General features: G+C 36.1%; 2 protein-coding genes across 7 annotated transcripts; both read right to left on the bottom strand.

Annotated features, from left to right (window-relative positions):
• Positions 1–3,560: 3,560 nt before the first annotated feature.
• CFHR2 (complement factor H related 2) lies at positions 3,561–19,393 on the bottom strand. Its single transcript, XM_033200647.1, has 5 exons — positions 19,194–19,393; positions 13,242–13,436; positions 11,889–12,065; positions 4,831–5,013; positions 3,561–4,041 (listed from the first exon to the last, which is right to left on the bottom strand). The coding sequence occupies exons 1-5, from the start codon at positions 19,249–19,251 to the stop codon at positions 3,842–3,844; spliced, it is 813 nt and encodes a 270-aa protein (XP_033056538.1). The 5' UTR covers positions 19,252–19,393; the 3' UTR covers positions 3,561–3,841.
• A 22,757-nt stretch (positions 19,394–42,150) lies between these two features.
• On the bottom strand, positions 42,151–217,202 carry CFH (complement factor H). 6 transcript variants are annotated; one of them, XM_033200639.1, is made up of 34 exons: positions 216,781–217,202; positions 194,623–194,808; positions 193,808–193,913; positions 191,757–191,833; positions 190,126–190,317; positions 188,018–188,188; positions 182,235–182,408; positions 178,238–178,432; positions 177,615–177,791; positions 150,628–150,810; positions 148,561–148,737; positions 134,458–134,634; positions 133,100–133,282; positions 132,812–132,991; positions 131,254–131,430; positions 116,972–117,154; positions 116,320–116,505; positions 113,158–113,331; positions 111,891–112,067; positions 110,310–110,486; positions 107,928–108,110; positions 65,298–65,492; positions 62,746–62,928; positions 60,992–61,168; positions 60,517–60,699; positions 57,613–57,810; positions 55,194–55,376; positions 53,429–53,605; positions 52,990–53,172; positions 50,457–50,654; positions 48,058–48,240; positions 46,032–46,208; positions 45,593–45,775; positions 42,151–42,579 (listed from the first exon to the last, which is right to left on the bottom strand). In XM_033200639.1, the coding sequence occupies exons 1-34, from the start codon at positions 216,836–216,838 to the stop codon at positions 42,383–42,385; spliced, it is 5,910 nt and encodes a 1,969-aa protein (XP_033056530.1). In that variant the 5' UTR covers positions 216,839–217,202; the 3' UTR covers positions 42,151–42,382. The 6 variants fall into 6 exon arrangements, with proteins under 6 accessions (XP_033056530.1, XP_033056531.1, XP_033056532.1 ...); XM_033200640.1 differs by lacking the exons at positions 50,457–50,654; positions 52,990–53,172; positions 53,429–53,605; ... (3 more) ...; positions 60,992–61,168; positions 62,746–62,928; XM_033200642.1 differs by lacking the exons at positions 42,151–42,579; positions 45,593–45,775; positions 46,032–46,208; ... (8 more) ...; positions 62,746–62,928; positions 65,298–65,492 and adding exons at positions 95,892–95,936; positions 96,623–96,626.
• Between the last annotated feature and the right edge of the window lie 401 nt (positions 217,203–217,603).

Raw genomic sequence — 217,603 nt, 5'->3', positions numbered from 1 at the left:
TGCAGTGAGTCCCAGAAGAAGACAAGCTATTTACTTACAAATGTGACCAGGGTTACTGTTGTACCCTCTTGTAGAATTTTCTTTCGTATACAATGCCCATGTAATGATGGAACTACTTTGTGTATTCTCTTCTCTTTTGGTATGTTTTTCAGATAAAACCATTAGGACATTTTAAAAATTAAAATACTTTTATACCCTTCAGTTGTTTGAGGAATTTTAATTAATGCCCTATACCATCTCAAATGGCAGGTAATTTGTGTGTTTTTTTTCCTTTGTTTTTCTTGCTAGAAATAAATTTATTATTCTTCTCAAAGAACTAGCATTGGTTCATTTCATTTGTTCTTTGAGAAGATTAATAAAATAGATTTTTTCTAAGTTGAATTTGCTTCATTGATTTCTGCACTAATATTCATTATTTCCTACTTTCTTATATTTTAAGCTTAGTTTAGTGTTTTGAGATGGTTCTTTTTTCTAATACACTATTTAATTACATCTTACAGTTCTATGGAACAGTAATTTTGATGGGATTCAGATGGATAATTCTTTCGTTTTTTGGAGGCATTAACAAAGATATTCAATGTTATTTATCTGGTACATATTCTGGGGTTGAGGGTTTAATATGTCTTCAGTCACATCGCTTTGCCAGCGATGGGTGAAATTTGGGGTCAAGGTGACTCCTGTCATTCTCAGGGCCTCTTTACAGGGTAGTCAGAATTCTCTCATGCTGGTTAGAAGCTACTGGAGACCAAGCTGCTTTTTTTTTTTAAGCTTTTATCCTTAATTGGCATAGAGATACTTACACTATATCCTATTGGTCAAAGCAGTCATGGGTTAGCACAAGTTCAAGGTGAGGGGAAACAGGTCACCTAATCAGAGGATTTTCAAATTATTTGTGGACATCTTTAATTTGCATAATGTAGTAACTTTGCTGCATTACAAGCTAATATTTTAATTTTCTCCACTCTGAGGTATATACGTGTCATAAAAATGATTGTAATTAAGAATGTACTCCATTATGATTACTTACCTAGTTCATCTTTGTTGATGACATTAAATATAACCAAGTCTTAACTATTTTAGAAATAATATTTAAGTTTTCAAAGTTAGATTGTATTTCTGATGAAATAGTAATGTTTTATTTCTTTACCTAGGTAGTGCTCTCCCATGTTTTTGGCAATTTTCTGCATGTTTCTTTTTAAGAAAATGTTTAAAAACAAGTCTGTGATGTTTTCTCTAATTTCATAGAAGACTGATAATGTGACCCTCGTTAAAATTCTTGCAAGAGAAACTTGTACATCAGATCCAAGAAAAATAAGAATCTGGGTTAAGGTGCCCAAATCACGCTTTTTAGGTTGTTCATCTAAAATAAGCATAACAAATAACTGGATTTCATAAGTTGCAGCTGAGGGAGTTCATCAGCTCATAAAGTACAAGAGATGGAGGAACTTAAGAGATGACAGACACTCATCAAAACTGTCTCTCTTAGCCACATGCATTCTGAAGACAGATTTGGACAGTCAGAAGCCACACATGGAAGTTATAATTCTCACTATGGTCTTGACATTATTGCTGTTTAAAATAATTTTTTATTTTTATTTTTATTATTTATTTATTTATTTATTTATCTATTTATTTATTTATTTTGAGACGGATTCTCCCTCTGTCGCTCAGGCTGGAGTGCAGTGGTGTGATCTCAGCTCACTGCAAGCTCCGCCTCTCGGGTTCACACCGTTCTCCTGCCTCAACCTCCCCAGTAGCTGGGACTACAGGCGCCCGCCAACAGGCCCGGTTAATTTTTTGTATTTTTAGTAGAGTGGGAGTCTCACCATGTTCGCCAGGATGGTCTTGATCTCCTGACCTCGTAATCCGCCCGCCTTGGCCTCCCAAGGTGCTAGGACTACAGGCGTGAGCTACCGTGACCCGCCTAAAATAATTTTTAAAAATTAACATAATGATAGATAAAAGTGTGAAATGTTAATTCTGAAAGCAAGATCACTGCTGTTAGTTGAGCAGTGTAGGAGTTGTAGAGTGGTATCAGAAATGGACACTCAGCTTCTCATCCTCTTCATGATATGGTAAAGGCACCATGAAATTAATAAAAGGGTAGGATGGAGGGTCTGACAAACTTCTATTGCCAGGGTGTTACCAATCCACTTTTTCTTTGAAGGGAAAATCCTCGAGGAAGATTATCTGGGATGAATTGTAAGAGTGGAGTCTGGATTATATGACTTTGACTCCAGAATTTGTGAAAAAAATATATTTAGAATAAGATACAATATGATGGAGAAGTTAGTAGAAATGCAATTTCTTGGTTGCTGCTAACAAGTTTGGTGAAATTAAAACATCTCATGGTGGAAAGTAAAGAAAATGAACAATTTAACCCAGCAATACTGAGAGAAATATTTGAACCAAAATATTTGGCTTCATGTGTGACAAAGGTTCTGATGGAGACTTGGGAAGATACAGGTTAAGTTATGGTGCTCCTTCACTCTGACCCTTCATGAACAGATCCTACCTTCCAAGCGCCAGGTTTGAGAGATCAGATGACCATGAATACTAGAGAAATAACATTAAATATGTGGTTCATTTTGCGAAACAGAAAAACATTGGTGCCTGCTAGGTTAATTTTAACCACAGATTCTTTAAAATAAATGGTTTGTAATTTGGTAGTAAATTCAATTACCAGCTTATAGTCAGACTTTGGAAAAGTTTTTTCTTCACTTGATCTTAGTTGTTCTTGTTAAATGAGAATTTTATAATTGGTCAAACTAGCCTCTCTAGTGAATATTAAGTGATACAAATCCTAGGAAGATAGTGAGAGATTTTAATTGGTTAAAAAAAATTAAGTGGTAAGATGATGTATTAGTGTTTCCCAGAGAAACAGAATGTATAGTGTGAGATGTATGTAGATAGATGAGATAGAGAGAGGTTTTTTTATGCAATTGGTTTACTTGACTTGTGGGCATAAGCAAGTCCAAAATTCATAGGTGAATAGAGTAGAAACTCAGACAAGGGTCAATGTTATAGTCTTGAGGTAGAATTTCTTCTTCTTTGGAAGCCTAAGTTCTGACTCTTACTGTTTCGATTGATTGAATGTGACCCACCCACATTATCAAGGGTAATCTTTATTTAAAGGCAACTTATTGTAGATGTTATTAACTCCATCTATAAAATACTTTCTTCACAGAAACACTTAGATTAACATTTGATTAAATAATTGGGCTTGATAACCTAGCCAAGTTGACACATAAAACTAACCATTGCAGATGCTAATTCTCACCAAAACATGTATTATTTTGATTAGTTATGTGGATATACATAGTTGCAAGCTCTGAAAGAAGGCTAACATGAACTCCCAGGCTGTGACTGTTAGGAACTGACATTTCAAGATATGTGGGGGTAACATTTAGATATAATTCCTTCAGTTACCAATAATATACTGTGGAGTACCAAATAGCTGGAAGGAGACTATTTAATGCTCCCAACCCAAAGAAATGATAAGTGTTTGAGATAATGGATATACTAATTATCCTAACCGACCATTATACATTATATATATGGAAACATTACTATGTACCCCATGAATATATACAGTTATTGTCAATTTTTTTAAAAAGGAGAAAAAAAAAAGACAATTCCTAGGTTGTTACTTAGATTTGGTGAAGATAGTACTCACCATTGTGACACATCTCAGATTGTAATTGCATTTTCACACATCAACACAAAATTTTATTTATGAATAAAAATGAGTAAAACAGTACTTGAAAAATGAAATTAAAAACAGATTTAATAATAAATTCAGAAAAATATGTGCATTTTACTAATAGTAATGCCATTTATTCTATTTTTCTTCACAACTGGGATATGTCAGTTTTCCATCCTGACACACTGCTCGAAATGAATGAGATTTTGTTGGATGATATCCATATTTACAATCAAATTCAACTATGTCACCTGTTTTTGAATAAAGCTTTTGTTGGTTTGTCCACTTTAATTTTATATTATATTTTTCCATAATTTCTTGTGATATTACACATGGATCTGAAAGTAGAAAAAAATGAACATAAAACATTAAGTAGTATGCAAATCTTCACAGACTCATAGACAGGTTTTCAAGTAGAATGTTATATGATGGTTGAGGAATTATTTCTCTAAATCCTTTCCAAACCATTGCTGTAAAAATATAATATAGATTTAAGTAAAGTTAAAATGGTAAACGATGTAAAAAATGAGGTACTGTGTTTAATGGATGATAATTTAATGTTATTACCAGATTCATAACATCAATTGTTATATGAAGATAGTTGTATTTTAAAACCTATCATTGCTGTTTCTGTTTGATTATGATTTTGGTGAAAGAATCCAAACTTTCAGTAATAAGATGAACAAGAACTGGGAATCAAATAAAGAAATGTAATGACATTAATAGCTAATAATATGGTATTATTCACTTGAAATTTGAAGAGAAAGCAGGTTTTAAGAGTCCTTATCTCACACACACACACACACATTTACACACAGTGGTAACCATAGGTGGTGATGAATGTGTTAATTAACTTGTAGTAATCATTGCTTCCTAAATTTATCAAACAATGTGTTGTAGAACATGAATATATATTCTTTTCATTTATCAATGAAATGTTTTAAAATAAAACATAAATATAAAGAGAAAAATTTCTAAACTTTACATTCCATTATATAAACGTTTGGTAGGCAAGCATTCAGCAGAATGGTTGTTTGTTAATCTGTGAAAATTCTATTACAAACAATGAAATATCAGACTCATCACATTGATTTTTCCAGAACCCATGAGAATACTAAAGTACTTACCTAAGCATTTTGGTGGTTCTGACCATTGTCCATTTCTACATGTTATATGATTATTACCTTCAAGTTTATACAAGCTCTGGCATTGATACTCAACTGACGAACCTGGAGCATATACTGACAATGGGAATGAAGTAATGTCTCCATTATCAATAGGTGGAGGGGGCCCACATTTTTCTGCAGAAACTAAAAAAACATCATTTGATTTACTGGGAGAGCAAATAAAAATGCAAGTTCAAATAAGGCAAATACAAACTAGGCACTTCATATTCTTTCAGGGCTTTTGTGATTTGTGCTGAATGAAATGATTCCTGGAGTAAAATGTATCCTACAAACTGAAAGTTATATTTTAAGTTCTTTTCTCCTCACTGAATGAACACATACAGCATTAACAAAGATGACACCTCGTAGTATTCCAGGATTAAGAAATGTTTTTCTAAATGAGTACATGCTAAACAGATAGAAAGCTATGACAAACACAAAGTTTCTTATTTTAAATTCAACATTCTTTGGAGTTTATTGGGTCCATAGTCATTTCATTCTTTATTTTCATTTGCCTTACAAGAGAAACATTAATTCCTTGAAAAATTTAAACAATACAAATTAATAGAAGGTAAAAGAAAATTGCTGGATTCTTGGTATCGGCAAAATGAGGAACGAACTTTTCTACCTTTTCCTTATGCTAAGTACAACTCGAATTTTGGACACAATGTAAAAAAAAAAAAAAAAAAAAAAAAAAACAGAAAAGAACATAAGAAGACTCTGAAAGATATAGAGACTTTGATCTAGCTAGAGACTTCAGGACTCAAGGAATGACACAGCAGGGTCATGTGGGTTTTCTTTTGGACTCCTGTGTATCCTGGTTAGGACACTGGAGAAGACTGCAACCCAGTATTAAAATGAGGTTCAGATAAAAAAAGAAAATCCCCAGAAGAGCCTACTTTCTATACCCAAAAGCCCAGGAAAAGAATTTTTACCAATAACTTACATACTGTAGGAAAGATCCTAAGAAGCCAATGACCACCCTCCACACTCCCAGATAAACAGAGGTCAACTGTGGAACCTAAACTTTCATCTACATGGTCAAGTAACAAGACACCTCTCCCTTTTCCCATGATGTCAGCAGAAGCCAAGTGGGAAACCTGGGCTTATACCCAGCATGGCAGCAATGGAAGCTGCCAAATAAGACTTTTTGCAATCCAGTACTCAAAATATAACACCTAAAATATCTAGAATAAATTTAAAAATTACTCATCATATTAAGGACCAGGAAACCCTCAATATAGAAAAGACAATTATTAATAACAGAAGACAACACTAAGAAGACACAGATGTTGAAATTGATGATGCTTTGAAAAGTCCAGTAGGAATTATAAACCCAAATAGTAAAACAAGAATTAAAAAACAACCACTTGATAGGCTTAATAATACATTGGGAGTTGACAGATGAATAAATTCGTGAACTTCAATACAGAGCAATATTAATTACCCAGTCTGAAAATAGACTAAAAACAGAAAGCTGAACTGAGCTTCAGAGACCTTTAGAATACAACAAACAACAACAAATAAGGAGAGGCAATCCAGAAAAAGAAGAGAAAAAGTACCGGACTGAAAACAATAAAAAAAAAAATGACTGAACACTTCCAAGATTGACCATAAGACATAAACTAATAGTGACATGTAGAACCAATCTATACTGTACAATATTTTTCTCATAACTTGAAAAAATATATCAGCTATTTTGACTTAATTACATTAAATTGTTCCAAATCTATTAAAAATATAAGAAGGGAATGATATTAGAAGCCTGAGGAGATACTGGTATCTGGAGCGCTTGAAATTACTCTTTTTTGCATTCACATCATTTATCGCACATACTTGCCACCTGATATAGTTAGGCTTTGTGTCCCCACTCACATCTTATCTTGAATTGTGATCCCCAGGTATTGAGGCAGAGACATGGTGGGGGGTGGTTGGATCATGGGGATGGCTTCCCCCATGCTGTTCTCACCATAGTGAGTGAGTTCTCAAAAGATCTGATGGTTTTATAAGTGTTTGGAAGTTCCTCCTTCGCTCACTTGTCTCTCTCCTGCTGCCTTGTGAAGAAGTGCCTGCCTCCCCTTCTGCCACGATTGTAAGTTTTCTGAAGCCACAGCCATGTGGAACTGTGAGTCAATTAAACCTATTTTATTTATTTATTATTATTCTTATTATTATTTTGAGACGGAGTCTCACTTTGTTGCCCAGACTGCAGTGCAGTGGCACTATCTCGGCTCACTGCAGCCTCTGCCTCTCCAGCTCAAGCGATTCTCCTCCCTCATCCTCCTGAGTAGCTGGGATTACAGGTGTGCACCACCATGCCCAGCTAATTTTTATATTTTAGTAAAGACAGAGTTTCACCATGTGGGCCAGGCTAGTCTCAAACTCCTGACCTCAAGTGATTCATCTGCCCTAGTCTCCCAAAGTGCTAGGATTACAGGTGTGAGCCACCGTGTCTGGCCAAACCTACTTTATTGATACATTACCCAGGTTGGAGAAGTTCTTTATAGCAGTGTGAGAATGGACTAATATAGTCAATTGGTACAGTGGGCACTGCTATGAAGATACCTGAAAATGTGTAAGTGACTTTGGAACTGGGTAATAGGCAGAGGTTGGAACAGCTTAGGGGGCTCAGAAGAAGACAGGAAGATGAGGGAAAGTTTGGAACCCCCTTGAGACTTGTTCAGCGGTTTTGACCAAAATGCTTATAGTGATATGGACAATGAAGTCCAGGCCGAGGTGGTCTGAGATGGAGATGAGAAACTCATTGGGAACTGGAGCAAAGGTCACTCTTGCTATGCTGTAACAAAGAGATTAGTGGCAATTTGCCCCTGCCTTAGACATCTGTGGAACTTTGAAGTTGAGAGAGATGATTTAGGGTAACTAGAGTAGGAAATTTCTAAGCAGCAAAATATTCAAGAGTGACAGAGTATAAAGGTTTGCAAAATTTGCAGCCTGACCATGTAGTAGAAGAGAAAAACTAATATTCTGGGGAGTAATTCAAGCCTGCTGCAGAAATTTGCATAAGTAACAAGGAGCCAAATGTTAATAGCCTAAGACAATGGCGAAAATGACTCTAGGGCATGTCAGAGATCTTTGAGGCTTTCCCATCATAGGCCTAGGAGGAAAAATAGTTTCATGGGCCTGGGCCCTGTGGCTGTGTGCAGCCTCAGGACCTGGTGCCCTGCTGAGTCCTAGCTGCTCCAGCTCCAGCCGTGGCTAAATGGGGCCAAGATACAGCTCATGTCATTTTTTCAGCAGATGCAAACCTTGAACCTCGGCAGCTTCCACATGGTGTTGTGCCTGTGGGTGCACAGAAGATAAGATTTTGAGCTTTTTTTTGGTTCCAAGTGGGAACCTCTGCCTGGATTTCTGAGGTTGTATGGAAATTCCTGCATGTCGAGGCAAAAGTCTGCAGGGGCGGAGTCCTCATGGAGAACCTCTGCTAGGGTAGTGTGGAAGGGAAATGTAGGGTTGGAACCCCCATACAAAGTCACCACTGAGGCACTGCCGAGTGGAGCTTTGCATAGGGGGCTATTCTCCTCCAGACCACAGAATGGTAGATAAGCCAACAGCTTGTACTATGCACCTGGAAAGGCCACAGGCACTCAATGCCAGCCCATGAGAGCAGCCCTGGGGGCTGAACCCTGCAAAGCCACAGAAGTGGAGCTACCCAAGGCCTTGGAAGTCTACCCCTTGCATTAGTGTGTCCTGGATGTGAGACAAGGAGTCAAAGGAGACCATTTTTGGAGATTTAAGATTTAATGAGTGCCCTGCTGGGTTTTGAACTTGCATGGGGACTGTAGCCCCTTTCTTTTGGCCAATTTCACTCCTATGGGGAGAAAGTTGGAGGGAAATTATAAAGCAAATTAATCCCAATTTTACAAATGGGTAACTAAATATCAAAGACTTTTTAAAAAACCCATCTTCTAGGTTTTTTGAACCTTTCCATTATTCTCAACTCTATCACTAGTATGTTTATAAAAACTCATTATGAATATCTTCTGATTCAATTAGAAATAATTATGTATATGAATATGTGTTTATTTTTCTTATTTAATCATCTCTCATTAATGGTTAGTTTATAAAAGCATATATTAATTCTTACATAAAATACATAATTGACATTAAAAACAGAGTAAATAATCTGAATAAATCAAGTATACACACAAAAAAATTGAAATATTTTCTAATTAATAATCTCATAAATATTATTTAAAATGACTAGCTTTATGTACTGTTATTGGCACTTTAATGGTTTGATTGCAGTTTACTCGAGCAAATCCCACTAGAATGTGACTCATTTCACTTACATAAAACTTGTATCCCTAAATCTCTGTATTTTATTCCAATATTTTGGATGGCAATTCTTTATTGATTGTCATCTTTTTAAAAATCTAATTGTAAAAACAAAATACCATTGAAAATAATTGATCTGGCTGGGTGCAGTGGCTCATGCCTGTAGTATCAGCACTTGGGAGGCTGAGGTTGGCAGATCACCTGAGGTTGGGAGTTCGAGACCAGCCTGGCCAACTTGGTGAAACCCTATCTCTACTAAGAATACAAAAATTAACTGGGTGTGGTGACACACATCTGTAATCCCAACTACTCAGGAGGCTGAGGCACAAGAATCGCTTGAACCTTGGAGGCAGAAATTGCAGGGAGCCAAGATCACACCATTGCACTCCAACCTGGGCAACATAGTGAGACTCTGTCTCCAAAAAAAAAAATAAATAAATAAAATAATAAGGAAATAAGTAAGTAATTAAGTAAATAAATAAATAAATATAATTGATCTTGGCTGATGTAGGGTTTCCCAGCTGCTTCATTCATATGTGGTTATTGCATGGTGTTGTAGAAGGAATAATGGCTCCCAAAGATGGCTCTGTAGTAATCCCTGGAACATAGATTACCATAACTTGCAAAATGTTACCTTAGATGAAAAAACAGACTCTGCACCTATCATTATGAGTCTAGTTGCCCTGAAACTTTATTAACTCTCCACGGTGTTCTTGAGCTACCATTCAACCTTGGACATAGACTGTTCTGCTGAATTCTTCCACTTTGGAGATTCTGACTTCCTCCATCTACTCTTATAACCTCAATATGTTGCCTTATGCTTTTGGAATAAGCAACAGGCAGAGAGGGAAAGGTAGCAATATTCTGAGAACTTGAACAAGAAGATGTGTTCTTTGTCAGACTAAATAAAATGGGCTAAGTTTTGAAGCAACTTTATTTTGGCAACTTAGTTTCAGAATGTCATTACTCACTGAATGGAACCAGAACTTATTGGAGGTATGGCTTATTCTAGTTCTTGGACGGGGAAAACATGAATTAAACCCAGGATATTTTTTGTGTCACAAAGCAACAGACTTAATCAAAGGCTAACAAAGTCTTACAGACTGTACACAAGAGAGAGCCAGCTTGTATGGGATACAGCTGGTCAAACTTAATTTGTCAAGCTTCTAAAATATAATTGTTGGGCTGACAATAGCCACCATCCCACAAATTGAAGAGAGCTTGTTCATGATATAGAGAGAGCATGGAAATATTTATGCCATCACTGAAGCCTATAAATCCTGAACCCTATTCAATCACTGGAATTTTCTGGTATTCATAACATTTGTTCTTTTTTTTTTTTTTTTGCAAGTGTTAATCATGTTTAATCCTGTAGTAATAGAAAGATACTATGATTTAACTGTTCACCAAAAAACTATCACAGTTTCAGCTGTTTTAAGAAGAGTCAATTTTCTAGAAGTTTAAATTTAGGGAAGACAGGGTCTCACTCTGTTGCCCAGGTTGGCGTGCACTGGTGCAGTCATAGCTCACTGCAGTCTTGAACACCTGGGCTCAAGTGATCCTCCTGCTTCAGCCTTCCCAGTGGCTGGGACTACAGGCACACACCACTGTGCCCTACTCTAGAGGTTTTAAATTAAGTATTGAAGATGTGGAATAATATTTGATAACATAACATCTTTTGAAAAGCATACCACGGATTCTATTTCTTGATAGGATGGAATAGCTGGTATCAACATAGCATCCCGCTGGAAAAAAATTAGAAAACTGTACAAAATATATATCAAGAACACTGGAAATCTCCCAGCACACAACCGTGATGACTAAGAAAATGAAAAAACCTCAACACCCCAAACTACCATAGCACACAGCCCCATCTGTTTGCTGGGAGGCCTTTTTTAGACTCTGTGCTGTGAGGGAGAACCCAGGAAGAACTCAGTGGTCTTCTTTAGTTGAGACTAATAAGGTCAGTCTTGGAGACTACAGTGGCCAGAAGTTACTGGACATAGTAGCAGAGAGAAAGTGGTATGAAGAGAAAGAGCTGTAGAAGTTTCCATGGGGCTCCTTGTGTTTTTAGTTGAATACTGAGCTGTGCAAGCATAGGACGGAATCGTATTGGGCTGGGCGAAGAACAACTACTGAGGCGCTATAAAGATGAAGAATTACAAGAGTTCACACAGGACTGGGAGGCGCCATCATTTATGCCACAGGTTTCCAAAAGAATCGTTTTCCAAATGCTAAGCCGCTCACAAATAAATATACGTCTCAGAAGTATGGACTTTCTAAAACTTAGGAATTGATGATTTATTCAATAAAGCATATGAATTTAAATAAAGATACATATTAAATGCTGTCTTACTTATAAGACATTTTAATTAGAATTTGATTTATTTTCACTTTAATACTTCAGTTTTGTAACCATTTCTTGTCAATTAACCTGACACTATAAACCACACACAGGCATTACTTAAACTTCAAGGGATTATATTCAAGGTGTATTCTTGTTTAATGTTTTTACTTATCACATACATTTGATTTATATAGTTAGGCAAACTATGTTATTGCACATCCACTTAGACATAATTGGAACTGAAAATCAAATGAATAATGATAGAAGTATGTGGTAAAACCTATATTTAACTTATATTTGATTTGTAAAAAAAAGATTTATTTCTTTTAAACTTTATAATATATAACAGCATCTGAGAGAACAGCGTTGTACTTACTAGTGGACCTGCATTTGGGAGGAATGGACCAGCCCCATTCCACACATGAAATGTTGTTCTCCTTGTTTTGAAGGCTGTATCCTGTGTTGCAAATAATTTGTACAGTATCTCCTTCCAGATGTGTTTGTCCTGAAGATTCAGAATGACCATTTTCCACAAAAGGAAAGAAACACAGTCCTAAGGACCCAAAAACGGATTAATATACAAGATGGAAGTAGCAAAGAAAAAGTACAACTGCATTTTATAATATTTTAATAAATCGGGTGAAGTGGCTCATGCTGGTAATCCCAGCACTTTGGGAGGCTGAGGCGAGTGGCTCACTTGAGGCCAGGAGTTTGAGAACAGCCTGGCCAACATGGTGAAGCCCTGTTTCTACTAAAAATACAAAAATTAGAGGGCATAGTGGTGCGCACTTGTAATTCCAGCTACTCTGGAGGCTGAGACAGGAGAATCACTTGAACCCAGAAAGCAGAGGTAGCAGTGAGTCAAGATGGCGCCACTGTACTCCAGCCTGGGTGACAGAGTCTTACTCTGTCTAAATAAAAAAAAAAAAAAAATTAAAGGAAAACTTTCAAAGCTGAAATCAAATATAAACGTTTTCAAAAGACTTTAAGTCATGCTACTATATATATATGCTGAAATATATTTTTTCTTTTATATGTATATATAGAAGAAAATATTTCATATTGTTGCTCTATGGTTTTTATAATAAAATATTTTATGTTTATAAACTATTTTAGGGACAAAGAACATCTTCATATATCTATTTCTCTCTTAACTCTCATAAATGTTTCTTAGGAGTAAGATCATTGCTATTTCCTTTGTTGCCTCATCTATCTGTCTCCCAATTGTTTTCTCTTTTAATACACCTGTTATCATTGGAGTCTGCGCTCTACATTTGTTGGAGTATTAATAGCTACACTTTGAACGACCAAATAAATGATTTATTGAAATATAAAAGTGAAAATGTGAAACCTTCTTACAATGTGCAGAAGAATGGTAAATTCAAAACAGAATATGTATAAAAATGGCATTTCAAAGGAAAACTACGATTAGGCTGCTGCCAAATGAATATTAGTAAAGAAATATTAGCAGTCAAATATATTAATCATCAGTCTAAAATAATGAATATATTTCAACATGTAGAGCATTTCCAGGTAACGCAAGACAGTTGACATATTTATTCTTCATTGATTCTAATAGGAGGCATCTCAAAATAGGAGGACTACATCTCCCATCTTTCAACTCCTCTGGTCACTGCCCCTGTGATTATCAAGACCTTATGATCTTGTCTGGCACATCCTTCTTTATTCACTGAATGACATCCATTTAATGAACAGGGCATTTACTCACTGAGACACTTTGGTGTTGGTGACCATCCTTCTTCCGTGCATGTTATGCGAGTCCAAAAAGATTTTGACAGAGACACAAAATTATATTCACAGGAGTAATAGAAAACTTCCCCTGTAGGAACTTGGGAGAATGGCTTATGTTTTTCTTCATCATATAGAATTCCATGTTTTATTTTTGGAAAATCACAAAATGTTGCTGGGAAAATAAAACAAAACTATAGAATTACATAATAAGCTACATAAATAAATCAGTAGATTATATTTTAATCATCTCATTTACAGTTTTTTTCTTTCATTTAGCTTAAATGCCTTTGGCTTAAATGCTTTCAAGTGTACAAATTAGGAATGAAAAAACATCACTAATTAAGAGTACAGTAGTATTTGAGGAGGTCATTGTTAATGCATATAAAATTTATATTTTGGAGTGATATGAAATATGAACTCTCCTGCAATGTCTTCAAGAAGAAAACCCTCACACCACAATTTAAGAATGAAGCAGAGTACAAGAGTAGCAAATCTTCCTTATCTGCATAGTATACAGTAGAGGAGTGATAAGGTTGCTTTTAGCTCTCAACTTACTTCTTTTCTCTATTCTCATCGACCGTCATAGATATCTCCACCAGAAACTCTGTCCTATTTTTTTTTCTGGTGCAGTAAAGATTTTGCGTAGGTAGTTTTGTTTTTTGTTTACTAATATCATTTTGAATATTTTCTGGTTACAAAGTTAATATAGTTTCAGTGGAAATAATTTAGAGATTATAAGAAAATTACTAAGAACAACTCAATCAAGATAAATTTAGAGCTAAACTCTGGTAAATGTTATATATACAAATATGTATTTGTATATTTGTATTTATATGTGTATACTTGTATTTTTGTTTTTATAATAAAATATTTTACGTTTGTAAACTATTTTAGGGAAAAAGAACATCTTCATATATCTATTTCTCTCTTAACTCTCATAAATGTTTCTCAGGAGAAAGATCATTGCTATTTCCTTTGTTGTATAGCATTTACATTGTATTAGGTATTTTAAATAATCAAGAGATTACTTAAATTACTTAAATTGTATGAGAGGGCTGGGTGCGGTAGCTCATGCCTGTAATCCCAGCACTTTGGGAGGCTGACGTGGAGGGATCACTTGAGGTCAGTGTTTGGATGAACGGAGGCAAGATGGTGCAGTTCCGGGTTCTTCATCCCCCCCCCAACTTTTCCCGTGCGGGGGAAAATGCAGCCGGCGACCCGGGAAAGTGCAGACCAACTAGGCATGCGCCAGGTGACGTCAATCCGAAGAGACCAAGATTTACCTGGTCGCACTTGCGGAACGCCCCCTGACACGCCCGTGCCCCGCCTATTGCCCTCCCACTCCTAGAAAAGCCGCTCTGGAGGGACGCCACGCGCGGCCTTCTCACAGCCCCACTCCTGTCAGGATGTCGGGACTGTGGGAACTCCGTCCGAGAGCCCCACCGGGGGACTCTGTCGGCCTTCTTTGCCGGAGGCGGACAGACCTCTTCCCCACACCTTAGGTGACCAAAATAAACTTGCAGTTTTGCTCCTACACTTGCCTAGTCGCTGGTTCTTTTGTGCCCGCTCTGGTGGTCTTAGAAAAACAAATCAGTCAGGAGTTTGAGACCAGCCTGACCAACATGACAAAACCCCATCTCTACTAAAAATACAAAATTTGGCCTGGTGTGGTGGTGTGCTCCTGTAATCCCAGCTACTCAGGAGGCTGAGGCAGAAGAATCACTTGAACCTGGGAGGAGGAGGTTGCAGTGAGCTGAGATCATGCCACTAAACTCCAGCCTGGAGGTGACAGAGCAAGACTCCACCTCAAAAAACAAACAAACAAACAAACAAACAAGCAAAAAAAAAAAACCCACGTAAAATAAAATAAATTGTACGGGAGGATATGCACCTGGTTATATACAAATACTACACCATTCTCTCTGAGAGACTTGAGTATCCATGGATTTTGGTATCTACTGGGAGTGAGTAGAGTCCTGGAACCAATTCCTTCAGGATACTAAAGGACTACTGTGTATATGTATATATGCATCCATACGCACTATGGTGCAAGATATATTAAAACAATGTAGAAAATGAGTGAAATCTTCATACTTTTTGACTTTTTTTGTACACATACATATATATATATACACACATATTTTTTAGTAGACTTTATTTTTTATTTACAGGTTTTTCACAGCAAAATTGAGTGGAAGGTACAGAGATTTCCTACATACCACTTCCTCTTCTTTGCCACATGGATAACCTCCCTCACCATCAATATAATTATCACCCAAAGTCCATAGTTTATGTTAGGGCTCACTCTTGATATTGTACATTTTATGGGTTTGATATACTTTATCTTTGAGTAAGTATATATATCTTTGAGTAAGTAAAGTATATACTTTACCTTTGAGTAAGTAAGTTCAAGATATTTCCTCAATATAATACTGCTGTTTGTTTTTATCTCAAGATATTTTTGCAATATAGTACTGCTGTATAAGGAATAATTTTATTTTTCACCTTATTTGGAAGATGTGTGCAGAAATTCAGCTGACAAATTAAGAGAAATTTCTCTTTCTCATCTATCTACAAGTAATGTTTAATGTTGCACAATATTTGAAATATTTTCACCTTGTGAAACCTGAAATTGATTATCTGTTTAAAATTTGACATTAGATAGTTTTGGTAAAGGTATTGAGGGAAAGACTCCTCTCTTGATAGTATTAACCTATCATAACTCTTTCGATTATCCTTCACTCCTCCAAAATTATAGTAGTTTATTTTCATACATTTGCACCTACATATTCTTTGTTATCCAGAATAGCTTGGTTTTCCAGAACTAACTCTATGACATTCATCAAATATTCATTGTGCATATCTACAATGGTGCTAGCTAGGAGTGTTAATGTCTTTTTGCAAGCCTCCTTTACACAACCACCCACTTCAAAAGTAGAAAATAATTTTTCTTGTCTCAACATTCTGGTAGAATATTATGAATATATTTCTTCTGGGATATATATACACACACACACATTATATATATATATACACACACACACACACACACACAGTCATACAGTTATTCAACACATAATGACATTTTGGTCAATGACTGATTGCTTATATGACAAGGGATCCATAAGATTATAGCTTAGCTGAAAAATTCCTATCACCTAATAGCCATCATAACATTGCAGTGCAATATATTACTCACATGTTTGTGGCACTGCTGGTGTAAACAAACCTACAGCATTGTCAGTCACATAAAAATATACCACACACAATTTTGTGCAGTACGTAATACCTGATGATGATAATATAGAAGTGTTACTGGTTAATGTATTTCATATATTATAATTGTTATCAGTATTTTATAATTCACTTCTATTCATTAAAAAATTAACTGTAAAACAGTTAATTTTTCCTCAGGTCCTTCAGGAACTATTCCAGAAGAAACCTTTGTTATCACAGGAGAGGACAGCTCCATGTGCGTTACTGCCCTGAAGACCTTCTAGTGGGACAAGAGTGGAGGAAGAAGACAGTGATACTGATGATCTTGATCCTTTGTAGGCCAAGGTTAATGTGTGTGTTTGTGTCTGTTTTTAACAAAAGGTTTTAAAAGTAAATAAATAAGTAAAATATTTAAAAGATAAAAGCTTATAGAACAATAGAAATAAAAAATCTTTTGTACATCTCTACAATGTTTTTTAAGCTAAATATTATCTCAAAAGACAAAAAAATTAAAGTTGATGAAGTAAAAAGGTTAATACAAACTAAGGTTAATTTATTATTGAAGAAAAGTTTTAAAATAAATTTAGTCTATCCTGGGTGTATCAAAAACTCAGTAATTAGCACTAAAGAACTTATCCATGTAACCAAAAACCACCTGCTCCCGCCAAAACTATTTAAATAAATTAATTAATTAATAAAATAAATTAGTCTTGCCTAAGTATACTGTGTTTATTCCACCTCCAGTAGTCTATGGTAATGTTCTAAGCTGTCATATTCACTCACCACTCATGTAATGCCTTACTGAGAGCAACTTTCAGTCCTGCACACCCTATTCATGATAAGAGCCATATACAAGTGTGCCATTTGTAATGTTTTATACTGTATTTTTATCGTATTTTTGCTATATTTAGATAAAAATATACTTACAATGGTGCTACAATTACCCACAGTATTCAGTACCATAACATGCTGTACAGGTTTGCAGCCTAGGAGCGACAGGCTATACCATATGACCTAGTTAGGTAGTAGGCTATACAACCTAGGTTTGTGTAAGTACACGCTATAATGTTTGAATAAGAAAGAAATCGCCTAAGGATGAACTTCTCAGAACGTGCCCCTATCATTAAGTAATGTATGACTGTTTATATACACACACACACACGCGTGCACACACTCACAGCCACCTATATATAGTCTTGCAATTTATTTGCCTGTTTACATTTTGCTTTTCTTTGGGACGCTATGGTAAGTTGCAGTGAGGTGTGGTTGGGGTTGTCATTTTCTTCCAGCTTCTTTGCTACATGAAGCACAACATATTGCTTGATAAATATTTTGCTACTGGAAGCATGTAGTTTTCTATGTATACAAATGTGTTGCTTCAGTGTGTTGTTTTTGCTGTTTGGCAGGGCTCTCAATAGACGTCTAAACGACAGTGTAACTAACACACACTTACAGATCATTTAACATCTAGGCAACCTTTAGATAGAATGTCACTGAAGGTTCTCCCAGAGACTGGATTGAAGCTTGAACATTTTTTTGGTGGGGGCAGGGTTAGGAATTGTCAAAATTCTGTATATTTCTCTCATATTTTTCACTCATCTTCCTCTGCTTTCCCCCTGTTTAGAAATCCCCTTGTAATGCCATTTGTAATAAGTGTATAAGCCACTTAATGAATACCATAAACACAGACTTAAGAAAAATCAAATACACTCATACAGTCGCACTCCTGTGATTACAACTCAGCACTAAAAGTGAAAACAAAATGAAATGAATTTCAAACCAATAGAAATAATGCTTTGCAACACTTCTAACGGCAAATATTTCAAGGAAAGAATTTTATTGTTCATATTGTTCTCTTATGTCAGGACAGACGAGAAACTGTTCAAATAAAACTTCAAAGGTCTGTAAACATTAGGAAACAGCAAAACAGTAAAGTAAAAGCCTTCTGGAAATCAAAGAGTAAAGCATAATGATCAAAACTCCATGTACACACATAGTTTAATTAGTATCCTAGACCTTGGTAGAGATTTTGTTTGCAATTCATGTGATATGGTGGTCTTAATTTCAACATGAAATAAAATGGGACTATTTATAAAATATCGTAAGAAGCAGTTTGTAATGTTACTAAAGAGGTGATACATTACTTCATTCTCGATATTTAAGAGCTCAGAAGGAGCAATTTCTTGACAGTTCACTGGTTTATATATAAGTGATATTTTCTATTGTTTCAGTGAAATATATTTCCCTCTGTTGAATGATAATTAGATTGAATGGGAATTCCTCCACTTTAAAGACCTTTACAATTTAAATGATCAAATTTAGGAAAATAAAATCCTAAAAGCACTTTGAAGGTGGCCAAATCTTTTTGAGAATGATTTTTCTAGTTAGTGACATTGCAGAGTTTATGCAGAATTACACTAATAGTTCACCTTGCCACTGTGATTATAGCAGATTTTCCCTCATTTAATTCCTCTTTACGTTCTCTATTTGGCGGCCATTTACCTTTGTAACTTAGAGGATGGAGAGAACTAATTTTATTCTATTTTCCTGCTAATTGCATGTTAGAAAGTATTTCCATAAAATAGATTAACATTATAAATAACTTAAAATATTTTCAGCTACTTATTCATTAAAAAATATGTAAGCATACACACAAAAACGGATAAATGTATCTGAAAAAGGAACTAAATATTCAGGTCTGTTTTCAACTTACCTTTTCCCCCAACAGAGGATATCTGTGAGATTAGAATTACACTGATCATGAGCCACATGCCTGGTAGTTCCAATTTTATATAACTAAAAATACTTCAGTGGTGGTGGTGTTGCTTTGAATCTCTTTCATTAACAGTTATGAGCATGACTTTGAATTTCAGTGTACTAACTGGAAGCTAGTTTAGTAACGTCCTTTGTGGTAAACATCAAAGTTCATGGAAGATTGTGCAAAATAAGCAAATAGTGTCTAATCAGTGTTTTCATAATAATACTCTGAATTTATTGTGTAATATTTACTTGAGTAAAATAAAAGCTGTTCAATATCCTTGCTGTGGTCCCTGAGTCTCTGAGTTTGGAATATTCAGAAATGGGCCATTGAAGAGGAAAGAGGAAGCCCCTTCTTTTTTCTAGCCAAGAGTTCAGCTACATCAATAGTCAAGCAACAACAGATGATCAGTCCAGCACCACTGTTCTAGTTGTAAATTCCTCTTAAAACTGGTATTAAGAATGAGGTAACTTCAGACCATCCTGGCTAACATGATAAAACCCCGTCTCTACTAGAAATACAAAAAAATGAGCCAGGCATGGTGGCTGGTGCCTGTAGTCCCAGCTGCTTGGGAGGCTGAGGCAGGAGAATGGCATGAACCTGGGAGGTGGAGTTTGCAGTGAACCGAGATCACGCCACTGCCCTCCAGCCTGGGGACACAGTGAGACTCTGTCAAAAAAAAAAAAGATAACTTCTTAATAATTTTCATATTTTGTAGACTATAAAAAGTCAAATCAAGAATAATTTTTGGTATGTAAAGGTTCCCGAAATTTTTGAACAAATAAATTTTACTTCAAAATCATTTTGTTCAGACGGTACTTTGAGAATGGGTATTTGTGGGTCTTGGTATAGTCAATCACCACCAAAAAGGCAGCGATAAAACTGGATACAATTATAAAAATAATCTCTAGAAATTGGCCAAAGAGCATACTGTTGGGAAATATTTATTCTAGAAAGTCTACATAAATCTCAGTAAGAAGAGTGACTGCTTTTATCCACCTTTGTCTTGCAGTCCAGTTCTGTGGCTCAGAAGTTGAACCCTGGATAGGCAAGCAGTCTATGTGGACTGGAAGCTCTGCTGCCCCACTGAAGGGGAATTACTTTACAGCATGGAAAAATCCCTGCCCAAGGATCCTATTGAATACAAAGAGGTTACAGTGGGAAGCAAGTACAGAAGACTGGTACATGTACAGGATATTAGCTGGAGCAAGCAACAAAGTGGCCAGTCAGCCAGAAATTTAATGGCAAAATTTGGAGAAAGGGACAGCCTAAGGACTCCCACTAAGATGAAACTTACTGATGGTGATTCAGAAGTCAACGGGAATGCACATAGCTATGTTCAATCAAGAAACCAGAGAAGTCCCTGTGAGCCACTAGTAGTCTCCACTATTGATTCTAGTCTATCTAAACCTTGTCATTTCCAATTAAACTACCTAAATTATCTAAATATTAAGTGTCACACTCTAGACTATTTCAACAATCTTTTTAGCTCACTTACTGTACTAAATTTGTTCTAACCATTCAATGACCCTGACACTTTTTCACTATTCTTTTCCCTTCACTTTCTCTCTTCCCACCATACCCAAATTAGATTCAATGGTTCATCAATGTAAGTCAATCCCTTGGACACATTCTCCTGCCCATTCCTTTCTTTCTATCAGTAATCTAAGTCTTAGAAAACCTCAATCATTTGCAAATAAATTATCTGCCATCACCATCCCTGAATTGGAGCAGCAGAGTGTTTCTACAAGAAAAACAAATGTGGTCACTGTTCCAAGATAGCTGAATAAGAACAGCTCTGGTCTGCAGCTCCCAGCGTGATCAGTGCAGAAGATGGGTGATTTCTGCATTTTCAACGTAGGTACCTGGTTCATCTCATTGGGACTGGTTGGACAGTGGGTGCAGCACACGGAGAGCAAACCGAAGCAGGGCAGGGCATTGCCTCATCCGGAAGCATGAGGGGTCAGGGGACTTCCCTTTCCTAGTGAAGGGAAGCCATGGAAGACTGGACCTGGGAAAAACGGGATGCTCCTCCCCAAATACTGTGCTTTTCCAATGGTCTTAGCAAACGGCAGACCAGGAGATACTCTCCTGCACCTGGCTGGGCGGGTGCCACGCCCACAGAGCCTTGCTCACTGTTAGTGCAGCAGTCTGAGATTGACCTGCAAGGCAACAGCCTGGTGGGGGGAGGGGCATCCACTATTGCTGAGGCTTGAGTAGGTAAACAAAGTGGCCTGGAAGCTTGAACTGGGCGGAGCCCACTGCAGCACAGCTAGGCCTGCTGCCTCTGTAGAATCCATCTCTGGGGGCAGAACATAGCTGAACAAAAGGCAGAAGAAACTTCTGCAGACTTTAACGTCCCTGTCTGACAGGTCTGAAGAGAGCAGTGGTTCTCCCAGCATGGCGTTTGAGGTCTGAGAGCAGACAGACTGCCTCCTCAAGTGGGTTCCTGACCCCCATGTAACCTAACTGGGAGACACCCTCCCAGTAGGGGAGACTTACACCTCATACAGATGAGTGTCCCTCTGGGACAAAGCTTCCAGAGGAAGGATCAGGCAGCAATATTTGCTGTTCTGCAATATTTGTTGTTCTGCAGCCTCTGCTGGTGATACCCAGGTAAACAGGGTCTGAAGTGGACCTCCAGCAAACTCCAACAGACCTGCAGCTGAGGGACCTGACTGTTAGAAGGAAAACTAACAAACAGAAATAAATAGCACCAACATCAACAAAAAGGACATCCATACCAGAACTCCATCTGTAGGTTACCAACATCAAAGACCAAAGGTAGATAAAACCACAGAGGTGGGGAGAAACCAGAGCAGAAAAGTTGAAAATTTGAAAAACCAGAGCACCTCTTCTCCTCCAAAGGATCGCAGCTGCTCACCAGCAGTGGGTCAAAGCTGGACAGAAAACGACTTTGACCAATTGACAGAAGTAGGCTTCAGAATGTCGATAATAAAAAAATTCTCCAAGCTAAAGGAGGATGTTCAAACCCATCCTCCTTTCAGCAAGGAAGCTAAAAATCTTGAAAAAAGATTAGATGAATGGCTAACTAGAATAAACAATATAGAGAAGACCTTAAGTGACCTGATGGAGATAAAAACCATGGCATGAGAAATTCATGATGCATGCACAAGCTTCAATAGCTGATGCAATCAAGTGGAAGAAACTACCATCCTCCACCCTCAAGTATCTGCTGTTCTCTTCTTTGTATCCACATGTACTCAGTGTTTAGCTTTCACTTATAAGTGAGAATGTATGATATTTGGTTTTCTGTTCCTGTGTTAGTTTGCTTAGATAATGGCCTCCAGCTCCATCTATGTTCCTGCAAAGGACATTATCTCACTACATTTTATGGCTGCACAGTATTCCATGGTAAATGTGTACCACATTTTAAAAATCCAATCTACCATTGATGGACATTTAGATTCAATCTCCAAGCCAAGCAAAAGTGAGTTCCAAAATTGAATCAGTAATTAAAAGCTTACCTACCAGCAAAAGCCCAGGACCAGACAGATTTACATCCAAATTATACCAGATATGAAAGGAAGAGCTGGTATCATTCTTACTGAAACTATTCCAAAAAATTGAGGAGGAGGGACTCCTTTCAAAATCATTCTATGAGGCCAGCATCATCCGAATGCCAAAACCTGGCAGAGACACAGATGAAAAAGAAAATTTCTGGTCAATATCCTTGATGAACATAGATGCAAAAATAGTCAACAAAATACTATTGGTGGGCGGAGCAAGATGGCCGAATAGGAACAGCTCCAGTCTCCAACTCCCAGTGCGAGCGACACAGAAGACCGGTGATTTCTGCATTTTCAAGTGAGGTACTGGGGTCATCTCACTAGGGAGTGCCGGACAATCGGTGCTGGTCAGTTGCTGCAGCCCGACCAGCGAAAGCGGAAGCAGGGCGAGGCATCGCCTCACCTGGGAAGTGCAAGGGGGAAGGGAATCCCTTTTCCTAGCCAGGGGAACTGAGACACACAACACCTGGAAAATGGGTAACTCCCACCCCAATACTGCACTTTAAGCAAACGGGCACACCAGGAGAATATATCCCACACCTGGCCGGGAGTGTCCCACGCCCATGGAGCCTCCCTCATTGCTAACACAGAAGTCTGCCATCTAACCGCAAGGCAGCAGCGAGGCTGGGGGAGGGGTGCCCACCATTGCTGAGGCTTAAGTAGGTAAACAAAGCCGCTGGGAAGCTCGAACTGGGTGGAGCTCACAGCAGCTCCAGGAAACCTGCCTGTCTCTGTAGACTCCACCTCTGGGGACAGGGCACAGTTAACAACAAAAACAACAAAAGCAGCAGAAACCTCTGCAGACACAAACGACTCTGTCTGACAGCTTTGAAGAGAGCAGTGGATCTCCCAACATGGAGGCTGAGATCTGAGAAGGGACAGACCGCCTGCTCAAGTGGGTCCCTGACCCCTGAGTAGCCTAACTGGGAGACATCCCCCACTAGGGGCAGTCTGACACCCCACAACTCACAGGGTGGAGTACACCCCTGAGAGGAAGCTTCCAAAGTAAGAATCAGACAGGTACACTTGCTGTTCAGCAATATTCTATCTTCTGCAACCTCTGCTGCTGATACCCAGGCAAACAGGGTCTGGAGTGGACCTCAAGCAATCTCCAACAGACCTACAGCTGAGGGTCCTGACTGTTAGAAGGAAAACTATCAAACAGGAAGGACACCTATACCAAAACCCCATCAGTATGTCACCATCATCAAAGACCAGAGACAGATAAAACCACAAAGATGGGGAAAAAGCAGGGCAGAAAAGCTGGAAATTCAAAAAATAAGAGCACATCTCCCCCTGCAAAGGAGCGCAGCCCATCGCCAGCAACGGATCAAAGCTGGTCAGAGAATGACTTTGACGAAATGAGAGAAGAAGGCTTCAGTCCATCAAACTTCTCAGAGCTAAAGGAGGAATTATGTACCCAGCACAAAGAAACTAAAAATCTTGAAAAAAGAGTGGAAGAATTGACAGCTAGACTAATTAATGCAGAGAAGGTCATAAACGAAATGACAGAGATGAAAACCATGACACGAGAAATATGTGACAAATGCACAAGCTTCAGTAACCGACTCGATCAACTGGAAGAAAGAGTATCAGCGATTGAGGATCAAATGAATGAAATGAAGCGAGAAGAGAAACCAAAAGAAAAAAGAAGAAAAAGAAATGACCAAAGCCTGCAAGAAGTATGGGATTTGTAAAAAGACCAAATCTACGTCTGATTGGGGTACCTGAAAGTGAGGGGGAAAATAGAACCAAGTTGGAAAACACTTTTCAGGATATCATCCAGGAGAACTTCCCCAACCTAGTAGGGCAGGCCAACATTCAAATTCAGGAAATACAGAGAATGCCACAAAGATACTCCTCGAGAAGAGCAACTCCAAGACACATAATTGCCAGATTCACCAAAGTTGAAATGAAGGAAAGAATCTTAAGGACAGCCAGAGAGAAAGGTCGGGTTACCCACAAAGGAAGCCCATCAGACTAACAGCAGATCTCTCAGCAGAAACTCTACAAGCCAGAAGAGAGTGGGGGCCAATATTCAACATTCTTAAAGAAAAGAATTTTAACCCAGAATTTCATATCCAGCCAAACTAAGTTTCATAAGTGAAGGAGAAATAAAATCCTTTACAGATAAGCAAATGCTTAGAGATTTTGTCACCACCAGGCCTGCCTTACAAGAGACCTGAAGGAAGCCCTAAACATGGAAAGGAACAACCGGTACCAGCCATTGCAAAAACATGTCAAAATGTAAAGACCATCGAGGCTAGGAAGAAACTGCATCAACTAACGAGCAAAATAACCAGTTAATATAATATTAACCTTAAATGTAAATGGACTAAATGCTCCAATTAAAAGACACAGACTGGCAAACTGGATAAAGAGTCAAGACCCATCAGTCTGCTGTATTCAGGAGACCCATCTCACATGCAGAGACATACATAGGCTCAAAATAAAGGGATGGAGGAAGATCTGCCAAGCAAATGGAGAACAGAAAAAAGCAGGGGTTGCAATCCTAGTCTCTGATAAAACAGAATTTAAGCCATCAAAGATCAAAAGAGACAAAGAAGGCCATTACATAATGGTAAAGGGATCAATTCAACAGGAAGAGCTAACTATCCTAAATATATATGCACCCAATACAGGAGCACCCAGATTCATAAAGCAAGGCCTTAGAGACTTACAAAGAGACTTAGACTCCCATACAATAATAATGGGAAACTTCAACACTCCACCGTCAACATTAGACAGATCAACGAGACAGAAAGTTAATAAGGATATCCAGGAATTGAACTCATCTCTGCACCAAGTGGACCTAATAGACATTTATAGAGCTCTCCACCCCAAATCAACAGAATATACATTCTTCTCAGCACCACATCACACTTATTCCAAAATTGACCACATAATTGGAAGTAAAGCACTCCTCAGCAAATGTCAAAGAACAGAAATTATAACAAACTGTCTCTCAGACCACAGTGCAATCAAACTAGAACTCAGGACTAAGAAACTCAATCAAAATCGCTCAACTGCATGGAAACTGAACAACCTGCTCCTGAATGACTACTGGGTACATAACGAAATGAAGGCAGAAATAAAGATGTTCTTTGAAACCAATGAGAACAAAGATACAACATACCAGAATCTCTGGGACACATTTAAAGCAGTGTGTAGAGGGAAATTTATAGCACTAAATGCCCACAAGAGAAAGCAGGAAAGATCTAAAATTGACACTCTAACATCACAATTAAAAGAACTAGAGAAGCAAGAGCAAACACATTCAAAAGCTAGCAGAAGGCAAGAATAACTAAGATCAGAGCAGAACTGAAGGAGATAGAGACGCAAAAAACCCTCCAAAAAATCAATGAATCCAGGAGTTGGTTTTTGGAAAAGATCAACAAAATTGACAGACCGTTAGCAAGACTAATAAAGAAGAGAAAATAATCAAATAGAGGCAATAAAAAATGATAAAGGGGATATCACCACCAACCCCACAGAAATACAAACTACCATCAGACAATACTATAGACACCTCTACTCAAATGAACTAGTAAACTTAGAAGAAATGGATAATTTCCTGGACACTTACACTCTCCCAAGGCTAAACCAGGAAGAAGTTGAATCCCTGAATAGACCAATAGCAGGCTCTGAAATTGAGGCAATAATTAATAGCCTACCAACCAAAAAAAGTCCAGAACCAGATGGATTCACACCTGAATTCTACCAGAGGTACAAGGAGGAGTTGATACCATTCATTCTGAAATTATTGCAATCAATAGAAAAAGAGGGAATCCTGCCTAACTCATTTTATGAGGACAACATCATCCTGACACCAAAGCCTGACAGAGATACCACAAAAAAAGAGAATTTTAGACCCATATCCCTGATGACTATCAATGCAAAAATCCTCAACAAAATACTGGCAAACCGGATTCAGCAGCACATCAAAAATCTTCTCCACCATGATCAAGTGGGCTTCATCCCTGGGATGCAAGGCTGGTTCAACATTCGCAAATCAGTAAATGTAAACAGAACCAAAGTAAACAGCATATAAACAGAACCAAAGTAAAGAACCACATGATCATCTCAATAGATGCAGAAAAGGCTTTTGACAAAATTCAACAGCCCTTCATGCTAAAAACGCTCAATAAATTCGGTATTGATGGAACGTACCTCAAAATAATAAGAGCTATTTATGACAAACCCACAGCTAATATCATACTGAAGGGGCAAAAACTGGAAAAATTCCCTTTGAAAACTGGCACAAGACAGGGATGCCCTCTCTCACCACTCCTATTCAACATAGTGTTGGAAGTTCTGGTTAGGGCAATCAGGCAAGAGAAAGAAATCAGGGTATTCAGTTAGGAAAAGAAGAATTCAAATTGTCCCTTTTTGCAGATGACATGATTGTATATTTAGAAAACCCCATTGTCTCAGCCCAAAATCTCCTTAAGCTGATAAGCAACTTCAGCAAAGTCTCAGGATACAAAATTAATGTGCAAAAATCACAAGCATTCTTATACACCAGTAACAGACAACAGAGAGCCAAATCATGAATGAACTTCCATTCACAATTGCTTCAAAGAGAATAAAATACCTAGGAATCCAACTTACAAGGGATGTCAAGGACCTCTTCAAGGAGAATTACAAACCACTGCTCAGTGAAATCAAAGAGGACACTAACAAATGGAAGAACATAGCATGCTTATGGATATGAAGAATCAATATCGTGAAAATGGCCACACTGCCCAAGGTTATTTATAGATTCAATGCCATCCCCATCAAGCTACCAATGACTTTCTTCACAGAATTGGAAAAAACTGCTTTAAAGTTCATATGGAACCAAAAAAGAGCCCGCATTGCCAAGACAATCCTAAGTCAAAAGGACAAAGCTGGAGGCATCACGCTACCTGACTTCAAACTATACTACAAGGCTACAGTAACCAAAACAGCATGGTATTGTTACCAAAACAGAGATATAGACCAATGGAACAGAACAGAGTCCTCAGAAATAATACCACACATCTACAGCCATCTGATCTTTGACAAATCTGAGAGAAACAAGAAATGGGGAAAGGATTCCCTATTTAATAAATGGTGCTGGGAAAATTGGCTAGCCATAAGTAGAAAGCTGAAACTGGATCCTTTCCTTACTCCTTATATGAAGATTAATTCAAGATGGATTAGAGACTTAAATGTTAGACCTAATACCATAAAAACCCTAGAAGAAAACCTAAGTAGTACCATTCAGGACATAGGCATGGGCAAGGACTTCATGTCTAAAACACCAAAAGCAACGACAGCAAAAGCCAAAATTGACAAATGGGATCTAATTAAACTAAAGAGCTTCTGCACAGCAAAAGAAACTACCATCAGAGTGAACAGGCAACCTACAGAATGGGAGAAAATTTTTGCAACCTACTCATCTGACAAAGGGCTAATATCCAGAATCTACAAAGAACTCAAACAAATATACAAGAAAAAAACAAACAACCCCATCAAAAAGTGGGCAAAGGATATGAACAGACATTTCTCAAAAGAAGACATTCATACAGCCAACAGACACATGAAAAAATGCTCATCATCACTGGCCATCAGAGAAATGCAAATCAAAACCACAGTGAGATACCATCTCACACCAGTTAGAATGGCAATCATTAAAAAGTCAGGAAACAACAGGTGTTGGAGAGGATGTGGAGAAATAGGAACACTTTCACACTGTTGGTGGGATTGTAAACTAGTTCAACCATTATGGAAAACAGTATGGCAATTCCTCAAGGATCTAGAACTAGATGTACCATATGACCCAACCATCCCACTACTGGGTATATACCCAAAGGATTATAAATCATGCTGCTCTAAAGACACATGCACACGTATGTTTATTGCGGCACTATTCACAATAGCAAAGACTTGGAATCAACCCAAATGTCCATCTGTGACAGACTGGATTAAGAAAACGTGACACATATACACCATGGAATACTATGCAGCCATAAAAAAGGATGAGTTCATGTCCTTTGTAGGGACATGGATGCAGCTGGAAACCATCATTCTTAGCAAACTATCACAAGAACAGAAAACCAAACACCACATGTTCTCACTCATAGGTGGGAACTGAACAATGAGATCACTTGGACTCAGGAAGGGGAACATCACACACTGGGGCCTATCATGGGGAGGAGGGAGGGGGGAGGGATTACATTGGGAGTTATACCTGATATAAATGATGAATTGATGGGTGCTGATGAGTTGATGGGTGCAGCACACCAACATGGCACAAGTATACATATGTAACAAACCTGCACGTTATTCACATGTACCCTAGAACTTAAAGTATAATAAAAAAAAATGCTATCAAACTGAATCCAGCAGCATATCAAAATGGTAATACACCACAATCAAGTAGACTTTATTCCTGTGGTGCAAGGTTGGCTCAACAAACATGAATCAATAATGTTATTCATCACTTAAACAGAACTAAAAACAAAAACCACCATTATCTCATGTTTAATTTTAATGCACAACTTGAAAGCAAGTAAACCAGTCTTTATTACTGACCTACCTGCCCCAGTTTTTTTTTTAGCAGGTATTTCAATTAATGATTTCAAATATTTCCACTACTCTGCAGAAGATAAAGGGTATGATATGTATATTCAATGTGGTGTTTATTTGCCCATTGTTGCATAACATTACTGTAAAATAGTTTCCTTGATCAGAAGAATGTAACTTGGTGGGCAAAAACAATTCAGATTATTTAATTTTCACACGTTAGATTTAACTTCCGTGAAAAAATTCAAGTCTCAAATACTTTTCAGTGGCCTTCAAAGCTTGCTTAAATCTTCCTGGTGTTAAGAACAAACATCAAATATGATCTATTTACTAGCTGTATGCTGGGCCATCACCCCAGTGGATATGTCCTAATGAATTTTTAAATCTTACCTATCTTGTTAAGAAACTGGACCTTTATGGTAAACAATTTGTACCTTTTCTGGTGCTTCTGTTGGTTTGGTTCCTTCTGTGACCATTCCTTTCATGTATATAAGTCGTTACTTCTAGGTATGAACCAAAATTCCTATTTGTTGACTCCAGTCACTTTCCAATCCTGGTAGAGTTTTTATTTTGGTGGGCATCAACTTGTCCCAGTTTGATCAGTCCTTTTAATTCCCATAAAGGTAGTATATCAGGCAAGAAGTACTTGAATCAACTATTTTCCCATTAACTAATCACTGACCATGAATTGGTATCAACCCTTGTGATCCGGCTTTTTAATGTCCTCAGTGTCTTCCATAATAGCTGAGAAAACACATTAAAGTTTACCCATTGAACTCCTTTAGTCTTGTATTTTCTCATGAGGATCTGCCACAACTTTCCAGGTAGAGTAGTAACCATTCATTTATGAACTGCCATCAGAAAGACAAGATGATCATCTAGCCTCTGGAAGCAGGTGTTCTAATGGAGAATCTTTAAACTCTTCCTTCAATAGTCTAAGACAGAGCCTCAGCAGTCTCTAGAGTGTCCCAGAAGAAGAGGAGGTATTTACTCATGGAATATGATCAAGGCCATTGCTGTACCTTCTTGTAGAATTTTCCTTCATATAAAATTTCCATTTAATAATGGAACTCTTGGGTATTCTCTTTTTTTTGGTGTGTTTTTCAGACAAAACCCTGACACTTTGGACATTTCAAAAATTAAAATACTTTTATACCCTTCAGTTATTGGAACCAATTTAATCAATGCCATATACCATGCCAAATGACAGGTAATTTGTTTCTTCTCTCTTTTTTCCTTCATCGTTCTTGCTAGAAATATATCATTTATTCTTCTCAAAGAACTAACATTGGTTTGTTTTATTAATTCTTTGAGAAGATTAAGGAAACAGTTTTTTTTCTATATTGCGCTTGCTTCATTGATTTCTGCATTAATATTCATGATTTCCTACCTTCTTAAGTTGGAACTTAGGTTAGTGTTTTGAGGTGTTTCTTCTTTTCTAATATGCCATTTAATGACTTGACACAATTCCATGGGGCATAGAATTTTGGTGGGGTTCACACGGATAATTCTTTTTTTTTCTGTTTATTAATGGGGACATTCATTGTTATTCATCTGGTTAATATTCTGGGGTGGAGGGTTCAATATGTCCTCAGTCACATGTTTGGTGCTTTGCCAGCAACAAGTGAGATTTGAGGTTCAGGTGACTCCTGTCACTCTTAGGGCCTCTCTACAGGGTAGCCAGAATTCTCTCATGCTGGTTAGAAGCTACAAGAGACCAAGGCAGAAGCTGCTATTTTTTTAAAGCTTATTTCCATAACTGGCATAGTGATACTTACACCATATCCTATTGGTCAAAAGAGTCATGGGCTAGCACAAGTTCAAGATGATGGGGAAATAGGTCACTTAATCAGAGGATTTTCAAATTATTTGTGGATATCTTTAATCTACAAAACATAGTAACTATGATACATTACATACTAATATTTTAATTTATCTCCACTCTGAGGTATGTATGTATCATAAAAATGATTGTATTTAAGAATGTACTTCACTATGATTACTACCTAGTTCATCTTTGTTGATGGCATCAAATGTAACCAAGTCTTAACTATTTTAGAAATCATATTTAAATTTGTTTTCAAAGTTAAATTGTATTTCTAATGAAATAGTAATGTTTTATTTCTCTACATAGGTAGCTCTCACCCATGTTTTTGACAGTTTTCTGCATGTTTCTATAAGAAAAGTTTTAAAAACAAGTCTGTGATGTTTTCTCTAATTTCACAGAAGACTGATGATTTGACCATTGTTAAAATTCTTGCAAGAGAATCTTTAGGTGTACACCAGACTGAAGGTAAATAAGAATCTGAGTTAAGGTGCTCAAATCACATTTTTTAGGTTGTTCATCTAAAATAAGTATAATAAATAACTGGATTTCATAAGATGCAGCTGGGGAAGCTCATCAACTAATAAAGGAGATGGAAGAACTTCAGAAATTGCAGACACTCATTGAGTCATCTCCCTTAAACACACGAATTTAAGGTGAAGATGAGGATAATCAGACACTACACATAAGAGTCACAATTCTCACTGTGCTGTTGACATTATTGTGTTAAATAATTTTCAACAGTTAACATAGTGATAGGTAAAAATGTGAATTGTTAGTTCTGAAAGCAAGATCACTGCTGTTAGCAGTGTAGGAGTGGCAGAGTAGTATCAGAAGTGGACGCTGAGCTTCTCTCCTTCTTCATGATATGGTGAAGGCACCATGAAATTTAAGGATAGGATGAAGGGTCTGACAAACTTTTATTGCCAGGGTGTTACTGATGCACTCTTTGTCTGAAGGGAAAATCCTCAGAAGAAGATTATCTGGAATGAATCATAGGAGTGTAGTTTGGATTATATGACTTTGACTCTAGAATTTGTAAAATACATATATATATATATATTTAGAATAAGATACAAAATAATGGAGAAATTAATAGAAATACATTTTCTTGGTTGCTGCTAACAAGTTTGGTGATATTAAAACATCTTATGGTGGAAAGTAATGCAAATGAACAATCAAACCCAGCAATATTGAGATAAATATCTGAACCAAACATAATTGGCTTCATGTGCGACAAAGGTTCTGATGGAGACTTAGGAAGATACAGGTTAAGTCATGGCACTCCTTCGCTCTGACCCTTCATCAACAGATCCTGCCTTCCAAGCACCAGGTTTTAAAGACCAGATGACCATGAATAGTAGAGAAATAACATTAAACATGTGGTCTGCTTTGCAAAACAGAAAAGTATTGGTGCCTACCAGGTTAATCTTTCCACAGATTCTTTGAAATAAATGGTTTGTAATTTGGTACTGAATTCAATTACCGGCTTATAGTCAGACTTTGGAAAAGGACTCTCTTCACCTGGTCTTAGGTGTTCTTGTTAAATGGGAATTTTATAATTGGTCAAACTAGCCTCTCTAGTGAATATTAAATAATACAAAATCTTGGGAAGATAGTGAGAGATTTTAATTGCTTAAAAATATTAAGTGGTAAGATGATGTATTAGTGTTTTCCAGAGAAACAGAATGTATAGTGTGAGGTGTGTATAGATAGATTAGATAGAGAGAGATTTGTTTTATGCAACTGGTTTACTTGATTTGTGGGTGTAAGCAAGTCCAAAATTCATAGGGCAGGCTAATAGAGTAGAAACTCAGACAAGCGTTGATGTTATAGTCTTGCGGTAGACTTTCTTCTTTGGGAAGCCTAAGTTTTGACTCTTACTGCTTCAATTGATTGAATGTGATCCACCCACATTATCAAGGGTAATCTTTACTTAAAGGCAACTTATTGTAGATGTTATTAACTCCATCTATAAAATACCTTCTTCACAGCAACACTTAGATTAGTATTTGATTAAATAACTTGGATTGATAGCCTAGCTAAGCTGACACACAAAACTCACCATTGCAGATGCTAATTCTCACCAAAACACAAATGATTTTGATTAATTATGTGGATATACATAGTTGCAAGAAGGCTAACATGAAGTTCCCGGCTATGACTGTTAGGAGTTGGCATTTCAAGATACCTGGGATTAACACTTAGGTGTAATTTTTTTTTCACTTGCCAAGAATATACTATTTACTACCAAATAGCTGGAAGGAGAATATTCAATGCTCCCAACAGAAAGAAATGATCAATGTTTGAGATAATGAAGATGCTAATTGCCCTAACTGACTACTATACATTATATATATATACACACACATTACTATGCACCCAATAAATATATATGGTTATTATTTGTGAATTTTTTAAAGGCGGATTAAAAGACAATTCCTTGTTTGTTACTGTGCTTTGATGAAGATAGCCCTCACCATTGTGGTTAAAAAATCTAAAACTCAAAATGCCTATTATTTCATAGGTAATATCAGACAAACATTCCAATTGGCATGGAACAGTTTAGAAAAACTAATAATATGGAAATGACACATGCAGCAGCCCTCCAGTGGTGGTTGCTCTTGGTGTACATTACATTCATAAGCTGTTTGCAGCCAGCATTTTTGACCAGTGATATAATCCACAAAAAAACTTCTAACTCCTTTTTTGAAATGGTCCAAACTCTGTGATTCTTTTTCTCCTTGTGCAAAGCAATCTGCCCATTTTTCTGACAACACGTCCTAATTTGAGTCAAACACTCACCTTGTAGATAATAAAGTCTAGATTACAAAGCAAGATTCGTGGTAAATAACATTGAAGGCAATATGTCTGGAAGTTCTGAAAGAATTGAATGTTTATCCCAAAGGCAATGCTTAGTACAGACTCATGGATTATGGCAAATGCTATGAATGGTCAGATCATACATCTTTCCAACCCAGTAACTGTTTCTGTTTTGCCAGATCCATTTTTACCAATTTAGAATTACAGCTGTAAATTTTACCACAAGAAGTCATTGCAGCTGAAAACATTACTTCAAGTCCTCTGAATTTAAGTGTACATTACTAAAGGAACAATGGGCTGAGGAATGATTATTTCTCTCACTAAACTAAGACTGCCTCGATGCTGCCCCTTGACTAGTGGTAAACATACTCCTGCCATATTTATATTTGTAACTATACTTTTTCTTATTGGGAATGTTCAGAGAGGGAAGTTCTGGAAAGAATATTGATGCAAGGGGCTATTGTTGCACTCTATGGGTGGGTACTATAGCTCACCTATGGACTTCCATCCAGAGATACTAAGCTTGGCGAAGATAGATAGTAAACAGAAAATGGCAAAAAGTGTGACCAACGATAGGGGAATGCATGTATGTGAGAGTACATCCCAGAGAAACAGAATAATACTCTAGGCTCCTTCTTTCTGATATGGTACTGAGGTATGGCAGATGCTGGGGGAATATAGGGGGCCAGTATTACCCTGATGCCAAAATCAGACAAAGAACATCCAGAAAAAAAGAGAAAGAAAATTACAGGTTAAAATCTCCAATAAATATAGATGAAAAAATCCTCAACAAAATACTAGCAAACTGAATTCAGCGATACATTGAAAGATCATTCATCATGACCAAGTGGCCTTTATCCCTGGGATGCAAGGATGGTGTAATATACATAAATCAATCAATGTGACACATCATGTTAACAGAATGAAGGATAAAAACCGTACAATCATTTCAACTGATGCTGAAAAAACATTTGATGAAATTCAATATCCTTCATGCTGAAAACCCTCAAATACTGGGGATAGAAGGAACACACCTCAAAGTAACAAAAGGTATATTCAACAGATACACAGTTAGTATCACACTGAATGGAGACAAACTGAAATCCTTTCCTCAAAGGACTGGAGCACAACAAGGATACCCACTGTTACCATAGTCATTCAATATAATAGAGGAAGTCTTAGCTACAGCAATCAGACAAGAGAAGGATACAAAGGGCATTCACAATGGGAAGGAAGAAACCAAGTTATCCTTGTTTGCAGACGATATGATCTTATATTTGGAAAAACCTAAAGACTCAACCAGAAAACTATTACAACTGATAAATTTGGTAAATTTGCTGGATATGAAACCAACATATAAAAATCAGTAGCATTTCTAAATGTCAGCAGTGAACAATGTGAAAAAGAAATCAAGAAAGTAGTTCCATTTACAGTAGCCACTCATAAAGTTAAATACCTAGGAATTAACTAAAGAAGTTAAAGAGCTCTATAATGAAAACTATAAAACACTGATGAAAGAAATTGAAAAGGATACCAAAAAATGGAAAGATATTTTATGTTTATGGATTGGAAGAGTCAACATTGTTAAAATCTCCATACTACCTAAAGCAATCTACAGATTCAATGCAATCACTGTCAAAATACCAACAACATTCTTCACAGACATAGGAAAAAACAATTCTAAAATTTATGCGGAATCACAAAAGACCCTGAATAGCCAAAGCCATCCTAAGCAATCAGAACAAAACTGGAGGAATAATATTACCTGACTTCAAATTATACTACACAACTATAGTAATCAAAACAGCATAGTAATGGCATAAAAACAGACACATAGACCAATGGAACAGAATAGAGAACACAGAAATAAATCTACACACCTACAGTGAACTCATTTCTGACAGAAGTATCAAGAACATACACTGGGGAAAAGACAGTCTTTCAATAAATGGTGCTGGGAAAACTGGATGAACATATGCAGAAGAATGTAACTAGATCCCTATGTCTCACCATATTAAAAAAAATCAAAATGGATTACAGACTTAAATCTAAGACCTCAAACTGTGAAACTACTACAAGAAAACATTACAGAGAATCTCCAGGACATAGGTTTGTTAAAAAAATTTGGGGGGCAATGTCCCATAAGCACAGGAAACCTAAACAAAAGTGAACAAATAGGATTACATAAAGTTAAAAATCTTCTTCTGCACAGTGAAAGAAACAATCAATGAAGAGAAGCGACAATCCACAGAATGGGAGAAAATATTTGTGAAGGACCCATCTGGCAGGGGATTAATAACTGCAATATGTAAGGGGCTCAAATAAAATAATCCAATTAAAAATGTACAAAAGATTTGAATAGACATTTCTCAAAGGAAGACATATAAGTGGCAAACACGCATATGAAAAGGTGCTCAACATCATTGATTATCAGAAAAATACAAATCAAAACTACAATGTGATATCATCTAACTCCAGTTAAAATGGCTTATATCTGAAAACCAGGTTTATATCCAAAAGCCGGTAATAAATGCTTGCGAGGATGTGGAGAAAAGGGGTCACTTGTACACTGTTGGTGGGAATGCAAGTTACTGTAACCACTGTGGAGAACAGTTTGGAGGTTCCTCAGAAAACTAAACATGAGCTACCATATGATTCAGCAATCCTACTGCAGGTCATACATTCCAAAGAAAGGAAATCAGTATATGGAAGAGATATCTGCACCCCTATGTTTGTTGCTGCACTGTTTACAGTAGCTAAGATCTGTAAGCAACCTAAGTGTCCATCAACAGATGAATGGATCGAGAAAATGTGGTGCATATGTACAATGGAATAGTATTCCACCAGAAAAAAGAACGAGATCCAGTTATTTATAACAACGTGGATGGAACTGGAGATCATTATGTTAAGTGACAGAAAGGCACAGAGAGACAGTCATCACATATTCTCACTTATGTGTGGGACCTAAAAATCAGAACAATTGAACCCATGGACATAGACAGTAGATGAATGGTTACCAGAGGCAGGGGGCTAGTGGTGGGAGGCAGTGGTTGGGGGTGTCAGGGAGGAGGTGGAGATTTTCAATAGGTGTAAATAAATAATTAGAAGAATGAATGAGACCTGCTAAATGATAGCACAATAATTTAATAGTATACTTTAAATATACCTTAAAGAGTGTAATTGGGTTGTTTGTAACCCAAAGGATAAATGCTTGAGGAGATAGATACCCTATTCTCCATGATGTGCTTATTTCACTTTGCATGCCTGTATCAAAATATCTCATATATCCCATAAATATATAAACCTACTGTGTACCCACAAAATTAAAAATAAATAAATAAATAAAATAATTGTAAAAATAGAAGAAACCTCAAAGTCAAAATGTCTTTTTTTCCTGCCAATCTTTCCCCTCTATTTTCTTCCCTTATTGTTAACAACATACTCTCTACATATTTTTGTATTCTGAATTTTGTGTTTGCATTATATCTTCAAAGAAGTTATAATTAACTTGATATTGAGCAGTAGTATTTTCAAATTCAAACTGTGCTTCCTATCTAGATAAAAGACTTGGCACATAATGATTCTTAATGGATGTGTTAAAACAATTGATTTCTAGGCACAAATCAATGAACTAATAAATGGTGGGGTGGGGGAGCTTTTGTTTTATTTTCTTTTTGAGACAAGGACTGGCTCTGTCGTTGGGTTGGAGTGCAGTGGCACAATTCTTGCACCTCAGCCTCTCCTGTAGCTGGGACTACAGGCATGCACCACCACGCCCAGTTAATTAGTTTTCTTTGTTTTTATAGACAGGATCTTGCTATGATTCCCAGGCTGATCACAAACTCCTGACCTCAAGAAACCCTTTCACCTCAGCCTCCCGAAGTGTTGGGATTACAGGATGAGCCACTATGTCTAGCCCATAAATAGTTATTTTGCTTGATAAATATCATGCCAAGTATATTATGTTTACATTTTAATATAACAACCATTCTATTTCCCTAAGATTTCCTTTTCTGTCTTTTTTATTTTCCTGCCTAAAGATTTGTAAGATTTGTTTATTAGTCTTACAATTAAAAAACAATTGGCTAGATTATGTTTCTATGAGATTTTCTCTCTCACTTTGCCTGGAGCCACATTAAGCTGTACACTAGGAATAAGTGTTTAGAAAGAAATGTGAGAACACTTTGATGATTGTACTTACTGCAATTGTTCTGGTTTCTTCCCTAGACTTAGATTTTTATGATTTATTCTCCAGATTGGTAATCTCTGTAATCATTCATTTCTCTATGTTTTCCCTTTGAAAACCCATCAGACCAAATTTCTTATCTATCACACCAATTCACTTTGCTAGGTGCATACTCTACTATTTGATAACCCCACTGATGCTTTTATATCACATTTTATTTTCATCTTCCTGATGATATTGTTTGTTGATCCTACAATAACCTGTATTTCAACATATTTCCTTGTGGTTTCCTGCCATTTATTTTTGTAACATTTTAGGAAACTGAGGCAATCGTATTAGTCTGTTTTCATGCTGCTAATAAAGACATAACCAAGACTGGATAATTTATTAAAACAAGAGGTTTAATTGACTCACAGTTCCATGTGACTGGGGAGGCCTCACAATCATGGTGGAAGGTAAATGAGGACCAAGTCACATCTTACATGGTGACAGGCAAGAGGGCTTGTGCAGGGGAACTCCCATTTATAAAACCATCAGATCTTGTGAGTCTTATTCTCTACCATGAGAACAGTATGAGGGAGACTGTCCTCATGATTCAATTATCTCCACATGGCCCTGCCCTTAACATGTGGTAAGATTTGAGCAGAGACACAGAGTCAAACTATATCATTCCACCCTGGCCCATCCCAAATATCATGTCCTCACATTTTAAAACCAATAATGCCTTCCCAACAGTCTCTCAAAGTATTAACTCATTTCAGCATTAACTCAAAAGTCCACAGTCCCAAGTCACATCTGAGACAAGGCAAGTCCCTTTGTAAAATCAAAAGCAAATTTGTTATTTCCAATGGGGATACAGGCAGTGGGTAAGTAAACCTATTCAAATGGGAGAAATTGGCCAAAACAAAGGGGTTACACGTTTCACACAAGTACAAAATCCAGCAGGGCAGTCAAATCTTAAAGCTCAAAAATGACCTCATTTGACTCCATGGTTCACATCGAGGTCATGCTGATGCAAGACGTAGATGGTCTTAGGCAACTCCACCCCTGTGGCTTTGCAGGGTACAGCTTCCCTCCTGGCTGCTTCCACGGGCTGGCATTGAGTGTCTGCATCTTCTCCAGGTGCACAATGCTAACTGTTGGAGGATCTACCATTCTGGAGTCTGGAGTACAGTAGGCCTCTTCTCAAAGCTCCACTAAGCAGTACCCCAGTGGGGACTCTGTGTGGGGATTCCCACCCCACATTTTCCTCCTGCACTGCCATAGCAGAAGTTCTCCATGAGGTCCCCACCCTTTCAGCAAACACTTGCTGGACACCCAGGCATTTCCATACATCCTCTGAAATCTAAGCAGAGGTTCCCAAACCTTAATTTTTGACTTCTGTGCACCCACAAGCTCAACATCACATGGAAGCTACCAAGGCTTGGGGCTTGCACCATCTGAAGCAATGGTCTGAGCTCTATGTTGGCCCCTTTTAGCCCCTGCTGGGATGCAAGGCACCAAATCCTGAAACTGCAAAAAGCAGCAAGGTCCTGGGCCCTGCTCACAAAACCATTTTTTTCTCCTAGGCCTCTGGGCCTGTGATGGGAGGGGTTGCCCTGAAGACCTCTGACATGCCCTGGAGACATTTTTCCCCATTGTCTTGTCGATTAACATTTGGCTTCTTATTACTTGTGCAAATTTCTGCAGCCAGCTTAAATTGCTCCCCAGAAAATGGGTTTTTCTTTTCTATCAAATCAGCAGGCTGCAAATTTTCTGAACTTTTATGCTCTGCTTCCCTTTTAACATAATTTTCAATTCCAAACCATATATTTGCAAATATATAAAACCATATATTGTGAATATATAAAATTGAATGCTTTTAACCGCACCCAAGTCATCCCTTGAATGCTTTGCTGCTTAGAAATTTCTTTCGCCGGGTGCTCTAAATCATCTCTCTCAAGTTGAAAGTTCCACAGATCTCTAGGGCAGTGGCAGTGGCAAAATGCCACCAGTCTCTGAGCTATAACATAGCGACAATCACCTTTGTTCCTGTTCCCAACAAGTTTCTCATCTCTATCTGAGACCACCTGAGCCTAGATTGTATTGTCCAAATCACTATCAGCATTTTAGTCAAAGTCATTCAACAAGTCTCTAAGAAGTTCCAAACTTCCCCACATCTTCCGGCTTTCTTCTGAGTCCTCCAAACTGTTTCAACCTCTGCCTGTTTCCTAGTTCCAAAGTCACTCTTACATTTTTTGTTATCTTTACAGCAGCACCCCACTCTACTGGTACCAATTTACTGTATTAGTTGATTCTCACACTGCTAATAAAAACATACTTGAGACTAGGCAATTTATAAAGGAAAGATGTTTAATGGACTCACAGTTCCACATTGCTGAGAAGGCCTCACAATCATGGCAGAAGGTGAAGGAGTAGCAAAGGTACATCTTACATGGTGGCAGGCAAGAGACTTTGTCCAGGGGAACTATCATTTATAAAACCATTAGATCTCATGAGACGTATTCACTACCATGAGTAGGGTATGAGGGAAACTGCCCCCATGATTCAATTATCTCCACTTGGCCCCACCTTGATGCATGGGGATTATATAATTCAAGGTGAGAATTGCGGGGGTTGGGGGGACACAGCCAAACCATATCAACAATTATTTTTGAAATTTTATTTATGATTTATGTTGATGAAGTAATGTTAGTCACTGGAATTAATAAAACAATTTTTTTTACTTTTTATTCACCAGTCTCTGCAAACCTGTTATGTGAAAACCCAGTTAGATTTGATAGCTTACCTCATTCTTCTGTCTTAAAAAGTTATTCCTAGCTTTAGTCACCAAAACCTCAGTCTAGCAATTAATATTTCTCATGCTGTACAGGACTAGATCGTTATACAAGTTCATGCTTTTTGCTCTATAACCAGGAAAAACGTTGGGGAAGGGAACTTGGTTTTCTTTTCTTCTTACCCTGCAACTTCTCACGAAGCATATACTAACTGGGGGTAAAAATCTATTAAAGTGAATACAGATTTCAATTTGTTAACAGGGATAAATAATCTTTTTTTAAAAAAAATCCTTATATACACAAAAAAATCAAGTACAGAACAGAATGAGAGTGAACACAATAACAGGAGAAAAGACAAAAAAAATCTGAAGCAAAACAATAAGAAATACAAAAACCACATATGAAGAAACTTTTAAAATATTTGTATTAAGAAAACACAAATGTAGCCTTAAATAAATCAGAAAAAGAATTATTTCCTTAAATAGGAATTTTCAGCATCCTATTTATTTATTTATTTTTAAGACAGAGTCTCACTCTATTGCCCAGGCTGGAGTGCAGTGGCACTATCTTGGCTCAGTTCAACCTTTGCCCCACTGGTTAAAGCGATTCTCCCACCTCAGCCTCCTGAGTAGCTGGGACTACAGGTGCACGCCATCACGCCCAGCTAGTTTTTCCTATTTTTAGTAGAGACAGAGTTTCACCATGTTGGCCAGACTGGTCTCGAACTTTTGACTTCAGATGATCTGCCCAGCTTGACCTCTCAAAATGCTAGGATTAGTGTACCTGGCTTCAGCATCCTAAAGTGTCAACATTGCCCAAGTTAATATATATATTTAACGCACTTCCGGTTGTATTCCCAATGCTCTGAAAGGGTTAGCAAAACCTCTTTTCTTTTTTCACAGGAAAATGATAATAATTCACATTCTTCAGTATATTTCCTTTAAATCATGATAATGATGTAATGTCAGTGTTTGATAGGAAACACTACTTTTAATAAAAATGGCCCTATTTGGTTAACGGCATCTAGAGGACCATGGCTGCAATAAGGGAATACTATAGCGTGTTTATTTTCACTTACAACTTTAATATCTAATTTTATGGTATTGTTACTTCCCCAAATAAAGTCTAAAGTCATTTTGTTTCTATGTCTAGGTATACTATACAATATGCAGAAAGCCATTCAGTTATCTGTTTCTATACTTACTAACTCAATGATAAGAAGTCCAATATAAGGCTAGTTTTTATTATTTTAGTACAAGCATAAGCAATAATTTAGTTTGTTTTAACATATTTTTGAGAACATATTAAGTTGCAAATTGAAACTATTATATTATTTTAATTTTCTTTGAAATAAAATAGAAATTACAACAATATCAGAAGCTATCTTTGCAAGCTTTGAGACTACAAGAGTGAGAAGTGGAAGCTGGACATACATTTAGGGTAACAATGCTGCCTTATTCGCATCTGGGATAGTCCAGTATCCCTTCCCAACACACTGCTTGAAATGATAGAATTGATGTATTTGCATTATATCCCAATTTGCACATAAATTCAATGATATCCCCTGTTTTTGCATAATAGTTTCTGTCACTTTTTCCTTTTAACTGTATGTTATTTTTATTCATGTTTTCTTCAGTTATTATACATGGATCTGAAAGCAGAAAAAAAACAATTAACAATCATAATCTTCCCTTTCATGAGCAAATAAAATGCATCCTAATGAACACTTTAGGATAAAATAAAATTATAAAATAATCCAAATAGTTAATAGTTATTAACTTGTGCTACATACTGACTTTAGCATTTTACAAATATAGTAAGTTCAGTTGCACTTCCCCAATGTCACAGCAGAGATCATCAGGTGAGGGTGATAAACGTGGACCCTGGCAGTCTTTCTCTGGAACTGTTCTGAACTCTTCTTCCCTAAAACATGTTATGTCCACCTTAGTGACTTCATATCAAAAAGGATTATGCTAACATGTTCTGTTGGATTCTTGGTTATTTATCCTCCTTTCCCCTCTATTCAACCAGCCATGACTACAAACACTCCAAATGTACTCACATTTTGCTAGTTTAATTCTATGTTTCTATTTTTCTCTTATGCCCACGATGTAGAAACAGAACTATAGAAAGCTATAATCTTTCTAACAGTCATCTATTAAAATGAAACTCTCTCTCTATATATACATACATAAGTATACCTCAAATATCTATCAATCATCTCTCTATATATCACCATCATCCATCCCTGTCATCTTCATTTTCTATTTTAAAGAGAGGCAAGGATAAGCACACAAGAGTTAATTTGAATCCCTACATGATTATGGACAAATTACTCTATCTCACTATGCCTTTATCTGTAAAATTGGTAAGATAATATTACTTCCACATATGGGTTTTCTTTTATAAAATTCTTTTTTAAAAACATTTATAATTTTTTTTTTTACGTTCCAGGGTACATGTGCAGGATGTGCAGGTTTGTTATATAGGTAAATGTGTGCCATGGTGGTTTGCTGCACCTGTCAACCCATACCCTAGGTATTAAACCTGATTCTTACCTGATAAAAATTTCAGTTCTTAAAGATATCATTCACTCATCTATCTCTTCTTTTGACTCAAGTATTCTGCATTCTAGTTTAGCCCTTATTAACATTAGTATTTCTTTAGAAATTTCCCCAAATCATATTTTAATACATCTTTCAAGCACTTACTTAAATAAATTTCTTAACATACTACATAGCACTTCTGAAATCCAAAAATTTTTAAGAGCTCTTCAATACATTCAGGGGCTGCTTACGATTCAAAAATAAATATTATTCAAACTCTAAATATTTCTCCAAACATATTTTCCAAAACTTTCTAAAGTTTCCTGCCTCCCAGGAAAGTTTTCCTCGTTGCTTTAATATGTCATATGTATATGTAATATTTTCCATAAGGTTGCCTTTTTCCCTAGAATTCTCTGCTTGAATGCTCTTTGCTTCTTTAGTTTTGAAGACAGAAAGTCTTGCTTGTATCATGGAACTGATCTTATGTCTTCAGATAATTATAATCCTTTCCTGTTCTTGACTGTGAGAAGAGGTAATCCTTTTGCTGTGAAACGCATCTTAGGAGTGTCCATATCCTCAATCAAATTTAAGACTCAGAATTTATCTCTGAAACCTAACACTTTTCTATGAAGTCAAGTTTGAAGATACTTGTAAACTATTTTGATTTGAGGATGCTAATTTTCCTCTGCAGTCTTGCCACTTGCACAGTTTGGAGCTCAAACTTGGACAAGATCATCTACAGAAGTGGATACATAAATAGCGGACAAAAATTAGGTTTAGCCCATTTTAGAATCAGCCAAAATATCAATGTCTTCAGTCAATATGAAAGGTAAAAGTAGCATAGCATCAAAATAAAGGAAATGAGTCACATCACATAAAATAATTGCTTGTATCATCCTGTACTTAGGAACTTGAGCACTTGAAAAACTCATGAACTTACAGTTTAAGAGCTGTCATAGGAATAAGTTATCAGATATGCAAGGCCTGATGGGTATCCCAGGGCTCTACCTCATAGGCTAGAGGAAACTTGTGGCAAACTTTTTTTAGGTTTTCTTGTTGTTGCCGTAATTATTGTGGCTCTTATTTTGAATTGTGTTGTTTTAAGTTCATAGGATTTGTGGGACAAAATTCTGAGAGTATACCTATATTACAGACTCAAGGGGTTTTTAGTGTATTCATTTTGATTCTAGTATAAGGGAAGAGGAGAATAAGGTAAAAATGGAAACGCATTGGGTTATAGAAATGGCTGAAGTGTCCATTAATTTCTTTCTTGCTTGCTAGGAATACTGATAAAATATAAGTAAGAATAATAATCAGAGAAAGAACTTCTCAGGTTAACCAGGTATGTGTTCTATCAGGAAGAATTTCACATTTTCAAGTAGGATTTAATAGTTCGTGGTTTTTTGAAACAGTGTTTTCAAAACTGTTTGAAAACTCTTCACCTAAGTGTTAATAATGTGAAAATGATCACTGGTGTTAAACTGAGATGCTGCATTTCATATGTGCGTAATAAACAGATGTTGTTCTTGAAGAATCATTGTATTCATTAGCAAATTGCAGACTCTGAACATTCTTGTTTTTTTTTTCTCTCTGTCTTTTGCTTTTCTTTACTTTTTCTTTTTTTGAGATGGAGTCTTGCTCTGTCGCCCAGGCTGGAGTGCAGTGATGTGATTTCAGCTCATTGCAAGCTCCGCTTGCCGGGTTCAAGTGATTCTCCTGCCTCACCCTCCTGAGTAGCTGGGATTACAGGCACGTGCCAGTATGCCTGGCAAATTTTTGTATTTTTTTGTAGAGACGAGTTCACTATGTTGGTCAGGCTGGTCTCAAACTCCTGACCTTGTGATCTGCCTGCCTCGGCCTCCCAAAGTGCTGGGACTACAGGCATAAGCCACCGTCCCAGGACAACATTCCTGTTTTAAAAAAGAAACCTGGTCATTGTTTATGTGGAATTTTCCAAGTTTATACACATATATTAAGATCTGAAAGGCAAACATTCAGCAGAATAGCTGTTTGTGAACACAGTTCTAGGGTAACAACCCATAAAAATTCTAGTATCAGTAAGCACATATCAAACTTATTACTCTGATTTTCTCAGAATCTAGAATATTAAGAACTTACTTATGCATCTTGGTGGCTCTGACCACTCTCCATTACTACAAGTTACATATTGAGAACCCTGAAGTTCATAGTAGGACTGGCATTGGTACTCGACTGTTGACTGTGGCAGATACACTTTTTGCGGGAAGGGCTTGGTATCTCCATTGCTAATAGGTGGAGGAGGCCCACACTTTTCTGAAGAATCTGAAAAAAAGAATATTTTATATGTAGGGGAAAATCAACAGTTTTATTGGAAACTTTCTGAATAAAGCTTTTCATATACTCTTAAGTGTATCTTATTTGATGTCTTAGGAAGACATTTGCATTTTCAACCTTAGTTTTTTTTAAGTTTCAAGGTAATTCACACTCAAATGAGGACTACATGTATATGTAGATATACATATGTATGTTTTTATTTGTTTAATTCCAGTAAAAAGAAATACTTGAATAAAATACTTACTATAGCATGTTGGCAAATACGACCAGCCATCTTCACCACACACTATGGAACCTGTGGTGTTTCCATATCTGTTTTCATATCCATCATAGCATTCATAGTCCAATGCGTCATGGAGCTTAAACCACATGCCATTACTCTTGGCTCTGGAATTCTCAAAAACAGGCATATCACAAAATTCTGAAACAAAATAAAATTGAGGATTGCTTTTCTATGCCATATGATGTACAGCTCAACTAAGACAGTTTCATTATAGGAATAAAATTTACCAATCAGTGTGTGCTAATAAATCGAGTAGTGGTAAAAAATAGTCTGATAATCAGTGCTTTTTGTGCTATAATAGTTAACTACAATAGTTAAATATATTTCTCTCTCTATATTCTTTCTTATTATTTAAATCTTGTGAAAATATATTAAGAACATTTAGTCAGTCCTATTTTTATTTGTGAAAATCTCATTGGCTGTTATTAAAGTCCACTATTACAATGCTACAATGTATTATTTTAAAGATGATAAAATTTTGTGAATTTAAAACATGGTTTACCCCGTCTCTACAAAAAATACAAAAATTAGCTGGGCATGCTGGCGTGTACCTGTAATCCCAGCTACTCAGAGGGGTGAGGCAGGAGAATGGCTTGAATCCAGCAGGCAGAGCTTGCAGAGAGCTGAAATCACATCACTGCACTCCAGCCTGGGAGACAGAGGGAGACTCCAATTCAAGAAAAAAAAAAGAAAGAAAAAAAAGAAAAGAAAGAGAAAAATAAAAAAATTTTGTGATTTTAAGATTTGTGAATTTTAAAGATGATAAAATTTTGTGAATTTAAATGTAACTATTTATGTATTTATGTAACTATTTCCTAACAGTAAGGGTGTATATGTTAGATAAAAATTATATTAATTGGATATAAGTTCTATACAAATTTATGAAGCAGTCTTTCTTTTATTTTACAAGTTTTAATGTAGATCATTTATCAAAGCTGAGTAAAATTGAAGTATACACTTTACACAGAGCCCATGATAAGCATAGAAATAGTAAACAGTATTCTAGAAATGTAGGAATTGATACAGTCTGGAAAACTCATGGTAACTTTGAGATAATCACTTTGTAAGTATATCTTTCTTTTTTCCCACTTAGCTTAATATTTTTGAGATTCATCCATGTTGTATTATGTATCAAGGTTCCATATTATCTCATGGCCAAAAATAGTTGAATTATACCCTTGAAAAGGAAGTGATTTTGGAGTATGTAAATTATATAACAGTCTCTGGGTTAAAAATACATTAAGCAATGTATCTTTAAAACTTTTTGTGAATATCTAAAAAGGAGAGAAAAAAATCAAATTTTGCCACTGACAGATTTCCTTTGTTCATTATGCAATCTCCTTATCATAATAGGTAAAGGTCGAGCATGTTCAGAGAACTTTATGTGTAAGGAATCCATTGGCAAGTATGAGGTTTGTAAACACTCAGTCCACCCCTCTACCCTTTTCCTTTACTTGTTTTCTCTGTAGTAAACAATAGGCTGGAGATAATTTTTTGATTGGATATCCTCAGTAGCATCATCGATACAAATTATTAAGGTCTGATTCTCCTGATGCTAGCAGAAATTTAGAATTAAGCATTCATTTCTCCCCCGACACGTACATCTTTTCTGAGTGTGAGCAAGGAATACATCACAAGCAGTTGAAAATTTTGAAATACAAATAGAGGGAAAAGAACAAAGTTTTTATTGGCAACTAATACATTTTGCTGATATTCCCATGCAGCTCCCTAACTAGTCTGTACATTATAAGATTGCTTTTATGTAAAGGCAGATTGAGTTGTAAGAGATGAAATGATCATCTTCCCAAGTAGCCATTACTCTAAAAATGCAGAAGACTTAGTTTGGCACAGAATGTTAAATGGTATTAGAAGTATTTGTATCTCTTTACTCCTAAAAGTGTTTTCTATATTTTTAAGTAAAATACTATCATCTCAAAGAGAGGAAAGAAGCTGACAGAAACTGAATGGAAATATGTAAATCACTTACTAAAGCAAATTGGTTGTGCTGACCATCCATTTTGCAAACACGTAATTGATCCTGAAGAATTTCCATCTGCTGTTGCATATCCTGGTTTACATTTATATTGCATTTCTTTATTTAAAACATAAATAGAGGAAGATTCAGAAATAAATCCATTTTCAATTTCTATATCTGATTTTGAGCATGTTCCTAAAATAGAAAAAGTAGAGAAAAAATACGTATTTGTAGAATACTTCTTTTATAGAAAGGAATAAGTAAAAACACGGCAATATGGCAAAACAATGAAACATTTGTTAATGAATCGAAAACAGCAAAACTGGAAGTTTCCTAAACATCAGTGTTCTTAAAAGGAAACCACGGATTTCTGAAGGAAATGTTGAAAACACAGGGAAAGGCAGAATAAAAGCAAAGAATCCTTGAGACTGTCAACAGAGCTCTGGCAGGCCTTGAAGAATGCAGATCTAGCAGACTCTCAAGTCCCTAATGATATTTTGGAAGACTTTCTGGCTACTTTGCAACAATCTAAGTATTTTTGGTACTATTAATGTGCCTTCCACCTTGTTAAGTCAAATGCCATTTCCCAGGCAAAGATAACGTACACACTACTACCACAGGCAAGAAAGTAATTTTGTAAATCCTTTGTCTCCAACAATTGAAAATGGTTGTCATCTTAAGTGGGTGCTTAAACCCATAGAGACGTGGTATTTGAGAGGAATGTGGAAATGTAAACAGAAAAAAGAAAGCAAACAAGATTGCAAAAGTAAGTTCTAATACATTCGTAATGTGTTTGTTCTTTATATATTGTAATGTATGTGTTCTATACTTTACTAGTGGGTATATGCATAAGATATTAACTATTTTAGTAATGTTATATTCTAAGATATTAGTAGTATACATGCTCTTTTCTAATTAGCAATTAGAAAACAAATGTAAATGGACCATTTTTACTATCTGAAAGAAAAAGAAATCATGTTATAGATGATACATATTTAATAATAAAGCATTTGTCATAATCATGAGTTTTCTGATCTATTCTTGCTGACTTTCCTATTAATCTCCAGTCTCTAAACTGCAGTGTTCAGTTTCTCTTGTAAACAATTTTATTTTCAATATCTATAAAGTTCTTGACACACAACAATATTTATTAGGTAGATTAATGATAGAGTTGGTGCCTATGGCTTAGGCTATTGTTGAGGACAGTTGCTCCTACAAGCTGTAAGGAGATTCCCATTGTCTTTTATCTCAATTATATAATAATTATCATGCGGTTTCTATAGTGGAATGTTTTGTAAATTGCAAGCAATACACGAAAACGACTTTCAGAGACTCCTTTGCCTAAAAAGTGAAAGTCAGCTATAACAGAAGATGAGTCTTAATTTAAAGCAACAGAGCACTAACTATAACAATAGATGTCATATAATTGTGAGAGATGTACAAGTGACCTTTGAGCAAGCATTATATTTATTGTTTAGTTAATGCTATATTTTTATAATCTACTTAAATCAATGCATTAACATGATTTCAATATAAATACTGAAGCAGTGTTACTTTAATCTGTATTTTATGTATTTTGTGCTATTCATGACTTATATTTCTATTGTTACTTGACTATTAAGTGACAGAATCCATTCATTATCCAGAAATTATAAATGCATTTATACACATTTGGAACTGAAAACTAGCTAGGCTTCTACTTAAAAATAAAAAAGATATATATTTAGCTTGAGAGTTGATATACAAAATTTTCCTGTTAAAGGTCTAGATCTCAGACAATTACAGACATACTGGGATCTCAAACGAGTGGACTAACTGCCACGAATGCATCTGGGAGGAGGAGACCAATCATCCTCTGTACATGAAACTGTGGTCTGCACATTTGGAAGACCGTAGTCAGGACAGACTTCAGCTTTTAGAGATTGACCCTGTCAATATGTTCCTTCACATTTTGTGTTATATCCATTCTCCAAATAACAGAGAATACATTGTCCTAAAGACCATAAAATGATTAAAAAGTAAATTAGAAACATGAATTTAATCAAAATAGTATATTAAAATAATTTTAGAATATTTAAATAAGACTGCATCAATACTCAAAAATAATGTGTAACTGAAAGAAAACTAAAGCTACTACTAAATGTACAAAAAAGTCAGTATTCAATGTTACTTATCTTTAATTTTTATAAAATATGTTTAGATTTTATATGTATTCTCATAAAGTTCCTATATTTATTTCTCACGTGATTTTCATGAACATAACAGAAAAGATCCATTTTGGTCTTTTTGCTTGAACAACTCTTCCCTTGGTACGATTTCTGTCATATAAGACAATGTAATCATTAATTTGATCTTCTCTCTCCATTCTTTGCAAGTTTTTTGCACATATTGTTGTAAAGAGGTTTACTTACTGAGGCATGGGACTGTTGGCAACCACCCATCTTGTGTGCAATGAATGTAATCCCAGTAACTTCCTGAAGGAGTCACAAAATTTCCATCACAGTAATAGGAGTAAGATTTTCCCGCAGCTACTGGAAAGTATGGTCTACGCATAGTCTTATAATAGAGACCTCCATATTGAATTTCTGGAAACTCACAAGGTTTCATTACTTGTAACAAAAAACAAAAATAGTATAAATAATATTTCACTGTAACAGACATTGGTATGAGATGACAGTTTTGATTATGTTACCTTCCACATAATGGTTTTGTTTTCTTTTTTCTTTTTTGATTTGAAATTTCACTCTTTTGCCCAGGCTGGAGTGCAATGGTACGATCTCGGCTTACTGTAACCTCCATCTCCTAGGTTCAAGCAATTCTCCTGCCTCAGCCTCCCGAGTAGCTGGCACTACGGGCACACACCACCATGCCCATCTAATTTTTGTAATTTTAGTAGACACAGGATTTTACCATATTGGTCAGGCTGGTTTTGAACTCCTCACCTCACGTGATCCACCCACTTCGGCCTCCCAAAGTGCTGGAAATACACGCGTGAGCTACCCCACCTGACTCGTTTTCTTTTAGAAATTTTTAAAAAATTTTTATAATAATTTTTTAAGTTCTGGGATACATGTATAGGATGTGATGGTTTGTTACATAGGCAAATGTGTGCCATGGTGATTTGCACCACCTATCAACCTATACCCTAGGTATTAAGCCCAATTCTTCCATGATAAGCTTTCCATTTTTGATGATATCATTCACTCCTCTTTCTCTCCTTTTGACGCAAGTATTCGGCACTCAAGTCTAGCCCTTATTAACACTGGTATTTCTTTAGAACCTTCCCCAAGTTATATTTTAATACATCTTTCATGAACTTACATAAATACATTTCTTCACATAGTACATATCACTTCTGAAATCCAAAAATGTTTAAGAGCTCTCAATACATTCAGGGGCTATTTACAATTCAAAAATAAATATTATTTGAGCACTAAATACTCCTCCAAATGTATTTTCTAACACTTTCTAAAGTAGATACAGAAGTGAATACATAAATAGGGGACAAAAATTAAGGTTTAGCTCATCGTAGGATCAGCCAAGATACCAGCATCATCAGTCAATATAAAAGGTAAAAGGCAGCATAGCATCATATTAAAGGAAATGAGTCACATCACAGAAAAGAGCTGCTAGTATCATCCTATACTTAGGAACCTGAGCACTTGAAAAACTAATGAGTTTACAGTTTAAGAGCTGTGATAGGAATAGGTTATCTGATATGCAAGGCCTGATGAGTATCCCAGGACTCTGCTAGTAGAAACTTGTGACAAACTTTCTTTTAGGGTTTCTTATTGTTGCCATAATTATTTTGGCTCATATGTTTTGAATTGTGTTGCTTCAAGTTCATAGGACTTGGAGAACAGATTCTGGAAGTATACCTATATTACTGACTTGAGGGATTTTTCGTGTATTCATTTTGATTCTGGATGAGGAGAGTACATAAAGGTAAAGACAGAAAACATGGGGTTTTGGAAATGGCTGACCTTTCCTTTAATTTCTGTCTTGTTTGCTAGAAATACTGGTAAAATATAAGAAAGAACAATAATCAGAGAAAGAACTTCTCAGTGTTAACTAGCTATGTGCTCTCTCAGGAAGCATTTCAGGTTTTCAAGAAGGATTTTAGTTAATCATTCATGGTTTTTATTATAATTTAAGTTCTGGGGTACATGTGCAGAACGTACAGTGTTTTTACATAGGTATACATGTGTCATGGTGGTGTGCTGCACCTATCAACCCATAACCTACATTAGATATTTCTCCTAGTGCTATCCCTCCCTTAGCTCCTCACTCTGTGACAGGCACTGGTGTGTGATGCTCCCCTCCTTAAGTCCACCTGTTCTCCTTGTTCAACTCCCACTTATGAGTGAGAACATGTAGTGCTTGATTTTCTGTTCTTGTGATAGTTTGCTGAGAAGGATGTTTTCCAGCTTTATCCTTGTCCCAGCAAAGGACATGAACTCATCCTTTTTTATGGCTGCATAGTATTCCATTGTGTATATGTGCCACATTTTCTTTACCTAGTCTATCATTGATGGACATTTGAGTTGGCTCCAAGTTCATGGTTTTTAAAACAGTGTTTTCAAAACTCTTTGAAAGCTATTTACCTAAGTGTTAATAATGTGAAAATGATTACTGGTCTTAAGTTGAGATGCCATATTTCATATGTGTGCAATAAATTGATGTCATTCTTGAAGACTCATTGTATCCTTTAACCAATTGATGTCTCTGAACATTACTGTTTTAAAAAAGAAACTCTGTCATCGTTTACATAAAATTTTCCAAGCTTATACACTTATATATTAAGATCTGAAAGGCAAACATTCAGCAGAATAGCTGTTTGTGAACACAGTTCTAGGGTAATAACCCATAAAAATTTTAGTATAAATAAGCAAAGATCAAACTTATTACTCGAATTTTCTCAGATCCAGAATATTAAGAACTTACTTATGCATCTTGGTGGTTCTGACCACTCTCCATTACTACAAGTTACATATTGAGAACCCTGAAGTTCATAGTAGGACTGGCATTGGTACTCGACTGTTGACTGTGGCAGATACACTTTTTGCGGGAAGGGCTTGGTATCTCCATTGCTAATAGGTGGAGGAGGCCCACACTTTTCTGAAGAATCTGAAAAAAAGAATATTTTATATGTAGGGGAAAATCAACAGTTTTTTTGGAAACTTTCTGAATAAAGCTTTTTATATACTCTTAACTGTATCTTATTTGATGTCTTAGGAAGACATTTGCATTTTCAATCTTGGTTTTTTTTAAGTTTCAAGGTAATTCACACTCAAATGAGGACTACATGTATATGTAGATATACATATGCATGTTTTTATTTGTTTAATTCTAGTAAAAAGAAATACTTGAATAAAATACTTACTATAGCATGTTGGCAAATGCGACCAGCCATCTTCACCACACACTATGGAACCTGTGGTGTTTCCATATCTGTTTTCATATCCATCATAGCATTCATAGTCCAATGCGTCATGGAGCTTAAACCACATGCCATTACTCTTGGCTCTGGAATTCTCAAAAACAGGCATATCACAAAGTTCTGAAACATAATAAAATTGAGGATTGCTTTTCTATGCCATATGATGTACAATTCAACTAAGACAGTTTCATTATAGGAATAAAATTTACCAATCAGTGTGTGCTAATAAATTGAGCACTATTAAAAAATAGCCTGACAATCAGTGCTTTCTTTGTGCCATAACAGTTAATTAGAAGAGAAAAATGTATTTCCCTATATATATCCTTCTCATCATTTAAATCCTATGAAAAACATATTAACAAGATTTAGTTAGACCTATTTTTATTTGAGAACATCTCATTGGCTGTTATTACAGTCTACCTTTATCACTATAATGTATTATTTTAAAGACAATAAAATTTTGTGAATTTAAAAGTTAATATATGTATGTATGTACTCAATTTACTGACAGTATTGGTGTATATGTTGGATTAAAATTATATTCATTGGATATTAGGTTCTACAAAAATATATAAAGCATCTTATCTTTTATTTTACAAGTCTTATAGTAGATCATTTATCAAAGCTGAGTCAAATTAGATTGAAGTGTACAGCTTTTCTTTACACAGAACCCATGATAAGCACCGAAATTGAAAACAGTATTCTAGAAATGTAGGAATTGATATTTTATAGCTCCCAAACCTCAGAGTAACTTTGAGATAATCACTTTCTAATTGTATCCTTTCTTTTTTTCACTTAGCTTAATACTTTTGAGATTCATCCATGCTCTATTATGTATCAGTAGTCCCTTCCAATTCATCTCATGGCTAAAAATAGTTGAATTGTACACTTGAAAATGAAGTGGATTTTGCACTATGTAAATTATATATCATTATGTGTGTTAAAAATAAATTAAATATTTTATCTTTAAAAATCTTTGTGAATGTCTACAGAGGAAAGACAAAAAAGATCAACTTTTGCCACTGCAAGATTTCCATTGTTCATTATGCAATCTCTTTAATAATAAGTAATTGCAAGTTGGAAATGTTTTAGAGAACTTTAGTTGTAAGGAATCCATTGCCAAATATGAGGTTTGTAAACATTCAGCCCACCCTCTTACCCTTTTCCTTTACTTGCTTTCTCTGTACTAGACTATAAGCTGGAAATAATTTTTTGAGTTGGTGCCCCTCAGTTGCATCATTGATACAAATTATTAAGGTCTCACTTTCCTGATGCTGGCAGAAACTCAGAATTAAGCACTCATCTCTTCCCCGACATGTCCATCTTTGCTGAGTGTGAGCAAGGAATACAATACAAGCAGCTGATAATTTTGAAATACGAAGAAAGGGGAAAGAACAAAGTTTTTACTGACAACTATTACATTTTGCTGAGAGTCTCATGCAGCTCCCTAACTAGTCTGTACCTGATGGGATTGCTTTTACGCAAAGGCAAGTTGAATTTAAAGAGATGGAAGGATCATGTTCCTAAGTAGCCATTACTCTAAAAAGGCAAAAAAGGCTTAGTTTGGCACAGAATGTTAAATGATATTAGAAGTATTTATATCTCTTTACTCCTAAAAGTGTTTTCTATATTTTTAAGTAAAACACTATCATCTCAAAGAGAGGAACAAAGTTGACAGAAACTGAATGGGAATATGTAAATCACTTACTAATGCAAATTGGTTGTGTTGACCATCCATTTTGCAAACATGTAATTGATCCTGAAGAATTTCCGTCTGCTGTTGCATATCCTGACTTACATTTATATTGCATTTCTTTATTTAAAATATAAATAGAAGAAGATTCAGAAATAAATCCATTTTCAACTTCTATATCTGATTTTGAGCATGTTCCTAATAGAAAAAGTAGAGAAAAAAAAATTTGTTGAATACTTCTTTTATAGAAGGGAACAAGTGAAAACATGGCAATGTGGTAAAACAATGAAACATTTGTTAACGAATTGAAAACAGCAAAACTGGAAGTTTCCTAGACATCCATGTTCCTAAAATAAACCATGAATTTTGAAAGAAAATAGTGAAAACACAGGGCAAGGCAGAATAAAAACAAAGAATCCTTGAGACTGTCAACAGAGCTCTGGCAGACCTTGAGGAGGAATGCAGATCTAGCAGACTCTCAATTCCCTGTGATTTTTTGGAAGAATTTCTGGCTACTTTGCAATAACCTGAAACTTTTTGGTGCTATTAAGAGATCTTAGACTTCATATAGTCATATGCCATTTCTCAGGCAAATATACAGTACACACTACTACCATAGACAAGGAAATAAATTTGCAAATCTTTAGTCTCCAGGAAATTAAAATGATTGTCATCTTAAGTGGGTCTTAAACCCATATAGACATGGTGTTTGAGAGAAATGTGGAAATGTAAGCAGGGAAAAAACAAACAAACAAGATAGCGAAAATAAGTTCTAATATATTAGTAATGTATATGTTCTTCATATATTATTGCATATGTTCTATATGTTACTAATGTGTTTATGCATAAGTAATTATTTTAGTAATGTATATGTCCTAAGATATGAGTAATGTGTATGTTTCTTTTTAGTTAGTAATAAAAAATGTAAATGGACTAATTTTACTATCTGAAAGAAAAAGAAATCATGTTAAAGATGACAAATATTTATAATACAGCATTTGTCATAATCACGAGTTTTCTGATCTATTCTTGCCTACTTTTCTATTAATCTCCTCTAATCTCTAAACTACAGTGTTCAGTTTCTCTTATAAATAATTTTATTTTCATATCTATAAAGCGCTTGACACACAACAATATTTATTAAGTGCATTAATGATAGAGTTGGTGCCTATGGTAGGAGAAAAAGGGACTTTTCTTTCAGAGACTTAGGCTATTGTTGAGTACAGTTGCTCCTACAAAGGTGTAAGATGATTTCCATTGTCTTCCATGTCAATTATATCATAATTATCATATGGTTTCTATAATGGAATGTTTTGTAAATTGCAAGCGATGCACACAAACAACTTTCAGAGACCCCTTTACCTAAAAAGTGAAAGTCAGCTATAACAGAAGATAAGTCTTAACTTAAAGCAACAGAGCACTAGCTATAACAATAGATGTCATATAATTGTGAGGGATGTACAAGTGACCTTTGGGCAAGCATTATATTTATTGTTTAATTAATGCTATAATTTCATAATCTACTTAAATAAATGCATTTAGCACAATTTCAATATAAATACTGAAGCAGTGTTACTTTCATCTGTATTGTATTTATTTTGTGCTTTTCATAATATATATTTCTATTACTTGACTATTAAGTGACAGAATCCATTCATTATCCAGAAATTATAAATGTATTCATACACATTTGGAACTGAAAACTAGCTAGGCTTCTACTTAAAAATAAAAAAGATATATATTTAGCTTGAGAATTGATACACAAAATTTTCCCGTTAAAGGTCTGGAATCTTAGACAGTTACAGACATACTGGGATCTCAAACGAGTGGACTAACTGCCACGAATGCATCTGGGAGGAGGAGACCAATCATCCTCTGTACATGAAACTGTGGTCTGCACATTTGGAAGACCGTAGTCAGGACAGACTTCAACTTCTACAGATTGACCCTGTCAATATGTTCCTTCACATTTCGTGTTATATCCATTCTCCAAATAACTGAGAATACATTGTCCTAAAGACCATAACATGATTAAAAAGTAAATTAGAAACATGAATTTGATCAAAGTAGTATATTAAGATAATTTTAGAATATTTAAATAAGACTGCATCAATACCCCAAAATAATGTATAACTGAAGGACAATTAAAGCTACTACTAAATGTTTGTACAAAAAAGTCAGTATTCAATGTTACTTACCTTTCGTTTTCATGATAAAATATGTATAAATTACATAGGTATTCTCATAAAATTCCTATATTTATTTCTCATGTGATTTTCATGAAGATCTCATAATAGAAAAGATCCATTTTGGTCTTTTTGCTTGGATAACTCTTCCCTTGGTACCATTTCTGTCATATAAGACATTTATTTGCTCTTCTGTCTGCATTATTTACAAGTTTTATGCACATATTGTTGTAAAGAGGTTTACTCACTGAGGCATGGGACTGTTGGCAACCACCCATCTTGTGTGCAATGAATGTAATCCCAGTAACTTCCTGAAGGAGTCACAAAATTTGCATCACAGTAATAGGAGTAAGATTTTCCCGCAGCTACTGGAAAGTAGGGTCTACGTATAGTCCTATAATACAGACCTCCATGTTGAATTTCTGGAAACTCACAAGGTTTCATTACTTGTAACAAAAAACAAAAATAGTATAAATAATGTTTCACTGTAACAGACAATGATATAAGAGATGACTGTTTTGATTATGTTACCTTCCACATAAAGGGTTTTTTCTTTTCTTTTCTTTTCTTTTTTTTTTTTTGAGACGAAATTTCGCTCTGTTGCCCAGGTTGCAGTGGTGTGATCTCGGCTCACTGCAACCTCCGTCTCCCAGGTTCAAGCAATTCTCCTGCCTCAGCCTCCCGAGTAGCTGGCACTATGGGCAAACACCACCATGCCCATCTAATTTTCGTAATTTTAGTAGACACAGGGTTTTACCATATTGGTCAGGCTGGTCTCGAACTCCTGACCTCAGGTGATCCACCAGCTTCGGCCTCCCAAAGTCCTGGGATTATAGGTGGGAGCAACCGTGCCTGGCTCGTTTTCTTTTAGATTTTGTAAAAAATTTTTATAATTATTTTTTAAGTTCCGGGATACTTGTGTAGGATGTGAAGGTTTGTTACATAGGTAAAAGTGTGCCATAGTGTTTTGCACCACCTATCAACCCATACCTTAGGTATTAAGCTCAGTTCTTCCATGGTAAGCTTTCCATTTTTGATGACGTCATTCACTTCTCTTCTCTTCTTTTGATGCAAGTATTCTGCACTCAAGTTTAGCCCTTATCAACATTAGTATTTCTTTAGAAATTTCCCCAAATCATATTTTAATACATCTTACAAGCACTTACTTAAATAAATTTCTTAACATACTACATAGCACTTCTGAAATCCAAAACTTTTTAAGAGCTCTTCAATACATTCAGGGGCTGTTTGTTTACAATTCACAAATAAGCATTTGAGCACTAAATACTTCTGCAAACATATTTTTCAAAACTTGCTAAAGTTTCCTGCTGCCTGTTTAAGTTTTCCTCATTGCTTTAATATGCCATATGTATATGTAATATTTTCCATAAGGTTGCCTTTTTCCCTAGAATTCTCTGCTTGAATGCTCTTTGCTTCTTTAGTTTTGAAGACAGAAAGTCTTGCTTGTATCATGGAACTGACCTTATGTCTTCAGATAATTATAATCCTTTCCTGTTCTTGATTGTGAGAAGAGTTAATGCTTTTGCTGTGAAACGCATCTTAGGAGTATCCATCTCCTCAGTCAATCAAATTTAAGACTCAGAATTTATCTCTGAAACCTAACACTTAATTTTTCCTATGAAATCAAGTTTGAAAATACTTGTAAACTATTTTGATTTGAGGATACTAATTTTCCTTTGCAGTCTTGCCACTTGTATGGTTTGGAGCCCAGACTTAGACATGATCATCTACAGAAATGGATATATAAATAGGGACAATAATTAAGGTTTAGCCCATCATATGATCAGCCAAAATATCAGCATCATCAGTCAATATAAAAGGTAAAAGGTAGCATAGCAGCAAAATAAAGGAAATGAGTTATATCACAGGAAAGAACTGTTTGTATCATCCTGTACTTAGGAACTTAAGCACTTGAAAAACTCATGAGTTTATAGTTTAAGAGCTGTGATAGGAATAGGTTATGTGATATGCAAGGCCTGATGGGTATCCCAGGGCTCTACCTCATAGGCTAGTAGAAATTGGTGGCAAACTTACTTTTAGGGGTTATTATTGTTGCCATAATTATTGTGGCTCATATTTTGAATTGTATTACCTCAAGTTCATAGGATTTGTGGTACAAAATTCTGAGATCATACCTATATTATAGACTTGAGGAGTTTTTAGTGTATTCATTTTCATTCTGGGACCAGGGTAGAGGAGATGAAGGTAAAAACAGAAACCATTGGGATTTGGAAATGGCTGAACTTTCTGTTAATTTCTTTCTTGCTTGCTAGAAATACTGGTAAAATGTAAGAAAGAACAATAATCAGAAAAAGAACTTCTCAGTGTTAACTAGCTCTATGCTCTCTCAGGAAACATTTCAGGTTTCAAGTAGGATTTTAGTTAATAGTATATTGTTTTGATTATACTTTAAGTTCAGGGTACATGTGCAGAACGTGCAGTTTCTTCACATAGGAATACATGTGCCACGGTGGTTTGCTGCACCCATCAACCCATCACCTACATTAGGTATTTCTCCTAATGTTATCTCTCCCCTAGCTCCCCAACCTAGGACAGACCCTGGTATGTGATGTTCCCCTCCCTGAGTCCACCTGTTCTCCTTGTTCAGCTCCCACATACAAGTGAGAACATGTGACATGAACTCATCCTTTTATATGGCTGCATAATATTCCATTGTGTATATGTGCCACATTTTCTTTACCTAGTATATCATTGAGGCCTGGACATTTGGGTTGGTTCCAAGTTCATGGTTTTAAAACAGTGTTTTCAAAACTCTTTGAAAACTGTTTACCTAAGTGTTAGCAATGTGAAAATGGTTATTGATGTCAAGGTGAGATGTTATATTTCAGATGTTTGCAATAAATCGATGTCATTCTTGAAGACTCATTGTGTCCATTAACAAATTGAGGTTTCTGAACATTCCTGTTTTAAAAAAGAAACTTTGTCATCGTTTACATGAAATTTTCCAAGCTTATACACTTATATATTAAGATCTGAAAGGCAAACATTCAGCAGAATAGCTGTTCGTGAACACAGTTCTAGGGTAACAACCCATAAAAATTCTAGTATAAATAAGCAAAGATCAAACTTATTACTCGAATTTTCTCAGATCCGGAATATTAAGAACTTACATATACATCTTGGTGGTTCTGACCACTCTCCATTACTACAAGTTACATATTGAGAACCCTGAAATTTATAGTAGGACTGGCATTGGTACTCGACTGTTGACTGTGGCAGATACACTTTTTGCGGGAAGGGCTTGGTATCTCCATTGCTAATAGGTGGAGGAGGCCCACACTTTTCTGAAGAATCTGAAAAAAAGAATATTTTATATGTAGGGAAAAATCAACAGTTTTATTGGAAACTTTCTGAATAAAGCTTTTTATATACTCTTAACTGTATCTTATTTGATGTCTTAGGAAGACATTTGCATTTTCAACCTCTTTTTTTTTTAAGGTTTAAGGTAATTCACACTCAAATGAGGACTACATGAATATGTACATATACGTATATGTACACATATATGCGTACATATACATATGTATGTGTTTTAAATTTATTTATTTAATTCTAGTAAAAAGAATACTTGAATAAAATACTTACTATAGCATGTTGGCAAATGCGACCAGCCATCTTCACCACACACTATGGAACCTGTGGTGTTTCCATATCTGTTTTCATATCCATCATAGCATTCATAGTCCAATGCGTCATGGAGCTTAAACCACATGCCATTACTCTTGGCTCTGGAATTCTCAAAAACTGGCATATCACAAAGTTCTGAAACAAAATAAAATTGAGGTTTGCTTTTTTATGCCATATGATATACAATTCAACTAAGAAAGTCCCATTGTAGTAATAAAATTTACCAATCAGTGTGTGCTAATAAATTGAGTACTATTAAAAATATTTTGATAATCAGTGTTTTCTTTGTGCTGTAATAGTTAATTAGAAGAGAAAAATATATTTTCCTATATATGATCCTTCTCATCATTCAAATTCTGTGAGAAACATATTAAGAATATTTAGTCAGATATATTTTTATTTGTGAACATCTCATTGGTTGTTATTACAGTTTACCTTTATCACTATAATGTATTATTTTAAATGATAAAATTTTGTGAATTTAAAAGTTAATGTACATATTTATGTACTCAATTTACTGACAGTAAGGGTGTATATGTTGGATTAAAATTATATTCATTGGATATAGGTTCTATAGAAGTTTTTAAAACATACTATCTTTTATTTTACAGGTCTTAAATCATTTATCAAAGCTGAGTCAAAATAGATTAAACTATGCAGCTTTGTCTTTTGCAGAACCCATGATAAGCATAGAAATTGAAAACAGTATTCTAGAAATGTAGGAATTGATATTTTATAGCTCCCAAACCTCAGAGTAACTTTGAGATAATTACTTTCTAATTGTATCCTTTCTTTTCTTCACTTAGCTTAATAGTTTTGAGATTCATTCATGCTCTATTATGTATCAGTAGTCCCTCCCATTTCATCTCATAGCTAAAAATAGTTGAATTGTACACTTGAAAATGAAGTGGATTTTGCACTATGTAAATTATATATCATTATGTGTATTAAAAATAAATTAAATAATTTATCTTTAAAAATCTTTGTGAATGTCTACAGAGGAAAGATAAAAAAGATCAACTTTTGCCACTGCAAGATTTCCATTGTTCATTATGCAATCTCTTTAATAATAAATAATTACAAGTTGGGAATGTTTTAGAGAACTTTAGTTGTAAGGAATCCATTGCCAAGTATGAGGTTTGTAAACATTCAGCCCACCCTCTTACCCTTTTCCTTTACTTGTTTTCTCTGTACTAGACTATAAGCTGGAAATAATTTTCTGAGTTGGTTCTCCTCAGTTGCATCATTGATACAAATTATTAAGGTCTCACTTTCCTGATGCTAGCAGAAACTCAGAATTAAGCACTCATCCCTTCCCCGACATGTCCATCTTTGCTGAGTGTGAGCAAGGAATACAATACAAGCAGCTGATAATTTTGAAATATGAAGAAAGGGAAAAGAACAAAAATTTTATTGACAACTATTACATTTTGCTGAGAGTCCCATGCAGCTCCCTAACTAGTCTGTACCTGATGGGATTGCTTTTACGCAAAGGCAAATTGAATTTAAAGAGATGGAAGGATCATCTTCCCAAGTAGCCATTACTTTAAAAAGACAAAAAGGCTTAGTTTGGCACAGAATGTTAAATGATATTAGAAGTATTTATATCTCTACTCCTAAAAGTGTTTTCTGTATTTTTAAGTAAAACACTATCATCTCAAAGAGAGGAACGAAGTTGACAGAAACTGAATGGGAATATGTAAATAACTTACTAATGCAAATTGGTTGTGTTGACCATCCATTTTGCAAACATGTAATTGATCCTGAAGAATTTCCATCTGCTGTTGCATATCCTGGCTTACATTTGTATTGTATTTCTTTATTTAAAATATAAGTAGACGAAGATTCAGAAATAAATCCATTTTCAACTTCTATATCTGATTTTGAGCATGTTCCTAAAATAGAAAAAGTAGAGAAAAAAGTAAGTGTTTGTTGAATATTTCTTTTATAGAAGGGAACAAGTAAAAACATGGCAATATGGTAAAACAATGAAACATTTGTTAACGAATTGAAAACAGGAAAACTGGAAGTTTCCTAGACACCCATGTTCCTAAAATAAACCATGAATTTTGAAAGAAAATAGTGAAAACACAGGGCAAGGCAGAATAAAAGCAAAGAATCCTTGAGACTGTCAACAGAGCTCTGGCAGACCTTGAGGAGGAATGCAGATCTAGCAGACTCTCAATTCCCTATAATTTTTGGAAGAATTTCTGGCTGCTTTGCAATAACCTGAATCTTTTTGATGCTATTAAGAGATCTTAGACCTCACATAGTCAAATGCCATTTCCCAGGCAAAGATACAGTGCACACTGCTACCATAGACAAAGAAATAAACTTGCAAATCTTTAGTCTCCAGGAATTTAAAATGGTTGTCATCTTAAGTGGGTCTTAAACCCTTATAGACATGGTGTTTGAGAGAAATGTGGAAATGTAAGCAGGAAAAAAACAAACAAGATAGCAAAAATAAGTTCTAGTATACTAGTAATGTATATGTTCTTTATATATTATCAATGTGAACCAATTTTACTATCTGAAAGGAAAAGAAATCGTGTTAAAGATGATACATATTTATAATACAGCATTTGTCATAATCATGAGTTTTCTGATCTATTCTTGCCTACTTTTCTATTAATCTCCTCCAGCCTCTAAACTACAGTGTTCAGTTTCTCTTATAAACAATTTTATTTTCAATACCTGTAAAGGTGCTTGACACACAACAATATTTGTTAAGTGCATTAATAACAGAGTTGGTGCCTATGGTAGGAGAAAAAGGGACTTTTCTTTCAGAGGTTAGGCTGTTGTTGAGGACAGTGCTCCTACGAATGTGCAAGAAGATTCCCATTCCCCTTCATTCTTATTATATCCTAATTATCATATAGTTTCTACAATGAATTGTTTTGTAAATTGCAAACAATACACACAAAGAACTTTCAGAGACCCCTTTACCTAAAAAGTGAAAGTCAGCTATAACTGATTATAAGTCTTAATTTAAAGCATGTGAGAGATGTACAAGTAACCTTTGGGCAAGCGTTGTATTTTTTAATTAATGCTATAATTTTATAATCTACTTAAATCAACGCATTCATTTTGATATAAATACTGAAGCAGTGTTACTTTAATGTGTATTTAATGTATTTTGTGATCTTCATAACATATATATGTTTGTGTGTGTGTGTGTGTGGTGTGTGTGTGTGTGTATATATATATATATATATTTTTTTTTTTTTTTTTTGAGATGGAGTCTTGCCCTCTCACCGAATCTGGAGTGCAGTGGTCCAGTCTAGGCTCACTGCAACCTACGCCTCTCTGGTTCAAGCCATTCTCCAGCCTCAACCTCCTGGATAGCTGGGATTACAGGCGTGTGCCACCGCATCTGGCTAATTTTTGTAGTTTTAGTGGAGACGGGGTTTCACTCTGTTGGCCAGGCTGGTCTTGAACTCCTTACCTAAAGTGATCTGCCCATCTCTGCCTCCCATAGTGCTGGGTTTACAGGAGTGAGCCACCGCACCTGGCCCCTGACTTATATTTCTATTGTTACTTGACCCTATTAAGTGACAGAATCCACTAATTATCCAGAACTTATAAATGTGTTCAGACACATTTGGAACTGGGAACTAGATAGGCTTCTGTTTTAAAATAAAAAGACATAAATTCAGCTTGAGAGTTGATATACAAAATTTTCCAGTTAAATGTCTAGATCTTAGACAGTTACGGACATACTGGGATCTCAAACAAGTGGACTAACTGACACCAATGCATCTGGGAGGAGACCAGCTGTAAATACGTTCTTCCATATTTTTTATTATATCCATTCTCCAAATAATTGAAAATACATTGTCCTAAGGACCATAAAAGGATTTAAAGGTAAATTAGAGACATGAATTTGATCAAAATACTATATTAAAATAATTTTTAGAATATTTAAATAACACTGCATCAATACCCAAAACTAATGTATAACTCAGGAAAAACTAAAGCTAGTACTAAGTGTTTGTACAAAAAAGTCAGTATTCAATGTTACTTAACCTTAGTTTTTATGATAAAATATATTTAAATTATATAGGTATTCTCCTAAAGTTCCTACATTTATTTCTCATGTAATTTTCATGAAGATCTCATAACAGAAAAGATCCATTTTGGTCTTTTTGCTTGAATAACTCTTCCTTTGGTCCTATTTCTGTTATATAAGACAATATAATCGTCTATTTGCTTTTCTCTCACTCTTTTCAAGTTTTATGCACTTATTGTAAAGAGGTTTACTTACTGAGGCATGGGACTGTTGGCGACCACCCATCTTGTGTGCAATGAATGTAATCCCAGTAACTTCCTGAAGGAGTCACAAAATTTCCATCACAGTAATAGGAATAAGATTTTCCCGCAGCTACTGGAAAGTATGGTCTATGCTTACTCTCATAATACAGACCTCCATGTTGAATTTCTGGAAAATCGCAAGGTTTTGCTTCTTGTAATAAAAAACAAAAAACAGTATAAATAATGTTTTACTACAACGGACAATCATACAACAGATGACATTTTTGATCAATGAATTATATTCTCTTCTTAGCGTAATTACACTCATTGAATTAGGGGTTTTAGAGAAAGAAAAGTTACAGAATTCCAATGACCTAGATATGTGAAGAGCTGTTTGCTAATGAAGATTGAAGAAAACTGCAGACCTATTTAATGTACTCTCTATGATTACAGATCTCCTAGCCCTGGTTGATTAGTGAACTTCCTGGTTGAGAGATGAAGACGCTTATTTTACCATTCAGCTCATGTCTTCTTTTCCTTTCTGTTCCATCCCATCAGAAATAAGAGCCCTGCCTTTTCTTCTCAGACCAACTCTATAGTGGGAGATAGTAGTTTTTTGGGGATTTTAAAACACCAACTGGAAGGAATGTAAAAACTATAGGGAAACATAGAAATTTCTCATGATCACATCACACAGCAAAATAATATTGCTAATTCGTGTCTCAAACCAGTTATTAAGACAAGATTTCTATTCTTTATTTAACCAGGAAAATGAACTAGGAATATTTCTTAATATCTAAATATCTAGGAGTATAATAAGCATTTTTATTTATTTTTAATTTCAAAAACCCTCCAAAAAATCAATGAATCCAGGAGTTGGTTTTTTGAAAAGATCAACAAAATTGACAGACCGTTAGCAAGACTAATAAAGAAGAAAAGAGAGAGGAATGAAATAGACGCAATAAAAAATGATAAAGGGGATATCACCACTGACCCCACAGAAATACAAACAACCATCAGACAATACTATAAACACCTCTAGGCAAATCAACTAGAAAATCTAGAAGAAATGAATAATTTCCTGGACACTTACACTCTTCCAAGACTAAACCAGGAAGAAGTTGAATCCCTGAATAGACCAATAGCAGGCTCTGAAATTGAGGCAACAATTAATAGCCTACCCACCAAAAAAAGTCCAGGACCAGATGGAATCACAGCTGAATTCTACCAGAGGTACAAGGAGGAGCTGCTACCATTCCTTCTGAAACTATTCCAATCAATAGAAAAAGAGGGAACCCTCCCTAACTCAATTTATGAGGCCAACATCATCCTGATACCAAAGCCTGGCAGAGACACAACAAAAAAAGAGAATTTTAGACCAATATCCCTGATGAACATCGATGCAAAAATCCTCAATAAAATACTGGCAAACCGGATTCAGCAGCACATCAAAAAGCTTATCCACCATGATCAAGTGGGCTTCATCCCTGGGATGCAAGGCTGGTTCAACATTCGCAAATCAATAAACGTAATCGAGCATATAAACAGAACCAAAGACAAGAACCACATGATTATCTCAACAGATGCAGAAAAGGCTTTTGACAAAATTCAACAGCCCTTCATGCTAAAAACGCTCAATAAATTCGGTATTGATGGAATGTACCTCAAAATAATAAGAGCTACTTTTGACAAACCCACAGCTAATATCATACTGAATGGGCAAAAACTGGAAAAATTCCCTTTGAAAACTGGCACAACACAGGGATGCCCTCTCTCACCACTCCTATTCAACATAGTGTTGGAAGTTCTGGCTAGGGCAATCAGGCAAGAGAAAGAAATCAAGGGCATCCAGTTAGGAAAAGAAGAAGTCAAATTGTCCCTGTTTGCAGATGACATGATTGTATATTTAGAAAACCCCATCGTCTCAGCCCAAAATCTCCTTAAGCTGATAAGCAACTTCAGCAAAGTCTCAGGATACAAAATTAATGTGCAAAAATCACAAGCATTCTTATACACCAGTAACAGACAAGCAGAGAGCCAAATCAGGAATGAACTTCCATTCACAATTGCTTCAAAGAGAATAAAATACCTAGGAATCCAACTTACAAGGGATGTCAAGGACCTCTTCAAGGAGAACTACAAACCACTGCTCAGTGAAATCAAAGAGGACACAAACAAATGGAAGAACATACCATGCTCATGGATAGGAAGAATCAATATCGTGAAAATGGCCATACTGCCCAAGGTTATTTATAGATTCAATGCCATCCCCATCAAGCTACCAATGAGTTTCATCACAGAATTGGAAAAAAACTGCTTTAAAGTTCATATGGAACCAAAAAAGAGCCCGCATTGCCAAGACAATCCTAAGTCAAAAGGACAAAGCTGGAGGCATCACGCTACCTGACTTCAAACTATACTACAAGGCTACAGTAACCAAAACAGCATGGTACTGGTACCAAAACAGAGATATAGACCAATGGAACAGAACAGAGTCCTCAGAAATAATACCACACATCTACAGCCATCTGATCTTTGACAAATCTGAGAGAAACAAGAAATGGGGAAAGGATTCCCTATTCAATAAATGGTGCTGGGAAAATTGGCTAGCCATAAGTAGAAAGCTGAAACTGGATCCTTTCCTTACCCCTTATACGAAGATTAATTCAAGATGGATTAGAGACTTAAATGTTAGACCTAATACCATAAAAACCCTAGAAGAAAATCTAGGTAGTACCATTCAGGACATAGGCATGGGCAAGGACTTCATGTCTAAAACACCAAAAGCAACGGCAGCAAAAGTAAAAAATTGACAAATGGGATCTAATTAAACTAAAGAGCTTCTGCACAGCAAAAGAAACTACCATCAGAGTGAACAGGCAACCTACAGAATGGGAGAAAATTTTTGCAATCTACTCATCAGACAAAGGGCTAATATCCAGAATCTACAAAGAACTCAAACAAATTTACAAGATAAAAACAAACAACCCCATCAAAAAGTGGGCAAAGGATATGAACAGACATTTCTCAAAAGAAGACATTCATACAGCCAACAGACACATGAAAAAATGCTCATCATCACTTGCCATCAGAGAGATGCAAATCAAAACCACAATGAGATACCATCTCACACCAGTTAGAATGGCAATCATTCAAAAGTCAGGAAACAACAGGTGTTGGAGAGGATGTGGAGAAATAGGAACACTTTTACACTGTTGGTGGGATTGTAAACTAGTTCAACCATTATGGAAAACAGTATGGCAATTCCTCAAGGATCTAGAGCTAGATGTACCATATGACCCAGCCATCCCACTACTGGGTATATACCCAAAGGATTATAAATTATTCTACTACAAAGACACATGCACATGTATGTTTATTGCGGCACTATTCACAATAGCAAAGACTTGGAATCAACCCAAATGTCCATCTGTGACAGACTGGATTAAGAAAATGTGGCACATATACACCATGGAATACTATGCAGCCATAAAAAAGGAGGAGTTTGCGTCCTTTGTAGGGACATGGATGCAGCTGGAAACCATCATTCTTAGCAAACTATCACAAGAAGAGAAAACCAAACACCGCATGTTCTCACTCATAGGTGGGAACTGAACAATGAGATCACTTGGACTCGGGAAGGGGAACATCACACACTGGGGCCTATCATGGGGAGGGGGGAGGCGGGAGGGACTGCATTGGGGAGTTACACATGATATAAATGATGAATTGATGGGTGCTGATGAGTTGATGGGTGCAGCACACCAACATGGCACAAATATACATATGTAACAAACCTGCACGTTATGCACATGTACCCTAGAACTTAAAGTATAATTAAAAAAAAAAAAAAGAAAATGTGGCACATATACACCATGGAATATTATGCAGCCATAATAATGGATGAGTTTGCATCCTTTGCAGGGACATGGATGCAGCTGGAAACCATCATTCTTAGCAAACTATCACAAGAAGAGAAAACCAAACACCGCATGTTCTCACTCATAGGTGGGAACTGAACAATGATATCACTTGGACTCGGGAAGGGGAACATCACACATCGGGGCCTATAATGGGGAGGGGGGAGAGGGGAGGGATTGCATTGGGAGTTATACCTGATATAAATGACGAATTGATGGGTGTTGACGAGTTGATGGGTGCAGCACACCAACATGGCACAAGTATACATATGTAACAAACCTGCACGTTATGCACATGTACCCTAGAACTTAAAGTATAATAAAAAAAATTAAAAAAAGAAAAAAAAATAAAATAAAATAAAGAACTTAAAAAAAAGAATATAACTAAAGAAAAATCTGTAAGTTTGAATCATCATAAATCAGAGAGAACTGGAAGGAGGCTAGTGGCACGATAGCTTTAGTGTGCAGATGAGAAGACTTAATTCAGAGAAGTGACATGTTTATTTTGTAGGAAGCATCTGCTAGTTATGGAACTGGCCCTAGAGGTTTGTTGGGTGACTCATGACAACTTCTGCGACCCAGCCCTTCAAGCATGGATGCACAGTTTTCTACTGAGTCTCCTCCGTATTGGAATATCTAACCTTCCCTGCTCTGTGTAACGTCCTGAGATACTCCTACATTTTCTTATGGTTGCAGGATATTTAGTCCGAGGAAGAAAGGGAAATAAACTAAATGAAATGATTTTATTTATTTATTTATTGAGACAGTCTTGCTCTGTCGCCAAGGCTGGAGTTCAGTAGTGCGATCTTGACTCACTGCAATCTCCACTTCCTGGGTTCAAGTGATTCTCCTGCCTCAGCCTCCTGAGTAGCTGAAATTACAGGTGTTTACCACCATACCTGGCTAATTTTTTGAATTTTTAGTGGAGACAGTGTTTCACCATGTTGGCCAGGCTCGTCTCGAACTCCTGGCCTCAAGAGATCGACCCACCTCGGCCTCCAAATTGCTGGGATTATAGGCATGAGCCACCATGCCACGATGCCCGACCAAAAATTCTTTTTCTTAATAAATGATGTTTTCGAACATGAAGTGAGGTTTTCATAGTTTAGATTGATTTCTAAAAATCGTTTCTCCCACTAGAAGTCACTGGAGTTTCATAGAGAAATTATTGGAACTGGATGTGTAGTAGGAAAAGTCAAGGAAAGCCTGGAACCTTTTGTTATGTCAAAGCTTAATGGGGGCACATGAAATACACACAGAAGCCAGATTCTTAGTGAGATTTCAAACAAATTTGAGCGTCCCAAAGAAGTACAATGGCAACTGATTGTAATGCATTGAGTATTGAAAATGATCTAGTTTGAAAGGGATTTAGAAGCAACCCTGCTCTACAATACTAATTGTCACCCTTGATACTTTGTTATGACAACTCTAATAGATGAATGTAATGTTTATACAATTTTAAAAGGATATTCATAATTAAAATAATTTTCCTGACAACCTATATCTAAATAAGTGTTAATAATTTATGAGTTGATGGAAGAAATAATGTTCAATACAAAGTCAATGAACATTATAATAGGTTATAATTACTAATTTTCTGTCAAGTTTATCTTTCAAATAGTGTGGCTTCCAAAATAATTATTATTCGGAACTGAAACATCAACTAGCATTATAAAAAAGTTTCCTAGCATAAGCAGCTCACAAAGTATGTCCTTCATTAATCATATTAAAAATATTTCTTAGATTTGCTTTACCAGATTCTAAATATGTATGAATACAGGTATATATAAACACAAAGTATTCAACAACACAAAACTCAGCAAGGACAATACAGCCAAGATATAATTACCAAATTCTGATAAATACCCTCTAAAATATATATGGTGGGTATATCCATATCCTTGAGTGAAAAGTAAAAATTAGTTTTAATTAATATTATTTTAATAAATTGTGTAAATATCATTGTATTTTTCTGCTAGCGTTACTATAACAAAGTACCACTTTTTCATAGAAATTTATTTCCTTACAGGTCTGGAGGCTAATAATTTGAGATATAGCTGTCAACAGAGTTGCATTCTTCTGAGGCCTCTTCCTTTGCCTTGTAAATGGTTGTATTCTGTCTATGCCTTTATGTGGTCTTCTCTCTATATGGTGTGTCCTTATTTTCTCTTCTTATTGACACCAGTTATACTGGAGTAGGGCCCACCTGAATCATTGACCTTTAACTTAATTACATCTTTAAGCACTCCTTCTTCAAATGCACTCACATTCTCAGGTATTGGGAATTTGGGCTTCAACAAATGAATTTTGGAGGAATGCAGTTGAGCCAATGCTACTGAATACACAAAGATGTTTCTCTCTACCAAGGTGTTATTCCGCTAAATGAGTTACTTTCTCCTTTGAGATATATAGGTACGACCCAAATATACTAGACATTTTGCTCAAGTTTACTCTTACAAAGAGTTCATTGGAGGAGACAAGTTTTCGACTGGAATATCAAATAAGAAAGAATTTGTCATGATTCTTATAGTGCTTTTGAGAAAGTAAGTAAGAAAGTATAGAGCTTATTCTAATCTAATTTCAGTCATTTCAAAATAGTACTGATTTTCTCTATTTTTCTGCATTGCATTCTACTTTAATCTATTTAATCCGTATTTTAAAAAATGTGCCTGTAGCAGTTTAGTTAACAAAGGAAATAACAGGAGAAATTGCTTTTTTTTTCGTATTGGCACAAATCAAGGTTGATTTTGCACAGCAATTAAAACTAGCAAATCATGTGATAGATAATACTGTAAAACCTAAAATTCTTAACCTAGAATCAAATAAGGTGGCACAGCTTTGAGAGGAGTGGCTGAGGGAAAAGATGCTCTCATAAATTGACAATGGGATTTCCAGTATTATCCTACACTACATTTGTTGGAACATTATAAAGTTTTGGATAATTACAGAATTTGTTTTCTTCATTAATGGCCACACACCCTTGATTCTCCATGATTTTTACCCCATGTGGTTCCACTGCTAATGTTATGATATAGTTCTTTAATATGCAAGGTCTGCATTCAAAGAAATAGTTAATATAGAAAATACATGACTACTAAAGAGAAAACATATCAGAGAACAATGACATAAAGCTATGAAAGGTATTTATTTCTGTATTTGTTTATTGCACATTTGCTAGAGAACTCAGAAATGCAAATTAAAATTTACTGTCATTCCAATGTAAGTTTATATTCTGCTTTTTGATTACATGTATGTTGTGATTTACATATTGCTAATCTTGTTGAAATATTAAATTCTTATGTTAATTAGTTTTAGCAGTTTTCTTAAGGTATAATGGAAATGTAAGAAATGGCATAATTTAAAATATTTTATTTTCTGTTTTGATATATGAATCTATAAAAAATCACTATATGTAAGATTATGAAAATGTCGATCACTCCCAAAGTTCCCCTTGTATTACGAATAAGAAACTTCTGAACATTTTAAGGTTAGAATCTATCTAATGACACGTTTCCTACTTAAAATTTTATGAGTATATTCACATATCTCCATAATGAACACTAAATGCCTTTAATGCTGCAGAACTTGTAAAGCAAAGAAAATATTATTCATTTTTTCTTTAAGTTGGAATGAGTTTTTTTCATAAAATTAATTTCTGTTATACTCTCACAAAATATGCTACTTCTGCTAGCATAGTGAATATATCCTGTTAGATTTATAAAAAAATTATAGACATAGAAGCCAGATATTACATGAAGTTACAATTAAGAGGGAAGCTGAGTGTTTAGATCTCTTTCAACTTACCTTGTCCATTAGCACAGGAAACCCACAAGGTGAGAATGACATTGATTAGTAACAGCATGTTAGATATTCTCAGCAATATATTAATACAAAAGTTTCAGTTGCACTGTTTGAAATCTTTCATTATGAGTTACCATATAATTCTGAATTTAAGTGCACTACCATGAAGCTAGGTCTTTAAGGTCACTTAGTAAATATCAAAGTTCAGAGAGTTTTGCAAAATGCTTCAATGATTCCTATTAGTGGTTTCACAATCATCTGTGGAATTGATTCCCTGATATGTACATATACAGTTTTATTTAGCGACAGTAATAGACCAACTCCAAAAGTAACATAAAACACTAATTCATTTTTATTTCTTAGTTTTTGAGCAAAGAGAGCTTTAATAAAGGGAACAAAAGGCTTCTGCAAGTATTGGAAGCACTGAGGGAACAAAGGTCGGAAATGCTATTTCCAGAAAATTCCAAAGTTCAGGAATCTTAGTGATGCCCTCACTAATTATCCATGGTGCTGCAGTGGATGTTTCTCAGGAAAACTTCCAGAAGCAAGGAAAGCTACTGTTGGTGATCTCAGCTGCTACCAGCAGCTGCTGCCAGAGAATGCCTTGTCTTTATCTTCTTCCAAATCTTCTTTAAGTACATCTTATAGAGGAATCTAAGGTAGAAGCCAGCTATGGAGAAAGGGACTTCAGAAACTGTAGTTTCAGACTTCTGTTCTGCACTGCAGAAGAAAATGAAGATAGGAGCTGGGTTGATGTTTCATTGAAAATAAACATCTGGCACACTATTCTATTTCTGAAAATCCTGCTGTTTGAGCATGGCAAGTTGTTTTTTTCCACAAATGGTCAGGATACTATCTCCTATCCCAGATACTCTTCTCACAATGAGAACACTAATTTTAAAATTAAACACTGGAAAATAGGTGAAGTTCTTCAACAAACAGATTAATCATAAACGAATAACACTCAGAGTCCATGTCACTAAAATTTTCTGTTGTCCTTTGCTTTCTAATACCCAACTTAATTATTTAAAAATACATGTATTGTTTTTTGTTTCACAAAAACAAAGCGGTGTGTCTGGACCCCATTCCACTGTCTGTATTTTCATGTGTTTAGAGAAGCATACTGAGTTTCAGAACTCACAATAGATCATACTGGGTACAAAAGTTTCAGCATATTCTTGACATTTAAATATTTTTAAATTTGTGTTTGAGGGTATCTTTTATTTTAAGGTACAATGCATTCCTGTGTGTGTGTGTGTGTGTATACATATACATATAAAAATTTATGTTTTGTTGGAAGAATATAACTCAAGTTCACACATGTTCTCTAATTGACTTCTTCTGTTCTTTCTTTACTTTATTTTTACATTATTATACTTGCCATGATTTAAGATTCCATTGATTAAAATAAGAGAATCGTGGAGAGAATAACATCAGCAAAATAGCAGTATAGGCGTTCTCCAGTTTCTCTCTCTCCTACAGAAATTCAAGTATCAACTACCCAGAGCGAAGTTTACCACTCTGAATATAATAGAATATAAGAGTGAAGCTATAATATAGGAAAAAATTTAAAATAATAGCTACAATAGTGGTTGAAAGATATGTGATTTAAAAAGTTGTAAGTTGTGACATCAAAAATTCAAAATGTGGACTGAAGTAGAGTAAAAATGTAGTGTTGATTTTTCTTGTAAAAAGTGAATCACAAGTTGTTGTCATGGTAAAATAAGCTGTTATAATTATAAGAATTTTGTGAGTCTCATAGTAACCACTGCACAAATCTATAGTAAGTACACTACAAATAAAAGGAGAAGAGACAAACAACACTAATAGAAAAAAAAACACAAAAGAAAGAAGAAGAGAGGAAGAAAAAAAATATCGGTCAAACGACTAGAAAGCAATTAAAAATGGCAGTAGTTAATCTTTGTCTATCAATAATTACTTTGAATAACAATGAATTGAATTATTCAATTAAAAGACATAGAGTGGGTTAGTGGATTAAAAAAAAAGAAACAATGCTCCACTATATGCTCCCTGCAAGAGACCCATATTACCTCTAAGGACTCATAGTCTGAAAGTGAAGTGATAGCAAGAGATACTCCACGCTATTGGAAACAATAAAAGACCAGGAGCACCTATATGTAAATCAGATAAAGCAGACTTTAAGTAAAAACAGAAAAAAGAAACAAAGAAAGTCGTCATATAATGATAAAGGCATCAATTCAGCATAAGCACATGAGAATTGTAAATATATATATATATATTTATATACACTCAACATTAGAGCAGCTCTATATATAAAGCAAATATTAATAGCTCTAAAGAGAGAGAGAAAGATTGCAATGCAATAATAGTAGGAGACTTCAACTCCCTACTTTCAGCAATGGAAAGATACCCCAGACAGAAAATCAACAAAAAGGCACTGAATTTAAAGTACATTGTAGACCAAATGGCTCTAACAGGCATTTTTGGAATATTTAATTCAACAGCTGTAGAACACATTCTCCTCAACTGCGCATAGAATATTCTCTAGAATAGCTCATAAGTTAGGCCGTAAAACAAGTTGTAACAAATTGAAAACAATTTAGAATTACATCAAGAATCTTTTCTGATCATAATGGTATAAAACTGGTAATTAATAGCAGAAGAAAACTTGGAAATTTTGCAAACATTTGGAAATTAAACAGCATGTTTATTTAAAACCAATGGGTCAATGAAATAACTAAAAGGGAAATTTGAAACGTTTTTAGACAAATGACCATGGAGACACAACATAGCGTAATAGATGAGATACAGCAAAACCAGTTCTAAGAGGAAAGCTTATAGCAATAAATGCCTTATCAAAAAGAGGAAAGCTCTCAAATAAACAACCAAACATTGCACCTTAAGGAGCTAGAAAAACAAGAACAACCTTACCAAAAACAAGTAGAAAAGGAAATAATGAATATCAGAGCAGAAATAAACAACATAGAGACTAAATGTAAATACAAAAAAAGTAAAGATTTGTTTTAAAAAAATAAAAACAAAACTGACAAACCTTTTATTAGACTAAGAAAAAAAAAGAGAAGATCCAAATAAATAAAATCAGAGGTGAAAAAGGAGACATTACCTCTAGTTCTACAAAAAACACAAAGTATCATAAAAGACTATAAGAAACAAATATTTGTAAAAAAAAAAAAAAATTGGTAAACCTGAGATAAACGGATACATTTTTGGACACATACAACGTATCAAGACTGAATTCGGAATATACAGAGAATCAAAACAGACAAGTAATGAGTAAGGAGATTAAACCAGTAATAAAATTCACCTATCAAAAAAGCCCAAAACCTGATGTCTTCACTGCTCAATTCTAGCAAACATGTTTTTAAAAAGAAAATTGATAGTACTTTTCTCAAATTATGCAAAAAAAAAAAAAAAAAAAGATAATGGAATTTTCTAACTCACTCTAGCATGCCAACATTACCCTGATACCAAAACCAAACAAGGAAATAACACAAAAAGAAAAGTACAGACTGATGTCCCTGTTGAACAGAGGTGCTAAAATTCTTAATAAATTATAAGAAAAGTGAATTTCTGTTTGTTTGTTTTTGAGAAGGGGTCGCTCTGTGTCAGCCCAGTTGGAATGCAGAGGCACAATCCTGGCTTGTTGTGTCCCTGACATCTTGGCCTCAAGCAATACTTTTACCTCAGCCTCCTGAGTAGCTGGAACTATAGGCCTGTGACAGCACACCTAGCTAATGTTTGTGTTTTTTGTAGAGATGGGGTTTTTCCATGTTACCTGGGCTGGTCTCAGACTCCTGGGTTCAAGCGATCGGCTCCTCGTAGCTTCCCAAAGTGCTGGGATTACAGGCATGAGACACTGTGCCTAGCCTGGAAACTGAACAGCACATTTAAAAGATCATTCAGCATAATCAAGTGGAACTCATTTCAAGGAAGCAAAGATGGGTCAACATATGCAACATATGCAAGGAAGCATATCACAATAACAGAATAAACAAAACTATACGATCATTTCAATAGAAGCAGAAAAAGCATTTGAGAATTGGACATTTCTTCATTATAAATACTCTCAACAAATTAGGCAGAGCAGAGCCAGCTGGAGGAAAGAAGGTGATACCAACTGTTCTCTTCCAAGATACAAATTTAACAACTATCTATACAGAAAAAAAAAAAACACCACCTTCATGAAATAAACAAACAAATAAACACAAAAACAGGTTAGTACTCATAGTACCTGGTTTTAACTTCATATCCGTGAAAGAGGCACAGAAGAGATAGATAAGACAGTCTTGAATCACTGGCACCACCAAAGCTTTCCCCTATCTCCACACTTGCAGCTGTGCCATGATATACAGAGCCTTTCTCTAGGCACTGAGGGAGGGATAACACAGCAACTGTGACTTATTGAAGAAAGTGCTGTGCTGTTAGAGCAGAAAGGAAAATCAGACCAAACTCACCTAATGCCTGCCCATGGAGGGAACATTTAAACCAATCCTAGCCATGATGGAATTGTTGATCACAGGGGTCTGAAGTCAAGTTCCTGCAAATCTTGCCATCTAAGGGTACCTACTATGCATTGTATCTCTAAATAAACTAGAGAGACAGTCTAGGACATAATGACTGCAACACTTAAAGTGAGTCCTAGTGCTGAACTAGGCCCAGAGACAGTGGATTGGGGGAAGACATGCGATATTCAGAGGCACCAGCTGCAACAGCTGGGGCAGCCAAGGGAGTGCTGGCATCACCCAACCCCTAATCCCAGTCTTCACAGTTCACAGCTCCAGAAGAAACCCCTTCCTTCTGCTTGAGGAGGGCAGAGGGAAGAGTGGGGAAGACTTTGTCTTACATCTTGGATATCAGCTTAGCCACAGCAGGACAGGACAGTAGTCAAAGTAATGAGGCCTGCTCTAAGCCAAAGCACCCAGATGACATTTCTTGACATACCTGAGCCAAAAGGGAACCCACTGCCCTGAAGGAAATGATGCAGTCATGGCAGCATTCATCCAGGCTAACTAAGAGCCCATGGGCCCTGAATAACCAGCAGTGATACCTAGGTACTACATTGAGGGCCTTAGGGGAGCCTCTGAGACTTGCTGACTTCAGGTACCAGCATGGGCACAGGGGGTAGAGAACCAGTTGGGCTCCTGGGGTCCCTAATTCCAGGAGTTGACTCCTGGATGCATTTCTGGACATGCCCTGGACCAGATGAGATCCCAGTGGCCAGAAGGGTGAATCCTAGGCCAGCCAGCACTCAGTACAAACTGACTTAGGAGCACCTAAACCTTAAGGGAACATTAGTAGTTGTCTGACAGTACTTGTCATGGCCTGGAGTCCTGGAGTGGTGTTAGACCATGAGGTGAGGCTCCTCTGCCTTTGGAAAGGGGAGGGAAGAGTGAGAAGGAGTTTAACTTGCCATATGACTGCCAGCCCAGTTGCAGTACTATAGAACATCAGGCAGACATCTAAGGTTTTTGACTCTGGTCCCTGACTCACAGATAAAACCTCTGAACCAACCTAGGCCGGGGCCTTTATCACCCTGAGGGGTAAAACACTGGCCTGGCTGTTTTGCCACCTGCTGATTTTAGAGGCCCAGGGCCTGCAGTGAACATAGCCAGTAACCAGGGAGTGGTGACCTTGGACAACCCAAGGCCCAGTTTTTGGCTGGCTTCAGCTCTGACTCAGTGCAGTCTGGTGTCAGTGGCCACAGGGGGCATTTTTTCACTCCATACTCATATTTAGGTGACTCAGAACAATGAGACAGACATTCTTTGTGAGAAAGCAAGAGAAGAGAACACGTTTCTCTGCCTGGTAACCCAGAGAATTCTCCCAGATCTTGTTTAAGACCATCAATACCATACTTCCAGGAGTCTGCAAGAACCACAGCATTACTGGGGTAGGGGTGCCCCCTAAAGCAGATACAGCTTAGGTCACAACACCCAAGTCCTTTCAAATATGTGGAAAGTCTTCCCAAGAAGGATGGTTACAAATAAGCCCAGATAGTGAAGAAAACAGTAAATACCTAACTCTTCAGTGCCCAGACACTGAAGAGTATCTGCTAGCATTAACACCATCCAAGAACACATGACCTCACCAAATGAACTAAATAAAGCAATAGGGAACAACCGTGGAGAAACTGAGATATGAGAACTTTCAGAAAAAGAATTCAAAATAGTCTTGTTGAGGAAAATGGAAGAAAATCAAGATAACACAGAGAAGGAGTTCTGCATTCTATCAGACCAATTGAACAAAGAGATTGAAATAATTTTTAAAAATCAAGCAGAGATTCTGGAGCTGAAACATGCAATTAACATATTGAAGGAGACATTAGACATGCGATTCTTTAATAGTAGAATAGATCAAGCAGAAGAAAGATTTGTTGAGCGTGAAGACAAGCTATGTGAAAATACTGAAGAAGACATTAAACATGCTATTCTTTAATAGCAGAATACATCAAGCGGAAGAAAGAATTGTTGAGCTGGAAGACAAGCAATGTGAAAATACACAGTCAGAGGAGACAAAAAAATAAAGAATTAAAAACAATGAAGTATACCTACAGGATGTAAAAAATAACCTGCAAAAGGTAAATCTAAGAGTATTGACCTTAAAAAAAGAAGTAGGGAACAAGACAGGAGTGGAAAGTTTATTCAAAAGGATAGTGACAAACAACTTCCCAAACCTAGAGAATGATATCCATATCAAGTACAAGAAGGTTACAGAAAACCAAGGAGATTTAACCCAAAGAAGACTACCTCAACACATTTAATAATCAAATTATCTAAGGTCAAGGATTAAGGGACTCTTCTATAACCAGTAAGAAAAAAGAAACAGATAACATACAATGGAGCACAAATACATCTGGCAGCAGGCTTTTTAGTGGAAACCTTACAGGTCAAGATGGAGTGACATGACATATTTAATGTGCTGACAGAAAAAAACTTTTTTCCTAGAATAGAATATCTGGTGAAAATATGCCTCAAACATAAAGAAGAAATAAAGACATTCTCTGATAATCAAAAGGTGATGGATTTTATTACACCAGAGCTGTCCTACAAGAAATGCTAAAGGGAATATTTCAACCAAAAAGAAAATGACATTCATGAACAATAAATAATCACCTGAAGACACAAAACTCACTGATAATAGTAAGTACATAGAAAAATACAGAATATTATAACACTGCAACTGGGTTGTATAAGCTGTTCTTAGTCTAAGTAGAAAGACTAAACAATGAACCAATGAAAAATAATACCTACAGCCTTTCAAGACATAGTCGGTACAATAAGATAAAAATAGAAACAACAAAAAGTTTGAGAGCAGAAGAAAAAATTAAGGTGGAGAGTTTTTATGAATTTTCTTTTTGCTTGTTTGTTTATGCAAACAGTGTTAAGTTGTTTTCTGGTAAAAAAAAATCAGGTTATAAGAAAGTATTTCCAATTCTTACAGTAAGTTGAAACCAAAAAACATATAATGGAGCCACAATAAGTAAAAAGCAAGAAACTAAACCGTATCACCATAAATAATCAACCTCACTAAAGGAAGACAAAAGGGAAAGAAAAAAGGAAGAGGAGGTCATGAAAAAAACAGAAAACAAATACCAATATTGCAATAATAACATTGAAGGTAAATGGACTAAACTTTCCAATCAAAGGACTGGCTGAAGAACGAAAAAACAAGACCCATTGATTTTGTTGCCTATAAGAAACACATTTCACCTATAAAGACACATATAGACTGAAAATAAAGGGATGGAAAAAGATATTCCATGTCAATGGAACCCCAAAAGAAGCAGGAATCACTGTGCTTCCATGAGACAAAATAGATTTCAACATCAAAACTATAAGAAGAGAAAAAGGATACTATATAAAGACAAAGAGATCAATTCAACGGTAGGATATGACAATTTTAAATATATATGCACCCAACACTAGTGCACCAAGATATATAAAACAAATATTATTAGAGCTAAAGGGAGAGATAGGCCCCAGTACAATAATAGATGGAGACCTCAATATTCCACATTTAGCATTGTCCAGATCTTCCAGACAGAAAATCAACAATCTTCATTATATACCAAATGGATCCAATGTACATTTTCAGAACATTTCATTCAGCGACTGTAGAATAAATATTCTCTTCAGCACATGGATCAGTCTCAGGGACAGATCATATATTCAGTCACAAAGTAAGTCTTCAAACATTTTTAAAAGTTGAAATAATGACAAGAATCTTCTCTGACTACAATGGAATAAAACTAGAAATCAATAATGAAGGAGAATTTTTGAAACTATGCAAATGAATGCAAATTAAAGAATATGCTCATGAATGCCCAGTGGATCATTGAAGAAATTAAGAAGGAAATTAAAATATTTTGTGAAAAAAAAAGATGATGGAAACACAAAACCTATGGGATATAGCAAAATTCATACCAAGAGAAAAGTTTATAGCTATAAGTGACTACATCAAAAACAAAAAAAAGGAAAAACTTCAAATAAACAATTTGGTGATTCATGTTAAATAACTAGAAAAAGAAGGGCAATCCAAACCCAAAATTCATGGATGAAAATAAATAATAAAAGTCAGAGAAGATAAACTTGAAATTGAAATGGAAAAAAACGAAGATCAATGAAACAAAAGTTGGTTTTTTGAAATATTAAACAAACTGATAAACTTTTATCTAGACTAAGAGAAAAAGAGAGATTCAAATAAATTAAATCAGAAATGAAAAAGGAGACATTATATCTGATACTGCAGAAATTTATCATTATTGGACACTGAGTGTAAATACATGCCAAAAAAATTGGAAAATCTAGAAGAAATGGACAAATTCCTAGACACATAAGACCTACTAAAATTAAATCAGAAAGAAATCCAAAACCTGAGCGGATCAATTATTAATACAATTAATAAAGTGGTCATATTAATTAATATCTTTATTAATCAATTAATAAAGGTCTTTATTATCAATTAATAAAGGATCATAAAAATTATAAGGAAAAATTGTTTGCCAATAAATTGGTATACCTGGAAGAAATGGATAAATTTTTGGACAAGGTGTTTTCGAAGTTTTTTGCATAAAATATAATCAGAAATTACTGACCAAGGACCTTAGTGAAGAACACAAAGAATCCACTAATATTGTTGAGTGTGGTATTAGGAAAAAAGAGTAAGTCCCTTCATTAATTACTTTTTAAAGTATAACATAGCAGAAAACCTTGACTATTGAAAATGACACAGAGAAGTAAGTAGGTTCCTCAGTGTATTTGTAGGAGGTTATATGACTGTATGTATTATTTGATACTATTTTAATTTTTTCAATATTCAGTGAATACAAAGTGAAATACCCAAACTAAAACATTCTTCAGACTTTTATCTTTTTTGTACATAAATATTTTTATGGAACAATTTTAGATTTACATAAAATTTGTAAAGAGTGTTTAGATAAGGTCTTTGTTAATCTTAAAATCAATAAAACAAAGATTAGATTTGTTACATGAATGTGAAGTGAACTTAGTTTTGGAAGATAAGCATATTTACAACAATTGTTTAGCTCCTCTTTCTGTAGTAGTCAGAAAGGCTAGGCTTAAATATATTAAATAAAATATATCTACTCACAGCAATATTGAAATATAGAATATTATCGCTGTTATTATTATTAAGTGTGACCACCATGCTGTGCAATAGATAATACAATGTATTCCTCCAGTCTAACTGAAACTTTACACCCTTTGAACCAACACCTCCCTAGAACCACCCCCATCCCTTCAGCCTCTGGTAACCACCACTCCACTCTCATCTTCTATAAATTTGAATTTTTTAGATTCCACATATCAGTAAGATCATGCAGGATTTGTCTTTCTGTTGAGTTTATTTTAGTTAGCATAATATCTTCTAGATTCATCCACATTTTTTGGATGAATTGTCACTATTGACAGAATTGTCTTCTTTTTGGTTTGTATATTATTCTACCGTGTATATGTACCTCATTTTCTATTTTTGTAAACATTTCCATTTATTTTTTATTGGTGAATAAAATCGCATATATTTATTATGTAAAACATATTGTGTTGAAATATGTATACATTATATAATGGCTAAATCAAGCTAATAAATACATGTTTTACTTCACATACTTCTCTTTTTTTGTGTGGTGAGACTGCTAAAAATCTACACTCAGTAGTTTTCAAGAATACAGCATATTATTAACTATAGTCACCATATTTTACAACAAATATTTTTATTTATTTCTCCTATCTAACTGAAATTTTTTACCTTTTGACCAACATCTCTCCACCCTCATTCCCACCCCAGTCCTGGTAATCACCATTCTACTATTTCTATGAGTCCAGCTTTTTTGGATTCCACGAATCAGCGCGATCATGTGGTTTTTTCTGTCCTATTTCACTAAAATTAGTGTCCTCCATGTTTATTCTGTGTTCTTGAAAATACAGGATTTCCTTTTGTCAAGGCTGAATAGTATTACATTGTGTATATAGACTACATTTTCTTTATCTATTCATCCGTAATGGATACTTAAGTTGATTCCACATTTTGGCTATTATAAATAATGCTGTAATGAACATGGGAATGCAGATAACCGTTTGACATACTGATTCCATTTTCTTTGTACATATATTCAATAGTGGGATTATTGGATTGATCATATGTTGTGTTTTTCATTTTTTGACCAGCTGTAAGCTACTTTCCATAATGGCTGTACTAATTTGCATGTCCACCAACAATTTGCAAGTGTGCCTGTTTTTTCCATGTTTGATAACACTTGGTTTTTTTTTTTTTTTTGTATTGTTGATAATACTTGTTGGCCATTTGTACATCTTCTTTGGAGAAATATCTATTCAGGTACATTGCCTATTTTTATTTTTATTTATTTATTTATTTATTTTTAAAATATAATTTCAACTTTTATTTCAGATTCAGGGGGTGCATACACAGGTTTGTTTCATGGGCATATTGTATGAAGCTGAGGTTTGGGTACTATTGATTCCATCACCCAGGTAGTGTGCATAGTACCTGATAGTTAATTTTTCAAATTTGTTTCCGTAATTATATCCATGAGTACCCAATGTTTGGCTCCCACTTATAAGTGAGAGTATGTGGTATTTAGTTTAATATTCCTGTGTTAATATGCTTAGGACAATGGTCTCCAGCTGCATCCTTGTTGCTGCAAAGGACATGAATTCATTCTTTTTTATGGCTTCACAGTATTCCATTGTGTATGTGTACCACATTTTAAATAATCTAATTCACTGTTAATGATGGGTAGTTAGGTTGATTCAATATCTTTGCTATTATGAGTATTGCTGCAATGAACATATGAGCATGTGTGTCTTTTGGTATAATAATTTATTTTCTTTTTGACATATACCGAGTAATGAGATTGCTGGATCAAATGGTAGTCCTAATTTCTTCTTTTTTATTATTATTATACTTTAAGTTCTAGGGTACATGTGCACAACATGCAGGTTTGTTACATATGTATACATGTGCCATATTGGTGTGCTGCACCCATTAACTCGTCACTTACATTAGGTAGAGCTCCTAATGCTATCCCTCCCTCCTACACCCTCTCCACAATAGGACCCGGTGTGACGATCCCTTTCTTGTGTCCAAGTGATCTCATTCTTCAATTGCCACCTATGAGTGAGAACATGCGATATTTGGTTTTCTGTTCTTGTGATAGTTTGCTGAGAATGATGGTTTCCAGCTACATCCATGTCCCTGCAAAGGACATGAACTCATCCTTTTTTATGGCTGCGTAGTATTCCATGGTGTATATGTGCCACATTTTCTTAATCCAGTCTGTCACTGATGGACATTCAGGTTGATACCAAGTCTTTGCTATTGTGAATAGTGCTGCAATAAACATAAGTGGGCATGTGTCTTAGTAGCAGCATGATTTGTAATCATTTGGGTATATCCCCAGTAATGGAATGTCTGGATCAAATGGTATTTCTAATTCTAGATCCTTGAGGAATCGCCATACAGTTTTCCATAATGGTTGAACTAGTTTACAGTCCCACCAACAGTGTAAAAGTGTTCCTATTTCTCCACATCCTCTCCAGCACCTGTTGTTTCCTGACTTTTTAATGATTGCCATTCTAACTGGTGTGAGATGGTATCTCAATGTGGTTTTGATTTGCATTTCTCTGATGACGAGTGATGATGAGCATTTTTTCATGTGTCTGTTGGCAGTATGAATGTCTTCTATTGAGAAGTGTCTGTTCATATCCTTTGCCCACTTTTTGATGTTTTTTTTTTTTTTTTCTTGTAAATTTGTTTGAGTTCTTTATAGGTTCTGGATATTAGCCCTTTGTCAGATGAGTAGATTGCAAAAATTTTCTCCCATTCTGTAGGCTGCCTGTTCACTCTGATGGTAGTTTCCTTTGCTGTGCAGAAGCTCTTTAGTTTTATTAGATCCCATTTGTCAGTTTTGGCTTTTGTTGCCATTGTTTTTGGTGTTTTAGACATGAAGTCCTTGCCCATGCCTATGTCCTGAATGGTATTCCCTAGGTTTTCTTCTAGGGTTTTTATGGTTTTAGGTCTAACATTTAAGTCTCTAATCCATTTTGAATTAATTTTCATTTAAGAAGTAAGGAAAGGATCCAGTTTCAGCTTTCTACTTATGGCTAGCCAATTTTCCCAGTACCATTTATTAAATAGGGAATCCTTTCCCCATTTCTTGTTTTTGTCAGGTTTGTCAAAGATCAGATGGCTGTAGATGTGTGGTATTATTTCTGAGGACTCTGTTCTGTTCCATTGGTCTATATCTCTGTTTTGGTACCAGTAAAATGCTGTTTTGGTTACTGTAGCCTTGTAGTATAGTTTGAAGTCAGGTAGAGTGATGCCTCCAGCTTTGTTCTTTTGGCTTAGGATTGTCTTGGCAATGCGGGCTCTTTTTTGGTTCCATAAGAACTTTAAAGCAGTTTTTTCCAATTCTGTGAAGAAAGTCATTGGCAGCTTAATGGGGATGGCATTGAATCTATAAATAACCTTGGGCAGTATGGCCATTTTCACAACATTGATTCTTCCTATCCATTAGCATGGTATGTTCTTGTGTGTTTATTTGTGTCCTCTTTATTTCACTGAGCCGTGGTTTGTAATTCTCCTTGAAGAGGTCCTTTACATCCCTTGTAAGTTGGATTCCTAGGTATTTTATTCTCTTTGAAACTATTGTGAATGGGATTTCATTCATGATTTGTTTCTCTGTTTGTCTGTTACTGGTGTATAAGAATGCATGTGATATTTGCACATTGATTTTGTATCCTGAGACTTTGCTGAAGTTGCTTATCAGCTTAAGGAGATTTTGGGCTGAGACAATGGGGTTTTCTAAATATACAATCATGTCATTTGCAAACAGGGACAATTTGACTTCTTCTTTTACTAACTGAATACCCTTTATTTCTTTCTCTTGCCTGATTGCCCTAGCCAGAACTTCCAATACTATATTGAATAGGAGTGGTGGGAGAAGGCATCCCTGTCTTGTGTCAGTTTTCAAAGGGAATGCTTCCAGTGTTTGCCCATTCAGTATAATATTGGCTGTGGGTATGTCATAAATGCCTCTTATTATTTTGAGATACGTTCCATCAATATCGAATTTATTGAGAGTTTTTAGCATGAAGGGCTGTTGAATTTTGTCAAAGGCCCTTTCTGCATCTATTGAGATAATCATGTGATTTTTGTCCTTGGTTCTGTTTATATGCTGGATTATGTTTATTGATTTGCATATGTTGAACCAGCCTCACATCCCAGGGATGAAGCCCACTTGATCATGGTGGAGAAGATTTTTGATGTGCTGCTGGAATTGGTTTGCCAGTACTTTATTGAGGATTTTTGCATTGATATTCATCAGGGATATGGGTCTAAAATTCTCTTTTTTTGTGGTATCTCTGTCAGGCTTTGGTGTCAGGATGATGTTGTCCTCATAAAATGAGTTAGGCAGGATTCCCTCTTTTTCTATTGATTGCAATAATTTCAGAATGAATGGTATCAACTCCTCCTTGTACCTCTGGTAGAATTCAGGTGTGAATCCATCTGGTTCTGGACTTTTTTTGGTTGGTAGGCTATTAATTATTGCCTCAATTTCAGAGCCTGCTATTGGTCTATTCAGGGATTCAACTTCTTCCTGGTTTAGTCTTGGGAGAGTGTAAGTGTCCAGGAAATTATCCATTTCTTCTAAGTTTACTAGTTCATTTGAGTAGAAGTGTTTATAGTATTGTCTGATGGTAGTTTGTATTTCTGTGGGGTTGGTGGTGATATCCCCTTTATCATTTTTTATTGCCTCTATTTGATTATTTTCTCTTCTTTATTAGTCTTGGTAGCAGTCTATCAATTTTGTTGATCTATTCAAAAAATCAGCTCCTGGATTCATTGATTTTTTGGAGGGTTATTTGTGTCTTTATCTCCTTCAGTTCTGCTCTGATCTTAGTTATTTCTTGCCTTCTGCTAGCTTCTGAATGTGTTTGCTCTTGCTTCTCTAGTTCTTTTAATTGTGATGTTAGAGTGTCAATTTTGGATCTTTCCTGCTTTCTCTTGTGGGCATTTAGTGCTATAAATTTCCGTCTACACACTGCTTTGAATGTGTCCCGGAGATTCTGGTATGTTGTATCTTTGTTCTCACTGGTTTCAAAGAACATCTTTTTTTTTGCCTTCATTTCTTTATGTATCCAGTAGTCATTCAGGAGCAGGTTGTTCAGTTTCCATGTAGTTGAGTGGTTTTGAGTGAGTTTCTTAGTCCTGAGCTCTAGTTTGATTGCCCTGTGGTCTGTGAGACAGTTTGTTATAATTTCTGTTGTTTTACATTTGCGGAGGAGTGCTTTACTTCCAACTATGTGGTCAATTTTGGAATAAGTGTGATGTGGTGCTGAGAAGAATGTATATTCTGTTGCTTTGGGGTGGAGAGTTCTGTAGATGTCTATTAGGTCCACTTGGTGCAGAGTTGAGTTCAATTCCTGTATATCCTTGTTAACTTTCTGTCTCATTGACCTGTCTAATGTGGACAATAGGGTGTTAAAGTCTCCCCTTATTATTGTATTGGAGTCTAAGTCTATTTGTAAGTCTCTAAGGACTCGCTTTATGAATCTGGGTGTTCCTGTATTGGGTGCATATATATTTAGAAGAGTTCGCCCTTCCTGATGAATTGATCCCTTTACCATTATGTAATGGCCTTGTCTCTTTTGATCTTTGATGGTTTAAAGTCTGTTTTATGAGAGACTAGGATTGCAACCCTTGCTTTTTTTTGTTTTCCATTTGCTTGGTAGATCTTCTTCCATCCCTTCATTTTGAGCCTATGTGTGTCTCTGCACATGAGATGGGTCTCCTGAATACAGCAAACTGATGGGTCTTGACTCTTTATCCAATTTGCCAGTCTGTGTCTTTTAATTGGAGCATTTAGCCCATTTATATTTAAGGTTAATATGGTTATGTGTGAATTTGATCCTGTCATTATGATGTTAGCTGGTTATTTTGCTTGTTAGTTTATGTAGCTTGATGAGCCAAGACCATTGAACCCAGATGAAGTGTAGTAGACAAGAGAATAGTGGGATTTTTTTTTTTTTTTGAAACGGAATCTCCCTTGGTTGCCCAGGCTGGAGTGCTGTGGGGGCAATCTCAGTTCACTGGAAGCTCTGGCTCCTGGGTTCCCACCATTCTCCTCCCTCAGTCTCTTCCATAGCTGGGACTTCAGGCACCCTCTACCTCGCCCAGATAATTTTTTTATTTTTAGTGGAGACAAGCTTTCACCCTAATAGCCAGGATGGTCTCGATCTCCTGACCTGGTGATCCACCCACTTCGACCTCCCAAAGTGCTGGGATTACAGGCATGAGTCACAGCACCCACCCAACAAGAGAACAGTTTTTAATGGAAAGTGTATCAAACAAGTGGGAACAAGAACCTGAAACATTTCTTCAATGATTTGTAACTAGAGCTGAAGCATGGGTTTATCAGTATGATCCTGAATACCAAGCATAACCGAAGCAATGGCACACCAAAGGTGGAAGTGGTCCAATGAAAACAAAAGCAGAGCAGTCAGGGGAAAACATCACGGCAACAGTCTGTGAGATGGCCAAGTATTTTACTAGTTGAGTTTCTAGAAGGCCAAAGAGTAACATACACTTTTAAGAGAATGTTTTGAGAAAGTTTTCAAAGCTTTAGCAGAAAAATGCCCAGGAAAACTTCATCAGAGAGTCCTCCTCCACCAGAACAATGCTCCTGCCCATTCCTCTCATCAAACAAAAACAATGTTGTGAGGATTTCTATGGGAAATCATTGAGCATTCCTATATTACAGTCCTGGTTTGCCTTCTCCTGACTTCTTTCTTCTGCCTAATTTTTAAAAATCTTACAAAGGGTACCCATGGTTTCAGTTAATTACTTAAAAAAGACTGCTTAACATGGATGGCTATTTTCCTAGAACTATCGATTTTTTAGGGATGGACTAAATGGCTTGTATCACTGTTTACAAAAGTGTGTTGAACTTGATGGAGCTTATGTTAAGAAATAAAGTGTATTTTAAACATTTTCTTATTTTAATTCAATTTTCCATGAATATTTTCAAGTGCCTTTATATAGGCATAATTTTGTTTAGGAGCCTTTAATTCTGTCTATGTATCTTTTTTGTGTCAGGACTAAACAGTTCTGATTATTATAGATTTGTAGTGTAATTTGAAACCAGAGAGCATGATAGTGTGCTGTCTCTAGATTTTTTCTCTTGTAAGGCTGCTTTAGCTATTTGGTGTCTCTTGTTCTATATGAATTTAATTTTTTTTTCTGTTTCTGTGAAAGATGTGTTTAGAGTATTGACAATATTGCATGGAATCTAGAGGTTTAAGTATTGAAAACAATTTTATAATATTGATTCTTTCTATACTTGAAGACAGGACATCTTTTCATTTATTTGTGTTTTCTTCAATTTCTTTTTTTTTTTTACCCTTCTTATAAAAAGTTATTTTTATTTTTATTTATTATACTTTAAGTTCTAGGGTACATATGCATAACATGCAGGTTGGTTACATATGTATACTTGTGCCATGCTGGTGTGCTGCAACCATCAACTCGTCAGCACCCATCAACTCGTCATTTACATCAGGTGAAACTCCCAATGCAATCCCTCCCCCCTCCCCCCTCCTCGTGATAGGCCTCAGTGTGTGTTGTTCCCCTTCCTGAGTCCAAGTGATCTCATTGCTCAGTTCCCACCTATGAGTGAGAACATGCGGTGTTTGGTTTTCAGTTCTTGCGATAGTTTGCTGAGAATGATGGTTTCCAGCTGCATCCATGTCCCTACAAAGGACACGAACTCATCCTTTTTTATGACTGCATAGTATTCCGTGGTGTATATGTGCCACATTTTCTTTTTTTTTTTTTTTTTTTGAGACGGAGTCTCGCTCAGCCGCCCAGGCTGGAGTGCAGTGGCCGGATCTCAGCTCACTGCAAGCTCCGCCTCCCGGGTTTATGCCATTCTCCTGCCTCAGCCTCCCGAGTAGCTGGGACTACAGGCGCCCGCCACCACGCCCGGCTAGTTTTTTGTATTTTTTAGTAGAGACGGGGTTTCACTGTGTTAGCCAGGATGGTCTCGATCTCCTGACCTCGTGATCCGCCCGTCTCGGCCTCCCAAAGTGCTGGGATTACAGGCTTGAGCCACCGCGCCCGGCCGTGCCACATTTTCTTAATCCAGTCTGTCACTGATGGACATTTGGGTTGATTCCAAGTCTTTGCTATTGTGAATAGTGCCGCAATAAACATACATGTGCATGTGCCTTTATAGCAGCATGATTTATAATCCTTTGGATATATATCCAGTAATGGGATGGCTGAGTCATATGGTACTTCTAGTTCTAGATCCTTGAGGAATCGCCATACTGTTTTCCATAATGGCTGAACTAGTTTACAATCCCACCAACAGTGTAAAAGTGTTCCTATTTCTCCACATCGTCTCCAGCCAAAACAGCATGGTACTGGTACCAAAACAGAGATATAGACAATGGAACAGAACGGAGTCCTCAGAAATAATACCACACATCTACAGCCATCTGATTTTTGATAAACCTGAGAAAAACAAGAAATGGGGAAAGGATTCCCTATTTAATAAATGGTGCTGGGAAAATTGGCTAGCCATAAGTAGAAAGCTGAAACTGGATCCTTTCCTTACTCCTTATACAAAAATTAATTCAACATGGATTAGAGACTTAAATGTTAGACCTAAAACCATAAAAACCCTAGAAGAAAACCTAGGGAATACCATTCAGGACATAGGCATGGGCAAGGACTTCATGTCTAAAACACCAAAAGCAAAGGCAGCAAAAGCCAAAATTGACAAATGGGATCTAATTAAACTAAAGAACTTCTGCACAGCAAAAGAAACTACCATCAGAGTGAACAGGCAACCTACAGAATGAGAGAAAATTTTTGCAATCTACTCATCTGACAAAGGGCTAATATCCAGAACCTACAAAGAACTCAAACAAATTTACAAGAAAAAAACAACCCCATCAAAAAGTGGGCAAAGGATATGAACAGACATTTCTCAAAAGAAGACATTCATACAGCCATCAGACACCTGAAAAATTGCTCATCATCACTTGCCATCAGAGAAATGCAAGTCAAAACCACAATGAGATATCATCTCACACCAGTTAGAATGGCAATCATTCTTCAATTTCTTTAATCAATATTTTCTAGTTTTCAGAGTACAGGATTCTCATCTCCTTGCTTTGATTTAGTCTCAAGTATTTTATTATTTTTGATTATATTGTAAATTTTATTTTTTTTTCAATTTCTTATTTCAATAGTTTGCTGTTAGTGTATAGAAATGGAACCGGCTCTGTCTGTAGATTTTGTACACGGCAACTTTACTGAATTGGTTATTAGCTTTAGTAAGGTTTGGTGAAGTCCTTTTGTTTTCTGTGTATATATAATGAAATCATGTCATCTGCAAACAGAGACAACTGTCTTCTTATCCAATTTCCAGGCCTAATAGCTCTAGCCAGAATTTCCAGCACTATGTTGAACAGAAGTGGTGAGAGTGAGCCTCTTTTTTTTTTTTTTTCTTTTTTCTCTGGTCATAGAGAAAAATGTTTCAACTTTTCACTTGAGTATAATTTTAAATGTGAGCTTGTGATATATAGTGAGCTTGTGATATATAGCCTTTATTGTCTTGGGATAATTTCTTTTCTGCCTAATTTATTGAGACTTTTTATCATGAAAGGTTGTTGATTTTTGTTAAATGCCTTTTCTGTATCTATTGAGATGAATATACCACTACTGTTTTTCATTCTTTTAGTTTGGTGTGGAACAGTCATTGATTGGTGTATGTGTACTATCTTTACATCCCAGATATACACTCCCTTTCATTATGGTGAATGATTCTTTTAGTGTGTTGTGTTCACTTTGCAAGTGTTTTGTTGAGCATTTTTGTCTCTATATTCGTGAAGAATATTGACCTATAACTTTTTTGTAGTGTTCAGGTGTGGCTTTGGTGTCAGTGTGATTTCAACCTCATATAATAAAACTGAGAATTCACTCTTAAATTTCTTGACAGAATTTGAGAAGGATTAGCATCGATTCTTTAAATGTTTGCTAGGATTCCATCATCATGAAGCCACTAGCTTTTTTCTCTTTTTTTCTTGATGAGAGACTTTTTATTACTTGTTCATTTATCTTACTCATTACTGTTCTGTATTAATTTTGTATTTCTTTATGTTTCAGTAATCTTAGTGGGTTGTAGGTGGCTACGAATGTGTCTGTTTCCACCAGGTTATCCAACAGTTATTGTTGGCATCTAACTGTTCATCGTGGTCTCTTCCGGTTTTTGGTATTTCTGTGTTATCAGTTACAATGTTTCCTCTTTCATTTATAAGTTTATTTATTTGTTCCTTCTCTTTGTTTTAGTTCAGCTAAAGTTTTGTCAATCTCATTTATGTTTTCAAAAGCCAACTTCAAGTTTTGTAGATCCTCACTATTATTTTTCAAGTCTTTTTTTTTTTTTTTTTTTTTCCTGTTCTGTACCTTACTATTTTTTTTTTTTCCCACCACCTTTGGGTTAATTTTTTTTTTTTTTCACTTTCTAGTTTCCAGAGACACAAAGATACTTGCTTTATTGGGATCTTCATGGAGTCATTCATGTCTCTAAACCTCCCTTTAAGCTGCTTTTGTTGCATACCATATGTTTTTTAGTATGTTGCTTTTCCATTTTTGTTTGTCTCGAGATATTTTTAAATTTCCCTTTGAATTTATTCATTGCTCTATTGGTTGTTCAGGATCATGTTGTTTAATTTCCATGTATTTGTGAATTTCCTAACATTTCTTCTGCTGTGGTTTTCTAGTTTCATATCACAAAGCTTAAAAAATTTGTATGTAATTTCAATCTTTTTAAAAATGTTTAAGACTTGTTTTGTGGCCCAACATAAGATCTATATTGGAGACTATACCTTGTGTACTTGAGAAGAATGTTTATTCTACTGTTGTCAAATGGAATGTTCTATGTAGGTCTCATAGGTCCATTTGTTCTAACATATAGTTCAAGTCCAATTTTTTATTGATTTCTGTATAGACTGTCTATCCATTGTTGAATGTGGGGTATTGAAGTCCCCTACTATTATTTCATTGTTGTCTATTTCTTCCTTTAGATGTATTAATGATGGCTTTATAGGTTTCATCGCTCCCATGTTGAGTGAGTATATACTTGCAATAGTTATAATCTATTTGTGAATTGACTCCTTTATTGCTCTATAATGACCTTCCTTGTTTCTTTTTACAGGTTTGACTTAAAGTTCAATTTTAGTTAATGTTAGTATAGCCACCCTGCTTTCTTGTGGTTTCCATTTACTTGGAACCTATTTGTTTATCCCTATGCTGTGCTATGATCTGCATAGTAGTGCCCCTTCAAAATTTGTGTGTTACATTCTCATCACTATGGTGATAGCATCAGAAAGTCAGTCCTTTTTAGGTGATTAGGTCATGAGGATTCCACCCTCAGAGATTGGATTAGTCTTTTTAATTAGCATTAAATCATATTTGTGTTGTATTTTTGATATCTTTACTGTTCACATAATGGCTTCACCTCTTTTATGAGTTTAAAATGTTCCTAGTCAAAAATGATTTTACCTAACTGGTGCTGATTAAAATGAATGAATATAAAAACTACATTTCAGAATCTTACTGTTGAAATTTCTAAAACTCAAAACTCTTCTACTCCAAAAATAGTTGAGGCTATTTGATGTTAACATCATTACTGATGACATCTTTATTATTCTCAACATGCACAGCCTTGCTTGTTAGACTCATTATTTTATTTTATTTTTTTTATTTATTTTATTTTTTTTTTTTTTGAGGCAGAGTCTCGCTCTGTCGCCCAGACTGGAGTGCAGTGGCGCAATCTCGGCTCACTGCAAGCTCCGCCTCCCGGGTTCATGCCATTCTCCTGCCTCAGCCTCCCGAGTAGCTGGGACTACAGGCGCCCGCCACCTCGCCCGGCTAGTTTTTTGTATTTTTAGTAGAGACGGGGTTTCACCATGTTAGCCAGGATGGTCTCGATCTCCTGACCTCGTGATCCGCCCGTCTCGGCCTCCCAAAGTGCTGGGATTACAGGCTTGAGCCACCGCGCCCGGCCTATTTTAAAATAAATTGTGCTTTTGTTTCAAAACTAATATATGTTAAAGGTAGAAAATTCAGAGAATGCTGATATATACAAAGGAATTAAACCATAACTTTTACCCCTACTATCTCTAAACACACACACACACACACATATATATATACACACATACACATTTATCTACAGTTTTAAATTTACTGGAAATACTTTATCTACAAACATTAATTCAGGGCAAAAGTATTGTGTTTCTGTGTTTGTAGGTGAGTGTGTGCAAGTGTGTTATAACTGACACTATATTTTTATTTTTTGTATGTTTTTGTAGTAATATTCATATACCCAATTACATTTTAATTCCTCTTTATGATTAGTTTGCATTATTATGTGTGCTAGATTGGCATCTTATAGAAGCATCTACATTTCATCAGTTTTGGTGCATTTATGTATTGATATTCACTTTTGGTGCATTTATGTATTGATAAATAGTAATTACTTTTATCTTATTACCAACATGAGTAGAGACTTGACTTGGTTTTTACCTCTTTGGAAAGTGATATAATTTGGAAATCAGAGACAATGATATATTTTCCATTTACTGTAAAATAATGAGCCTCAGAAGCTATGAAGGAAACTTTGAGAGATTTAAGAGTGAGGAACAGAAATAAAGTCTGAAAAATTGCATCTAATTTCTTGCCACAACAATTTTATGAACTAGACACAACGGTTAGTTTTCTAAGTTTTAATATGGTGCTTTAAAGAAGAGAGCCACCGGTCTCAGATTATAATTACATTTACACAAATTAACCCGAAAATGCACTAATGAATAAAAAGGAGTAAAACAATACTTAAAAAATGAAATTGAGAACTGATTTAATACTAAAGTTCTGAATAAAGGTGTGCATTTTATGATCGATAATAATTTTTTACACAAGTTGGATACTCCAGTTTCCCATCCTGACATGTTGTTCGCAATGCGTGAGAGTCTGGTGAAAGATGATATCCAGATCTACACACAAATTCAACTGATTCACCTGTTCTCGAATAAAGTTTCTTTTTGGCTGTCCATTTAAATGTTATGTTATATTTTTCCATAATTTCTGGGGATATTACACACGCATCTGAAAATAGAAAACAGTAAACATAAAACATTAAGTAGTATGCAAATCTTCATAGACTTTCAGGTTTTCAAGTAGTCAGGATGGTTGAGGAATTATTTCTCAAAACACTATCCAAATTGACTATGTAAAAACATCATATTGATTTAAATAAAATTAAAATGGTACTCGATGTGAAAATGAGGTTCTATGTTTAATGTCTGAGAATTAAAGGTGTATTATCAAAGATTCATTGCATCAATTGTCATTTTAGGATCCCTGCATTTTAGAACTTATCATTGCTGCTTTTGTTTGATTAAGATATTGGTCAAAGGGTACAAACTTTCTGCTGTAATATGAATAAGAACTTGGAATCAAACACAGAGATCTAGTGATATTTATAGCTAATATTATTATTTTGTTTATTTGAAAATTGGTAAGAAAGCAGATTCTAAATGTCCTCACCACAAACACACACACACATACGCACACACCCACCTGCACCCAATGGTAAGCATAGATGATGAAGAATGTGCTAATTAATTTGACTGTGGTTATCATTATAGTATAAATACAGCAGAACAGCATATTGTCAAACATGAAAATATATTTTTAAATGTCAACAAAATGCTTTAAAATAAAATATATATAATAAGAAAAATGATTTTTATTTTTATTATACTTTTTAAAAAATTTTATTTTATTATTATTATACTTTAAGTTCTAGGGTACATGTGCATAACGTGCAGGTTTGTTACATATGTATACTTGTGCCATGTTGGTGTGCTGCACCCATCAGCTCGTCAGCACCCATCAACTCGTCATTTACATCAGGTGAAACTCCCAATGCAATCCCTACCCCCTCCCCACTCCCCATGATAGGCCCCGGTATGTGATGTTCCCCTTCCCCAGTCCAAGTGATCTCACTGTTCAGTTCCCACCTATGAGTGAGAACATGCGGTGTTTGGTTTTCAGTTCTTGCGATAGTTTGCTGAGAATGATGGTTTCCAGCTGCATCCATGTCCCTACAAAGGACACAAACTCATCCTTTTTTATGGCTGCATAGTATTCAATGGTGTATATGTGCCACATTTTCTTAATCCAGTCTGTCACTGATGGACATTTGGATTGATTCCACGTCTATGCTATTGTGAATAGTGCAGCAATAAACATACATGTGCATGTGTCTTTATAGCAGCATGATTTATAATCCTTTGGGTATATACCCAGTAATGGGATGGCTGGGTCATATGGTACTTCTAGTTCTAGATCCTTGAGGAATCGCCATACTGTTATCCATAATGGTTGAACTCGTTTACAATCCCACCAACAGTGTAAAAGTGTTCCTATTTCTCCACATCCTCTCCAGCACCTGTTGTTTCCTGACTTTTTAATGATTGCCATTCTAACTGGTATGAGATGATATCTCATTGTGGTTTTGATTTGCATTTCTCTGATGGTAAGTGATGATGAGCATTTTTTCATGTGTCTGTTGGCTGTATGAATGTCTTCTTTTGAGAAATGTCTGTTCCTATCCTTTGCCCACTTTTTGATGGGGTTGCTTGTTTTTTTCTTGTAAATTTGTTTGAGTTCTTTGTAGGTTCTGGATATTACCCCTTTATCTGATGAGTAGATTGCAAAAATTTTCTCCCATTCTGTGGGTTGTCTGTTCACTCTGATGGTAGTTTCTTTTGCTGTGCAGAAGTTATTTAGTTTAATTAGATCCAATTTGTCAATTTTGGCTTTTGCTGCCTTTGCTTTTGGTGTTTTAGACATGAAGTCCTTGCCCATGCCTATGTCCTGAATGGTATTACCTAGGTTTTCTTATAGGGTTTTTATGGTTTTAGGTCTAACATTTAAGTCTCTAATCCATGTTGAATTAATTTTTGTATAAGGAGTAAGGAAAGGATCCAGTTTCAGCTTTCCACTTATGACTAGTCAATTTTCCCAGCACCATTTATTAAATAGGGAATCCTTTCCCCATTTCTTGTTTCTCTCAGGTTTGTCAAAGATCAGATGACTATAGATGTGTGGTATTATTTCTGAGGACACTGTTCTGTTCCATTGGTCTATACCTCTGTTTCGGTAGCAGTACCATGCTGTTTTGGTTACTGAAGCCTTGTAGTATAGTTTGAAGTCAGGTAGCCTGATGCCTCCAGCTTTGTTCTTATGACTTAGGATTGTCTTGGCAATGCGGGCTCTTTTTTGGTTCCATATGAACTTTAAAGCAGTTTTTTCCAATTCTGTGAAGAAACTCATTGGTAGCTTGATGGGGATGGCATTGAATCTATAAATAACCTTGGGCAGTATGGCCATTTTCACGATATTGATTCTTCCTATCCATGAGCATGGTATGTTCCTCCGTTTGTTTGTGTCCTCTTTTATTTCCCTGAGCAGTGGTTTGTAGTTCTCCTTGAAGAGGTCCTTGACATCCCTTGTAAGTTGGATTCCTAGGTATTTTATTCTCTTTGAAGCTATTGTGAATGGAAGTTCCTTCATGATTCGGCTATCTGTATGACTGTTACTGGTGTATAAGAATGCCTGTAATTTTGGCACATTAATTTTGTATCCTGAGATTTTGCTGAAGTTTCTTATCAGCTTAAGGAGATTTTGGGCTGACACAATGGGGTTTTCTAGATATACAATCATGTCATCTGCAAACAGGGACAATTTGACTTCTTCTTTTCCTAATTGAATACCCTTTATTTCTTTCTCTTGCCTGATTGCCCTAGCCAGAACTTCCAACACTGTGTTGAATAGGAGTGGTGAGAGAGGGCATCCCTGTCTTGTGCCAGTTTTCAAAGGGAATTTTTCCAGTTTTTGCCCCTTCAGTATGATATTAGCTGTGGGTTTGTCATAAATAGCTCTTATTATTTTGAGATACATTCCATCAATACCGAATTTATTGAGCGTTTTTAGCATGAAGGGCTGTTGAATTTTGTCAAAGGCCTTTTCTGTATCTATTGAGATAATCATGTGGTTCTTGTCTTTGGTTCTGTTTATATGCTGGATTACATTTATTGATTTGCATATGTTGAACCAGCCTCACATCCCAGGGATGAAGCCCACTTGATCATGGTGGATAAGCTTTTTGATGTGCTGCTGGATCCGGTTTGCCAGTATTTTATTGAGGATTTTTGCATCGATGTTCATCAGGGATATGGGTCTAAAATTCTCTTTTTTTGTTGTGTCTCTACCAGGCTTTGGTATCAGGATGATATTGGCCTCATAAAATGAGTTAGGGAGGATTCCCTCTTTTTCTATTGATTGGAATAGTTTCAGAAGGAATGGTTCCAGCTCCTCCTTGTACCTCTGGTAGAATTCAGCTGTGAATCCATCTGGTCCTGGACTTTTTTGGTGGGTAGGCTATTAATTATTCCCTCAATTTCAGAGCCTGCTATTGGTCTATTCAGGGATTCAGCTTCTTCCTGGTTTAGTCTTGAGAGAGTGTAAGAAGTGTCCAGGAAATTATCCATTTCTTCTAGATTTTCTAGTTGATTTGCATAGAGGTGTTTATAGTATTCTCTGATGGTAGTTTGTATTTCTGTGGGGTTGGTGGTGATATCCCCTTTATCATTTTTTATTGCATCTATTTGATTCTTCTCTCTTTTCTTCTTTATTAGTCTTGCTAGCAGTCTGTCAATTTTGTTGATCTTTTCAAAAACCAACTCCTGGATTCTTTGATTTTTTGGAGGGTTTTTTGTATCTCTATCTCTTTCAGTTCTGCTCTGATCTTAGTTATTTCTTGCCTTCTGTTAGCTTTTGAATGTGTTTGCTCTTGCTTCTCTAGTTCTTTTAATTGTGATGTTAGATTGTCAATTTTAGATCTTTCCAGCTTTCTCTTGTGGGCATTTAGTGCTATAAATTTCCCTCTACACACTGCTTTAAATGTGTGCCAGAGATTCTGGTGTGTTGTATCTTTGTTCTCATTGGTTTCAAAGAACATCTTTATTTCTGCCTTCATTTTGTTATGTACCCAGTAGTCATTCAGGAGCAAGTTATTCAGTTTCCATGTAGTTGAGCGGTTTTGATTGAATTTCTTAATCCTGAGTTCTAGTTTAATTGCACTGTGGTCTGAGAGACAGTTTGTTATAATTTCTCTTGTTTTACATTTGCTGAGGAGTGCTTTACTTCCAATTATGTGGTCAATTTTGGAATAAGTGTGATGTGGTGCTGAGAAGAATGTATCTTCTGTTGCTTTGGGGTGGAGTGTTCTGTAGATGTCTATTAGGTCTGCTTGCTGCAGAGATGAGTTCAATTCCTGGATATCCCTGTTGACTTTCTCTCTCATTGATCTGTCTAATGTTGATAGTGGGGTGTTGAAGTCTCCCATTATTATTGTGTGGGAGTCTAAGTCTCTTTGTAAGTCTCTAAGGACTTGCTTTATGAATCTGGGTGCTCCTGTGTTGGGTGCATATATATTTAGGATAGCTAGCTCTTCCTGTTGAATTGATCCCTTTGCCATTATGTAATGGCCTTCTTTGTCTCTTTTAGTCTTTGATGGTTTAAAGTCTGTTTTATCAGAGACTAGGATTGCAACACCTGTTTTTTTTTGTTCTCCATTTACTTGGTAGATCATCCTCCATCGCTTTATTTTGAGCCTATGTATGTCTCTGCATGTGAGATGGGTCTCCTGAATACAGCAGACTGATGGGTCTTGACTCTTTATCCAGTTTGCCAGTCTGTGTCTTTTAATTGGAGCATTTAGTCCATTTACATTTAAGGTTAATATTGTTATGTGTGAACTTGATGCTGCCATTATGATACTAACTGGTTATTTTGCTCGTTAGATGATGCCGTTTCTTCCTAGCATCGATGGTCTTTACATTTTGGCATGTTTTTGCAATGGCTGGTACCGGTTGTTCCTTTCCATGTTTAGGGCTTCCTTCAGGGTCTCCTGTAAGGCAGGCCTGGTGGTGACAAAATCTCTAAGCATTTGCTTATCTATAAAGGATTTTATTTCTCCTTCACTTATGAAGCTTAGTTTGGCTGGATATGAAATTCTTGGTTGAAAATTCTTTTCTTTAAGATTGTTGAATATTGGCCCCCACTCTCTTCTGGCTTGTAGAGTTTCTGCTGAGAGATCTGCTGTTAGTCTGATGGGCTTCCCTTTGTGGGTAACCCGACCTTTCTCTCTGGCTGCCCTTAAGATTTTGTCCTTCATTTCAACTTTGGTGAATCTGGCAATTATGTGTCTTGGAGTTGCTCTTCTCGAGGAGTATCTTTGTGGCGTTCTCTGTATTTCCTGAATTTGAATGTTGGCCTGCCCTACTAGGTTGGGGAAGTTCTCCTGGATGATATCCTGAAGAGTGTTTTCCAACTTGGTTCCCTTTTCCCCCTCACTTTCAAGCACCCCAATCAGACGTAGATTTGGTCTTTTTACATAATCCCATACTTCTTGCAGGCTTTGTTCATTTCTTTGTCTTCTTTTTTCTTCAGGTTTCTCTTCTTGCTTCATTTCATTCATTTGATCCTCAATTGCTGATACTCTTTCTTCCAGTTGATTGAGTCGGTTACTGAAGCTTGTGAATTTGTCACGTATTTCTCGTGTCATGGTTTTCATCTCTGTCATTTGGTTTATGACCTTCTCTGCATTAATTATTCTAGTTATCAATTTTTCCACTCTTTTTTCAAGATTTTTAGTTTCTTTGCACTGGGTACGTAATTCCTCCTTTAGCTCTGAGAAGTTTGATGGACTGAAGCCTTCTTCTCTCATCTCATCAAAGTCATTCTCTGTCCAGCTTTGATACGTTGCTGGCGATGAGCTGTGTTCCTTTGGAGGGGGAAATGTGCTCTTACTTTTTGAATTTCCAGCTTTTCTGCCCTGCTTTTCCCCCATCTTTGTGGGTTTATCTGCCTCTGGTCTTTGATGATGGTGACGTACTGATGGGGTTTTGGTGTGGGTGTCCTTCCTCTTTGTTAGTTTTCCTTCTAACAGTCAGGACCCTCAGCTGTAGGTCTGTGGGAGATTGCTTGAGGTCCACTCCAGACCCTATTTGCCTAGGTGTCAGCATCAGAGGCTGCAGAAGATAGAATATTGCTGAACAGCGAGTGTACCTGTCTGATTCTTGCTTTGGAAGCTTCCTCTCGGGGTTGTACTCCACCGTGTGAGGTGTGGGATGTCGGTCTGCCCCTAGTGGAGGATGTCTCCCAGTTAGGCTACTCAGGAACCAGGGACCCACTTGCGCAAGCAGTCTGTCCGTTCTCAGATCTCAACCTCCATGTTGGGAGATCCACTGCTCTCTTCAAAGCTGTCAGACAGAGTCTGCAGAGGTTTGCGTCTGCAGAGGTTTGTGTTGCTTTTTTTTCTTTTGTTGTTGTTTTTGTTGTTTAGCTGTGCCCTGTCTCCAGGGGTGGAGTCTACAGAGACAGGCAGGCCTCTTTGAGCTGCTGTGAGGTCCACCCAGTTCGAGCTTCCCAGCAGCTTTGTTTACCTACTTAAGCCTCAGCAATGGTGGGCACCCCTCCCCCAGCCTCACTGCTGTCTTGCTGTTAGATTGCAGACTGCTGTGCTAGCAATAAGGGAGGCTCCATGGGCATCGGACCCTCCCGGCCAGGTGTGGGATATAATCTCCTGGTGTGCTCGTTTGCTAAGACCCTTGGTAGAGCGCAGTATTGGGGTGGGAGTTACCCGATTTTCCAGATGTTATGTGTCTCAGTTCCCCTGGCTAGGAAAAGGGATTCCCTTCCCCCTTGCACTTCCCAGGTGAGGGATGCCTCACCCTGCTTCAGCTCTTGCTGGTCGGGCTGCAGCAGCTGACCAGCACCGATTGTCCGGCACTCCCTAGTGAGATGTACCCAGTACCTCAGTTGAAAATGCAGAAATCACCTGTCTTCTGTGTTGCTCGCGCTGGGAGCTGGAGACTGGAGCTGTTCCTATTGGGCCATCTTGCTCCACCCCCCTATTATACTTTAAGTTCTAGGTTACATGTGCACAACGGGCAGATTTGTTACATATGTAAACATGTGCCATGTTGGTGTGTTGCACCCATTAACTCGTCATTTACATTAGGTATATCTCCTAATGCTATCCCTCCCCACTTCCCCCACCCTAGGACAGGCCCCAGTGTGTGATGTTCCCCATCCTGTGTCCAAGTGTTCTCATTGTTCAACTTCCACCTATGAGTGAGAACATGCGGTGTTTGATTTTCTGTTCTTGTGATAGCTTGCTGAGAATGACGGTTTCCAGCTGCATCCATGACCCTACAAAGGACATGAACTCATCCTTTTTTGGCTGCATGGTATTCCATGCTGTACATGTGCCACATTTTTTTTGTTGTTGTTTTGTTTTGTTTTGTTTTTGAGACTGAGTCTCGCTCTGTTGCCCAGGCTGGATTGCCATGGCCGGATCTCAGCTCACTGCAAGCTCCGCCTCCCGGGTTTACACCATTCTCCTGCCTCAACCTTCCAAGTAGCTGGGACTACAGGTGCCCGCCACCTCGCCCAGCTAGTTTTTATTTTTTTAGTAGAGACGGGGTTTCACCGTGTTAGCCAGGATGGTCTCGATCTCCTGATCTTATGATCCGCCAGTCTCGGCCTCCCAAAATGCTGGGATTACAGGCTTGAGCCACTGTGCCCAGCCCCACATTTTCTTAATCCAGTCTGTCATTGATGGACATTTGGGTTGGTTCCAAGTCTTTACTATTGTGAACAGTGCCCCAATAAACATACGTGTGCATGTGTCTTTATAGCAGCATGATTTATAATCTTTTGGGTATATACCCAGTAATGGGATGGCTGGGTCAAATGGTATTTCTAATTCTAGATCCTTGAGTAATTGCCACACTGTCTTCCACAATGGTTGAACTGGTTTACAGTCCCACCAACAGTGTAAAAGTGCTCCTATTTCTCTACATCCTCTCCAGCACCTGTTGTTTCCTGACTTTTTAATAATTGCCATTCTAACTGATGAGATGATATCTCATTGTGGATTTGATTTGCATTTGTCTGATGGCGAGTGATGATGAGCTTTTTTTCACGTTTCTGTAGGCTGCATAGATGTCTTCTTTTGAGAAGTGTCTGTTCCTATTCTTTGCCCACTTTTTGATGGGGTTGTTTGATTTTTTCTCATAAATTTTTTTGAGTTATTTGTAGGTTCTGCATATTAGCCCTTTCTCAGACAAGTAGATTGCAAAAATTTTCTCCCATTCTGTAGGTTCCTGTTCACTCTGATGGTAGTTTCCTTTGCTGTGCAGAAGCTCTTCAGTTTAATTATATCCTATTTGTCAATTTTGACTTTTCTTGCCATTGCTTTTGGTGTTTTAAACATTAAATAGGGAATCCTTTCACCATTTATTGTTTTTATCAGGTTTGTCAAAGATCAGATGGTTGTAGATGTGTGGTATTATTTCTGAGGCCTCTGTTCTGTTCCATTGGTCTATATCTCTGTTTTAGTGTCAGTACTATGATGTTTTGGTTACTGTAGCTTTGTAGTATAGTTTGCAGTCAGGTAGCATGATGCCTCCAGCTTTGTTCTTTTGGCTTAGGATTGTCTTGGCAATGCAGGCTCTTTTTTGGTTCCATATGAACTTTAAAGTAGTTCTTTCCAGTTCTGTGAGAAGAAAGTCATTGGTAGCTTAATGGGGATGGCATTGAATCCATAAATTTCCTTGGACGGTATGGCCATTTTCACGATATTGATTCTTCCTATCCGTGAGCATGGCATGTTCTTCCATTTGTTTGTGTCCTCTTTTATTCCATTGCGCAGTGGTTTGTAGCTTTCATTGAAGAGGTCCTTCACATCCCTTGTAAGTTGGATTCCTAGGTATTTCATTCTCTTTGAAGCCATTGTGAATGGGAGTTCACTCATGATTTGGCTCTCTGTTTGTCTGTTATTGGTGTATAAGAATGCTTGTGATTTTTGCACCTTCATTTTGTATCCTGAGACTTTGCTGAAGTTGCTTATCAGCTTCAGGAGATTTTGGGCTGAGATGATGGGGTTTTCAAAATATACAATCACATCATCTGCCAACAGGGGCAATTTGACTTCCTCTTTTCCTAATCAAATATCCTTTATTTCTTTCTCCTGCCTGATTGCCCTGGCCAGAAATTCCAACATTATATTGAATAGGCGTGGTGAGAGAGGGCATCACTGACTTGTGCCCATTTTCAAAGGGAATGCTTCCAGTTTTTGCCTATTCCATATGATATTGGCTGTGGGTTTGTCATAAGTAGCTCTTATTATTTTCAGATACATTCCATCAATACCGAATTTATTGAGAGTTTTTAGCATGATGGGCTGTTGAATTTTGTCAAAGGCATTTTCTGTATCTCTTGAGATAATCATGGGGTTTTTGTCTTTGGTTCTGTTTATATGCTGGATTCCTTTCATTGATTTGAGTATGTTGAACCAGCCTTGCCTCCCAGAGATGAAGCCCACTTGATCATGGTGAATAAGCTTTTTGATGTGCTGCTGGATTCGGTTTGCCATTATTTTACTGAGGATTTTTGCATAGATGTTCATCAGGGATATTGGTCTAAAATTCTCTTTTTTGTTGTGTTTTTGCCAGGCTTTGATATCAGGATGATGTTAGCCTCATAAAATGAGTTGGCGAGGACTACCTCTTTTCCTATTGATTAGAATAGTTTCAGAAGGAATGGTATCAACTCCTCCTTGTACCTCTGGTTCAATTCAGCTGAGAATCCCTCTCGTCCTGGACTTTTTTTGGTTGGTAGGCTATTAATTATTGCCTCAATTTCAGAGCCTGTTATTGATCCATTCAGGGATTCAACTACTTCCTGGTTTAGTCTTGGAAGGGTGTATGTGTTCAGGAATTTATCCATTTCTTCAAGGTTTTCTAGTTTATTTGTACAGAGGTGTTTAGAGTATTTTCAGGTGATAGTTTCTATTTCTGTGGGGTCGAGGGTGATATCCCCTTTATCAATTTTTATTGCATCTATTTGATTCTTCTCTCTTTTCTTCTTTTTTAGTCTTGCTAGCAGTCTATCAATTTTGTTTCTCGTTTCAGAAAACCAGGTCCTGGATTCATTGAGTTTTTGAAGGGCTTTTTGTGTATCTATCTACTTTAGTTCTGCTCTGATCTTTATTATTTCTTGCCCTCTGCTAGCTTTTGAATGTGTTTGCTCTTGCTTCTCTAGTTCTTTTAATTGTGATGTTAGAGTGTCAATTTTAAATCTTTCCCGCTTTCTCTTGTGGGCATTTAGTGCTATAAATTTCCCTCTACACACTGCTTTAAATGTGTCCCAGAGATTCTGGTATGTTTTATCTTTGTTCTCATTGGTTTCAAAGAACTTCTTTATTGCTACCTTCATTTCATTATGTACCCTGTAGTCATTCAGCAGCAGGTTGTTCAGTTTCCATGTATTTGAGCAGTTTTGATTGTGTTTCTTAATTCTGAGTTCTAGTTCAATAGCACTGTGGTCAGACAGACAGTTTGTTATAATTTCTGTTCTTGTACATTTGCTGAGGAGTGCTTTACTGCCAATTATGTGGTCAATTTTGGAATGAGTGTGATGTGGTGCTGAGAGGAATGTATATTCTGTTGCTTTGGGGTGGAGAGTTCTGTAGATGTCTATTATGTCCGCTTGGTGCAGAGCTCAGTTCAATTCCCAGATATCCTTGTTAACTTTCTGCCTCATTGATGTAATGTTGACAGTAGTGTGTCAACATCTCCCATTATTTTGTGGGAGTCTAAGTCTCTTTGTAAGTCTCTAAGGACTTGCTTTATGAATCTGGGTGCTCCTGTATTGGGTGCATGTATATTTAGGATAGTTAGCTCTTCTTTTTGAGCTGATCCCTTTACCATTATGTAATGGCCTTCTTTGTCTCTTTTCATTTTTGTTGCTTTAAATTCTGTGTTATCAGAGACTAGGATTGCAACCCCTGCCGCTTTTTTGTTTTCTATTTACTTGGTAGATCTTCCTCCATCTCTTTATTTTGAGCCTATGTGTGTCTCTGCATGTGAGATGGATCTTCTGAATACAGCAAACTGATGGGTCTTGACTCTTTATCCAGTTTGCCAGTCTGTCCCAGTCTGTCTTTTAATTGTACCATTTAGTCCATTTACATTAAGGTTAATATTGTTATGTGTGCACTTGATCCTGTCATTGTGATATTAGCTGGTTATTTTGCTCATTAGTTGATGCAGTTTCTTCCTAGCATTGATGGTCTTTACATTTTGGCATGTTTTTGCAATGGCTGGTAGCAGTTGTTCCTTTCCATGTTTAGTGCTTCCTTCAGGAGCTCTTGTAGGGCAGGCCTGGTGGTGCCAACATCTCTAAGCATTTGCTTGTCTGTAAAGGATTTTATTTCTCCTTCACTTATGAAACTTAGTTTGGCTGGATATGGAATTCTGGGTTGAAAATTCTTTCCTTTAAGAAGGTTGAATGTTAGCCCCCACTCTCTTCTGGCTTGTAGAGTTTCTGCTGAGAGATCTGCTGTTAGGCTGGTGGGCTTCCCTTTGTGGATAACCCAACCTTTCTCTCTGGCTGCCGTTAACATGTTTTCCTTCATTTCAACTTTGGTGAGTCTGACAATTATATGTGTTGGAGTTGCTCTTCTCAAGGATTATCTTAGTGGCATTCTCTGTATTTCCTGAATTTGAATATTGGCCTGCCCTACTAGGTTGGGGAAGTTCTCCTGCATAATATCTTGCAGAGTGTTTTCCAACTTGGTTCCATTCTCCCTGTCACTTTCGGGTACACCAGACAGATGTAGATTTGGTCTTTTCACATATTCCTTTATTTCTTGGAGGTTTTGTTCATTTCTTTTAACTCTTGTGTCTCTAAACTTCTCTTTATTTTTTGTTTTTAATGAGATGGAGTCTCATTCTTGCTCCCAGCCTGGAGTACAGTGGCACGATCTTGGTTCACTGAAAGCTCTGCATCCTATGTTCATGCCATTTTCCTGCCTCAGACTCCCGACTATCTGGGACTACAGTTGTCCATCACCATACCCAGTTATTATTATTATTATTTTGTATTTTTAGTAGAGACGGGGTTTTCTCCATGTTAGCCAGGATGGTCTCGATCTCCTGACCTCCTGATCTGCCCACCTCGGCCTCCCAAACTGCTGGGATTACAGATGTGAGCCACTGCGCTCAGCCCTAAAGAGAAAAATTTCTATACTTTCTAACATAAATATTTGGTAGGCAAGCATTCAGCAGAATGGTTGTTCAATAATCTGTGATTATTTTGTTACAAAGAGTGAAATTTCAGACCCATCACACTGATTTTTCCTGGGTCCATGTGGATATTAAAGTACTTACGTAAGCATTTTGGTGGATCTGACCATTGTCCGTTTCTACATGTTATTCGCTTGTTACCCTCAAGTTGATACAAGTCCTGGCATTTGTACTCAACTGATGAATCTGGAGCATATACTGACAATGGGAATGAAGTAGTGTCTCCATTGTCAATAGGTGGAGGGGGGCCACATTTTCCTGTAGAATCTAAAAAACATCATTTCATCACTTAATTTATTGTGAGAGAAAATCAAACTATGAGTTCAAATAAGGCAAATACAAACACAGTACTTTATATAATATGAACAGTTTTGTGATTTCTGCTGAAAGAAATGAATCTTGGAAGAAATTTTAACCATTTAAACTGGAAGTAATGTATTTAAGTTCTTTTCTCCTACTGAAAGAAGACATAAAACATTATGACATATTGTTCCTTACAGTGGAAAAGGATTAAGAAACGTCTTTCTGAATGAATATATGCTAAACATAGAAAACTATGACTGAGGAAGTTTCTTATTTTATATTCAGCATTCTTTGGAGTAACACTAAAGGACAGAGGTTTTTAAATTGATAATGGTTTTTAAAAATCCCATATGAATTATAAAATGGAAAAGCATGATAAAAATTCTTTAAAAACAATGAATATACTTAATAATACATTGGGAGCTGACAGCCAAATAAATCTGGGAACTTGAACAAAGAACAATATAGATTTCCTGCTCTGAAAATAGACTGAAAACAAAAAACTGAGCTGAGACATTCAGAAAAATACAACAACAAATAATGCAGATGCAGAAATAGAAGAAAAAGAATATTGGGCTGGAAAAATGAATAAATAAAGTGATGCCTGAAAACTTCCCATTTTTCCATAAGGCATAAACTTATATTTAAGAAGTTGAGTGAACTCCAAAGATTATACACACATTGGAATTTATACCAGTATACATTTTTTAAAAAAAACTACTTAAAAAAAAAGAAAAAAAAATCTTGAAAGCAGCTATACAAATCTATGCCTTTCCTCAAGGGGATCAACAATTCCAGTGATGGTGAGCTTTTCATCCATAACCATGTGGTACAGCTTTCAAGTGTTTAAAGAACTGTCAGCTTCAAATTTTATATCCAGTGACAGTATCCTTTACAAGCAAAGGGGTAAATATTGACATTCTTAGAGACAAGGAAACCAGGAGAATTTTTCTCCAGTAGACCTATGCCTAAAGATTAAGTAAAGGAATTCTTCAAATTAAAATAAAATGATAAAAGTAAGAGCTTGAGACTTTAGGATACTGAAAAAAATAGAATATTACAATAGATAAAAAGAGGAGTAAATACAACAGGATATCTTTTTCCTCATAAGTTTTTTCCATTATGTTTGATATTTGAAGCAAATAAGTTTAATGTGGTGCTCAATGTATGTACAGAAAATACTAATGGCATTTACACTTAAAATGTGGAGAGTATAAATGGATCTACATGAAAGTACAGTTTCCATATTCCAGTTGAAGATTTTAATGTCCGTACCAGTAGACAGTAATATATTATTACATGTATATAGTATTAGCTAGAGCAACAATTTTTTAAAAGGAGGAGAAAAGCTATACAGGAGATACACTCAAAAACAATACACAATACATATGAATCAAAATTAATCTCCTTAATAATTTTCCCCAAAGAGAAGAATAGGGAAATAGAACTGAAACTGAGAGGAAACAGACAGAAACAAATAAATGACAGGGGCTTAAGTCTTATGCATCAATAATTATTCTAAGTGTAAATGGTCCAAGTGCATCAGTTAACAGATTATGAATGGAAAACTCACTTCAATATAAAATATAGGTAGAGTCTAAGTAAAATAGTGAAAAAAATAGACAAAACATTAATTTTAAAAAATAAAAGTGGGTAAGATACAATTTCCTTTGTTGGTTTCCCTTACTTTATGTCTACATATTAGAATGACCCAGGACTATGTGATTAGACTTTTTATTATAAATACAGTCAGTCACACACTTTGAAATAAAATCCATATACTGAAGATGCCCATATTTATATCACAATCTATGATCTCTCTTCAACTGCCTATTCCATATCTTAGAATGCACACCACTTATGACTGTCAAATGCACATAATGTATCTTTTATTACATGTATTCCTGAGAAGAACTAAGTATTGTAATGCTTAAGATACTTTTTTTCAGGTTCCAAGTCTTTTAATTTGGCAGAATCTTTCTCGAAAATAATATACGCTATTACTTGTGCTCTGTTGACAAGAAGAATTGAATTTTAAGCACCATCAACCATTTATTTGCATTTGAAAAATCTATTAATAAAAATTACTTCTTTTAATTTAAATCAACATATTTTAACCTTGCTATACTCCCTCAAAATATTAAAGGAAATATAATACTCTACCTTTGCATTGAGGTGGTTCTGTCCAGTTTCCATTTACACACATCACTTCTTCATCGCCAAACATTTCATAAGGGCTCCTACATTCATAACGTACTCTCTCACCAGATGCATATTTACTCATCTGTCTTGACACTATATGAGCATTTTGTACTCTGGGAGGATTCACACAGGAAGTGTCTGAATAGGAAAAAAGAAGTAGTTCCACCTCGTGTTCATTTTGAGTAGCATATCAACTAATACAATTACACATATATTTCAAGATGAATTTAAAATAAGTAGATAATGTCTTATCAAACATTTTGTTGATTTTGATAAATTTAAATGTAACATTGAGGAAAAGACATAAAACTATTTTTTTGTAAGGTACAAACTTTGATGTTTTAAATTTCTTCTTCATCCTATGCTAGAACATTGTTAGACCTTTTTTTTTTCCTTCTGGAAACCCGTGTAAATGAAAGTTTTCCTGGATATCTCTCTTTGAGTTTGAGTACAACAAATATTATCATTTCTATTTATTTAACATTAATTCATAAAATGCAAAAAGTCAGCATATACAGATTATGTGGTATTGGATTGTGCTTTGCAATCATCCAGCTTATACATTTTAGCCTCTTAAAAATAAACATAAATAGACATTTTCTTAGCGAATAAGCAAAGAATTAAAAACACATTTTGAAAATGACCCAAGTTAAAAGAGATGAAGGATGGTTAATCAAAGGATCCAAATTGGAGATGTGGAAAAATAAAAGAAAATAAGTCTACAATAATAAAAATAACTACAGATAATTTAATTGCCAATGAATAAGGATACTATGCTGAACAACGCAAAATTCATCAGAGAGTTTCACGTCCATGTGTAGTAATAACAGGCTATAGCAATGCTTCTCACACAGAAGTGTGCATAGAATTCCCTCAAGGGGTTGGTAAAACAGTTTCAGGGTTCTACTTCGAGACTTTTGATTCTGTATGTCTAGAATGAGCTCATGGAATTTTACTTTCATTTCAAACAATCTCCAAGAAGATGATGATGCCACCGGTTTAGCAATCACACTTTGAGAATTATTGAGCTAAGATTAATCATCAAATACTCAGTTCCATCTTTTTATTTTTAGGCATATGCCCATTTTGTTCTGCCCTAGAAACTTAATTTATGTCCATTTTAATGATGCTAGAGGTAATTCTATATTTTATTGCCTACGACAGTCTATATAAATAAATTGTACTTATATATTTATTTTTATATGTATTTATTTTTTGTAGATGGAATCTCGCTCTATCATCCTAGGTGGAATGTAGTGGCGCAATCTTGGTCCACTTCAATCTTCACCTCCCTGGTTCAAGTGATTCTCCTGCCTTAGCCTCCTGAGTAGCTGGGACTTCAGATGCATGTCACCATGCCCCGCAATTTTTTTGTATTTCTAGTAGAGATGGGTTTTCACCATGTTGGCCAGGCTGGTCTGGAACTCCTGACCTGAAGTGATCCGCTCACCTTGGCCTCCCAAAGGGTTGGGATTACCAGCGTGAGTCACTGGGCCGGGCCCATGCATTACATAAATAAATTTTTAAAATTCATCAAAGTACCTCTGCATGTTGGCCTTCCTGTCCATCTGCTATTAATGCATGTTACAGTACTGGGTCCATCCATTTTGTAATTTGTTGGACAAGTGTAAGTCACTTGCTCACCAGACTTATATGAATCCTTCTTCTCTCCCATGGGTATGGCATTTTCAAAGCTAGGTAAACTGAGACAATCTGTTTCTGAAATAGGAAAAATATGTATTTGTTCAGCAAATCTTTAAAAACAGGTTACATACAATGAATGTAATGTATTCTAATAATAGCGATATATAGAATCAATGAATACTGTACAACATTTTTCTTATAACTTGAGAAAATATACTAACCATTTTCTCTTAATTACATTAAATTCTTCTAAATCTATTAAAAATACAAGATAGGAACGATATTAGAAGCCTCAAGAGATATTGGTAGCCGTAGCATTTGAGATTACACATTTTTTGGTTCACATTATTTTTTGTCCATATTTGCCACCTGGTATGGTTAGGCTTTGTGTCCCCACCCAAATCTCATCTTGAATTATAATCCCCAGGTGTTGAGAGAGAGACCTGGTGGGAGGTGATTAGATCATGGAGGCAGTTTCCCACATGCTGTTCTCATAATAGTGAGTGAGTTCTCACAAGATCTGATGGTTTAATAAGTGTTTGGAAGTTCCTCCTTCGCTCACTCCTCTCTCTCCTGCCACTTTGTGAAGAAGGTGCCTGCTTCCCCTTCAATGGTAATTGTAAGTTTCATGACCCCTCCTCAGCCATGCAAAACCATGACCAATTAAAATATTTTCTTTTATAAATTACCCAGTCTCAGGAAGTTCTTTACAGCAGTGTGAGAACGGAATAATACACCAATTATGCATATATTGTATGTATTATTTCCAAATGTTTTGCTGCTGTCAAATGTGAAATACTTATAATAATTTTGAAAATATTTTAGAAAATATGCTTATAGGGAGATTGTTGATAAACTGACAGAAGATTGAATAATGATGACATTGATGAGTAGAAGCAGCTGTGCCCTAAGAACAGAGATGAGAAGTCTGAGACCATACATCAGAGGATGTTTAAAGTTCACACAAGATGATGTGAAAATGAACCAATTTGGCTTATAAAGTCAAATATTTTAATTACTAGAGTTATAATTTCCCACAACAATCTAGAATATTCAAGAAAACCTTATGAAATTCTAGAGTCACTGTTTTCTTTCTTATTGGTACGACTTACACTTTGAATGAAGAATATTTATCATATATATAATAAAATTCAATACACCATACTTATGCATGATGGAGGGTGAGACCATTTTTCTCCTAAGCATTTTGCAATTGCAGGCCCATCAATTCCAAAACCTTCAGAACATTTGTACGTAACTTCTTCTCCATACTGATAACTGTCTGACGTGTGAGCTACAACACCATGAGAAATCTCAGGTGGAGATTTACAAGGAAGGCCTAAAAAATAAAAAACAATGAATTCAGGTTTCACTAACTCAGAAATTTAATTTTATGTGCCTGTTTTTATATTAAGTAGTTTCATTTGAAAATATACAATACAGGAGCTACTATGACATCACAGAGAAGTACACAAATGTTTCCTAAAACCAGCCTTCTGGTGTCTGTCTATCTATCCGACTGTCACCAACTGAGGAAGGACTTGAAACTAAAAGTAACAATATATTTCAGAAAGATATCTTCAATGTCCTGGTAAGCAATGCCTCTGTAAACTTACTAGTGATAATAAGATACACATTGAGGTTTAACGGTTCCAGGTAAAACATAATGTACTGTAGAAAATCAGAAGAGGCATTGTGGGAAGGATGTAAAAGAAGTTTTAAAACATAGTGGCAAAGCAAGCATGACAACTTGCAGAACAGGTTTGGCTGTGTCCCCACTCAAATCTCATTTTGAATTGCAATTGTCATAATCCTTATGTGTTGTGGATGGGACCTGATGGGAGAAAATGGAATCATCAGGGTGATTATTCCTCTCCTGCTGTTCTCATGATACTGCGTGAGTTCTCCTGAGATCTGATGGTTTTATAAGGAGCTTTTCTGCCTTTTCTTTGCACTTCTCCTTCCTGTCATCATGTGAAGAAGGACATGTTTGCTTACCCTTCCACCATGGTCGTAAGTTTCCTGAGGCCTCCCAGCCTTGTGGAATTGTGAGTCAATTGCACCTCTTTCCTTTATAAATTATGCAGTCTTTGGTAGTTCTTTAGAGCAGTATGATAACAGACTAATACAGTAAATTGGTACTGCAGAGAGTAGGGTGTTGCTGTAAAAATAACCAAAATGTGGAAGCAACTTTGGAACTGGATAACAGGCTGGGTTTAGAACAATTTGGAGGGGTTAGAAGGAGACAGGAGAATGTGAAAATGTTTGGAACTTCCTAGGGAATTGGAGGGCTCAGAAGACAAGAAGATGTGGGAACGTTTGGCACTTCCTAGAGGCTTGCTCAATGGCTTTGACCAAAATGCTTATAGTGACATGGACAATGAAGTCCAGGATGACGTTGTCTCAGATGAAGATGAGGAACTTGTTGGAAACTGGAGTATAGATCACTCCTGTTATGCTAAGAGACTGGTGGCATATTGCCCTGCCCTAGATATCTGTGGAACTTTGAACTTGAGAGAGATGATTTACGGTATATGGCAGAATAAATTTCTAAGTAGCAAAGAGCTCAAGAGGAAGCAGAGCATAAAAGTTTGAAAAATTTGCAGCCTGTAAATGCAATAGAAAATAAAACTTCATTTTCTGGAGAGAAATTCAAGCCTGCTGCAGAAATTTGCAAAAATAATAAGAAGCCAAATGTTAATCACCAAGACAATGGGGAAAATATTTCCAGGGCATGTCTGAGGACTTCATGCCACCCCCACCCATCACATACCCAGAAGCCCAGGAGCGAAAAATGGTTTGAAGGACCTGTATCAGATCCCTGCTGCTCTATGTAGCCTGAGGACATGGTGTCCTGTATCCCAGCTGCTTCAGCTCCAGCTGTGGCTAAAAGGGGCTAACATGTAGCTTGGTCCATTGCCTCAGTGGGTGAAAACCCCAAGCCTTGGTGGATTACATGTAGTCTTGGCCTTATGGGTACACACAAGTCAAGAATTGAGGTTTGGGAACCTATAACTAGGTTGCAGAGGATATACGAAAATACCTGGATGTACAGGCAGAAGTTTGTCGCAGGGTTGGGCCCACATGGAGAACCTCTGGTAGGCCATTGAGAAAAGGAAACGTGGGGTCAGAGCCCTCACACAGAGTCCCCACTGGGGCACTGTCTTGTGGAGCTGTGAGAACAGGGGCACAATTTTTGAAACCCCAGAATGGTAGATCTATCGATAGCTTGCACTATATTCCTGGAAAAGCCACAGACACTCAATGCAAGCCCATGAAAGCAGCCAGGAGGGGGACAAAGCCACATCTGCCCAAGGCTGTGAGAGCCCACCTCTTGCATCAGCATGACCTGAATGTGAGACATGAAGTCAAAGGAGATAATCTTGGAACTTTAAGGTTTAATGACTACCCTATTAAATTTCAGACTTCCATCAGGCATGTAGTCACCTTGTTTCAGCCATTTCCTCCCTTTTGGAATGGAAGCATTTACCCAATGCCTGTGCCCCCATTGTACCTAGGAAATAACTAGCTTGCTTTGGTTTTACAGGTTCATGGGCAGAAAGAACTTGCCTTGTCTCAGATGAGACTTTGGACATGAACTTTTGAGTTAATGCTGGAATAAGTTAAGATTTGGGGGACTGTTGGGAAGGCATGATTGTGTTTTGAATTGTGAGGACAAGAGACTTGGTATGGGACACAGTGGAATGACAGGATTTGACTGTATCCCCAACCAAATATCAATTTGAATTGTAGTTCCCATGATCTCCACGTTTTGTGTGAGGGACCCAGTAGAAGATACTTGAATAATGGGAGCAGTTATCCCCATGCTTCTGTTCTTGGGATAGTGAGTGTGTTCTCATGAGATCAAATGGTTTTATAAGGGGCTTTTCCCTCTTTGGTCAGAACTTCTCCTTCCTGCCATCATGCATTTGCTTCTCCTACCACCATGATTGTAAGTTTCCTAAGACCTCCTCAGCCATGCAGAACAGTGAGCCAATTAAACTTATATATATATATATATATATATATATATAAATTACCCATTATTGAGCAGTCCTTTATGGCAGCATGAGAATAATACAGACAAGTTTAATTTCACTAGATATTAATTTTTAATGCCAGTATAAATAGTGACTCTATCATGAACAAATAAAATTAACATAAATAGGGTAGATTCCATCATGCAAAAAGTATTTTAATGGTATAATGCATAAATAATTTTATATAGTCAGTAATCTCAATTATTCTTTCCCCTCATTTGATAACAAGAGATTATTTTTAATGAATTCTACTGTAAGCAGAAATTGAGTATTCATATTGTCCTAACCTTCACACTGAGGTGGAGTACTCCATTTTCCCATGTAGCATGTTATTTCATTTTCTTCAGATAGCCAGAAACCATATTCACAAGTATAACTCAATTTAGTCCCATGTGCATAACTTTCTTGTGAAGACCTGGATGAATTAATTGTTCCATGCTCTATCTGAGGTGGTTGTGAACATGGAATTTTTTCTAAATGAAGAATGAAAATCAAAGGGTCAAAAGCAAATAAAATACTTAAATTGAAATATAAAATCAAACACTATTTTGGATTCTAAAGTGAGTATAATTTGAACAAATAAAATTATTTAAAAACAAAAACTTATTAGAAACTTGCAAAGATACATTCCTCTACCATATATATGTTACCATCCTCTTGTTCAATAATCCTCTTCATTCATGTCTTGTTCATCATGACAATTAAAATATGCATAAATGGAACTGTTATCTAATATTTACAAAATATTCCAAACATTTGGCTGCATTTTATTCAAAAAACTGAAAGAGTGGTGATTGATTAATGTGCCTAGGTCCTAATTTATTTGTCAGGATAAAGTAACAGATATAGAGAAAGAACTTCTCTCTTGTTTACATGAAGCACAAGAGAATATTAACCTCATTTGAAAGAATTATGTAAAATAAATTACACACTACTGACCAACACAGTGTGGTATTGACTGCCATCTTCCATCTTGGCATGTAATTTCTTCACCTTCTTTAATTAGATAATTTTCTTGGCAAAGAAGAGATACTTTTTCTCCATCCCGATAATTCAATGTGGTTGTCATATTGCGAGAATTGGGAATCTGAGGTGGAGGTGGGCATAACTGTATTTGTGCCACTAAAAAATATTAAAAATATAAATAATTTTATAATAAAAATTAAACATAAAAATATTAAAATTAGGCTTTTAGTTTAAAAATAACAATTTATATGATTAAAATAGAATCAATAGAAAAATTCAATAACTATGTTTCATAAATTATCACATATTAATTATGATGTTCTTGTATGTAGATATTATACTTTTCAACTGTGTAACAGTGACATTAAACAATAGAACTTTTGGCTTGTGTTCTCATAGACTTTCTTGTAGTTTTTTTGTATATATTTTGTTTAACAAATTTTGCATAATTTATGTAATATCAATTTCAATTATTTTGAGCCTTTAGAAAGTTTTAATAGAATTACACACTCTTAAGTACATGTATTAAATAAAAATTGATATATATGACCAAATACATTAGGATTGGATTAAAACCCTCACAAATTTTCTGCCAATGGAATCTTATTAGCCAGAAGTAGAATTATATTTAGTTAATAATCAATTTGGTACTGACACTTGGCCAATATAAGCATTAAATATAATCATTAGTATTTATAGTGTGCTATTTAAAACTTGAAACTCCAATAGAATTTTTATTTTCTAGCTTATCTGTACTGTTTAGGGATATTTAAATGGATGTTATGCACCCAGTTTAATGCATTGCACAGCCTGGCTTTAGTTATATAATCACATATAAAGACACCTTTGTAAGCTCACAGTTAAGCTCTTGTTAAACTGTGATAAACCAGAAATATCTTATTTTTTCATAATATGAAAATGAAGCATGTCCCGTTTGACGAGGGAGTTTAGAAGCATCTGGCAGCATTCAGCACTTTATAATCCCTTGATCCTATTTTCTCCTATCATAGAGTATGCTCTACTTCACCTAAAGCTTTCTGTCAGCATACTCCAGGAAATCATGGCAATGATTTCAAGAGTCTGACATTTTGTTATCAATTCAGGGAGATGTTTGGGTGAATAAAACTTCATTAAAGGTTATTGGTAATGTCAAGTTTTCTTTTTTCACCTATGATAATTAAAGTATTTCATATTTATCAAAAGTATTTTGCCTATTTCTGGTTTTCAATATTTTAATATGTTTTCAACATTCTCATCAATTTATTTTTCTTAAGATTAATGATCAACTATTTATGCTTGAATGATTCTTTCCTTCTATTTTTGTTAGGTGTATATTCCCATCTACCTTCTAGATCTCTGTTTCAGCTGTATCCCATTGATTTTAATGTGTACGACAACCATTATTATTTAATTTAAAGTATTTTCTGAGAGTAAGCAATTGAGAAAGAAATTATTTAACAAATTTGTGAGATGGGCAAATAAATTTAAAGAGCATTGTGACCCAGTATAGCCTAATTCTACATTTCGTGTGTATGAATATTTTTATTTGTAAATAGAACCGTCAGCAAGGTAGACTATGCGCTGTGCAATTAAAAAACGGAGTGTTTCAAAATATTGAAAATGTCCCAGTATTCTTTCACACAGCATTAAATTAGAAACCAGAAAAAAATCACTTATCTAGATACAACAAATATTTTGACATTAAACAATAAACTTCTATATAATTGATCATCAACAGACAAACCACAAGACAAATGAGAAAATATTTCAAATCAAATAAAAATGAGCTCGCTCTCTCTGTCTCCCAACACACAGAACATACACACACGCGCACACACACACACACAGACATGTGTAACATTTTGGAACACAGCTAAAGCAGTGCTTAAAAGGTTGGAGCTTTAAAGTTTTATATTTTCAAAGTATGATATTTTATGACCATGTTTTCATTTTTCACCCTAAGATTGAGAGAAGTGAAATTAAAATTGAAATCATTAGAAGGAAGAAAACAATAAAATCAGTGAAGAAGAGAAAACAGACAAAGAAACATAGGAAAGGGAGAAAATTAACAAAGCTAAAATTAGTAAAATATAAGAAAGCTAAAAAATAGAGAGCAATGGAGAAAATTTAAAGGTATTAAAATTGGTTTTTGGAAATATTAATAAAATTGAGGACAAAGTAAAAACAATGATCAAGATTTTAAAAATGATCAATATTGAGTATGAAAGAGGGCAGTGACATCAGCAAGATGGCAACATAGGAGTCACCACTCTCCCCTGCACAGGCACACTGATTCAATGACGATACTGGAAACAATTCCCTTTATGAGAAATCAAGAAACCAGTTCAGAGCTTCCTGCAACCCCCCTAAAGTAAACAGAGAACAATATATTTTGGCTGCTTCTCCCTCAGAAAGGAAAGGTAAGAGTTAACGAAATATTTATCATCCTAGCTTTTTGGGGAGCATTCTAAAGTACTGGTTTCTCTCTCGCTTGGGTAGGAGCACTTAATGATACCTGCAATACTCTAGTTTCCTGGGAGTAAAATAAAGAGCTAGGCAGGGGGTGATGTCAGCAACATGGCAGAAGTGGAAGCTCCTGACTCTTCCTCCATCCAAGAATGTCCTAAACAGATATCTACTCATGAATGAACTCATTCTAAAAGAAAATCAAAGACCAATAAAGGGACTCCTACTTACCAGGCAAGGAAGAAAACATTCACATTGAACAAGTAAGAAAAGTTACAACACAATGGAGCATGGACCCCAGCCTTGTTCACTGTACCACACAATTAGAAAAGGAATCTCAAAAAACCCAATTTCTCCTGTGGAGAGGAGTTTATGGATCTCACATAAAGCATCCAAAGTTTAACTTTCCTGTTCTTTGGCCTTTAATTCACTAATTTTGGAAGCAGAGGAGATTAGACACATGAGAGTCTCTCTAGATCACAGGAAAAACAGTGGTATGATACAAGTGCTGAAGAGCTTCCAGAAATTTCATTCCTTAATAGCAGTTCAGAGAAGGGGCTGAAGTCTGAATTCTAAAAAAGTTGCAGTCTGGATTATAATGAACTTGCATCAGGCACTTCTCTAGCCGGTTCCCATGACTCACCCCAGTGACAAATCCAGGTACATTAATCGGTCTTAGAACAAGTCTGTCCACACAAAACTTGAGTGCTGTAACTTTTACAACTTTCATTCAGGGACTGTATCCTAAAGCTCTTAGTTCTGGGAGTAGAGGACACAAAATATATCCAGAGTCTATCTAGAACACAGAAAAAAGAAATGGCAGTTTTTTATGGGTGTGTAAGCACTTCCAGGAGCTTCATTGCCCAAGAGCAGTGCAGAGAAAAGGTTTTTAAAATGCAGCTCCCTGTTTATCCTCAAAAAGGTTTATGTCATCCATCAAGTGCTGCAACCTTTACAGTTACCTCCAAAAGGACTCCTCTTAAAACTCTTAATTCTCACAGCAGATGATATTAGAAAAATACCAGTTTCCATAGATCTTAAAGCAAATAGGTAGTCTTAAAATGCTATGTAAAAACTCCAGACACTATGCCAAACTGGAGCAGTGAAGAAAAGGGAAGAGAAAGTTCAATATCCATTTCTCTGTAGAAACGGCTTAGGGCACATACTTCCACTGGCTACTTAAGGAACTGGCTTCTAGCGAGCTTGCACAAGGCATGTAATGATGCAAACAAACAGTAATCTTCCTGCAGCCAAATCTAAAGTTTGGCACTTCATGAGTCTCACCCCAATGATAAAATCAGATTTATTCATTCTTCCTGGACCAAGTTTAGACATGCATTCAAATGTCATTACTTCTATAGCTCCGACTCAAGAGATTGTCTCCTTAACAAACTCACACTGGGAGATGATAGAGATTTGCATTCCTGAAAGACCCTACGTCTCAGAATACAAAAAGCTGGTAATACAATGGACTCATTTCAAGCAGCTACCTCTTCAGGATCAGAGTATGCAGCCTGAATATTAGTACAGGCATTTGCCACAGATTCTTTACTTGGTGTAATACAGAGAGAGTGAGAGATTAACATGTACATTCACTTTCACTATGAAAGTAGAAAGAAGTAAATACACAGACAAGGGCTCAGTATTTTCAGCTACATCTAGACAGCCTGGCTCCTAACTTATTGGTACCAAGTCCTGAAAAGATGTGGTGCATTCTAACCTCCAGGGGGGCACCAAAACTAAGAGACAGCAGTCTGAACAAAGACTTGAGAGGCACATGAAAATCTCTGGCTGGAAAAATTAGTGAGATCTTTCTCCTATATGAAGCCAGTCTGATGAGACTGAGAAAGGCCATTGTCTTATCTATTGCATAGAAACATAGTGAGTTAAAGGAAATAAAGAAACAAGAGAATATACTCCAAACAAAAGAACAAGATGAGTCTCCAGAAATTAACTTGAGGAAAATGGATATAGGTGTTTTACTCAAGAAGGAATTCAAAATAGTGGTCATAAAGATATTCACTGAGACCAAGAGAGCAATGTAAAAACAAATTAACTACTTCAACAAAGAGGTAGAAAGTATTTTTTAAAATACCAAACAAAAATAACAAATTTGAGAATACTATAACTGAATGGAAAAGTTTTAAAGAGATATGCATCAGTAGATCAGATGAAGTAGAAGAAGGAATTAGTGAACTTGAAGGCAAATTACTGAGAATCACAGAATCTGAGAACCAAAATAAATAAATAAATAAAGTGAAGACAGCTTAAGGTCCAGATGAAATATCACCATGTGGAATAATGTATGCATTATCAGCATGTTAAAAATAGAAAGAGACACAAAAATACAGAAAATATATTTGAAAAAACAATGATAGAAAACTTTCAACAACTGGGAAAGAAATAGAAACTCACATCCAGAAATCTCAAAGGATATCAAATAAGTTTAATAAAAGACAGTCATTTAAAGACATAACACAATCAATTATCAAAATTTATAGATGAACTGTTGAAAAAAGCCAGTGAAAAGTGAATGGTTACATAAAATGGAATTTCCACAAGACTATTAGTGGATTACTTAACAGAAACCTTGCAGGCCATAAGGAAGTGGAATGATACACTCAAAATTCTGAAAGAAAATAACTGCCAATCAATAATTCTAGATTCCACTATTCTTTCTTAAAAACAAAGGAGTGATAAAGGCTTTCTGAGATTGAAAAAAGCTGGGAGCACCCAAGATGGCTGAATAGGAACAGCTCCAGCCTCCAGTTCCCAGCATGAGCAACACAGAAGATGGTTGACTTTTGCATTTTCAACTGAGGTACTGGGTTCATCTCACTGGGGTGTGTCAGACAGTTGATGCAGGTCAGTGGGTGCAGTCGAACCAGTGAGAGCTGACACAGGGTGAGGCATTGCCTCACCTGGTAAGCACAAGGGGGAAGGGAATTCCTTTTCCTAGCCAAGGGAAGCTGAGACACACAACACCTGGAAAATCGGGTAACTACCACCCTAATACTGTGCTTTACCAAGGATCTTAGCAAATGGCACACCAGGAGATTATACCTCATGCCTGGCTGGAGGGTTCCATGCCCACGGAGCCTCCCTCATTGCTAGCACAGCAGTCTGAGATCTACCTGCAAGGTGGCAGCTAAGCTGGGGGAGGGGTGCCCGACATTGCTGAGGCTTAAGTAGGTAAACAAAGTCACCAGGAACTCAAACTGGGTGGAGCCCACCGCAGCTCATGGAGGCCAGCCTGCCTCTGTAGACTCCACCTCTGGGGACAGGGCATAGCTAAACAAAAAGCAGCAGAAACCTCTGCAGATGCTAATATCCCTGTCTGACAGCTTTGAAGAGAGCAGTGGTTCTCCCAGCATAGAGGTTGAGATCTGAGAATGGACAGACTGCCTGCTGAAGTGGGTCCCTGACCCATGAGGAGCTTAACTAGGAGACATCCCCCACTAGGTGCAGACTGACACCTCACACTTCACACGACTGGGTACACCTCTGAGATGAAGCTTTCAGAGCAAGAATCAGACAGCAACACTTGCTGTTCAGCAATATTCTATCTTCTGCAGCCTCTGCTGCTGATACCCAGGCAAACAAGGTCTGGAGTGGACCTCAAGCAAACTCCAACAGACCTGCAGCTGAGGGTCCTGACTGTTAAAAGGAAAGCTAACGAAGAAAAAGGACACCCACACCAAAACCCCATCAGTACGTCACCATCATCAAAGACCAAAGGCAGATAAAACCACAAAGATGGTGAAAAAACAGTGCAGAAAAGCTGGAAATTCAAAAAATCAGAGTGCATCTCCCCCTCCAAAGGAATGCAGCACCTTGCCAGCAATGGAACAAAGCTGGATGGAGAATGACTTTGACAAGTTGAGAGAAGAAGGCTTCAGTCGATCAAACTTCTCAGTGCTAAAGGAGGAATTACATACCCAGCGCAAAGAAACTAAAAATCTTAAAAAAAGAATGAAAGAATGGATAACTAGAATAACCAACGCAGAGAAGTCCATAAACGAACTGATAGAGATGAAAACCATGACATGAGAACTAGGTGAAAAAAGCACAAGCTTCAGTAACCGACTCAATCAACTGGAAGAAAGAGTATCAGAGATTGAAGATGAAAGGAATGAAATGAAGCGAGAAGAAAAGCTTAGAGAAAAAAGAGTAAAAGGAAATGAACAAAGCCTCCAAGAAATATGGGATTATGTGAAAATACCAAATCTACGTCTGATTGGTGTGCCTGAAAGTGACGGGGAGAATGGAATCAAGTTGGAAAAAACTCTGCAGGATATTATCCAGGAGAAATTTCCCAACCTAGCAAGGCAGGATAACATTCAAATTCAGGAAATACAGAGAATGCCACAAAGATACTCCTCGAGAAGAGCAACTACAACACACATAATTGTCAGGTTCACCAAAGTTGAAATGAAGTAAACAATGTTAAGGGCAGCCAGAGAGAAAGATCAGATAACACACAAAGGGAAGCCCATCAGACTAACAGCAGATCTCTCAGCAGAAACTCTACAAGCCAGAAGAGAGTGGGGGCCAATATTCAACATTCTTAAAAAAAGAATTTTCAACCCAGAATTTCATATCCAGCCAAACTAAGTTTCATAAGTGAAGGAGAAATAAAATCTTTTACAGACAAGCAAATGCTTAGAGATGTTGGCACCACCAGGCCTACCTGACAAGAGTTCCTGAAGGAAGCACTAAACATGGAAAGGAACAACTGGTACCAGTCATTAAAAAAACATGCCAAAATGTAAAGACCATCAATGCTAGGGAGAAACTGCATCAAATAACGAGCAAAATAAACAGCTAATATCATAATGACACTATCAAGTTCACACATAACAATATTAACCTTAAATGTAAATGGACTAAATGGTCCAATTAAAAGACACAGACTGGCAAATTGGATAAAGAGACAAGACCCATCAGTTTGCTGTATTCAGGAGACCCATATCACATGCAGAGACACACATAGGTTCAAAACAAAGGGATGGAGGAAGATCAACCAAGTAAGGAAAAAAAAAAAAAAGACAGAGTCACAATCCTAGTCTCTGATAAAACACGCTTTAAACCAACAAAGATCAAAAGAGACAAAGAAGAAGGCCATTACATAATGATAAAGAGATCAATTCATCAGGAAGAGCTAACTATCCTAAATATATGTGCAACCAATACAGGAGCACCCAAATTCATAAAGCAGGTCCTTAGAGACTTACAGAGACTTAAACTCCCACACAATAATAATGGGAGACTTTAACACCCTACTGTCAACATTAGACAGATCAACGAGACAGAAAGTTAACAAGGATATCCAGGAATTGAACTGAGTTCTGCACCAAGCAGACCTAATAGACATCTATAGAACTCTCCCCCCCAAATCAACACAATATACATTCTTCTCAGCACCACATCACACTTATTCCAAAATTGACCACATAGTTGGAAGTAAAGCACTCCTCAGCAAATGTAAATGAACAGAAATTATAACAAACTGTTTCTCAGACCACAGTGCAATCAAACTAGAACTCAGGACTAAGAAACTCAATCAAAACCACTCAACTACATGGAAACTGAACAACCTGATCCTGAATGACTACTGGGTACATAATGAAATGAAGGCAGAAATAAAGATGTTCTTTGAAACCAATGAGAACAAAGATACAACATACCAGAATCTCTGGGACACATTTAAAGCAGTGTGTAGAGAGAAACTTATAGCACTAAATGCTAACAAGAGAATGCAGGAAAGACCTAAAAGTGACACCCTAACATCACAATTAAAAGAACCAGAGAAGCAAGAGTAAACACATTCCAAAGGTAGCAGAAGGCAAGAAATAACTAAGATCAGAGCAGAACTGAAGGAGATAAAGACACAAAAAACCTTCCAAAAAATCAATGAATCCAGGAGTTGGTTTTTGGAAAAGATCAACAAAATTGACAGACCGCTAGCAAGACTAATAAAGAAGAAAAGAGACAGGAATCAAATAGATGCAATAAAAAATGATAAAGGGGATATCACCACCGACCCCACAGAAATACAAACTACCATCAGAGAATACTATAAACACCTCTACGCAAATCAACTAGAAAATCTAGAAGAAATGGATAATTTCCTGGACACTTACACTCTCCCAAGACTAAACCAGGAAGAAGTTGAATCCCTGAATAGACCAATAGCAGGCTCTGAAATTGAGGCAAAAATCAATAGCCTACCCACCAAAAAAAGTCCAGGACCAGATGGATTCACAGCTGAATTCTACTAGAGGTACAAGGAAGAGCTGGTACCATTCCTTCTGAAACTATTCCAATCAATAGAAAAAGAGGGAATCCTCCCTAACTCATTTTAGGAGGCCAACATCATACTGATACCAAAGCCTGGCAGAGATACAACAAATAAAGATCATTTTAGACCAATATCCCTGATGAACATCGATGCAAAAATCCTCAATAAAATACTGGCAAACCGGATTCAGCAGCACATCAAAAAGCTTATCCACCATGATCAAGTGGGCTTCATCCCTGGGATGTGAGGCTGGTTCAACATTCGCAAATCAATAAACGTAATCCAGCATATAAACAGAACCAAAGACAAGAACCACATGATTATCGCAATAGATGCAGAAAAGGCTTTTGACAAAATTCAACAGCCCTTCATGCTAAAAATGCTCAATAAATTCGGTATTGATGGAATGTACCTCAAAATAATAAGAGCTATTTATGACAAACCCACAGCTAATATCATACTGAAGGGGCAAAAACTGGAAAAATTCCCTTTGAAAACTGGCACAAGACAGGGATGCCCTCTCTCACCACTCCTATTCAACATAGTGTTGGAAGTTCTGGCTAGGGCAATCAGGCAAGAGAAAGAAATCAAGGGTATTCAGTTAGGAAAAGAAGAAGTCAAATTGTCCCTTTTTGCAGATGACATGATTGTATATTTAGAAAACCCCATTGTCTCAGCCCAAAATCTCCTTAAGCTGATAAGAAACTTCAGCAAAGTCTCAGGATACAAAATTAATGTGCAAAAATCACAAGCATTCTTATACACCAGTAAAAGACAAACAGAGAGCCAAATCATGAATGAACTTCCATTCACAATTGCTTCAAAGAGAATAAAATACCTAGGAATCCAACTTACAAAGGATGTCAAGGACCTCTTCAAGGAGAACTGCAAACCACTACTCAGTGAAATAAAAGAGGACACAAACAAATGGAAGAACATACCATGCTCGTGGATAGGAAGAATCAATATCGTGAAAATGGCCATACTGCCCAAGGTTATTTATAGATTCAATGCCATCCCCATCAAGCTACCAATGAGTTTCTTCACAGAATTGGAAAAAACTGCTTTAAAATCCATATGGAACCAAAAAAGAGCCCGCATTGCCAAGACAATCCTAAGTCAAAAGGACAAAGCTGGAGGCGTCACGCTACCTGACTTCAAACTATACTACAAGGATACAGTAACCAAAACAGCATGGTACTGGTACCAAAACAGAGATATAGACCAATGGAACAGAACAGAGTCCTCAGAAATAATACCACACATCTACAGCCATCTGATCTTTGACAAACCTGAGAGAAACAAGAAATGGGGAAAGGATTCCCTATTCAATAAATGGTGCTGGGAAAATTGGCTAGCCGTAAGTAGAAAGCTGAAACTGGATCCTTTCCTTACTCCTTATACGAAAATTAATTCAAGATGGATTAGAGACTTAAACGTTAGTCCTAATACCATAAAAACCCTAGAAGAAAATCTAAGTAGTACCATTCAGGACATAGGCATGGGCAAGGACTTCATGTCTAAAACACCAAAAGCAATGGCAGCAAAAGCCAAAATTGACAAATGGGATCTAATTAAACTAAAGAGCTTCTGCACAGCAAAAGAAACTACCATCAGAGTGAACAGGCAACCTACAGAATGGGAGAACATTTTTGCAATCTACTCATCTGACAAAGGGGTAATATCCAGAATCTACAAAGAACTCAAACAAATTTACAAGAAAAAAACAAACAACCCCATCAAAAAGTGGGGAAAGGATATGAACAGACATTTCTCAAAAGAAGACATTCATACACCAACAGACACATGAAAAAATGCTCATCATCACTCGCCATCAGAGAAATGCAAATCAAAACCACAATGAGATACCATCTCACACCAGTTAGAATGGCAATCATTAAAAATCAGGAAACAACAGGTGTTGGAGAGGATGTGGAGAAATAGGAACACTTTTACACTGTTGGTGGGATTGTAAACTAGTTCAACCATTATGGAAAACAGTATGGCAATTCCTCAAGGATCTAGAACTAGATGTACCATATGACCCAGCCATCCCACTACTGGGTATATACCCAAAGGATTATAAATTATTCTACTACAAAGACACATGCACATGTATGTTTATTGCGGCACTATTCACAATAGCAAAGACTTGGAATCAACCCAAATGTCCATCTGTGACAGACTGGATTAAGAAAATGTGGCACATATACCCATGGAATACTATGCAGCCATCAAAAAGGATGAGTTTGCGTCCTTTGTAGGGACATGGATGCAGCTGGAAACCATCATTCTTAGCAAACTATCACAAGAAGAAAACCAAACACCGCATTTTCTCACTCATAGGTGGGAACTGAACAATGAGATCACTTGGACTCAGGAAGGGGAACATCACACACTGGGGCCTATTATGGGGAGGGGGGAGGGGGGAGGGGGGAGGGAATGCATTGGGGAGTTATACCTGATATAAATGATGAATTGATGGGTGCTGACGAGTTGATGGGTGCAGCACACCAACATGGCACAAGTATACATATGTAACAAACCTGTACGTTATGCACATGTACCCTAGAACTTGAAGTATAATAAAAATAAATAAATAAATAAAAACAAAAACAAAAAACAAACAAACAAAAAGAACAACTGAAGCTACAAACTTTATTAAGAGATACGAATGATTGAAAGATGCAAAGTATGTGATCAAAGACAAAACATGGAAGGAGCAGTGTAAAATTTGAGGTTTTATATGTAATCAAAATTCAGTTTCTATCAATGCAAAATAACCTTTTATAATATATGTTATGCAAGCCTAAGGATAGCCACAAAGCAAAACCTCTAATACATACACAAAACATTAAAAGAAAAAATCCTAAGCATACGGCTACAGAAAGTCATCAAACCATGAATAAAGCAAGCAAGAGAGAACAAAACAAAGAATTTAAAAACAACCAGAACAGAATTAACTAATTGTCATTATAAATCCTTACCTATCTAAAATTACTTTAAATAGAAATGGAATATATTCTATAATCAAAAGGCATAGCATGACTAAATAAAAATTAATACACAATTATAAACTGCTTACTTAACTGTAAGGTACATTCATAGATTGCAGTGAAGGCATGGAAAAATCTATACAATAAAAACTAAAAGAGAACAGGGGTAGTTATACTCATTTCAGACAAAATAGACTTATGGGAAAAATTGCATAAGGGTACAAAGCTGGTTATTATATAATGATAATGGGATAAATTTGTCAAGATAATACAACTATTTTAAACCTATATTTGCACTCAACATCAAAGCAACTAAATTATATAAAGGAAACATTTAGCAATCTGAATGGAGATGTGGACTGCCACGTAGTAATAGTAGGGGATATCGATATTTTACTTTCAACATTGAGACAGATCATCCAGACAGAATATCAATAAGGAAACATTATACTTGAACAATAATTTATACCAAATAGATTGGACAGACATATAAAGAACATTCCACATAACAACAAAACACATATTCTTCTCAAATGCACACAGAATATTCTCCAGAATATATTATATGTTAGGCCACAAAACAAGTCTTATCAAATTCAAGAAGACAGAAATTATATCAAGTCACTTTTCTGACAACAAAGGTATGAAAGGAGAAATCAATAATAGGAAGAATTATGGAAAATTTTAAATTAGGTGAAAATTAGACAATATGCTCTGAAACATTAATAGGGTCAAAACATTTCAAATAAATTTAAAAATATTTTGAGAAAAGGAGAATGGAAACAAAACGTAACAAAACTTATGGGATGCAGCAAAAGTAGTTATAAGATGGACGTTTTTAGGAATAATTGCCTACATCAAGAAAATGGAAATAATTCAAATAAACAATCTAGTAGTACACCTCAAAAAAGCAGAAAAACATGAACAAACTAGTCAATTCCAAAATTAGTAGAAGGATAGAAATCATAAAGATCAGAGTAAAAGTAAGTAAAATAGAATCCCCAAAGCAGTACAAAATATCAATGGAAGAATAGTTTTTTTAAGATAATCAAAAATTGACAAAGCTTTAACCAGAATAACTAAAAAAGAGAGCGATGGCTTAAAGAAACACACAATTGGAGATGAAAAAGGTGACATTACAACTGATATCACAAAAATATAAAGAATAATGAGAGACAATTATTAGCAATTATACACCAACAAATTGGATCATCTAGAAGAAATGAATACATTTCGAGACACAAACAGCCTACCAAGATTAATTCAGAGGAAATAGAAAGTCTCAATAGAGTAATCATGAGGAAAGAGATTAAGTCAGTAATAAAATGTTTCCCATCAAAGAAAATCCAAGACCCGATGGTTCATTGCTGAATTATAACAACATTTTAAAAGAGCTAATGCCGACTCTTCTAAAACGACTCTAAAACTTTTAAGAGATCATTTTTCTAACTCATTGTAGTGGCCCAACATTACTCTGAAATCAAAACCAGACAAGGACACAACGTAAAAAGAAAACTACAGGCAAAATCCCCTGATGAATATAGGTACAAAAACCCTCAACGTTATACTAGGAAAACAAATCCTACAGCACATTAAAAAAATAATTCACTATGATCAAGTGAGTTTAATCCAAGGAATGTAAAGGTGGTTTAACATAGGCAAATTAGTAAAGGTGATGCATCACATTAACAGAAAGGACAATAACCATACGATCATTTTAATAAAGCTATATAGAAGTGCTAAAACTATAAAACTTCAAGAAAAATCTGTAGAACATGTACACTTCACTGCAAGTATATATTATTTGCTTCTTTAAGGACTCTAAACATATTGAAATGTCGATAGTAGATTAGTTTTTGTATTGGTTGTCAATGTTTTCTGTTTTTCCTAGACTGGCAGACACTGGTAAAAATATTGAAGCTAGTGAGGAAAGGAATGCCACAATTGGAGAGCAAAATACATGCATCAAATGTGGGAAGACTGGAATAAACCCTACACTATTCAAGTGAAATTGTATGTGTCAATATGACTAACTTTTCAATATAGATAAACAATAAATTAATAGATAAATAGATGAGTAGGTAGATGAACAGATAGATGAATAGAGAGATTAAATAAATGAATCAATGGAAATAGATATAGATACATACATAAATACACACACACACAAACCGATACATATTGGCATAGACAGAGGTATAGGCACAGGAACATTTGTTGACAAGGAAAGGAATGAGAAACACTGGTCCTCCAACAGTAATTATGACATGAAGTGCCTGATTTGTGTGTGGGTGTGTGTGTGTGTTTTATGCTAAAGGTAACTAATTCACATGGCACAGTTAGTATTAGGAACAATGTTTTCATTAGTTTCTAAATTACCTGCCTTATTCAGGAGCATTTGTAATAATAAATAAAGTTTTTAAGACACACATACATAATACTTTTCCAAATGAGAAATAGAATACTTTTCTGGAAACAAAATAAGAGCTTACTTGAGCAGGTCACTTCTGGATCCCACCTTCCGTTTATGCAGACTGCGTGTAGGCGTTCTCCTTTTCCTCTACATCTGTATGTTATGGTAGTATTATGATCGAATTCCTTCTTGTTTGTTAAATTTTCCTCAATTACAATTAATTTTGGTGATTTGCACTTCTTAAGTTGATCTGTTGCTATAAAATAAATATATTTTTATGAAAATTCAAATTATAAAAATAAAAGCAACTATCACATAAAAATAGTTACAAAGTAAATAGTATTAGCATCATAAAATTATGAGTTATCATTATAAATTTCACCAACCAAGTTATTCCTGATTACATTGCATCAAAATGCTATTATGTAAAAACATAAGCCCTGCATTCTGTTGCTGAAATTTTAGAGATATCTATCATAAGACATTTTGTTCTTTGGGAAATACAAAATATTATTGGATATTTCATTGGATGAATAAGTACAACTGGACATTTAGGACTCTTAGAATTAGGACGCAGGAAAATTTAGGAAAAACTCAGTTTTAGAGAAAAGTGAATGAGGGTCCCCAAGATCCTCCCGGTTAGTCATCAAGGAGGCAAAATGATTTTAAAGATTGTAAATCTCAAGTCTCACTGTAAGTGAATCACCTTACCTTCTTGCTGATCAAGACATGAGACTTACAGTGTGAAGTCCATCAATGAGATTTACGTCCTGACTCAGTCCCTGACTACCTCATGTCACTTAGCTATATCACTGACATAGAGGGCCTGTGGCCCACCAACCCTGCAGCACATTAACTTATGTTGGCTGATATGGAACAAACTGAAAAATTACTGCTTTTGGAAGCTTTAAGAGAGAAAAGAATCCTATGGGAGAGCAGTAAGTAGATATTTTGTCAACTTTGTTTCTTTGCTTTGCAGTGCCAAAAAGGAGTACCATATAACAATGATATTTTTATTTTATATAAAATAGTTATAATTTCTCAGTAATAGTACTCATATTTAATCATATGACAATTTTTTAAAGAGTCTTACTCTGTTGCCCAGGCTGGAATGCACAATAAAGCTCACTGCAATCTCGAACTCCTGGCCTTAAGCAATCATCCCTCCTCAGCCTCCTGAGTAGCTGGATTACAGGCATGCACTACCACACCTAACTAATTACACAAATTTTTTTTTATAGAGATGGGCTTTTGCTATATTGCTCACGCTAGTCTCTAGCTCTTGGCCTCAAGCATGCTTCTTGCCTTGGTCTCCCAAAGTGTTGGGAGTATAGGCGTGAGCAACCACCCTGGCCTCACATGACAATTTTATAAGTGAAATGCTGCTTCACGCTTTTAAATATAAACAATACTGATATCAGAGGCAGAAAGAGTCATAAAATTATATTGCTAACTTTATTTTTTCTCTCTAGACACATGTTGAATTATAAACAATATGAGAAAGATTGGTTTCATTATATTGAAGACTGGACATTTTAAGCCATATCTGTAAATTTCAAAAATTCAGTTGCTAATATTGTTTTTACAATACAAATATTAAACTTTATTAAATGTTGATTTAAGAAATGTATTCTCACCCACACACTGAGGAAGTTGGGTCCATACTCCATGAATACATGTAATTGATCTGTGCCCAATCATTGTAAATGATTCTGAGCAATTGAACTCCACCGAGTCGCCATAGTAATAAGGAGGGGAAGAAAGCTCGGAATAGCCATGTTCAAGTTCAGGTATATCTCCACAGGTACTCTCCTCCTCTATGTAAATTTTACAAAAAAAGTTTATTGTGAAAACGTGATTTATGTGCTTTAGATACAAAATACAAAAGTTTTGACAAGTTTAAATATTAATATTTTATACATTACCGATACACACTGGCAAAGTTGTCCATGCTCCATCAACACATTGAATTTTATTAGGTCCCTTCATTAGAAACTTAGGCTTGCAATAATATTCCACCACTTCACTGTGTCCATATTCTTCTTTCATTTTTACCTTAACATTCCCATTAAGGAGTTCAGGAGGTGGACCACACGACTCTACTTCCTCTATAGTAGAAATACTATGTAAATAATGGTTAAATTGTGTGTTTTACAATATAAAAATTCAGTAAAATGGAAAGACTTTCTTCTTTTATTCATGTATTCTTCATTATGTAACTTATTATAGCATTGTAAACAACCAAGAATGGTGTTCATATTGTATTACTTATACTAAATTGTCATATTGAAGGTATGATAAAAGGTTAAAATATGCTCAGACTTCCAGATATCTTAAAGATGCAAGAAAATCAATTAGCAAATGTGGTTATGAAAATCATGTTAATTTTTACATTTCATGGAAACATTTTGTCATAACATTTTGGAAAAATATCATAACCGAGGCAAGCATTTGATCAACATACTTTAAGTTTTACTAATCAATACAAGCAATTGAATTGAATATAAGCTGCTTAAATATTGTTTAGACACACTCAGTGAAACTTAAGTTACAGCTCACACTATATAAAATGTTCAAAATGGATGTTGACATTTCAGGCAAAATGAAAATTAACAAAGAAATCCCTCCATTGTCAGCCATGCTATGGTTTAAATGTTTATCACTTCTAACCCCATGTTGAAACTTCATCCCAAATGTTTCAGGCGGGGCCTAATGGGAGATGTTTGGGTCATGGGTATGGATCTCTCATGAACAGATGAATGCCCCCACTTAGGGAGAGTTCTCACTCTATTAATTCCTGCAAGAGCTGGTTCTTACAAAGAGCCTGTCACTGCCCTGCTCTCTCTCTTGCTTCCTCTCTCATCACCTGTTCTCTGGACACACTGGCTCCTCTTTCCCTTCTACCAGCATTCTGTGGCTCTCACTGAATGCAGATGCCCAATCTTGAATTTTATAGTCATGAGAACAGTGAGCCAAATAAAACATTTTTATAAATCATCCAGCCTCAGTTATTCCTTTATGGAAACATAAAGCTAAAGTAGACTAAGACTGACAACACCTGTGTGTCTAAGAACACTTCTAGTATATCGTTCAAGAAACAATGGAGATTAACTTAAGTAACTGAAGCTTAGGTATTCAGTACCCAATACATATCCTTCACAGGCAAATCTTTGACTTAATTCATTAGATTACAGACAATGGAAGCCCAAAATAAATTAAGAAAAAAATATTTGGTATTCAAAGTTCTAATTCTTATTTCAGCAGTTGTAAGATAAGCATTCACCTTTACACGTTGGGAGATCAGGAGATAATCCAAAGTGGTAGCACTGAGTGGAATTAGGTCCAACTATTGTAAATCCTGGTTTGCAGGAGAATTTCAACACCTCTCCAACTTTATACTGGTCTTTTTTGGGATCAGGAACTAAGTGTACATCTATTTTAGGAAGTTCACATTCTCTTTCTGAAAAAAGGTAAAATAATTTCATGAGAATATACAATTAATCGTTGCCAAAGTAAATTTTACATGTGCCACAATAAAGCGAGGTTGATACTGGGTATACAGAGGGGCATCAGATAAATCCTTTTCCCTGTAAAGAATGCTACATATTATGTTTTATATACTGTCTAAATTGAAATGGAACTTTAAGATAAATGTTATGGTATTGAAATTTATCTGTTCTAAAAGTTAATTTGTAAGTCCAACTTATTTACAATGAAATTAGTTTTAATCACTGATGTTTATGAAATTTAATATTACTTTTTTTACTCAAAACATGAAATTACTCTCTCATATTAAAAAAGACTAATTTGGCCGGGCGCGGTGGCTCAAGCCTGTAATCCCAGCACTTTGGGAGGCCGAGACGGGCGGATCACGAGGTCAGGAGATCAAGACCATCCTGGCTAACATGGTGAAACCCCGTCTCTACTAAAAAACACAAAAATCTAGCCGGGCGAGGTGGCAGGCGCCTGTAGTCCCAGCTACTCGGGAGGGTGAGTCAGGAGAATGGCATAAACCCGGGAGGCGGAGCTTGCAGTGAGCTGAGATCAGGCCACTGCCCTCCAGCCTGGGCGACAGAGCGAGACTTCATCTCAAAAAAAAAAAAAAAAAAAGACTAATTTACAATTTTAAAAGTGCATATGGACCAGAATTGGGGCTTTTTAAAAACAAGATGGCTGAGTAAGGAGTTTGGACGCCAGTTCTTCTCAGAAAGAAGAACCAAAGTTACAGGAAAATGTTCATAACTTGAAAAATATCAAAGAGAGGGTGCATGAGCGTCATAGAGGAATCATGGAGAAAAGCCAAAGCATGGAAAGAGATAGAAGCAAGAGCCTCAAAGGTTGACTAGGATCCTGTGGGACTTCATAGGCAGTCTAGGTAGGAGTCTTTTGGACTCCCTGCAGCTCACCATGGGGATCCAAGCTGTCAGAGAGCTCTTCTGCCTTCATGAACCCACACACTGGTGTGAGTGGAGATCTGGGAACTTCTTGAGGGCATTACACCAAACTACTAGCTTGAACAGGGTCATTTGCCTTCCCCTTGGACCCAAGCTACAGTGGTAGGTTTCATGCTTGTAGTGCACTCATGTGGGGACTGTATCCTACACAGGAACCTCAGCCCTCTGATCCCATAACACCAGAGCCGCACAGACATTCCCTGGCGCCTGGTTGGATGTGGCAGTCCCCCATAACTGGTTGGATCCAAGGGAGTTACAGCATTCTCAGTAGTTTAACCATCAGGGAGTGCTATTCCTAATGGAAACTGCAACAAAGGGACACCCCTTTTGACAAAGAAGACTGTATAGCATTCACTTTCCCGTGTGCGAGAGCAACCTGCTTGTGGGCTGAAAATGACTACACCACTTTCAGCAGACCCACAGACGCGGTGTTTGGCTCTGCAAGAGAGGAGTACAGATCCATCTCAGGGGCCCAGTGGTCCCAGTGCTTGGGCGCAGATGTAGAGAGGGGGACATCTCCCCTTTGCCCAATTCTGCAGACATAGCTGTGGTCACTCGCAAAGGAGACTGGTGCAGACACACCAGAGGACAGACATTCTAGGTGTATTAAGGGTGGCTACATCTCCACGGGTGATGTGCCCAGTGAAGCCAGGTTTGCAAGAAAGACAAGCTGGGGATATCTCACCAGGGTCTTCCCCTGACACCCCTGTCAGGGCTGGTGCTTGTGCTCATCCTTGGAGCATCCAAGGGTGAGCTTAGTGGTTCAGATCCACCCCGTTTTGTCCCCAGCTCCTCAGACCATTGTACCTTTCATAGATCAGTCCATTCCCTGGGGCAACAGAGAGTTTCTCCCATAAACAATGACAAGCACAGGCTCAACTGCTTCTGCTGCAGCTGGCTCTCACCTGTCCACGCCACCTACTGTCCTAAATGTTAAACTGCACAGCCCAATGCAAAATGCTGACACTGGTGCATGATGCTGGAGAACGAGGTTAGTTTTCTGCGAAGTCTTCCATACCAGCCCTTCAGGAGGCAGTAAGCCTCGTCATGCACCCAGTACATAACTACTACAACCAGCAATTAAGAAAGCCATCACACAAAAATTATCTCTAACCAATGTACTCATACAGCGTCTTTACCATTGAAAGAACCCAGAACCTAAACCAAATAACTCTATACAACATACATCATAGTCATATTCTCAAAGGGAAAAACAAATCCTATCTATTGGAAACTACAGTCAAAAATAAGAAGAGATAGTTCATCTGAATGAGAAGAAACTACTGAAACATTTCTGGAGGTATGATTTAAAACAGCGTATTATAACACTCCCAAAGGATCACACTAACTCTTCAGCAATAAGTCCTAACCAAAATACAATCTTTGAAATACCAGACAAAGAATTTAAAACATGTATTTTAAAGTAGCTAAATGGAGTCCAAGAGAAAGTTGAAAAGCAACACAAAGAAATTAGAAAAGAAACTCAGGATATGAATGAAAAATGTACTAAAATATATTTTAAAAAACAAATAGAACTTACGGTAATGAAAAATTCATTGATACATTCTTCTCAGCACCACATCACACTTATTCCAAAATTGACCACAGTAAAGCACTCCTCAGCAAATGTAAAACAACAGAAATTATAACAAACTGTCTCTCAGACCACAGTGCAATTAAACTAGAACTCAGGACTAAGAAACTCAATCAAAACCGCTCAACTACATGGAAACTGAATGACTTGCTCCTGAATGACTACTGGGTACATAACGAAATGAAAGCAGAAATAAAGATGCTCTTTGAAACCAATGAGAACAAAGATACATCATACCAGAATCTCTGGGACACATTTAAAGCAGTGTGTAGAGGGAAATTTATAGCACTAAATGCCCACAAGAGAAAGCAGGAAAGATCTAAAATTGACACTCTAACATCACAATTAAAAGAACTAGAGAGGCAAGAGCAAACACATTCAAAAGCTAGCAGAAGGCAAGAAATAACTAAGATCAGAGCAGAACTGAAGGAGATAGAGACACAAAAAACCCTCCAAAAAATCAATGAATCCAGGAGTTGGTTTTTGGAAAAGATCAACAAAATTGACAGACCGCTAGCAAGACTAATAAAGAAGAAAAGAGACAGGAATCAAATAGACGCAATAAAAAATGATAAAGGGGATATCACCACCAACCCCACAGAAATACAAACTACCATCAGAGAATACTATAAACACCTCTACGCAAATCAACTAGAAAATCTAGAAGAAATGGATAATTTCCTGGACACTTACACTCTCCCAAGACTAAACCAGGAAGAAGTTGAATCCCTGAATAGACCAATAGCAGGCTCTGAAATTGAGGCAATAATTAATAGCCTACCAACCAAAAAAAGTCCAGGACCAGGTGGATTCACAGCTGAATTCTACCAGAGGTACAAGGAGGAGCTGCTACCATTCCCTGTGAAACTATTCCAATCAATAGAAAAAGAGGGAATCCTCCCTAACTCATTTTAGGAGGCCAACATCATCCTGATACCAAAGCCTGGCAGAGATACAACAAATAAAGATCATTTTAGACCAATATCCCTGATGAACATCGATGCAAAAATCCTCAATAAAATACTGGCAAACCGGATTCAGCAGCACATCAAAAAGCTTATCCACCATGATCAAGTGGGCTTCATCCCTGGGATGTGAGGCTGGTTCAACATTCGCAAATCAATAAACGTAATCCAGCCTATAAACAGAACCAAAGACAAGAACCACATGATTATCTCAATAGATGCAAAAAGGCTTTTGACAAAATTCAACAGCCCTTCATGCTAAAAACGCTCAATAATTCGGTATTGATGGAACGTACCTCAAAATAATAAGAGCTACTTATGACAAACCCACAGCTAATATCATACTGAATGGGCAAAAACTGGAAAAATTCCCTTTGAAAACTGGCACAAGACAGGGATGCCCTCTCTCACCACTCCTATTCAACATAGTGTTGGAAGTTCTGGCTAGGGCAATCAGGCAAGAGAAAGAAATCAAGGGTATTCAGTTAGGAAAAGAAGAAGTCAAATTGTCCCTTTTTGCAGATGACATGATTGTATATTTAGAAAACCCCATTGTCTCAGCCCAAAATCTCCTTAAGCTGATAAGAAACTTCAGCAAAGTCTCAGGATACAAAATTAATGTGCAAAAATCACAAGCAATCTTATACACCAGTAAAAGACAAACAGAGAGCCAAATCATGAATGAACTTCCATTCACAATTGCTTCAAAGAGAATAAAATACCTAGGAATCCAACTTACAAGGGATGTCAAGGACCTCTTCAAGGAGAACTGCAAACCACTACTCAGTGAAATAAAAGAGGACACAAACAAATGGAAGAACATACCATTCTCATGGATAGGAAGAATCCATATCGTGAAAATGGCCATACTGCCCAAGGTTATTTATAGATTCAATGCCATCCCCATCAAGCTACCAATGAGTTTCTTCACAGAATTGGAGAAAACTGCTTTAAAGTTCATATGGAACCTAAAAAGAGCCCTCATTGCCAAGACAATCCTAAGTCAAAAGGACAAAGCTGGAGGCGTCACGCTACCTGACTTCAAACTATACTACAAGGATACAGTAACCAAAACAGCATGGTACTGGTACCAAAACAGAGATATAGACCAATGGAACAGAACAGAGTCCTCAGAAATAATACCACACATCTACAGCCATCTGATCTTTGACAAACCTGAGAGAAACAAGAAATGGGGAAAGGATTCCCTATTAATAAATGGTGCTGGGAAAATTGGCTAGCCCTAAGTAGAAAGCTGAAACTGGATCCTTCCTTACTCCTTATATGAAGATTAATTCAAGGTGGATTAGAGACTTAAATGTTAGACCTAATACCATAAAAACCCTAGAAGAAAATCTAGGTAGTACCATTCAGGACATAGGCATGGGCAAGGACTTCATGTCTAAAACACCAAAAGCAAAGGCAGCAAAAGCCAAAATTGACAAATGGGATCTAATTAAACTAAAGAGCTTCTGCACAGCAAAAGAAACTACCACCAGAGTGAACAGGCAACCTACAGAATGGGAGAAAATTTTTGCAATCTACTCATCAGACAAAGGGCTAATATCCAGAATCTACAAAGAACTCAAACAAATATACAAGAAAAAAACAAACAACCCCATCAAAAAGTGGGCAAAGGATATGAACAGACATTTCTCAAAAGAAGACATTCATACAGCCAACAGACACATGAACAAATGCTCATCATCACTCGCCATCAGAGAAATGCAAATCAAAACCACAATGAGATACCATCTCACACCAGTTAGAATGGCAATCATTCAAAAGTCAGGAAACAACAGATGTTGGAGAGGATGTGGAGAAATAGGAACACTTTTACACTGTTGGTGGGATTGTAAACTAGTTCAACCATTATGGAAAACAGTATGGCAATTCCTCAAGGATCTAGAACTAGATGTACCATATGACCCAGCCATCCCACTACTGGGTATATACCCAAAGGATTATAAATTATTCTACTACAAAGATGCACACGTATCTTTGTAGAAACATACATGCACACGTATGTTTATTGCGGCACTATTCACAATAGCAAAGACTTGGAATCAACCCAAATGTCCATCTGTGACAGACTGGATTAAGAAAATGTGGCACATATACACCTTGGAATACTATGCAGCCATCAAAAAGGATGAGTTTGCGTCCTTTGTAGGGACATGGATGCAGCTGGAAACCATCATTCTTAGCAAACTATCACAAGAACAGAAAACCAAACACCGCATGTTCTCACTCATAGGTGGAAACTGAACAATGAGATCACTTGGACTTGGGAAGGGGAACATCACACACTGGGGCCTATCATGGGGAGGGGGGAGGGGGGAGGGATTGCTTTGGGAGTTATACCTGATATAAATGATGAATTGATGGGTGCTGACGAGTTGATGGGTGCAGCACACCAACATGGCACAAGTATACATATGTAACAAACCTTCACGTTATGCACATGTACCCTAGAACTTAAAGTATAATAAAAAAAAAATACAACACTTAAAAAAAAATAGAAACGTTACAATTGATACCACAGAAATAAAAAAATCACTAGAGAACCTAGAGAAAATGAATAAATTGATTAGAAACATACAACCTTCAAAAATGAACAAGGAAGGAATAGAAATACTGAACAGACCAATACCACCAATAACAAGCAGTGAGATTTAATCTGTCATAAAATCTCTACCAGTTAAAAAAATATAAAAGTCCAGTACCAGAAGGATAAATGGCCAATTTCTACTAGACATACAAAGGAGAAACAATACCACTGCACTGAAACTGCTCCAAAAACATCAAGGAAGAGAAAATCTTCTCTAACTCATTTTATAAAGCTGGCCATCGACAACAGAACAAATAAACTAGTGGCCAGTATCCCCATTGAGAATAACTGCTAAATCCTAAATGAATACTAGAAAATTTAATCCAACAGCATATCAAAGTGATGATACATCACAATTAAGTGGCTTTTATTTCAGGGATGCAAAATTGGTTCAATGTAAGGTAAATCAATAAATGTGATTCGCCATATAAACAGAATTTTTTTAAAAATTAGATGATTATTTCGATAGATGCAGAAAAATCATTTGATAAAATTCAGTATTACTTCTTAATGAAAATAGTCAAGGCACTAGTCATGGAAAGAACATATCTCAAAATAAAAGCCATATATCACAAAAACCTACAGCCGACATTATACTAAATGGAAAAAGTTGAAAGTGTTCCCCCATAAGAACTAGAACAGGATAACAATGCCCAGTTTCTCTGCTTTTACTCAACATAGTGCTGGAAGTCCTAGCCAGAGTAATCAGGAAAGAGAAAGGAACACAAGGCATCCGTATGGAAAATGAGGAAGTCAAATTCTCTCTGTTCGCTGATGATATGATCTTATACCTAGAAAATCCTAAAGACTCCTCTAAAAATTCCTAAATTATGTAAAAGAATTTAGTAAAATTTCAGAATACAAAATTGATGTACAACAATTGGTAGCATTTCTGTACACCAATAATGGCCAACCTAAGAACCAAATCAGAACTCAATCATCTCATTTCCAATAGCCATAAAACAAATTAAATACCTAAGAATGCAATTATCCATGAGAGTGAGAGATCTCTGCAAGGAAAATTACAAACACTGATGAAAGAAACTGTAGAGGAGACAAACAAATGGGAAAACATCCCATGATCATGGAATGGAAGAATCAACATTATTAAAATGGCAATACTGCCCAACACCATCTATACATCCAACACAATTCCAAAGAAAATGGCAACATTGATTTTCACTTAATTCAGAAAAAAACTGCTCTAAAATTCATATGAAACCCTAAAGATCTCAAGTAGCTAAAGAAATTCTAAGCAAGGGCATCACGTTACCTGACTTCAAATTATACTACAAGCCTGCAGTGACCAAAACATCATGGTACTGGTATAAAAATGGACACACAGAAAAATGGAACAGAATAGAGAATTCAGAAATAAAATCACAACTTATAACCAACTGAACTTCAACAAAGTAGTCAAGAACACACACTGAGGAAAAGAGGCACTATTCAATAAATGGTGATAAGAAATTTGGATAGCCACATGCAAAAGAATGAAACTGGACTCTTATCTCTTGCCACATACAACAATTAATCCCAAATGGATTAAATAATTTAATGCAAAACCTGAAACTACAAAAATTATGCAAGAAACCTAGGGTAAACTCTTCCGGACATTGGATTAGGCAAAGAATTTACAATTAGGACTTCTAAAGGAAAATGCAATAAAATCGAGTACAGACAAATACATCTGAATTAAACTAAACATGTTTAGTAATATTAAATTATTAAAATAATAAACAGAGTAAACAGACAACCTCAGAATGGAAGAAAATATTTGCAAACTATGAATCTGAAAAAGAACTGATATTCAGAATCTACAAAAAACTGAAACAACTCAACAAGAAAAAAATCAGGTAATCCCATGAAAAAGTGGGCAAAGGATATGAAGAGACATTTTGCAAAAGAAGACATAAAATTGACCAAGAAACATGAAAAAAACTCAATATCACTAATCATCAGAGAAATGCAAATTTAAAAATGATTATCATCTTATATTAGACACAATGAACACTGTGAAATACTCAAAAAATAATAAATGTTGGTGACAGTGAGAAGAAAGAAGAATGCTTATACGCTGTTGGTAGCAATGTAAATTAGTACAACTTCTACGGAAAACAGAACGGACATTTCTCAAAGAACTAAAAACAGAACTACGATTTCATCCAGCAATCCCACTACCGTGTATCTACCCAAAGGAAATAAATTATCATATCAAAATGATACCCGGACTCATATGTTTATAGCTTCACTACTCACAGCAACAATTATATGGAATCAGACTAATGGTCCATCAACAGATGATTGGATAAAGAATATGTGGTGTGTATATATATACATATGTATATATATATGCCATAGAATATTACTCAACTAAAAAAAAAAAGGAAAGGAAAAGAAAAAATCATGCCTTCAGAAGCAACATGTATAAAATTAGAGGCCATTATTTTAGGTGAAATAATTCAGATTCAGAAAGTAAAATCCTGTGTATTGTCACTTATAAATGGGAGCTACATAAAGTGCACATATGGAGAGTGCTGAATAATAGACATTGGAGACTCAGAAAGGTGGCAGGATAGCAGGAGGGTGAGGAATAAGAAATTACCTACTGGGTGCAATGTTCACTATTCGAGTGATGAATACACTAAAAGTACAGACTTCACCGCTATGCAATATATCCATGCAACAAAACTGCATTTGGACCCTCTAAACGTATAAAACATAGAAATTAAAATTTAAACAAGAAAAGAACGCATCATAAAACACCATGGGAATATCTTAAGAAGTTAAATTTATAATAGAACTGGAGAGGATCCTGAGAATAATGATGATATAGTATCTATCATTGCAGAGTCAAGGATACCTTTATTTAACTGAAACTAAACCACCTTCAAATAATTCCTGGTCTCATCATGCCTATAATTCTTGGTGATTGACATATACATCCCAAAAAGGTAAATTCTCATCAAAGATTTATTAGTGAAGGTGTATGCACTAAGAAATTAATTAAAATTGGTATTTTTGTTTACTGTAATCAAGGAAAAAGAACCCAAAATAGCATTTCTAATATATTTTAAGTTAGAAAAACATAAAAATCACATAATTAATATATTATAAATAAAGAAACAAACTAAGATATATTTTCAAGGTCACATGGAAAGGCAAATTCTAGGTATCCTGAACATTTATGCTAACATATAACAATTTTGGGCCAGGCGCAATGGCTCACACCTGTAATCCCACCAGTTTGGGAGGCTGAGGCGGGCGAATCACGAGGTCAGGAGATCGAGACCATCCTGGCTAACACAGTGAAACACTGTCTTTACTAAAAATACAAAGAATTAGCTGGGCGTGGTGGCAGGCACCTGTAGTCCCAGTTACTGGGGAGATTGAGGTAGGAGAATGACGTGAACCCAGGAGGCGAAGGTTGCAGTGAGCCGAGATTGTGCCCCTGCACTCCAGCCTGGGCGACAGCGCAAGACTTCATCTCAAAAAAATAAAAATAAAACAAAATATAATTTTGTTATATCTACTATTTATATCAATGTTTAATAAATTTGATAATTATTCTGATTCAAATAAGAAATGTGTAAAATTATCTCTTACATGTTTATAATTTTTAAAAATCAACAACGTTACTAAATATTATCCAAAATATTGTTTTTCTTATTCAGAATCCTCCTTTCTTGCTTACTTAGAAAAGTACAAACTAGAATTCAAAAATTAGAATCATACTAAAAAGAAAATTAATTACATCATAATCTCAGTTATTAATATATAATTCCAAAATTAGATTTAAACCTATTCTTAAAAGTAATGTCACAAAATAATAACTATAGAAATTTGCTTTTGTGTTTGTTTCAATGAGTTTTGCAGATTATTTGAGAAAATCACACTTGAATGAGAATCACTGGGATTTCTCTCCTAAAAGTCTATACCAATCTTCTACATAGCAATTCTTTTATTTGTATGGGTGTTTATTTACATTTTTTGTGTTAATTTTATATACATTCTCTCTGTAATAATACTGTGAAAAGCATTATCTTAAAAAGAAAAGTTAAGATCTTGGTTATTGGGTATTATTCAATTGCTGTATTTATATAGAGGTAATAACTTAGGAAATGTGATTTAGAGAATAATGTGAATGGACACTCCCTGAATTAGAAATATTTTTCTTCATCTAAAACTCAAAACCCTAAGTCCTAGTACTAGATATGTGAAATATTAGTATGAATTTTTAACTCTGAGGTATATACTCCTTGAAGATTATAAAACTTATTTAGCTTAAGTGCTCTGTAATAACAATTCTGTGGAAAACTTTCAACAAAGAAGAGACCTTCTGGGACAGTTGAAATACACTCAGATATCTGTCAATCTGTATGCAGTTTTCTGTTGCATGGCTGAGAGAAGAATATTTGAAAAGAATACTAAGCTGGCATTTCTTCATTTACTGTTTGGAGGCTTGTACTACACTAGCAAATTCCTAGTTATGTGTTCAAATGATCCTAAGTCTTTGTACAATTTGCAATAGAAAGTCATTTTCTACATCAGCTTCTACTGCTATGTCTGCTACTCCAACTTTCTCTCCTTTAGGTTTTCATTTCATGTATGGTGATTGGAAAGACTATTCAAATAATATATTCGCGATGTTGTGTTCTTTTCTGAAGAAGACCCCTCAAAATTGTAAAAGCTTCTGGCTTCATAAAACCTAAATTTACCTATCATTACAGAAAAGAAATTTATGATTCTCTTAAATTAAGCCTCCCCCCTCAATTAGAATAAAATTCAAACTCTTTATGATCCACGCCTACTCTTCCAATGTTATCAAATGTCTCTCTCCTCCACTAAATCCAGGATTCAGATTCTACGATCTTTGAATTTTATTAAAAAGGTAAAGTTCTTTCCTGCCTCAGCTGTTGCACATGTCCTTCTCAATAAATGAATGGCTTTCAACCATTCTTTGCATAGATGACTTCCTATGTAAAACAGATCTCCAGTTCCTTTCCTACTATTTTCTATCTCAATCATTGGATTTTCTACTTCTCTGAACCCAGTGATCTATAAAATATATTTTAAATATTTTTATTACTTGGATATTTGGCTTTTTTTGTTTTGTTTTCCACTCTCTTATATTAGAAAAAAATCTCTGCATAGGTAGACCTGTGCTTGTGTTTTCACCATTTTCTACTGTCCTATGATAGGTATTTACATCTGGAATGACTCAAATTTAACTGGGCCTTTGACACTGTCTTTCATCTATAATTTACCCATTCTCTTTCTCAGCTGCGACTATTTCAAAACTTTTCTATTCTACCTAGTACTCCTCCTCCTCCTTCACCCACACACTATTCAATCTCAGATGACCATGTCTCATACTTCAAAACAGAATCCATCAGCTTCTACCATTTTCGAACCTTACTGCTCATTTTCCTTCCCATCTCCTGTTGCAAAGTTGTAAGCAGTCCTGTTGCCACCTGCCACAAGGTTGTAAGCAGTCCTGTTGCCACCAAAGTACAATATCTCCACAGTAGCTCTGAATCCCTTCCCCTTGAATTTTCTCAGGGCAATATGTAAGTCACGTGTTCAGCCTTTGCAGCTTCCCTTTTGCTGTGTCTGCTCTGGTGTCTTCCATCTTTTTTATTTTTATCTTCCTTCAGTGCACAACTTTCCTGAAGCTATATTCTGAATTTCCTATTTGATGAACAGCCAGAATCTTGAAAGAGTTATGTCCATCGTCTGTATTAAATATCTTGCTTATTATTTTTATTGACAGATCCTACGTAGGGTCTGTCTCTTCTACTCTATTAAAAACCATTTTTGTTACACTTGCCGTTGGCCTGTACCTAACCTAATCCATCACAATTTCTGAACAGAACATAATAACTAAATTAGAAATATTTATCACTTTGATAATGATAAGGTAATTAAATTACAACTTCCTTGACTTTATTATACAAGACACTATGGCAATAAATATTTATAAATATTTTAGTCTGCTAACCAAAACAATCCTTTGAAATATTAGAACTGTTTGTAAATATTGTGACATTTTGCCAATAAGAAAGAGTCAACAAAGCTTCAAATAGACTTGCTGTGTTGACCAAAGATACAGGCTTAGCAAGTAGTGAAATTAGGATTCAGACAGGATGACTTTTTAAGCAATCTGTTACACTCCCTTTTCATTAATAATTCCTTTTGTTTATGTCTATGGCAGCATTCTAGATTTTTTCTCCTGTTTCTCTGGGTACTCCCCCTTTTTTTTCCATTTTCTGTACTATTTATTCCTCTTCTGCCTTATTTTGAAATGTTGTAATGTTTCAGGGCTGCGTCTTGAGCTCTTTGCTCTTATCATTCTGTATTCTTATCCAATTTAGTGTCATCATTTATACGATGATACTCCGAAATGCATATCTCGTCGCTAGATGCATATCCAACTCCACAGTTCACATATCCAGTTTTGATTTTCCATTGGCAACTGAACCACAATGTGTCCAAGTCAAAAGTTGCAACAGCCCTCTCAAAATGCTTTCTCTCCAGTCAATACAATTTTCCGAAATGGTATTCCCATTTACCTACATACTTGTGAGACAACAATTAAAAACAAACATGTGAGTCCCTTGATCTCACTCTTTTTCACACCCAACGTTTAGTAACATCACCTGTACTTTCCAACACCAAAATGTTTTCCAAATCAGCCTTCCACTCTGCACCTCCTCTATCCTCACTCGCTCTCAGTCTCCACACTTTCTCATCCTATCTGGACTCATTGTGTTGCCTCTTGCCTACAAAAAGTACAGCATCCTGGAAAACAATTCAACAAAACTAGAAATCAAATTATACCATTCCTTTTCTTAAAACTCTTTTATGGGCTTTCATCAGTCATAAAATGAATCCAAATGATAGGATGCCCTGAGCTGATCTGGACTATTGTTTCCTTGCTTCCCATCTAGCCTCAGCAGGCTAGACTCTGCTTTACCACCTTGAAATATATTGTTTTGTTTTTACAGCTTTGCACATATTTTTCTTTGCCTTGGAACACTCTATATATACACTTGTTTTCCCACAGAGTCGATCCTTCTTCTAACCCTGAAAAATAGATGGCTGATTAGAAAACTTAAATGAGATTCATGTAATAGTCCTCAGAACTTGTGAAAGTTAGAAAATAAAGAACTACGCTCAGAAAGTACAGAACCTAACACAAAAGATAAAAAATACAAAAACTAGCCGGGTGAGGTGGCGGGCGCCTGTAGTCCCAGCTACTCGGGAGGCTGAGGCAGGAGAATGGCATGAACCCGGGAGGCGGAGCTTGCAGTGAGCTGAGATCCGGCCACTGCACTCCAGTCCGGGCGACAGAGTGAGACTCCGCCTCAAAAAAAAAAAAAAAAAAAAAAAAAAAAAAGATAGAAGATGTAAAATAGAAATTAAAAAACAAATTTGCTGAAGAAATTGTAACAAACTATAATTTTGGTAATGAGTGCTAGGTTCTAAATAATTTGAAAGCTTTTATTTAGGGTAACAAAAGCAATTGTACCATAATCACAAATCTGAAAGGTACGTGGCCCATAGGAAACATTAATTTAATGCACTATTTTAGAAATCGTTTCAAAACCCCCCTTCTTTTCCCAGTTTATGTTAAATCAGGAGATACCTTGATTTTAGTCAACATTCCTTAAGAATTTCTCTATTTAATTCAAATTTTTAAAATTGGAACACAGATTTATTTTCATTTTGAAAAATGAATTTCTGAAAAACCAGTACTCACCATAACATATGGGTAAATCAGACCAACCATTGTCACCACACACTATGGAGCCAGTGGTGCTTCCAGTATTGCTTTCATAACCATCATGGCATTCATAGTCCAATGTGTCATTCAGCTTAAACCATGTGATGCTATTTTTAGCTCTGGCATTCTTAAACACTGGCATATCACAAGATTCTAGTGCATAAAAAATTTAGAATATCATTTCTAATGTCATCTAATAAACAACCTGAGTATTTCCCATTCTAAGAATAAAAAGCTTTATTGATTAGATACACTAATAAATAAGTACTGTACAAAAATAACCTGTGACTGGTGAGAATTTATTGTCCTAAAATAGTTGCCAAAAGTGAAAGTATATGTTTCTACACAGCATTTTTTTTCATTGCTTAAGCCCCAAAATCTATTTTAGGAACGTTTTTCTTAATTCATTTATATAAAGCATTTATGACAATGCTAGTAATAAAACAGGCCACTACAGGTGTATATTACTTTTTTAAAGACAATCATAACAGAATTTTGTAAATTAAGAGTCCACACTAATTTTTAGTTGAGACATATGTAAAAAGGAAAAAAATGATTGAAAAGATGAATTCGTATGTTATACAAGACATTTTCTCTTCCATAATAAGAAAATCTTAAAAGAATAATTAAAAATTTAGTATAGGCTGGGCGCGGTGGCTCAAGCCTGTAATCCCAGCACTTTGGAATGTCGAGAAGGGCGGATCACAAGGTCAGGAGATCGAGACTATTCCGGCTAACACGGTGAAACCCCGTCTCTACTAAAAAATACAAAAAAGCTAGCCGAGCGAGGTGGCAAGTGCCTGTAGTTCCAGCTACTTGGGAGGCTGAGGCAGGAGAATGGCATAAACCCGAGAGGCGGAGCTTGCAGTGAGCTGAGATCCGGCCACTGCACTCCAGCCTGGGCGACAGAGCAAGACTCTGTCTCAAAAAAAAAAAAAAAAAAAAAAAAAAAAAAATTAATATAAATGAGTTTTTTATGAGCAGTAACTTTTTTTGTAAACTAGACCTCATATTAAGCATAGACATTAAAAAAAATGAAAACAATGTACATGAATAACCTAGATACTCACTTTGCTTAACATGAATATATTAAACATTACTTCAAATATATTACTGAGAGGCTGGCAGATGATTTGAGATTAGGAGCCTGGCTAACATGGCAAAACCCCATCTCTACTAAAAATACAAAAATTAGGTGGGCATGATGGCAGGTGCCTGTAATCCCAGCTATTCAGGAGGCTGAGGTAGGAGAATCGCTTGAACACGGAAAACGGAGGTTACAGTGAGCCAAGATCGCACCACTACACTCCAACCTGGACGACGACAGAGTGAGACTCCATCTCTCTCTCTCTCTCTCTCTCTCTCTCTCTCTCTCCACACACACACACACACACATACATATATGTAACTGAATGGTTTTGCAAAAAAAAAAGACAAACTGAGCCAGTTGTTCCTAGAAAATCTTCATAAATATCTACATAGTGTTGTAGGGAAATCATGCAATAGAGCAGAAATTGGTACCATCTAGGAATATTTTGTCTCTCTACTACCTATATATTTCCAAAAAATTTCTAAGGGGGAAGATATTCAGAATTGGACATCTCCTACAGTGCCAAATCTACAAATTATAGAGTTTAAATTATTTTGATATTATGCACTATGCATCCATATCTTCATTAAAAACATTACTTTCATATCTAGGAGCAAAGACTTTGATATAAAAAGCTAATCACATAAAACAGGTATATATAACAGTCATAAAGGTCTCAGCTAAAGCAAAATCAGTTTAAACCAGAATACACATAAAGCTCCCTAACTTGTTTAACACAGAATGCTTTAGAGTAGGAAAAGCCTGAATGGAAAGACAGACTAATATTTGAGTAATTAATGTGAAAAGGAAAAAATTGATGTCTGCTATGTTCCTCTAGGTTTCTTTTTCTTATCTTTTCAAATGAAATTATATCAGCTCCCCAAAAAAGACTAAAGTTAGTAAACTTTTGTGTATCATCTGGATAATCAATACAAATGTAATAAATTACTTACTAATGCACGTGGGTTGAGCTGACCATCCAGTTTTCCGACATGTAATTGATCCTGATGTTTCACCATCTGCTGTTATGTATCCTAGTTTGCATTGATATTTTGCTTGTTTATTTAAGGCATATGTATACTGAGATTCAGATATAAACCCATTCTTAATATCTATACTTGATTTGGAACATGTTTCTAAAAGGGAAGAGAATAAGAAAAAGACAATCATATGTTTGATAACATTTTATAAGAACTTAAATAATATGCAAATATAAAAATAATGAGTCATTTGTAACTGAAAACCTGGGTAATCATAAACATTCAAATACAAGCTAAGGAAAATAAGTTCTGAGTTGCCAAAGATATTATATCAAGACTCTTCGTCATTTTTTAAAACAAAGCTCTATTTAAGACACTTACAATTCTTTCTAAGAAATTATTGGAAGTCTGTTTGTCTAATGGATTTGGAATTCTCCAGCATGTCAGAACTCGATAGACAATGAGTATTATTTCTGAGGACTCTTTAATCTTGCCTATTTTAGATCTTTTAGGCAATTCCAAAACTCATTTAGCCAATTGGAGTATCTGAGATCCTGTGATGATCTTAGAAAATCTGCCAAAATAACTGTCATAGCCTTTGACTCCAAGAATTTGAAATGCCATTCTTACTATGTGCTTCAAAGTAAATGGACATGCGGAGTTCAGAGAAGATGAGAGACAGTAACAGATTTATTTATCTTGAAAGGCCAAAATGATGATTCCTCAAATTATGTAGAACTTAACTTGAAAGAGTGGAAGTCACTGTTTCTGTAAATGGATGACAGAAATTACTGTCAGTTACTAGGTTGCTTCCCGGAACTCAGCTTCGTTTATAAATAACTCATGGATAAGGAGAAAATCAGAGGAGGAAACATTAAATATTTTGAATTGAATGATAATAAGAATATATTAAATAAAACTTGGTGAGATGACACTCAAATAGTGCTCAGAGGGAAATTTATCATTACATAGCTCTAAAAGAAAATAATAACAACTGAAAATAAATTATGATTTATAATAAATTATAACAAAGAAAACAAACAAAATCCAGCATGACTACAAATTCTGAAACAAATCCAAATATGAGCAGAAATCTAACAGAAATCAAACTGTAGACACAATTTAAAAAGGTAAAAGGCCAGGCAAGAATAATCAAGTAAAACAGAGTGCTAGCCACAAATAAGGAAATGGAAGCAAATAGATGAAAATAACATTTTCAGACATTGGAAAGCAGGAAGCACCTAATTCCAGAGAAAAAGTGACAATGAGATGAGTTTCATCATCAAAGAGACTTTATGCTGGGAGAAATTTTCCAAACAGCAGCACAGAGAAGGAGAATTCAAGCAGAAAATGACACACTTGCTGAGTAGAAGAAACAAAAGTCAGTGTTCCCAAAGAAGATGAGGTCACTAGAATCTGCAGGAAAGAGAGTGAAAAAAGAAGAAACTATGGAGTGAAAGGGCTCTACAAATTTCCACAGCAACTCCCTGGATTATTTGGCTGAATATTGACACTCTGGAGAGTAGAGCAAAACTCCCCAAGAATGGACCAAGGATGCCTATCAGATGAAGAACACTACCAGAGAACAAAAAGGTAAAAGATTCCCAGAGCACACACAACACAGGGAGATATTTAAATGGAATCAATCAGAGTAGAAAGATTCCTTTGAACATCTAGGTCATTTAGTAGATACATCAGAAGCAGCTTAACATTCTGAACAAACTGTCTCTGGGTAAACAGTTTACTTAGGGCCGGGCTCGGTGGCTCAAGCCTGTAATCCCAGCACTTTGGGAGGCCGAGGCGGGCGGATCACAAGGTCAGGAGATCGAGACCATCCTCGCTAACATGGTGAAACCCCGTCTCTACTAAAAAATACAAAAAACTAGCCGGGTGAGGTGGCGGGCGCCTGTAGTCCCAGCTACTCGGGAGGCTGAGGCAGGAGAATGGCGTGAACCCGGGAGGTGGAGCTTGCAGTGAGCTGAGATCTGGCCAGTGCACTCCAGCTTGAGTGACAGAGCGAGACTCCATCTCAAAAAAAAAAAAAAAAAAGTTTACTTACAACTGGGACACAGTTCTAGCCTCCCTAAACCAGCCCTTTAAAACCTTAAAAATAAGCCTTGAAAGAACCAAGTTGACCCATAACAAACTTAGACTTAAAAAAAAAAATTAAAACAAGTTATCCCTGGGGTCTTACAGATGTACAGACTTTAGAAGTTCCAAAGCTGCTTCTCTTAGCTAAAATGCAGAGTGGAGTTAAAAAAAAAAAAAAAAAATTCCACCTTTTGGCAATAATACCCTCTCCCCACCTCTCTCCAAAAAACACAGTAAATCTTTTACGGAATACTCACCCTACTCCAGTCAAACACTGATGGATAAACTACACATCAGAAGTTGTGGAATGGCACTAGAGCAGTATGAAATAAATTGATATCACTAAATAGTTGGGATAGAAAATGACAGTGTTCCCCTTCAATAATCTTAGCCTCTACCATTAGACATTAGAAAAAGTAGAAAAAAATAATCTCAAAGTAAGCAGAAGAAATACTACAATAAGGATCAGAAATGAAATAATAAAGAAGTAAATACGTACATAAACAAGGAAACAAAAATCTTGTTATTTTAGATCTCTATATTTGAGAAACCTTTAGACAGACCAAATCAGAAAAAAAGACGACACAAATTGCTTATGTCAGCAATGACAGAAATGATATCATTATGGTTTTTACATATATTAAAAGAAAAATAAAAAAAATTCTGAATAATGCCATGTCAATCAATTCAAGAACTTGAATTAATTAAAAAATTACTGAAGCTACAAACTATCATAGCTCTCTAAAGAAGAATTAGGGAGCATTAATAAGTTATATCTATTAAACAAATTGAATTTGTAGTTGAAGGAGGAAAAACAAAATATGTACTTATAAATCTAATAAAATACAGGATCTGTAGGCTGAAAATCACAAAAAACTAGTGTAAGAATGTATGATCTTACTAAATCAAAGGATATATAATGTTTACATATCCTTTAATTTAATACTATTACATATCAGTTCTCCCCAGAATCATCTATGAATGTGTCCCAGTTCTAGTGAATAACCAAGCACAACGTTTTGCACATATGGACATGCTGATTCTAAAGTCATGTGGAAAGGCAAAGGGGCTAAAACAGCTAGACAATTCTTCAAAAGAAAAGAGAAGTCGAAAAGCTCACATTACCAAATTTTAAGACTTAGAAAAAGCTACAGTGAATAAAAGGATCTCCTGACACTGGTGAAAGGATAAACACACAGAACAATAGAAGAGAAAAGGGTGTCCAGAAATAGGCTCATGCATGGATTGATCCTTTAAATAGCTTCTATCGTATTTTGTTGTAACACTATCAGGTTCACAAGTCCACTGTTTAGCAATAGGCCAATACACTGAGACAGCAGTGTTTGCAGCAAAGAAAGGCTTTAATCAACACAAGGGCACCAAACAAGGAATTGGGAGGATTGTCAAGCCTCAAATCTGTTCTGGGAAGGGGCTATGTGCAAAAGACTTTAAGGGGATCATGGAGGGTGAGGGGCTAGAAAATTTGGGTTGTCAATTGGTCAGGGTGAGGGGGATGAAGTCACCAGGATGTGGAACCTGCATTATTTCCTGAGTCAGCTTTTTGCCGGGCTCTTTTTGACCGGCTGATGTGTGTGTGTTGTGTGTGTGTGTGTGTGTGTGTGTGTTTGCTTTTTGTTTTTGAGACATGGTCTTGCTCTGTTGCCCAACTGGATTTCAGTAGCATGATCTGAGCTCACTGAAACTTCTGCCTCCCAGGCTCAAGTGATCTTCCCACCTCAGATCTCCTGAGCAGCTGGTACTACAGACCTGTGCTATGATGCCTGGCTAATTTTTTAATTTTTTGTGAAAATAAGGTTTTGTCTTGTTGACCAGTATGTTGGCAGTTTTTTTTTTTTTTTCTTTTTTCTTTTCTTCTTTTTTGGTATGCAGAACCTAAAAGAGAAACTCATGCAGAAAGATTATCATCTCATAACGTCTTAGGTTTTATCTATAGAAAAGAAAAGGACCAAAAGGTCTTCTGACAAGGGCTTCTTTATCCTAGGGTAGCAATCAGTGACCAGTTACAGAGAAGTAGGACAAAGGGAAAGCTGGCTTAATGATTACTGCTGATTGTCCTGAAAACATAGTTGAATTTTTACCCCTTAATCAATTTTATATAATTTTCCTAGGGACACATTCAGTTCCTCCAGGACTTGATCCCTTCTCAATCCTGAGGTGTAACAGCTAATATGGTGTGAATCGGGCAATGGCCATTCTAGCTTCTTTTTGCTGACAAGGGGCACAGAGAGTGAGTCAGGATTAGAGAAATGAATCCATCTTGTAACAAACTACAAGTTGTTATACCCAGCAGAGGGTGCTGCATGAACATGCTAGTACTTCAGTCTGTGGTTTTACTGTAATATTTAATTGAATAGCAGCCTATGATGTAAATTATAAGCCCTATAAACAGAACTGTGAGCTTGAACTTTAAGAGCCCTTGAAAAAAAGGACTGGAAAACATGGAGTGTGCAGGGGAAAATCTCAAAAAACTACTCAGACATAGTGTCTGTGGTAGAGAGGTGTGGTCTCCAGTGAGACTGCTGAAAGATTTTCTTTAGCTTGGCTGTTACTTTACCAGAAGCACTGATATAAGTACAACAGGTGGTATTGATCACTGTACAGACTCCTCTCTGTAAAGTCAAGAGACAATCAAGTGTAGTTCCGTTGTCAAGAACTATCTGGGCAAGTAAATTTAAAGAGTTTTCTCAGCCTTAATATTCTTAGTAGCCTCTTTTGCAATTATTTCTATGGTTGCCAATAAGTTTCTGATCATGTCCCAGTGAGTGTACACTCCATAGCTAGGACTCGTGATGCCTAGAAGGCTCTGCCACCCGATATATTGATATATGCCTGGCAGTCCCTTTTGGAGTCCGTGGGAATCTTTTGTCATTAGCATGAACTGAGAAGTATCTCAATAAGTGACAGCCCTTAATATACAGGTTATTGAGACACCAGTGGGCTTGTCCTAACAGAGGAGAGTCTGATCCTATGCCACAAAAAAAAAAAAAAAAACATGTACCAAGGGGGCACAGAGGTAAAGCCCTCAAGGGTGCATTTATTGATGGATTTTTTCATGGAGAATACAGACAAATGGAATTGAACTATGGATCTTTTTTTACAGGCTTATTTCCTTTCTCCTGGCTGCATTTGTCTGCCCAGTATGCCATGGGCCAGGGAGGGCCTATGTAATGGAATGACTTTCCATTTATGATGGGGAAAGAGAGATTGAAACATGGGGTAGTGATTTCTTGGTGTACTACTAGTTGGACCTGGAAAGTAGCCATGGAAAGAAGCTGGTGCAGATAGGTAGTCGTATTTGGGGCATCCAGAAGGTCAATGACAAATATGACTAACAGAAAATGCTTATTTTGAATAGTTTGGGGGAGTAACTGACAGATCCAACATTCTGGTAAGTTTCTTCCAGTGGCGATACCTTGAAACAGTTGAGCTACAGTGTTGTTATGCCTGTCTAGGCATTGTAGTAACAGGAAAGGTGTAATTAGAAGTTTTAAAACAAGAGTGACCATTTCTAAATGTTAGAATGTTCATTATAATGAGTGGCAGACTAAGTTAGCGTGGCATACGATGTCTAGAAAATCGGTAAGTCTAACAATTGTAATGACCAAGACAATTATGAAGTAAAATTTATAAATTTAGTAATTGTAATGACTTAGGCAATTATAATGGCCAAGTAAATATATGGGTTAAGCATTCAGTAAGGCAGGGAACAGACATGAAGTTATCTCACCTTTCCATATAAAATAATTATAATAACAAAAATTCCTATTATGCTCAAAGTAATTATTGTAGTAGTCAAGAGGACATGTGTTTTGTCTAATTTCATTAAAGTTAGTTATTTATCTGATATTTTTCTTCAAAAGATATTTGAAGCCCATCAAAGGATTTACTTTTCCATTCAAATAGGGTTGAGAGAGTCTCTGAAGTTGAAGTGGCGTCTCTATATTTATTGATAGCTCTAGTGTCTCGTGGGGTGGGTTTTATATGGCTGTGGTGAATCCAGGGTCTAAGTCCTTCAAGCTGAACAGAGAAATGAGTCACCAGTCATGCTTTGCATGGCCTCTTTCACTGTGTTTTTAAATGGTCCTCAGGATGTTGAGTTTTCCTGGTCTTGAGCAGAACCCAGTCTCTGGGTTGGAGGCGATGAAAGAGAATGTCAGCTGGATACCACAATCTGCTGGAACCACAAACTCATTAATAGCAATTAAAGTGCAAGCTAAAGATTGTGTATATTTGATAATATCTAATTTCTTTATGTGTACATTATTGGCATTCCTTAGTCTGAGAAGAGAACAGAAGAATGATCTCCCATATAAAATTTATAAAGGATTTAATTTAAGCTCACTGTTGGGGGCCAACCTTACTCTGAGCAGAGCAATGAACAGAATGTTATTCCAGGCTGTTAGTTTATTGGCAAATCCTACCTAAAGTTTGTTTTGTTTTTTATAGTATGATTTATCTTTTCAGTTTTTTCAGTAGACTTCAGTCTCCGGACTGTATGAAGATTCCAGATTATGCAGAGAACCTGGAATACATGGTGTCCTAGGCTACAAAAGTTGCAATATATTCACACTGGATGAAGACAGGCCATCCAAACCTGAAGATAATCTTCTCTACCAAGGCTTTCATAACCTCAGACATTCTCTTGGTCTTGCAGGGGAATGCTTTCATTTATCTTGAAAATATATGTACGAATACAAACAAGTATTTAAAATTTCCTGCAACCCTTGGCATCACAGTATAATCAATTTGCCAGTCCTCTATTAGCCTTGAACCTCTTGCTTAAATCCCTGGTACTTGGGGTGGAAGACCAGTCTTAAGACTGTTCTGGACACAAAGTAGGTATTTAAAAATTATCTTTTGGATCATCTTCTTTAAGTGTGTCCCAAACACGTAGTCCTGGATCAGTTGAAGGGTGGCATGCCTGCCATACTGTGTGGTATCATGTATGTCTTTGATGATACCTGTCATAAGATACTTGGGTACTAGAACCTTTTCTTCTGTGTTACATATCTACTCAGTTTGGGTTCTTTGATTGGAGTCAAAGCCTCAACGAGTGATTTTAGATCTTCTTCCAAATAGGTATGGACTTTAGGCTGAAGTTTATTTCAGGGATTAATGGCACTAGCAAAGCTTTGGGCGTTTTTTTTTCTTTGGTCACCCTTTTAGTGGCCTGGTCTGCCTAGTGATTTTTTTTTTCTTGCTACGAAATTCTCCATCCACTGATGTCCAGGGTTGTGTATTATAGCTACTTTCTTGGGTACCAAGACTGCCGTTAGCCAGGCTCTGATTTCTTTAGCATGCTTATTTTTTTTTTAATCATTAAAGGTTAAGAGTCCCCTTTCTTTCCAAATAGCCCCGTAAGCATGGACAACAATAAAAACATACCTGGAAGCAGAGTAATAGGTGACTCATGAGTCTTTACCTAGTTGGGATGCCCTGATTAGGACTCTAAGTTCTGCCTTCTGTGCTGATGAACCTCAAAGGAGTGTCTCTGCATCTAGGAGTTGTCACAGGGTTACCATAGCATACTCAGCCTTCTGTTGTCCGTGGTTCATAAGGTTGCTTTCCTCAGTAAATATTTCTAAGTCCAGGTTTTTAAAGGGAATTTTGGTCATGTCTGGTTGAATAGAACACACTTGCTCAATAATTTATATACAATCATGTATAGGTATATTTAGCAGGAATTAGAGTAGAAACGGCTCTCAGAGTAACACTAGGATTATCCAGGAGGATGGCCTGAAATCTATTCATTCTTCTAGAAGTAAATCAGTAGCTCCACTTCTGTTCCAACAAATCATATACACAGTGTGGGGTGTGTACTGTGCTAGGTTAACCCAAAGCGAACTCCTCTGCCTCCTGGAGAAGATCACAAGGGTGCCAATGGCTCAGAGACAAGAAGTCCAACCCATCATAACAATGTCTAGCTGTTTTGAAAAGTAGGCTACAGGTCTCATGATATCCCCCAAGTCTTGGGTTAGTACTCCTAAACCCACCCCTTCTCTCTCATGTATGAACAAATTAAATGGCTTTCTTAGTTCAGGCAGTCCCAGTAGTCAGGTCCATTAATAATTTATATTTAATGGTTAGAAAGGCCTTTTGACATTCCTTAGTCCATTCTAGAAGTCAAGTGTCTGGTCTTAGGGCTTCACAGGGACATTTTGCTATCAGCCCAAAATAAGAAAATGAAACATGGCCACATCCAGCCATCTAAAAACCCCTCACAGCTGCTGCCATGTCCTGAATCTGGCCACCCTGACAAGAGCTTCTCTCCAGTCCAAAAGCAGATTGCTCTGCTCCTGAGAAAGTTCAAACCTAAGATATGTAACTGAGGGTTTCAAGATTTGTGCTTTTTTCTTGGATACTCTGGATCCTCATCCAGACAAAAAATGTAAAGTCAGTATAGTAGTCTGGTCAATTTGCCTTAGTTGTGCCGGCTACTAATATGCCATCAACATATGTAAGCAAAGTCTCATTTTTCAACCGAAGGTCCAGAAACTCCTTAGCATGTATTTCCCCCAGATGGTTAGTGAGGTTTTGAAGCCTTGAGGAAGCACTGTCCAACAATACCACCATTTAACTTTGGTGTCAGAGTCTTCCTATTCAAAGACAAACACTGCATGGGACTCTGGACTCAGGGGAATACAGATGAAGGCATCCTTCAGATCCAAGACTGAACACAAGTACAACTCACTGGTTAAAGTCATGAATAATGTATAAGCATTGGGTATCACCAGATAAATGGTTTTGAAAATTTGGCTAGTAGCCCTCAAATCCTGTACAAACCAATATTCCTCAGTCCCATTTCTTTGTCCTGGCAAGACAGGTATATTTCATGGGAAATGAAGAATTCTTCCTGTATTGCAGGAAGGCCATTAGCAGAGGCTAAATGCATTGCTATGCCTTTTCTCTCAAAGGATACTGTTTTAGATTTGACAGTGTTACCCCTGCACAAAACTTGGCTTGCACTGGAGATGCAGTTTTTGTTTTCCCTGGCCTCCCATCTGCCCATGCTTCTGGATTAACGTTTTGGAGTATCTCTTCAAGGCTGCAGGCACTTTCAAGGATCTCCAGTTGTAATAATGTGACCTGCAGAACACATACTTCGTCTGAAAGCACCTGGATGTGCAATAATCCTCAGAGAAAAAGTAATCTTAGCATTTAGTTTGGTTAAGAGTACTTGCCCCAACAGGCCGGGGACGGTGGCTCACACCTGTAATCACAGCTCCTAGCACTTTAGGAAGTCAAGTGAGGCAGATTACTTGATGTCAGGAGTTCGAGACCAGCCAGGCCAACATGGTGAAACCCCGTCTCTACTAAAAATACAAAAATTAGCTAGCTGTGGTGGCGCACACCTGTAATCCCAGCTACTCGGGTGGCTAAGGCAGAACTCCTTGAGCCCATGAGGCGGAGGTTGCAATGAGCCAAGATCGTGCCACTGCACTCTAGCCTGGGTGACAGAGCAAGACTCTGTCTCAAAAAAAAAAAAAAAAAAAAAGGACTTGCCCCAACAAAGGGATAGGACATCGGCAGATGTACAGAAAAACTCTGCTTTTTTTTTTTTTTTTTTGAGACAGAGTCTTGCTCTGTCCCCCAGGCTAGAGTGCAGTGGCATGATCTTGGCTCACTGCAAGCTCTGCCTCCCAGGTTCACTCCATTCTCTTGCCTCAGCCTCCCAAGTAGCTGGGACTACAAATGCCTAACACCATGCCCAGTTAATTTCTTGTATTTTTAGCAGAGATGGCATTTCACTGTGTTAGCCAAGACGATCAGGATGGTCTCGATCTCCTCACCTCACGATCCACCCACCTCAGCCTCAAATTGCTGGGATTACAGAAGTGAGCCACCTCACACAGCCAAAAAGCTCTGCTTTAAATGATCTTGCTCTAGTTGACAATCCAAAATTTGGAGGAATGACCTCATCAGAAGTTTTTCCGAGATTTCAGTCACCTTCATAGTTTCTGAGGAAAGTTTAGACAACCAGATATTTAACACCAAATAGGAGACACCATGTCTACTAGAAAGTCCAGAAGCTGATTTCTCACCATCATCAGGATCTGGAGTCCCATATGGGAAATATGGAGGGTGTTGTTTGGGTCAGGAGAAAGTCCCCGGATGCCACCGTTTCTGGTCTTTTTCTTCAGTATCTCTCTCAAGCTCCCCAGCTATCCCAGGCATTCGGTGGGCAGAAGGTTGACTCTGTTTAACATTAGGCTTTGTAAGGCGTGGGCAATTTTCCTTTCAGTGTCCCCCCTGTTGCAGTAAGGACACTGCTTAGGACCTGCAATGGGATATGCCTTTTTATTGACTTTTGGGGGCCCAGGTGGTCCTACCATAGATGGAGTGTCTGATGGCAGCCCTTGTTGTGGTCCAGGGACTACTAGGGTCAGAGTTACAGCTAACAATTCAGCTTGCCTGTTCATTATTCCTTATGTTTTGTGATCAGTAAATACATTAAAACCAATCTTCACTAATTGAGACATAAACATGTCCAAAGCCTCAGCTACATTTTGTAACTTTCTCTGCATAGCTGGGGCACTTTGTTGGATAAACATCATGTTAGCTATCATTAAATTTTCTGGGGCTTCTGGGTCAATATCCATTTATTGCCTGAAAGCTTCAAAGACTTTTTCTAAGAATTCCAAAGCAACCCTCATTAGGCTTCTGCTTGATCTCCTGGATCTTATTGAGGCTGCTTTGCTTGGGCACTCCCTTCCAGAGGCTGATCAAAATGCAGTCTTGATTATGTTTGAGGTTAAATCTATCTCCAGTATTTATATTTCATCCCAGGTCAGAGGTGGGAACTGCAATCTGAGCAGTTGCCCTTACTGGATTACTGGGAGAGTCAGTGTGAATAAGATCAGCCTTTTCCTTAGTTTTATCTAAAACCATACTTTGCTTCTCCGAACTCAACAAAATATTGAGCAAATTTTGAGTATCTGCTCAAGTAGGGTTGTGGGTGGCAAATACAGAGGAGAATAGATTCTCCATATACTTTGGATCTTTATATATATTTTTTTCAATCCTGTTCCTTCTGTAAACTTTAGATCTTCTCAGTAAACAGTCATATTAGTTTTCTAATTAAGTAGGTTGGAAGTGGAGAACAGAGAATAAACCAGTATAAATCCTATAGGCTGACCTGTGGCAGCAACACCTCCTATAAGCAGTTGTTATGAGGAAACAGCCTCTCTGAACCAGAGTGACACCCTGGCTAAATGGAGTCCCCTGTTGGGAATAAGAAGCAGAGATCATACCTGTTGCCCTGGATTTGTGACTTTTTGGTGGTGGGGACTCTGGAGAGGTGCCAGTAGTGCTGCTGCAGCTCCCCCATAAGGTGGAGGAGGGGAAGTCATAGGTTCCTTTAACTGAACCACCATAGCATCATCATCTTTTTCTTGTAAATCAGTCCAAACAGTTTTTAATTTCTTGCTTTATCATGATTTTACCTTTTTCTACATTGTTTCACTTTTCCAAAGCAACATAAAACATTATACATAGGGGATTTCATCTCATTCCTCTTCCTTCTTACAAAACAAATCTAGCTACAGGATGGTACTCTAAGCATGAGAACCATGCAGGGGCCACCGTTCTCTGAAACCCAGTGAGTATTAAAGTCAAGCTATGCTAAAAAATAAGATAATCTTTTTTTGTTTCACGAAATGATAGACAAAGGTCTTTCAATTTTGGAAGATGCAGCCAATCAGTGTTGCATTGTGGGTTACTTGGGGAGAACTAAGGGACAGCCCTTAGCTCATCAGAACTGAGAAGTCGCTAGGGCTCGTCTCTGGGTCTGCCCCAGTGGCAAGGGGGCACTAGGCTGTGAGTAAATGCCCTCAAGGAGAGTGCCCTCTACCTGACTTGCCACAAATAGTTACGAGATTGTCAGATTTGTATGCTTGCTGCACAGCAACAGAACAATACACTGAAACAGTGGGGTTTGCAGCAGAGAAAGAGTTTAATAATCTCAAAGCCACCAGCCCCATTGGACTGCCTGGAGGAACTGAATTAGCGTTTCCCATTCTGGCTGGAATAATACACACACAACAAAACACAGATACTAGTCACCATACTCAGGACCCAAGTATTGACCTGGCAAGGCTCAAACTTGGTTCCATTGGCCCTTGTCATCTTTGATCCACTCAAGCTGGAGAGGGATGACCTTTGATCAGGAGTTCAGTGGGTGAACCCTGCGAAAGATTGAAGAGCAGATGGTTACCCTGAGTTAGGCTTGCTGAGATTCCACTAGCAACTCCTTCAGGACTAACTGAATGTGACTGACCAAACAGGAAGAGTTTCCTGAGTTAGTAATTTCTTCCACTGGTAATTTCCTCAAGGATCCCCTCCACAAACATAAATACATATAACAAGACAAGGATGTTTTCAATTTAAAAAAAGAGCAAAGACAATTCAATAAAGAAAACATAGTCTTTTAAACAAGTGATACTGGAACAGTAAGGCATCCAAATGCAAAATAATAACCCTCTACGTATTCCTCATACCTCATACAAAAATTAACTCAAAATTGGTCATATAGCTAAGTGTAAAATATTAACCTCTAGAACTGAATATGTCCCTGGTTTAGGCAAGGAAATTTTAGGTGACACAAAGAGCATAATCTATAAATGAAAAATTTGATAACATCAAAATTACATATTTTTGCTCATTGAAAGGGACTGTTAGGGGAAAGAAAAGTAAAGCTACAGATGCAAGAAAAATATTTGCAGAATATTTACTCATTGAAGGACTTGTAGCCACAATATATTATGTAGTCTCAAAATTCAGTAATGGAAGAAACAACTCAATGAAAAGTGGGCAAAATTTAGACAGTATTCACCAAAGGAGGTACATAGATGGTAAATAAGTACACAGAAGACGCTAAGCAGCATCAGTCACTAGGGAATGCAATACTATCACACACATATTAGAATGGATAATTTAATGGGAAAAAAACACTATCTCAAAGGCTGGCAAGGTTGAGAAACAATTGGAATTCGCATACACTGAGTATGTGAAGCTAGAACATATGATCACTCAGGAAAACAGTTTGTCTATTTCTTATAAAAATAAACACACATATTTAGTATGATATTTGCTGTGGGTTTTTAAAATATAGCTCTTATTATTTTGAGACATGTTCCATCAACCTTGTTTATTGAGTGTTTTTACCATGAAGGGTGTTGAATTTTATTGAAGGCCTTTTCTGCATCTATTGAGATAATTATGTGGTTTTTTTGTCATGGGTTCTGTTTATGAGATGGATTACATTTATTGATTTGTGTGTGCTAAAAAAGCCTTGCATCACAGAGATAATGCCAACTTGCTCATGGTGAATAAGCAGGGATGTTAGACTGAAATTTTCTTTTTCTGTTGTGTCTCTGCCAGGTTTTGATATCAGGATAATGTTGGCCTCATAAAATGAGTTAAGGAGGAGTCCTTTTCCTATGTTTGAAATAATTTCCAAAGGAATGGTACCAACTCCTCTTTGTACCTCTGGTAGAATTTGGCTGTGAATCCATCTGGTCCTGGGCTATTTTTGGTTGGTAGGCTATTAATTACTGCCTCAATTTCAGAACTTGTGTTTGGTCATTCAGGGTTTCGACTTCTTTCTGCTTTAGTGTTGGGAGTGTGTATGTGTCCAGGAATTTTTCCATTTCTTACAGATTTTATAGTTTATTTGTGTAGAGGTGTTTATAGTATTCTCTGATGGTAGTTTGTATTTCTCTGGGATCAGTGGGGATACCCTCTTTATCACTTTTATTGTGTCTATTTGATTCTTCTCTCTTTTCTTCTTTATTAGTATGGCTAGTAGTGTACTTTATTAATCTTTTAAAAAAAACAGCTTCTGGATGCATTGATTTTTGAAGGGTTTTTGTGTCTCTGTCTCCCTCAGGTCTGCTCTGATCTCAGTTATTTCTTGTCTTCTGCTAGCTTTTGAATTTGTTTGCTCTTGCTTCTCTAATTCTTTTAATTGAGGTGTTAGGGTGTCGATTTTAGATCTTTCTCACTTTCTGATATGGGCATTTAGTGCTATAAATTTTCCTCTAAACACTGCTTTAGCTGTGTCCCAGATATTCTGGTATGTTGTGTCTGTCTTCTCGTTGGTCTCAAGGAACTTATTTACTTCTGCAGTATTTCCATTATTTACCCAGTAGTCATTCAGTAGCAGGTTGTTCAGTTTCCATGTAGTTGTGTAGTTTTGAATGAGTTTCTTAATCCTGATTTCTAATCTGATTACATTCTGATCTGAGAGACTGTTTGTTAAGATTTTCATTCTTTTGCATTTGCTGAGGAATGTTTTACTTCCAATTATGTGGTTTATTTTAGAGTAAGTTCTATGTGGTGCCGAGAAGAATGTATATTCTGTTGACTTGTGGTGGAGAGTTCTGTAGATGTCTATTAGGTCTGCTTGGTCCAGAGTTGAGTTCAAATCTGGAATATCCTTATTAATTTTCTGTCTCATCGATCTGTCTATTATTGACATAGTATTGGAAGTTCTGGACCGGGCAATTAGGCAAGAGAAAGAAATAAAAGGTATTCAAATAGGAAGAGGAAGTCAAGTTGTCTCTATTTGCAGATGACATGATGGTCTATTTAGAAATCCCCATCGTCCCAGCCCAGAAACTCCTTGAGCTGATGAGTAACTTCAGGAAAGTCTCAGGATACAAAATCAATGTGCAAAAATCACAAGCATTCCTATACATCAATAAAGACAAACAGAAAGCCAAATCATGAGTGAACAAACAAACAAAAAATACCTAGAAATACAACTCACAATAGATGCGAAAGACCTCTTCAAGGAGAACTACAAACCACTTCTTGAGGAAATAAGAGAGGGCCCAAATAAATAGAAAAACATTCCATCCTCATGGATAGGAAGACTCAACATCGTGAAAATGGTCATATTGCCCAAAGTAGTTGATACATTCAGTTCTATTCCCATCTAGCTATCATTATCTTTCTTCACAGAACTAAGAAAACTACTTTAAACTTCATATGAAGTCAAAAAAATGTCCCATATAGCCAAGAAAATCCTAATCAAAAAGCACAAAGCTGAGGGATCACGCTACCTGATTTCAAACTACACTACAAGACCACAGTAACCAAAATAACATGGTACTTGTACCAAAACAGATATATAGACCAATGGGACAGAACATAGGCCTCAGAAATAACACCACACACCTACAACCATCTGCTCTTCAACAAACCTGACAAAAACATGCAATAGGGAAAAGATTCTCTATTGAATAAATGGTGCAGGGAAAATTGGCTAGCCATATGCAGAAAACTGAAACTGGATCCTTCCCTTACACCTAATACAAAAATTAACTCATGATAGATTAAAGGCTTAAATGTAAGACCTAAAACCATAAAAACCCTAGAAGAAAACCTAGGCAGTACTGTTCAGGACATAGGCATGGGCAAAGACTTCATGACTGAAACACCAAAAGCTATGGCAACAAAAGCCAAAATTGACAAGTGGGATCTAATTAAACTAAAGAGCTTCTGCACAGCAAAATAAACTATCATCAAAGTGAACAGGCAGTCTACAGAATGGGAGAAAATTTTTGCAATCTATCCATCTGACAGAGATCTAATATCAACAATCTACAAGGAACTTAAACAAATTTATCAGAGAAAAACAAACAACCCCATCCAAAAGTAGGCACAGGATATGAACAGACACTTCTCAAAAGAAGACATTTATGCAGTCAACAAACACATGAAAACAAGCTCATCATCACTGGCCATTAGAGAAATGCAAATCAAAACCACAATAAGAAACCAATTCATGCCAGTAAGAATGCCAATCATTAAAACATCTGGAAACAACAGGTGCTGGTGAGGATGTGGAGAAATAGGAACACTTTTACTCTGTTGGTGGGAGTGTAAATTACTTCAACCATAGTGGAAGACAGTGTGGCAACTCGTCAAGGATCTAGAACCAGAAATAACATTTAACCCAGCAATCCCATTACTGGGTATATACCCAAAGGATTATAAATCATTCTACTATAAAGACAAGTGCAAACATATGTTTATCGCAGCATTATTTACAGTAACAAAGACTTAGAACCAACCCGAATGCCCATCAATGATAGATTGGATAAAGAAAATGTAGCACATATACACCATGGAATACTATGCAGCCATAAATTGAATGAGTTAGTGTCCTTTGCAGGGACAGGGACGAAGCTGGAAACCATTATCCTCAGCAAACTAACACAGGAACAGAAAACAAAACACCACATATTCTCACTCATAAGTAGGAGTTGATCAATGAAAACTCGTGGACACAGGGAGGGGAATATCACATACCAGGGCTTGTTGAGGTGTGGGGGGAAAGAGGAAAGATAGCATTAGGACAAATAGCTAATACATGTGATGTTTACAACCTAGATGAGGGGTTGGTTGATGGGTGCAGCAAAACACCATGACACATGTATACCTATGCAACAAACCGCACATTCTGCACATGTATCCCAGAACTTAAAGTATAATAATAAGAAAACCACACACACACACACACACCATTTACCCAACAAACCCACTCCTAGATATGTATCCATGATGAATAAATTTATGTTTATATAAAAACTGTAGATGAATATTTTTCTTACCAGCATGATTCACAAATGCCAAAAACAATGCAAATGGCCTTCAACAAGTGAATGGATTAACAGACTGTGATGCATGATACAACGAAATAATACTTAGCAATAAAAAAAGGTGTTCTGGGTAGTGTGACAAAATCCTATGCCATTCAGCTCCATTCTCCCCAGAGCATGAATCCTTTCTTGTCTAGTGTATCCATAGTTTATACTACCTGCCTGTTAGTTACTTAGTAGTCTTCCAAGTTATCAGGTGGAAAAACATAGTCTACTTGGGTTTTACACTATTAATCGTTTCAAGAATCTACTGGGGAGCCTAGAACATGTCCCACATGAATAAGAGGGACTAACGCAGCCTTTTACTTTCACATGTAAGGAGAGACTACTCTATCCAGCTTCAGAAGAATCATTCAGATGGCACTAGTAATTCAAGTTTTACAAGTCAAGAGAAATTTATATTCTGTGATTTATCTGGCAATTCTTTTTCTTTAAATGACTATTTTAAAGGAAACTGCAGCCAGTTTGCACTCATATAGGATACACTTCGATATATATCTATTGTACTCACACAAGTATATTTAATTTTTTTTTCTTTTTTTTTTTTTGAGATGGAGTCTTGCTCTGTCACCCAGGCTGGAGTGCAGTGGCATGATCTCTGCTCACTGCAAGCTCCATCACCTCCCAGGTTCATGCCATTCTCCTGCCTCAGCCTCCCGAGAAGCTGGGACTACAGGCACCCGCCACCACACCTGGTTAATTTTTTTTGTATTTTTAGTAGAGACAGGGTTTCACCATGTTTGCCAGGATGGTCTCAATCTTCTGACCTTATGATCCACCCGCCTTGGCCTCCCAAAGTGCTGGGATTACAGGAGTGAGCCACCACGCCCAGCCAAATTTTTTTCTGCATATTTTCACAACATGGTTATGAGGAATTTAGATTTTATTAAATTGAAAAGTACTGTGATTCACTGACAATTGACTGTCCATTGAAAATATAATGTTGATATCTCAATCTGAAGATAAAGTTAAGACTTGTTAATTATATGACCACTGTAAAGCAGCCAAACAACCTGACTAAAGTACAGGGTCTAGCATGAAGAGTAAAATAGAAACATTCTTAAGAATAACTTGAGCCAGAAAAACTTGGGACAGAAGGAAGGAAGGAAGGGAGGAAGGAAGGAAGGAAGGAAGGAAGGAAGGAAGGAAGGAAGGAAGGGAGGAATGGGAGAGAGGGGAGGAAGGGAAAGAAAGAAAGAAAGAAAGAAAGAAAGAAAGAAAGAAAGAAAGAAAGAAAGAGAGAGAAAGGAAGAGAAAGAAAAAGAAAGGAAGAGAAATAAGAGAAAAAAGAAAAAGAGAAAGGTAAACAAAGAAAGGAAGAAAGGAAAAAGAAAGAAGGAAAGAAAAAGAAAGAAGAAAGAAAGAAAAGAAATGAAGGAAGGAAGGGAGAAAGAAAGAAAGAAACAAGGAAAGAAAGAAAGAAAGAAAAGAAAGAAAGAAAGAAAGAGAGAGAGAGAAAGAATAAATAGTTGATTCTACAATCAGCTCCAAAACCAAAGCAAGAGGCATAAACCTTGATTGAGCTGTTCGATATCAGGAGAAATTGCATATCTCATCAAGGCATATTATTAGCCTCAATTAATCTATGAAGAAAAAAATGAAAGCAATGGTATCATCTGACACTGAATGATGAGACACAAAAAAGAAACTGATGAAGCAAAAAGATTTGGGTGAAAGGTCACTATTAGGGTGAAAAGTCATATCCATACTTATTAAAAACCTATCCTAATTAAAATTCAGGAAGTGGAGGTTGCAGCAAGGCAAAATTGTGACATTGCACTCCAATCTGGGTGACAGAGTGAGATTCTGTCTCAAAATAAAATAACAAAATAAAATAAATAAATAAAATTCAACAGAGGGTTACTGCAATGCTGGTTAAAAAATTGTTTACTAGTAGTGGAGAATATTCAGAATAATAGTCATTGTGTGTGTATATACATGCACAATGTACAAAATATACAATAAAAAATATACTGTATGAGAAAGGCACTACAAAAATTGTTAGGGAAATGTTGAGTTTACCGTATTTTATTTAGAAATGAAATACAACCATTATCATGAATATGATCAACACAAAATATTTTTAAAATGAGAAAAGATAACATATAAACTTTTAGAATAAAGAATAGTATAGTGGCTCTGTGTTTTTGAAATATTCCTTTAAATAGAAACAAGAAACATAACATTCATCATGAAAAAAGATTGACTAGTATGTAGTAAAATGAGCAACTTATGTTCATAATGCATAAAAAAGGAAAGAAAAGGCCGGGCGCGGTGGCTCACGCCTATAATCCCAGCACTTTGGGAGGCCGAGGCAGGCGGATCACAAAGTCAGGAGATCGAGACCACGGTGAAACCCCGTCTCTACTAAAAATACAAAAAAAAGCCGGGCGCCGTGGCGGGTGCCTGTAGTCCCAGCTACTTGGGAGGCTGAGGCAGGAGAATGGCGGGAACCCGGGAGGTGGAGCTTGCAGTGAGCTGAGATAGCGCCACTGCACTCCAGCCAGGTGGACAGAGCGAGACTCTGTCTCAAAAAAAAAAAAAAAAAAAAAAAAAAAGGAAAGAAACGTACTAGCCACAAAGAGAATGCATTTGCATTACATATAATTAAAAGAGATTTTATATTCAGAATTATTAAGATGATTCCAACTAATAATACCAAAACTCACAAAAAGGTAAACAAAAAAAAATCAAACTGCATTTCCAAAGATTAGAATCATTAAATACCAATTAAACTGTGAATATATATTCTAAACCCAGTTGGTGGTAAAAGAAATGCAAATTTGGGGGCACGCCCAAGATGGCCGAATAGGAACAGCTCCAGCCTCCAGCTCCCAGCGTGAGTGACACAGAAGACAGGCGATTTCTGCATTTTCAACTGAGGTACGGGGTTCATCTCACTGGGGAGTGCTGGACAATCTGTGCTGGTCAGCTGCTGCAGCCCGACCAGCAAGAGCTGAAGCAGGGTGAGGCATCGACTCACTTGGGAAGCGCAAGGGGGAAAGGAATCCCTTTTCCTAGCCAAGGGAAAATGAGACAGACAACACCTGGAAAATCAAGTAACTCCCACCCTAACACTGCACTTTACCAAGGTCTTAGCAAATGGCACACTAGGAGATTATATCCCACATCTGACCAGGAGGGTCCCATGGCCATGGAGCCTCCCTCATTGCTAGCACAGCAGTCTGAGATCTAATTGCAAGGTGGCAGCAAAGCTGGGAGAGGGGCGCCTGCCATTGCTGAGGCTTAAGTGGGTAAACAAAGCCACCAGGAAGCTCGAATTGGGTGGAGCCCACTGGAGCTGAAGGAGGCTGGCCTGCCTCTGTAGACTCCTCCTCTGCGGACAGGGCATAGCTAAACAAAAAGCAGCAGAAACCTCAGCAGAGGTAAATGCCCCTGTCTGATAGTTTTGAAGAGAGCAGTGGATCTCCCAGCATGGAGGTGGAGATCTGAGAATGGACAGACTGTCTGCTCAAGTGGGTCCCTGACCCCTGAGTAGCCTAACTGGGAGACATCCTTCACTAGGTGCAGACCGACAACTCACACGGTGGGATACACCCCTGAGATGAAGCTTCCAGAGCAAGAATCAGACAGCAATACTCGCTGTTCAGCAATATTCTATCTTCTGCAGCCTCCACTGCTGATACCCAGGCAAACAGGGTCTGGAGTGGATCTCAAGCAATCTCCAACAGACCTGCAGCTGGGGGTCCTGACTGTTAGAAGGAAAACTAACAAACAGAAAGGACACCCACACCAAAACCCCATCAGTATGTCACCAACATCAAAGACCAACGGCAGATAAAATCACAAAGATGGGGGAAAAGCAGTGCAGAAAAGCTGGAAATTCAAAAAATCAGAGGGCATCTCCCCCTCCAAAGGAATGCAGCTCATCGCCAGCAACAGAACAAAGCTGGATGGAGAATGACTTTCACGAGTTGACAGAAGAAGTCTTCAGTCATTCAAACTTCTCAGAGCTAAAGGAGGAACTACGTAACCAGAGCAAAGAAACTAAAAACCTTGAAAAAAGAATACATGAAAGGATAACTAGAATAATCAATGCAGAGAAGACCTTAAAAGAACTGACAGAGATGAAAACCATAATATGAGAAATATGTGACAAATACACAGGCTTCAGTAACCAACTCGATCAACTGGAAGAAAGCGTATCAGCGATTAAAGATCAAATGAATGATATGAAGTGAGAAGAGAAGTGTGGAGAAAAAAAGAGTAAAAGGAAATGAAAAAAGCCTCCAAGAAATATGGGATTATGTGAAAAGATCAAATCTACATCTGATTGGTGTGCCTGAAAGTGACGGGGAAAATGGAACCAAGTTGGAAAACGCTCTTCAAGATATCATCCAGGAGAATTTCCCCAACCTGGTAAGGCAGGCCAACATTCAAATTCAGGAAATACAGAGAATGCCACAAAGATACTCCTTGAGAAGAGCAACTCCAAGACACATAACTGTCATATTCACCAAAGTTGAAATAAGAAAATATGTTAAGGGCAGCCATAGAGAAAGGTCGGTTACACACAAAGGGAAGCCCATCAGACTAACAGCAGATCTCTCAGCAGAAACTCTCCAAGCCAGAAGAGAGTGGGGGCCAATATTCAACATTCTTAAAGAAAAGAATTTTAAACCTAGAATTTCATATCCAGCCAAACTAAGTTTCATAAGTGAAGGAGAAATAAAATCCTTTACAGATAAGCAAATCCTTAGAGATTTTGTCACCACCAGGCATGCCCTACAAGAGATCCAGAAGGAAGCCCTAAACATGGAAAGGAACAACCGGTACCAGCCATTGCAAAAACATGTCAAAATGTAAAGTCCATCGATGCTAGGAAGAAACTGCATCAACTAATGAGCAAAAAAACCAGCTAATATCATAATGACAGGATCAAGTTCACACATAACAATATTAACCTTAAATGTAAATGGGCTAAATGGTCCAATTAAAAGACACGGACTGGCAAATTGGATATAGAGTCAAGACCCATCAGTTTGCTGTATTCAGGAGACCCATCTCACATGCAGAGACACACATAGGCTCAAAACAAAGGGATGGAGGAAGATCTACCAAGCAAATGGAAAACAAAAAAAAAAGCAGGGGTTGCAATCCTAGTCTCTGATAAAACAGACTTTAAACCATCAAAGATCAAAAGTGACAAAGAAGGCCATTACATAACAGTAAAGGGATCAATTTATCAGGAAGAGCTAACCAATAGAGGGCACCCATATTCATAAAGCAAGTCCTTAGTGATTTACAAAGAGACTTAGACTCCCATACAATAATATTGGGAGACTTTAACACCCCACTGTCAACATTAGACAAATCAATGAGACAGAAAGTTAAAAGGATATCCAGGAATTGCACTCAACTCTGCACCAAGCAGACCTAATAGACATCTACAGAACTCTCCACTGCAAATCAACACAATATACATTCTTCTCAGCACCACATAGCACTTATTCCAAAATTGACCACATAGTTGGAAGTAAAGCACTCCTCAGAAAAAGTAAAAGAACAGAAATTATAACAAACTGTCTCTCAGACCACAGTGCAATTAAACTAGAACTCATGAGTAAGAAACTCAATCAAAACCGTTCAACTACATGGAAGCTGAACAACCTGCTCCTGAATGACTACTGGGTACATAGTACTGAATGTACTGAATGACTACTGGGTACATATATGAAGGCAGAAATAAAGATGCTCTTTGAAACCAATGAGAACAAAGATACAACATACCAGAATCTCTGGGACACATTTAAAGCAGTGTGTAGAGGGAAATTTATAACACTAAATGCCCACAAAAGAAAGCAAGAAAGATCTAAAATTGACACTCTAACATCACAATTAAAAGAACTAGAGAAGCAAGAGCAAACACATTCAAAAGCTAGCAGAAGGCAAGAAATAACTAAGATCAGAGCAGAAATGAAGGATATAGAGACACAAAAAACCCTCCAAAAAATCAATGAATCCAGGAGTTGGTTTTTTGAAAAGATCAACAAAATTGATAGACCGCTAGCAAGACTAATAAAGAAGAAAAGAGAGAAGAATCAAATAGACACAATAAAAAATGACCACTGACCCCACAGAAATACAAACTACCATCAGAGAATACAATAACTACCTCTATGCAAATAAACTAGAAAACCTAGAAGAAATGGATAATTTCCTGGACACTTACACTCTCCCAAGACTAAACCAGGAAGTTGAATCCCTGAATGTACCAAGGGCAGGTTCTGAAATTGAGGCAATAATTAATAGCCTACCAACCAAAAAAAGTCCAGGACCAGATGGATTCACAGCTGAATTCTACCAGAGGTACAAGGAGGAGTTGGTACCATTCCTTCTGAAACATTCCAATCAATAGAAAGAGAGGGAATCCTCCCTAACTCATTTTATGAGGCCAACATCATCCTGATATCAAAGCCTGACAGGGATACAACAAAAAAAGAGAATTTTAGACCAATATCCCTGATGAACATCGATGCAAAAATCTGCAATAAAATACTGGCAAACCGAATCCAGCAGCACATCAAAAAGCTTATCCACCGTGATCAAGTGGGCTTCATCCCTGGGATGCAAGGCTGATTCAACATATGCAAATAAATAAACATAATCTAGCATATAAACAGAACCAAAGACATGAACTGTATGATTATCTCAATGGATGCAGAAAAGGCCTTTGACAAAATTCAACAGCCCTTCATGCTAAAAACGCTCAATAAATTTGTTATTGATGGAATGCATCTCAAAATAACAAGAGCTATTTATGACAAACCTACATTCAATATCATACTGAATGGGCAAAAACTGGAAAAATTCCCTTTGAAAACTGGCACAAGACAGGGATGTCCTCTCTCACCACTCCTATGCAACATAGTGTTGGAAGTTCTGGCTAGGGCAATCAGGCAAGAGAAAGAAATCAAGGGTATTCAGTTAGGAAAAGAAGAAGTCAAATTGTCCCTGTTTGCAGATGACGTGATTGTATATTTAGAAAACCCCATTGTGTCAGCCCAAAATCTCCTTAAGCTGATAAGAAACTTCAGCAAAGTCTCACGATACAAAATCGAGGTGCAAAAATCACAAGCATTCTTATACACCAGTAACAGACAAACAGAGAGCCAAATCATGAATGAACTCCCATTCACAATATCTTCAAAGAGAATGAAATACCTAGGAATCCAACTTACAAGGGATATAAAGGACCTCTTCAAGGAGAACTACAAACCATTGCTCAGTGAAATAAAAAAGGACACAAACAAATGGTAGAACATACCATGCTCATTGATAGGAAAAATCAATATTGTAAAAATGGCCATACTGTCCAACATAATTTATAGATTCAATGCCATCTCCATCAAGCTACCAATGAGTTTCTTCACAGAATTGGAGAAAACTGCTTTAAAGTTCATATGGAACCAAAAGAGAGCCCCCATTGCCAAGACACTCCTAAGCCAAAAGAACAAAGCTAGAGGCATCACACTACCTGACTTCAAACTATACTACAAGGCTACAGTAACCAAAACAGCATGGTACTGGTACCAAAACAGAGATATAGACCAATGGAACAGAACAGAGCCCTCAGAAATAGTACCACACATCTACAGCCCTCTGATCTTTGACAAACCTGACAAAAACAAGAAATAGGGAAAGGATTCCCTATTTAATAAATGGTGCTGGGAAAATTGGCTAGCCATAAGTAGAAAGCTGAAACTGTATCCTCTCCTTACTCCTTACACAAAAATTAATTCAAGATGTATTAGAGACTTAAATATTAGACCTAAAACCATAAAAACCCTAGAAGAAAACCTAAGGAATACCATTCAGGATATCGGCATGGGCAAGGACTTCAAGTCTAAAACATCTAAAGCAATGGCAACAAAAGCTAAAATCTACAAATGGGATCTAAGTAAACTAAAGAGCTTCTTCACAGCAAAAGAAACTACCATCACAGTGAAGAGGCAACCTACAGAATGGGAGAAAATTTTTGCAATCTACTCATCTGACAAAGGGCTAATATCCAGAACCTATAAAGAACTCAAACAAATTTACAAGAAAAAAAAAAAAAATCAAAAAGTGGGCAAAGGATATGAACAGACACTTCTCAATAGAAGACATTCATACTGCCAACAGACACATGAAAAAATGCTCATCATCACTCGTCATCAGAGAAATGCAAATCAAACCACAATGAGATACCATCTCACACCAGTTAGAATGGCAATCATTAAAAAGTCAGGAAACAACAGGTGCTGGAGAGGATGTGGAGAAACAGGAACTTTTACACTGTTGGTGGGACTGTAAACTAGTTCAGCCATTGTGGAAAACAGTGTGGCGATTCCTCAAGGATCTAGAACTAGAAATACCATTTGACCCAGCCATCCCATTACTGGGGTTATACCCAAAGGATTATAAGTCATGCTGCTATAAAGACACATGCACACATACGTTTATTGCGGCACTATTCACAATAGCAAAGACTTGGAATCAGCACAAATGTTCATCAGTGACAGACTGGATTAAGAAAATGTGGCATGTACACACCATGGAATAATATGCAGCCATAAAAAAGGATGAGTTTGTGCCCTTTGTAGGGACATGGATGCAGCTGGAAGCCATCATTCTCAGGAAACTATCACAAGAACAGAAAACCAAATACCGCATGTTCTCACTCATAGGTGAGAATTGAACAATGAGATCATTTGGACACAGGAAGGGGAACATTACACACCGGGCCCTATTGTGGGGAGGGGGTCAGGGGGAGGGATAGCATTAGGAGATATACCTAATGTAAATGATGAGTTAATAGGTGCAGCACACCATCATGGCACATGTATATATATGTAACAAACCTGCACGTTGTGCACATGTACCCTAGAACTTAAAGTATAATTAAAAAAAGAAAGAAATGCAAATTTACACTACAGTGCTATAACATTTCATAGCCACTCAATTTGTAAATATTAAAATGTGACATCACCAATCATTAACAACATGTAAAAAAGAAGGAACTGTTGATATAAATGTATATTGAAATAAATACTGTAGGAAACCTTGTAAGAGCAGAATATGCACAATATCCCAGAATACCCATTTGTACTTACATATACTAGAGAAAGTCAAATAGTTTTACTGTAAAAATGTCATATCACTGCTTGAATATATGAATTTTTGGCTATCACTATATTTACTTTCTATTTAAAAAAATTATATAATTATTTTGAGTCAAATGATTGATTCCAATGTACATATTAATATTGATACAGGAGTTAAGAAAAAATTGTTTAGGCAGATAATGAGGGTACAGTTGTCTATGGTAAGATTTTTCCTTTTAATGAAAAGCAGCCCCCAAATCATTTTCTTTCTAATAAGAGGAGCCTGTAAAATTGAACTGCAAACATAGACAAGCAAGCTGGCAGCTTGCAAGGTGAAATGCCAGCAGTTGTGCCAATAGGAAAAGGATACCTGGGACTAGGCATGTTCATATGGTAGCTGCATCTTCCCTTTTCTTTGCCAGCCATGTGTACAGTAAGGAGAAGGCAATACAGCGCTGGCCAGGCAAAGATCCCATTTGCTTAATAACATTAGGGTGTGGCGGCCAGCTTCCCGGCATATTATGTAAATATCACTCCTGGTCTAACCAATCTTTGGGCCCTATGTAAATCAGACACTGTTTCCTCAAGACTGTTTATAAAATCCAGTGCACCCCACCAGGGGCAGGGATTCACTTTCACGTGCCGTTCTCTCTCACGAGAGAGGTAGCTGTCCTTTCTCTTTCTTTTGCCTATTAAACCTGTGCTCCTAAACTCACTCCTTGTGTGTGTCTATGCCCTTAATCTTCTTGGTGTGAGATAATGAACCTCGGGTATTTACCCAGACAGTGATGCCACTTCATTATGACTTAACTTAACCAACAAGTATTGTGTTCAAATTATTTTACTGTATTCTTGACTAATGCCCATTAATAGGAGAATTTATTTTACTATGTACTTATCAAGAAATTTGTATATTTATTTATACACAATTGAAAAACCAAAAATGAAATAGGTCTGCTGGCAAAACAAGTTGACATAAACATTTTGCCACAGTTAATATAGATGAGTCTTAGAATGTCATCTATGTTATTTAGAAAGACATGAACATGCTGGGATTTCAGAGCAGTGTACTTACTGACACGGATGCATCTGGGAGTAGGAGACCAGCCATTCTCTGTACATGTAACTGTGGTCTGCTCTTTTGGAAGACTGTACCCAGGATGGCAGGCAACTTCTATAGCGTTACCCTGTACAAACTTTCTTCCATTATTTTCATTATATCCATTTTCCAAATAAGGAAAATAACATTTTCCTGAGGACCATAACAATGATAAATAAATAAAGTAAAGGAGAAGCATACATTTGCTCAAAATAGTATATGAAAATTATTTTTACAATATTTAAATAAGATTGCATAAACATCCAAAAATAATGTATAACTGAAGACGAACTGAAGTGACTAACAAAGGTTTGTACAAAAAGAAATATCAATATCCAATATTACTTATCTTTACTTTTTGTAATTAAAAGATGTATAAATTACATAGATATTCTCATCAAGTCCCTATATTTATTTCTCCTGTGATTTTCAAGAAGAAATCCTCATAATAGGAAAGAACTATTTTGGTCATTTTGCTTGAACAACTCTTTTCTTGGCCCTATTTCTGTTACATAAGACAAGTGTAATCACTTAAGTGCCCTCTTCTCTTCCATCTTTGAAAGTTTTATGAATGTATAGCAGTTCAGAGGTTTACTTACTGAGGCATGGAACTGCTGGTGACCATCCATTTTGTGTGCAATGAATGTAATCCCAGTAACTTCTTGAAGGAGTCTCAAAATGTTCATCACAGTAATAGGAGAAATATTTTCCTACAGGTACTGGAAAGTATGGTCTACGCATGCTGTCATGATATAGTCCTCCATGTTTAATGTCTGGATAATCACAAGGTCTCACTTGCAACAAAAATTAAAGAAAGTATAAAGAAGTTTTACTGTAACAAATAATCATATTAGAGATAAATTTTTATCACTGAATTATATTCTCTTCTTAGTATAATTACACATTCCATTAGGGTTTCTAGGTCAAAACAAATGATAGAACTGATGACTGAGATATGTGACGAGAAGGTCTTTGTTAATGAAGATGAAATTATGCCTGTGGATCATATGATGCATAAATTTGTATGAAGGCTCTCCAGAAAGAAAAATGTACAGACCTATTTAATGTATTTCCCTTAAATACACATACCTTATCTCTGGCTAATTAAAGAAGCTTTTCGGTTGAGAAATATGTCAGTGCTACCGCTTAGCTCATGTATTTCTTTTTTTTTTTTTTTCCTATTCTCTCCAGTAAACAAGAGCCCTGCATTTTCTTCTCAGAACAACTCAATGTAAGGAGGTAGTATTTTGAGCGATTTAAGGTTTTTATTTGTTTTAGATTGAATTCATGGGCTGGGCGCAGTGACTCACACCTGAAATCCCAGGAATTTGGAAGGCTCAAACAGGCAGATCTCTTGAGGTAAGGAGTTTGACACCAGTCGGGCCAACATGATGAAACCCTGTCTCTACTAAAAATGTAAAAAAAAATTAGCCCAGTCTGGTGGTGCGCCCCTGTAATTCCAGCTACTTAGAAGACAGAGGCAGGACAATTGCTTGAACCCAGGAGGCAGAGGTTGCAGTGAATCGAGATTGTGTCATTGCACTCCAGCATGGGTTACAGAGCGAGACTCCATCTCGAAAAATCGAACTAACTAATAAATAAATAAGTCTCCTTCCTATTTATTTAAGACAATGTAAAAATATACAGAAACACAAAAATTTTTCTTTGATGATACCACACAGAAAAATAGCATAGTTAATTCATGCCTCAAACAATTCATTGAGCCAAATTCTCCAGTCTTTATTTAACCAGAGAAACAGACTAGAAATATTTCTTCATATCCAAATAGTTAAGATTTTGATTAACATTTTTTGTTTATTCCCAATTTCAATTGGACAGCAAAATAATTTTAATGTTATAAACTATATTTAAGTAAGATACAATATAATTACATCTTACCGAGTTATTATATATTAATTTTGATAAATACATTTGAGTGCTATCTTGCTTATCATATTAACAGATTCATATATTTTTCAGAAAATTTGCTCTTCTCATGAGATTATTTACGATCATCTAGCACTTTCAATAACAAAATGGTATTAATGTTTTCCATGAAAGTTGATTCACTTCCAATAAACCTTATGCAATAGGTTAAAAGAATTTCAATACACACATACACACACACACACATATAAATATTCTTTTTCATCTCCCTCTTTCTTAAATTCAGTGATTTATTTTCTTTGGTATTTGATTAGGGAAATTTTCATGTAGTTTCTACAAACATTTATTATGTGGATTATAAGCTGAATAATTGTATATCCTAAATGCCTTTCTCTAACAAAGACTAGTGAATGATACTTCTTTCAGTATAGTTTCTTGGCCTGCAATCCATATATCTTGTAATTGATAGATTTTTTCCCTATTTATTGGAAGCTCCCAGTGTTGAAATTAAAACATTTACTTAGTCTTATCTCTTTTAAGTAACATTCTACATTTTTCCCCATCACTTTTTAAAGATTTGGAATGGTTTCCATTTACCATTGGACTTTACAAATTTCATCATGATTTGTTGAGACATGTATTGCTTAACAATAACTCTGCATTGGGAAAGCTTGAGTCTCAGATTTGCAGGAACTGTGTCTTAAAGATTTCAATTGAATTTCACATTAAGTGGTAGAGCAGAGATTTGAAAGCTTGTGGTTGATTTCAAAACAAGTATGAGTATCCATCTTATTATGGTTTTTCCCGAAATGTCATAAAATAAAATTGTCCACTGAGATTTCTTTCCAAAAGGAATAAAACGGAGGCATAATTAAAAACATATATCATTACCACAGGCTCGAGCTATTTAGCTATTCTCTAATTTTGTCACATTTACATCTGTTTTTATCCATTTTACAAACTGATTCCTTGAAGCAAATATTAGTACCCACAGATGATTTTATCAGCGCTGAGAATAGAAGGACTTCAAATAGCCCCATTCTACTTGTTACCCTTCTACAAATGTAGTTTTTGGTTTCACAGCATTTATGGTGCTTCCGTCATAAAGTGGGCTCAAACAGATCTTGAAATTGATAAAAATGTTCACGAATTTTTATAACTACTGCTAATATATTCATACTGTAATTTACTTGACCCAGGCATGGGATCTTAGAGTCAACATTGTTAAATTTCATCTTATTAGATTCAGCTTAGCACATAAGATTCTCTTTGAATGCTGAATCTGCCCTAATGCAGATTCATTATTATCCTCTGTACCATTCCAATTGTTAATTTGTACTGCCCTTCCCCTAAATCATTAAAGTGTTCAATGACACAATGAGTAATGAAGCAGGGCTGAGAATAAAGACTTGCATCTGATAATTAGATATGGTTATTTAATGAAATTACAAACTGATAAACCATATAACTGATCAACTTCTCTATCTTGTCCATGAGAACTCCAGATGGTTCATTGTTAAACATTAATAATTGAAATCCAAATATAGTTGGGTCTCGGTTTAGATACATTTGGGCTGAACTACATTGTCATAAGCCAACCATAAAATCATTAAATATTTTCCTTATAATTCTTATGCACATTGAAATCTGTTTCATATTGATAATAGCTTCCTCCCTTAGGGACTGAAATTATGCCAGGAATTAGAGTTGAAGTCATTGATCAATCATTTGTATCATATTTTCCTTTCATGGAATATATAGTTTAAGTGTGGTACATCTTGTCTATGTACTGCTAGAGAGAAAGAAAATAAATTTGATCATAGAGATAGGAAAAATATTTTAAAAGGGTAAAGGAGCATCCCAGAAATAAAATACTCTGTTGACTTGAGTGGTATTTTGCTACATGTGATGGTTTTAGGTAATTACCTCCAACACTAGGAAATTGCTAAGACTTAGAGTCCTTCAACACTCCTTCCTCCAAATAGTGGTGCCTAATTTCTCTCCCCTTGGATATATGCAGGACTTAGTGTCTCACTTCAAAAAAATAGATATGACTGTAGTTAACAGTGTGTGAGTAGATAATTGATATGGTTTGGCTCTGTGTCCCCACACATATCTCATGTTGAATTCTAATTCCCAATGTTGAGGAAGGTGATTTGATCATGGGCATGGATCTCCCCCTTGCTGTTTTCATGATAGTGAGTGAGTTCTCATGAGACCTGGTTGTTTAAAAGTGTGTAGCAGTTCCCATTACTGTGGCCTGGCCCATGATCCTGATTGCAACACAATAAGACAGTCTGATTCACAACTACGTATATAAGCCATTTTCAGATTCCTGACCAACAGAAACTGTAAGATAATAAAGGTTAGTTGTTTTAAGTAAGTATGTTTTGGGGGTATTTTGTTACAATGCATTAAATAACTAATATAGTATGTGTTAGATGACATTATTTTTATCTAGTATTTTAATTCAGATATTGGAAGAATTTATTAATAAGGGAAACATACATTCATAAACACACATACACATTTAATTTTGAGTAGCAAAAAAAATGAGTTTTGGCAACTTCGAAAACTAAAGAATACTTCCAACAACCTTACCTTATATACACAATAAGACAAATATTTGGTTTTATTGACTCCCCATTTTTATGCATTTAAAAGAAATTTCAGAATTAAGAAATGGGCCAAGATATGAATGGAACTTACAGGCACATCTTGGAGCAGGTATCCAGCCAGTGCTTGTGCATTTTGCTGTATTTCCCCGGGTTGCAGGATGAAAACCATTTATACACTGGTACCTGATTTCATCTCCAGTTCTGTGTTTAATCCTTAAAGGCGAGTAGACACCATTTGGAATATAAGGAGCATTACATGTTTTTTCTGAAAAGAAAATGGATGTGTGGATAATGTAGAAATATCCATTAAAATTCATCATTTATACAAACATTTAAAAGTAGGTGTTATTTATTTGTCCTTAGCATAATACAAAATGGCATTAAAATGAACACATCATAGTATCCTTTGTGGTATATCACTTATTTTTTCCTTCACTATATTGTCATCTGATATATTTGTACCTCCTGGGCTCTTAATCCCTTCTTCTCCAAAGTCATTCCATACTTCATGACTTTCCATAACTGGCAATGATCTCATCACATATAACTTCAATTCTTACTTTCATTTTCCTTCTATTCTTTGGTTTCTGTGATTCTCATAAGGATTGTTTACAAATATTCAGGTTTTCTTTTTTTTGGACAATTGATAGGACTGCACAATCCTTTCTCTTTGAAGTAACTGTGGCCATGTGATTGCATAAGAGACTATAATAAAAGCGGAAGTAATATCTTTCACTTTAGAGAGAAGTTTTAAAAGCCATTGTGTGAATTTTTATTTTCTCTTTCCCAATGACACCGTGAGTAAAGAAGGACATGAAAAAAATGGTGTTTCTGTCACCTGATTCTTACAATTAATACAATGAGTAAAGTCCCTTCTGATCTACATTGAAAGTGAACATGAATGAAAATAAACTTTAGTCTTAATATCTTAAACATTGAGATATTGCATTACATTTTTCTTACTATAATAGGATAAAATAGCAGAGGGTTTGGAAAACCTTTTCTGTAAAGGGCCAGATAAAAGGTCTCTGCTGCAACAACTCAACTCTGCCATTACAGTACAAAAGTAGTGATAGACAATACATAGACAAATGAACATGGCAGTGTTTCAATAAAACTTTGTTTACACAAAGGGGGTAAGTTGTATTTTACCTGTAGCCTATAGTTTGCCATCCTTTGGCCCAGTGTGTCCTAATCTATAAAGCACCTTCTCATTCCTTTCCATTAACTCTGCTATATCTCAGTATTGAATCCATTTGCAATATTCCTTTTAAAATAAAATACTATGCATTTTAAGTATTGTAGAAAAGCTATATGGCCACTTATATTGGAGTCATATTTTATTTTGGACTAAAAAGCTGTGGTGGACATTCAGCATTGCTTGAAATCAATTTCTACACCCCCAATTTATTTACTATTTGATTTCCCACAGTAAATGATCCATAGTCTCCTTACTTTTCTCAAGTCACCTGAAACAATTGCCTCTTCATCAACAGATAATAAGTCTCCATTCACACAAAACAATTGAGACCACCAGTAGTGAGTTCCCTATACTTCTTTCCAGCATTCCTCAACATTATCTGTATCTACACTGATTTAAGTATTTTGTTTAGTCTTCAGTGGTAAGGTGTTGCTTTCAAATTCAGGTTAGCTTTAATTCTTTCATTTTCCCCTGTATTTTAAACCATTGTTTATTCCTTCCTTCTTTCTTACCTTATCAACCATGCTCTTAAATTGATATGGAAGCTTTTGCAATTTAAATCCCTTCTCTTAACACTTTGTTCAAGTTTAGCTAATGTACTACATTTCCCCACCCCTTCAAAACCAAAATCCTTAAAATACCATTTTATAATTGCTATCTCCACTTTCCCGTCTCACATTTATTCTTCAACTCACTACTGTCTAGTTTCTGACACCTCTATTTTGTCGTCATTGCTCTGACAAAAGCTACCAATGAGCTCCAATGTTCAAATTCAGAAATGCTTTGCATTTCACATATTCCAGTCACTGGTACATACTATGGGCTTCCTAATTATTTATTGAACTGAACAGATAAAACTCTGTAATATTTGACTCTGTTGATTATGGACTTTTTGGTGTTCTCCATTACCTCATATATTTATGTTCTCCTGCTTCTCCTTGTCTTTGTCTAAGTGATGCTTTTCTTTTATATTTTATTACTTTCCTTTACTTTATATTTTTTGCTTCTCGTCTTCTACTTTACTTAATTTTTAGGTCCTGCCTACTTGTCACATCTCATCTCCTGACATTTTCTTACTTCGTCTCTATACTACCACTATTCCTTTCTTATAACTTGTATGTTTAGTCAAACATAAAATTTTATAAAGTTTTAATTATTCATCACATATTTCCTCTTCTCAATACCAAACTTCCACCGTGTCCATTCAGCTCCTAAGCTTATACTTCATTCTGACAGAATAAACTTTAATATATCTCTATAGCTAACAGGATAATATATCTAGATTAGCAATAATAATATGAGAAATAATATGTATGTGACTTAGTATACAAGTTTTAAAGTTTTGCTGTTTTAAAATTTTACTATTTTATGTAAAACATGTCTTCAGTGTTTGATGTTGACACTAACTTCAAATGAGTCTTAAATGTATTCCTTTTTTCTTTTTTTCTGTGTCACTTCATTCTTCTCTATCATATTTTCATATACTCATTAAAGTTCAGTTTATGTATCTTCAATTATTTTTCCTTATGATATAGCTCAATTTAATACCAATTTTTGAAGTCAAAAGCTATGAGATACAAAAAACAAGAGTTTAACTAAGAAATTAATAAAATAATACAGAACAATTGTGTTAATTAAGAATAGAAGGACTTCTGGTGATTATACTCAAGCAGTAGACATAAATCCTGTGATAAACCTTAATTTCTTATACTCACAATCATTTTTAAAATAAATCATGTTATTAAAACATTGTTCAAACCTGTACCTTTATCCAAAATAATATTTGAGACTATCCATATTTTCCTACTATTGGAAACAAGCATTAGTCATTTGAAGTTATAACACTAATTCAAGATTGGCACTCTATGTTTTGAACCAATAGAAAATCCAATCTGTACAGGGAAGAAATAGATTTGGATCAAAGATAGCTTTAATTTAACAGTTCTTGGTACCTTTGATTGTTTCTGTAAATAACTTTCTGTTACAGATTGTTCCTATTGGACACAGAAACCAAAGTTTTGACAATTCACCTCCAATCAGTCCTCTGACATGTATGTGCCATAGACCAGATTGAAGAAAATTTAAGTATTTAAAATTTAAGTAGATTATTTTACTTTAATGTTATCTTATTATTTAATTCCAAATTTCTTATAGATTTAGAAGCAACAAAGAGAGTTTGAAGTTACCTGATTTCAGAGAAAATGATGTGTATAGATTTTGAATTCATCTTATATCAGCAAGTAGATCTTTGCTTTGTACCAAGAAAATAGTCATGTTTATGCTATATTGGCATACAAAGAATGGAATTCTTTTATTAAGAAAGACTTCTCTATATCTAATCAGTGTAAAATATATTTCAATAAAATAAAACATGGTAAGAGAGAGTGCATGCTTAACTAACTTGGGATGAATTTTCCTTTATTTATATTGATTATTAGTGAACTGTCTTCTGAAAAGGAGTACTCAATCCCAATGCCTTCTCTTGGTATCTCTTTTCCTAAAGAAAGCAGGATCCTCAAGCATAGTCTTGAATATTCAGGTTTTACTTGTATTTGTGACTGATAAATGGAAAAAAATATATAAAAGAAAAATGCTTTATAAATGTAGAGTCTTTGGGGTGTGTGTGTGTGTGTGTGTGTGTGAGAATCAATCAGTGTTCAAGAGAAGCAAGAACAGAAATGCAGTAACACATTTGGGAAAAACAGATGAATTTCTCATTGTGAAAACAAATATGTGCTAAGGAAGACTTTTAAGTAGGTAGCAAAGTGAACAAGTAAAAGAGGCGAAATAATCAGATGACTACAAGGAGGTAGTCATGCTACAGAGTTACATGTTCAAATAAAACTAAATTCCCAGAGTCTTATTTTGAATTCATCGAAAGCTGAAATGGTGGTTTATTGTAATGTTTATCTTCAAAACACAGCAAGGCTCTGATGTAAAATAAGTGGTTTATAAGTTACATTTTGATTATTGGATGGATAAATTCATTGTAGATTTGAAAGGGGTTCTGGAAGTAATATACTTCAGGTAGAAGTTAATGCCAAAGGAATTATGCATGCACTTCCTTTGCTTAGGAACTATGAATGCCATGAAGACAAATAGTTGGACCCCACACACCATTAGCCAAACATGGATCTGAGGTGGGTTATTATTGTCTCTTGTTCATTATTTTTTTCCTAAAATATGTTCTTAACAGTGCCTAAAAGTAGAGATCACACAACTGTGAAGAAAAATATGTTTTCCAAGGAGACACTTGTGAGCTCAAACCAAAATTTTTTTAGTGTATAAAATTAACCCAAAATTAACTATTCTTTTTGTAAAAGAGGATTACTAAAGCACAGTTTAAACATGTATTTATGAATCACGGGATTTAAAGTTCAGAGGGCTTTTAAGAGTTCAACTCTTCCTTCTCTCACAGTATGGCAATATCACCCATTTAGATTTTTGGACCATATGTGGTAATACTGTTCCTCATTTCACTAGTTGTAGGAGTCCTCATCAAAAGCAAACTCACTCCTTTTATAAATGTTTGAAAATACCTCAAAACAGTTATCACCACACTATAGCTATAGCTTCTTACTGTACTTCTTATGGCATAATTTCTTAAAGTCTGCCACTGTCTATATTCTCTCTTCTTGGCCATGATAGTTTGAAACTTTCCCTTTTAAAATGAAGTGGGTTAAGTAGAACACTCTATTCCAGAAATATTTTTTTGGTGGGCAAAGAGCACAGTTGAAATGATCTCTTTGGCTCTGTATAACATCCCTCCATAATGAAACTTAGGAGATTTTGGGTTTTTTTTTATTTTTATTTTTTTTGGTTTTTCCATTTTCCAGCACCATCATCACTGTTGAGTCATACTGGGCCTGTTGTTAACAAAAATATTCATTTCCTTCCACTTAATTCCATTGTCAGTTGAGAGTTTCCTCACCTGTTAGTAATACAAGTTACTTTTAAAGTATTTTAAAATATTAATATAATTTAAATAAATTCTGGGCATTAGTAGAGCAATCTACTTGTTTGAGAGTTGTATGTTACTGAGAATCAGGAAGTCTATTATTGTCCTGGCTCTACTCCAGACATGGTTTTTGATGATAAGTCAATGATTTAATAAGCTACTGAACTTTTCTGGCCTGTTTGTGTCTATTTTCAGAGCGTGTGTATCGTATGAAGTGTTCTCAAAATGAACCTTGAACACAGAAAATTCTATGTATTCTTAGCAAACTATCACAAGAACAGAAGACCAAACACCGCATGTTCTCACTCATAGGTGGGAACTGAACAATGAGATCACTTGGACTCGGGAAGGGGAACATCACACACCGGGGCCTATCATGGGGAGGGGGAGGGGGGAGGGATTGCATTGGGAGTTATACCTGATATAAATGATGAATTGATGGGTGCTGACGAGATGATGGGTGCAGCACACCAACATGGCACAAGTATACATATGTAACAAACCTGCACGTTATGCACATGTACCCTAGAACTTAAAGTATAATAAAAATAAAATAAAATAAAATAAGGGAAAAAAATAAAATAAAGTATTTTTATAATAGTTTATTTACATAAATTAGCATTCTATTTTTGATTAAAATAAGTGGCTTTATTAAAAGAATTAATTAAAATATGTGATAAATTTGTATAGATCCAGAAAGTAAATGTAACATTACCTTCACATGAAGGCAACGGATGCCATCCAGATTCAGTGCATACAGAATCTCCTCTTTCACTGTATTCATAACCCGTGTTACATTTATATTGAAATCGTTCATTCTCCTTATAAATAATCTTCTGAGATATAGGAGATCCATGTATAACATCTGGGGATTTGCATGAAATTTCTAAATAGAAGGGATTAAATTCCAAAATGTTTATTGCAAATTAAAGGACTGTGACCAGGACATAATTATATGAAAACAGAAATGTTTCCATCAGGTAAGTCAGTCAACCAAACAAAAGTTCTGTTTTGACTTGACCACTTAATAAATGATTTATCTGAAGAAAGTTAAAATTCTGATTTAAATTATTCTTCTAATATTATTTAGTTTCAGGACAAATTAGCCTTCTTGAAATAAAGAGTGACCAGTAACACTCATCAAGTGTATATATAAAATTGACCATAAATATAGTTTTATTGTGATGTTTTCACTGAATGACCTGCAAAAAATAACACATCTTCAAATTATTGAAAAGACAGCAATTATCAACAGTACTCTTTGTCAAAGACATTGATTTAACTCATTGTCATTATATCTCTGAAAAGTAACTGACCTGTTTTTGTGTCATCACCATTTAGCCAAGATTTCCTCAGAAAGAAAAAAAAAGGCCATCATCTTTTATACTCACTTCTCTCAAACATTTTTACCTGAGATTATACCAATCCTAAGTAGTTTCCCAAACTCTGTTCTCCCACTTTCTAATCCATTTTCCTTGTGTGTAGCTTAATGACCTCTCATGTAGACACATCATAACTCCACTTGAAATCCTTCATTGATTCCCAAATCAGTCTGAACAAAAGGTGTGTTCTTCAGTGCGGTGCATGCAGCACTCTGTATTGGCCCACCTTCTATTTATCACTGACTCATTCCTTACTTGCATTCTACACTAAGGTGCCTAGGAACAATGGACAAGAACCAGTGGTGCTTCATGCTCCTTAAAACCTTACTGCCCTTCCACTTCCTTCCACTGAACTCTGGTATGCTTTTGCTCTCATTTTCATCTACAAAATCTCATTTTTTTCTTTAAGACTTAATCGTAGGCATCAGCCATTCCAGGAAGGTTTCACTAACCACAAGAATCTACTTGTAAGGATGTAAATTCCGTCCATGTACTTCTAAAGTACATGAAATTTGCTATGCTGAATAAAAATATTAGTTTTTAACATAAAGAAGTATTGTTGTTAGAGTTCTTAAGAAGAGAAATTCTTTTCTCTGTATCTAACTATAAAATAGAACAGACTTTAAAAGTAAAAAGAATTTAGAAATTTTAGATAATATTAAAATATAAATATACCAGAAACTTCTGCCAAACATTTATTGGTAAAATGAACTTGCATTATGGTACTACTAAACAAATCAACCACGATTTTTACCACAGAAGCCAAAATCATTGATTGGTCATGATGCACAGGTTGGCAGTATTATGACTAAAAATATCCTGGCTTACAGTTTACTATAAAACTTATTTTAAGAGGCTATGATTTATTTAGTAGATTCTGTTCATTTCAGCAACATTTATAGTAAACTTGCAGTACAAATATAAAACAGGTCTGCTTTCTAGAATTGTTATTCAAAAATGAATGTCATTCTAATGTATCTCTGGAAATACATAATGAAACTATGGCTTTCAAAATTAAAAACAAATGTCTATTCCAGAGGTCTTACAACTTGCAGCAAAAATACTTAGCATTCTTTTTCAGCCTAAGAGGCGACTACAATGGAGTTATGGTTAAAGCATGGACTCTGGTATCAGATAACCTACATTTAAATCCTAACTTGACTCTTTATGCCATGATAATCCAGGGCATGTATTTAACTTCTTTGCACCAGTCTCCTCAATTATAAAATAAAAGTGATGAGTAAATAAATCATGGAGTTTTTCTGAAAGGTAAAATTAAATGATGCATGCAAAGAACTTAGCTCAATTACAGGCAGATAGTAAGTGCTCAATAAATATTAGCTATTGTTAATATTGCTAATACTCCTTAGAATGAACGATGTTTTAAATGTATATTTACATTTGAAAAGCTAAAAATACTAAAAAAGTAAGTGTATCTTACCCACACACTTTGGTTTCTCTTTACTCCAAACACCATCTTCTGAACAATGCATTTCGTTATCTCCTTCAATCTTGTAGCCTGAGTTACATGCAAACCGTACTGCTTGTCCAAAGTGGTATTCCCGATCTGGTTCCATTGCACCACTGATAATTTTTCCATTCTCTGGTGCTTTCATTGGTAAACACTTTACAACTGAAGAAAATACATATAATGTTTTCTAACGGAATTTTAGAAGTTTATTGTGAAAAATATGTGTGTGTATAAAATCATCCTCAGGATAAGATTGGAGGAAAGTACTTAAATTATTTTTAGAAGCATTTGATATACCTGTTTGCTAGAGATACATGTTTCTAAGAAACAAGCAAATGGAATGTTTATTCCTGATTCTTTTCTATGGGAGTGGACAATGAAAATCACTATTTTCAATGTTAGCTTGTATTTTTGTAGTAACAAACAAGTATTTTTAAATAATCAAGAAATACAAAGCTTGAGATAATTAAATACAACATTTTCATTTATGCCCCAGCATAATATAACACCGCATGCCTAAAAGATGTAAAAGCAAACTTTATGACATTAACTTCAATAGAGAAATCATCCTTAATTTTCCATCCTCTTCGACTTCAGTGTTCAAAATAATTTGAGTACTTCTTTTGATTCTACTTAATATTTTCCAATTTCTCTAAGATTGTGGTCAAACTTTATTGTACTCTCAAATGACTCAGGATGCCTGTTAAAATGAAACTTTTAGGGCTATCTTCCTGCATGCTCACCCCAAAGATACTGATTCAGTAGGTCATTTTTTAGTAACCAAATATTTTAATTTTTAACAAGCATCCCAGGTGATTTCAATGTAGATGTTCTCTAGAACATTAATCTTCTTCCTCTAATTTTCATAGATGAAAAACATCTTCCATTCTTTTCTGTAGTTGACAGAATTTTTGAATGATTATCACACTTCTTCTATATCTCTCTCCACTTACTACTCACTGTGGAATTAGGAAATACTACTCTGATTGATTTCTTTTATTTCCATAATGACTAGGGATTTGAATTATTAGCTCACAGCATGAAAACAGAATCTACATTTTCTCATTTTCACTGCTTTACAGAACAGTAAGAAATAACAGAGCTCGCCCTTAGTTTATTCCTCTTTTCTGTAAAGGTAAGTTCACAGGCAACCTCCTTTGGTGGGAGGTCTCAGCCGTGTTCTGCCCTTCAGCTGTTACCATAGATCCCTGCATTTGGGTGGTTATTGGGTGAGTGCCTCTTGATTAATAAAGGTAAAATTCTGGTCTTCATTAGCATAGCTAATGAAGTATAGCTAATGATGCTTATATGAATTTCTAGCCATTAAAATCCAAAAGGAAATAAAAATGAGTTTTAGATTCTCTAATGTCTAATACTTCAATTATTAGATTAGATCAGGTTGCATTCATATTTGGCTTTTGAAACACCAAGAATGTAGTCATAAAAAGACTAGATTCCCACTCTACATTATATGAGAAACAAAAATAAATAAATAAAAATATTTAATTAGAGACTTTAAGATATTTCAATGTAAGACATTTTTAAAAATCTTAGATTATTTAAGGTATTTCAATATACTCGTAAATACATTTTATGTCTACCTTCACATATAGGAATATCATTGGTCCATCCATCTGTGTCACATTCACGGTAATTAATCTCACCTAGCAATTGATACCTGAAAACCCAAAAATAACAGTGTTGAGATAATGTGTGTTTATATGCAGTTTTAAATTCAATGGCATTCTGAGTGTTCAGAAACTGCATAGTAAAGAAAATGAGCAGCGTATACATTTTCTTGTTTCTTGTTTCTTGTCTTCCCTTCCTCCCTCTCTTCCTCCTTCACTCTTTTTCTTAGATTTCTTAAGTTTCTCTCTTTCTTAATCTCTATCTCCCTTTATCTTTCTCTCCTTGGTGCATGGACTGAAAATAATCATAACCTTTGGTTCATGACAAACTCATTATTGTTTCATACAAAGTATTCTTATTTTTCATTGAATTATCTAATTAGTTAAATTCAATAATATAGTAAGCTCCATGAACTATCACCAAAACAAAAGCTAAAAATATCATAGTAACCAACAGCTAACATTATGTTTCCCTCTCCTCCAGTCTTAGACCATATTTCTGTCCTCCACGATTCTGATATTTTCTAAACACCTTAGGCTTTCTACATAATGTAAGATAGTTCCAGCAAAAAGTTGTTAGTGTGTGATTTACTTTCAGCACTTGCCTCCATCTCCCCGTCTCTATCCTAGAGATTTTTTCCAGAGAATACCCAGTGAATCAAATCTGCTTATCCAATCCATCTAATGCTGAACTTAAGTAATTTTAAAAACCCATGAAGCCTGCTCTTTGAATCTGAAAATGCTCTATTTGAATATGAGCTCCCTGGGGCATGTGCAAAATGTGCAATCATTGCTAGAGGCTTCAGATCTATACATTTTTATCTCCTTAGCCAAATCAAGTGCTGAACTTAAAGAGAGGACACAAGTCTATGAGAAAACAAATATTTCAGAGGTGAGGAAGGTAGCAAATTAAAATATTCAGCCCCAGGAAATTATAACCTATTTGGTTATGTGTGATAAGATAAGCAGTAATGATTGAAGGGCTAAAAATGTATTTGAAAAACCTCCCTGAGGTAGTGACTAAGGAGAGAATAAATTCATAAGAAATAATACTTATTTGGCATCTACAATATCTCAAGGTCTCTTCTAAGGGATGCAGATGTGTGTCTTAATTATTTTTCCTACTAATCCATGAAGCATATGAAATGTGTCTGTTTTGTAGGAAAGGAAATGGTAACGAAGAGATATATTTTTAAATACCCATAAATGTTAAGTGGAAGAGTTTTGAAAGGCAGGCTTACTCCAGTGACTGAATTTTAAGCTATTATATTTTATTGCTTCGAATTAAGAAAAAAAATGAGGAAAGAATGAGGTTATTCCATTTGTAATATTTGGTTACATTTATGAAGTATAAGATTATAGTGATCTAATCCTAGTTTCCCATATATAGATTTTTCTTCAAAATAATTTTTGATCTAGCAGAGAATAAGGGGGATAAAAGGACACTGAGACACGGATATACAGTGATGATTTTGGCAATGAAAACCCAGCAGTTGGTTAGAAGGAACAGAGTCAATGATTCTGAAAGAGTAGTTTTAGTCCATGTGGTAAGAATAATTTGCAGACCTGGGACATTAAGTAACATTAGTTGTAAGTAAAACTTATAAGCAGGTAAAAGTCTTGCTTTCCTTAAATTTTATAAAATCTGTCAAAATAGTTTTCATACAATATAAATTGGTTACAATTCCTATTGTTCCTGACACATTGAACTCCCATGATACTCTGCACAAAATAGAATGCCATGAAGACTTGTTGGGTGAATACTTATATATGTGCATACTGTTTTCCCACTCTTCTATAATTATACTCTACCAGTGAAGTTATACTTCATTTAAATTTTTCAATGTTAAGGAGAAAATATGTTATCCAGATTTAATTATTTCCATCATAGTTAAATTTTCAGGTACTTGCATGTTACTTTTTAAAATGTCCATAGAAAAATACAATAACCTTAAAATATATAAAGTAGTACAGCTCCTATTTACTATCTCAATTATAAACCTCTTTTTGTATGGACTACATACCCCTCATTACATGTATACACAGCTTTTACACCATATTCAAATGCATTTCCTCCTATGAGGCTAAAATAACCAAAGGGAGTATCTCCAGGATGTCCACAGGGCCTTTCTAAAATGAAAAAAAAAAAAAAGTTATAAATTAGTATGTAATAACAAGAAATATATTTTAGCTAGGAGTGGGGGAACAAGTATATTTGATATTACATAAGAAGACAGATTGAATACAAGGAAAATTAAATATAGCAGAGCTATTATTTCATAATTGAACTTAAACTATATGCTTGCTTTTTTAATTTTGGAGGAAGACCACCCCTTTTTGAAAATGATGATGTATTGGCTGGGCACAGTGGCTCATACCTGTAATCCCAGCACCTTGGGAGGTCAAGGTGAGTGGATCACAAGGCCAGGAGTTCGAGATCAGCCTGTCCAGCATAGTGAAACCCCATCTCTACTAAAAATACAAAAATTAGCCAGGTGTGGTGGCACGTGCCAATAGTCCTAGCTACTCGGGATGTTGAGGCAGGAGAATTGCTTGAACCAGGGAGGCAGAGGTTGCAGTGAGCCGAGATAGCACCACTGCACTCCAGTCTGGCAATAGAGGGAGACTCCATCTCAAAATTGCACCACTGCACTCCAGCCTAAGTGACAGAGCCAGACTCCATCTCAAAAAAAAAAAAAAAAAAAAGATGTATGATGTATTATTTTGTATTTGAGCAGCAACAGTGATACAATTCAGCCATAATTGTGATAATATTAAATCTTAAGTATTTTTGCAACCAAAAGTTTTCATAAATTTCACAAATATATGAAGTACTTACTCTGACATTTCCTTAATGGATTAAGAGCAACCCATTCTCCCTTCCTGCATACCATTGCTATATTTCCAAGAGATCTATATCCAGGGCGGCATTTATAGATAGCCGGAGTGCCTTCTGGATATGTTTGGTCAGGCCAGGAACCTGTCAGAATTTCTGTATTTTTTCTTGGAGGAAGTTCCTTGCAATCTACAAAAAATAAAAACAAAATAAGTGCATAAAGTATCTATTTAAATGTACAGTATGTTTGGGTAATTGTTGCTTTTAAAAATGTCTAGACAGTTACAGACCTACCTAAATTTCCCATTCTCTCTCTCTCTCTCTCTCTCCTACTCCCATATCTATGGAGTAAACATACATTTCATGCATGTAGTGTAAGTATACATTTCACCTTATAAAATTTGTATCTACATAATTTTATAAGAATGTTCACTGTGGAAGAATACCTTAAAAACTTTGCAAAGCAATAGATATATTTTGTTATACTACTCTTAATTGCTGGAGAGCATTCTACTATTCTTCCATTAATTTGGGAAATATTTATTGAGCACTATCGTAGGTTGTAAAGCAAAAACAATGAGGAAACAAGTTACCTGTTCTCAAAGCATTTCCATTCTAGTAGGGAAGCCAGTTATTTAATAAGTAGTCAAATAAATGTACAATATGCATTACAGGTAGAAAAATTCTATTTACAAAAATGAAGCATGATAAGTTTTAATACAAAATTATAGGAACACTCCAAATAAGATAGAATGGGATGGAAAAGAACAATGTTTCTACTCTAGATTGGAACAACAACAAATTGTGTGTGCATGTGTATGCTCAAAGGTAAGTTGTGGGAGCAAAGAGGATTAAATGAACAAAATCCAAGTAGGCAGGACTTGTTTCAAGTAAATATAGGGTCTCTGGCCATTTTTTACCTGGTTATATTTGTCAACTCTGAATATGGATTGAAGATCCTTCCTCTGAATGGAAGAATGGTAATGAGGTAAGAAAGAACCAAACATAAGGAGGTTATAACTAGCATGAAAAATTCTGAAACTTTGACAAATCAGGTAGCTTTGCTACAGTCTAGGTAGCTTCTTACAAGAAGACTGACTTTCCCATTGTCTCATAGAAAAAAAATCTCAATAAGAAAAGGGATCTGACTCAAATACACAACTAGCATTCTCATTAAAATATGCCATATTTGAAAGTCACTTTGTGTGATTTTTAAGAGCAGTTGTCAAAACAGCAGAAAAGCTGTATACATATATGTATTTATGTATATACATACATATATACACATATATTATTTATATATAATAAAAGCTCTTTATATATGATTGCTTTTCTGCTGTTTCATATATATATGAGTATTTAAGATTATATATATAAGAGCAGATGTCAAAACAGCAGAAAAGCAAATATATATAAACAACTATTATATATATCATACGCTCACATACATAATATATATGTGTTGGCTTCTATCTCAAAAGTCTAATATATATATACACACACAAATATGGTATAATATATACATATATATGTATGTATATACTCTGTGTGTGTGTGTTCATCTTTTGGGACAGAAGAAACCAACCAGACTCTTGATTTTAAAAACCCAAGAAGGTTTAATCTTTGAGACTTTAGAAACCAGAAGTGGAACTGATTCAAATTAAAAGTGTTACCCAGGTCCCTCTGAATTAAATTTTTGAGTGGCTCAAGAAAGAGCAAACAATCTTGTTAGTGAGAGTAAGTTACATAAACTTTGCTCATTACATATTTTTGTTTAAAAACACGATCTTGAATAAAAATTAAAAGATACATAAAGAAGCAAAACAGCTGTGAATGAAAAAGAGAAAATAAATATTCAGTAGAACTAGACACTCAGATTCAGATGTTAGAATTAGTGTTAAGGTCTTTATAACAGCTATTTTAGGGACATTAAAGGAACTATAGAAAGTAGATGTAAATTTTAAGAAGATATTCAAAATAAAATTGACTCATAATAAATCAGGTGTTATCTTAAAACTGCATAAAAAATCAGAAATAACAACTTGTCAGATGGTGTTAAGAATCAAATGGACATAGCACAATACAAACTTGTTAAACTTAGAGGAAGTTTAATATAAAAATATCCAAACTGAAGTATAGAAAGACAAAAGTGTATAAACAACAACAAACAAAACAGAGTACAAAAAAAATGTGGTGTAGAGTCAAGTTATAAAACATGTGTAATTGGAATTCTAACAACAGAGAAGAGAATGAACATAGGCAATATTTGAAGAAACAATAGCTCAAAGGTTTCCAAAATTGATGAAAGAAATCAACTCACAAAATCAAAATTTCAACAAACCCCCAAAATGCTATATACCAAGAAAACATATACTGATACTCTGCTGAAAACCAAAGATAAAGGCAAAATCTTAAAAGCAGATTGTATTAGTCCATTTTTGCACTGCTATAAAGAAATACCCAAGACTGGGTAATTTATAAATAAAAGAGATATAATTGACTCACAGTTTCACATGGCTGGGGAGGCCTCAGGAAACTGACAATCATGGTGGAAGGGGAAGCAAGGACTGGACCTCTTTACATGGGGTGGCGGGAGAGAGAAGTGCAAACAGGGGAAATGCCAGATGCTTATAAAACCATCAAAACTCGTGAGAACAAACTCACTATCATGAGAACAGCATGGGAGAAACAGTCCCGTGATCCAGTCACCTCTCACTGGGACCCTTCCTCAACACATGGGGATTATGGGGATTACAATTTAAGATGAGATTTGGGTGGGGACACAGAGCCTAACCATACAATTCTGCCCCTTGCCTTTTCCAAATCTCATGCCCTGACATTTCAAACCACAATCATGCCTTCCCAACAGTCCCCCAAAGTCTTAACTCCCTACATCATTAACCCAAAAGTCCATGTCCAAAGTCTCATCTGAGACAAGGCAAGTCCCTTCCACATATGAGCTTGTAAAATCAAAAGCAAATTAGTAATTTTCAAGATACAATGGGAATACAGGCATTGGGTAAATGCTCCCATCCCAGATGGGATGAACTGGCTAAAACAAAAGGGCCAAAGCCTCCATGAAAGTTGGAAATCCAATAGGGAAGTCATTAAACCTTAAAGTTCCAAAACAGTCTCCTTTGATTCCATGTCTCATATTCAGGTCACACTGATGCAAGAGGTGAGCTCCCACAGCCTTGGGCAGACCTTCCCCAATGGTTTTGCAGGGTATGGCTCCCTTCCCTGGCTGTTTTCACTGCTGGCATTGAGTCTCTGTGGCTTTTCTAGGCACATGGTGCAACCTGTCAGTGGATCTACCATTCTGGGGTCTGGAGGATCGGTGGCCCTATTCTCACAGCTCTATTAGGTAGTGCCCCAGTGGGACCTCTGTGTGGGGGCTCCAATCCTACATTCTCCCTGCTCATTGCACTAGCAGAGGTTCTCCATAAGGCCTCCTCCCTTGCAACACACCTCTGCCTGGATATCTAAGCATTTCTATACATTCTCTGAATCTAGGTGGAGGTTTTGCATTCTGTGTACCCACAGGACCAACACCATGTGGAAGCTACCAAGGCTTAGGACTTTCATCCTCTGAAGCAATGGCCCAAGCTGTATGTTGTCCCCTTTTAGACATGGCTACAACTGGAGCAGCTAGGATACAAGCCACCAAGTCCTGAGACTGCACACAGCAGTGGGGCCCAGGCCTGCAAAACCATTTTTCTTTCCTAGGCATCTGGGCCTGTGATGGGAGAAGCTGTCTTAAAGATTACTAACATTCCCTGGAGACATTTTTCCTTTGTCATGGTGATTAACATTTGACTCCTCATTCCTTACACAGATTTTTCCAGTGGGCTTGCATTTCTCCCAAGAAAATTGAGGTTTCATTTCTATTGCATCATCAGGCTGCACATTTTCCAAACTTTTATGCTCTGCTTCCCTTTTAAACATAAGTTCCAATTTCAGATCAACTTTCTCAATGTTCAAAGTTCCACAGATCTCTAGGGAAGGGGCAAAATGTTGCCAATCTCTTTGCTAAATGATCTTCGCTCCAGATCCCAATAAGTTCCTTGTCCCTATCTGAGACCACCTCAGCCTGGACTTCATATTCCAGATCACTATCAGCATTTTGGTCTAAAGCATTCAACAAGTCTCTAGGAAGTTCCAAGCTTTCCCACATCTTCCTGTCTTCTTTTGAGACCTCCAAACTGTTCCAACTTCTGGCTGTTACCCAGTTCCAAAGTCACTTCCACATTTTGAGGTATCTTTATAGTAGTGCCCTACTACCTCGGTACCAATTTAGTGTATTAGTCCATTTTACACTGCTATAAAGAATTACCTGACACTGGATAGTTCATTAAAAAAATAAGTTTAATTGACTCACACTTTCACGTGGTAGGGGAGGCTTCAGGAAACTTACAATTATGGTGGAAGGTGAAGAAGAAGAGAGGACTTTCTTCACATGGTAGCAGGAGAGAGAAATGCAAGTTGGGGAAATGCCAGATGCTTGAACCATTAAATATCATAAGAACTCACTCACTATCATGAGAACAGCATGGGGCAAACAATCCTCATGATCCAGTCATCTCCCACTGAGTTCCTCCCTTGACATGTGGTGATTATGGAGATTACAATTTAAGATGAGATTTGGGTGGGGACACAGAGCCAAACCATATCACAGACAGAGGAAATTTTTTTTTTTTTTTTTTTTTCAGGAGAATAGTAAAAATAACAGCCAAGTTTGTGGAAGTAAATACTGAAGTCTGAATATATATGTTTTAGCATCACTAAAGTGTTGAAAATTAAAAGTCAGCAGAGAACTCTGTAAATGGTGAAAATATACTTCAAAAATGAAAGAGCATGCAAACACATTCTTAAGCAAACAAAAGCAGAAAGAATTCAACAAGAGCAGACTCAGCTATATAAAAATACTAAAAAAGTTAATCTGGGCTGAAGGAAACTGATCTAAAATATAAGCAAAGAAGTACAAAAAGGAATAAGTGGAACTGAAGAAAATAAATGGATGACTAAATAAAAAAGCTATTGAAACATGATAAACATGCTATGTATATTTTACTTAAATGAAAAAGAACCTAGACTGTTTAAGTCAATAATGACCATGTTTAATAGTGTTTTTAATAAATTCAGGAGTATAATATGAAACAATAATAGCAAAAGTGTCAGGAAAAGGTAAAGAAAATAAAAGTGTGATATTTTCCCCATAGTCTTGATGTGGTAAAAATATTAATTTAGGATAAACTGTAATAATTTAAGTATGTTTTATTGTAATTGCTAGGTTAGCCACTAAACCAATAATATTGAGATGCATAAAATAACTAGTATACATGATGTAATGAGATAGTCAAGATTATGTGATTAAAGTAAGAGAACGCAGGAAAAGAAAAAAGAAAAATGAGGCAAAAATAAATAGCAATATGCTAGACTTAAACTGAACTGTATCAGTAATTACATTAAATGTAAATGGATTCATCACCACACTTAACATGCAAAGATTGTCTGACTGGATAAAGGCATAAAAGAAAACTCAAATATATGAGGATTACTTTTAATAAAATTGTACATACAAACTGAGAGTAAATGATAAAAACCAATATGCTAGAAAAGTATCAACTAAAGTCAGAATGATATTAATGTATTAATATCAAGCAAATTATAATTTAAGTTAGAAAGTATTACTAGATAAAAAGAGAGTCATTTCATATTAATAAAAGGGCTACTTTAACAGAAAGATATAATAATTCTAAATGTGTTTGAACAATGTTTACTGGAGCTGGCTCATATGACTCATAGGAGTCAATTATACACATCTTTTGCTAATACAATGTTCACTGATGACACGTTGGTAACTTGAAATAGACCATATCGTGAGAATTTACACATGAATCTCAGCAAATTTTACAAATCATGGTTGTTTCCTTTCCTTTTAAAAAATAGTTGGTTGTTTTACATTTACCAGCATGCCTCTTTGCATAAAACTATTAATGTATCTTCAAAATATAACAGAAATAAAAGAAGTAAGCAATCTACCATCATAGTTTGAGATTTAAGCAAACTGTTTCCAATATCCAATAGACAAAGAAATAGAAAAATAAGGATATACAAGATATGAGCAACATTATTAACCAAATTAAGCTTTTTTATATTAATAAAACACTGCCTTCAACAATTGCAAGATGCATATTCATTCCAAGCAAATCTCTACCAATTTCAAAATATTAAAATCACTCTAAGTATACTCCCTGACGACTAGACATTGATAATAGAAAATAACTGGAAAACTCACAAAATTTTTGAAGTTAAGCAACGCTGTTTTTTTTGTTTTTGTTTTTCTTTTTGTTTTTTGTTTTTTGAGACGGAGTCTCGCTCTGTCCCCCAGGCTGGAGTGCAGTGGCCCAATCTCGGCTCACTGCAACCTCTGCTCACGGGTTCACACCATTCTCCTGCCTCAACTTCCCAAGTAACTGGGAATACAGGGGCCCACCACCACGCCTGGCTATTTGTGTGTGTGTGTGTGTGTGTGTGTGTACGTGTTTTTACTAGAGACCGGGTTTCACCATGTTAGCCAGGATGGTCTCGATCTCTTCTCCTGGTGATCCACCCACCTCGGCCTCCCAAAGTGCTGAGATTACAGGCAGATTACAGGCGTGCGCCACGGTGCCCGGGAAGCAACACTTATAAATAACTCACGAGTTAAAGAAAAACTACAACATAAATTAGAATATGATTTGAAGTAAACAGTAATGAAAATACATGTTAAAATTTGTGGGCTGATGCTGAAGCAGTGATTAGAGAGAAAAATATATATAACCTGAATGAATTAGAAATTAAAAAACTGTTGGAAATCAATTATCCAAATTTCTAATTCAAGAAACTGGTAAAACATTAAATTAAATCTAAAGAAAATAGAGGACAGCAAATAATAGTGATGATCACATAAATCACCCTCCAAGTTCAAGGTGACGACTAAAGTATTTAAGGATACCCAATTCTGTTGTTACCCAGCATGGATGTGACCTATACTGGCATCAACTTTCATCCTTCATCAGCAAAATTATCTTATGGAGCGGTTAAGATATCAGAAGCTGAGTTTGAGTACCTGAAATCTCCATCAAGCTGTTCTTGTGCATACTGCCTTTATCTTTATTCTATATTTTCCTTGAAGCCGAGTAACCTTGACAATGGGTAAGTCTATTGTACTGTGTAACCCTGGACAATTTCAAATTGAAACTCACTCTGGCAGTCTTGCAATTAAAACCCACGGGAGCCGGGTGCGGTGGCTCACGCCTCTATTCCCAGCACTTTTGGAGGCTGAGACGGGCGGATTGCCTGAGGTCAGGAGTTCAAGACCAGCCTGACAAACATGGTGAAACCCCATCTCTACTAAAAATACAAAATTAGCCAGCTGTTTTGGCACACGCCTGTAATCCCAGCTACCTGGGGGCCTGAGGCAGGAGAATCTCTTGAACCTGAGAGGCGGAGATTGCAGTAAGCCAAGATCGCGCCATTGGACTCCAGCCTGGGCAACAAGAGCCAAGCTCTGTCTCAAAAAAAAAAATAATAATAAAATAACAATAATAAATAAAAAATAAAACCCACGGGAAATGAAATGGAATGAATTTGAATCCTTACTTTATTTGCAAGCATGCACAGACACATGCACACAAATGCCAGGTAGATTAAAGAATTAGGTGTAAACAAATTTAAAATACATATATGTTTCATTCTTTTACAATTTTTTAATTATCTGCTATATTTAATGCTGTGTCATTTTTAACTTACTATTATCTTAGTGCCATTTATCGATAATCATATTTATTTTATAAATATATTTATTAAAAAGTATGAGTAAATATCAAAAATGTAAGGCTTACTGCATAAAGCAACGTGCAAACAGAACATATACACATTACAACATTTTTTAATTAAAAACTATATTTGTGAAAAAATCATATATACAAAATTTAAAGAAAATTTAACTGAAAAATTATTCTTAACACAAACACACTTCTTGCAGTAACAAAAGCACTAAACACTAACTAAAGAAAAATGTTAGAGTAGAATAGATCATTTACTTAAGAACAGGCTTTTTTTTTTTTTTTTTGAGACGGAGTCTCGCTCTGTCGCCCAGGCTGGAGTGCGGTGGCCGGATCTCAGCTCACTGCAAGCTCCGCCTCCCGGGTTTATGCCATTCTCCTGCCTCAGCCTCCCGAGTAGCTGGGACTACAGGCGCCCGCCACCTCGCCCGGCTAGTTTTTTATATTTTTTTTAGTAGAGATGGGGTTTCACCAAGTTAGCCAGGATGGTCTCGATCTCCTGACCTCGTGATCCACCCGTCTCGGCCTCCCAAAGTGCTGGGATTACAGGCTTGAGCCACCGCGCCCGGCCAGAACAGGCATTTTTAAAAGAGATAAAAATTAAAAGAAAATTATTTTTTGACCAATTTTAATGACAAAAATGTAAAGGAGATGATATTCAATTTTGCTGGAAAATTAGGTAATATAAATATTATTATTAAATAAAACTGAAGTACAAATGACTATTACTTCACTTAAAAGCAACTCAGCAATGAGGAATCTTAAAAATACTCGTATATTAGTTGACAAAGAATTTCAATTTTTTAAAAGGAGCAAATAGTAATTAGAGATTTTATGAAATATTTAGGTACAGAGTGTTTATTCCAGCAATTTTAATAACAGATATAATTAGAATATTTATGAAAATTGCCAAATTATGCTACACCCATCTGAATTAAAAACTGTGGTTTGGGTAATATTTAATTGTGTGCATAAAATTTACAATAGTAAGAAGGAAAGGTAGTATATATTTTCTGTTATAGTGAGATACATTAGGTCAGGGGCCAGAAAACTAACCTGTGGGCCAAATTCAATCCCTGCTTGTTTTGTAAATAAAATTATAGTAGAACATAGCTATGTTCATGTATTTATATGTTGTCTATAACTCCTTTTATGTTACAATAGAAGAGCTGAGTAGCGAGACATTATGACACATGAAGTCTAAAATATTTATTGCCTATTTCACAAAAAGTTTGAGTGCCTTGAGATGCATTATTTCAGATTAATCTTATCACTTAGGACACCTTCACAACAAAACCAGGTGGCCAGCCATGGTGGCTCACACCTGTAATCCCAACATTTTGGGAGGCTGAGGTGGGAGAATCCCTTGAGCCCAGGAGTTTGAGACAAGCCTGAGCAATATAGCAAGATCCCATCTCTACAAAAAATTAAAGGAATAAATTAGTTAGGCATGGTGGCACACACTTGTTGTCCCAGCTATGCGACAGGCTGGGACGGGAGGGTCTCTTGAGCTCAGGAGTTTAAGGATGCAGTGAGCTATGATCATGTCACTGCACTCTAGCCTGAGAGACAGGGTTAGACCTTGTCACAAAAGGGGAAATAAAAACAGGAAAACATATGTTTTGAAATAAATGCTTTCATAGAGGCATTTAGAAAGTTGACAAGACTGTAAAGAATTGCCATATCAAATCTTCATATAATCAGAACCCAGAGAGGAAAACAAGGAGCCAAATTTTTTCTGCAATGAGGGCATTCGCCGTTTGGGGAAGATAAGAGCTTGCTTTTTGATAGCCTTGTTAGGCTAAAGCAACACAATTCAAAGTTAGAAATCTAAATGAATTCACCCACAGGATAAAGGAAAACTGGAAGTAAACCACACTCTTCTTACAGGAACCCAGCTTTGAATTGCTTAGAGGACCAAGGAATTTCAAAACACAAATTTGTCTTAAGGTAGTCTTACACTGAAAGTTCTCCTAGCCACCCAGAAAAGATAAGTTGCAACTTTAATATGAGGAAGACTTTTTTCTTAAGTACCAAATTATTATTACAAATGTCAAAGACATTATAGAGGAAAAGGCACCTTGCTACTGTAAACTTCATAAGAAACAAAATAGATATTTGATATTGGAATGAATGTATATGGATTATAATCAACAATACTAATTCTGTTGTTTAAATGTAAGAGAAAAGATTGACTAATGATATATGAGGAAAGAAATTATAACAAAGTAGTACCAGATTTTAAAAAGAACCAAATATAATTTCTAAAAATGAAAAAAAACCCGTTTTAATCATCAATGGACAGCTTAATAGCAGATAACACAGTTGTAAAAAGAATTCATGGACAGGAGGGCAGGTCGAAAGAAATAACACAGGATGCAACATGGAGACACAAATATGTGGAAAATACACAAGATGAGCTAAGAGTCAATGAAGATAGAAAAGCCAGAGCAATGTTGGAAGATAATTTTAAAAAATGAATGGAACATAGCAATTAATAAATTCAAGAATTAAAAAATTCCAAGCAGTAAAAAAATCCACCTATATGCATCATAAGAAATATTTAGAAAACCAAAGAGAAAATATCTTAACCTTGTTAGAGAAAAATATTTGTTTAAAAGCAGTAATAGTAGATTTACAAGGACTTCTCAATAGCAATAGCAGAAGCCAGAAGATATAAATGACTTCCATTTGCAGGAAGAAATAGCTATCTATATAGAATTCTATGCACAGAAATAATTTTTCAAGAATAAAGTTTTTGATTCATAGCATTTATTTTATTTTATTTTTTTGACAAGCTCTCTATTGCTCATGCTGGAGTGGAGTGGTGTCATCTTAGCTCACTGCGGCACTGACCTCTTGGGCTCAAGTGGTCCCTGCCTCAGCCCCCCAAGGAGCTGTGACTACAGTCACAAACCACCTCTTCCAGCCAATTTTTGTATTTTTTGCAGAGACGAGGTTTTGCCATTTTGCCCAGGCAGTTCTCAAACTCCTGGGCTCAAGCAATCCACCCACCTTGGCCTCCCAAAATGCTGGGATTACAGAAGTGAGCCTGGGTTGATTAATTAAATTTGAGATAATTTGCCAACATAAATACACACTAAGGAGAGAAAAAAAGATATATTTCAGAAAACTGAAACCGATCCTAAATATAAAGTCTTAGGATGAAAGAAGAAATGAAAAACAAAGAAAATGGTAAATGTTCAAGTAAATATAAATGAATACTAACTATAAAACAATAAAAATATTGCCTTATATGGTTTTAAATACAAACATGTATGTGTACACACCCATATACATAAAACACATGACAATAGTGTATAAAGTGTGAGAAGAATAAATAAAATTAATGTCTTTTAAGTTCTTCACAGTATCCAGAAAAACAGAAAGGTATTAATGAGCTGTGATAATTTTCTTAATAAGTCATCTTGGTTAAGTCAGCATCCCCAGTTATTCAGTCAAACTAATCTAAATGTTGGTGGGAAAATATGTTGCCAGGTATACTCCCAATCAGTTGACTTTAAACAAGTTGATCAGTCTAGGTAATCTAGATAGGCCAGATCAAATCATTTGAAAGGTGTGAAACACAGGGCTGAGGCTCCTTCGAAAAAGAGAGGGAATTCTGTGGAAAGCAGCTTCCTTTCCTGTGAGTTCGAGCCTGTCTGTAATCTTCTTTCTGACTACCTGCCCTGTGGATTTCAGAGTTGCTTATCTCATGCTCACAATTCCATGAGGCAATTTATTTTTTAAAAAAAACTCTTTTTAAGTAGCTAGATAGGTAGATTGGTATGTCAATCGATTAATTGACTGATAGATAGGTAATCTTCTACTTCTACTTAAGCTTCCTGCGTTGAATCCTGAGTGATAAATTAGTATTGGACTTTGGTAAGTTAAGAAGCCATATGCTATGCTCTGAATACATGCAATCTCCTCACAACCTCCAATTTATATGTTTAAACTTAATTACCAATGTGATAGTATTAGGAGGTGAGGACATTGGGAAATGATTAGGTCGTGAAAGTGGAGCTGTCATGATTTGGGATGTGTGACCTTACAGAAGAGGCACCACAAAGCTGCCTTGTCCCTTTCATCATTGGAGGACACAGTCAAAAGGCACACTATCTATGAACCAGAAAGTAGACCCTCACCAAACACTGAATCTGTTGGTACTATCTTGCTCTTAGACTTTCTAGCATTCAGAAGTGTAAGAAAAAAACTTCTGTTGTTTATAAGCTATGCAGTTAATAATATTTTGTTGTAGGAGCCCAAAGAGACAAGTTTTAGAAGTGCCCATTAACATGGTGGAACATATCCATGTGAAAACATTTTGCAATATTTCATAAGAAAGTAAGCTCCGGGCCGGGCGCGGTGCCTCAAGCCTGTAATCCCAGCACTTTGGGAGGCCGAGACGGGCGGATCACGAGGTCAGGAGATCGAGACCATCCTGGCTAACACGGTGAAACCCCGTCTCTACTAAAAAATACAAAAAACTAGCCGGGCGAGGTGGTGGGCGCCTGTAGTCCCAGCTACTCGGGAGGCTGAGGCAGGAGAATGGCGTAAACCCGGGAGGCGGAGCTTGCAATGAGCTGAGACCCTGCCACTGCACTCCAGCCTGGGCGGCAGAGCGAGACTCCGTCTCAAAAAAAAAAAAAAAAAAAAAAAAAAAGAAAGTAAGTTCCATATAAAACTATATTTTACAAAATAAAACAAATGCTTGTGAAAGTTGTCATGGGCACTAATTTTCCCTTGAACATTTTGCAAATTTCTGATACATTTGTATTAGTGAACTTGTGTAATATGTGATTCGACATTGCGCTGTTTCGATGTTTATAATAATTTAAGTAAACATATTCTACTCCACTAGATGGTGCTAATACTCTATCATAACAACACAATCCCGGCCCCTTCCGCACAAAAGGAAAACGGTTTAATTACAAGCTGATACATGTGTTTTTCACTTTCAAAATACAGATCCACTTGATGATGTTCAGGTTACTGGGAAAAGATAAGTAAGTTAAGTAATCCGTCCACGCAAAAATAGTTTATCCCGCTCACTTCCCGGTGAGAAGTAAATGCTTTCCCTTCTGGTTGTTATATTTCCAGATGATATATTTGCGCCCCTCATTCTTGATTTACAAATATAGTTAATTGCTTTTAACAACCAGATGTAGAAAACAAGGATACATCTCTTCCACAAAATCTTCCTGCCAGCTTTTCACAATATTTACTCTGTGAATATGTTTGCTATATACAAAGAATTCTCACATTGATTACCTTTTTTCTTCAAATAGTACTTAAAATTCTGGTGCTTTTCCCATCAATGTTAAATGGCATCTTTTGATTCTGCTTGTAAGAAAAAGATATGATCTCCCCTGTTCTATTTTCCTATGTTCCTACTACCATCTTCAAAATCTTAGTTCAGATCATCATCTGTCACCTTGGTCATGAAACTGCCTGCTAACCAGCCTCCAGTCCTCTACTCTCCTGTTATTGCAGTCTATTCACAGAGTGACAAGTGATTTTTGCAAATCTGGTCATGTCATTCCTGTGATTAAAATTCTTCCATGACTTCCCTTTTTACTTATCCGTCATTGCTAACTCCTTCCCTTGGTTTGGGACCCCCTTGTCTGGCTCTTGCCACTTTCTCAGATCTCATCATGTTAAATCTTGCATGTATTCACCATGCAAAGCCATGCTGATTTATTTGTTTATATTTTGTTGAGCATTTCAAACTCTTTTTTTCTCTTAGATCCTTTGCACAGGTTATTTCCTCCTCTTAGAATAATTTTATGACAGATTTCTGATGACTGGCTTTGTCTCATCTTTCAGGCCTCTACTCAAATGTTCTGTCCTCAAAGTGATCCACTCATTCTAGTCCCCAGGACCAGCCCATCTAATATCTCTACATATTACCATCCACATCTCTATTTTCTCTTAGGCCTTACTTTACCTCCTTCACAACATTGTTCACAATGCTATAACTATTTTTGTTGACTAGGCTTTCTATCTATCCCCTTACATCAAAATGTAAGCTCCCCTCAATTGAAGAACAATGTTTTTCATAGTTAGTGGAAGAATTTTCATCAATGTCTAGGTCTTCTCACTACAAATACACTTTCCTGCCTGTTTTTGTTCTAACCATTATTATATTCAGTATTACTGAGGTAGGAGATGGGACTTGGACACTGGACCAAATTGAGGATTGTCCAGAACAGGTCTGGGTGGAAACTCCTCCCTGTAAGACACACACACACCAGTGTGCTATGCCAGTTTACCATTACCATAGCAACACCCAGAAGTTACGAGCCCTTTCCACAGCAATGACCCAACAACCGGAAGTTACCATCCTCATCCTGGCAATTTCAGCATTAGCTACCTCTTAATTTTCATATAATTAAAAATGCATATAAATATGAGTGCAGAACTGCCTCTGAGCGGCTACTGTGGGCACACTGCCTATGGGTAGCCCTGCCCAGCAAGGAGCGGTACCTCTGCTGCTGCTATATACATTATCACTTCAACAAAAAGTGCAGTTTAACACCACTGGCTCACCCTTGAATTCTTTACTGGACAAAACCAAGAAACTTCCCAGGCAAGACCCAATTTGGGGGCTTGCTGTTCTATATCATTATCAACTCATGCCATAGCCAAAAATATCAAAAATATTTAAGGTAATGATTCATTGCACTGAGTTCTAATAATAATTACATGTATCTTGTAACATGACTTTTATTTGCTTGAATTGACTAACAATCGAATGTTCAAGCTCAGTTAAACCCTCTTCTCAAAGACTTCCAATTAGACAACCAACAGTTATTTTGGCCCAAGTAGTCAAACTCTCAGCATATATGAACAACAGCCACATTTGCTTGCCTTAAATTGGCAATTCTTGAAGGAAATAGGGCACACACTTATTAAATAGGAAGCATACAAATTCAAAGGCACAGAAAAAATTTTTGAGATGTGATTTATATTAAAACTTTTTTAAAAATAGCCATCTCATTTTTCTCATTCTAGATTAATGAGTAGACTAGGTCATCATGTCTAAGTATTTGAGTATTCATTGTTTAAATGAATACTTCATCTTACGTTTACAGTCATTTAATTGCCAGTTAATTTTGTTTACAAAACACCACATTGTTGAGGCTTTAATTCATTTGGCTTTATTTTACAATTTAAAATTATTTTTAGTCTAGATGCAGTGAGTCATGTTTATAATCCCACCACTTTGGCATGCCAAGTTCAAGAGGATCAATAGACCCCGGGAGTTTAAGACCAGCCTGGGCAACACGGTAAAACCCTTTCTCTACAAAGAATTTTAAAAATCACCTGAGCAAGGTAGCTATAATCCCCGCTACTTGGGATGCTTAGGTGGGAGGACTGCTTGAGTCCAGGAGGTTGAGGCTACAGTGAGCCATGACTGCACTACTACACTGCAGCCTGGGTGACAAAGTGACTCCCTGTCTCAAAAAAAAAAAAGAATAATACTAAACAAAATATATATTTTTTAAGCCCACGTATTAGGAGTGTGAATATGTTTAGCTACTGGAAAAGAGTAAGAATCTTTTTATTATAATTTGAGGAAAATAGTTATATAATTTTGGTCCAAGCTAAAAATCAATGTTATTTAATATTTTTAACAATCTTAATTTACCTAATTTTTTCACTTTCAAATTTTAAGGGGGCATTATTGACATACAAACATAGAACTAATTACTTATTTTCAGTGTCAATATGTCTTTTAACTGTTATTTGAAAAGTGTTTCTATTCAAATGAAATAAATCATGATAAAATTATATATTTGCAAAAACCTTGGCCGGGCGCGGTGGCTCAAGCCTGTAATCCCAGCACTTTGGGAGGCCGAGACGGGTGGATCACGAGGTCAGGAGATCGAGACCATCCTGGCTAACACGGTGAAACCCCGTCTCTACTAAAAAAATACAAAAAATTAGCCGGGCGAGATGGCGGGCGCCTGTAGTCCCAGCTACTCGGGAGGCTGAGGCAGGAGAATGGCGTAAACCCGGGAGGCGGAGCTTGCAGTGAGCCGAGATCGCGCCACTGCACTCCAGCCTGGGTGACAGAGCGAGACTCCGTCTCAAAAGAAAAAAAAAAAAAAAAAAAAAAAACCCTTTCTCTACAAAGAATTTTAAAAATCACCTGAGCAAGGTAGCTATAATCCCCGCTACTTGGGATGCTTAGGTGGGAGGACTGCTTGAGTCCAGGAGGTTGAGGCTGCAGTGAGCCATGACTGCACTACTACACTGCAGCCTGGGTGACAAAGTGACTCCCTGTCTCAAAAAAAAAAAAGAATAATACTAAACAAAATATATATTTTTTAAGCCCACGTATTAGGAGTGTGAATATGTTTAGCTACTGGAAAAGAGTAAGAATCTTTTTATTATAATTTGAGGAAAATAGTTATATAATTTTGGTCCAAGCTAAAAATCAATGTTATTTAATATTTTTAACAATCTTAATTTACCTAATTTTTTCACTTTCAAATTTTAAGGGGGCATTATTGACATACAAACATAGAACTAATTACTTATTTTCAGTGTCAATATGTCTTTTAACTGTTATTTGAAAAGTGTTTCTATTCAAATGAAATAAATCATGATAAAATTATATATTTGCAAAAACCTTAATCAAATTTGTGCCAGATTGTTTTGGTAGACTAAAATTGATCTCTTTGTTCAATTATTCTGTTTTTCTAAAATTATTTTGTGGGTTAAAAAAACAGGACCTATTACTTCTTAAATAGCCTACTTCTAAACTTAGTAGATATCAAAATATACTATAAAGCAAAACTACAACATCAATTTGGAAAAAAATAAAGCAAATGAACAAAACAGAAATAGCAAAAATAGGTGTTTTGCATTAAATTTCTTTCTTATCTTCTCACTGATCTATATTAATACTATTTATTCAATCATCCTTGGTATACACAGGGTATATATATTTCAGGACTCCCACATATGCCAAAATCTGCACGTATTTAAATTCTACACTTGACTCTGTGGAAACTGCATGTACGAAAAGTCAGTTTTTCCTATGCATATCCCAGCAATACTATCTGTTTTATCTTGGTTTAGTTGAAACAAATTCACATAGTAAGCAGATCCCTGAAGTTCAAGCCCATATTGGTCAAGGGTCAATTCTATATGCATATATATATATATGATATGATCTAATTAGCTTTTCAAAATAAGAAATATTCAAATTATTTTATAAATAATAAATATAAATGAGAGTAACTACAGAAGTAACATATATACCTTTGTAAAGAGAGTAAAGAATTGTTTAAAGAAATAAACTCTAGATAAAGTGGAATAGGGATTATGTCACACTTAATAGGCATTTGAGCAAGCAAAAGAAAAAAGAAAAGATAAAAATGTAGCTAGGTGTGGGAGGTTGAGGCAGGAGGATTGCTTGAGCCCAGGTGTTGGAAGCTGCAGTGAACTATGATCACACCACTGCACTCCAGCGTGGGCACTCCAGCGTGGGCACTCCAGCTTTAGGCAACAAAGCGAGACCCTGTCTCAAAAAAACCAACCAACCAACCAACCAAACAAAAACCTTAACAGTGAAAAGAGCAAGAAGAAAATTCCAGAATCATAAAAAGCAGATGAGAGAATAGCCGATGGTCATATGAAGTTGGATAGAATAACAAGTTTGTCATAATTAGAGATAAAACAAGATACTATTAAAATATGGGTTGAAATTCCAGAACTTTCTTGAAATGTGTAGTATTTAGTTAGCTAATTTATAATGCCAGTTACTGTTCCAGTCACAAAAAAGGAACTCAGCCACAAAGAGACAGTACAATTAGGACCTTGAAAATAGAGAAAAAAAAAAAAACACAACACACATTGTACCAAGTATTACTAAGTAGTACTTGAGGAAGTTAAAGTGATGGAAAAATGAGCGAAAGAACAGATGAGTAACAATGAAACAATCTGGAAGCTTTTCCATTATATCTGTAGATTATGGACAACCTGTGGAAAAAGAATAGTAGACAGTAGTGACTAGAAAATACAAGAGAAGATGAGGTTATAACTGTTTAGTGCACTTAAAGCTCTGTTGCAAGAACCCAGAAAACTCTAACATTTGTGATTCCATTGTACATCTGACCTATGTGTCCTAAGCTTAAATTTATGTCACAGTTCAGGAATTTCTGAAAGAACATTTCTTTTTTCTTTTCTTTTTTTTTTTTTTTTTGAGATGGAGTCTCCCTCTGTCACCCAAGCTGAAGTGCAATGGCATGATCTCAGTTCACTGCAACCTCTGCCCCCCGAGTTCAAGCAATTATCCTGCCTCAGCCTCCACAGTAGCTAAGATTACAGGTGCACACCACCACGCCCAGCTAATATTGGTATTTTTAGTAGAGATGGGGTTTCACCATGTTGGTCAGGCTGGTCTCAAACTCCTGACATCGTGATTCACCCACATTGGCCTCCCAAAGTGTTGGGATTACAGGCGTGAACCACCGCACCTGGCCTGAAAGAAGATTTCTATAATCACTTTTCCATCTATTACATTTCCAGTTAACAAGGTTTATGAAAAACTTGGCTAAGTTAAAATGTCAGAAGAAATAAAAGTGTTCTGTCAAATGTTTTTTCTTTCCTTTTATTGTTTCATTTTTTGATGTTCAGTTACTTTATTTCCTCTGAGCTATCTTTTTATGACTCCTTATAATTTTAAGCTAAAATGCAAAACTTTTTTTGTCAATTACATCATCCCCTTTCCACGTACTATGGTTTTGTGAGGAAATGGGTAAAGTACACATTAGTTAACTGAGCACAGGATAGATTAGGTGGCATAATCTCGAAGGCCTAGGCAGGTGGGGGATGGTGTGTGGGGGAGGAGGAGTAGGCATAACTGGGGAGAATGAAAAGTGGCAAAAGACTGCAGAATAAACAACGAAGGATTAAACAAATAAAAGTGGGTCAATGTAGACTGGCTCAGATCTTAGAAACTAAAGGCCACACATGAAGAATATTTACCGATCTGCTTTTGCACTTATATTTGGGAACTTACTTCTACCTAAGAATAATTTTAGTTAGCAATACTTAGATATTTCATTTTTAGTTTAAATTATATGTAGGCAAAAGAGTAGCATATGCATTCCCAGGATATGCCTAAATTTAAAATCAGCAAAGCTTGCCTTGGCAGACGTCTCAGGCTCGTGCCATTTCTGTGGGCATTTTCTCTACCCCTTCTCTTATAGCACTCACTATAATACTTCAACCAGCAGATCTGTCCTACCTGGGAATACCTCATCTTCCAGAATCACTTTGTCCTATCCTTACCCTCATCAACATCCATTTCTACCCTCCCCCACCCACTGAAATTGTTCCAGGGAAGTTGTCAGATGATAATAATTCAAAGTAAATAATGAATAATGCTAAATTTAACTATCCTAAAACACATATTCAGTGTATTTGTCATTCCATATAAATGACAGACTGGTTGAATTTATAGTAATACTAATATCAACAGGTAAAATATTTTAGGAGATGAGATATTGAAGCCAATTGGGCCATTGCAAAACTTTAAATCACACCATATAGGTAACTACCCACACTACTATCTCTGAAAATGTGGAGGTTTTGGGGAAGCAAGGGGGAATTCTTATTTATCACACTGAAATTCAAACATACAATTTGGAATTTTAAACCATTATTCTTTTTCTGATTGTGATGGAATCCATCAATCTTTGATCTATAATGTCTTCTAGGCCTGAAATAATATTTTTGCACTGTAAAATCTCCAGGATTAAAAAACATGTCTGCCAAACAACGCAGCCAGTATTTACTTGGACGTGTTTCAGTAGAGTTTTAATTTATTCACTTTAATCATCTTGGAATCTCTGGGCTGTGGCCTAATTTCATATAGTACACAATTGTTAGATCCTAAATCTAAAAAATCTGCTTGATTATAATATATTCAAAAGCTTGGTCATAATATGTTTCGAAAAGGTGAAATTAGGTGGTATGATGAAGAAACTGTTATTTTAAACTTTCCTGTAAATCTCACCCTATTCTTAGTAGACTGTAGTGACTCCCTGAGCCACAGACTGTTACAACAAGGAAGCAATTAGCGTTCCTAATTGCTAATTGGGAATTAATTGGGAATGTTACTGTAGACAATGTATTGCATTAAAAAGGTACTATGTAATACCCAATATATTAAAAAAAGAAAACAAATAGAAAGCTGAAATCATAAATTATTCCTGTTGGCTAAAATTCTTTCTTAGTAATGAATAGTGTTTTTTTTTAAGAAAATTCACTCTTAACAGAGCAGAAGCAATGCTAAAATGTTATGCAGTTGAGTAAAGCAGATTGTGATAGTATTCAAACTATCTTTTCTCAATTTGGTGTTCAGTATTCAATGTGGAAAATATAAACAGAAGCAAATATTGAAGTATATGTATTTTTCATGATCAAGGCTACTCTGTTAAGTAAAAATTTGTTAGATATGATAGATAACAGAATTGATTGACATCTCAAACTAGTTTAGTTTCAGAGAGTATTTGGGAAACAAGGAATAAAATGGGAGTTTGACATCCACTTAAAATTCATGTAGTTTTTCTCCATTGGCTTTTTACATGTACTTTTATGAAAATTATGAGACTGACCTAAGCATTGCTTTAAATACTAAAGTTGTGCTTTATCTTTTAGGTCATTTTCACCATAACATATATAGTGCTGATGTTCAATTCACCAGTAGAAACTGATATCACATTTAAACACACATTGATGAAAAATAAAATTCAAGTGAAAGAAGTCAGCAATAATCAATTATGTAAATAAGATGCTTAAATCACTATTGTTTAATTATCACATATACTTTGATGTACTCTATTTTAATATTTCAAATTCAACTTTTAAAAAAGTTTTACTGTTTATTAAACTTGCTATTGATTCTTGATTTTAAAGATTAGAAATAAAACAAATCTCCCTCATATGACAAATGATATCTATGTAAAACCTGAGCAAACAGTATGTAAGTATGAAATATCAGAAACATTCCCATAAATTTAGTAAGAAAAGACAAATATTTGCACAAAGAAACAGAAAAAGATGTCTGTTATGATTGGTAATATGAACATTGTTCTGGAACTGTTTGTAAATATAAAAATGTTTCATTTTAAAATACTAATGATAATATTTATATGTACAAGGAAATAATTGTCTTCTTCATTTAAAAAGTGGCTACATATAAAGTTTATAAGCCAAATAACAAGCAATAATGTTAGAAAATATAGCTGAAAAAAGTTCAGCCTTTCAAAAGGTATTAAACATATTTGAATATTTTTTAAATTACTGAAATATATAACTATAAATACATATGTGCCTTTATTTTCTAGATTGGAAGACTCAAACAGATATTTTGTGTTATTTGCTAATATTCTTCAGTTCCTAGAGGTTATGTAATGGTCACTCAATCAAAATTTCTTTACTAAGCGAAAATATTTTGGAAATTATGAATAATATACAATTCATTTAGTTTAAAAATGTTGATCAAATATCTATCACATAACTGGTTACCTATCATAGCCTAGGAAAGCAAACCTCCTCCAAGAATAAGCTTTTTAATCTATCAAGAAGCAGTGATATAATTAAATTTTATTATGAATTCAGAAATTGTCTTACTGGAGGTCAGAAAAAAACTCCTACACTCATATTCACTACTCCAAAAGACTGCTCTTCAAGACTATATGTTATATACAACTACAGGAAAAAAAATCCCTATTGAACAACTTAATTGTTACGAATATTATATATTCTATTGTGTTTCAAATTTGTATAATATTTTTATTCTGTTAATACAAGTAATGCTTGTCTACAAGAATTCTAAGGTCATGACAATATCAGTTGTAAACGATAAATGAATTTTTCTTTAGGAAGAGTTAAAATCATATTTGAAATAAATCTAATCATGATTTGATAGCTTTTATTGACTGTATATTCACATCTTTCTTAATGCTTTCACATGATACATTTTGGTTATACTTCTAAGCAAAAAAAGTAAGTTACATTTTATGATAATTACAATGGAAATGATTATTCCAGATTATAGTTTTTCAGAAACGATTATTAAAATATTTTATTCTATTTTATATTAAATACAATTATGATGAATATTTAGACATACCACTCAAATAAGGTACTTTTAGTTTTTTAACTGAAAATGTCAAAAGTCACTCAATTGTCAAGCTACAAAATACTTAAGCACGTTTTCTAAATCAAATTTTTATTACTACTGTGAAAAGCATCATTAGTAAATGTTTCATAACAGTTTTAGGAAAAGAGACTCTTTTAATCTTACCTTCTGCTACACAAATAGCCCATAACATTAGGCAAATAATCTTTGCTAGAAGTTTCATTTTTTGAATCTTTTATGAGGACATTTACCAGCTAACTCTGTTCACAATGTCCAGTTCTCCTCTTCCAAGAATTGTGATTAATGCAGGAAAGAACTTGCTGCAAAAGGAAGTTGAAACTAGATGCTCCTCCTATCAGGAAATTTTGCAAAGTAAATAAAAAATCAACCACACGCCACAAGCCCAGCAATGCCAGAGATTGAATCTGATTCTCGCTGCACTCCCACTGAACGTCAATGTTGTGACCTGCTCTTGGACTTTTTCTTATTAAGCTAGGTAAATTCTCCATTGGAAAATGTTCATGTCCTTGGTATGTGCAAAGCAGCAGCTGGCGATACCCTCTGGATTTCATAAATCCTTCAATTATTCAAACTCTATTAGGATCTATTGTGTATAAACCTCAGAACAGGAAATAAGAGAAACTTTAAAAGAAATCACATACAAAACTTTGGTTTAGGCAATGTTTTCACAATCAGCACCCAGACAATGTGTGGAAACTTTGCCAAGAATGCAGTGCTGGATGAATTTAGGGGCCTGCTTTTCTAGCAATTCATAAAATTAGTTTTCTAAATACTTTTTATATATACGTTTTTGAAGCAACTGGCTTACTCTCATTTGACATAAGTAGGTTTAATAATCCCAAAATCAACAAATTAAAATGCTGATTTTTGAAACTTTGTTTTGTGTAATATGTATAAGGAAAACATAAACAAATCGTATGCTGAATATTGAGAAGATAAAGATATCTATGAAACCACCACCAAGGTC

The sequence above is a fragment of the Trachypithecus francoisi genome, unplaced genomic scaffold (genome assembly GCF_009764315.1).
Source record: "Trachypithecus francoisi isolate TF-2019V2 unplaced genomic scaffold, Tfra_2.0 Lachesis_group5, whole genome shotgun sequence".
Lineage (NCBI taxonomy): Eukaryota > Metazoa > Chordata > Mammalia > Primates > Cercopithecidae > Trachypithecus > Trachypithecus francoisi.
The sequence above is the reverse complement of the archived record's forward strand: the minus strand, read 5'-3'. Positions and strand labels throughout refer to the sequence as shown.

Excerpts from the sequence above, each read along its gene's own strand:
- CFH (XM_033200639.1), bottom strand. The coding sequence starts at position 216,838 with ATGAAACTTCTAGCAAAGATTATTTGCCTAATGTTATGGGCTATTTGT. Across the intron at positions 57,811-60,516 it reads AGAACCACCAAGATGTATAT|TAATGAAACCTTGTGAGTTT; the intron begins GTAAGTTCTTAA and ends TTTTGTTACAAG. Across the intron at positions 42,580-45,592 it reads AGAGCCACCAAGATGCATAA|ATCCATGTATAATAACTGAA; the intron begins GTAAGTTCTTAA and ends TTCTGCTTTCAG.
- CFHR2 (XM_033200647.1), bottom strand. The coding sequence starts at position 19,251 with ATGTGGCTCATGATCAGTGTAATTCTAATCTCACAGATATCCTCTGTT. Across the intron at positions 13,437-19,193 it reads ATCCTCTGTTGGGGGAAAAG|CAACATTTTGTGATTTTCCA; the intron begins GTAAGTTGAAAA and ends TTATTTTCCCAG. Across the intron at positions 4,042-4,830 it reads AGAACCACCAAAATGCTTAG|ATCCATGTGTAATATCACAA; the intron begins GTAAGTACTTTA and ends TTCTACTTTCAG.